The 288,358-nt window shown below is 40.2% G+C and overlaps 7 protein-coding genes across 9 annotated transcripts; 5 read left to right on the plus strand and 2 right to left on the minus strand.

The window, feature by feature from the left end:
* Positions 1–546: 546 nt before the first annotated feature.
* ntrk1 (neurotrophic tyrosine kinase, receptor, type 1) lies at positions 547–31,452 on the minus strand (the record flags this gene model as incomplete). The annotated part of the gene is made up of 17 exons (XM_080768236.1): positions 547–732; positions 3,641–3,799; positions 4,147–4,387; positions 6,749–6,921; positions 7,335–7,465; positions 8,199–8,354; positions 9,637–9,739; positions 9,855–9,913; positions 10,064–10,081; positions 10,762–11,094; positions 19,099–19,237; positions 19,919–20,061; positions 21,026–21,180; positions 23,490–23,558; positions 26,209–26,280; positions 27,457–27,531; positions 31,247–31,452. The coding sequence occupies 17 exons, from the start codon at positions 31,450–31,452 to the stop codon at positions 547–549; spliced, it is 2,418 nt and encodes an 805-aa protein (XP_080624362.1).
* A 36,561-nt stretch (positions 31,453–68,013) lies between these two features.
* Positions 68,014–74,585, plus strand: rbm8a (RNA binding motif protein 8A). The gene is given in 7 exon segments (XM_080767529.1): positions 68,014–68,180; positions 68,542–68,601; positions 69,052–69,132; positions 70,053–70,189; positions 73,631–73,748; positions 73,751–73,767; positions 74,125–74,585. Coding segments are annotated over 7 exon segments (561 nt in total). The 5' UTR covers positions 68,014–68,113; the 3' UTR covers positions 74,206–74,585.
* A 377-nt stretch (positions 74,586–74,962) lies between these two features.
* On the plus strand, positions 74,963–114,389 carry otud7b (OTU deubiquitinase 7B). The gene is made up of 12 exons (XM_080769076.1): positions 74,963–75,168; positions 94,404–94,627; positions 95,378–95,548; positions 96,512–96,742; positions 97,242–97,349; positions 98,475–98,602; positions 100,604–100,710; positions 101,332–101,459; positions 102,387–102,536; positions 103,551–103,665; positions 107,055–107,133; positions 108,514–114,389. The coding sequence occupies exons 2-12, from the start codon at positions 94,543–94,545 to the stop codon at positions 110,029–110,031; spliced, it is 2,820 nt and encodes a 939-aa protein (XP_080625202.1). The 5' UTR covers positions 74,963–75,168; positions 94,404–94,542; the 3' UTR covers positions 110,032–114,389.
* Positions 114,390–114,953: 564 nt separating this feature from the next.
* Positions 114,954–158,211, plus strand: mtmr11 (myotubularin related protein 11). Of its 2 annotated transcripts, none has more exons than XM_080769077.1 (17): positions 114,954–115,067; positions 124,019–124,088; positions 132,191–132,327; positions 132,655–132,724; positions 133,510–133,649; positions 134,643–134,727; positions 136,808–136,955; positions 138,567–138,654; positions 139,499–139,587; positions 140,725–140,852; positions 142,666–142,744; positions 143,447–143,517; positions 145,815–145,987; positions 147,783–147,953; positions 148,404–148,622; positions 149,299–149,619; positions 155,708–158,211. In XM_080769077.1, exons 1-17 carry the CDS (start codon positions 114,999–115,001, stop codon positions 156,155–156,157), a joined length of 2,508 nt encoding a protein of 835 aa, XP_080625203.1. In that variant the 5' UTR covers positions 114,954–114,998; the 3' UTR covers positions 156,158–158,211. The 2 variants fall into 2 exon arrangements, with proteins under 2 accessions (XP_080625203.1, XP_080625204.1); XM_080769078.1 differs by lacking the exon at positions 114,954–115,067 and adding an exon at positions 115,887–116,373 and having other exon boundaries at positions 155,708–158,210.
* A 140-nt stretch (positions 158,212–158,351) lies between these two features.
* On the minus strand, positions 158,352–160,991 carry LOC308319177 (uncharacterized protein). Its single transcript, XM_080769080.1, has 2 exons — positions 160,717–160,991; positions 158,352–159,765 (listed from the first exon to the last, which is right to left on the minus strand). The coding sequence occupies exons 1-2, from the start codon at positions 160,797–160,799 to the stop codon at positions 159,429–159,431; spliced, it is 420 nt and encodes a 139-aa protein (XP_080625206.1). The 5' UTR covers positions 160,800–160,991; the 3' UTR covers positions 158,352–159,428.
* Positions 160,992–163,227: 2,236 nt separating this feature from the next.
* Positions 163,228–201,648, plus strand: sv2a (synaptic vesicle glycoprotein 2A; the record flags this gene model as incomplete). Its single annotated transcript, XM_080769079.1, has 14 exons — positions 163,228–163,353; positions 167,333–167,422; positions 178,064–178,838; positions 187,393–187,573; positions 188,424–188,575; positions 188,894–189,027; positions 189,660–189,749; positions 190,298–190,405; positions 191,439–191,527; positions 195,283–195,447; positions 196,091–196,224; positions 198,358–198,564; positions 199,057–199,216; positions 201,465–201,648. The coding sequence occupies exons 3-14, from the start codon at positions 178,229–178,231 to the stop codon at positions 201,646–201,648; spliced, it is 2,214 nt and encodes a 737-aa protein (XP_080625205.1). The 5' UTR covers positions 163,228–163,353; positions 167,333–167,422; positions 178,064–178,228.
* A 4,901-nt stretch (positions 201,649–206,549) lies between these two features.
* Positions 206,550–208,094, plus strand: bola1 (bolA family member 1). Of its 2 annotated transcripts, none has more exons than XM_080767442.1 (2): positions 206,550–206,635; positions 207,347–208,094. In XM_080767442.1, the coding sequence occupies exon 2, from the start codon at positions 207,386–207,388 to the stop codon at positions 207,836–207,838; it is 453 nt and encodes a 150-aa protein (XP_080623568.1). In that variant the 5' UTR covers positions 206,550–206,635; positions 207,347–207,385; the 3' UTR covers positions 207,839–208,094. The 2 variants fall into 2 exon arrangements, with proteins under 2 accessions (XP_080623568.1, XP_080623567.1); XM_080767441.1 differs by having other exon boundaries at positions 206,578–206,635; positions 207,363–208,094.
* The last annotated feature ends 80,264 nt before the right edge of the window (positions 208,095–288,358 follow it).

Consider the following 288,358-nt stretch of genomic DNA (forward strand, 5'->3'; position numbering starts at 1 on the left):
TTGTATTAATCATTCAACACGCATCAATCCACGATGCTCTTCACTGTCAAATCCTCAGTGTTAATTTGAACATAGAAGACTGTATGAGTATAAAAATGGACCTGGGTCCATTTTGAAAAACTAAAAGCACTGAGGGTCCTATTTTGCGTGTCTTTAAGTACCAGGTCTTATATTATGAATCAACATAAAACCTGGAGGCGTGGCCAATGCTGTTTGGCCACTCAGAATAGCGGCACAGCATTGGCCATAAGTTGTGGTACTTAAGGTGCAAAATAGGGCCCTGAGTAAAAATGCACCCGGTCCATTTGGGTTAACACTGAGCATTTTACTGTGCTTTCGTTGGTCCTCTTTAACATACCAGGGAAATCCAAAGTTCCAAACTTGCATAATGAAGCTTGAGATAGAAACAAAGTAGTAAGTTTGAAATCTCATTATACCAATCGCACTCCTCCCAGCGATCAGCCATGATTCCACTGTCCCAGCTCATTCCCCTTTCCCCCCCAGCCACTGATCCCAACACCTTGGATCTCTGTCAGGCAGCCTCTCCTAACCCAGGATGTCCAGGTAGACTGGAGGGTTCTTGACTAAGGCCAGCAGACGGCTGTGGATTTCTTTGATGACCAACCTCTGTTGGGGCTCTCTCTGCCAGCAGCCCTGCATTAAGAGGTGGACGTCCTTTGGGCACGTGCGTGGTCTCTCCAGCTCTCTGCCCTGCGTGATGCACTCAATGGCCTGTCAGTGTAACATTTACAGAGCCAGAGAGAGTGTAGGGAGATGCACAAAGGAGGGGAACAGAATGAATGATAGAGAGAACAGGTGTTTGGATACATCAGCAGGGCTCAAAATTAACTTTTTTACTTGGTAGCGCTTGTGCTACCAATTTCAAAATGAAGGAGCACCAGCAAAAAATTAGGAGCACCCACCAAAATCTAAGGAGCACCAATATGTAATTGATTTTTTACATTCATAAAAACAATAATATAACGTGTGGTTTACAAATAACATAAAATGACTAGTATAAAGTATAAGTATAAAAATGCATGCCAGAATTTAAAATGTACATGTAGTGTCCAGACTTTCTGTCCCTCATCCATCCATCTCTTCAAAGAGACCGAGGCATCAAACATCTCCAGATGAGGACCCTCTAGTCTACACTGATTCCGGCCAGTCACATAATTATGTGTAGTGGCACTGGCACTGGTGCTCCCAAATATATTTTTAGGTCACAAAGATTAAAATTCAGGCGCATTTGCGACCAAAATGGTCGGTTCTAACGATCCCAAACAACATATCTAAAAAACTAAAGGCTGGATTGCCTTGGAATTGTTGTGCACCTTCATGCTCCCCAGACGATGGCCCCTACAGATTGTAGTGACTCCATTAGGCCAAAACTTCCACTCAAGATACGTTATCTCAAAATCGATTGGGCAGGTTGCCATGAAACTCTAAGCACATTTATACTTGCCGGAAGATTAATCCTAACTATAAGAAGTGAACCTATCACCTATCCTGTAGCCTAGTGCCATCCTCCTGCCGAAATGAAAACACGCACAAGATATCTCATAGTAGTATATACTCATATAGTCCAGGGTGAACCCTACTACGTTTGTGACCCTGTGGCTTTTCATCTGCCACTAATGAGCAGCAGCACAGACTTAATACTCTTAAGGTCCCAGGCACACTGAGCGTGTTTTTCTGATTTTTAGTGGCGTTTCTCCACCGTTTTCCCCGAAAAATGCGTCCAGTGTGCAACCACCTTTTACTGTACTATTTACATTATAATTTTACTAACTTGTAGCTGCACATTAACAATATTTTTAAAGATTGTATTACCGGTATATAAGATAGCCTTTATTGATAGGACATAGTGGAGATAGACAGGAAACAGGGAGAGAGAGACTCGGAATGACATGCAGCAAAGGTCGTCGGGGATCGGGACTCGAACTCGCCACCTTTTGTGGTATTTTAAAAAACACAACCTTTTTACATTTGTAATGTAAAATGTTGTGGTTTTTTTCTACTATCAAATTGTTTTTTAAATGTTTACATGGTCATGTTTCACCTTTGTTCTCTGGACTGGTTGATAGACTTCCGAGCTCTGGTAGAGCAACTACACAAGCCGTCACAAGTGGTAACTGTATTGTTCCCAGGTGTAACAACTGATTCGGACAGTCTGCTTCTCAGTAAAGGGGGCAAACCTTTGGAACTCCTTGCCTATGATACTAAAACTAGAGACGGATGGTAACGTGTTCTAAAGAGGACTATGGTTGAAATCAAATCAACTGTGCTCACATGTATATTTTCTGACTGGTTACTTGAGTGATTGTTTACTTTTGTTTTGTAGGTTAATGTAATGGGTATTTTTTTTTTACTGTATTTTTTGAAAAGTCTCCTAATAATTTGGAACCCGGTCAAGGAACCCAGAAGGTCCTAGAACCCACTTTGAGAACCACTGTCCTAGATTTGTACACTGGTATGGTATCGGATTGGTAGTCTGTATCGAACGATATGCAAGTTGTGGGTATCGGTATCGGAAGGAAAAAATGGAATCTGTACATCTCTACTGGTAACCTGGAAGAATCACTGTTAGAATGATTGATTGAGTCTACACGCCCCTCACCACTTAGTAAATAAATCACTGTCGAGGACATGTGTTTGAGAGAGAGAGGGAGAGAGAGAGAGAGAGAGAGAGAGAGAGAGAGAGAGAGAGAGAGAGAGAGAGAGGGTGGGAGAGAGAGAGAGAGAGAGAGGGGGGGGGAGAGAGAGGGGGAGAGAGAGGGAGGGTTCACTCTTTATCCTCAGCTCTCAATTTAAAGGGGTGACTCAACCTCCTCATTATTGTTAACCCTGACTAATCCAATGAAAAGTAGAGACCTGTCAGCACAGAGCCACATCGTGCCAGAGCAGTTATTCAATCAGCCTCATAGCCAAACAAAGACGAATAACAATAACAACCTCCCAAAATGGCTGCCAATCACTACATGCCAGGATGGAGAGTTTTCGGATGATTTATCCATGCCATAGCTTATTAGGCGACATGATAATTATGCCTGTTCCTTCATTGGCTGGGATGGATTATCTTAACAAGATTAAAGTTTATTGGCCCTGGGCAAAGATGAGATCCAATGAGATTAGAATTGAGTGGATGGGAAAAGCGATCTACCCTCCACTTGAAAGGAGAGAGGGTTCTACACTATAATGGCACAGTTGCGGTCATAACAGAGTCCCACTTCTAGCTTCCCAAGCTTAAAGGGTCGGACTGGACTGCCCTTAATTACTACAAACGTATTGATTGGTGTTGAAGAGAGTATAAGGCTCTTAAAGACCCACATATAGTATATACACATGTCCAAATGTCCTTCCTGACTTGGCAAGATGGCGTGCCGTGAAAGCAGACAAATGCCCATGTATTTAGCTTAGTGTACACTGTGCAATACTGTGGTATTCTAGGGATTGGAAATGTCCCCTGCTACATCTACTGTACTTGTGCTGTACTGTCATGTGGAATTGCTCTACCTGATTCCTATCATGCATACAATTCAGACGAGGGTGGTTTACGAGCATTACTAGGACAGAAAACAAAGTGAGATATTGTTTTCTTTGTTGTTGCACTTGCATGGCCATCTCCATGCCAACCTACCTCACTATTGGACAGCTGATACCAGGGCTGTTTGCCGTAGGTAAATATCTCCCACAGGACCACGCCGAAGCTCCAGATGTCACTCTCTGTGGTGAACTTCCTGTACATGATGCTTTCTGGAGGCATCCAGCGAATGGGCAGCATTGTGCGCCCACCCACCTGGAGTAGAAACATATGGCCACACATCAACAATTAGGCCTACTCAACAGTGTTTTATCGCCGATGTATCGTGAGTTAAATGTTTGGAACTTTCTCACACTGTTGTGCCCAGGTTAAATGAATCAGCCAACTAATGAATTCTGGTCTGTTCAGGCAGGTTAAATTTTCAAAATGTATTTTCATTTAGCAGCTCAACTAGTGAGAGAGTGGGCATCGCAATGTTGGTCACTTCAACCCACTTTTGTTTGTAGACTCGTGTTAATCAATTTCTTGTTTTTGACCATGGCAAGAGTAAACATTAAAATCACAGTTCTTGAGTGCATTTAGAACTTTTCTCACCACCTTACCCTGTAGTAATCTGTGCTGTAGATATCTCGGGACATGCCAAAGTCGCCAATCTTGACCACCATGCCGTCGCCCACCAGGCAGTTGCGTGTTGCAAGGTCTCGGTGGACAAAGTGTAGGGACGCCAGGTAGACCATGCCTGAGGCGATTTGGGCAGCAATTTGCAGCATCTGGGGTAAAGTGAGCTGGCCTAGCGGGGGCATTTTAACTTCCTCCAGTATGCGGGCATCGGGACCATGGGCCCTAAAGGTGTGGAGAGGGGATGAAGGCATTTGAGTTAAGAGAAGGCCGATGCACACCTCAAAGGTTGGTGACTGGTGCTTAGGTCAGCCAGGAAGGTCCAAAGGCTTCAGAAAAGCATCCATGATCTCAAATTAAAGAAAAAGGGTCCAGCACACCGTCTGAAACTTGCAGACTTTAATAAATGCATCTTTCCAGTTCCAGAGAAGATCTTTGATTTGTCATCATATATATCATTGTGGTGGAAATATGTGTAAGATTCATGAAATGAATTACTGCATCTACATGGTGAAGTTATAATTGGTTCATCAATGTGTAGTAACTATGGCAACGTTACATGACCTAATATACAATGACTTCAGCAGGCAATCTGCAGATTGCACATTTCTGAAAATATGAGATCTTAAAAGCATTACCGTCCACAGCATAATAAAGCCATTTAATGATGTTGGTTAATATGAAGCACAAGGCTTGTAACCGGCCTTGAATTGATTTGCAATAATGCAATTCGGTAATGTGCTATGGCAATTCTCCATTCCTTGAATGTTCTACAGTTGTCCTTGTACATCATAAACACCCACTCTCACTTAAAACTCAATGAACAAATGACCACTGATATATCACCATCTATTCTAATATTCCGCCTCTCACTTTGTCCCCTGCTATCCCCCCTCTTGCAAAGGAAGTTGTCCATGCAATCACTATTAGTTTAAAAGGCAGGTGGTAGGGTAGGAAAAGCAGCTGCATTGTGGAGCCATGAGACACAACACCCATGCTGTCTGCTGGAAATGCGATTTCCATCCATTGGTGAACATATATCTCAGACAGAGTGTGTGTTTATGTGCATGTGCTTTCATTTACAATCTGTCTCTTGTGGACACCTGGCAGACATGCACCATCTACTCTATGTCTGTTCTAATGGTTTCTCAGAGACATTCCCAGGTGCCAGTGAAATTCAGACTCCCTGCATTACTTGGATCCTTGTTGAAGCAGTTGGCTGAGGGCTCTCAGGGATTTATGTTGTCCATGTTTTACAATTACTGGACCAGATTGACTAATTTCTTAGGACCTATAAGGTATTTGCACATGAAGTGGAGTGCTTTTGGCTTTACATACACAGTAGGGTTGTAATGATGTAGGAACTGTATTGAAATATCGATTTTAATTAATTCACAAAATCGAAGTACAGTATATCGATACGTAAACAGCAAATATCGTATCGTTTGACTTTATCGTATATTTTGAAATGGAGATGATCGGTATCGAATCGTTTTGCAATGTAAATAATTAATTGTATCAATACTAAGTATTTGTGCATTGTATTTAGCATTTTTAAGCAGAAAAAAGAAGAAAATGCGTTTAATTACTTTTCCATTCCATATAGCTACACTTGGTCTATCGATAAATGTGTGTATTCTCTGTGTTCATGTCAAGGCGTGGGTTAGTCTATATGTTTTCGAATACAATGTCCATCTATTTGCCAGAGAATCACTATGTTTACTTACTTTACTTATAAGACTTAATGGTTAATTGTCTCTAGTCAATGTAAAATATCCACCACACATGGCAGATTACAGGTTTTAGGACTACATTTGTGACACAGGTATAGAATACCTTATCCATACTACAGACAAAAGCTGATTTACTTGTATAGTTTTCAATTTAATATTTTTAATGACAGAATGCTTTCCAAACATTTGATATTTTTCAAAAAAAATAAAAAAATAGCAGATATACAAGCTCGCGGCACAAAGCGAGCTTGTAGATCTGCTATTTTTGAATAGCCAACATATAAATGGATAAATTACCGGGACTACTTTTGCTGTGGGCCCCCTGCAATCCCCTCAAGGACCCCTGTCTGGTCGGTTTCTTTTGTTGAAACTTTTGAATACATTTTTGGATACTGGAGCATGGTCAATATAGGATAATCAATGGGATTTGTTTGAACAATCACTTGGTGATGCTGTGCTTTGTGTTTTTGGCAATAATAATGTCCCCTATAATTTGTTGTGTTATCATGCAACAGAATTAGAGCTGATTGTGCTGCCTGTACTCTCATTTTGTTGAAAAGAAACATATCTAATTCAAAGGCAAGCTGGGGCAGATTGTACACCTTGCTCAAGGCTGATTCAACAAGGACAGAAACATTGATTACCGTCCACATCACACCTGTGACCAACAGGCCTGCCTGTGCAGGATCTGTATAGCTCAATGAACAGAGCATGGTCATAACATGGTCAGAAATGTTGTTAGGCTTGATTCCTACTGGAGCTGCATGTGGAACTGATAAAATATATCCACTTTAGACTAAGAGAGTAACACATACAATTAAATAGTTTTGGTTATGTTATAAATGCCACATACCTAAGGAATCGGTTGAGGTCTCCATGTCTCATATATTCAAACACCATGGCCAGTGGCTCCCCATCTGTGCACACCCCATAGAAACGCACAATGTGCTGGTGTTGCAACACTGTGAGTAGTTCCGCCTCCCTCTGGAAATCCTGCCGTGTGGACTCGTTGGCATCCTTCAGAGTCTGTGCCACAGATATGAACAGTACATTTATATAACTTTCAAGGCACTGATATTCTGAGCTACTTAAGTGAGTGATTTTAACAATAAAACATTTTCTACATAATCAGAATGACAAGAAGCCATCTCCAATGCAAGACACAAAGCCACAGGAATGAAATGCATGCAGCGAACACAGGAGTGTCACGATTTTGTGGTTGAGGCACTAGAAATACTGGAAATAAAAACGTCTGGGTTTCCAAGGCTACTAGTAGTCAGACAGCTACAGTGCATCCCCATCATATACTTTATAGTAGAGTTTATTTGTGTTATTATCAGATAGTGTTATATAAAAGGATTGTCTTGACCTTGAAGTTCTGCAGAAAATCTCTGCAGCATACAATCCATGTGTGTTGTAAGGAAGACAACATTACTTACCTTGATGGCTACTAGCATCTTGTCACTGTCAGGACTGAGGTTGGCACACTCTGCCAGGTAGACCTTGCCAAATGCTCCTTCACCTAGCTCCCATTTCAGCACAATGTCCCTCCGTTTGATGTTCTGGACACCTATTCATGAATTAAAATTAAGAAGTATTATACTCCTTACCAATGTCGTGGTGATGACATGTGACAATGAGACAAAACAGCACAAGTGAGACTTCAAGGCAGCAACACATCACTCTTCCATGGGCTATAGACCGTAAGGCTATAGTATGAAGCAATATAGTCTAGAACTGGGCATAATGGGCAACAGATATGGGATCTCTTAAAGGCAATGGCACGTGGACCAATGATTGGTTTGATTATTGTAATGCCCAAACCACACCTATGCATAATATAACGGGTAACGGAGGTGTTTTAGGAATTTAGACGGGTAACCAAAATACCAACTGTAGTGGGGGAACACCCCTTCCCCACTGCTAAATCCCCAAACAGAGTTGAGGTGTGTGTGTGTGTGTGTGTGTGTGTGTGTGTGTGTGTGTGTGTGTGCGTGTGTGTGTGTGTGTGTGTGTGTGTGTGTGTGTGTGTGTGTGTGTGTGTGTGTGTGTGTGTGTGTGTGTGTGTGTGTGTGTGTGTGTGTGTGTGTGTGTGTGTGTGTGTGTGTGTGTGTGTGTGTGTGTGTGTGTGTGTGTGTGTGTGTGTGTGTGGGGGGGGGGGGGGTGGGGGTGGGGGTGTGTGTACGCGCGCGTGCGCCTTGATATATGTATGGATATATTATAGTGGTCATGTCTTTAAACTGATTAGGAGGTTAGCCAACCTCATTCTATGACAATGAGTTGATTACAGCAATTGCACTCACACATGTCTTTGTCCTTGATGATGCCACAGAAGTATTGCGGGTTTTCTACAAAGCTGGATAGACCAGAGTCCTCATCTGAAGAGGGAGGGCTGGCTCCGAAGTTCATGAAGCGTAGAGACACAGCCAGGTCATCCTGAGTTCCCAAAACTGATGAACCTAATGAGGCAAGGAGTGTGTCACAAAGAGCAAAATACCGGTATAGAGAGTTCATCAATTCTGTCACAGAAATGATTGTCGTTCATCAACGATATTGCTGTATATTTATTGGTCCCATGACAACAGATGATGATGAGCTCTAATAATTCCATCATCGACAATGCAGCAATCAGGCTAACATTGAACCAAAAAATGACCTAATGGCCATGAACACAGGCCAGAATGGTGGACAACTGTAGTGCGTATTAAAAGCCAAACAAGTGACCCCAAATTGGAAACCCCACTCAGCAAAGCAAACCACAGAGACCCCCAGAGTCCAACCTGCTAGAAAATGGAACAACAGAAAGCGAGCATGCAGGCGAGCAAGGTCCAGGAGGGGCTCCACTTAGACAATCAGGCCCACTTAGGCACTTTGTGAGAGGGGTTGGGTGGGAGAGATGGGGGGCGGGGTCCAAGAGAACCTATTGCTCCAAGCTGAGCCTTCATCCATCCATCTTTTTAAATGCCTCCACCAGAGCAGCAGTGGCAATGGCTTAGGGGAGATGTTTTCTGATGCTGTTCATTTTGCATGCAGTAATTAAGGCACTTTAGCCAGGCACACAGTCAGGGGCTGACTGTGTGCAAAGTTACAGCTTATTGGAAACTCTATAGTAGTTGGCGTTGGCGTCCTGTGCATTATTCTCTGAGCACCTCGGTGCTTGCAGAGGAACCATTACTCATTCAAAATAGACTGGAAAATGCAATTCCATAGACGCAAAGTAAATTTTAAATGGTCTGTGGAATTTCTTTTTTTGAAATTTCTTTTTTTTCCGGCATTGATTCCTAGAGTTCATAAATCACACCCCCTACATCTTGTGAATGATATGCACACGTCCACATACAATATTAGTACATTGTGAAATAGGATTATGCAACCTACAGTACAGTAGGTTGGTCTCAGTCAAGTTACAATGCTGTGATCATACTGTAGATCAAGCAAAAGTATAATTTTGTACATTCAAATAGACCCAAACTCAGAAGGTTGGTCTTGCCAGCTTAGGCTATACGTACAGTAGACTGGGATGTGGGACCCCATGGTTTTATAGTAATGCAACATTGGAACTTTGATTGCTGTATTTGTCCACACTATGAAAGCTATATTTCCAGTGCATTACAAGACCTACACTAAACACACACTTCATACAGTATAATTCCCCTTTATTGGACATACAGTACATAATCAGCGCGGATGGTTGCTCTAGGTTGCATGTGAACAGAAATTATGTGTCACGTGTTAACTTACGATGAATGCCAAACTTGGAGTGCTGCCCACACTTGTTAATAACCAGAACCATGAGGAGGAGGAAGGTGCAGGCAAACACAGCCAGACCCACGGCCACTGACACCTGTTCAGAGAGAATCTGTATCATAAGCATTGAAACAATGATGCTTTAGCAACTGTGTTCGTCCAAACACGATAATGCAATGAAAGCTATATTTCCAATGTGTTATGAGACCTACCCCAAACACTCGATTCTCAATGTTCTCTGTAACATCCTCATCTGATTTGCTTGTAGGAACTGTTGGAAAAGACATGGTTTGTTAAACACAAATGCCATCAGGCTTGAGAATATACATACAGTAGCTTACAGTGGAAAATGTGGTTTATATATACAGTATGAAAACAACGAGATCTCCAAGACAATTGTATTAAATCAATCAAGTCTTACTTGGGTCCACGTTAAGGACTAGCATGTGGAGAGAAGACAAAAAGAGTGACATTTATGAATAGGAATCGGATACAGTCACTACCTGACTCTAGACCCCTCTCAACTTTCAGGTCCATGTTGGCTTAAACCCTCTGTGTTGTTATTTAAAATTCTAAAATCATATTTTGGTCAAGCAGTTGCCTGATTTTAATTGGGTATTTATCCTCCTTTGAACTATGTGGCACTAGCTGGTGCCATTTCGTTCTCTATCTCTCACAATAGTATACGATGCAGCAACCGCTAGAGAAGACCAGACTCAGCAGAAACTGATTCAGATAGGTAGGATCAGAAAACAAAGCACCATTTTCCAGAATGGTACAGAAATTCGGTATTAGAGACTTCGGTATTAGAGACTTCCTATCACGTAGATTCACTGTCTGTCTGTTTCCAGTGGGTTTACTTTTCCTTGGAGGGGTCCCATGTTTACCAGGAGTGCTCAAACTGCTTTTCAGGTCTCACAGCACTTACACAGCTTTGTTTTTCAAATGCATCCTGGAGGACTATACAGCCCATGCCTTTCTGTTAACTGTAGTAAGTAATACAATTAGTAAATTAGTAAAAATACAATTAGCATGTAAGTAGGACACAGAAACATTATTGTGCCGTCAACAGCTTTCCACATATTGTAAGGGGTATAACACTGGAATAGGATTGCTCACCTGGAATTATCCCTTCAGGATCGAAGGGGTCAAAGGGGTTATCCATAAAAATCCCTGTGGCAGTGGCCTGGTCTCGTCCAAGCTTGTTTTCTGCGACTAGAGTGTAGTGGCCGTTGTTGAGGTGGGTGGGCTTGTTTAGGAACAGACAGCCATGTTTTTCAGAGCCGTCATCTGAGTCGGGGATAAACTGAGTGTAGGTGTAGCGACCCTCGGTGAGCGCCGATCCATTGTAGAGCCAACGGACTGCCGGTTCAGGATTGCCGTCCACAGCAAAGGGGAAACACCAGTGGTGCTGGGGTTCAGCGTCTCGCAGGAAGAGGATTTTGACTGGAACTGTAGGGAGATGTAAGATGGAAAGACGGTTCACCCCCAAAATCATCTATTCACTCTCATGCCATTTGAAACAAAGGTGAAGTTTCTTTGTCAACACAACACACTTCTAGGTTGACAGCAACACTTTTTGGTGTAGGTTTTGGTTGCCATGATTTAACTCTAAATATTCCAAAGATAGTCTGCTCATTGATTTGCATTGCATGGTGATATAGCACTCAACGTCACTCATACAATCAGGGCAAGTTAAACTACTCAACCCAAACTTCTACCAATGTGTCATTGTGCTTTAACGGTTAAAGTACAATTAATCGTTTAAAGTTTAACCCCCCCACCCCAAAAGAGAACATTTGTGTAAAATATTTTAAAGATTATTATACTGTGTAAGTATTTGTTAAAATTTCCTGCTTTTATCGGGGCAATGCCACCCCCATGAGATCGACTTTGACGACAAACCTTACCAGACACATTGACTCCCATTCACAAGTTACCCGAGTTAATTCATAAAGACCTCTTTCCCTCCCAAACACGAGTTACACAAGTTATGTTTTCATTGTTTAATTCGCCGTTTTTTATAACTTTTAAGACATACAAGGTTTTACTCGGAAACTCTGTGATGACATCACACGTTTGGACCACGTGACACTGGCTTCTTAGGGCTTGTGGGTAATCGAGGCGCAAGCAGTGAAACTATTTTGACGATGGTAAGCTGTTAAGCAAGACATTATCAAGGCCATTTCACAACAGACAGTTGGGTGCAGGCCTTCACTTCAGTAATCATTCTTTCGTACAGCAGTGGTATTCTTTAGCTCAATATAAAGTCTAAGAAAAAGGAGGGAAGGTCAATGGTTCTGAGCCTTTTGCTGATGTTCTGCGGTACACAATGAGGCAAGGTGTTTTACTTAAACTTGATTTCATCCACCATAAAAGTGATCTTGGGTCGACAGTAGACCTAATACTGTACTTTCTAGTAGTAGCTGTAGATATAAAAAAGTAAAAGTAGCAGATATGTACAAGCTTGCAGGGTGTCACGTGCCGCTAATGTAGAAGGCGTCACCCGGCAATTAAATACAATAAATGCTCTGCCGTTTTAGCTTCTGCTGTACTCTGTGGCTAATTCCTGTGCTGTCCTGTTCTGTCCTGCTGCAGTTTTTCATTCTCATGATGGCTCTCTACTGCTTGGTTGGATGACTCAGTCCTTCAAAATACTGTATAAAACACTGTCTGCCTAGCGATACGTCACTGCATTACACAGTACCCAATTCCTGATGGTCTCTCTCTGTCACATGCATTTCCCGTAATACGTCTTCTTACAACCCACCAAAGTGATGTCACAACATAATTTTAAACTATAAAACTGTAACTACCAAATCCACACATCCTTCACCAAATTATTTAAAAGAAAATGCGGCAATATCTCTGAATTGCACATAGCATCACAAATTGTGACATGCTTATCTGAAATAAATATCTGAAGATTCATTAGTAACGCAGTGTAGTTATTAGACAATGTTAACAGTTTTTTCATACGGAAACCATAATTGTTTTGCTGCATTAATCGTCATGTCCATGGTCCATGGACACAGTTAATAAATGAGGCTTCACGAACATGACTCATCTTCGGTTCTTATTTAGAAAGGAGATTTATGGGAAGAATAATATATATATATATATATATATATATTTTTTTTTTAATCTATTAAGGGAAAATGATAGGTCAGTTTCCGTTGTATAATTGTTAAACAGTATTGTTAAACGGGTGCTTGAACAAAAAGAACAAACTGCAAAAGAAAGTCTTACCAGAGCGGGGAAAAAACACAACGTTTTGGCCTCTGTAGCGCATAGGACAGGTAGGCTATATATAAAGGTATAAGTGGAGTTAAGTTAGTGGACGCTTTTCTAGTTCACTGGTGAATTGTACATGAACATAAATCACTTATGTCAAATTATGCTGTGATGTGCTATCTCCATAGAATTCACTAGGAGTATGGAAAATGTGTAGGAACCCTGGTCAGGCTTTAGGATAGAGGTCATGTGATTGGTTGGACAGGGAAGAGGCCATGGTTAAACCTTCCTGGACTATGGTCTCACTTCCTTCCTGGACTACAAGTCACACCTCCACGCAGCCTCCCCATTGTAGGAATCCAGTCAAACACAGACGTCATTACTTTTCTGGCCATAGGGTGCACATTTCTAATTGTGCTACTGTCATCTACTACAAATACTTTTAGCATTGAGTGACTGCAGTTTCTTCCAGCGGTGAAATGTCCCTTTAACTGCTGATATACAGTATATAAGGATTGGTTGATTGATTGATTGAAATTTTTATTTCACAGTATGTAGAATGGGTACATTTACTGTTAGTGAGATTATACATTTATTTTCTGGCTGTCTTGAGTGGAGCCATGTTGCGCTGGCTGCGGAGTAGAGCTATATTCTGCACATGATACAATGCAATGCAACCTTGAGCAGGGAAAGGTTTACAGCAGTGGTTGTGGTTAACATCTCTTTCCCAAGGCGGGTCACGATGGGAGCATAACAAAATATTTGTAATTCAGCTTCGTAATTAGTAATTACCATAGAGTAGTAAGCCATTCCCCATCCTCACCCTATGTCTATGATCCTTTTAAGCTGAATGTGCACCTGGACCATATATGGCACAAAGCTGTTGGATAGCATAGGGGCCTATAGGTTCCTTTGGAGTTTCCATGAATCAATGTTCTCCATCTGTACTGTAAACCTGTGCTGACCAGCTATGAATAATGAATCCTGGTCGTCAACGGGGCTCCTGACCACAAGAGCTACCTGGAAGCACCATTGAATGTGAAACTACAGGAAATGGCTTCCCTTTAGATCGAAGACGGTGCTGAAATGCAGAGACGTTTCACTCTCCAGCAGCCATTCCACAGCTCTTAACCCATGACCCGCCTTGGGAAAGTGCTGTGCTAAGGGGTATAGTGAGGCATCTGTCTGTTTGGACTGGATAATCTTCATTGGCAGTTTACTTAGGTCTGTTACAGGGAGTACAACTAAGTGATCACGACATATTACGCTTAACTAATGGTCTTATATTATATTATCTACTTACTGTAGTTGAAGATGTTAAAAGGAATCTTGGATTTATGCTTCACAGAAATGGAATATTGCAGAGGAATGCAGATCTTCAGACCTTCTATCTGGGACAGACATGATATGACCGACAGTCCCACACCTGCTCTTAATAATCACACTTGTGTGAAGTGAGGGGCAGGGGCTATATAATAGTGGCAGTGCAGATTTCACTACGTTACGAGACATGAATGCAGCGTGTTATTGTAGAAAGCAAAATCAGTCACAAGATGTATTTATATTGGCCACATGACGTCTCACGTCGTCAATGTTTGTTTAACTGCTGCCCTAAACAAAAAAGTCCATACTGCCATTCGATTTTTGTTTAAAGTGCTCTAAACAAACATTAAAAGTCCATAGACTTGGCTGCCATATGACGTCATTTCAAAAGCCAGACATTGAAGTATCACACTTGTGTGCCACATGACGTCACGTTATGTAGCACCCACTGTGGCACCCCTATCAACTACACCACATGACGTCACGTTATGTAGCACCCACTGTGGCACCCCTATCAACTACACTACATGACGTCACGTTATGTAGCACCCACTGTGGCACCCCTATCAACTACACTACATGACGTCACGTTATGTAGCACCCACTGTGGCACCCCTATCAACTACACTACATGACGTCACGTTATGTAGCACCCACTGTGGCACCCCTATCAACTACACTACATGACGTCTTAGCAAATGTATTTTGCTTGGCTTTCCCTAAAAGGTCCATAGACTTGGCTGCCACATGACGTCACAATAAAAGCCACGCATTGGAGTGGGTAGTGCCGCTCAAAACATTATCACCTGCATTAAACAGAAATAATTATTTGAAACCATTATGTTACCCAATATTTGCCAAGATAATGTACATCATCAGTGTCATGATGACATGAGTGGTGATGAACCTACGTATGTATGAACCTACGTATGTGGACCCTTGTGGCTGGTATAATTCCTCCTGATTGTCCAACCCCGACATTAAGTGATTGGCCAAGCTTCGTGTCACCAAATTATGTGTCACTTGGAGTGTGCATGGAAAGTTTCATGCTGATCGGGCCATATGTGTCTGAGAAACAGACACAGATCTGGACTGGGGCAAGAATATAATAATCTCCAACTCCAGGTTTATGGCTTATTGCCTTGCCAGAGATAAATAAAAAAAAATGTAACACTTTTATCTGAAATATGAGCTGTTATTACAAACATAAGTTGCTACAGCTGTGTGTAAAATGCCACAAAACAAAAGTACACATTTTATGCATTCTGATGCTGGACGAAAGCAGTTTTTTCAGGAATTAACATTTGGTGGCATCAGACCTCTTATCCAATGCTCATTTGAGAGAGTATTTTATCTGATGACACAAATCAAAGATGACAAGAAATCGAATGGGACATCCACTCTTGTCTAGCCTTATGGATTTGCGCAGTGGCCTGACCAGAAATAGCTGGATATAGTTCTCTTAACTTCTTAAACTGCCCCACAAGTTGTCCGAGAGATTTGATTAATTTGTTTTCTTAGCCAGTCAAGTTGGCTTTGTCAGTACATAGTTCTCTAATTGATGTTTGCAACTTGAAATTATATAAGGTATATAAGTGAGGGAGTTTTATACATTTGGAGGGGGTGCATACTTAGTTTAGACTAGTCATTGGTTAGACATGGGTTAAGGTTAGGTTTACAGTAGGTGTGCTGCCCCGTGGGAGGTTAGGTTTAGGGTGAGGGTTTGAGATAGGTTGTAGTTGTAGGACTAATGACTGGTCTAACCAATGACTAGTCTAAACCACTAAACCAACTAAGTACTGCACCCCATTTGGAATGTTTTGTAGCTTATTATTTAATTCCGTTCCGTTGTGTGAGAGTGTGCACGGCCCGGGTGCAAACGGTGCTCACGCTGTTTACCTTTCGCCAGAAACTTTCACATGTCAGGAGTGATGTGAGACAAAATCACAAATCACATCCGAACCTCGGATGGATCGTCAAAACCACGGACAGCGCTCGTATATAGTTTCAGAGTTATGACTAGGCATTGAAAATCCTACTTTGACTGGAGGTAAATATCGACTTAAAAGAACGATTTCGCTATACTCACCAATACAAGAAAGTGGTGAAGAAAGTCTACTTTCCCTAGTGGACGCACTCTGAGCCCCCACCACACGTATAAAGTGCACAAAAAACCCATTCACAAGATTTTGCTATGCTAAAGCTAAGTTATGAGCTTTTTATCTGTCATTTCAACTCAATGGTCTAGCCTGTGATAATACAAGCCTGTGACGCCAAAACATAGTACTGAAATGGCAATGTGATCTATTTTGGGGTCCTTTTATTTTGAAATGATGAGCAACAGTGTGACGGGCATAATTCCGAAGATTAATATTAATTAATTCACTCTTGTATTAAAGAGTGAAGCCAGAGCAGGCATGTGAATCAATGGTTCAGAAAGCCTGCAGACTCAGTGAGCCCAGTAACCACCCACTACTGTTCAGGGAGGTAATTATGGGTAATTAAAGGACTAGCGGTTAACGAGTGTCCATCTACCAGGGGGGCTGATGTTGATAGATTAACTGTGCTAACGCACTTACTGCCTGCCAATCACTGTGGATGAAGAGGCTTTTCCGGAGTAGGAGGAAAATATCCATTAGCTCAGGCTCAAATCAGATCTTTGTACAGTTATCAGCCTCTTTTTCCTGATGCTCATTATCTGTCCCTTGATGCTCATGCATTTGGGTTCTGTTGATTGGCGCCCCTATTCTTTTTTGGCTTTATTTCCCAAAGAGTGTCACTGAGTTGTTGTTATATGATACTGGCAATATTTTTCGGTAATGTATCACTAATGCACTCTGTGTTGTTTTGTGTGGGGCCAGTGGGTGCTGTCATTCCTCAGTGTTGAACTGTAAGCTTGCACTAATGGACAGATGTGTGGAAAACAACGGGGCCCCAGGGTCAAGTTGAAACTGTAATCAGAAGTACAATGTACATGAGGTGAAGGAGTTCTTCTGTGCCTGGTTGAGATAAGGATACTTTATTTTTTGCTCTCTTATATATTTTTATTATATATTATTTGTTAATTTCTCTTCTGGACCTACTTGTGGATTACACCGATGTCAGTCTACTTTATGTGGATTATGCGGTCATCACGCACTGACATTTCGTACCCAATCCCATGTACTTGCACTGACGTGTTTTGTTTTTGTTTTTGTAGCACCTTCATGAATTGCATTTTTATAGCGCTTTTCCAAGTGCTCAAAGAGCTTTACAATGTACATTGTGTCGACGCCAGCGTCCTCACTTCCCACATTCACACCCCCTCTGCCCATCTTCTTCTTCCCTTTCTTTCTTCTATGGAAAATAACAATATGATGGGAATGATGCACAAAAATGTATTTCACCCACTTCTTTAATTCTATAAATATAACTGTGACAATAAAGCTGTTTCCGATTCTTAGAAGTCATGAGTGATGTCTGAACTTTCCATTAGAAGCTTGGCGGTAGGGTACGCTTATTTTTAGATGGCCATTCAGGAGAATTCGCCACAGAGTGTTTCCTTTGCTGTGACTGTCCACCCTGCCTGCAAAAGAAAATGGACACAGTGTGCTCTCGCCTTAGCCTCCATTAAGGCTGACAGCTTTCATTTAGCCTGTGCGCTTGCTGTAGTAACAGTGCGTTGCCCCCATGCATGCTTCATGGCAGGGTATAGACCATGAATGCTGTTATTTTGGGGGGCTTCTGGTTCCATTACTCCTTCATCCATATCCAAAATGAATCTAATTTCTCGTTCCTAAGTGTCTTGTCTGTCTGTCTGTCTGTCTATTCATGCGAATGTGCAGTGCCAGTGAGTGTGTTTTCTGCGTGGTAAATTAATAGGCTAATTGATAACTGTTCGCGATATTTCCCCCATCTGTATCTGATCATAATTGAACAGTGATTTAAAATGACAGCATCGTAATGGAAACGCTAAGCTAGACAATGTTAGTGATTTCCATAATCTATCTATAAATGCACCAAGTCTCTGTGCGTAAGTGTCTACGTACGTCTGGACAGATCTCCATATATGGAGCTGGCCTGTTCTGACATCACAATGTATAGTAAAATAGTCACATTGTGTTACTATTTATCATTAGTCTGGCAAGGCGATGGAAGCAGAATTCCTTATTTAGGTGGACAATTTATTATTATTATTAATCACTCCCGGCTCTGTGTGTGTGTGTGTGTGTGTGTGTGTGTGTGTGTGTGTGTGTGTCAGTTCAGAACCAGTTTTTAGTCCATGAGCCAGACCTCCAAAGTTGGAACATTAATTATGAATTGAGTGGGCAAAACCATACCTATATTAAATTGTTTATAGGATCAATATAAGTAAATTAATATATGATAACCCTTCCACAGTATAGTAGCCTTTTCATATATGTTTAGCATATTTTCCTATATGATGCCTAATTTGCATATTACATTTTTTAAGATTTGTAATACAATAAATCATTGTCTTTGTGTAAGTAATCAACTGGGGAAGTTTCATGGTGATAACAATTTAATATAGGTATGGTTTTGCACACTCAATTCATAATTAACGTTCCAATTTTGGAGGTCTGGCTCATGGACTAAGAACCAAAAAGAACTGAACCGATTCCCAACCGGTGGAAAAGGGGCCTATGTGTGTCTGTGAACAAAATAACTTGAAAATAGATTAGATAGATAGAATTTTCATGAAACTTGGTTGGTGGAAATGGATCACTGCCCAAGGCGATAATTCACTTTTGGTTTGAAAAGGTCAAAGGTCAAGGTCTCACTCCAGGAAAAATTTCAAAACCACATATTGTTATTAGTTGTAGAAAATGAGCTGTTGGTGCGGGTTTCAACCAGTTTTTTATTGTGGTGGTTCTGTTTTTGTTTTTTGCAGGTACTTACATTCAATGTCCAACTGCACCATCTCCTCCCCAGGCCCAGCTTGGTTCTCAGCCTCACAAGTGAGGTTGTGGAGGTTGTCTTTAGAGGAGACCTCGATCAGATGGAGAACTAGCTCTAAGGTGGAGCCATAAATTCTCTCCTGGAGAAGCCCACAGAGAACACAGTAAGTACATCAGCAGCATAGTCAATAACAACAATGCATGGATCTCTGAGACATTTTCTGAACTCTCCGTGGATGTGAATCAATGTGTCAATGCATGTCAAGCATATACATGTAATTGTACAGTAGGCCTACAGTAACAATTCCTTCGTACTTTTAGAACTGTCAATGGACATTTTATGTTTCACACCTTGCATTACAATCTCCTGTTATTGTGATTATTGATATTAGAAACAGGTGAAATTAACACAAACAACTAAGAGATACTGTACGTGTACAATCTTCACTACTCAAATCATATATCCTTCGTCATATGACAATAATGAAAATAGACGATCTACAAGCTCATTAATTGTGAGCTTTTAGATCTGCTATTTATTATTTTATTTTTTAAATATTTGACACACAAATTAGGGATGCCAGGTTACAAAGGGAACTTTATACCAGATTGTTTTTTGTAGTTTGACTACTGTGAGACGTTTCCGTGGTCAAACGATAAATCACCTACACAGCAACATCATCTACCATGAATATGAAATGGAGGGACTTGATCTCCACTAATAAAAATGTTTCGCGGAAACTGATAATATCGATCCATCTGACAGTGCTGTGTTATTGACAGTGAATCATATGTTATGGATGTTGAAAATCCTCTGCTACCTGGACAAAGTAGCGGGAGTGCAGGTGTTCAGTGCACCATCTCACTATGGGTGTGGGCGTTCCTGTCACGTGGCACTCAAACGTCAAGTTGCCCCCTTCCTGGATTTTGTTGTTGGAAGGGAGAATGGTCACCTCAGGAAGACCTGCATATGAATGGACACAGGGTGATTGTGCGTTGTTAGATTGAATAAATATATGTATTGAGTATGAATATATTGTGCATCAATATGTATAAGCACATGTGGCATCAAGGCTCTGTCTCATTTCATGAATTCCCTGTAAGCCTGAAATGATTTGCCAAATAGATATTACAGGGAATGAAATAGGCCCCCATAAGGGAATCATAGAAACGGAGCACACATGTGGATGCTGGGGTGGTGATGGGAGAACAAGAAATGTAATTATTCTGGGTGCAACCATTGAGTGAACATTTCCGATCTACCAACTCAAAACGCGTTTAGCTGGCAGAGCAGCTATTTTTGCCAAAGAGATTCAGTGTAGAGCAGTGGTTCTCAACCTTTACTGAATCCCAGTAAGTAAAGAGTCCACTTCAATATCGGTGTGTTGTGTGTTCGAGTCTCGATCCCGATGACCTTTGCAGCCTATAATATAGGTACTGTATATTATACAGTATCTGACCACTTAACATAGCAGCTGAATGACTGCAATGGAAGTGGTCAGCGTTGGCGTATTTTCAGAGCATTTTTATTTTCTAATTATCAATCAATCGATTGTGTTCAGATTTTAATCAATGAAACTTAACAGTATCACAACAGGATCACCGCTTCATTGGCACCGGGTAAAAAAAATCACACACGTGTGAACTGAGTGTTGCAATTCCACCCCCCACCCCTCTCTCTCTCTCTCTCTCTCTCTCTCTCTCTCTCATATTAGAGACACAGCACTACCCCTCTCTCTGTTTCTGGCGCCCCCTACTGGTATAAATAAGTCACATACTCATGCTCATCCAGGTACACAAACAGGTACACAAACAGGTACATACACGGACATTGCTGGTTGTAGGAGTGGTTGCACCACTCAAAAAGTATATAGCGTTTAAGTGGTTAATACAGGTAGGGTAGGACAAAATATGTAAAATCCACCCACTGCAGTTATCCATCATTAAGGAGTTCAGCAACATTTCCTGGTCATTGGAGAAGCAATGCAATGGCTGATTATCCAGGTCTCCTCGTTCGTTTCGCTGCCACTGCTGGAGCCAATGGAGATCGCATGAGCAAAGGAGAGGGTTGTCCCTCAAAACTCTGAACAAGGACAGAAAGACATAATCAAGGGTGAACAAAGTACCACTGCACATCTGCCATAGAAGAACCCATCCATTTCAGGAGACATAACATTTAATTGTGAAGAGATGATAAAGCAGAGTTAAAAGCAGGAGTACAGACTTTCAGGTTACCATATTTCGCATTCATTTATCAACAAAGAAGTGACTCCCACTCTGCAGTTCCATGGACTTCTATTATGGACCCCCAGCTGCCTATAACGTGTGAGTGTGACCGTGGACCAAGCCTCTTCACAGAGCCTATCAAGAGTGTGACCGTGGACCTGGCCACTTCACAGAGCACGACCATGGACTGCTACCATATTATATTATACCACTACGCTGTATTGTATCTTAACATTTTATACCACTATATATTATCTGACATAATTGTTATACCATATTATATATTGTCTTACACTATTCAATTTATTATTATTGCTATTGATACTACTTGTATTTGCCTTTATCTCCTCTGTCTGTCCTTCCCTCTCTCTTCCTCTCCCCCGACACGGTCGAGGCAGATGGCCGCCCACCCTATTGGGTTCTGCTTGACGTTTCTTCCTCATGGGGAGGTTTTCGTTACCACTGTCGCAAAATTGCTTACTCAGGGTGGTATATCTGTCGATTCTCTGCTCTACGTGAGAATCTACAACTTGTTGTGATTTGACACTTTAATAAAATTGAATTGAAAGTTGTATTGTAGAACGTAGATGATAATTTAGTTGTAGATGTAAAATGATCAAGTTGATATTTTACAACTACTGTATCTTTAAACGGAATCGATCATTACACAGTACCCTAAAAGGTTTAGCTTACAAAATTCCGTCAGTGTGAGAGTTTTTAGTGCTGGTTCTTTATTGACTGTATTGCAAGGACTGCAATTAGAGTTTAATCTTTAGCTGCATAATTGTCGAGAGAGGGCGAGAGTAATTGTCCCTTCTGTACATTCTTTTGTTCATGCCTTGTGCGAACAGAATAAAATATCTTATTGCAATATTTAGAAAGACGAGAAAAAGAAAGTCTAGAGCCTGAGTTCAGCCAAACCATCAACCACCAAATTGTCAATTTACAGTAAAGCTACTGTACATTAGCTTCTGTATAAACAGGCACTCCAAAACCCAAGAGTCCATAATTCTTTATTGTAGAATGTAGAAACGTATTGTAGGTCTGGGTCATAATCCCTGTTGAAAGTGCAAGAGGATGCATTTAAGGCTTGGCAGAGAATCTCAAGGAAGCTATTAAAGGTTTGATTGTGATGCATCCCAAACTTGAAACGGGCTCCTACTGTATTTCCATATGGCTTTTTTGATCCAATACTAACTTACTATAGATGTTGGTTTTAATGTTTGATCATACAGCACATTCATAAGGCATCTTTCTAACTATCCTATTGACTTCGTGCAATATTTGTAAGTAGACTAATATGGGCAATATGCAGAATGTTCATGTTGTAGTATTCCAGAATAAGCGGCAATATATCTATCTATATATATCTATGGACCAATATAAACATGCACTTACCACAACTACAGTACCTCCACACAGGTTACAGAGGCTATATGTGCTGCTACTTGGAGTAGTTTTGTGTTAATTGATATTGATTGTGTACTTTGTAGCTGTAGAGTATTTATGTATAGTCAACTGTCTAAATTCAATTTAGCGCTGTCTCCATTTGATGGTATACTGTATGAGGGCTAATGTGTTTGTTTTTTGTGGAACGATTAGTACTTTCATCCTCTTGAAATCAATCAGACGACTGCAGATGTTTCAGAACGCTGCTGCTCGACTCCCTACTAATACCAAGACATTAGTGAAGCATATTACTCCAGTTCTTAAATCCTTCCACTGGCTCCCTGTGTGTCAAATAATTGATTTCAAAATACTACTGTTGGTCTACGGTTAAATGGTTTAGGGCCAAAATACATTTCTGATCTTGTATGATATCATGAAATGCTCAAGGCGCATTATATTGCCTTGTTGTTGAATTGTGCTGCCTTGCCTTGCCTCTCGCTGTCATGTAAACCGTGCTGTCAAAACAACATGATTTTCTTTCCAATAATGATATAATGTCCACCATTGGAGACAAAAGTCTTGGTGGGGGGATTATATCTTGAAAGAAATCAGAATAAATATTGATACATTTTGTATGAATTCTGTATATGTTTTTATTTTTTATACTGGATGCTCAACATGGAGACATTCACTAATGAATTTCAGGTCATTTCTTACATTTTAGAATTAACTCAACATTATCGTGTCATATACTTTGCTTGGAAAATAAATACTCACAGGTTGAGCAGAGGCAGAAAATGGAAAACCTTCCAGCTGATGTGTTCAAGAGAGTTTGATGCCAGGTTCCTGTGGGACAGATAAACGTGATATAATTGCATTATGTCGGACAGATACATTTTTTCAGGTCCTGATTATCTGATATCTCATCCATCTATTTACCATAACAATATATTATTTGAAATTATCTGAAAACAACCGGAAAACAAAGGCTAGACAAACACTGTCAAATCTAATTCTGAATGTTTTATAGTTATATTTTGTCTTTTCTACAAAAGTTGAATCCAGTATAAAACTTTTTTACATTGCAAGAATCAAGTCGGCTTCAGCGGTTGAGTCATGCTGTGATTCAATCACTCACTTCAGAACAATGTGTACCTGCCTTGAATTACGTACTCTCCAGGCGGAAAACCTTAATGCATCCAAATGGGCCCTGATCAATTACCCTGGCAAGTATTTCACATCAAGAGCTACATTCACAAACAGCACTGGCGCACCTCTCTGTGTTTGCTCACTGTTCAGTACATTAGGTGATTAGTCCAGAGTCACAAACACTTCTGGGAGGAGAGCCACTGCTAAGCTACTGGGAGCAAAAATACTCAATGCTGCCTACACTAGAGAGGTCTATTAACAGCTGCATTAGCCAAATGATTGCATTTCTTATTCTTTTGAATTAGTTTCAATATTTTGATATTTTGTTGTTCTAAAAGATTATATGACCAGAAACATAATTCATTGTAATGGCTCAAACAATGCAGCCATTTAATGTAATAATAATAAAAACAAAAGTCTCAAAAGGGAAATATAATACCAGTATCGTGGCCACTCCAGATTTATAATCAATATTCTAAAACTCTGCATTGTAAAGTCTTAAAATAATCCTTAATAATCCTACACAGCCTTTTATCATTCCTCATAAGTTGCTGAAAGAACACCACAGCCACTCTGTAATGTACCTCAGACAGCCAAGGAACCAAAGCTGTAAATAAACCTCCTCAGAAGATGACAGCGGGCCACACTGGGGAGTATGCACATGCAAGCCGATACATATTCACTCTGGCAGGGACCGACAGGGGCCAGCAAGGGTTCAATTATTTGTTTTCCTTGCTCCCAAAAGTTCATGTCAGATGGGTTGGCCATAAGGGCTTATCCATTACCAGCTCGATTTTGCCCCAGGCCCACAGGGGGAGAGCATAGCCGGGAATAGCAGCCCAGTCTTTTAGCCAATCTCAAGCACTGCTTACATCTAACGAGGGGAGGACAGAGGTCTAGTGGATGAAGCGGACAGAAGGAATAAAGCGGTTATGGTATGTCACAAAGAGCGGTTTCAGTAGCAGGGCCCCCGTGTTCACAACTTACTTTGGATGTAGCCAGAGACCCCTAATCTAAGACACATCTGTTACATTCCAAAGAAGCCCCTCAACCCACCCCTTCTCCTCGTTGGTGAGATATTGATTAAGCGATAATGGACCCTTAGTGGAGTGTATTTATTATGCATCAGTTGTCGATAATCCGCCAAAGTGAGCGAGTAAAAGGTGACTGGTGGATGTCTTCTCCAATTTCTCCAGACCCCCGCCCCCCTCTAGTGGTCCCCTCTGCTCCCCCTCCTCACAATCTGCCTGTCTGTCAGGTAAACAACATCGGACATGTAAAATGATGAGGACAAGAAGATAGCGGCGATAAGGGTTGACTACTGATGAACTGACATATTTCCATGGTTACGGGCAATGAGCATGCTATTGGTGGTTGTTTAACCTGGGCAGTATCGGAAAATCAAACGGTAGGCAATTTCATCAAAAGAAATGTTGAAAATGAAGAACAACATATATAGGCTTTGGTTTCTGGTTGTTTTGTGGAAAAAGGGTTCATAGATATAATCTTTCTAAAAACCCACAGAACCAAACTCTGTGGCATCGGATTGTAGTGTGTGCCATGCCCCACCAGAGTGAGATCTGATATCATGCAGATTGAATTGCATCATAGTAAATATCTGTCACTGTAATACAGCTCAGTGGGAGTCCACTGGTCAAAATACAGCACACTGCATTAGAAACCAACCATCGTACATTTCTCTTAACGCACTACTGAATGCATACCATAATCTACAGCTGCAACTGTCTGTACAACCACTGTCTCACCTCAGTGATAGTGGCTGAATGTTAAAAGTTGTAGTGCTATCTACTGCACTCTACTTTATGTGTTGTGATGTCCCCTTGCACTGCATGTGAGATTCTGTGGCTCCAGTACACAATGATGCACCATGCAATTTGAGTTTCAGTGCCACCAAGAGAAATTCCTATGTTTATTGTGTACATGCTGTGTAAAAGGATTCTGGTTCTTATTTTATATAAAGCAGCCTCAGCTTCAGCTTTATCAACCATTAAGTATGTGTGCAACAGTCAATCGAACAAATCGATATATATAATTATATTTTGATAATTGATAATTTGATAAAAAGAATCAGCTCATAATCTACCCCTATTTTGGGCATGTCATTATAGGCGAAATAATTAAAGGAAAGAAAACTAATTGTGAAAATAGGCAATCTACCAGCTTTAAAAATGTATTGATAGAATAATCGCTAAGAAAATAATCAATAGTTGCAGCATATTAAAGAGTTGGTTTTGCATTGATTGACAGCAACAAATAGGCTGACCCGAACACAGGTCAAGAAGACATGAAAGGGAAAGATAATCCTGTTAGCGACAAGGACACTTACACATACTGGAGCTTGACGTTGTACTGGAAGGCAGTGGCAGAAATATACCGCAGCTTGCAGGATGTCACCGTACTGGAGCGTGAGCAAGCACAACAAACAAAACACCAAGAGGAGGAAAGAGGAAAAATCACTATTTACAGTATATACTATTTATAGCACCCGGAAATAAACAAGAAACGGAAATCATGGAAAACACTTTAACTGTATTCTATGACAGCTACCTGTATAATGAATGCTGAATGTACTGTTTAGTATGTAAACTCCAAATACATGTAGAGTTAATGTAGTGCATGGAACAAATGGCTGGTTGTCACACTGGGAAACTAGAAAAAGTGCCCCTCGGGGCACAGGTCTCCACCAGGCCAGGTCAGGTTGTGGCCTCCTGGTGGCGCTATAATAGGCCAATGTCAGGCCAGGTGTGTTCTTACGCCATTAATGGCAATTGGATCATTTGAGGCATTTTGTTCCAAAAATGTGTTTTGCAAAAGTCCACCTGTTGGTGGCGCTATAACAGGCCAATGTGAAAATGGTGGGATATATTCCTCAGCCTAGTAGTAAAGTCTGTGAAAGATTTCACGTAAATTGCACGCTGCATTCATGATTTGAGGCGTTTTGTTTAAAAAGTGCCTATCCTTTGAAAGCCTGTTAGCCAATTGACATATGACATATCCGACCGATCCATCTTGAACACGGTCCATGACTATAGAGATAGTGTGTGACGATTTGCGGGATTTTTGGACAGAATCTAGAGGAGTAATATAAAAAAAAATGTGTTTTTCAAAAGTCAGCCTCCTCGTGGCGCTTTACCAGGCCATTTTGGGGCAGAGGTTCATTGTTGGCATCCAGGGATAGTGTGTGCAAAATTTGGCATCGACCGGGTAACGGGTAACGGTGCCGGAGATTAGCTGTTCACAGACGGACGGACGGACGGACTGACACACGGACGGACGGAGTGCAAAACATACTCTCTCCGTGGAGACAATAATACAGTACAGTACAACATCTGAAAAACATGCATTGTTTAATTTCTCATAAGAGAGGACAAAGGAAATTCTTCTCAAACTTATTCAGATTTGAAAATTAGCTTGTTTGACCTGAACAACGTGCAGTGGAGGGCAATGCACTGCTGAGTCACATACTGTGTACTGTTCTCTGTATCACTGACTGAAAACATGTCCACAACATTGCAGTTTGTAATGTACTTTATTATTCATTAGCATGTGTTTCAATAGGTCCATCACTACTTACAGGTTCTTCAGTTCTCTGTAGTTGACTAGATCGATTTCTGTGAGGTTCTCCAGGCCAACTTGATTCTCTATGTAACTGATTAAAAAGATAGAAAAGGAAAGGAATTTAGGCTAATCAGCAACATAACATTGTGGGCTTCGGCTTGTTGCTGTCGGTGAAAGAAAATAACACAATACACACATTAAAAAAGCTAAACAGAAAACACAAACCAGAAGTAGTTGATGAGAAACTCTTGAACAAGCCATTTTCCACATTTCCAGACATACCTCAGGATAGCAGAAGTAGGCCTACTGCAGTAGTGTGCTGTGGATCTATTCAGACTACCTAGTACAAGGTCACTATCTTTTCATGAACTTGAATAGACAGCTAAATCAGACTTCTCACGTCTTGTCTCAATAAATGTTTACCCCTCAATACAACTCTGAATTGTTCTCGGATGTTTCTCCCAACTCCTCCATACTCTTTTCATGAACTGTTCTGAGGACAAATGTATTTTTAGGCAGATTGTTTATGCACCATGATTGTTAAATGTTTGTCGCTTTCACCTTTAATTTATATTTTTTATGGAGATATAGAAAGTAGGCTGACAGGAAATGGCATGGGGAAAGAGATAGGGGGGTGACATGCAGTAAAGGCTGTCGGTATCGGGAGTTGATCCCACGGCACACTGCCAGACTGGATTACCAGGCAAGGTGCCCAGGCCCACAAAACCTTTCTGATATAAAAATCTTTCTTTTTTATGATGTTAAGGATGGGTTTAGGCATCGTATTTCTGTGGTTAATATTCAGATTAAGATTACATTTAGCCATTCATTTTTTGTAAGGTTAAGGTTAGGGTTAAGATTATGTTTTTTCGCATAGTTGCAAAAGTGCAACGAAGGACTTGCATGGATATACTAAGAGAACCATTTGTATTGATTGATTGATTACACAGATACAGTCATGAATAAATAATATTTGTGGGAGAGTATATATATATATTTAAAACTACTGTAAGGTCTGTAATGTCTTGTTTATGACACAATTTAAACATTCATTCAAGCTGGCAGTTGCATGCGTTGGCTGCACTGAACAAACAGATATGTATTCATGTGTGATTGACCCACACAGCAGTAATGTGATTACAGGGCAGGTGGGCTCGGGATCACCCATCGGCCTTGGTTATTGGATTGAGCCAAGTGGGTGATATATCATCTATTGTTCCTGGGTGAGGGCAATGGCTGGCAATTCACAAAATTGCATTTATAACTCAGCACATGATGAATTTCGGCTGCTGTTCCAGAGTTAATGGCCCCTTGTTTGTTCCATGTATCGGCTGTGTTTGCTGCCAATACTCAGAAGTGTTGTCGTTTACTGGCATGCAGAGCACCACGGTGAACGAATGCCAAGAGAGGCCCTTCTCACTTATTGATTGACTGGTTCAGAGAATGTCGAGCCTCTCCCAGAGGTCAGCCAAACACGTTTAGCCGCAGGTAACTTTTCATAGATGGCCCTTTCTTTAACAAGTGCTAATTGATCTGGAGACGAGAACAGTAAGAGAATAGAAGACACTGACATTTTGTTTCCTACATTTTAGTCGGCTAGTTGCAAGAGAGCAGAGCAGCCCTCTAAGAATGACAAGTAGCCATTTGCATTGTCTCGGAAAACGAATGGAACATTTTTGTTAAATATCAGCCATGTTCAGTACATAATGAAACTATTAGGTTGTATTTACAAAAAAAAAAGCTCTTGGAATAATGTTACTCTAGACCTTTTTTGTTCTTTAATCTTCTGGGGACTACAAAAATGTCCTAAGTGCTTAAAATGTGTATTCAAATGGTGTATTTCTCCTTTGACATTTCAAACAACGCACTTCTCTGGCAAATGGGTGAATCTCAGCATTGTTTCAAAAGATTATATTTCATTCCAACCCTATGTGAAACGTCAGATAAGTGCACAGAAAAAAGTTGAGAAAGAAAGTTTTTTGTCTGAGCCAGCTGATCACAATGAAGAAGCTGCTTTGTTTTCATAGAATGTCATCGTTTGCTGTGGGACGATATATTGGTCCACTCAAAAAGTGCTATTGGCACTGCTTTTTCTGCACATAAAATGCAATGTGTGAAGTGTGAACCATCAAATGTACATTCTACAAAAGCATATAGCTTAACTGTAGAATCAGGTCACTGTAATGGACCCAAGTCAAAAGTCTGGCTTTTCTATTTTGGTTTGATTGATTTACTGATATCTTTATTGACAGAAATGCATATGCATAAACAAACTATGTGTACATATCTCATATCTCTCTTGTCTGTCTGCATCTCATGCAATCAAATTGTCTAATCACCTGTATGCATGTGAGATTTGGGGGCGGTGACAAAACCAGTCGAAACCAGTATTTCTTAATGAGCTCATGGATTTGCTCACAGAATGACCGACCGTTATTGATGACATTTAAATGCATAGAGTACTTTTATGGGATGTTTCTAAATTATAATGTATTAAATTAATGAGCAATCAATCTCTAAAAACATGATGATAATAATGATTATTATCATGGAGGAAGTAGGCCTATGGCACTGTGACCTTAAATCACATTCCGTGTGTGTTCAGGAGCTAGGTGGGGCTTTGAAAGGTGACAAAATTATACTTCCCATGAAGTATGACCTGTATTACTAGCCTACAAGTGTGTTCTCAGGGACATCCATAGATCCACATCAAATTAAACAGAAGCAATATTAAAGCACACACCTTTATGGAGTGGTAAAGGAAGCAGTGATTATATATGCTGGACATACAGTAGGTTCACTGTTTATTTTACACCAATAGTTTCAAAGTCTTTATAATGCTTTATATTTTGAATGCGATCCAAGAATACTTTGCACATAATTGCATAATTCCACTCATTTTCTAAGAGACCACATAGCCTTACAAAATATTAAGAACAATGCAGAAATGAATGGAGTTGTTTTCTCACAGCAGTAAAGTTGGCCCTAATAACAGAATTAAGAATCTGAGTGAGAGCCTTTGTCCCAGAGGCACCCACATGGTGCATTGACTGTAAAGACATCAAATCATCAATGCTAGTCATGCTCTTCCAGTTGTCGTCAGACTCGGTATACAAATAAAAATAAATACATAAAAAATAAAACGGTTATCAAATACGTAATTTGATCACCCCTTTTTTCCAACAGAAAAATATGCCTTCACTGCATGCCAGTGAACAACTCAACACCACGCATACTTTAGAAAATACGGTAGCAGATATTATAACTGAGGATCTTTATCTATGACTATAAGAATAACTACTGCTGCACAATTTTTTACCAAAATGCAGTATTAATTGTAAAATGTGTTTGATTGTATAAAAGTTAAAACCACAACCACATCACTTGATTAAGAAAAAATAAATTAAAGTGTATCACCTCGACTGAACTTTAGCATGTCATGTGTTATGTCAAACTCAAAAAAGCTCAAAGCAACTTCGTAATGGCTCCGACTCCCTTAATAAAGGCAAAGCAATCTGAAAATGTTAGATAAGTTTCAATACATCTAACAGCATATTTATCTGTTTTCCTATTCTAAACCATACAAATTAACATAACCTACAAATTGGCCATTCAAAATGCACTCCCAGTCCAACTTGAGCCAAATTAACAAACTGATCAGCTGAACATGAGAAAGTCATGCACACATCATCACCAACACCCAAAGCATGTGAATGAATCCAATGCACTCACACACACTCACTTAGAGGCACATGCACAAGTACTGGCTCCAATCAAGCCTGCCACCCCAACCCAAGTGCACTCACATCTCTGTGACGTTTTCACTCTCTTGTGGTGCCAACGCTGGGATGCTAGTGATGCCATCAGTCTCCAAGCATTGCAGCATGGCAAAAGAGCAGCGGCACGCGGACGGGCATCCTCCCAAAGTAGGCACCGGTGCCAGGCAGAGCCAGGTGAGCGCCAGGGGTAGTGCCAGGGCTGATGCCAGGGAAGTGCCCGCTGCCACCGCCATCATAGGTTGAGTGATGAAAGGATCTCCTTATTGCCAGCAGGATGTCGTAGATGCACTTGACGACAGCAGCTGTATAGTTCACCTAATAGGGCAGAAACATTGAGAGCGAGGAAGCTTCCTCCCACCACACACAGTAGCTGTCCACTTGCTGCTGTCTGGCAGGGCTGCGATCCCAGCTGGTCAGGGTTCTGGTGCTGAACCACAGCTGCACTGAGCAGCAGGAAGGCAGGCAGGCAAGCAAGAAAGCAAGGGGCCTCTGGGGAGACTGGTGGTGGGCTGCAGCCTCACTCTCTCGCTTTCTCTCAACCTCCCTCTCTCTCCTCTCTTCTCCTCCACGTTGCAGGGAGGGGCAGGACAACAGAAGCCATTAGTTGACTCTGTGTTGGAGAGCCACAGTCACCAGACACCTCGGAAACTGAAGGGGGGAGGGAGATGGAGGGGTGTCAGGGATGATGTTAGGAGCATGGGGGAGATTTGAAGAGAAGGAAGAGATTGGGTAGGATGATGGAAACATCACCTGCCTCTGGGTGAGAAGATTGCTGTCCCAGCAGTGGCTAGAGGTGCAAGCAGAGCCATGCAGTAGGGTGGCTGGCTGCCTGTGCAGTGTGAGTTTCATGCTAGCTACGATGTTGGCTATCGGGATAGATGGGAATGAATCCTGGAATGTCCACACTTGTTGAGACTTTGGTCCTCGCTTGAGGAGGCCTTGATTGTGGACAAGTGTGTGTACAGACAACTTCACAACAAAGAGTTGTTGAGCACATAATCCAAGATCCCATAAACTGAATTTGCTGAGAATATATATCTTTATATAATCTTTTTCTGTAGCTTAACTGAAATCTGCTTAACATTTAAAAACTAGAACACAAGTCTGATTACTAGTGCCTGAGACAGTGCCTTTCTCACTGTGCTAATTATGCTATAACCACTACCATTAGCCTGCAGATGAGCCTGTGGCCCCATCCATCATATGGCATCCATATGAGTGGAGCCAATCTTTACCCAGGGGACAAATATTGTGCCCCACCCCCATCCCTTTCAAGTTTCAATCACTCCACACATGAGTAAGGTCATAGTGCACTGACCACTATTACTGGTCATAAGCTGAATAGACATTATTGCTGCTGTCGTCAGGGATATGTGGTGTCTTAATTACTCTGTCCACCATCCTTGGTCTTAGCTCAGCAGCTAGGGTGCATGGTCAAGAACAACAACTATGGTGCTAAATGGACTTCAGTGCATGTATGACATGCGTGTGCATGGAGCTGTGTGAAATAATACAAGACAATAGTGGCAAAAGTAAGTAAGTTCATCAAGAGTTAAATAATAAACGAGAAAGGGTTTTATATAAATAAACTCCATAAATGCTGCCCAATTCTGCCTTACAAGTTATACATAGAAAAATAAACAATGATTTATAAAGTACTTGAAAGCCACACTTGAGTAAAATAACGTCTTGCTTTAAATACATTTTTACTCCAGTAAAAGTAAAACTTAGCTCACATTAAATCTGGTGTTAAAATGTATCAATATATCAAGTGTTGCAGTAAGTAGATTCTAAAGTAAAAGTAAGTATCAACTATCAAGCTTTTCATAGTGCAAAGAAACAAAACTTCCTCGCTTTATAATTAAGATTTTTTACCTTTTTGAAAATGTTAAACACTTGATAATTTGTCCCAGTACCATTTTTCACAGATCTCTCATATGCCAGTGTGTCTTCTAGCTTTCATTTCCAAATAGCTTGTGGCTTGATTCAATACTTTCAGAATAGCTTTCATGTAGTTCATCTTGCTTTTTCACCATTAAGGTAGCTCGACAAAAGTTACATTACATTGCATTTTCAGTGACACACCAACATCAAAGCGCACAACATGAGAATAGTTTGTCCATCTCCATCTATATTTGTACTGTAGCTACTTATTTCAGAGTTTTGAGTGGTTTTGGTCCATCACACAAAAGAGAGAATTCTCCATCTCATCCATTAGTTTTTTCAGCCACCGAGCCAGGTACTCAAATATAAACTAAAAACATTTCATTCAAACATAGAAACACTAGAACCATGTCAACCTACCCTCACCTCTCTTCTCATGAAGGTCCTTCTGTGCCAGGGACCCGTACACGAAACACATTGTAATGCATACTTCCAAAGCCTGTGCACTTTAAAGGTCTGGCACAGAAGTTTTCCTCTCAAATGTCAAAATGTTCAAATGTAGTATGAAGCAATAATTCACCATGTCCATATGCTCCTCTGGCGCCTATAGCACGTGCATGCTTTAACAATGGACATAAGTTTGTACTATAGCACAAAACACTGGACAGCAGGCAAGGAAACCTGTTTATGTGAGCATCTTAAATTCTTAATTAAAGACAGAGTGGCTTGACGAAAGGTCTAGCATTCAATTATATTATGCAATACTCTAGAAACCTAGCTAAATGTGAATTGATGATATACATAAGTGTCCCTGTATTTGTTTATGTAGAGCTTAGCTTAGTTTACCTGGCTGGATCTTCTTCCACTCCTTCCACGCACGCACACATACTGTATATACACATATGACCAATGTAAAGCAAAAATGCATTGCATCATTAAGTTACAGAGAACTATTTTCTTGCCCCCGCTCTTGTCATTTAAGTTAACTGAGACTTTACAGACAATCAAATATTCAGTAAGTCATGTGATAATTCATTTTCAACATCTCCTCAGTTGGAAATAGGGGTCATTTGGAAGTTAATAATGAGATAATCTTTCTGTGGGCATTCTATTCTATATTAGATTACTATATTCATAAATCATGATTGATGGTCACCCAAAGGGTTAATTGTGAGTCACCCCCCTGTCATGGTCAGGGGATCATACATGGTCTCTGTGGCATATTATAGCCTTCGCCACAAAAACTTCACCTTGACTCCCAAACCATATCTTGACAGCTGTTCGTCCCTCACACTCTCAATTCTTCTCGTACATCTCTCTCACACACACGCAAGCACGCACACACACACACACACACACACACACACACACACACACACACACACACACACACACACACACACACACACACACACACACACACACACACACATACAACACACACACAGAGATACAGATACATATTACAGATACATACACAAGGAGGATACAAAATTATTTGTTCGTTTTTCTGCATAGCCCAAAGGGGTTGTATTTAGACTCTGGATTAGTCATGGTTGTTGTTTTGGCCATTACATTAATTAAACCAAAAACCATTAGGAGGTTTACTGTTGCTATTTAAATAGCAGGACTCAGTGAGTGGAAGAAGGGAAAACTATTTCACATTCTACAGGAAATAATGTGATATAATGAATGTCAGGAGATGTGAGGGAAACAAGAGCTCTCTGCTCACCAAAATATCACATGGATGGAAAGGAGGGTGAACAAAACCGCAGTGGCCATGCTGCTGCAGTCACAATCACTCCTTTCTCCTCGTGGCCAAGATACAGATTTTAACATATCAACCTAGTAATCACGTCCCCTAGGTTATTTTATTTTTTATTATTTGCATACATACTGCCCCCTGTGGCAGACACAGTGGGCAGCCCTCACTTCACTACATGATGAGGTATTTGAACATAATGTTTATCTCTTCTGGGATTTAAGTCATCCTGACCGATCGCTATTGAAACAGGGAGGTGATATTTGTAAGCATGCTGTGTGGGAATCTGTACAGTCACAGTGGTGTGACGGGGTTGCAAGGGTACGTGGTACATTATGCAGAGCAGAACAGCAAGAGAAACATAAGGCTGCACCTTCCGTTAGCCATTGAATAACTGAACTATCTGTCCGTGTCCACTTCATATGAGGCAGCTTAGAGGGAGAGGCGCACATAGGCAGAAATGCAGACAGTAAGGGGAGAGCAAAACAGAGAGAGAGAGAAAGGAGAATAAGAGCAAGTAACAAATGAGTGAGATGAGTAAAAGCTCTCTTGGATCAGGTACAAGGAAAAGCTTTTACAGTTTAAGTGGTAAAAGCACACAGTTGCCATGTGTGCATGTAGGATGTGTTGTTGTTCTCTAGCATCCCCATGCTTTACACTGGACCACTTGTGTACAATGTCTATTGTCATCATATGGATTACCTTACCTATGCTGTAGTACACCTTACCTTTTCATTATATTTTTAGCCTGGAAATGTATGAAAAATGGGTAATTTAATTGGATTTAAGCTGTTTTGCAACCCAAACATCATCCACATCCAAAAGCACTTCCTGGAGAAAGTGTGTAGGCTAGTTGAATGCAACCGTTTGTGAGAGAAGTGTTTAGTGGTAGAACTGGAATGGGGTGCTCCGTGTAGCACATTAGGGGCTCCATTTTCGTTCGATCTTTCTAAATACACTGTTTGGGGATTTAGCAGTTCCCCCACTACAGTTGGTATTTTGGTTACCTGTCTAAATCCCTAAAACACCTCCGTTACCCGTTATATTATACATAGGTGTGGTTTGGGTGTTACAATAATTGAACCAATCACCGGTCCACGTGCCATTGCCTTGAAGAGATCCCATATCCGTTGCCCATTATGCCCAGTTCTATATTGCTTCATAGCCTTATAGCCCATGGAAGAGTGATGTGTTGCTGCCTTGAAGTCTTTCGTTTGGTATATAGATCGTGCGTGTAGACGTCTCTACGGAACGGTATAAAGCGAAAAGGAAAGTTCGGTAAATCGATGGATTAAACTCCATTTGCTGCGCTGGTGATGCACTAAACGAGAAAATGGAATCACGCACGCCGCACAATGCCTGGCACAAATAACTTCTTTGACTATACAATTATATAAACACAATGGACACAAGGAAGTGGCAGGCACTCACTTCTGCTGATATAGGAACATTACAAAGCGATGCAAAAGGAGCATAAGTAGAGATGAGAAAGCGTGCCAACACGCCCATGACCACACCTCTAGGCGCAAATACCGGTGTCGGCAAAAAAGATAGCGGGTGATGCCAAAATACCATTAAAGGGGAAAGTATACTCCTATACTTCGGGCGGCGGGTGCATTGCGGGCCACGTCGCTGGAAACGGCGGCGACGAAATTGGAGCCCTATGTCCGACAGGTTGGGTGGCTTTCCCATGCAGGGCTTGTGGGTTGTAGCCATCATGACCTAAGGAAGCTGATATACGGTTAAACCTTTTGCATTTGTGTTAAAACTAAGTTTGGATTGGATGCCAACTTGCTGCATTCATTCATGATGTGTAAAATTTGTGCAAAACAGCCACCCCCACAAAGTTTGGAAGCCAATCATAGCCAATTGAAATGGAATATGAGAAATGTGTGTTTGGTGCACCTCGGTTTTGAAAGGAAAACCTCCCATATAGCGAAATATTTCGCGAACACAATTTACAAGAACCAAAGATTAACAAAAGTCTGTCTCATGGTGGCGATATAAAAGGCCCATGTGAAACATTTGAGGCAGCAGTTCTGCTCTGGCATCCAGGGAGTGTGTGTTTTAGGTATTTTTTATCCCACGATTTTGTAACCCATTTTTCACCCCTGTGTCAATCATCTAATGTGATCCTGGGCTGTACACACCCTCCACCAACCTAGTCCCCATATATGGGGGACAAGGGGAGAGCAACGGATTTGAACTCATGCTTCCTTCATGCCTGAGTGTCCAAGTTGCTCCTTTACACCTGACAGGGGGGAGTTTCCCTGGTTGGACGTAGCGTGTGGAAGGAACACGTTATTACAAAAAGTATGATTAATCATAGATCTTTGAATAGCAGCAGTATAAAGACACAAGCTGTACAAAATTGTACAAGGTGTACAAGATTTGTACTCCTATAAGTTATGAATGTGTATCTGATAGTGTCCTTGGCAGGCTGCCTCTGAACTCAAGTGTTTGTTTCTTATTAATCATCTCTGATCCGGGAAAGATAGTCAACATCTATTCAGCCGGATAGAGGAGTATATATATGAGTATAATGTGCTCATTGTTACAGTATTGTAACCTTGTAAATGTATACTTGCTTACTATACAATCGATTTGTGTGGCTCGTGCCATACATTATACATTGTATAACTGGTGTTCCAAATGGGAATTAAACCCAACTATACCCCTAGTGCTGGCCGTGTTAATACAATGCTCTAACCTGTGAGGTAAGGACCACGGGTAACTCAGAATCTCATCAGATGCCACTGAGCTCAGTGCAGCTGATGGAACAAGATACAGTACACACAATGCACTCTGTAAGTTACCACATGTTCAGTGTCTTTATCTACAGATCTGAGGGTGGAGAGAACAAAACTCTGGACATCGCACCCCTCGACCCCTCATCAGACAAAAAACCTCTCCTCCCCAATCGATACGCCACCAAGCAAAACAACGGTGTAGAGTGTAGCCATCTCAAATTCATCATCACTCCTCTCCTCGTCTTTTTTTCATCCTCCCCTTCTTATTTTCCATTGGCATCTCTGGTTGGATCATCAACACCCACCAGTAATGGCCAGAACTGTGTGTGCGTGTGCGTGTGCGTGTGCGTGTGCGTGTGCGTGTGCGTGTGCGTGTGTGTGTGTGCGTGCGCGTGTGTGTGTGTGTGTGTGTGTGTGTGTGTGTGTGTGTGTGTGTGTGTGTGTGTGTTGCGAGGGCGTGAAACTCACAGGGGTAAACCCAGGATCGATGGGTTGGAGTAGGCCAGAGTACAAGACGAGGGGAGCTTGGTGGGGTGGTATGGTTGGGGTGTAACCAGAGCCCTCATCTCAGTCTCTCATTAGTAGCTGGGCTGTGGACACCAGAGGCTCCTGCTAGAAGCTCATGCAGATGAGATGAAACTCGAGGAGCTGCAGTGTTGTGTGGGGGGGGGGGCTGGTGGAGACTGCTCAATGAACAACAAAGTCTCTGCTCTCACTGACTCTTAGCGTCTCCATTAGCCTAATTTATCTACTTTTGTCTACTTTATTTGCTTTCAGTTGAAGATCCTTTATTTATGTTGAGAAGCCGGTTGTGAATTGTTGATTTACACGCAGTGTGGTCGTATTATACTGTATATAACCCCCATTAGTTTTGTCCATAATTATTGTCTACTTTTTGTTTCCCAGCATCTTTTACTCCCTCTCTCTCTCTCTGTATCTCTTTCTGCAACTTTATGTTATAATTTCTTTCACGAGACATGTTTTTTCGGTTTTCGGTTTTCTCATGCTTTCAGTCGTTTATTGTCTAAACACTTGAGATGTTGCTGGGCACTGTACATAGGCAACGCCCTTTTCTCTTATATCCACTTCTCTCTCTCTCTCTCTCTCTCGCACGCACACACACATGCACACGCACTCACGTGCACACACACACACACACACACACACACACACACACACACACACGTAATTCAATTCAATTTTCAATATACTTTGGAATGTTACATGAATATTTCCAATATTGCCTCTTCACTGACCATTATAATCCATCATTCTCCATTCTCTCTCCAGACTCTCTCTGTCTTACATTTTTGTCTCATCTTATTCATCTGTCTTTCTTATTATCTCTAACTTTCTCTAGGGCTCTCTTTCCACACTACTTCTTCCTCTCATCTTTTGCTTTTGAGTCACTCCTCATTTCATTTCAACATAAACTTCATTAGCATGAAAGGGATTACGAGGCAGTGTTTCCCAACACTCAGTGGTGAGTGACTTCAAATAATGAAATACGGCGTCCTCCATAAAGCAGAGACTGGTGATGAAAAACAATCATACCGTGTTGGTGTCTGTAACTGTTGTTCCTTTACTTGACACCTGTATATCTCAATGATATACGCTAGCCCCTCTACAGGTTTAATGTTTGTTTTTAGTTACATTTTCGTTTTAAAAACACCATTGACAATGAAGGGAAAATGTACATATTGTCCCTCATTACGTCTCTTTATTGTTAATGGCATTTAATGTTTGTGTTGGCACCGTTTGATTTACATCACCATTACCATTGGAGCTGACCTGTTCTGACATTCCATATCTTGATCTGACCTCATCAAACCCTGTACACTCAATACATGCTCAATATATGGCCAGTACAGAATTCATTCCATATGTTGATCTTCACACTGTTTGTGAACACTGGCAGTGGGCCAAAGAAGACATCCTCCAAATGTTTTTGAAAACCACCTTGCCCCTCAAGCCGATGAGCAGGATTTACAGAATAAAAACAAAAGAAAACAATGCGAGCGTCCGCCGTTTTCAGCTGGTTTTCGATTACAGTTCATGTGGGAAACCAGTACAACGGGGAGCACCCGTTGTCCGGTGAGCGGAGACAGGGGTTTTGAGGGGCTCGGAGGCTTTGGCTATAAACAAAAGAAGAATGACGACAAACAGGAGGCCGATGGGCTAACCAGTTCCGATAATCGCCACTAACTGCCGCCACTGTCTGGAGGGCGCGTTTTACCCTGGTGACCAAAGGGTGTAACTCTAACTACTACTTGTTTTACCCTGGTGACCGGTGGGTGTAACTCTAACTACTACTTGATGCTGTTGAGCAAGGAGTTTAAGCCCAAACTGTTCCAGTAGAATTGCTACTGTATATACTGTATATGGCCAGTGATAAAAGCCTTATGGCGACAGTGGGCGTGGTCTCACGTGTGAATGCAGTATGTATAGAAGTGGGTGAATATTAAGCATGGCACTATAGTCAGCATGCTCAGCAAATTCTCCGTGATTAAATAAAGAATCTTGATTAGAATACATTACTAGAATACATTATAGGCAAATTGGACTCTCTCTCTCTCTCTCTCTCTCTCTTACCTCCCCTTGCCTCTCTCTCTCTCTCTCTCACTCATTGTCTCCCCCTCTGCCTCTTTTTCTTTCTCTGCCCCTCCCTGTATCATTCGCCTCGCCTCCCAATAGCCATATCCTTTTCTCATATACATGTGTATAAAGAGAGGGTTAAAAAAGAGCTGCTTTCCATTAGCCAAATTGAAAAATTAGAGTAAAGTAGCATTTTATGCATGACCCCTCTATTCATCTCTATGCACAGCAGTTCAGCCAAGGTGGAAAACCTAAAGCTGCACTATTTACAGTAGATACATGAATGTCATCTCCTGTGAATGAATAGTCTCCATGCATGTGAAACAGCTCTTATTTGTGATCTTTTATTCTTTAGATTTTTCATGCTTTCTTCAGACATACAGTACAGAGAGAGACAGGAAATATGGACAAAGAGCATGCAGGGAGTGACAGTGACAAATTGTATGGCTGGATGGGAATCAAACCAGGGATTTGCTGTCAGGCATTAGCCATGTAGTATGTGCACCTTAACTACTATCTCTCTCTCTACATCGTCCTTACTGTATGATGGACAGGACAGTTATATCAAAAATGATCTTACATTTTATTGCAAAAAAAATAAATAATAATATATATATATATATATATATATATATATATATATATTATTAATATAAACTTTTTTTTGCCAGCCCCCCCATTAAATCCGCCCATGCCAGAATGAGATGATGTATGATGATAAGGGGCGGCAGTGGCTCAGGGATAGAGTGGCTGGTCCCCAAGGTCCCCACTTCAATGCTGGGCTCCCCCAGAGTTAAAGTTACTGTCGAAGTGTCCTTGTGCAAAACTCTGAACGTGCAGGTTGGTGCCTTGCATGGTTTCCTCCGCCATCGGTGTGTGACTGTGTGTGAATGGGTGAATGTAATACGCTTTGGATAAAGGTGCTATATAATTGCACCATTTACCATTCATAAGAGTGCCACTCTATCCCAGTTTCGTTCAAAGCGCTGGTATTGAACTATAACCCAGTATAATATGGTGAACCAAAGAACCGCTGCAACTCCTTCACCATGGTAGGTCTCGGCCAATTCAGAACTGTAGCCATCTTTGGCTTCTCCATCTTCACCCCCTCTGGGCTGATCACGTAACCGGGTAAAAAGATGGTGGGTTGATTGCCGCCTGAGGTGGTTATCCCGCAGACGCCTGCAGAGTCTGACATGGTGGCTGAGTACAAGAAAGACGTTCTTTATTGAAAATTCTGACGTTTCGATCTATTTGATCTTCATCAGGTCATGTGAGCATACACAAAAGTTTGTACTTTTATAAAAAAAGAGGGAGTGCCCCCATTATCCAAACAAAACACCACATTTTGGTGCCCCTCCGTCACCACGTCCGCTCTAATCAACTATACTATAACAACTGGTCAAACATTATCCAAATTGTCAAATAATATAAGAAAGAGGCAGAAATTACAATATTTATCTGTGGAACCCAGTCAAACTAAATGCAACGCCTCAACTCCTACAATTCCAAGTGGTGGGGGTCCCCTGTTCATTCAGCTACATTACCAACCAGGTTCAAGCTTTTAATTTGCCATGCAGTACAGATAGCTTGATGGGCCATCTATCAAAGATGTACTCAACAAAACCAGGGAATAAGCAAGCCATAGGCATTTTAAGTGTAATACAGTATATAAATATATATAATATATATATCCTTTCGGGTAACTTATTCTCATACTCCATTGTGTATGTGCGCGTGTAGTGTGTGTGCGTGTGTCTCCACACAAAATATAACTCCTAACGTCGTTGAAGTGGAACTCATGAGTCAAAACATTTCCCTGGGACCCATCTAAAAGACCACCCTGGGTCCCGGGAACCATTACATTGAAAACGTACTTGCTTTCACTACATGCGCCATGTTTTGTCCAATGTGGTTTCACAGTAGTGATTGACAAACACTTTAGAATGACCACACTTGCCAACACTACCTGCAGCTTCCACAGATATACAAGCTCACACTATTAAATATACAGTCTTTCCAAAGTTACATCTGACTTGCCTAAACATACAGACTGAGACACCCTGTTACATAAACTACAGTACAGTACACATACTATTTACCCTGGGTGTGCGTGTGTCTACGATGTGCGGCCATTCGCTACTACATGTGAAGGGCAAGATAAAGCGTTTTAAAACAAAGCTAAAACAGGAAGTAGAGGCTGTGAAATCCAGCAATTTCCTTCTTCCCATTCGCAATGCGTGCCACTAGAAGTGAGCCCCCCCCCCCCCCCGAAGGGCGGAGAAGTTCTAGTAGATAATATAGCAAATGTTCAAATAGTACAAAATGTCACGTAGACCATACGTAAACTGAAAAAAGAAAGTATGCACAACAAAAAATAAGTAAAATTTTACCCAACCAAATTAAGTTATAAAACCACACACTAGCAGACAAGTCGGAGCACAATTAGTAGGCTTACTTCAAACTTAGACACAACCATAAAAAGGTTTCCATCCATACTGCAGTGCAAAAACACAAACATGTTGATTGGAACTTGTTGCCACCTCCATGGTGGGAGGAAAACATACCTGTTACTGCCACCTGCAGGAGTGAGTGACAATTCCAGGACCATGGACAGTTCCTCAGCGACTAACAAATTAGCCTAATGCTCAACGGAAAGACCTACGTGTGGCCTATGGCAGTGATACTCAACCTCAGGCCCGCGGGCCACATCAGGCCCGCGGGACCATTATGACTGGCCCACCAATGAAAATCTAAAAAAAAGAAGAAAAAAAAATCTGGAAAATGAAATAAAAATAAATAAATCTGAATGAAGTTATCTTTAATTACATTATTATAAGTAATACTATTAGAGTTGTACTATTACTCGAACGAAAATAAAAGCTTGGGGGGGGGGGGGAGATGCAATGCAAATGAAAGACATATACTGTGTATCCCTATTCCCTGACATAATTTTATAGCTAAACGGACAGAATTCTATTTTATTTGAATGATGAAACCCAGCTGCCATTAATAGTTGGAAATGGAAATTGCGGAAATTGCGGAAATTGCGGAAATGGAAATTGCGGAAATTGTAATTGCGGAAATTGCGGAAATGGTGGAAATGGAAATTGCGGAAATTGTGGAAATGGAAATTGCGGAAATTGCGGAAATGGAAATTGAGGAAATTGCGGAAATGGAAATTGCGGAAATTGCGGAAATGGTAATTGCGGAAATTGCTCTTCACTTATAGCTATCTATTTTCAGGTAGATTGTTTTATTTTACTCAGTCAGCCATATCACTACTCATTTTTTTTCATGAAAAAGGTCATAGCTGGGTAATCTATTTTCAGGCAAATTGTGTTTATTGTATTTTATTTTACTCAGCCATAACAATTTATTTTCTGTTAACCAACTTGCTGGCTGGCAGGCAGGCAGACAGCTACTCATAGACAGGCAGACAGACAGACAGCTACTCATGGAGAATTGGACAGGCAGGCAGTCAGACAGCTACTCATAGACAGGCAGACAGACAGCTACTCATGGAGAATTGGACAGGCAGGCAGACAGCTACTCATGGACAATTGGACAGGCAGGAAGGCAGACAGCTACTCATAGACAGACAGACAGCTACTCATGGACAATTGGACAGGCAGGAAGGCAGACAGCTACTCATAGACAGGCAGACAGACAGCTACTCATGGACAATTAGGCAGGCAGGCAGACAGCTACTCATAGACAGGCAGACAGACAGCTACTCATGGACAATTAGGCAGGCAGGCAGACAGCTACTCAGACAGGCAGACAGACAGCTACTCATGGACAATTGGACAGGCAGGCAGGCAGACAGACAGCTACTCATAGACAGGCAGGCAGACAACTACTCATAGACAGGCAGACAGTAAGACAGCTACTCATTGACAGACAGACAAATAACTACTCATGGACAGACAGACAGACAGACAGGCAGGCAGGCAGGCAAAGAGCTACTCATGTTATGTTATGTTATTATAACAGCTACTCATGTTATGTGCAATAATTTGTGCAGTTATGGAAACAGCTCTTTGTGTTTATGCAAGAAAATGTAACACATTTATTTATTTACATATTGTGTGCATGCACATTGTACTTTGATACATTTTGCGAAAATAAAGCAATTGAAAGAGAGAAGTTATCAAGTATCATTAATGTCGTAATTTTATCTACTGGCCCCTGGCCCCTTGCCATTTTTGTAATGTGGCCCACAGGTAAATCTATTTGAGTATCCCTGGCCTATGGGTTAACTTAGGGTTATGTGTATGTATAGTTTCTGTATTCATTGAACTCACCAGGGCTGGAGGTGGCAAATGTGACCTGAAGGACATTTCCTGAGAATACCGTCCTTCCATTCAATTTGGCACATTAGGCTCTCAGAAGTGAGTGTAATTGTTTGGATGGTTGTCTTGTTTGCACCATTACAGATACAGACTAATGGGAGCAGCAGTTGCTGTTTTATACAATATATTGTTTTTATTTTTGTTCTGCAACAATCCAACTATATGCAGTAGATGTGCATAACAATTCCTTTTGAATCCACCTAGAGGATTATGTAAGATCCTTATCACCCCATGCAGCAATGGACTGTTCACTCTGCTACCTTCTGGCAAACGGTACCAGAACCACAGCATTTGTGTGACATTATGAGACAGGCGTTTTCTAACACAACCATAACAATAGCTTTTTTTTAAATTAATTTGCAGTAATTAAAATGTCTCTTGCTAGTTCACCCTGGGACATTCAATTTTGTCTCAGATTGTCGATTGTCGAGAATAATTTTAAAAAGTAATTGTGCAAGTAAATGATTAATTCATATAATGTGTTGTACTGATTAGCGCAGGGTAGACAAAATAAATAAGATAATAATAATATTAATAATAATCAAAGCCCCATATGGGATTAATCTTCCAAGGTGAAATAGGCCTACAGTAGAGAGACAGCTGATGAAAATATGCACCATTAAAAACGATTGTACAATTAACAATCTTTGGGCAATATTCCCTGTCAGTCATATCCCATTGTTTGGGCAGCCTACTGAGCCTTGTACCCATCCGCTGGCCAAAGAAAGACTTCTTTTAGGAGCGTATAAAACTGCCAATTGGACAGGATGAATGGGGATGGTCCTCGGGCTGTGCAGGCCATGGTGCCCCTCTAATTACTGTGGATTGATGATGCATGGGTTCTGTCAGCTGTGACAAACATCACAGCACACATAGTAAAAGATTAGTCTGTGATCAAGCATGCACGCACGCACGCACACACACACACACACACACACACACACACACACACACACACACACACACACACACACACACACACACACACACACACACACTCAATACTACTCACTTCACTTTACTCCTATACTTTTGTATTGCCCACGAGGAGGCAGTTGCCCTACGGAGCTGGACACTTCTCAACTTCTCCCCTCTTTTCTCCCCCTATTAGTAGCGATATGAATGATGTAAAATTGAAAAATAAAAATCTATCTAAAATATATTTATTATCTATCCCAAAGCTGCACTTTCAAATTTCAAAGAGGGTGCAACAGTTGATGAACTATTAATTGATGATTATTAAAAGGAAAACCTATCTATTTGTACGGTGAAAATGAATCCAAACCTTTTCAAACATAGCAAAAGTCGCACATCTACAACACCATGCTTGCTTTCCGACTGTTTGGTTGCCATCCAGTTCTCTCGCTGGAGAGAGAAAGGTGTTCATACACTGGGGGATATTTAGGAAAGAACGACTTGAATTCCTTCCAGGATCCATGTACAGAATTTAATTTATCACATTACTTCTGTTTCTTTTTTTAAAGTTCAAATTGGATGTAAAGGCCATAGTTCCATGACAAAATGTATTGTATTATATCCGATTGGAAATTGGAATTTGTAAGGCTTAATTGTAATTATAACACTAGAGGTACAGTGACATTGGTTCCAGACACTACTGGTTCACCTCATCTCATAGCACGCATATAGACCACTTACAGCCATTCACTTCATGGATGGCTGATATTTCAGACCTGGACCCAGCTTCTGGCATCAATTTGACACCCAGAATCTTCATGAAAATTATTGCTGACCCCATTTGCTCTCTGTTGTTATTAAATCAAAGGTTGTTGGGAGGCTATGCTGTTTTACAATATGTTCTAATACTCGCCAGTAGTGGCCAGACTCCTGGAGATATGGTTGCTTCCAACCCCTCCGAGATTACAGATTACTGCTAATGCGGAGCACAGAAAATGCAGATCACGGCGCTCCTCCTGCTATCATGTTCTGTTTACTGTGTGCTTATTAACCTCTGGCTGTATCAGTCCAAACAGTGGCTGTGACCTGCGTGACCCAGCTGGCCTCTGTGGGTCAGAACAGAACCAACGAGTCCCCGGGCCCCAGACAGACAAATCAATGGCAGACCGAGGCCATCATTGATCAGGGGACAGAGATACCATCATCGTTCAGCGTAGAGAGTGGGTACAACATGTTGGCGTGTAATGGCCAGAGATACGATGACATGCGAGTACTAGGGGGACAGACCACCGCCGACAACAACATCACCCACCGCCTCTTGTCTTTCTACAAGATCAAAAGGGTGTAGTTTTCAGTGCATCTGATTTTGGACAATATCATTTGTTGCATTTTCACACAGCGTATACATGTGTCCTGTGTAATATTGACATATCTTTGCAAATTATTACAAAAGCTGTTCCGCATTGTCTGTATGCTTTTTTCGATAATGGCCATATATGGTTCACTAATAGGCTATACATGTTCTTTGTGAAGAACAGAATGTCAGAAAGATGGAAGAAAAATCCAGTAGAGAGAGAGAGAGGAATGCTTGATGGCATTATAATAAAGAACACCAGGAATAAAGAAAAGCTGCATAAGCCAACTAGATAAAGGTAGAAAATAAAGAGGTGATGGAATGTAAGGTGGCAACGTGTCAGACAGGGAAACGCAAAGGGGAAAGAGAATAGACTCCACAAGGAGGAGAAATGGCAGGGACATGGATAGAGAGAAAGGGGGAGGGGAGGCGTGGAGGAGAAAAGAGAGAGATTATGATTTGTGGCTCTCCAGTGCACTAGCGTTACAGGAATGGCCCTCTAGGGCAGCATGAAAAGCCTCTTGATTGTTAGGAGTGGTAACAGGAGCCCCCGGCTCCTTGCCCCGATAGATTTATTTACATTTCAGTGCCTGGACTCTACCCTGGAAAAAAAAGAAAAGAAAGACAAGGCAGCCAGTGCATCAATATTTTGTAGTAGTGATTATGCTTATTTTCCCAACCCCCCTCCCAGCTCTTTGTTTCACGATGATGACTTAATACTATGTTGACGCTCTTGTGTCATGCTGCATTGTGCAGCGGTTAGTCATTGGCTAATTCCTGAGGACTGGACACAATAGTGCATATCTATTGGTCGACCCATTCCTAGATTAAATATAGTACATCACTTGAGATATAAAACTGTATTGATTCAACTTTGACACACGCGTTCCACTTCCCCACAGGGAGTGCAGTGCCCGGTATCGAGTCGGTCGGACCCACGGTTGTCCAGAACCAACACAAAAGGCTCTGGTCAGGCTCTGCCAGTGGGCCTAATGAGGCCAAGTCCCCTCACCTGTGCAATTTCCAGCCTCTGCCTCAGCCAATTGATTGCCATGGCAACCCCACACCTGACAATTGATACAATACTTAACCAGTCAGCTTTTCACAGTAAGTCAGTTTGCCCTCTTCAGACACAGGCAGATACAGAGATCTCCATGTGGGACACAGACAGACTGTTAAAACAGGTGCTATGACAAGTTGACAACGGGTATTATTAGGTTCCCAAGTTGCATCGTTCTCAAGTAGGCCGGTGGCCGACAGGCACATACAGGTCTAGTTTATCCAATAATGATAGTAATTACTGTAAATTAGACGGAGACTTACTTTTGCATTTAACTTAGCCTTTTGATATAGCCTATACAGTATATATTATAGTCTATTCAATCAAATCACAGTGAGGGGCGCTGTTAACAGCTTCCAACATCGCTATATGTATATATATTTATTTTATGACGTAATTATCAGACAAAACAAACATTAAACTCTGTCCATTTCAATGGCGTTTTTAATGTTTGTTTAAGGAAAAACAAACACCCATTTTAGTTTAGTTATAAGCTATACTGTGTCTAAGACATGAGATGAAGAAAGAAAATACATTTAATACATTTAAAAATAAAGCATGCATATTTCTTTAGTGTTGAAGTGGCTTTCAAGTATGTATGTCTAATTCCAAGTATTTTGACACCACTATGTAACCTTTATTTAACCAGTAAAGAATAATAACAGACATATACTGAATATCGTAAATAAATTAAGTGAAAATACCTCATTACATTAGAATAAAAACGAATTACAGTATACTGTACATAACCAAATAAGTACAGAAACAATTCAACATATATGATACAACCCTGAAAATGCAAATAACAAAGGGTAATTATTGCAAATTGCCTTTATTACACACATCACATTTAAAGACGAAAGAGAAAAAAAGTAATCAACCTCAGTGCTTACTCCTAAAGGAGAACACTAGGAATGGAGCAGTGTGCCGCTTGGCAGCCAGCGTCTGTGCACAACCAGACAGCTCCCAGTCTTAAGTGGAAGAGCAGCAGCCTCTCTCCCATTTAGGATAGTGGGCTATTTAGCCTGACGGCCATTAAATATGAATTAAAAACCACACAGGCCTCTTTGCCTTCCAAAATGTCATTACATATCTTTATGGCAGCCGATTGTTGAATAAGCAGTTTGCAGTGCCCCCCTGGGGCTCACGCTGGGGATGGGAGCAGAGTGGATGGAGAGGGGAAGCGAGGTAGGAAGGGAGGAAGGGAGGAAGGAAAGAAGTGTGTGGGGGAGGAGGGTGGTCAGGCGAGTGCTAAAGTGGAAGCATGGAAGGACAGCGGGGAAAAAACGAGAGAGGACAGACGGAAGAATTGAGGGGGTGAAGAAGGGATGCATTGGGAGAGGGAACAATGGGACGAAAGGATATGCAGAATGCAGAAGTAACAGGAGGAAGAAAGAGGACAGAGGATAGGTGGGAAGGATGCGTGTCTGAACTCTGAATTGAGGCTGGAAAGCGGAGTGGTGCACTAGGGGAAAGTAACGAACAACATGCAGGCCCGCTATAGCAAGGCCAGGGCCCAATAGCAGCCAGAATGGAATGTACATTACAGGCCCTACTGTAACCGAGTGGAGTACTTCAGGGACTGGGGGCCTCGGGAGGGCCGAATAATAGCACCAACTTGAAGTGGGTGCTTCAGTTTCCCCACAACAGATGAAATTAGATTGAAGGGGAGTAGTTCCAGAGAGATGCTGGGTTTCTTAGTATTTTTGGGGTATGTTAGAGATGTCTCAGGAGGTCAGCATGTACTCTGGTAGCGATTTTATAATGTGCTGTTTACAACATGACAACAGCATACGTTTGCTTGGGTCTAATTGGAGGTGCAGCCATCATTCATTTAGGCTAGTCATGTCTGCCATTCCTTTTTTTCTTTGAATACACCCCTTTGTTATGTTAATACAATTCATTCCATTAAAAACATAATTTTATATATTGTTGACAATGGCTTGGACATTTGATGAAGTTATTTTCATGGTGATGCTCGGGGTTCAAAGAAAACACTTCAGATTGTTAAAAGGCCCGACAAACAAGTGGGGGAGAAATACATTGAATGTAATGTATTCCTCTTTCATGCAGCATTCTTGTTTTCTGCCAATCAAAAACCTTTCCCGCTGTCAGATATACATACTGTGCATTATAACATGCACCTGCCTGATGTGGTTATAACAAAGGAACAGTCTTGTACAGGGCGGCATTGTTATGCCCAAGTGGACCACTGCTGTTTTTAAGACCACTCTCTTATTTGTCATCATGTATGTGTGTGTGTGTGTGTGTGTGTGTGTGTGTGTGTGTGTGTGTGTGTGTGTGTGTGTGTGTGTGTGTGTGTGTGTGTGTGTGTGTGTGTGTGTGTGTGTGTGTGTGTGTGTGTGTGTGTGTGTGTGTGTGTGTGTGTGTGTGTGTGTGTGTGTGTGTGTGTGTGTGCGTTCTTCAAATCCCCCTGGTTAAAAAAAGGTACGGTTAAAAAGCAGGTCAATAAACAAACACACAAACACATGCAATCTAATTGAATTGAAGTTTTTAATTGACAAAAATACATACACTGTTACAAACATAATGCATTGCCAATAAGCAGTAACTGTCTTATGTGAAATAAAGTGATTTTGATGTTGCCCCTTTGCGCTACACCAGGGGTCTTCAAGATTTTTCAGGCCAAGGACCCCTTAGCTGAGAGGGAGATGAAGCACGGACGGATTTTTTTTTTCTATCTTTCTTTTAAAATGTTGAATTCATGTTAATGTGTATTTTCAGACATTGAACCACTTAAACTCTCAGTAAACTTGACTTTTGGCGCTGTACTGACTTTTGGCGCTCATACACCATCACATTCCGGCCAATCACATTTGGCGTCTTCACTTTTCTGTCCTCACTTTTTATCCTCAAGTCCAATCCAGCTAATCACTTTGTGGCGTCCTCAATTTTCTGTCCTCACTTTTCATCCTCAATTCCGTGCTCAGCGCCCGCTGGCCAAGTGGTCCAGGCGCATGCCACACTTTGGCCTGACGGTTCGAACCTATTCATGACAACCTTTGCTGCATGTCTCTCCCCTTCTCTCTCTCCCTCTTTCCTGTCAATCTTCAGTTGATACTATCAATAACGGCAGAAAGGCAACAAAAAAATGAATCTTATAATCCGTATCCGTGCTCAGCCAATCAAATCATCGCTATGGGGTATATACACACACACACACACACACACACACACACACACACACAAATCTGGCATTGGGGGGCTAGCCCCTCAAAACTAAAATAATAATAATTTAAAAAAAGTTCCTATCACACAAATATTTTGCCCCTGTAGTATCTCTGAGGACCTCCTAGTGGTCCTGTTGAAGACCACTGCTCTACACTGTAAAGTCTGCATTTGTACAATTTACAATTTAGGCATTTAGCAGACACTCATAATCCAGAGCGACTTACATTAAGCAAGAACAAAAAGCATGGCAATACATCATATACAAAGTGGTTATCAGCAATCATATGTAAGATAAGATAAGGACGTAACGGTGTGGAATATATATCTATAAAATGAAACTATGCATATAGTGCTATGTTTACATACAATGCTATAAGTCTACATAAACTGCCATCTATAAGTCTAAGTTACATAAGTTGAGCCTTTGCATACGCCTGTAGGAAGTTGAGGTTAGGGCAAGTACTATGGAAAGTGCTATGGTCTAAGATGGAGTCTGAAGAAGTGCGTTTTCAGACTGCGGTGGAAGACAAGAAGTGAATCTGTAGTTCTGATTGCAATGGGAAGTCATGGAGCCAGAAGGGAGAAGAGTTTGGGACGTGTGGAGTGTCGTCCCGACGTTTTTAGCGAGGGTACTTGCGAGATATGGCGGTGCCATACCTTTGGTTGCTTTGAATGACAGTATCAGAGTTTTGTACTCTGTGCGGGCAGAGTACAGCCAGTACAGAACTCAGACCGGGAGCCAATGGAGGGAGACCAAGCGAGCTGCAGCATTTTTGATAATTTGGAGAGGCTTAAGTGTGCATGCCGGTATAGGCCTGTAAGAAGGGAGTTACAATAGTCAAGTTTTGACATGATTGATGTCTTGATAAGGAGCTGGGCTGACTCCTGGGTGAGTAATGGTCTATTTCGTCGTATGAGTGTAAACCTCGAGGGACAGCTGTAGTGTGTGCTTTGAACGAGAGCTGACTGTCCAGGACAACACCAAGGTTCCTGGCTGTGGGACAGATGTTACCAAGGCGTTGTCTACGGAAATAGTTAGCTCTTGCATGGGGCTGGGAAGAAGAGAAGCTTGAGGTCTGGGTTCAGCATGAGGTGGTTGAAAGGCATCCACTGTGAGATGTCAGCCAAGCATGCAGTGATGCGCTCTTCCACCTGAGTAGCAGAGGGGGGGAAGGATAGAAACAGTTTAGTGTCATCGCATCGGCATAGCAGTGATAACATAGATTGTGAGCAGAGATGATAGTGCCAAGAGATTTAGTGTATAGGGAGAAAAGGAGGGGACCAAGTATACAGATCCCTGTGGGACCCCAGTTAGGAGAGTTGGGGGGGATGATAGCACATCTTTCCAAGAAACCTGGTATAGGTCCGGTGGTTCACTTTGTACACGCTCAGGGTTAAATTAACGATGAGGATTTTACAGTGTCATTCAGTTGTATGGATTGTCATCAAACAGTGGTGTAGCGTATAATAACCTGGCCAGTCTGATGTGAATAATTGGATATTAAAGTATAGTATTTCTAATCTCATATTTGACAGTGATACAGATGGACGGACGGACAGACGGACAGATGACTGGAATAGACCGATTGAGAGGCAGACAATCTGTCAGTCAGACAGTCATTGATTGTTTTATTGATTGAATGATTGATCAACAGACAGCTCAATTTTGAAATATTATCCACAACTATCCATAGTCTACAAACGAATACTCTATAGATTTAACTGGTGTATTGAGCTACTGTATATCCTGTATTTTGTCAATTTCTTGTATGCTGCTCAGACCACAAGCAGCTTGAAAATTGCTATTCTGCCGTGTTCCACACAGCACTGTAATATTTTGGTCATGTGTGTGCAGCATAGAGGTGCACAGCATCACTTGCTCTCACTTCTCTGCATCAGTCTATTTTTTTGTGTGCCTTGGTTGCCGTCAGTCCACTTAAGGGCCTTTGGTTTCTAAGGAGGCCATTGTATTTCCTCCGTTGCCTAGTAACCATCACCAAGGCCAGCACTCCATTGTTGTGGAGGCTGAGCACCTGAAGTGCTTGCAGCCTGTTTCTACTTTTCAAAATTGTACTATAATTTTACAAAGTGGTATTTCAGCATTACAGAGGAAAATTGGAGAAACTTCATTTGGTGATTTGTGTCTGGTGATGTATGTATTTACAAGGCCACACAATCAACAGAGACCTGGAGATAATTTTTTGTTAGTCATGACTGTGGAAGAAAAAGCTGAACAGAGATTAAAATAATACTGTAGATGGATGCCTCCAAAGGTTTGTGTATAGCATTTAATAATGTGCATCTATGTAGATCTTGTACGAGAGAGAGAGAGAGAGAGAGAGAGAGAGAGAGAGAGAGACACACACACACAGAGACAGAGAGAGAAATAGGTACAAAGCATGAGCACCATATACAGTATAGTATATAGTATAGTATGGGTATAGACTCTTATTGTGAAAGGGTTGTGGCGCTAGATTTTATTCTGTGACGTCACTTTTACACAATTTCCTTGAATAGCACCTGTGTGCATGGGGGCTGTCTGCCTGTCAGTTCTGAGTAAAAACATAACCCATTCCAGCAAAAACATATCTATCAGTGTTCTCCGCTGGCCAATGGAGACGGACTGTGTCCTTGTTCCCCTTAGAGACCAATACAGATGACCAGTATTCTTATAGTTACTGTAGGTGTTTTGGAGTCTCCCCCCCACCTCCCCCACCTCTTGCCTAAGCCCCAACAGCGTCTTAACGTTTAGCATCTTTTCAATCTTTTTTTAAGAACATTTTAAGTGGTTTTGATATTTTTTACACAGAATCTGCTTTTACTCTTTGTGCAGAGAAAATCGCTCCATTTTTGTGTACGCGCAATCAGTCTTTTTTGGATGACCTCAGGTGCCTAATTCAGATATGGTAAGTACCCAACATTCTTACCACATTGTCATTCTGGGTGGATTTTTTTGTTGTTATGATTGACATATAGCAAGAGATAGATATTTGTGTTGTCTTGTGTTATTCATTCCTGCATACTGTACTTTAACACAGATAATCTATAAGCAATTAATTGCATTATTTGTCTTCCAGTTCTCTGATCAGTTCTCTTGCAGCAATCCTGAATACAATGCCATGCAAAAGTGTGACATTCAAATGCGTCGGATTATTTAATCTCGTGTCCGCTCATTAATACTTATTATTAGGTATTAAATACACCAATGCTCTCAGACCATACCGTATGGAAACATTGTTACACACACACACACACACACACACACACACACACACACACACACACACACACACACACACACACACACACACACACACACACACCTATGTACAGTTTCAGCACCCTTACAGAAACACAGATAGTACATGCTTGGTGCATGTACTGTACTGCATGTACTGTTTGTGTTTCTGGGTGTTGAAATGCGCACATGCGCAGACACATACTGTACAAATATAAACGGCTAATAACATAGTTGTATACAGTATATGTGTTTACTGTAGAAAAATAGTAGCTATACAGCTATGCCTGATGCATGCACACAAGCAAAAACCTGCACGTACAAATATAGCTTTCATCTGGTCTGTGTGGTATACTGTACACATTGTGTTCTAAAGATGTTCTCCATTCCATATCATGTCAATTGTCGTAATCGGGCGGAGACCTGGCATCTCGAAATGTCACCTTTTCATGTTTTTTTTGTTTTTTTTTCATAAATGAAAGTGACCTCATTGTCATCATACCACGAGTATTGCACAGAATGAAAAAAAGAGAATGAAGAGTGAAAATAGAAGATTTACAAGCGATGTGACATGTTGTGAGCTTGTAGATCGGCTATAAATCTTGTAAATCTTTCTAAAATAATCATAAAGAAGGAACGGTTTTGGACCGTTTGAACCGATTTCCACTGACAGTGACAAAATGTGTTGATCCAACTCTAAGAGTGTAACGTTTTACACATAATTTACCTTTCATAGATGAATTAGCATGACATTTACAGTCAATATTTTTAAATTAGTTTAAAAAAATGCAACATATAATTGTAGCTGTTCTCGTGACATGACAAAGAACGCTATTTTTCTGTGAGAAATTGGCACGTAATTGTCTTTCTCCTGACCTCCGCTACATTGGTTATATTATAAAAATCACTTCATATATGCAGCTTCCAAATATGTTGAATAAGTGGGTACACTATGAAATTGTAACCAAATGGACTCTTACAGGTCCATTTGGTTCCAATTGGTTCCATTTGTCCACTCTTGGAGATAAAATAACACTCAAGATTTTGCTGTGTATATCGCATACAAGGCAGACCCTACTAACATACAGCATGTATGAACATGCCTAGAGTACACTCCTGCAAATAGCCTTTGCAGGCGTATGAAAACTCTGATATATGGGCTGCTGTACTGTGGTAGAACACCCAAAATGAAAGTGCTTTCCCTCATATAAATCAGGAATCAAATATGTCTGTTCCTACTTGTTCAGTGTAATATGTGTCCATCAACACATTAAAGCCAAGGCACTAACAGAATGGCAACATGCCAGCAAAAATAAATAAATAAATAAACTACTTCCAATTGAGCCTCAAAATAAAACAACTTAAAATGTTTTTAAAATACACTTGACAATATGAAAAGGTCTATCATAAATTCTTATTATTACCAGTATGTGGATTTGTTCTTTATAATGTTCATGATAAAATGCCACAATTTTTTTACTTCTACTTCATCTGTGTCTCATAGGAGGGATGTCAGAAAGCCGTCGACCAGTGACCTCATCGATGGGGAATCCAAGCTAATAGAAACTGCAGGCTTTCTATTCCTGTTAATTTGCAATGCGATAATGGAAGCCATCGTTCTCACAATAATAAAAATCTAAATATTTTTACAAAAATAATATTGTTAAAAGAAATCTGCCTAATGATGATGTCACTGGTGGACGGGTTTCTGAACTGCCCACAGCCCTCCTATGAGACACAGACTGAGTAGAAGAAAATTGTGCTATTTTATCATGAACATTAGTGAGGACCAATTATATGAAGATAAGTGGTGGATAAAAGTGGTGAAGTGTTTCTTTAACTTAAAACAATCCTTCTTTAACCTTTGTCAAAGCCTATTAATATGCTAATTTCGTAGTCTTTTTTACACTTACTGTAAATCATTTTGGCTTCCAACATGAACTGAGAAATTTGGTGTGTGGGAAACATACCACTGTGGGTAAAACACAGACCCCTGGGTAACACTTACACTGGTTGTTTACTTTGTGCAAGAGCCCATTGTCACAGTGCCAAATTTTGGAACTTACAGACAGTGTGTCCAGAAAGCCCATAACCCTGATGATGTCCTACATTTTATTTTGACAACCGCCATCTGTGGCCTTGTCCTTCCTCTGGAATCCTCAGGGTCTTAAGCCTGATTTATACTTCATTATAAGGTCACACAATACGCCACATCGTGACACGGTGTGAGGTTGTAGATCGACTATTTTCCGCATGCAACTCTTGACGCACAAGAGAGTAGATAATGTTTGCTGTATAACCAAAACTCTTTGCAAGATGTTTGTTTTGATGTTGTGTAATAAATCCCTTATAATCTTCCTAAAGATGTAGCTAGTTTGTGATAGAATACAGATAGAAGTGTGTGGGCATTTTCAACATTACATTGCTGCAGATAATTAGTTCATCACTTTCATTTTCTTGTATGATAAATAGCTGACTAGAGATAATAGCTGTAAAGAGAACAAGACAAAGAAACAAGCAATCAGAGGGACTATTTTAACACTGACTCATCTCTTTTTAAAGCGTATTTTTCAGTGTCTTGATGGGCTGCCAACCAATGCCTTTATGTTCTTAATCTACAAATACAAAGAGAAGGCCACAACATAATGAAAAAACGCTCTAGCCTTCAAACCTGAGTTTTGAGGGTTGCTTGCATCAAGAGAAGAGGAAGAGGAATTGCACATCAGCTCAAGGAGGCCACCTTCAGTATGCCTTATAGTCTAGCAACAAAGGAGACAGAAACCTGATCAGGAAGCTGATCAGGTTGAAGAGGTAATAGGCCTAAAAATATCAATAATCATAATAATAAGCATGCTGCTGTGAACAGTTTAAGATGGTTTAATGATCTTTTTTATATATGATTCAATGTTAACAATTAAAGCCATTCCATTAATAACAGTGAGCTTTTATGGTGAAGCTTGCATGTGGATTGGATGCGGAAAAGAAAAAATAACTTGGAGATGTCAAAACAATATTAAGACTATATGAGTAATAGAATTAAAATGTCAGATCCATAAAAGGCAGTTGTTTGTATGTCCATAGCAGCTTGGAAGACTAGTGATTTTGTTGTTCTATAGTTAAATTGACAACAAGTCATTGTCTTCTTCACTGCTTTGAGACTAAAGAGATGCCTCAAGACAAGAGAAAATAAATGAAACACGAGCATGGTTTTCTTGTTGCTTACTTGCTTGTTTTTTTGTTGTTTGTTGCTTTGTCATGGAATAATAAAGGATTGTAAACCTTTTTTCAATGGAACACTGTGCCTTGGACATTATTTTCCTTTAGTTCTTTATTTACCAAAGAAATGGGGCAGGCCTACTAGACTAAAAGTACATAACACCACCATTGTCCCAACCTTTTTAATTATTGCACTCTGAGAAAAATAGGACTTATATAATAGGTATTCATCAAAAAAGTACTTTTACTTTTAGTACCCAAGTATATTTTCTTCATTTGTCATTGTGGTATTTCCTCCTCCAGAATAACAGGTATATTTTCATCTTGATGTACTTTTACTCAAATACATTTTGTATACCGGACCTGTACTGTAACAGAGTATTTCTACATTGTGGTATTGGTACTTTTACTTAAAGTACTGGTAATACAGTAAATGTTATTTACTTCTTTATTATTTATTATTATTATGACCATTTTAATGTCCTTTACACTGTCTTCTCAGTTTATGACAAATGTGGAAGCTCATACATTCTGGGGTGAACATTCAGCAAAGATCGCTTACCTACAAGCTCACAACAGGCACCACAATGCAATGCAATGAATGCATGGTGAGCTTGTAGACTATTTTCGTTTAAGGGATTGAGGCAAATATACTGAAGCGTGCCTATAGTATAGAACCCTGGGGAACCCTGGATTTACATGTAAGTGGTTAAGCAGATTGTTAGCTCCAACCTGTTTTGACAGCCTACTTCAAAATATTAAAACATGAATGATGGAGACCATCAGTGACCCAAGGGTCAAACTTGATATTATTGACCCACTGTTCAATGAGCACCTCTTTGATTATGCCACACAGTTCATTTAATTTCAACCTTGTGACTTGGCCTTTGGCCTTCCATAAATCCTACCCGACGCACTGTTGCAAAACAGTGTGACAAATGTACCTGAAATCTACTCGCATAAACCAAGCATAGAACAATCACACACAAAATGGCCACCTTTCACCCTTTTTTAATGGTGAATTTCAAGCTTCACATCTCAGGTGAGGGTAATGCTTAATGCAGGGATACTCAAATAGATTTACCTGTGGGCCACATTACAAAAATGGCAAGGGGCCAGGGGCCAGTAGATAGAATTACGACATTAATGATACTTGATAACTTCTCTCTTTCAATTGCTTTATTTTCGCAAAATGTATCAAAGTACAATGTGCATGCACACAATATGTAAATAAATAAATGTGTTACATTTTCTTGCATAAACACAAAGAGCTGTTTCCATAACTGCACAAATTATTGCACATAACATGAGTAGCTGTTATAATAACATAATAACATAACATGAGTAGCTCTTTGCCTGCCTGCCTGCCTGCCTGCCTGTCTGTCTGTCTGTCCATGAGTAGTTATTTGTCTGTCTGTCAATGAGTAGCTGTCTTACTGTCTGCCTGTCTATGAGTAGCTGTCTGCCTGCCTGTCTATGAGTAGCTGTCTGTCTGCCTGCCTGCCTGTCCAATTGTCCATGAGTAGCTGTCTGTCTGCCTGTCTGAGTAGCTGTCTGCCTGCCTGCCTAATTGTCCATGAGTAGCTGTCTGTCTGCCTGTCTAGGAGTAGCTGTCTGCCTGCCTGCCTAATTGTCCATGAGTAGCTGTCTGTCTGCCTGTCTATGAGTTGCTGTCTGCCTTCCTGCCTGTCCAATTGTCCATGAGTAGCTGTCTGTCTGTCTATGAGTAGCTGTCTGCCTGCCTGCCCAATTGTCTATGAGTAGCTGTCTGCCTTCCTGCCTGTCCAATTGTCCATGAGTATAGCTGTCTGTCTGTCTATGAGTAGCTGTCTGCCTTCCTGCCTGTCCAATTGTCCATGAGTAGCTGTCTGCCTGTCCAATTCTCCATGAGTAGCTGTCTGTCTGCCTGTCTATGAGTAGCTGTCTGACTGCCTGCCTGTCCAATTCTCCATGAGTAGCTGTCTGTCTGTCTGCCTGTCTATGAGTAGCTGTCTGCCTGCCTGCCAGCCAGCAAGTTGGTTAACAGAAAATAAATTGTTATGGCTGAGTAAAATAAAATACAATAAACACAATTTGCCTGAAAATAGATTACCCAGCTATGACCTTTTTCATGAAAAAAAATGAGTAGTGATATGGCTGACTGAGTAAAATAAAACAATCTACCTGAAAATAGATAGCTATAAGTGAAGAGCAATTTCCGCAATTATCATTTCCGCAATTTCCGCAATTTCCATTTCCGCAATTTCCTCAATTTCCATTTCCACCATTTCCGCAATTTCCGCAATTTCCATTTCCGCAATTTCCGCAATTTCCATTTCCAACTATTAATGGCAGCTGGGTTTCATCATTCAAATAAAATAGAATTCTGTCCGTTTAGCTATAAAATTATGTCAGGGAATAGGGATACACAGTATATGTCTTTCATTTGCATTGCATCTCCCCCCCCCCCCCCCCCCCCCCCAAGCTTTTATTTTCGTTCGAGTAATAGTACAACTCTAATAGTATTATTATAATAATGTAATTAAAGATAACTTCATTCAGATTTTTTTATTTTTATTTCATTTTCCAGATTTTTTTTTCTTCTTTTTTTTTAGATTTTCATTGGTGGGCCAGTCATAATGGTCCCGCGGGCCTGATGTGGCGTATCACTGGCTTAATGTATACTCCTTGTGCAATAAAGTATAAATCAGTAAAACACTGGTGTAATTTTAGTTTGATTTTCTGTCAAAGATCTTTAGCAAATGTAAATCAGGAGGTGGTGGGGGATGTTCTTATCACTCTGATGGACTGATTGCTACATAGCTTTCCTGATCAGGGCAGAGAATGGACAAAGATTGGACCAACATCAGCTTGAAGATCTTCTCCACCTGGGCCTCGAAGCTGTCAGCCAACATGGGCATGTCATCCAGGAGCTTGACCTGAATATTGCACAAGTTGCACCAGAGACATGAGCTGGGCCTTGATGTTGTCGGTCAGCTGTTCCTCTGTGTTGTAAATGTAGGACTTCAGCTGGTCCTGGATCTGCAGCCTCAGCCTGGACCTTGTCAACCAGTGCCTGGACCTGGGCCTTGCCGCCCTCAATGTAAGTCCTGTGACAGGATTGATTGATTGATAGATTGATTTTTGAAGAAAAAAAAAGAAAAAGCAGAACAAAGGCACAGGAAAAGTACAGTTCAATACAAGGTCTGCTCAGAGGATCCCAACCCAAGAAAGCCTATGACTTGTTTCCATCTGGGTTCTTTATAGGAACGCAAAAGCTAAAGAGAATTACAGTATAATTGCAGGAATATAAGAATAAGTAATTATCTGCTCATGATGGTTGATATGGTTTGGACCCATGCTCACTAGATCAAAGTTGATAGGCTTAAATAAGCTTTACTCACTGAGGAGGCCGACATGTCCACAATGAACTTGGTGGTTATCTGCACTTCAGCCTCGCCGGGAACGTGTCAAAATGTATGGGTGACGTATCACGGTATCAGTGCCTGGAAAATATATTTAAATGCTTTGCTCAAAACCTAATTTAAATATATAATACAGCTTTAGGATTCAGACTTTGCTGTCATTAATCATTAAGTGCATTTTGCATTTTAAGGAAACGCAGTCTCATCTCTGCATATAAAGTGCAGCTCTGCAGAGACCGGATAAAAATAGCCAACACACACTCAAGCTCTCTCACACACACACACACACACACACACACACACACACACACACACACACACACACCAAAACACTGGAAAAACAAAATACATACGTAAAAACAATTTGAATAAACAAACAAAGTTGAAAAAGGTTGAATATACAGTATCAGGATTCTTACCATGACCGAAGGCCAGCGCACAACAAGGGCAGCAACAACGGAGAATTTCATGGCTACAGATGGGCAATATGAACCTGGAGGGTGAAATGTCAAATGAAACCCATCTCCAAAGCTGGAATGAAGAATAAGAATTCAGAAGGCTAATGCGGCGGGACACTCACCTTAACTCTGGGGGTTCTTTCTTGGACCAAATGGTGTTTTCTATGATGGGATCCCATGGGGTTTTATCTCCTGAAGAATGGTGTCTAATCATTATTTGACCAATTTTCACCGAAAGAAGTCACCTGACAAGAATAGTGATGTGTTGGCTGAACTCTAATGTCATAAGAAAAATACAAAGTGTGTGTGTGTGTGTGTGTGTGTGTGTGTGTGTGTGTGTGTGTGTGTGTGTGTGTGTGTGTGTGTGTGTGTGTGTGTGTGTGTGTGTGTGTGTGTGTGTGTGTGTGTGTGTGTGTGCGTGCGTGCGTGCGTGCGTGCGTTAGCATGCAGTTGCCTCGCATGCAAAGCCAGCAGTGTGTGAAAGACCAGCTCCTGAGTCATGATTGATTGTGGATATAACCTGAAAAAGCACTAAGACTTGTTTGCATCAGCGTCCTCCATTTTCAATTCATCAGAACATTTAAAGACGTACAAATATACAGTAAAGGAAAAAGGGGGGGACTTTAATTTTTTTACAGGGGCCAGTTTCGAATTGTCGCTGCCCGTAAGTGCTCTTTGGGAGTGGTTTTGAAGGAGGCTATGGATTCACATTTCTTAATGGCTATTGGTAGGGCGTTCCACATTTTAGTGGCATAGAAGCGAAATTGAGATTGAACGTGGTTTGTTGAACTCCCTCTGGTGTTGTGATTGTGGACTTCGTTGACATAAAGGAAGTATTTTGACAGGTACATCCAAGTGGTGTAGTGAATCTTGTAGACCAGGTACAGTACATTGCAAATTGCTGTAATGGTCAACCCTAAACCACTCCAGCCTATTAAAATGGGCAGGGGTGAGTTGGGTGCCATAAGGTGCATGCATAGTCAAAGAAACCTTGTAAGCCCAGTTTGCTTTATTTCGTTTTCTCTTTTTTGTTCTTATTCTTTTGTTTAGTGGTTGCCCAAAAGGGCAACTTTATTTACTCTCCCGTAAACCCTAAAGTTTGATGCGCTACGTGGCATACACACAAGCCATATATCAAATCGACCGGCTTTACCAGGAATCGTGCGTTTGCATTTTGCAAAGCAATATGTTATATAGTTACATTTTTGAGTGGTGCAACCACTCCAAGGAACAGCAATGTCCGTGTTCACCTATGTGTTGGTTCACCTATGTATGTGGCATTAATGAGCACCAGTATGAGGAGTAGGCTACCAGTAGGGGCGCTGTTGTGCCAGAAACAGAGAGAGAGAGACAGTGCTGCACTGTTGCCTATGAGAGAGAGAGAGAGAGGAGGGGGGGGGGGGGGGGGGGGAGAGAGAGGGGAGTTGCACCACTCAGTTTTTTGATTTTTTATTAGTAAATACGTTTTTCCCAATGTTTTCAATGGGAAAATGTGAAAACTCCCATTCAAGTATTTTTCTCACTGAAGTGTTACAGTTACCACACTTGAAGAGAGGTTCACAGTCACTGTTGCGAAACAGCGTAACAAATGTACGGTATGTACCTGAAATCAGGGGCGCAGATAGCATTTTATAACTGGGGGGGACACAATTTCACAAGGGGAGGGGATATCACCCCACTTTTTACACATAATTACGCAGATTTTCCACGTGTTTTAGCGGATTTCATGGCAAAACACTGCCAGCGCAGCAAAACACATGCAGCCACAGTACATGGCTTTTATTTTTTAGGGGATAATCCCCCCTCCTCATTAAACTGAGGGGGTCGATCGATCCCCCCCCCCCCCCCCCTATCTGCGTGCCTGCCTGAAATGTACTCATATAAACCAATCATAGATCAATCACACACAAAATGGCCAACTTCCAACCTTTTTTTTATTTCAAGCTTCACATCTCAGGTGATTTCTATGTGGGTGAGTAATGCTTAATTATTTAACTACAAATGAGTTTAAAACACATTCCAAAATATTTGGAGGAATACATTTTCCGTCAAACAGGTGGCCCAACGTCTTCTAAGTCTTCTTGAAGGTCTGCTTGAACGTCTCGAAGCTGTCAGCCAGGGGCTTGACCTGAGCATTAAAGTTGTCTGCCAGAGACATGAGCTGGGCCTGGATGTTGTCGGTCAGAGGCTTCAGATGTTCCTCGATGTTGGAAATGTAGGGCTTCAGCTGGTCCTGGAGCTTCTCAGCCTCAGCCTGGACCTTGTCAACCAGTGACTGGACCTGGGCCTTAACCTCAATGTAAGTCCTGTGACAGGAAACACAGAAGCAGAAGAGTGTCAGTAATAGTAAAATAAATATAAATGGAACAGATCTGGTACAGTAAAACACTTAGGCTAAAAGGATAACACAAAAAAGTCCAGGCTACTTTTCCATTGTGGTCTTCTTAACTAATGCTTGCCATGTAGACTCTACATGCAGTACACTCTACATTGTAGAGTGTAAATTACAATGATTAAAAAGTTCCATTTGGTTTTATTTCTACACATTGAGTTAAATTAACATCGGATTGTATTGTGTGCCAGGCAGCCAGGTATGAAATAAGATTAAGGTAGAAGAACAATTTGTTTTCTACCTATAAATGATGACTTACTGAGCCTTGTTGGTCAGCTCCAGAGCCTTCACCTTCTCAACCATCTCCTGGCCAGCAGTGGCGACGGAGGCTGACATGTCCGTAATTAAATCGGTGATTTTCTGTTCTTCAGCCTTGTGCGTCGGTGACGTATCAGTGAGTGTGACTGGAAAATATATTTAAATGCTTTGATCAAAATTCAAATCCTCATTGAAATCTATAGAATACAGCTTAACTAGGATTCAGGATTTGCTGTCATTAATCATGACAGCATGATTAAGTTCCTAATGTATAATAGTACTATTTGAAAGTTGAATAATAGTTTCAGGATTCTTACCATTACCAAAGGCCAGGACCACAACAAGGGCAGCAACAACGGAGAATTTCATGGCTACAGATGGCAATATGAATCTGGAGGGTGAAAATGTATTTTTAAAGCTGTAGGCCTATAGGCTTGTATGGCTTCCTGAAACAAGCAAAGCTGTGCCAATGAAATGTCAATTTACTTAAATACTCAAATATAAAAAGCAAATGTACATTTTCAAAGAATACAAAAAGATACAATTATTTAAAAATAGCACATCCCTGACAATAAATAAATATTTTGACCATGTAACTGTTAAATGAAGCCCATCTCCAAAGCTGAAATGAAGAAGACTAATGCAGCACCGCAGCGGGACACTCACCTTAACTCCAGGGGTTCTTGGACCAAATGGTGTTTTCTATATGATGGGATTCAATGGGGTTTTATACCTGAAGAATGGTGTCTAATCATGATTTAATCATTTTTCACAATAAGAAGTCATCTGACAAGAACAGTATTGTCCATACAAAGTGTGTGTGTGTGTGTGTGTGTGTGTGTGTGTGTGTGTGTGTGTGTGTGTGTGTGTGTGTGTGTGTGTGTGTGTGTGTGTGTGTGTGTGTGTGTGTGTGTGTGTGTGTGTGTGTGTGTGTGTGGTGTCATGAGTCATTGAACATTGGAACATAATATAAAAAAGAAAACTACGCTTGTAGTAGATCAGCTATTTCCAAAAAAAGGATTTTGAGAATGTTTGAAAATGTATGAAGAATTTTTCAACATTTCAACGGTTCTGAGATTATGCAAAACAATTATTACCTCAAATAATTATGTTCATGCAATTATGTAATAATTGTGACAAGCCTAACTGTTGTCAACGTTTTGTGTGGAAGCTCATAGGTCATAGTTGTTTCTGCTTGTTTTTCTAAAAGTGAGAAATAGCCAGCACAGTGAGCACATCACAATAAATGTCCTTTTCACAACAAAGGACACATTTTCAACCTAACCCAGCTAGTAGAATATTTAATACACTATACAATTACAATTATAATTTAAGCATTTGGCAGACGCTCCAGTGCGATTTACAGTAAAACAAGGTAATACATCAAATGCATAGAAATAGTTTTTTGATTGATTGATTGAAATCTTTATTAACAGTTTGCAGAATTACAGTACATTTCAAGCACAAACTCAATACAAAGACTGTTAACTGTGAGTGGACGACCCAATTAAGCCTTACACTTGTTTACAACAGGGTCCACATTGTTCAATTCATCAAAACATTTAGAGACAAACAAATAGACACTTCTATGTAGTTAAAGAACAGAACAGGAATTCATCATATAGGAAGCGAAAAGGGAAAAAAAAGTATATATACAGTGAGGGGAACAGGGGGATAAAAGAAAAGAAAACGAAAGACAGAGTGTAGGGCGCCTGCACACAACACCATGCGTTGATGCCATGTGTGCATATGTGCAGGCACCCAACACCACGTCCATACAAAAACATAGTACAATCCATAGTACAAAGACAGAGTGTAGGGCGCCTGCACACAACACCATGCGTTGATGCCATGTGTGCATATGTGCAGGCACCCAACACCACGTCCATACAAAAACATAGTACAATCCAGATACAAATTCAGCTTTTACAGAGGCCAGTTTCGAATTGCAGCCATCCGTAGGTGCCCTTTGAGAGCAGTTTTGAAGGAGCCAAGGGATTCACATGTCTTAATGACTGTTGGTAGGGCGTTCCACATTTTGGTCGCATAGGAGCGAAAAGAATTTAGTCCCTTGTTTGTGCCGAATCTGGGTTGTACATGGTTTGTTGCACTCCCTCTGGTGTTGTGGGTGTGGACTTCGTTTACATTAAGGAAGTATTTAGACAGGTACATGGGTATCTTGGTGGTGTATCTAATCTTGTGGACCAGACCCATTGCAAGATGCTGTACTCTGTCGTCGACCCTAAGCCATCCCAGCCTGTCAAAGTGGGCAGGGGTGAGGTGGGTTCGGGGGGTGAGGCCAAGTAGGAGCCTGACCAGTTTGTTTTGGGAGGTCTGGAGCCTTGTTTTAAGGGCCTTTGAGGTGCTGTGGTACCAGGAGGTGGATGCATAGTCAAAGAAACCTTGTACAAGGGCTCCTGTTAAGGTCTTCAAGGTGTTTTTGTCGACCAGTGAGGAGATCCTGTAGAGGAATCTTGTTCTTTGATTGACTTTTTTGATTACGTTGGTGGCCATCTTATCACCGGAAAGATCGGCCTCCAGGATGGAACCTAGGTAGGTAATTTGATCCTTCCGTGTGATAATATCATCACCAACTCTAACCAAGAAGCCATCTGCCTTTTTGAGATTACTATTTGATCCGAAGAGAATGGATTCAGTTTTTCCCAGGTGTAAGGATAGTTTGTTATCAGCGAGCCAGGTGCAGATTCTACCGAGTTCAGAGCTGAGGGTCTTTTCAACCTGCAGTTTGTTCCTGTCCGAGACCAGCAGTGCTGAGTCGTCTGCGAACAGGAACAAGTTGCAGTCACAAGCTGAAGTCATGTCGTTTACATATATTAGGAACAGTAAAGGCCCTAGTATGCTTCCTTGTGGGACGCCACAGCTCACTGGGAGGGGGGGGGACAGTGTTCCGTTCACTTCCACCATCTGTTCTCTCCCCTCCAGGTAGGATTGCATCCAGCTCACTGATGTGCTATCAAAACCAATAGCTTTAAGCTTGTTAACCAGTATGGAGTGGTTCACGGTGTCAAAAGCCTTTTGGAGGTCCAGCATGACCATGCCGCAGTATTTTCCAGCATCCACCTCGTGTTTGATGTGGTCGCTCAAATAGAGAAGGCATGTGTCAGTGGAGTGGGATGTTCTGAAACCAGATTGGAACTCGTACAACAATTTATTAGTGGCAAGATACTTTTCAACCTGTTCATAGACAATTTTTTCCATCACTTTCGAGATGGAGCTTAGAATAGAAATAGGGCGGTAGTTGCCGGGTTCTAATTTGCTCCCTTTTTTGTACAGTAGTCATCTTGGATCATACGTAAATTAAGAACATAACATCGGTCTAACAGTAGAACATCTGTACAATGAAACTATAAATATATACACTATAGAATGCTATGTCTATACCTAACATGTTATCTATCCAATACTGGCTAGTTTACTGAACACAAGGTTGCATGATGAAGAGTCACTCAATTGGACAATGACTTTGTGTCCCCGATTGCTCCATCATATCAGTCAACAGTTGCCTCACAAAGATCAGCTACTGAGTCCTGATAAGCTCATCACAAAGCTCCCTGGGGGTCTCCTGAGTCCTGGCCCCACTTATTATTATATGTTTCCCCCCCCCCCTCCCCCTATGATGATTTCCTGTTTTTGGCAATATATAAGAGTATATATGTACATCTCTAATTGTTATGATTAATTGAACATGGTGGGCCCTATTGTAAACAAGTGTAATACTTTATGGTGTCGTCCACAGTTAACAGTTTTGTATTGAGTTGGGCTTGAAATGTACTGTAATTCTCCAGTATCTGTTAATAAATTCATCAATCAATCAAGCTTATTGCCTTCCAGTCAGAAGTACATTGTGCAGCAGTACCCAAAACCAACACTGGGAGGCAGCAATACACCGCCTAAAGAGCCGTCTATTGTGCCGGAAAGCGGAAACACAACACGTCGTCACGCAGACAGAGGAAGAAGTCGATTAGAAGAACAACTTACTTCAGGTCCCTTGGTTTAGCCGTTAGCCCAGCTGTAATTTACACACTGAAATACTACACACCATGGCGGACGTATTGGACCTTCACGAAGCAGGAGGCGAGGATTTCCCTATGGATGAGGATGGTGATGGTAAAATTTATTATGCACATTTCGGTGGCTAGTTGTAGAACCAAGCATTCGCACGAACGCAGTCCGCGACTGGGAGCTATGCTCCGCAGGCCAGCTCTAGGCATGCGTGGTGGCGGGCCTTGTGTGATGCTAGCTAAGCTAACGTTGCTAATTTCCCCACGAGCTGGAAACTTTGTAAAAAATAGTTTGTGCCCATATTATTGCATACTATTACATACTATTCGGCAGTTAAAATGCGGTCGAGATGTAGCAGAATTACACTAAGATTACTAATTGACCGTATAACAAGCCACATTAAACGCGTCCAACATTCCGGCCTGGCAAAATATCATCTCAAGTAACTTGTGTTTCTATTTCACAGAGAGCATCCATAAATTGAAAGAAAAGGCGAAGAAAAGGAAAGGAAGGGGCTTTGGTTCAGGTATGTTCTTTTTTTTAGTATGACTAAAGTGCATTTCTCCTCTATAGTGCATTTCTCCTCTATAATCGTGCCAATAATATATTGCCGTGATCAGAGGCGTATCTACAATAAGGCGAGGGCAGGCGTCCGCCTGTCCAAATCCATTTATGGCCTGGCCAAAATCCATACATTGAGGGAAAAAAGAGGACAAAAACAAGACCTGAGAACTATTAAAATGGACAGCTGATTGGCCGTTGCGGTAGAGCGCGACCCTCAATCACCCACTGGAATCATATAATTGTAAATGCAATGCATGCCTTTCAGCCTTTAGTGCTACGATTGTGCGCGGGGAGACGACAATTAACATATCTTGCCTGGCCAAAACGCAATTCCTGGATACACCACTGGCCGTGATATAATTGATCTGTGTTTGAGTAACCTACCTTCCACATTCTTTTCCCGGTTTCCCAGAGGAAGGAGCCAGGTCAAGAATTAAAGAGGACGTCTATGATACAGTGGAACAGGATGGCGATGAGCCAGGTCCTCAGAGATGTGAGTGCTTTGTAAATCGTATAATCAAACATTACTGCAATAAGTCAACAAATGCAAACTACCTGTGCCCAGGCTAAAATTTGGGTTGTACCAGATCATGGTTGCTCCCATGTGGTGTTGTGGTTGGTTAACTGGTTTTTAGTCATCAGGCAGGAAACCACAAACCGGAATAAGTAGTACCCAAAATTCCCTGTGATCAAGGGCATTATAATTTTAAGACCTACCCAATAAAAGCCCTGATGTGGTGTATGAATCCGACACATTTCTGCAAGTACATCTTGGAATAGTTTGTTTGTTATATCCAGTGTTAAAATAGCCGCTATATTAAAATGGACATGTTCCAGGTGGAAAGCAGATTCATTCTGACCACTTGGTGATAATGGTATTGTGTAGTACTGTGACACAGACCAGTGATGTAAATAGGTTTTCAATGTAATTGGTCCTGGGAGTGGGACCCAGGGGTGGTCTTTTAGATGGGTCCCAGGGACATGTTATCCCGCTTCAACGATGTTAGGACTGGAGTCATATCTTGTCAACGCAGCAGCCTATTTGCAACACTGGACCAAATTTGGACAGTTAATTTAACACAGTCCAGTGCAAGTTGTCAGCGGGTTCTATGTCATTGTATTTAGTGCAGCACCCATCATTTGTGGGTGACCCCTGTCATTCACGTTGGTGTCATGGTCATGTCGGTCATGATGCAGAAATGATTTCCTTGGCCTTACACTGTTGAAAACGAAGGTACACGGAAAATAAGAAAAGTTTCACAACATTGTTTTGGGTAAACTATGTAGCACTTAAACCCTATGTACTGGTCCTCTCCTTTTTCCATCTGACAGTGGTAATGATGTTTTTGTGCCATGTTTTTAATGCATCCTGAGTCCTGACATCCTATTCCATCTGTTGCATTGGTGCTGTAGCTGTGGAGGGCTGGATCCTGTTTGTAACTGGTGTCCATGAAGAAGCCACAGAGGAAGACATCCATGACAAATTTGCAGACTTTGGAGAGATAAAGAACTTGCATCTCAACCTGGACCGGAGAACAGGTTACCTCAAGGTGAGACTTGCAAATGACACAAGGAAAGGTAAAGGCATGCATTAATTTGCTTAACCCATTAAGGTTTAAGCATGGGATAAATGGGATTACGTGTACTATTACTATACCAGAAAAGAAGCGAGCGAGGTAGCGTGCACAAATCTGCCTGGGTCACAGTAGACTGCTGGGCGAGCGCTGGTGTTTTGGCATGGGGGGGGTCAGATCAACATATGGAATGAATTCTGTACTGGCCATATATGGAGTGTATCTTGAGTGTACAGGGTTTGATGAGGTCGGATCAACATGGAATATCAGAACATGTCAGCTCCATATATGGAGATCTAAGGGTGGCAGCGGGGGAAGTGTCTTGAGTGTACAGGGTCTGTTGAGAACTCTAGTGTTCGCTGGCTGCACTAATAACTTTGAGGAAGGCCAGTCTAGAGTTTAAATGGACAAGTATCAATCAAAAGGGAAACATCGAAGAGGACATATCGACATATGGAATGTCAGAACAGGTCAGCTCCATATATGGATATCTATCTATCTATCTATCTCATAGTTAACTGCGACCTGTGGTCGCAATAACATACTACTATACTATGTCACAGATATTAATCCACTTTTCAATTGTAGTATTTAACTGAGCCACAAGGTGGCAGTGCCGTTTAAATTATGTACTTAAAATACAATTGGTCTTTTTTGTTGAAGGTGGCTTTCCTCAGAATCAGGCTAGTTAATGTACTGTTGACGGCAGGTAGTAAATACTATTGAGTTGTGGAACTTTCACAATCAAGCAGTCAGATACATATTATGAATAATAATAAGGCCATGCAAAATAATAATTTGGTCTCCAGTTGGCTATCATTTTTGGGCTGAGTCGGGAGGGAATTTATTTTATTATATATATATATATATATATATATATATATTAGATTCCATTCAAATTGCGGCGCCGATCAAATGCGACCGAGATCCGATTATTTCCGACATAAGGCCCGACCCAGCCAGGCAGACTATATAGAAATAATATAACTTATTGACCAATTACCATTTTATGATTAAAGCGTGTGAGAGAGAGAGAGCAGGCTGCGTGCTGCAGTAGAGGGTGGGAGAGGAAAAAAGGGTCTTCTCTTCTCCTCAGCGTGCGTGCATTTAAAATTAACCAAACGGATCATTTGTTTTTTACACACAACCCTCCAACTACCGGTCTTGGCTGAATGGAATATTAAGGCGCGACACTCGATGCACCTATAAACAGCTCTTACTTTTCTCTCTTCATTATCCACGTGTGAGGAATGGGATACACAGTAGAGTTGTCATGGTTGCTTTAAACCTTCTTATTAATTTGATTTGAGCTTTTTACTAGTTTGCTTTCACCTCGTTGAGGTCAACACTGTTGTCGGGATCCGTATATAAAGTATAATTGCACGCCAGTGTTTTCATTCAAATCAGCGCAAGACAAACCAGTACACAGTAACGTCAAATGAACTTACAGTCAGCAGATGGGATACACCCGTCGTGCTCTCCGGGACGGAGAAGCCGACTTTTCTCTCTCGTAGTATTGTTCTGGGCTACTTTGGCTTTGGGCAGGTGTACGTTTGGTTGGGCTGCATATATAAAGACCTTTTTGGTCTGACTCGGTCGGAGCTTTTTCTTCACCAAATGCCAATAAAATCATCTGCGTTGTGCATATTTAATAGAGGCGGTCGGCAACCGGAGACCAATGTATTATTTTGTCTAATACATACGATTTATATATATATCTCTTTACAGCTCCAAAAGAATAAAAACTTTTATTAGAAAAATAAACTAGTTAAAAAGGTTAAACTAGAAACAAAGGGAAGGTAAGCGAACAAAGTATGGGGTGGGGAATTATGAAGGGAAAGCAAGTCTGAAAAGGTGAGTTTTGAGTGTGCTTTTGAAAGTGGTGAAAATGGGGGCACCTCTGATGTGAGTTCCACAGTGAAGGGGCACCCACTGCGAAAGCCCTGTGCCTTGTCGTGCAACAGTGTCACTCACTGAAAGTAGCTGATCTATGAGCTCATAGCGTGTCACATCAATGCATTCTGAGCATGTAAATCTGATATATGGTCAGATTTATACAATATGGTCATTGTATTTAAAAAAAAAAAATAGTATAGAGCTAGCCGCAATTTGCAACTCTAGATGGTGGATTTTTATGAAACAAAAGCTTGGCAGATTGAAAAAGGATAATTCAACCTTGGCCTAGAGATTCAATGTTGGTGAGATTAACGTCATTTAATACAAGCAGATCGCAAAAGCAAATTGGATGAATGGAGGGTATTGCAACACTAGATTCATGCCATTATAAAAAAATCTAGAGTTGCAAATTGCGGCTAGTATAGAGCACACACTATATTAACAATTATGTAGTATAGAGAAAAGTTCATCAAGTATAGTTGCAGCTTTCAGAGTAGTAGTAAAGTTAGCTCTGATCCATATCCTTCTACTGCTTCTACGATTCTGCCCTGCGCAGTACAAGGCTATGGGACTTCCAATTTTAAATCGAAATCAGACCAGCCTCTCCTCTTTGGCGTAAATAAAAATAACGTTTTTGCTACTCACCAAAACAAAGGCGGGTTGTGTCAATAGAAAGACTACTTTCCTTAGTGGAAGCACTCTGAGCCCCCCACCACACGTATAAACTGTACTTTTTGGCCAAAATATCCTCTATGAGGCAGTTCTCTGGGCAATATCAGTAGAGGGCGCAGCGGAGTAACTAAAAAAGTTTTTTTCCCGGTGGAAACAAAATCCCTTTTTGGCCAAAAAGTACAGTTTATACGTGTGGTGGGGGGCTCAGAGTGCTTCCACTAAGGAAAGTAGTCTTTCTATTGACACAACCCGCCTTTGTTTTGGTGAGTAGCAAAAACGTTCTTTTTAAGAGTAGAGGCTGGTCTGCATTCATGCGAGCGGCGGAAGTTGATAGTAACATAGCTCTAATGCACGCATTAGAGCTATGGAACAGAGCTATAGTAAAGTATGACCAACATAACCAATTAATGTTACATGCTTTGCACAAAATATGTACAGTATATGTGTAAATACAGCAGAAGAATTTACAGAATGTCCTCTGTGTACAGTGCTGCTTTGTTGTTGCCAGTAAATGGTGTTCAGTGCATGGGTGAGTTTGGGATTTACGTACCTATCTTGAAGAGGCTGTTTACAGATACCATTCTATAAATGCCTCCAAGGAATCAACTGAATTATGGGGCCTCATTCACACAATGCTTTTCCAATGGGAGTCGCATGGTTTGGCTAAACATTTGTGTTTTATTGCTGATGGTGTCGTCGTCGTCCGTCCCCCCCCCCATCAAACAAATGTTGGTCAAACTAAATTAAAAAAATGACCAAACATCTGTTTGATGGTGTATGATATGTGTTAATGAGGCCTGGGGAATTCTGTTCTTAACATTACAACATTGTGTTACCTGTCCTCCTCAGGGTTACACTCTGGTAGAGTATGAGACGTACAAGGAGGCCCAGGCTGCCATGGAAGGTCTGAACGGCCAGGATCTGATGGGCCAGCCCATTAGTGTCGACTGGGGCTTTGTCAGAGGGCCGCCCAAGAACAAAAGGAGGTGAGGCTTGGCTGCAGTGCACAGTCAATCTAAGATTTGACCCAAAGAAATTGTAATAGTAATCATTCAAGGTTTTTTATGATCCTTAGGGTCACCCAAATAACAAATAATAATAAAAATCAGACCTGTCTGAAGTGAGTGGTGCGGTGCTATACTGTACTTGTGCTGTACAAGCCCTCCCGTGTGTCTGCTTTGCCTGCGAGCGACACTTGGTGGTGAAAATATGCTAGTTCCGTGCTTTGACACAGCCAGGGACACAGATAGCTGTCTATAGGAGTGGTTGCAGTGGAAGAGCTCTAGTCTGAGCTGTTATTCAGGTGATCTTTTTCATGGACTTGACAGAGTTTTTTCTCACAGGAGTGGTGGACGGAGGCGCAGCAGAAGTCCAGACAGGAGGCGGCGTTGACCCTATCATTTCTCACCTTTCATTGGCTGTAGAAGGTGTCTGTCTCTTCCACAGGCAGTTTGTAATAACTTGTCAACCACTTGAGAGGTTAATTTTAGCGCAATGACGCTATGAGTAATAACTGTATGGTGTCCAGTTGTGTGACATTTCTAAAGATGTTCTACAGAGAGGGAAAAATAATTCGGTAAATTGGCACAAATGGTCAACCTTACATTTTTGTTAAACTTCTTTTTGTTGTCCTTTTCAAGTAAAGACCAGCTGTTTTAGTAGTCGTTTTTTGACCTTTCAAGACCAGCTGTTTTAGTAGTAAATCTGTGCTTTTGAATCCCTTGGATATTTGATTTCAGGTTTGGTTATGTTTTGTGCTTTTGTTTTATATTACTTGGGAATAAAAATAAAACTTTTAAAATGGTATCTGTGCTCTGGTGTGCTTTATTTATTTATTTTTTTCATTAGCACTTCAAGTGACGTACACGTTACATCATCCTAGATGACCTCACCCCAGTGAATGGTCCCACCCAGCACATTGTCGACACGAAAGCACCTGTCACTCTGGACCCAGTACGCACCCATAGGCTACTTGAACACAACTCCAAGCCCATTATTTTTCTACGGCCAATTGGCAGACGAGTGCTTTCTACTCACTTACTCCTATTTGGCATTTACGCTGCTGGAGAACATCACTCAAAACGAGTAATGATGATCATTGGCTTGTCTGGGCGTCAATCAAGCGCTTTCTTCGCGATTATTGGTTCGTTGTTTTATGGGGCGGGTTCATGAATGCTTTGGTTGACATTGTTGTTGTTGTAAGTGGCTAAAAGAAATTACTTTCTCGTTGGTAGTACCGTTTTAGATTTCTACCTAAATTGCGACCCATGAAGAGGCTAAAAAGTTAGAAACTGTTGGTCCTGAAAACGCAGAAGCCATTCGTAAGTGATAACATAGCGGAACACTTCTATGGGACGATGAAAACCACATCTGCGAGGCCGCTCAAGGTAAGCAGACAAGGGACACTCCACTAGCTAATGTTAGCAGGTTTTAGCCAAGCTAGAAGTAGCTGCCTGTTAGCCTGGTGTCTGAGACTCAGCTATTGACTAAAAACCCAATAGTTCTCTGGAATAAACCCCCCGAACACATGATATCAACTTTGTGTAACCGTAATAATCTGGTCACTTTAGGAGTGTGGTTGTAATGATCGGACTGCGTGTAATGTCTCATATACATGCTACTACAACTGACCACCTGAATCGCGTTTATGTAAGCAGAGCATGTGTATACGGTAGTAATGTTCTGAGCAAGTTTGTTGCTGCGAATAGACATTATCCATTATAGCTGGCACAAAATCAAAGATTTAACAAGTTAGTATCGTCAGCATACTGAAACTAATAACCGCTCGCATTGTGACAACAGAGCAGGTTGACGAGAGGAGGGGGGCTGGTTCGTCTTTCTAGCTTTTGTTACAGCTTGGCTGGGACAATCTATATTGATTTATATATCTGTCAAGTTCTAGATAATTTGAATAGATGAACTCCAAAGTATGAACATTGAATTTAAGTCCATCCTTATTCAATTCATTTTAAATTTCAAGAGTGTACTTTAATGAGTAAAAGCTGAGCGGGCTGGTTTGCTAAATTGCACGGTTGTTAATAGTAGGGACCCGGCTTTGGGGCACTCTATCCCTGTTGCGTACATCGCTGCTAGTCCTACCTGCAAAAAGAATAGGCTTTTAAGATTGTCCTGTATAAGTTAGTTTATAATCAGTGAATAAAGTTAACATGAATCCCGTCGCTACATAAGCTTATAACAGAACCTGGTGCTTGGCTGCTTGCTGCCCTTTGGTTACTGTTTGTGTTCTGGCTAGAGCCGCTTGTCATTTCCAACATCACTACAATGGATGGGTTGCATTACACTTTGGCTTTAATTATTTAGGTCTAGTATTTATGGACTCTTTTGTTTGGGGGGAGCCCAGCAGTGAGCTGGGCTACTTTCATATAGCCCAGCTATATGAAAGTAGGACAGTCAGTCAGGGTGTGCAAGTTCTTGCCTTTGGCCACCAGGCTCAGGGTCTGTGTGTCATGTACTGTCCGTAGTAATCCATTCACCCAAAAGCCCATGCTTTTGAGCATGATCATCCCTTGAATTTAATTTAAAGCCTAGCCAGATCACAGACAAACACAATTCAATTTCAATTCAAGAAAACCAACCGTTCACATTGCCAAAGCAAGTGTCAATATTAATAAAAACGAGAAGCGTGTTTTAAAAAAAATATATATATATAAGGAAACGCAGTGAAACAAAAGCACACTTGTGTGAAGTGAGTGAAGCTCTTATCATCATACATCACATTATGTGCTCAGCCAATAACATTTGGTAAACCGTGGTACACAAACACAAAGCTGGGCATAGGAGGTGCTGACGCCCCTCAAAAAATAGAATTGATTATTTTTTTAATAATCAACTAAATCGATTTGTCTATGTAAACCCTCTTTTATACTTTGTCATACAATGGTGGCATGCAGGCTGCAGCAATAGTGAAAAAAGATCTACAAGCTCACAAAGTCAGCACTGTGAGCAGGCGTTATGGCGTTTCCGTCCTGCCGGTCCATGTTGCTCTGTGTGTAGACAACCCAGTGAGCTCACGGTAAGCAGGTGAAAAAAGCAGCTGGTGAAATCATGTGTATAGAAGGGGATATATGTATACTATACACCCTCCCCAGATGAACAGTAGGGGTAGCAGGAACTATTGCACACCGTGAGATTATCACAATTAATTGGGGAAGCCTCGGATGCACCATCCATCCAGGTTGGCTGGTTCGTTTCTTGCTCTTTGAGGGTGTGTGAGACAAGTTTGCACCGTCAGGCTCCATTACGCAAGCCCTCAGCACATCAAGAATGCACTGGTGCACACAGCAGCACACAACACCTGAGGCAATCTTTTTAAGGAGAGTGTAGCATGAGCATCCCTCACCAGCACCATGTAAATCGGACTCCAACATAATCTACAGCTAAGCAGCGACGAGCGTAAGCATTTAGTAACATCTTAGTTTGGATTTCTGTAATAATTTAAACTTAATTTACCACCACAACTCTTCATGAGGTGAACCCACTTGAACGTCTAGTCAAGGAGATTTGGTGTGAAAGTGAATCTTCAGATCAAAAGAAACATGTGAAATCAATCTTACTTTAGTTCCAACCTGTGCTTTTCTGATGTCAGAAGGTAATAATGACTTGACACAGCTTAGAATGAAATATAAATAGTGTGGTTTCATGCATGCACACTAGTGCAGCGCACATACAATTGTTTGTGATATATAAATATATATATATTTGCATTTTCATGTTTTGCTGACATTTGCGGTTATTCGCCTTTTTTGACCTATTCGCGGCCACCTACTAAATATCATACTGTGGTGGCCCACCCACACAATAATGCATATAGGGTAAACACTGGAATAACATCACCTTTGTCTGAAAGGATAGCATAAGGGTGTAATGACATTTGAATTACCTGTGTAATAAGAATTGTTATAGGTCTATCATTTTACAGCTGGAAGCGAGATGTGTTGGTATCCTGAATGCTGTGATACATAGTAAAGTCATCCTCACATATTGCCATATTAAACAAAACAGGCTACAGTCATTGTCTTCCACGAAGTAGAAACCTGACTCCTTGAACCTCATCAACCTCACTCCCATGAAAATATGGTATTATCAGTACAGTCTAAACATTTTGCCGTTTTTACACTCTGAGTTAAATTAACTAACTGTACTTTCAATGTTTTCCTTTTACCTAGTCTTATTATGTTAGCTGCCTGATGCCAATGTGGGCACGTTGGTGCATATTATGTTTCACTAAAGGAACCATGCTGCTTCAGCAACACAGAAGGGATGAAAATTTAAAGTCGGCTCGCTAGGGTCCCCCACACAGCTGCTGTGGGTGTGTGTGTGTGTGTGTGTGTGTGTGTGTGTGTGTGTGTGTGTGTGTGTGTGGGGGGGGGGGGGGGGGATCCTGTGTCGGTTTCAGAGACAGACCCATTTGCCATGGAGCTTTCCCCATGGGATCTCTCTACTTGGTGCTACAAACATGTACAGATTAATAAGTAAAGAGAGTGCCTCTCTAGGTTAGTGGGACAAACACATTGCTTACTGCGTCCTTCACTTCCAGGCTACACTTACAGGTTTATCTTAATTTGGGTGTAACATGAGGGCATAACTTTTAACATCTTTCAACCTGGTGTCCCTTTCTTTTGGGGCATGCAATTTCTTTTTTCAAAAATAGCAGATCTATAAGCTCACAAGTCACAACACTTCGCTGCAACACATTGTGAGCTTGTAGAGCAGTTGTTTTTGCTGTGTGACACGGTCATTGCATCTACTGTTAGACAGATGTTAGGTTCTTGGCTTGCTTATGATCCTTACTGTAAATTGCTCTGGATTAAGAGGGTTTGCTAAATGCCTTAATTGTTTATTGCCAGGCTGAATTGGCAGCAAGTTGTGAGCGTGTAGATTGTCTACTTTCGCATATGTTATATGTTAGTATTAGTAAATCAATCATTAAATGCTTAATGCCATAAGTGTCCCTTCTCAGACCTGCTACTTCGGCTCTTGGCTGTATGTCTAGCTGGAGATATTTTTTTTAAAGAGAGATCATAACGTTCACAAACCATAACCATAAAATCAATTACCCCATTTTTCTTATCTCTGAGATTGTGCTTCAAACCAGAAAAGAACACATACAATGTGAAAGAAAAAACTGCCTCCGTCCCCATACTGCCACCGTGAGATGGGGATCAATAGGTGACTTGTCTCCGAGAGGCCTGCACACCCAGACATCAACTCATAAAACCCAGTCGAGCCCCACCCACCCCGGCATAGCTGGATGCCTGCCAGCCTTGTGACACAGCAGCCAGCCAGTGCCCAGGGCTGTTTGTTTCAGGGTGGAGAGACCGAGAAATGAGCCACCATCCATCCAACCCCTGTCAACTCTACCTGTGTGCCAGACAGTAAATGCTTGACGTAAACCAATAAGTTGTGGATATTGGCCAAGCTCTCTGAATGTATGTTGTGTGCTAGGTGGCTTTGCACGGATGTTGTCATTTATCGTCACTGTTGGATTCAGTGGTTTGTCAGGGTTTGTTAGGTAAAAGAAACAAACACACTTAAAGTACTCTAACTGAAAGCATCCATAATCCCAAGTAAAGAGACCATTACAGAGAAGCAGCTATCACATGCTGAGATACCTTTTCTGCAGTGCACAGCACTGCAGAAAAGGCCAGGTGGAAATTTAGACTGTGCACCAAACAAAACATCTATGGCCTGGGCCGGCCTAGCGGTCTGCGCATCTGAAAGCGTGTCGCGGGCTTGAGTCCCGATCTAGACGACCTTTGCTGCATGTCTTCCCCCCATCTCTCTCCCCATCTGTCTATAAAGGCAAAAAGCCCCTACCCCCCAGTCTTTGTTTCCATTGGATTCTAATCCATTCATATAGAAAGAATGGAGCACCCATTCTATTCATCCAAGTGGTTCAGATTTGGATTTTGGGTGTTAAATATATTATTATTATTATTGATTAATATTGTTTACTGAGATAATTCTGGGATCATAATCCAGTTTTCTTTTTGGTTTCGAACTATCCGAAATTTATATCTGATCCACTCGGATAGGGATTAAAAGTTTTCAACTCTTGGGCCTGATTGGATTATTTAGTTAACTATCCAACTTTTTCTCTACAGTTGGAATTGACATGCAGTGTAACTACTGTTGGCTGGAGTAGAGTCTTGAGATTTACCATGTGGCCGTGCTTATATTCAAACCTCTGTTTCTTTTCTTGAGAGTGGCATCAAATTCCGACCACTTTTCCTTTTGGATCCAGGACAGAGCAACAGTAATCCTACATGCTGTGACTGCTGTCCCTGCTGCCTCTCACCCAGGATGACATCACTAAGAGATTGACATAAAGCTGCTGTGCCGTGCAGACTGCCAGGCCCACAGCACGTGGGGATTCACATGAGTATTTGTACCACTGGCAGTGGCTTTAGCCGTAGTCAGGCTTGGTTGGCTTTACACATATTATCATAATGGCTTAATGTTTGCATCTTCTGAAAGGTTATCTAGGTGTCATCACTGTCTGTTTTTTTTTTCTTCAAATTTCTACTGCGTAAAAAAAATATTTATATTTACATTCACGTTTTTAAATTAGATTTGCTGTAACAGAGCTGAAGACTCTTGTTCAAGTTTAGAAACCAAGAAATGTCTTCCATGCCTCCAGGAGTAATACATAAATTACAGTAAAAGTATCACATCTCTTCTAAAAGGGAATTATGTAATGGTAAGGAGTAAGGACATTGTACACTCAACAACAAACCAGATTGTATGGCCAAGTCCAGTGGAGCCTGCCTGGAGGTGGGGGGGGGGTCCTTGATGGTGGAGTGGCCACAAGGTGGGCGGGGTCAGGCAGTGACGTCAGGATTCACATGATGTGAGACAACTTAAAATAATGTAACCAAACAGACTCCTGTGTTTAATTAACTACAATTGAACTACAACATTGTGATTCTCATCATTTTATATTCACATTTAGATATTCTGTTCAATTGATTTTCCGGTAGGCCTACGCCTATTTGTTTTTATTGACATTTGACCAAATAAAAGCATATGCATTCTATATTTGTATGCTACATTTTGACAGATGTGACGGCAGAATTAGGCTGTCGTTGTTAGAGATAATTTTGTGGTCTGGCAGTTGACTGATAGTCATTCTTCTTTTCTGACGGCTCTACTCCGATCTCGGTAACAATTTCACGGGTCCCTCCCGGTTTGGGTCAGTCATTAAAAAGATTGGAACTAAGAAAAGGCTTTACAGCAATGTAAGAGACTGAGTTATGTTTTGCAGCCAAAGCTAACATATCTAACCTTTTAGTGTGACAGTGAGTGTCTCCAGGCTGCACCATATTGACAAAGAACTTGTGCAATGTGCAATGCATTCAGGAAAATATATGGAGGTAGAATAAATATAATAGTGATGTGTATTATTTGCAAAGTCTGAATAAAACTCTCGATTTGAATGAAGAATGCTGCATTCAGAATCAGGATTGGAATTAGATTGCAGTAAACATTGGGATTTCAATAACTTTACTATAAGTATTAAAATGCCGGGGTAGCCCTGTGCTTTCTTGTAATTTATCGATACATTTCTTCACTGTTTGATGATGAACATAAACAGAGCTTGGAGATCAGACAGAGGCTTGCATTTTCGCAAAATGGCAAATCAATAAAAATACAGCCAGGCTGGATTCACTGGCTGTGAAGGCTTCTCGCCCACAGTCTGGAGTTTAGGTTGGCAGCTTTCTGGAACACTGAAACCATGGCATATTGTTCATGAAGTGAAACTATTCTTCCAACTCATCTCACTCTCTCTGTTTCAGTGCTTCAGAGGCAAGGCAACAATATCCAACCACACTCGCTACAGTAACCAATCTCCATTTGTGATAATTTTTTATTTATTTATGACACTGCTATAAGCATAAACATTTGATACATTTGATCAGATTTAATTTAATCTCACTGTTGCAGACTGCAGAGATCAACATTTTTGTCGTCATTATATTCTTTCCTCTTAAGGCTCATACATAGTCTGGATTTTCGGTGGTTAGGTGACCACCGAACTACAACATGACGTCACGAGCCGCGGTGAAGAGCAAACCACCGCCACCGCTCCAGCCCTTCTCTCTGTTTTTACTCACCACCGCTCAATGTTATTTCACCTCCGGTGGTCAGCTCACCACCGGAGCGGTGGTCACCTCACCACCGAAAATCCAGACTATGAATAGGCCTTTAGACTTGCTACAGTGGTCACCACCTCAATACAACAGTGCACAACATAGGTTCTGCACTGCAGTTGATTTGATGTGGGGACAACATGGCATCACATAACATGGAATGGCACTGCGTGTGGAATGTTGGATTGCTGCCAAAGGCCCCCTGCAGTGGGCTACCCAGCATGACTGTTAATTAGCACTGCTCGACTGGTGATTTCTAGGCCCTACTGTAGTGACAGGGCAGAGACCTTTGAGGCCAGCCCAAATACAATGCTTGAAGTCTAATTCATACTTGTGGTATGGCTGTTTATTCCCAGCTGCAAACATGAAAACGATCTCGCCTAAAAATGCTTCCAAATGCCTGAGTTGAAAATATTAACACCGCGACTCATTGCGTTGTTGGTGTTTCCAGTACAGCGTAAATATGCGGCACTCCTGGACATCTGGCATTTTTGTAGGTATTACCTCGTAAGAAATGAACTCTGAAGCACACTTACTCAAGTGGACGATGCTGTCCTCAGGAAGAAGGAAAGCACTCTTACTGTCTTCAGGGCAGACCCAAACCCACCAGCGTAGTGGCCATAACTGAATGGGTACTGAGGCCACATTAGGAAAAAAAGGTCCATTCCTGGCCATGTGTCGAGGTGCCCCTGAGCAAAACACTTAACTCTAGTCTGAACTGAAGTGTGACCACTTGAGCAGAAATCAAATCAGCTGGGTGAAGCTGAAAACGGAATTCCTCCTGTGGGATCAAATAGGTGTTATTGACTAGCAAACATCCTTACTCTTCATGCTATGAGCTGCTGTCATGCAGTGTAGCAGCTTTATGGGATTTGCTATTATATGAAAATGAGTTTGGGCAAGTCTCTGGTGTTCTGCAATACAAGAGCTGACGCCACTGACTTCTTTCATTTGAGTTTTGTCACACATCACACCAGAGCATTTTGACTCCTATTTATATCAGCGACCTGCTGTTTTGGAACCCCCTGCACTGCAGAGTTTCTCTCTCTAGGTCATGATTATAAAGGATTATTTTTAGACTGTTAAGAACACTGTTGCTCTAATTTTAGAACCTCAGATAAGGGGGGATGTTTGTTATTGTTGCGGTTGTATCAATGCTACCAACTTTTAGGATAGATGTTAATAATCTAAGCAAATTGCAAACAAAAGGGGCATCAACAAGTTTAAGATTAGGGAGTGATCGACTGAGAAGTTAGTTTTCTGTCCGGAATGAAAGATGCTCTAGATTCAAGAACGTGAAATTAGCTTAGGCCCATGTCAAATCCAGATTCATGCGTGAATATCCTTTTTTCATCCTGTTTTGGCGTAGTGAATTTTGCATAAATTGAGCTTGTGACTCTGAGCCATGGATCAGAATGGAAGGTAGTGTGATGGGGGAAGTTAAGCTGGGCAGATTTTGGCATGATGACTGGCCAGCTTTGAACCAGGCCAACTACAGCAGCATGGCCACCAACAGGGCGTGCATGGCATGCAGTGGAATCTCTGACATCAGCTGCGTGTCTTGTTTTGCGCATTCATTCACACCAGTAGTGTTTTTTTGTCCAAAAACTATTCAATGTCACTTTTTCTTTCTTTCAATTCTTGTAGATCTGTTGTTTTTGAGGAATGCTTGAAAATATTTTAAAATGTTCTGTCTATAATGACAAAATGGTTAATATTAAGTTAACCACATAAACCCCAGCGAACCCTATTCTGGGAGAACATTCTGAGAAAATGGCAGCTCTGAGTGTTAGAAGTTGAAATGGGCACGATGGCACAGTTTGTAGTGCTGTTGCATCACAACTAGAAGGTCCTGGGTTCGATTCCCGCTGGGGACGCTGTGGGTGCTGGGGGTGTGTTCTCTCCTCCGTGTCATCAGTGCCCATACCCGAGTCGGGGTTGGCAAAAGGGCCTTTCTGTGTGGAGTTCGCATGTTCTCCCCGTGTTCCCTAGGGTAGGTAAGGTACCCTCACAAATAAACATGCAGTAATCCTGGTCTCTAAACTACCTCCCCCTGGCCAGCCGGAGCGTCTGATGGATGGGAAAGGAACTGGTTGGAATAACGTGTTCCTTCCACGCGCTACATCCGGCCGGGGAAACTCTCCCCTGTCAGGTGAAAAGAAGCAGCTTGGACTCCTCATGCATAGAAGAAAGCATGAGGTCAGATAGATAATTGACACTGGGTGAAAAAAATGGGGTACAAAATCGTGGGATGAAAAAAAGTGAATAGAGCATCAAATATTTAGTGACTTTTTACAGACATGTTTTGCAGGAGAGAGACATGTAGAGAAAAAAGGTGGGCATTTTCCATCCTTTTGTTGTAGCCATTTATGGGCTTATTCACTCTACTAACTACAAGCTTAAGTAGTCTTCATTTTACACGAAGAAGCCGTTCTTTTCGCTAATAGACTTGAAAGCAATGTGCTGGTCCCTATAATTCACTTGGAAGAAAACGCCTCTGCAAATGTTCTGCACCACTGCAGTTCAGTTGGTTTAATTGATTTCTCTCCAATGACCTGCTTACTAGTATTTCCTTCCAAGGGAAGGGGAAATGGTCAAAGGGAAATGGTCAAAATCATTATATCGTATTGATTTCTGAGATGTAATTCAGTAACAAATACATTGGTCCTCTCCACTCCACCTGCCCCAGCGGTGAAACTCAATGTGAGACACATTGATGGTACCATTAGTGACACAGCAGTTTATGATCAAAACAACTGTCTAAATGCCTCTGAAGCTGGCAGAATCTTAAATGTTGTATCTCCAGCCATGGCCTTTATCATCTGTAAATAAATCTGTGATGAGGCTGTTAGCTGTTTGTTAAAATGGCTTGATAAATATCTTGCTTGACTTTGAGAATTGACATGCTTGGCTAATGGATAACCAAACCTATTCTACAGCAGTCATCTCCAAGCCTGGGGGACCATTCCACACTACAGTGATGCTTAATGCTTATCATATGCTTGGGCATTATACAACACTACACCTTCAAAAAACATGTTGCTTTGCTCTTCGTTAAGCTGATTTTATCAGTGAGATAGGACCAAAAAAAGTTGGCATAATTGCTGTACTCTATTTAACCTTTTTTTAAGCATTTTTGAATTCATAACTATGTTTCTGTCATCAAGGAAAATGCCTTTCAGCATGCAGTGAATTCTGCTGCATTTAGCTAGGTATTTAATCAGAGTGCTCTCTGCCAAATATTTCTAGTTTTCTACCCAAACCATGAATCTTGACAAGCCCTTTCATCATTCTCTTGTCTTCAGCCTTCAGTATAAAGCTGTGTTCTGTTGTTTAGTCTCTGTTATGGTGCTCTGTTCAGCTGAATTGCAGACTTAAGAAACTAAGGGAAAACTGTGTCTCCTCTCTCCAGTCCCTTTATCAGCCAGCTCTGCCTCCTCCTCAGCCTCCTCATGCTGGCCTCTGAGTTTATGTAATGTGCCAGTGTGGGCTGGCTGGGCTCAGCCAGTAACCAGATTATGTCACTTCACAGATAGATGGCTGAATGACGGCGATCTAGCCACACCTTTGTTTTCTTCCGTCTCTGACTTCCTTCAGTAGGGAGGTGTCTGTCCATGACATGATTTCTCACCACAGTCTCAGCCCTATTTCGGGAAGATTCTGGAAAAACGCATTTGACTCACTGAGAAAGAATGGGCCCTGCCCACTCCTACAGTATGTTGATGTCTTCCATTCTAAAAACCCAAACCCATTTTAGCTGGTACTGTTAACATGTGATGTGATCGACTTCAAGTCTGCAAACTGTGCCACATCAGCCAAGTGTTGGTAAATGTTTTCTGTGGCTGTTGTTTTATATAGTCACTGAGATCACAGAAGAGGTGATTGAGCTCAAATAGAACTGACACATTTATAGGCCAAGTCATCCATCATATTCTGACCATTAAAGGGAAAAATAATAGCTCAACCGTCCTCATTTGGTAACGTCTCGCTGCAGGCGATGCAGATAACAAAAATAATTTAAAAGCTTGATTCATGCCTGAATACAGTCTGATATATTTTCAGGTAAAGCAGAACAGTGCTGCTCTTGGCCCTCAGGCCCTCCCTGCGCTCGCTCTTAACTGTAAAGTGAGGCTCATGTTTCACATGATGAATGACTAAGTGGGCCAAACATGAAATGGCGAGCTCTCTGTTGTGGAAGAATGACAGTTGATGACCCTGTGCCTTCTTTTTCTGCAGGCCCAGTTCTGCTTCATTTTGCATAGCCCTACAAAAGCTGGTACTGTTGAATTAAAAAAAACAGGGTGCATGAGTTCATAATTAGTTGATGCTCACTCAGGCTTTGAAAAGGTATGGTTAGTACACTCCTTTCTCTCCATCTTATATAGGTCTTCCTGTTCTTACAATTTAGGCCATGTCATATTGAATGACCTTGCACAAATTGAATACACAGTGATATATGACAAAGCATTTGTAGCACAACCACCACATGCACAAGCCATGCTGTCCTGCTCTTTGTCTGCTAAGCACTGAATAGCCTAGTTTTAGGTAGATTAAAGGTAGATACTAGACACTAGAGTTTATTAATTAGCCTAATGTTGTTTCTATTGCATAGCATTAAAAAGGTCCTAGAACAGAATCATTCAGACTTCTACAGTGACTACCACTGAAGCTAATGTGTCTGTGTTCTGTTGCAGTGTTGGCAGTGATGATGACCTTAATTGGCCTTGGCCAGCATCACAAAAACACATGGGGGTGAAGGGTTGAAGTTTCAACTTCTGATTTAAAACCAAATAATGAAAAGTTGTATTTGTACCTTGTGCTACCTACAAGGTACTTTAAACTGTCACCAAATTATATTTTTCATAAGAACAGCTTTCCAAATGTATGATACTAGAAGCGTCTAGCGCCACGAATCTGTGTCGCAGTCGCAGTGCGATCCGTGAGAGACACACACACCCACACACTTTATCTTGCCCACTGACCCTGTGTTTTCCGTGCTGGGCAGGTTCTGTTGTTGACGACGACAACAACAACAGAACCGGCGACATAAAAACACGGAACAACAACTTGTTGTGTTTTTAATGTCTCTGTGAATATAGTATGTCCGCTGTCCGTGTATATTCTTGGGCCATCGCATCACGGAAAGGGAAACCATGGAGCTGGTTTGGAAACGCACTGGTAAAGGTCGGTGACTTGTCGCTGCTGCATAGCGTGGGCGGCGCTCGGTCTATGACTTGCCAAACTGAACTTTGCACGAAATGTTCGCTTACAACTTGTTACCGGCTCAATTAATGTATATATGATAAGCATACATACTACACGGGACTGGTTGCACATCCCAAGCAGCTCAATGTTTTTTAAAAGGCTTTATGATTCCTCCTTTTGGAAGGAGAAAAAATGTATGTTGCCTAGTATGTATACAAGCTCACTTCAGAGTAATTGTTTAGGAAAGTTGCAGAAAAGAATGCAGAGTGCAGACCCATTCCAATTTGGCCCCCAAAAAGGAGCTGTCCAATGATATGTGATGTTCTGAACAGCAGTTTGTTAGACCCTTGTCCCTGAATATGGTTACACCTTACGAGGCAAGGTGGTAGCCGTATGAAAGAACAATGTCAATGTCAGCGAAAAATAACATGCATGTTCAGCAACCCTTTTCTTGGTAAATGTGAGAAGCAAAAAGTAGTATTGAGTCCCTGCAATGAATGACCCCCTACAGTGGCTTCAGCAGGCCGTGGCAGCCTCTCCATGTCTGCCTCAGTGATCCAGGCCACTCTCCCAGCCCTTGGCGCAACTCAGCACAGCTCAGCACCCACGTGTTGTCAGCAGCTCCTGTTATGCAACTCCCCCTTGTCAGACAAAAGCTCAGCCAGGCCCGGCACAAATCACTGACTGCTCTGTACTGGCAACGGCGTAGTTAATGTTAGCCAGTAACTCAGGCCACTGCCCAAGTCTCCTCTTATAAAACGTAAACATTGAAGTTTACTTGGCCCATGTTAGTGCAGTAGTTCTCTAAACTATTTGGTACATTTTTTTAGGACACATCTGTTATGCTTTTGTTTTCATCTCCGCCAGGCCGGAGTTCATGATTTCACCCCTATCCGTCCGTCTGTTTGTCCTTTTGTGTTTTAAATCAAAACATACTACTCCATACTACTCCTACAAATGTCATCCAAAACTCACACAAGTTAGTAGTACACACTACAAAGCTCTGGACTCATGGGCCCTGTAGCAAACTGCGTGGCAAAGAATGATCTGCGCTCCGACCTAAGGAGCATTTCAGATGGGTCACTGTCAATGTAGAGAGACTCGGCGAGCATATGGACCATAAATGTGCACTAACTGGCTGAGCCACCAGGCGCCCCCAGACCCCACATCTGGTATGTTTACATAAACAAGCTGTAGGGGGGGATCCGCCCGTTATTCCGACAGCGCATTAGTCTGACAGCGGGGCTTTGTGTGAGGTTAGGGCTAGGGACAGGGTTAGTAATGGGGCGAGTCGCGAGTGGGACGAACGCACCGTCTGAATAATGATGCTGACCCGCTTTAGGGTTAGCGATTAGCTATGCTAGCGTAAATGTAAGAATTAGTATTAGCAGCCTATGGTTTTCCCTATTCAAAACTAATGAATCGACAACATTTAGTTGTGCAGTGAAATGTTAAAATCTTAAAGTGAAATGGCAGTGTAGTGTGAGAATTAGACCGGATATGGAATTATTAGTGCTTCAGCACTGCCGCATTGTGTGTTCTGCTATATTTAATCACAAATTAAAAATGAATGGTGCTTGACTGACTCATGTACCAAAATATGTAGGCCACCTCTTACAAATGGGCCCTGTTGTGTATTTTGTTCTCCCACCAATCTCGGGAATGGGTTTATGAACAAAGCATCGGCTTTCAGGAATGGTTGATGTTAGGAGTATGGAATGTATTAAGTATTTCTTTGGTCCTTCTGGATACATTTAGTCCATACATAAAGGGATTCTGATTTACAGTATCTTATCTGTAGGCCTTTGTACCATTGGTTCATCTCTAAATGTGTTATGATGTCTACTCTACTGATTCTGTATACTGTATTGATCCTGTTACTTTTTTCTTCCTGTATAAAACTGGTGTGAAGTGATGGGCAGTTGGGCACCCACAGTGGTTGCCACATGAAGTCACGAGTGAAAGCCTGACTTATGTTTTCTGAAAAACTTAAATATTTATATAGCAGCAATGCAGCATCAATGTTTTTTAATTTTTGAATACTGTACATACTGTACAGTGTACAGCACCCCAAGAGGGGTTCCCGTCCAGAATGGTTAGAACAGTTAGCAGCTCCTCTATCTCCCTCTGGTAGAGGTTTCACACAGAACCATATGAACAGTTAGCAGCTCCTCTATCTCCCTCTGGTAGAGGTTTCACACAGAACCATATGAACAGTTAGCAGCTCCTCTATCTCCCTCTGGTAGAGGTTTCACACAGAACCATATGGCATGACAGGATTTCATTAAGCCATAACTGCACTCCCGATACCATTTTTTTCAGACAGAGTACGAGTACAAGTACTTCATTTTTAGTACTTGCCAATACCGAGTACCGGTACGAGTACTTTTTATTTTCGTTGACTAACCACTTATTTGACCCCCTTTTTCTCCAATTTAATTTCATTGTCATGCCCACACTTGTCAGTTGTCATTTTATGCTTGTAGATCGGCAGTTTTTGACGATTTGCTGCAGTGTTGGGTCAGACTTGCTCCCGTTTGCATTCGTTCAGCCTAGTGTCAATTGGATGTTTTGGTACTCGGGTCAGAGTATTGGGGACGGACGGTTCCAAGTACCGAGTACTTTAGGGTGGTATCGACTTGAGTAACTGATACATCTCTAGAAAGAACATTGGAAATGACACCTATTGCTTCCTTACCATCCAGCCTTTTATTGCCATTCAATAAAACCACATTTACTGATCTCTCTGTCTTTGAAATTTATATTATTGTAATCTATTAATATTGTGATGAAACTGAACGGGCTTCGGCACAAATTAAATAATTTCTTTGAATAGACAATTATATAAACACAATTGAATTGTGGGAGGAATTGACACTCACTTATGCTGATTATAGGAAAATTACATCCACGGCACAGAGATGTGTGGAGAATAAGGGATGTTGTGCGCTGAAGCAGCCTGACACCGGACATGCTCTATACCAAACTGATTGGGCATTACGGCTTGCAGGTGCTTTAAAACTCTGCTATGAGCTTTCCCAAATGTGTGTGGCCAAAATAAAACATTTGGGGAAAGCGAGCCAACACGGAACACGCCCACTGTTACACCTCCAGGCGCAAATAACAGTGTTGGCATAATGGATATAGCGGTGCAGTGCAAGCTGCCCTACCCATAATTTGCGGGTAAGGGTACTGACGAAAATAGAGCCCTATATGTCTATCAAAGGGCTGGGCAGCAGAAAATGGGGGATAATCTAGACAGAGACAGAGAGTGAGAGTGAGAGAAGCCAGGCAGGCAACACGAGGCCTAATTTAATGTTATAGAGTCAGACCATGCACATGAATTAGGCCTAATAGCCATATACAATATTAGGAAATTAGGTCTGATTGCTACGCAGCAGCAATAATATTAAGGACGTGTAGCATAAACTGCCAGGATTAACATAGCTTTTGGTACTATGGGAGCTGGTGTCACACTGAAGCCTGCATAGGAAGCTTTTGCAGAGCACTTAGAGAGTACTTAACTGCACAAGTACTGATGTCTGTTTCCTGTGTTTCTTTTTTTGTTCGGGTTTATGAACAGCTTCCACTCGGCTACCATACGAATGTTGAACAAGGCATGACCATGCACCGCCTGTCACCAGGCTGGTCCTGGACTTTTACTCACTTTTACTACGAGCTGACTTTCTTATACTTGTGGTTTTTACCATGTGGATTGTACCAGTGAAATCTTACTTTTGTGGACACTTAATCAAATATGCTATGTTCATGCAGCTTATGACATTATATATGTACGGTAGATACTTCATAAAAAAAATGTAAACCTGTGATGGGACAATAAAGTAACAACAGGAGAGAGAGAGAGTGTAGGGGGATAGAGATAGTCATAAGGTGAGAATGATGGAGAGGTGTAAAAAGAGTAAACTGGTGACTCATCCCATCAGAAGACAGTTCACTGAGTCAGATCTGAGGCAGGAACATTGGCAGGTGGAGGAGCCAAGGGATCGGTGGGAATACACTAGAGTAGAGGTGGTAGCAAGGAAAGGCAGGCTCACGAGTCCACAGGCATTCTGGCTCCAGCTTGTTTAGGGTAACACCAAGTGAAGCATTCTGCTTAGGTTCGTAGCTATTGGAGATATTAGCAGACACTCTGCCTATTCAAAGAGAGCCAATTTCTTTTTTTCATTTGAATCAGCATTGCTGAAGAAAAGTGCACGTGTGCTCAGCAAACCTCTGGATAAATAAATTATTTAGCTGAGTGATTTTAATAGACGGTACATTTTGTCTGGGTGTGTGTATTGATTACTCTGCATCCAATGAATCAGCAGCCAAGTCACGCTGCCTCACACATTTTGTCTTCATTGATTTTTAGAAACTGAAATGTGTGAAATTACTTTCACACATTTTTGCGTGAGTTTGCTTCTAAACCATCATAATGTACAGCTTTTAATTTAGGAAGTACCGGTAATAACAACACAGTTCTTTGCTAGTCAACGTGTCTCAGGCATTTACTGGTCATGTATTGTGTTCTGATGTAGACCTATTGGCTAAACAAACAACACTAGAAGGTCTATTGCCTATGTCAGGAGTGCCAAAAAAGTAGATTGTGATACCAATAGATCACAAAGGCTGTGCAAGTAGACCACATGACATGCACCTAAAAATATATACAAACAAATATCACAAAACTCATTTTTTTCTGGCATCTGTAACTTGAATTAAGGTGACTTGATTGATTGACATCAAGAAGGGCCTGTCAGCTGATCTCCCTTGTCCCTTCACGGCTTCTATAGGAGAGAGAGGCAAACCCACAATGCAATGCTTTGTTTTCGAGAGTGTTGCGTGCAAACGTCAGTAGCATTACAAAGTTACTGTATATAAAGCGAGGCAAAGATCCCGAAAACCTTCCACTTCCATACAGAATGGGAGGAAGACTATTATTTCCCCACTATTTATATTTTATATATATATGTACAGAATCTGTACTTAAGTACAGTACTTAATTTACTCAGTTACTGTCCACCTCTGAGTATACCAAACATTTTGAAGGCCAATACAATTTACTTTACTTGATTTGTTTATTTAGATGGAACAATGCATATTAATGGACATTACATAAATACAATGTAAATACACCGGATTTAGCAAAAATGCTAATTTTCATCCGCAGTCCCCACAGTACTTTACATTGGGAAACAGAGCATTAAAAACAAAACGTACAACACAAGGAAAGTACAAAGGTGTAAAGTGCATCTATATAATTTAGCAGTCTTGGGTTTTCTTTTATGGGCGATACGGATTTGTAACTTGTGCATGAGGTGCAGTATTGCTTTCAAATTATACAGGATTCAAGTAATACAGGATACGCTGTCAAAGTTGGTCACAGGTTTGGTTGTCGAGTAACCATTTTTAAAATTGTACTTAAAGGATGGAAATGACGGACAATCTCTTATTGCGAACGCAGTGATTGCGAACGCAGTGATTGCGAATGCAGTGAGCACTTACTATGAGACCTAGCAGATCATGTCTGTGTGTGTGTCCGTGTGTCCCCCCTTTCTGCCCATATATGGAGCTGAGTGATTTGTTTGTGATTGATGCAACACACTCCATATTTGGACGTATAGCTGCTTTGGGGACTCCTTATATGGTTATGGCTGAGTACTACACAGTTCTCACTAATTCGTAATTTATTCTAATTGTTATTGCAATTTACGATGTGCGTTCGCTTCCCACGTTTGCGCGTCTTACTCGTTGTCAGTGGTAGGTCATTCCAGATTGAACAGCCCTGAACTGAAAGGATGTTTTTAACAAAAGCGGTTTGACACTTCGCAGTCCCTTCTTGCTGTTGCCCTAGTGGCCTCTATCAGGCTTCCTTTTCATGAATTCACTTAGGGGAGGTGTCTTGTATATAAAACCTTAAAATTAGCAAAACTCAAGAAACTGTACCTCCGAAGGATATTACAGTGGTGATATATGAGTGGTTTCCTTTTTTTATTTACTTTCGCCTTTATTTTTAAATAGAGTGACAGGAAATGGGGAGAGAGATGGGGGGGGGGGGGGGGGGTGACGCGCAGTAAAGGAGTATCGGGAGTCGAACCCACGGCACACTGCCAGACTGGATTGCCAGCCAAGGTGCTACGCCAGCTGCCCGGGCCATGAGTGTGGTTTCCTATCGAACACCTTTAGCGCACTCTTATATACCGGTAGCTGTTTATACCTGTGCAAGACCCGTTTGTGAAACAGTATTCATCGTGCGATAGGATCATGCATTGGAGATAGGATTCAGTGGGTGATTGAGCAGCACTACTAACTGTCAGAAAGGGTCTAATTTGTTTAAAGTTTTGAAGGTTGAATTTGATTGTGTTGAATTATTATTATGTTTTATACATCTAAGAACTCTTTGACATCTTTTTTTTTAAATATCTGTGTACTGTATGTCAATTTTAACCCAGTACTCCAATAAAAATCACATTAATTTAAAGATGCAACCATTAACATGCCCTCTTTTTTTAAAGCTAATTTTCTGTAATATTTAACAATACAGCAAAATATTCCATCGTGATGTCAATGATACACCTTTGTTTATATACAATCATAGAGTTGAGTTGAATTCTATCTAAAACATTAGTTTTGCCTTGACGTCATCATTTAAACAAATATATACAATAAAATATTGAATGGAGAAATAAGTTCTGACAGCTTGACAGCAATTTCATGTTGGCTAATATGCTAATTTGCTACTGCCAAGAAAACGAGGTACAGTAGTAATCTGAGTGACCAACCAAACAACTTCACGGGGATCATATGCAAATTTGAGTAAACACATTCATACGTCTGTTGATAGTGGACAAAATAGCTGTTGTGACTGAGCCATGTGACTGAGGAGTCAAATGTTGCAAAGCAACATGACATTTGCACATGAAGGGGGTCGATGGGGTTATTATGTTGGTGTAGCTAGCTGTTTGTTGTCCTAGTTTAAACTCTATAAACAACTTAATTCTCTTGCTTGGCTTATAGTGCTAACATTCTAGAAACCATGTTATTCATCACCAATATGAATCATTTTGAGATCTTGGCTTTTAAGAGACTTTATGTTTCAGGGAAACCTCAGTGTTTTTGACATATTGAATGATGCACTTTGTGGATCAACAATTTTCCAAATTAGATGTAGGCCTCAAGCTTTCTCAAATGAAACTCTTTCAGCTTCACTGTTATACTGACTTTTTTCTTCTTTATTTTCATTCCAGGTGTGGTAACTTGAGGCAAAGAGCCACCCTCAACCCCTCCCCTCCCCCTTGCTGTCGGGGTCCTGTTGGGGAGGTCGGACCCCCAATACATTTTTTCTCTGTCCTGATGCCGCCCGTCACCCTTTAAATTCATGATCACATGACCGTGGATATGGACGCAGTCCTGTCCGACTTTGTCCGTTCCACTGGAGCAGAACCAGGCCTGGCCAGAGACCTGCTAGAGGGTGAGTGATGGTTGACCTGTGTCATTTGAGACATTAGGAAAATAACTCCACTCACTCTTTCAAGATCTCAAGATGCGTATAGATCTCGATATGTGACTATATAAATGACCATGTCAAGTCGGAAAACTAGCGTTATGCTGTGATTACTTTTTTCACAATGGCAGCATTATACACTAAGGTTTCAGGACATAGGGCTCATGTTTAATGGGGAATAGGTGTAATTTGACCACTGCGAATATGTATAAAAAAGAAACACAATTTTGATTTTGTGAACTACAGCTTATAGGAAGGGGACTGTAATTTGACCGCCCTATGAGTCAAAGCTGCTGGTTCATTAGCCTGTCGCACCCTGACGGAAAGGAAGGGTGCTGAATCGACTGTTGCCTAGCAGCAGCACAAGCTGCAGTTAAGAATATGGGTTAAAAATGTAACGCACCGCAGTGTACAGCTACAGCAATGAGCAGCCAAGATGTGTTCCATATTCTGATATTTATTCAAGCAACGGAATGTGCCAGTGGCCTTTACATAAGATAAGAGTGCCTGTGGTTGTGTTGACTTGTGGTAAATATTTAAACTCATTAACAAGTGTCAGGCCGGTCTGCATGACATGATAGAATCTAGGTCTGTCTATGCGGTTGGACCTGCTCGCGCAGATAGATGCAGAGCAGCGCTCATCCTCTCCCTCTCTCCGTCTCTGTCTCTCTCTGTCACTCTCTCTCTGTCTTTCTCTCTCTCTGTCTTTGTCTGCAGGTAAAAACTGGGATTTCACTGCTGCCCTCAGTGACTTCGAGCAGCTGCGACAGGTGCATGCTGGGAACCTGTCGTACTCGTTTGCTGAGGAAAAGACATACACACCTCCCGATAAGGAGATGGCCAGGGTGGGGCGGCCCCTCCTCCACCGCCAAGATGAGGTGGTGCAAGGTGAGGCCGCTGGCAAGTGATGTTTTTATTTACGTTTCTCCAGCTTCAATAATTTGGTTTGACTAGCAGGTTTGGCGAGGTACTGGGATAACACCATAGAATGGATTAAAGACTGCACAGTTGGAGCAACATTTAAATTCAAAGTGTAGCCTTTTTTTGTTAGGCAGCTAGGGCTCCATTTTCGTCACCGCTAAACCCCTTATCCCTAAACTTCTTTGCCTTTTTTTTTTTACTATTTTGAAAAACATTTTTAATAGTTAAAATGGCCAGTCTACAAGCTCACAACGTGTCAATGTAGATTGGCTAGTTGAACTACTCAAAAATGTTTTTAAAAATAGTAAAAAAAGGAAGTTTATGGATAAGGGGATTTAGCTGTGACGAAAATGGAGCCCCTAGTCTCTTGCAGAGCCATGCTGTAAAAAAAATAACATCTCATATCTTCCCGTTCCCTATGACTCTCCTCTGTCTAAAGCAGTGGTGTCCAAAAGGTAGATCACACAGGCTATAAGCAAAGCAAAGCAAAGTTCTTTGTTTACCCAGGGAAGGGACTAAGCTCGAGATGCTTGTTTACAGCCACACCCTGCAGGTAGACTACATGACATAAATAAAAAATGTAATAAATAAATAAACTACCGCCACTTGAATTAAGGTGACTTCACTTAGTTGACTGACATCAAAAAGGGTAGCTCAACCCCACAATTAAATACTTTGTTTGCAGGAGTTCGCACAAACGTCAAAGTTATACAATAAAACAAAATAAATCCATTTCCGATTCCAAGTGCATTTGACTAATATGTAACTATTTTCAGCAATGGGATAATATATATTAGGTGGTGGCTATAGATCTGGTTGAGCTGGTCATTTTGAAAGTATCTCTCAAGTCTAAAAAGTGTGGGCACCACTGGTCTAACTCTAAAGCATACAATGTTCTCTTTTCTTGTCAACTTTTGTCTCGTTGGACAGCTACAGAGAAGCGTCTGTCAAGGGGCATCTCGCACGCTAGTTCGACCATTGTGTCTCTGGCCCGGTCTCATGTCTCCAGTACGGCCAGCAGTGGCAGCAGCAGCGAGCTCCTGGACACACCACTCTGCACTTTTCAACTCCCAGATCTCACTGTGTACCGCGACGACTTCAGGGGTTTCATCGAGAGGGACCTCATCGAGCAGTCTATGATGGTGGCCTTGGAGCACGCCGGTGAGTGTTAGGTGTTACAGTGTCCCTCGCTGAGTTCCCTTTCTCTTTTCTTCATGTGTCAACAAGAGCTTATGTTGTGCCAAAGCCCTAGCCTATTAATTATATAAGAAAGACCAGACATGAAGTTTAAGCCTTGTGCAATCTTTAGCTATTGATAGTTGGGTAACTAGTAGCCTCGGAAACCCAGACGTTTTATTTCCTGGAAGAAAGGTAACTAGTAACTAGGTGTGCAGTTTGATGGAGGTCTCATCTAAGGACGACCTAGAAAGAGAGAGACATACAACTAGCCAATTCCAGTACAGTACTCTACCCTGTATAGCGGCACCAGGGCAATCCAGACACATTCAAATTACATTTGAAGAGTTTCTTCAAGATATCCTTAATTTGTGTAAAGTGACACCTACAGTTATTAAATAAAAATGTACATGCATTATTTCATGTTCCAGTTAGAGTTTCTATATTTTGAAACAGAAAGTGATATAGTTCTGTTTGATGGCAGGTCGACTGAATTGGTGGACACGGGTTGGAGTGGGACCTAACTGTCAGAGTCTATTACCATTGGCAACAAGTGGAGATGGAAATTGCCTGTTGCATGCTGCCTCGCTTGGTGAGTATCAGACACCCTTCAACAAGATCTCAGTACAGTGGAAGCTCACATGCCATTAACATTAATTTAATTATAAGCGTGTCCCTGTTAGCTTAAGTACTACCGATAATTGCAGGTCATGTTACAGCACAAATTGAATTAACCTGTGCAACCTGCTGTAGAGGGATAACCCAGACAATGACTGGAAAATATGCAGGCATTTTTCAACGTGTTCTCGCAAAGCTTCTGAATAGCAGATTTGGAATAAGTGTTTATATACGGTACCTCAAATACTCTTGACCCTATTTGGTTAAGGCCACAAACCACCACCATGCCCTAAGTATTCACACTTTGGCAATTTGTCAAGTGTCCTTTAATAAAACAATCACACCTGTGTGAAGTGAGGGTGCAGACGTTTCATTAGTCCGACAACACCATTGCTCCCGACATGCGTTGCCGGTTACAAATCACCCGTGGCTCCCGGCATGCGTTGCCGGTTACAAATCATCTGTGGCATCCGTGTGCCGTTAGGGTTAGGTTAGTGTTTGGGTCAGGTGTCAGCCTAATGACTGTCAGACTCTTGGTATGTCGGAACAAATGATGAATGGAGGGGCGCTCTTATCATCATACATCATCATACATCATCACATTCCGGAATTTCTGGCCAATCACATTGGCGTCTAAGATATATATTGGGGCCTTTTCTGCCTTTATCGGATAGTGTACAGTATGGTGACAGGAAACAGGGAGAGAGATGGGGGTGACACGCGGCACAGGTCGCCGGGATCGGGAGTTGAACCTGCGACACGCCGTCAGGCTGGCTTAGCAGCCTAGGTGCCCAGCTACACCTGCCGCCCGGGCCGCCCTCACTTTTCTGTCCTCACTTTTCATCCTCAATATGTACATTTTCTCAGCCAGTCAAATCATCGCTATAGGATGCGGCTGAGCACCCCATAGCGATGAATCAATCATCCAAAAGATGCTAAGGAAATCAAATCCCTGTATCCCACATCCAAAACCAGTGCACTAAAGCACATGCCAGCCTTGACATACCGTATTTGCAAAATGTGTTGGGAGTTAGTAAGGAATTACAGCGCTGTGACGTTGACATGATATGCTAACGGGCTGCTTTTATGACTGATGCAGGTATGTGGGGTTTTCATGACCGGGACCTCATGCTACGGAAGTCTCTGTACGCGCTGATGGATCATGGCCAGGAGAGGGAAGCATTGAAGCGCAGATGGAGATGGCAACAGACACAGCAAAACAAAGAGGTACAATGGGGTCCATTTTCTACATATTCTTTGAGACACACAGGACATACAGGAGTGGGTATTTGTGGGCATCGCCAAGCCTGGCATTGTCTTGTAGGTGCAAAGAACACAGGTCAGATCAGCATTGAGTTTGTGAGACGGATTGAATACATTTATATATATTTTTTAATGTCCTAGAGCAAAGCTATGGCCTAAGTATTGTAGTGCAGGTACCTACAACATGAAAAATTACGATGGGATGTGCAAATGTTGTTTCAAGCTCCCGAGCCACAAAAAAGGAGCGAAATCCACACAAGAAGCACCATTGTTTGTGCCTCCAACACACTCGCGTGACATTGATTATTCGCACGTCCTAGGGCATGTAGGGCGCTGTAGCTAAATAAATAATTCTTTATCACTCTAGATTGATGGCATGGAGGCAGTTGTAGCAGGCTCGTTGAGTGTGAAGTTGTCATTTTGATCGCCTGCAGCCAGCTTTGGAAACCTATTGGTGTGTGTAGTGGGAGAAAATTACTTGCAATAGAAATGCTCCACAACTGCCATTGAGGTGCATTTCACCAGAACCCACAAATGCTCCACAGGAGTTGTTCAGCTGTCAACGTTAGAAAACTGGGTTATGTCTGGCAGTTGTTGTATGAATAGGAACAAGTATGTTACAGAGAAAGAGGATACATTCACAGTAAAAAGGGGAAAAATAGGATGGAATTGTAAAGTAATAATACCGTACTGTAAATGGGATTCTCCATGCTGTTGTGTGAGTGATGCACAATTTAGAAGGCACTTCCCAGTTTTAAATTGATTTATCATATCCATGTCCATCATATCCATGCGTCTATGATGGCCATTACTCAACATCTTTTTGACCTTTATCTCCATTTGTAAATCACTAAATGCCACCAACATTGGGTGTGTTTATTGTTTGGAACCCTGTTAGCTTCCACCCATGCAATAGCTAGTCTTTCTGCGATCCATGGAAACGCATAACATGGAACAAAGACTAGATAGACAACTACAAAGAGAGAAAGAATACAAAGAATAATTCGTTATGCATACTCGTAGATGGTTAAGTGGAATAAATAATACAGTAAATCTCAGTGGCTCACAGCAAACGGACAGCTAATTACTGGTAAGTGGATCAAATAAAAGAAGCGGACAAATATACATAATGAGGAGATTTTATTATATCAGAAAGGAGGTACTATATTTGTATGGACCAAAAGTCCCCATAAGGAAAACCGGAAAAGATATTGGCCACACGTGGACATTCTTCTGGTCTCCATGAGGAAAAGTGATATTTTTATTGTTATATCCAATCCAATCCACTTTATTTATATAGCCCATTTCACAACTCAAGGTTTACAAGGTGCTGTACAGAAAGTTAAAAGCTAAATACACTATAAAGCTAAAACAAAAGACACCAACAAACCACACAGTAGAAAAGGACACATAACAACAAAGCCACAGAAAAACACAGAACTCTAAAAGCCAAGGTGTACAGGTGGGTCTTAAGGCGAGATTTAAAAGTCTCGATGGTGGGGGCCAGTTTCACATTGGAAGGGAGTTCCACAGTTTGGGGGCTATGACAGAAAAGGCTCGGTCACCTATGGTCTTTAAACGTGCCTTTTTTGTGACCTGGAGATTCAACTGGCCAGCAGAACGCAATGACCTTGAGGGAGTATAAACCCCTATAAGGTCACAGAGATACTGCGGCGCAAGACCGTTCTGTGTGTGTGTGTGTGTGTGTGTGTGTGTGTGTGTGTGTGTGTGTGTGTGTGTATTTTTTTTTATTAGATTTACAAAAGTTTCATCTTAGCCATTATAATTGGGGACGGGGTGAGAGGTTATGGTTAAGATTAAGATAGGAATTCTGGGGTTAGGATTAGATGTGCTAAAGTAGGGGTTAATTTGGGTTAGCATGCCAAGTAAAAAATAATATTTAATAAAGTGTGTGTGTGTGTGTGTGTGTGTGTGTGTGTGTCTCTTTCTCTCTCTCTCTCTCAGTCTGGCCTGCTGTACACAGAGGAGGAGTGGCAGAAGGAATGGAACGACCTGTTGAAACTGGCCTCCAGTGAGCCCAGGATACACTACAGCACCAACACCACCAATGGGTAAGGCCTGGCTCAAGACAACGCAGGGACTGTTGGTCCTGCACAGCTAGTCCCACTCATGTTTTTATTCATGAACAAACACAACGAGATAGTCATAGTAATAGGGTCTGACTGGGCGGCCCTACTTCAGTCCGTATGCCGCTTGCTGTAACAGAAAAGTGGCACTTGAGCTTTATTTTGTTGTGTGCCTAGTGTAAGGCCAACGAGAGGAATGTATTAAGAGTTTATTTTAGCGAATGTTAACCCTGTGTAACCCCAACGCTCACATTGAGGTTTGTCTAAATGTGGTTCTTTGTTTTTTAGCAGATCCTCTAAAAAATGCTGGCATCTTTCTATGCTGTTCCCTGCATGTCTGTGGGTTTTCACTTCGTGACCAGGCCACAAAGCCCCAAAAATGGCTATATAAGCGATTGTGAAAATTCATTCCTTCCATCTTCATTCAAGGTTAAGGGGTTATGCATGAGGTCTCTTCTAACATAAAAGTTGGATTTGACGCATTATAATCAACCTGCTATGTCAAAGTTTGCTCTGTTTCTTTTCTTTCTTTTTTTTATTTTAAATCTTGACAATAGTGCGACTTATGTCTATGCCTCATTATGTGTTCTGTTGTATTGTGTGCAGGGTGGAGACCTCTGAGGAGCCCGTCTACGAGAGTTTAGAGGAATTCCATGTGTTTGTACTGGCCCATGTCCTCAGGAGACCCATAGTGGTGGTGGCAGACACCATGCTCAGGGACTCTGGAGGAGAGGGTAAGTGCCACATGCCGGACCTGTGCTATAATATATTTAAAAATTAAGGGTTTCGTCCCACTAAAGTCTATATTCCATTTAGAAAAACTGCTGCCACCATAAAGTCATTACTAATACTATTATGGCACTGTTAATTTGCCTCCCATATTTTCGAGATATTCCCAGGCTTTGTTAGCCTGACACTCAGCCTGAATTTTCATTTCGTTTCACTCCATTATTCAGTCTGAAAGCCCTCCCTACTACAACCGTTTCTGGGATGGGCGTTGCCAAAGAGGCAGTATTCGGTGATTGGTTCATACCAACCAATCAGAATAGTAGGAAAGCAGATGACGTTGTTGTCAATCATGTGGCTATGGCTAACCCGTTTGCTAACCAAACAAACAAACCAACGAGCGCTACTAGCATGTAAACAAAAGCGGTAAAATATGTCGGATGATGATGTTTATAAAACCTCTCGTGTCTTCAAAGAAACTATTTATCATACGTCGATTTAATAGCCAGATTGATACGGTCGTGAGTTACCGCAGTGGGGGCATTCAGGGGCTGGAGCCAGGCTAAGGCTTTGTTTAAATTAAGAGGAAAATGTAAATGACCCTTCTACCACTTACATTTTTAAAATTTTAAACGTAACCACGTTAATGGTTATGTAATTTTATAATCCGTAGAGGCATGGGCGTAGAAAGCATTGAAAATGTGGGATGGGACAATCTCACAGGTGGTCTGGGGGTCATTACCCACAATACATTTCTCCAACAACTTGTGACGATAATAATAAGCAAGTGGAGTAATAATGAATCTTTGACATCACTACTATATCATGGTAAAGTGTTTTTTTAACTAATCATTTAAAAAAACGTTATAAAAGGTCTGTGATGCCCATGCTTTTCAGATAGTTAATGTCCTCATTACCCATCACTCTCCTCATAGCCTTTGCTCCCATCCCGTTTGGAGGCATCTACTTACCCCTGGAGGTGCCTGCTGCAAAGTGCCATCGCTCGCCTCTGGTCCTGGCATACGACCAGGCACATTTCTCTGCCCTAGTCTCCATGGAGCAGAAGGACAGCTCCAAAGAGCAAGGTAATATTATGTCATTTATCACCATAATCTGCATCTTTTAACCATCTGCAACCACAGTATTATGTGTGTACATTGTGGTTTAAAAACGAGTGCTAAGAATTTGTATATAGCCGATACATGCTTGTCCAAATGTTGCAGTGTTGCGATACATGGGGGACTGAAAGCATCCTTGGCTTTTTTAAATGATATTAAAAGTGGCACGCTGTCAATCTTTATGGACTTATAACTACCCTTTCTGACATAAAAGTAAGTACCCCTGGATAGGGTTCTTGGAGGATATTTGTTAATATAGCATAAAAATATGTTTAATCACTTTAAACCTATACATCGGCTATTTGAAAATAGATAATATACAATCGTTCCGCATTTTGAGCTTGTAGATCTGCTATTGTTTTTAATCATTAGAATATTTTGGAACACAAATATTGTAAGGAGGTACCTGACACAAAATATTTTCTGATGTAGATCCGCAGCCAAATGTAAAAGATGGATTGTATTAATTTGGCGGTCCTTGACATGAACAATTTTGAGAAACACTGCTAAACATTAATTCCAGAACCAACATGGATCATTTTTGACAAATAACTGTTTACAGATTACAGAACAGGAAATCTGTTCCCATCATTCAGAGACAGTCTCTCTGTCACTGGCCTAGATGGTTACCATTTTGAGTTTTATTTTATTTCATAGGTGAAGGTGAAAGAGATTAATCTTTCACCACAACTATCTAACTAACATTTACTTTAATTTAACAAATCAAATTTCCCTTGTGGGATAATAGAGATTTTACTTGAACAACTTATCACCTTTGTGGGAATTGACCAAGTCCATCTGGTTACTGTAGTGGTGTGACTTACTATTTCTCACTGCAATCATAAGTCGTTTGAAGTAAAAATGTCTTTCTTTTTACCACTACAAGTACATGGTTAATTGCTACCAACATTTGGCTTTGTGGGCAACTGAAAGAATGCCTACAGAGAAGATTGAGTGTGTTTGCGTTTGTGCTCTTCTCAGTGGTTATCCCTCTTACTGACTCGGAGCACAAGATGTTGCCTGTGCACTTTGCCGTGGACCCTGGGAAGGACTGGGAGTGGGGGAAGGATGACACAGACAACGTGATGCTGGCAAGGTGTGGTGATCTTTCTAAAGAATCATTCTGTGCATTTACATCCAAGAGTTTTCTTAGAAAGTTAACTTCTGAATGTGTACACAAACAGTCACTCACTCACTCACTCACACACGGCTATCCCTTAACTATTTTTCTCCCAGGTCCGTATATACTGTATACCCTAGGTCCCCGCTAGGGGACTTTATCAGCCAGGTCCGTATATATACGTACCCCAACGTATACTATGTGTATATTATGGTTGAGCCCCACAGCAGCTTTTAACATTAGTCCGGTTGCTATGGCAACGCAACACCAGCTATGGGACATCAAATCTGATCTCCGTTTAACTCGGTTACAAGCAGGATTTTCAAACCTCCATAAGTCGGAATCCAGCAGAGCTGTCCATGGTGGATCTTCCGCCATCCAAAATTCGGATGTAACTTGTGCCTTTGTACCACGTTTCTGGCGAGAGCTAAACGGTGTGTGCTTGTGCCAATGATACTACGGTGTGTGCTTGTGCCAATGATACTAAAGTGTGTGTGTGTTGAGTGTGCGGGGGGCGGTCAAACTCCTTCACTTAAAGTGAACGCGTATGGTGGCACTGGGAATTAAGGACAGAGTGTCAGTGTTTAAGGATTCACTTCTGACTCCAGATTAGTGACAATGAGATTAGTTGTACATACCTTCTATGAATGGAGCAGAGAATACCCAAAATAGCAGCTAAGTAAAAATAACTAAGTGGACTGGTTACTTCAGTTGATGACAATGTTTGTGTATTTCCATTTATAAATTGATATATTACAATTTTCTTTGCATCGACTTTAATCACTTCTTAATGAATAAAACGTCTTCTAAATGTACGTAGGTTCTGTTGATGTTAGAAACATTGTAGTCTTGTAGACAGTACATAGTACTGTAATATCAGTAAAACCTATTGTACGGGTGCCGATTTAGTGCGAGTGCCTACATTGAAACCTGGCTAAATGATCTGTATTGATTTAACACTTAACACATTTTGTACATAACACGTCCTGAAACGTCATAAGGATTGGAACCGAGAGGTGCCTTAGACGTCTGTGGACGTCCTAGCGACGTCCAAACGACGCGGGGCGAGATAATAATATTCAGAATAATTACTTCTTTTTTTTTTGGCATTTCGCTTTTCGCTTGCCGTATGCTAACGCTCTGTGAAACTATTAGCTTGTCATTGACTCCCATGTTAGCGCGGCGGAAAGAATGACTCGTATCTCCTCATCCAGGGCGCTCTCCGTGGTGATGAATGGATCGATATGCTGGCGCTGCGTTTCTGCTCCTCATCCGTCTCTCCCGCAAAATATGAACTCTTTTTGTAGCGTATATAAATATATTAAGATGATCGGAGATTGTGATGGCACTTTGTCAGTCAACTTTTTTAAGAAAGTATTTCCGGTTCATGGCTTTCAAAATGGAAGCGATCACTACTCTGGCGATTACTCCGGCGCAAGCAACGCCTTTATTTTGATGCAGTTCCGGTACTAAATGTGTTAATAAGGATTAACGGTGATATATTGAGATGAGTGCTTCACTACAGCAAAACCAATGAATGGTTCAATGCTAGCCTGTCCAAATACAAAGAGATTTAGTTCAGCAGTTTATCTCATGTAATGATCCGTTGCTATTTGGTCCAAAATCATCATTGTTAATTTATCCTTTTGTAAGTCCCAAGAGTGCACAAACTCTCTGGGTTAAATGAACACTTGTGTACACGGTCTGCAGCAGGGATTGAATTCAGGCCAGGCGCTTTGGTCCTGTGGATGCTTAGATTATTCTTGACATTAAATGTTGATACTGGCCACTTATTCCCTATAACAAAATACATACGTAAATGGATGCACCTGGAACGTATCCTCAGTGATGTATCCCAAGGTCATCAGGGTTTCGGGTCTCGCAACATCATACCCCTCACTCAGGTGACCCAGCCGGGAGTGATCAAGTCCCGACTTACGTCCCAGTAGCTACCCTCGATAAGTCCCATTAGGGAAAAACCAGGGCCACACAATCCATTCCTCCTGAACTACTCTGCCGGGACTGGGAGGTACCATTCTGGCACATGGAAGGACTAGGCTCTGTGGGTTGACACCTGTCCGGGCCCCTCCTACGTCTCACCAGATCCACTCCTGCTCTCACCAGGTCAGGCCCTGTGCGTTGCACCAGACTCCCAGCACCAGGCACTTTATTCAGGAATGGTGGATTCTCAAGCCGCAACGGTTCCGCAGGCTCCACCTTGCCCTTGGTGGTGCCGCAGGCTCCGCTTGAGGCTTGCATGGCCCTCCTAAAGGCCTCACCGTGGGTTTGTTGGGCTTCTTCCTCACGGAAGACACAGGCTGGGGCGCTAACCCATACTGCTCCCGGGTGCCGTCTAATTTCCGGCTGCCACCCGGATATAGTATTGCAGTTATTTTATGTTGCCATTTGGAGAAAGCTACTGAATTAACATTAAGCCATCGGCACAGAGGATGTGTACATGCACACAGAGAGTCATTTGGATCTCATGTATATCCTAGTCAATGTGATAAGCAGTGATAAGACAGGGCCAAGCCATAAAATGCTTGTCTTCTAATTAGTAGCGAAATACTACTTGATACTCGATACATTGATAACTACTGTACTACTACTACAGGGGGGCACGGTGGCACAGTCGTTAGTGCTGTCACCTCACAGCTAGAAGGTCCTGGGTTCGATTCCCGCTGGGTTTGCGAAAGGGCCCCTCTGTGTGGAGTTTGCATGTTCTCCCCGTGTCCCCTAGGGTAGGTACCCCCACAAAAAACATGCAGTAATCCTGGTCTCTAAACTACCTCCCCCTGGCCAACCGGGGCGCCTGATGGAGGGGAAAGGAACTGGTCGGAATAACGTGTTCCTTCCATGCTCAATCTGCTTCTCATTGGTCACGACTAAGAAAACTAACCTACTTTTTCTGCATTTCAGTGGTGAAATGGCATAGTAGTGTCTTGGCATTTCATTCATTCATGGAGAGGAGAGCTCATTTCAGTGCAGCCACCTCAACCGTTCTATTCAGGTTCTATGAAGTCCCCAGTCCCCACTTGATACAAAGCCTGAATAGAACGGTTGAGGCCTTTTATGAACTACTTATTCCATTTACATACTAGCCTACATTAACAGAATAGTATCCCAGTATTTCCAATGGAAACAAGTTTATATCAACATATCAAAATGGACGTCACAACAAAAAAACACCATTTAAGGGTGATATTTTTATTTTTATTCTATTCTATTCAAAATGTCAATAGTAGTTGAATAGCAGCATCAGAATGTACTGTATGTCTTTATGTACTGTACACATTCACTGGGGTTCAGGTAGAATAACCTTTGACATGTTTCACACCATGATTATTCCATTTCTATCTTTCCAGTGTGGCTTTGTCATTGGAGGCCAAGCTCCAGATGTTGCACAGCTACATGACAGTGACGTGGCTGCCCCTGCCTTGTGAGGTACAGGTGACATTCCACATAAAAGCCTGAGAAATCTCCTCCAGCCTGTGCCAAAACCAGATTTAAAGTCACGACACTCGCCAGTCTTTTTGAGGCAAAAAGAATATAAATATAAATTAGGCTTTAAGTGAAGCTTGCAGTGTTGCCTCATCAGAAGATGTTTATTGCATCAGTATAATCATTTCCTTTTTAAAAACATTCCCACCCTCTCCTCTCAACATGCATCTGACATCCAAGCTAAAGGAATGATACGCAAATGTGAGGGCTGTGTTTTTGTTGTATGGAACTACAGTACATGTTTTTATTGTAAGCAGGCCCTAATGTGTTTTTTATCAGGTCTGTCGTCTTCTCTCTGGTATATAAATTCTGTGTGAAAACAAACCACACTGGGCTGTTAAGGTCATAAAATGACGCCACACAGCCACTGTGTCAATGGCCCCCTTGTGTGCCACACACTGATGCCAGCTAGTTACTGTAGGAAGGATAACAAGTTCATGGCAATTTCACGGTTAGCTTGCAAGTGAGAGGTAGCCATGGAGTTTCCTGTAATATAATTGCTTCTAAGATTTAATAATGGCTCTACGATAGGAGCTGTGTCCACTTATGTTAGCCCTACGGAATGCCTTGGCAAACAGGGGGATATTTTATGACTACTCATAGTTTCTTTTGATGAGAATGATGCATTATCATCTAGGTTATACGGTTTCCCAGTATGGCATTATTCATTTTAGAGCCTCTCAAAGGAACTGGCAGGAATGAGAACAGTTCTGCTCCCAGTCATCTGATTTTCTGTTCTATTTTCTCAGTTGGCTACCCTGCAACATTTTGCCCCATTCCAGAGTTTCTCTTTATTTCTAAACTTGTGACTGCTTGTGTTTGCGATTCATAACAAGCCTGAAATTTGGACTGTAAATTATTTTCTAATACGTCTTTGTCTAGATCAAATCAGTTAATTAGTGTGTAATGCAGTTAGTGTAGCTCTTAATGTAAGCTCTCAATTGTAGGCTTTGGTTTAAAATGCTTCCATGTTGTAAATTGAGAATTAAACAATTCATGATTTGCGTATGAAAACCAAACAAACATTTGATAACATTTTTATTTACCCACAAAATACAGGCTTCAATCAGATGTGCAATTTGTTAACCCTAACCTAGAAGTTTAACGGATACCAAAACATTGTAATTATCCTTCAAATTGATTTACAATCAAATTGATTTGTTTAAGTTTTGTAAAAGTATACCCATTAATGATGGCTTGCCTTAAGATGGGCTAACTTTAGCTTGTTAATTTGTGCTAGCCAGTCCTGGGTTGGGGGGTTCATTGTCCCATATACTGTATGCATGTATCTGTCTTTATGAGAGCTCATCTGTCTCCCTCCAGCAAGCTCCTCTGGCCCAGCCTGAGTCTCCCACAGCATCTGCAGGAGAGGATGCCCGCACGCCCCCAGACTCAGGAGAGTCAGATAAAGAGTCGGTTAGCAGCAGCTCCAATGGCAATGGAGACACAACCACCACGACAACGGTAAATGGAGGCGGGACCTCGAGCAAAAACAGCTCCTCCTCCTCATCCAGCTCATCCAGCAACAGCTCTTCGGGGACAGGTACAATAGGGAAGGACAAGAGCAAGAAAGACAAAGACAAAGATAAAGATAAAGATAAAGATAAAGATAAAGACAAAGACAAAGACAAGAAGAGGGCAGACTCTGTGGCCAATAAGCTTGGCAGCTTTGGCAAGAGCCTGGGCAGCAAGTTGAAGAAGAATGTGGGTGGGCTGATGACAGGTAAAAACGCAGGAGCAGGAGGAGCCAAGCAGGAGGGTGGGGAGAAGAAGAAGGGCTCGTTGAGGGGAAGGAAAGGCAGTAAGGACAGTTCACCCTCAGCCAATGCCTCCGAAGACTCTGGGAAAGGCTCACCCTCGTCAGGCAGCGAACGGCTCAACGGGACAAGCAGTATCAGCAGCAATGGTGGGAGCAGCACCGAGCAGGATCCCTACAAATATAGTGCTGATGTCAAGGTGAGCCTGGGCATCTTGCGTGGCGCTATGCAGGGCGAGAGGAAATTCATCTTTGCTGGCCTTCTCACCACCAGTAACCGCCAGCCCTTTCAGGAAGAGATGATCCAGCGCTATCTGGCTGATGCGGAGGAACGCTTCCGAGTTGAGCAGGAACAGCAGCGCCGGGACACGGAGAGGAAAGGCGTCACCAACGGCATCCAGCCACCCAAGAAGGAGGCCCTGGGCAGCACCGACGTGGGCTATCGGCCTTATGAAGCCAAAGAGGAGCTTTCGGAGAGCTCAGCAGCCTCCTTCAACCAACTGAAGTCTTCCTCCTTCAGCCCTTCTATGTACTCTGGTGTTGTTCCTATCCCCCGCCCTTCCTTTGTAGACCAGCCTCCTGCCCCAGCACCCCTTACTCAGCACCTCCATATGCACGGCTACATGGACACACGGCGGCAGCTAGCTGGTGGCTCCCCCGCTTCCTCCTACCCAGGTCTGCCCTCTTATGCTACCCTCCCCCGCCATTGCCCCACGGCACAGGGCCCTGTCCAGCCCCACTACAACTACCCGCAAGCCCCCGCCTCCCTCAGCCCCTCCCGCCTCACTCCCTCCTACCCAACTGAACACGACACGCCGGACTACCTTGTGTCTGAGCCGGCGGGTGGAGGCTACAGCAATGGCCTCCGGGACATGCGCTCCAGCTTGGACTCTCGGAACGGGCCACCCCCGGTTAGACACTACTCACTGGGCAGTGCTGGTGGTCTGGCTGGTCTGCAGTCCACCCGCTGCAGGACACCCAGCTGCACCTACTACGGACACCCAGAGACGGGCAACTATTGCTCCTACTGCTACCGAGAAGAGCTGAAGAGGAGGGAGACAGAACCAGCTATCCATAGGTTCTGAACAGACTTTATCGGGTTTCGAGTTTTCTGTAAGAGTGGCCTTTTCAGTATAAAATAAGGCTACGTGGGTCAACCTCTGACAGGACAGGAGAGAGGCAAGACCGGCCTTTTCCCTTCTCAGCTGCGTCACTTCCTGTTGGAGAGAAAAGGCAACAGTAGTGTATTGCAAACAGGTTCGACATGACCATAGAGGTAAAGGAATGGTTGCTGACGGCCAGGGTCCCACATTAGATTATAGAACTAACTGCACTTCTGTTACATTTTGCTGTGGCTCTTATACAGGCATTGTGTGTATGTGTGTGTGTGTGTGTGTGTGTGTGTGTGTGTGTGTGTGTGTGTGTGTGTGTGTGTGTGTGTGTGTGTGTGTGTGTGTGTGTGTGTGTGTGTATGAGTGAGTGTGCGTGCATGAGCTGCAGGCTCTCCTCATTATCTTTGTTGAATGCCTTGCTACTGTCTCCTCCTGGTGGAGAGAATGTATACGGCAGGCAACCGCACCACAAATAAAATCACTAACACACACACACTCACACAGGCATACAAACACATGCACTAATACGCGAACACAGTTCAACACACACATAATACACTACAAAATAAGCACAAACTGAAAAAAGCTTGGGTACCTTCACTCCATTGGTGGTGAGAATATACGGCTTGGGAAATTGATGGGTGTTTGACCATTTGAAGACACATCCAGTTTTGGGTTATTTCAGCGTTACTGCAGATTTTACACTACTGTTACTAAGATGCTGGTGTTTCATGTTCCTCGGGAAAGAGCAGGGTTATTCCTTCTTGAGTTATTTATTGGTCATCATACACGTAATGCAAAGCCACACTATCGTGCTATGCTAATGAGTTACCGCGGGTTGCGGTGGTGCTAATGTTCCGGAATGCAACAGATAAACCACCATGCATTCAGCACATCTGCTCTACACTGTTAATGGCATCTCTCTGGCATGCTTTGTCAAAACCATTTTGTTTTTTCTTGCTGAATGAGGCCAAGATGTCAGCATTTTGAAGATTAAGAACATTGCAAATATAGAATACTGACATGGGTGTTGCAGAAACAATGCAGCAGAGAGCTAAAAATGCTGTCGACACAACTTTTTTTTTCACGGCGGATGAAATGCTATGCTTAATTTATACTCCATCGTACGACGCTGTCGCTTGCCAGAAAGGGCAGATCTAACAGCTCACAAAGCAACGCATGACAATAAAACAGCAGATCTAGAAGCTCACAACATCTATGACGAAGTATAAATCAGGCTTTACTGTCCCTCACATGGGTCTTCCTGTTTTGCTATCCACGATAGTGGATAGGTGTTTCATTTTTGTAGCCAATGTAACTATAATATTGCAATTACACGCAACCAAAGTTAATTTCATCACATATGTTGCTTCATTGGACTGTAATTTCAAAACACATGTTGGAGACACCTGTCATTACCGAAGACAGTGCTATATTCTGATATACTAAATTATTCATTTCCTTTTCTGTGAAAGATAAAAGGAATATATTTTTTTGATGTGATATTAACTTTGAGAGCAAATTAACAGAATCAACGAATAATTGTTCTGGGTTGCTAATAGAAATTTGGGGATGTCTCCAGTTATGGCAGATGTATTCCGTTGGTGTTTTTATATCCCACCGTGATATGTAAAACAGCCAATATTTGTGTATGACACAAATTTAAAAATGGCATGTACAATGCATTAACATATGTTTTATTCAGTGACTATATAGTATGCAGGTCACTGTGATGTTACTAAAGAAAACATATTTTCTCTTATGGTAAGAATGTTAAACATGTTAACATACATTCCCTTAATTGGGCCTGTTGTGATCAGAAAAACAATGTAAATGATACCTGTATGCTATCCTGACTAAAGGGACATCCTCCTAATTACATTCGTTTGGATTGGATGCTCACCCCAAATTACCAACTTTGATTTGTCAACTTCCAAGTGTTCAAGCCACCCAAAGCAGTCCTTAACCTCTTTTCTGCACAAATTCAAGCACTTTCCTGATGTCCATTAGACATGTTACTGTTTTTGAAGGGGTGTGACTGTTGTCCTTTGCTCATGTCAGAACTGCATACACTGCCACCTCCTGTGCTGGAGTGCAGGTGCATGAGTGGGAACCTTCTATAAAGAGGGGCTCTGTTGCGGCGTAGCTACATTGTAAAATTATCAGTGTTCATTTAACTCAGTCACAGTGTACAAAAGGGTAAATTTTGTACACGCTCCAAGTTACAAATGGATAGATTAACACTGATGATTTTACTGTGTACAACGTTTTTGGTGCCAGTGTCACCATCTAGCTCAGTTTCCTCGTTGCCTTTTTCAGTCTTTGTCCTTGTGGCATTATAATCTTGTCAGTATGTTATACAAGATAAGCACCAAGTATTTACACTACTAGTTTTATTTGCAGCAGATTCATTTCCGTTCCCATGTCCCCACAAAAAAAGGAAAAGAAACAAAGCAAATGGAAACATCTCCTCTTTTTTTGTTAAATGTTGAACTTATTGCTGTTGTCTCATGTTTTTGCAGTGAGGCATATCAAATTGATCTGCAGTCAGAAACCTGAAGTCTTCCTTGTTATTATTTCTAAATTCAGTCTATATGAATGGTACTCAGTGTATTTAGTAGCTGTGTTTTTTTTTTCTCCACACATTAATAATGAGCCATGTTAACTCGTAAAGAGTTTGTTTAAAGAAGCTGACAACAAAAGTAGCTGTCCTACTCTTTGACTGTATTATCTCTGACATCGGTTGATCATTCAGTCTTGAACATTTCAAAGCACAATTGAGTATGCAATTCACTGCCTTGGCCAATGGATGGCACACTTGTATTTTTATTATTCAGTGTAGGAATTTGTCATACCCTATACCAAAAATAACATGGAAAATATTGGGGGTCAATTAGTACAAATACTGTATGATCGATACCATCTACTTTTTGGCATATTTTCAAGAAATGAACTTCTGCTTTGCATTTCAGTTAATAATGTAAAATGGAAGGACCCCCCACACTCACACGGTATGATGTGTTTGTGTGTGTGTGTTGATGTGTACACTCACTAATGCTGAATAAATCTGCAATGAATTATGTCAAACAAATTAGGCAGGCACAAGCTAAATCTATTATGGGATAATGCCTGTCTTAAAGTATGTTTGTGTATGTGTTTTCACTTCCCTTCCCATAAAATCATTGGCTTATGGCCACAGCTCAATTTTTTTTTTTTTATCCATTAAGAACGTGGATGCCTCACAGAACATGTTGGAACATTGGACTTTACTGACTGCAAACACATTTTTTGTATTTAATAGAAAAAAGAAAAAAAACTATGAGAGGTTGTATAAACAAGTTTTTTGAGTTATTTTTGTAAACCCAAAGTTTTACAGTGTTTTTAAAAGATAAGAATGTATATTGTCAGACACTAAAAGAGTGGATGATTGACTTGTAAGCACCTGAATTTCAGTTGGAAAATCAGTGTTGGATCAGGAAGTGACATTTTGGCTGTTTATGGCAGTTCCCAAGTGAGCCCCTTCAAACTCAAGGCTTACTCTGTGGCAAACAAATTTCCTCTTTGCTGACCTAGCAAAATATGAAATGAGAATATATTTATAGTAAGATATTTCTTTCTCTTTTTTTCAGAGGTCTCCTTGTGGAATGTTTAGTTGAGATTACTTAGGATGTTCTTTCTTATATGGCTAAACCCTCATTTATACTTCATGGCACGATGTGTCGCATGGCAACAATAACTGATGTTGATGAGCGACACCACCATGTTAGAGTATAATTTAGGATTAACTGTTTAGCAGACTGGCTTTTGTTTTTGAGTTAATTAGATTTTTTTTACAAGTTCCTTTTTCTACAGCCACCAATCTGTGCTATGCTAAACCATAACGGTGAGTGAAAATTGGATGGGTGGTTTTTCAATTCATGCTCTTTTTGTCCCAGCCAATTTCCTCCAAATCAGAGCAGAGTGACAGAATTTGTCTTAAGCAGTTACTGACATTTTTTTTTATTATTTAATTTTGTACACTTGCTGTCATTTGTATGGGACAGGTTAGTCATCATCAGCAACATTAACATGGGATTATTTTAGCTGCATGGGACTGGAACTGTTGCATGTAAATGGCAATTCAATTAACCAAATTTGTGCATTACTTTGAGATGATTTCAGTTGTCTTGGTTTTCTGACCTGTTGTTTTAAATTGTTTTATCTATTAATGTTTTGGAAGGAGAGCCCAGGCTGTGTGAACGTGCAATCTGGATAGAAGAACATCAGATTTTATGTTAGGTTGTTATTAATTTTTTGCACCGTTTGAATAAATTCTCATGGTATTTCAAGAATCTCTCTCTCTCTCTTTTTTTTTAACTAGGCTACTTACCATCCATTTAACAATACTATGTTACTACCATGTGCCTGCTAATGATTTTGTATGAATAATAGGTACACAGAGTGCTACTCAAAAACTGGGGAATCATTTGGAAAAACGTACCCTTTTAGACCCTATAAGGTGACCAGGACAAGGTGAACATCTGCAATGAACTGGAATGGTATAAACATTCATCATAATTATTGTTGAAAGATAATTTGTTGCTTCAGCAAAGTTCTGACTGTTGGTACTAATTTGTTATTTGGTCCTTTTTGTATTTGCTTAACCTTGCTGCATTATGTATCACTGAAAAACTCCAGCTCAGATGATGCAAGGTCCTGTGTCTGGGGCTGTTTTATGTATTAGAGAAATCGGAGACCCTTATGTAATATTGAACAGTTTCGCATGTGGTAAAAAATCCAGACCTCTTTCTATTATGGTTCAGAGAGAGGGAGGGAGTCTCTCCACCTGTTCATTTAGGGAGGATACACTGTACCTCAGGAAAGTATTCAAAATTTCCATTTCTTATATTGGAAGGAATTTATGCTGAATTTGTTTCCAATATCATCTTCCAGAAAACATTATGGATCGTTTCTATGTTTGGATGGAAGACAAGAGAGGCGTCCCTCTCATACAGAAGGATCATCAGAAGGTATTTGTAAAAGAAAAAGAAAAAAAAAATTGCAGCCGTCAGGTGGCCTTTGAGAACGGTGTTGGCCTAACTTATCTTGAGAATCTGTCAAATCTGTACTAGGCCTACTAGCTCTTCAGTCAAATGCATCCAATGAATGGTTGATGATAGCTTGAAGAATGAAGATCGTCTCTATTTAATGCGTGCTACACACACTATGTTCCATGACATGAGAGTGTCGCTGCATGGCCAAAAATAACAGATCTACAACCACAACAGCACTAGTGTTGGTTGCGATGGGACGCTTTTTGGGACAACAGCAACACCTTTTAGCTTTTATATTAATTGTACTAGACCGTGTCCTGTCCATCCTAGCTGTCTCGTACACACTCTATGGCTCTGGTACCAGTGTTGTTTTCGTCGACTAAAACTAAGACGAAAAATGTTCGTCGACTACCTTTTTTCACTGACAAAAACTAAATGAAAACTAAGCTATGATGACTCAGCAAGTATAAAAACAGTCATTACGACTGTGGACGGCCTCAAGGCCCGCCAAAATACATTTTAGCTGACTAAATCATTAATCAACTGTAGATTTAGTAAACTAAACTCCTATGATATTTAGTCGACTAAAACTAGACTAACAACACTAAGACATTCCAGGTGACTAAAATAAAAAACGAAATGAAAACTATTCAAGAGACTATGACTAAAACTAAAATCAAAATTTGCTGCCAAAAACAACACTGTCTGGTACACACTATACCAGACGGTCTGCTGGCCCTTTAAGAGCTCCATTGCTCTCTCTGTTTCTTTTCATTCTCACTATGGCAAGGGATATAAACAAATGGAAAGCATTATGGTTGGCAGTTGCGGGTGAACTCATTTCTCCTACTACTAGCTGGTAACCAACTACGTAAATAGTAATAATAGCCCGACTGTTTAAAAGAAGGGTTTCGACAGGGCGTGCTCTTCTTGAGGACATGGATGCTGTCAGAGCCAATACGAATGAAAAGAGTGAAAAGAGTTTGGCTGTCCACACTGAACACCTCTGTTTTAGCAGCAGTAGATGACGGTACACGGTAGCCTGCTACCGCTCGTATAAGAACTGGACCTTATTTGACGGTTTTTCATGAGTATGATGGAAGGGTCGGGCGAAATAAACCGCATCCCCTCGTTGATAAAAGACTAGTTTACAGTTGACAGAAAAACGTAGCATTTTCCCCCCCTATTTCATTTTTGTGGACAAAACTCGTCTTCGGTCTTGAAAATGCTGACAGGATCTAAAACCACGTTCAAAGTGAGACAAATGGTTCCAGATATGAAGGTAAGTTCATTAAAACAAAATAATAATAATCTTCAAATCGATTTGGAAAAAGTATTTGGGTAAGTCTTCCATAGAACTAGAAGTTATAACATTATAGCGGAGTCCGCTACTTGTAGCCGATTCTGTAAAACCCAGAACCCACTTGTACTGTAGTGTACAGGATTGTCCATCCATTCCAAACGCGGACTAGCTCTGGTCCATAGCTAATACCTTCATTAGAGCAATGATTAATGCAACGGCAGCAAAGGGCATTGGGGGTATGGAACAGAGCTACGCGGACTCGGATCACCTATTAAGCAAGGTGTCAAAAAAATGAATACCGGTGGCATTAATTTTCCTCATCTTCCAGAGTCAGCATGGTACTGGAGGCTGGAGAGCTGTTCATTCTCTGCAGATCATTTCTGACAGATATATTGACTTCCTAATGTGAGCTATGTATTTTGGATGAAAATGGGTGTTATTTATGACATTTAAACACTATTATTTTATTTATTTATTTAAAAATAGTATAATCTTTTTGTGGTCAGGAAGCAATAATGACAGAAGAAGCAAATCATTCAGTTGTAGTCTAGAACTATAAATGTAGACATGCAGTGTTATAGGCCTACAGTGTGGATTGTGTTAGTTTTTAATGTGTCCACAGTCCATCATAGGAGATGACAGTGTTTTTTGAAAGACTGTTCCAAAACAAATGGTCAAAGGTTTAATTCCTGCATGTGTATCACATGTCCCCCAGCTGTAAACTGGGAAAACAGGGGGAAAACATGTGTAGTTTTACAAGGGATCTCTATCTTTGTGCTTGTTTATAGACAGGCAGGCTTTGGAGCACAATCTCTTCTTACATTATAGGGGGCTAACTGTTTTATTGTGAGGGGTCCTAATTATGAGGAAAATACTGAGACTTGAGCTCATCATGTCCATTTGTGCACTTACACACACTGCAATTAAATACTTTGAAATGTCTTAGACACTGTAGTTGTAGTTGGATAAATTGCTGAATTTCAAACGACCAATAATATTCTCCTAGACAGTAAAAGCACCTGGAGGGGTAGCCCCACAAGCAGAACCCAAATGTAGTAAAGTTTCTGACACTTTGATTACTTTACCCATTGGGTCCTGGTTCACGCTGGGTTTGCCATCAGTTACGCACACACAAGCACACACAAATACAATGTAAACACGTAAGGAGAAAAGATCTTGCGCGGTTTTACGCCATTTTTACGTGTGTTGGCTTACGAATGTGTGAACTATAAGTACCTTACATACCTCTTAGAAAATCTCCTGTGTCGCGGAAGCCGTTAAGTATTTTTAATCTATGTTTGATTAAAAATGTCGCTTCTTCCTACCTTGTTTATTGACACCTCATTGTACCGCCTATCTGGCTAGCTAGTGGTGCTATAGCTTTGACGTAGCCGGCACAAGCCAACGGCACATCGGGAGGCGGTACAATAAACGGTAAATAAACAAGAGGAAATCAAAGCGACATTTTTAATCAAACATGGATTAAAAATACTTCCGCGACACAGGAGATTTTATCAGAGGTATGTAAGGTACTTATAGTTCGCACATTCGTAAGCCAACACAGGGAAAAACGTGGTAATACCGCGCCGATCGGCTAAACGATGAGTTTGTTTATATCCGCGTTCCAACAATCGCATTAGAAAATCTTATCATGACCAGGAACCCTACATAAAGCGACAATCAAATTTCACAAAAGCTTTATGTAGGGTTCCGAGAGGGGCTACTGGAGGGGATACAGTGAACTTGATAGACATCACAAAGAAATGTGCAGTGCACACATGAGTTCCTTCAGAGTCCCCAATTCCTCAGGGTCAATGGCCTTGTGTTGCCTGCCCCCCCCCCCCCCCCCCCTCTCTCTCTCTCTCTTGTTATTTTCAGCAGCCACAGGGGGAAATGGTAACAGATGCCTCATAACTCCGCCTCCAGGCATGTGGAGTTGGAGTGATGTGCACAACATCTGGTTGTCGCCATGGAGACGGTGGCAGCGAGGCACAGCAGTTTTGAATTTGATTATCTCAAAATGAGATGTGCAGGCTGGGCTCAGTGTTGCCAACTCTCATGAGAGATATAAGCCAAATCTCCCCTCAAAAAAAAAAATCCAAAACAAGCCCAATATTATAGCCATATAATCCTAATAAAAAGATGTGATGCATCATAGTAACTACTATGTATGTCTATATAATGAATGTTTTAATAATTTATTATACTATTTCACACATACTTTAGCCAGGGTTTAATAAGTAGAGATACCAGACCGATTCTTTCTGTCACTCAATGTGATTCACACTCACCCAAACAAATGGGTATTTATATACATCAAAGAAATGTTGACTTGTTCCATTTTCAAAAGAGTATACAATTTTTTTTTAAAACAAGCCCAAAAAATTAACTACCCATGACTGGGGGGAAAAACCAAGACAAAGTTGCGGGAAATAAGTGGACTTGGCAACCCTGGCCAGGCTGCAGGCTTGTCTGCCTAGCGGAAATCATGAATTTGAATACCAATTGTTCAGATTAGGGCAGCGTGGCAGTGCATAGATACTGTATGGTCAGGTAAAGTCATATCTGAAACAATAAGGGCTAATATCGGTTGTCACTTCAGTAGTTATGTGTTGAGAGTGCCTTGGGAAAAGGGAATCTAGTTAATTGGGATCTCATTTCAGGAGAGAATGCATTCATCCATCCTGTTTCATTGGTAACCAGACCTAATTGTGTGGCATCAGCAGTGAATCATGAAGTGAAGAGGCAACTTAATATAATGTGTGAAATATGATATTCAGATGTGTAATTTCAGTATGACCGTGCTACATTAATCGTGTGGCTGGCTGTCCCTTCTATCTGTATATCCTGTCAGCTGGATTTGAAGCAGTCCACAAAGCTCAGCAGACTGAAAATGTCAAAGAAGGGTTCAGCTGAGCTCCTTCCAGACTAGTTTTGGAGATTTAGGCACGATAGCAGCAGGCTATAACGGCACAGACCCCCACACCCACTCCCACAGGACCCAGATGTAAGATCCAGTACCATACCAGCCTCTGGGCTACCCAAGCTCCCCATGTTGGAAGGGAGCAAAAACAATGAACTCTTCTCAGTGCTTAGAGCAGATTTATGCTCCTCTTTAGTGGGTGTATTGATCTGGCATTGGGTGATAATTAACCAGCACCAAGAGAAAGGGGTTTGGCTGTAGGGGCTAGGTTGTTTTGAGTGTATGAAATGGCTTTGTTAGTGCCCTTTTGTAGATGTGTAATTGTTGGGAATGAGTGACTAGTACTGAAACAAGAATAGAATTTCAAAAGTGAGTCAATGAATGTCCTTGGAGAGGATGTCAACATTTAGTGTTATATATAACAAATGTACATATCTGGAGCATGGATTAACCTTAGTAGTGATACAGGTAGTGCATTGCTCAGGATTACAGTGACCAAGGCAAGTCATGGAAACACATTTTGAAGAAGTGTAGAAATATGAATAGCATTCCATGTTAGGCTATGACTCTGTCTATACAGGCCACAAACAGAACTGAAGATATTGACCTACATAACGGGCTACTATTTTAAAAGAGGGAGGTCAGTGTTAAATAAAACTGTGGACTCCAGTGTTAGAAAGGCTTGTTTGAGGAAGGTTTAGCTTTAGAATGCCAGGTGTCTAGATAACTAAAAGGCACAATTCAATGCCAAGAACACTATTAATTAAAGGGAAATTTCACTTGAAAAACTTGGTCATTAAAATTATATCATCTACTCAGGCTTTTGTGAACACCCCAGACAGTGTTTAAGTTGTTCGATTCAGTATTTAGATATTTGGTAGTCATTTTATCTGCCTCGCCCCTATTTTCTTTCCTATACAAACTCCATTTTAACCATGATAAATTCATAGAAAACACCCATCCTTTTTTCTGGTGACTGATATTGTGCTTCTAATACGTGAGGGGCTGTGCTTTTTCATTTATTTTTTATAATTGTTTTGCCTCCGCTGGCTCCTCCCCATATTCTTTTCCAAAAATAATTATTAAAAATAAATGATAGTAAATGACAAAACACAGCCCCTCACGTATTGGAAGGACAATATCTGTAACCAGAAAAGATACGATAACTAAACCCAAACTAGCAATCCAGGAGTCAGGAGAACAATTCATGTGTATTTCTGAAGTCTGAATGGGGGGTTGATACGCGAAACACTTCAAAGCAATGTTTAGCAAAACTACCTCATATGAGTCATATCCTTATTTTGTTGAAGCTACCTGTTAGACTCTGCCATTCAACCTTCTCTGTGTATGTGAGGAAATGAATGAGTACTAACCCAAACAAACAGGCAATGACCTATTTCTGTACAGCAAACAGCAGCTAAAAGCCCTGTGTTTTACTGCCCCCATGGTAAGTGTAATAACTCACCAACTGGATTCCAAAATGGAACCATTCTTGTGCTCTTGCTCTCAACAACGGATGTTAAACCTCCACAACGTGTGGTTTATGTGGTACGGGTCCCCCCCCCCCCCCAATTCACCCTTGCTGTCATGAGTTTTGTCTATTTCTTGGGGAAGAAGAGGTATGTTCCCTAACTGCATGCTGACTGCAGAAGTCTGGCCGCAGTAGCGAGGGGAAGCCGTGAGCAATGGAAAACGCAATGGGCTTTGGCTGCCATCCCCAAGGAGAAGGGGAGGGAGTTGTGGAGGGCAGAAGGGAGGCACAAGGAAGAAAGAAGTAGTGAAAGTGATAGAGAGGTGCACTGCACACCAAGGCCATCCAACGAAGCAAGGCAAATAGTGAAGCCTCAGTAGACTGCCCAGCTAAGAAATGTGTTCTTTGTCCATTCTGGGAATTACGGACAGTGTTGTCATGATTTGCCTAGACATTATCTCATTCGTGATTTGCCTCTGTACCTGTTTTGTTTTTCTGTTGTGCTAATTCTAACGGTAGTGCTGTACTTTAAATCAAAACAGTGCCTTTAGCATTTTAGAAGAATACCTGTGAATTATTTTGTAACTCCTTGAGTTGAGAAATAAAGGTTTCCCTGATTTGACAGATGTTTACTCTTCAGTCCTATCCTATTGGATGTCAAGAGTTAAGTTCCCAAATTCTATTTCGGAGATCAAAAATGTCATCTTTTTTTACAACTAATTATGACTAATTAGTCATAACTCATAATACAAGTATACTGACATTGTGCTGCAACCTTTGTTAGAGCAGAGCGACTGTTGTATGTGACTTCCTATCTTGTGGTGTTATCTAGAAAAGTTCACTTACTGCAGCTTGTGAGGAACAACCCTGAGACATAAGAATACAAGAGACATAAGAATAGTTTGACTATCTTGGCAAGTCCCAGAGGGCAGATTCAAGGAACTTGACTTATCAAAGTAATAACAAAACATGTTCTGAATAGCCTCTGATGTTCTGAAAAAGGAGTGAGGAATTCAGCTGTGGGTTTTCTGTGGGTGTTGACTATGTAAGCTCAAAGGGAGGGAAAGCTTGAGACTTTTAAAGCCAGATGGAAATAAAATGAACAATGTACTAGCAAGCAGAACCTAAAGTCTTGTTAAAGTTTAGTGTCCTCCTATAAGGCAGGATTCCTTATAATTAAAAAATGCCTTGTTAGCTATTTGGGGTTTAAGCCATTTTTATTTGATTAGTAAAATCGGTGGAATCATAACCATAACCATGACCTTATCCTGAATATCTCATAAAGAATTAAGACAGTGTATTATGTTGGATATATTTTGGAGCTTTTACATCACCAGATACAAGTTGCCCACATGACTTCACTTATGCGCTGTAGTGTGTTCTACTGTATTATGCTATATACGTAGTATACGGTCCCCGACAATTTGAAAGAAATCGTATACCGTCTACTAACCATTTCATTCGGTGATTCATGTTGTGCGTGTGCAGGGAATAATTATGGTATGATGTCCTAGAAGTTAATTGTTCATACTTATTTGAACCTGCTATCACCCTTTGTTCTTATTGCTTTGTTTGTGGCCCTGGATTAGGATAGGACATGTTCTTACACTTCACCAAGCTGATTTCAGTGATTGCAGTTTGGTTAACACTAAAACTAGGCTTGATTGTGATTGATTCACTTCTCATTATTCTTCAAAAATGAAATTTAAATGCTTGAATAAACAAATCTGTCTGCAATGCTCTGCATCCTCCCCAAAGGGTTACCAGCTAATTTCAGGCTCCTTTTATGGAACAGCTAGTAAGTTTCACATGCACTGAAAACACCCAGCTATGAATGAGCATGATTTTACTACTACTTCTCAAAGAGCAAAGGTTGTCCTTGTTCATATGTCTGGTTTTAATAAGGAGGACATGTGCTGAGAGAGAGTGAGGCTCAAGTTTATATTAGCATGTTGATAACACAGACTTCATCACACTGCTAAATTGTTAGCATAACGCAGTCTACTGAGTGCAGGCCTCATTGTTTTTTGTTCACAAATCCTTGCTGACTCAGAGAAATGCAAGTATTGTACGTACGGTAAAGCCAGCGCTACAAATAGAACATAATGATGAATACAGCCTTTATGAGCCTCAAAGAATTGCTGAGGTAGCAGTCTGGGGCTTTATAATGTATAGTTTTCTTGGACTTCAACTCAAGGACATTTTCTATTTTTGTTCTGAATCTGGAGTAAGTCTTAGCTTATTTGCCACCTGTATCACCATATCCTCCATTCATGGTGTGTGGACTGGCCAGTGGCCAGCACATTGTGTGATCTCTAAAGCCTGATTTATACTTACTTGGTTGCATACTGACAATAGCCGATCTACAAGCTCACTAAGCATCGCAGAGCAGCGCGCTTTGAACTCAAAGATCTGCTACCAAAGATCTGCAACCAAGTATAAATTGAGCTTACCGTCCGATAAATGTAAATGGTGTTCACTGGGGGTGGTAGCAACTCTTAAGTAGATCCATATGTGCAAACTAGCAGTCTACTCTGATTATAGCAAGTAACCTCTGTGGTTCTGTGGGATTGCTTGCAGAACTGCTTGAAGTGCTTGAGACTTGTATGACCGTCAGAGAGAGCAGAAAGGAACTGCAAGTTGCAACATGGAAATTTAGAATCATAGAGCATTGTGTCGTCAGCTTTGTCTTTGGGAGTTGGTCATTAAGAACCAGACTTTAATGAGAGAAACAGACTGGGTCAAAGATTAATACCTAAAATTTGTTGAAATGTGAAGTGAAGATAGTTACTACATGCAATATCACGCAATAAACTGGCTTACTTAGACTTCTCATATGAACAAAATGTGTGTTGCTGCTAGTAAAATTAATATGATTATGAATTATTCAGATAGTCCATTGGGACTTGGTTTTTTTCCAAATCACTGAATGCTCCTTTAAACCTACTGTACTGTAACCTACTGTATAATTTATACAAAATCAATGTTTAGAAACGCTTAGAAATAACTGAGTTGAAAGAATGTTCAACTCTGAGAAAGCAATGATTGTACTATAAATTTAGCCTACCTCACAACAAGATACATTTCCCTGCACAGCCCATCCTCCATATTATTTCCGTCTGAGCTAAGGGGCTTGTCATGGTTTTTGACAGGGATGTCTAAAATGGGGTAGACTAAGTCAGTTTTGTCAGAATTTTGCCATGCTAACATGAAATGTTTCTCCCACATAGGAGAGGATGCTGAGTCAGAGTGGGGTAAATGCCAGGAGTCGAGATATGTTTGGACTTCGCTGTCTCCCTGGTAAGGTCACCCTGCCAATTCACTTCTTTTTTCTTTTACTTCTTAATTTGAAAACAGTGAGTTATTGACTCACTCCTAATTGGAATTGATTGAATGAGATTTAAAGTGTCCATTAACACCCCGATCGCCCAGGACGAAGTTCACCGTCCTTTCAATTAGTGACACCCAGCGCCCAGGACGAAGATTCATCATAAAGAGCGATGTGATCGGTATTGATATAAAAACCGATCACATCGCTCCACAGCCTGGGAGCGCCTGTTGCGCAACACTCGATGTTGCGCAACAGTGGGATGTCATGTTCCCCCCCTGTTTAGCCGACGAGACCAAACATCTTATAACTCTTGATCTAAATCATAACGTCTAATTCTAAGCAAAGATCATGTATTAGACGGCCCAGCGCGGTCCTGTCGCTAGTCGCGGTAGATTTAATCATACCTCCCGTTGTTGTCGATCGCCTCTAGAGTGTTTTGGCTACATCTATCTGCTACAGCCACACAGGGATAACATCCGGTCCGTCGGTAAAAGTGCTCCGTCTACTATAAATCGCCGGGCGCTATGATTTAATGGATTAAATAACCCCGGGCAATCGGGGTATTAAGACATGCAGATCCCTTTATTCCTTCAAAACCGCTCTCAAAGGGCACCTACGGACGGCTGCAATTTGAAACTGGCCACCGTAAAATCTGAATCCCACCCTCCACCCACCCCCTTTTTCCCTCTTATGATTTCATGTTTTTGGCTATATAGAAGTGTATCTTTGTATGCCTCTAAATGTTTTGATGAATTGAAAACGGTGGGCCCTATTGTAAACAACTAAACAAGTGTAATGCTTTTATGGTGTTGTCCACTCAGTTAACAGTTTTTGTATTGAGTTGAGCTTGAAATGTACTGTAATTCTGCAAACTGTTAATAAATACTTCAATCAATCAATCAACCAAACATTTTGAACTCTGTGCCGGCACACAAATGAATACTGTATTTAAACTTTAAAGTGCCTCAGCAACTGCGGACCCCTGTAATAATATTCCAACCACCTACAGTCAGCAAAACACTTCTGCAGAAACTTTACACAGGAATGTTGGCTCACCAGAGTGCCCTGACCCCTATACGAGCTTAATCTTTAACCTCTCATATCAGCACTTTTTCACAGTAGCACGACCATCAGAGAGCCGGGATCCCAGATTGCGTCTGGATTTTTAAGGATGTTTTAGGTAAGGGTGTGTATGTGGTATAGAGGGGAAATGGAAGTACAGCGAGCCACATATATTATACAGTATACTTTCAGCACACTTATACTTTGTAAGCGGGCATCCATTCCTCATGTTATTAACTTTCCCAGACAAATCCGTTTGCCTGAAATCAGTTTTGGTCAAATACTTTCCATGGTCTCTCAGGCCCACACAAGTCGCACAGTGATCTTATTCTTAGCTGTTAACATTTCACTGTGAAATGCAGACTGTCTTTACTCTCCGTTAGCCCTCTGGCTTCCTTACTACTAACGTATATTTACTACAATTGCACTTGCCAATAATTCAAGAGAGGGAGTGCTACTGTGAAATACGGACACTGGGGTTCTGAGGTTGTAGGTACAGTACGAGGCAAAAAGCAAAATAAGTGAAAGGTTTCTCCTGTAATGCAGCTAAACCAAGTGTGGAGAAAGATCTAGCTTGGAGAGGTTTCACATTACAGTACTGCACTCTCGCTCCCTCTCTAACACACGCGCACGCACACACACACACACACACACACACACACGTGGCACACACAAAGCTACAACACCAACCAAACAACTTAAGGAAAAATTTGTGTTCATTTTCAATATGACATAATCCTAATCAAACACTAATGCACCGATTTATATACGACATTTATAAATGTCGTATGACAGTGTCACGTGTTGAAAATAGCGGACCTACAAGCTTGTGGATGCGATGCGTTTTGAGCTTGTAGATCTGCAATTTCCGGCACACTACATTGCCTTACGATAATGCATTATTAGGCAAAAGATGTTCTTCGTATTCCCAATGTATGGCCGCAGCTCACTGTGCACAGTATTGTTCTCAGGTGACACCGGGACACAGGGCAGCAGAAACCGAGCTGAGCTGTGGGGGGCGAATGGATCAGGGCAGTGCAAACAGCCATAGGTAGATCATGTGCCTTTTGAATGGCACGTTGGGGGCTATATTGTCCATCCACATACAATGGCATTTGATCAAGACCCTCCTCAGAGGAACATCTCTCCATGTTCTTATGTTACCGTACTGTGCGTGGTGAACGTGGTCAGTCTCAACTGTGTCCATTGTTCATGTTCGATTTTCATTTGAAAGCAGCATTGTATTACAATTATATAGGCTCTATGCACAGCAGGCATATTGGAAAGAATTTTGATTGGACCTCTTCCTTGATCCATTCTGGTCAAGCAGAGTTAGGGTGCTGATATTGTGCATGTCGGCTCATTGGAAACACTCAAAATGCCCCCTTATATTAATGGTGTGTAACTCTGAGAGTGTACAAATGGAATAAAATTGATCCATAATTTATTTTACTATTATTTATCCATTTGTACACTCTTGAGTTATGGGGATCCTTGAAATTAAAAAGTTTGAGAACCACTGTTGGAGACTACACTAAACAGTCCTACATATAAATAAGGAAACCTCTGTCCGTCAGTCCCATGATTGTTGCACATGCTGTTCTCATCAGGTCAGTGGGTTGAGCAATTGATCTCAATTTGCACACGGGCATTGACTATTAGCAGTGGCGTCGACTGTGGGCTTGGTAGCTGAAGCATCCACACACATAATAGAACCCAATATAGCACACACTGAACTGACTGAAGCTCCCCTCCCCCTGGTCCCTCATTTCATTGAGACACTTAATTCAGCTCAGATTGACCATAAACCATTTATTGCAAAGCTATTGCATGTTAGTATGGCGGTGTGGCTCTGCTCATGTGATATCAGATGATCTGCGTACCGAGACACAGGTCTGATATCACACTGATATCAGACCTGTGTCGCAGGTGCTACAGTATGAGCACTTTGGATATCATCTCCATAGCACTAGCACACAGTCACACATTGACACGTGCGCTGTTCGAAATGCACATTGTGTTAGCTCTTGCCACTAATAGCGTTAGCGTGTAGATTGTTTTCTCGTGTGTGTGTTTTTACTGTCGGAGATACAATACATGACCATAGTGTTACTGTAGTGTAGGACGAAGAAAAGCCATACAATTTAACAACATGTAGGTTCTGTAATGCAATTCCAATGGTCTGTAGCCCTAAACGATAATGGCTGCAGCACCAGGGGGCGGTGGCCTTACTGGGCTGTGTTCACACAATCAAGACACCTTTCTTGTGTCTCTGTATAATGGCTGCTCCAATGGAAGCCCATATGGTTTGACCAAACGTTTTGTTTGATGGGGGGAGGGGGGCAGAACACATCCATCAAAGCTGTGTTCAGACACAAGTCAGGTGTCAGACACAGGGCAAGTGTCTTAACCCTCTGACTGGATAATCTTAATAACATCTTATTGTGCATTGGGCCAGATTTCGCGACTTTTTGAATGACAATAGAAATATGTGCGATATGACCACAATGTCATGAAATGTCTCATTTTCAAGCTGCATGTCTGTACTTTACAATGAAAAATAATAATTATGATTCTAGCATGTTCCATCGTTTACTTATAAGCATTTTAGTACACCTTGGTTTCAGTGAACAGTGAAACCAAGGTGTATTTTAAATGCTTAATGCCGAGAAAGGCCCTTAATGGCCACACGGGTCACACCCTGTATGTATGTCAACGAAAAACGGAAAAAGAAACCTGATCAATCCACACAATCGAAGTGATATCCTAATATATTTATACTTACTTTTTATCAATTTGACTTCTATTATCCAAATAGTTTTATGAAGGTGAACAAGAAACACAGCTTAAGATGTGAGATGTCTCAGTAAAGAGATGGATGGAAAAGGGACACTACATTTAAAATCCTGACTCATAAAGCCCCAGTGGAGGCCTACCATGCGTTTTTAAGGCTACTTTCACCCAAGTGCTCTCACATTCCCGGATATATGAACTAGTTAGTAAGTATAATTGGTAAGACCTGTGAAGGAAGTAAGGAAGGGGCCCAGTTCCTTTCCAATATGGCTGCTGTGCATAGAGCCTATATTCATAGTGTAGACATTTAGCAGATCCAGTCTGGAGCGTAAGCAGAGTAAGCAGTAAAACTAGTCGGCAAACTACAAGACAATTGTCACGTACTGTTAGTAGTGCAAATAGAAAGATATAGTGCCGCAAAGACACTAGGATGCCAGGTACTGTAAACATCAGGCCTAGCATCTCTCCACACAGAATGATATCTATAAATAACATTTGTGGTCAAAAATAAACTAATATAAAATCAATTATTGGTATGTTTTTTTTAAAAATATATATATTTTTTATCCCACGATTTTGTAACCCATTTTTCACCCCTGTGCCAATCATCTACTGTGATCCTGGGCTCTACACACCCTCCGCCAACCTGGGGAGAGCAACGGACTTAACTCATGCTCCCTTCATGCCTGAGTGTCCAAGTTGCTCCTTTACACCTGACAGGGGGGAGTTTCCCTGGTTGGACGTAGCGCGTGGAAGGAACACGTTATTCCAACCAGTTCCTTTCCCCTCCATCAGGCGCCCCGGCTGGCCAGGGGGAGGCAGTTTAGAGACCAGGATTACTGCATGTTTTTGTGAGGGTACCTACCCTAGGGGACACGGGGAGAACATGCAATTATCGGTATGTTAAAAAATTGTGAGAATGCAGATCTATAAGCTAAGCTCACAATGTGAGCTTGTAGATGGGTATAGAATCGGGCTCAAGTGGGTAAGAGCTGATTGATTTAGGTTTTGAACTTTGATATATTTTGCATATAAGCAGGGCATTTGAATGCATGATAAATAGTAATGTTATTCACTAGAGCGGTGCCCGTGGGGCCTCTACAGCGGTGCCCGTTGGGCACTGGCCTACTTGAAACGATGCGAGTTAGAAATGAATGCCCCACCCTGATGTTATGCTTTGGAGCCTCCAGACGTCAGAATGATGTCAGAACAGGCCAGCTCCATATATGGACACTGTGCAGACAGACGTGGCGCATTTATAGTAGGATGAACAGTAACACACAATGGTTTGAAATGGGCAGGTCATTAAGAAAATTTGATTTATTCTGCACATAAACTTGTTCATATCCCAGAACTATAAACCATCTCGCACTAACGTGCCTTTTATGAAAGTTTTAATTGGTCTTCTCAATGATGTCATTAAAAGGACACTTAATTATATTAAGTTAATGAAAATCAAATCACAGCATAGACTAAAACCTCACTGGGCGCTTCTGTGGTGACTGTAGTTGTGACATTTCTTTTCTTAGGCCTACTTTCTATGAATTTGAATTCAAAAGAACTCAAATAAATAAATAAATAAACAAACAATGAAATGTGTACCATAGATGTTACGGTTCTATTTGGGGGGGGGGGGGGGGGGGATCTGAAACTCTAAATTATTAAAGGTCGATATTGCTTGTGGTCTACAATTTGAAAAGTGGCCTCTTTCTTGGTTGAGGACTCGAGGAGGGCAGCAAGTAGCAACCTTCAGCTCTGCACGCATCCAAGATGAAAACGAGAAACAAATGTGAATGAAAACATGAATCCAAGATGAAAACGAGAAACAAATGTGAATGAAAACATGAGAGTACAGTATGATCAAGCATGTGGAACACATCAATCTCAGCAGCTGGTTGTCCTCTCCTCCCTTCTAGAAATCACTGACCACAAAAAACAAAAACATGATTTGAATTAAACATACATACTGGAAAGAATTCTAAAACCAGATTCACATTTCATTGTAAGGTGGTGGTATATTTTGCCGATGTACAAGCTCACAACGTGAGAGATACTGTTCTAGCATCATGTCTGGGGGTGTCCTTGTACATCAGGCTGCCTCACTGCACAGAAACAGGAGATAGACTCCTGACCTATGGGCCACATGGCTTGGGAATCATTGGTTCACAAGGCTACTTGCTTACAAGCTCACAGCACGTTGTTTTTCCAATAGGTTAAAGATGATCACAGATTTACTCTTAAACAGAAACTCACTCAATAAAATATTGAGGTGACTTACGTTTGGGCACAAGCAGGTTAACAAAGTTCAGATCCATTTATATGCTCTTGAGAGTTAAATTAACAATCAGCATTTGGCTGTATTCTAGGGCGAAGAGTGGAGATTGTGAGTGGGCGGGTCAGCGTCTCCAAGAAGAACATAAAATAGTTTTCACAATTTTAAGTAGACCCATCTTATAAACACCTCCAGTTGTCAATCACACAGGCTCTCATGCTGTGTTAACTTAAAACTACCTGCTAGCATAAACTTGCTACACAGTAAAAATCCATGGTGTTCATTTAACAAATGTAGCCACACTTGTATACAGAGTTAAATTAACACCCAGGATTTTGCAGTGTAGACATCTGCCAAAGAACACTGCATCCTCCATCTCCTTCCCTGTCCCATTCGACAAATTCAGCCCTTGACTCGGTTGCAGCAAAACTGAGGAATGTTCACGTCTCCGCTGCACCCTGGGGAGGCATAAAAACGAAACACGCAAATCCTGCTGAGGCCTATTGTCCTCGGAGGAACAAGGTGACCACAAGGGCTCTTTCTATGTATGATTATAACTAGAAGACTAAAGAAGGGTTTTCTCACTTTCTTTTAGTATTTTCATTTTTAGGTTTGCATAATCACAGTTCAGTCCTGTGGATCTTGCAAAGCAACTCCTTGAGGATTAGAATTAATCTTTTGCACTCTAATCTGTTTTAGACTTTAACTGAAAACGTTCTCACTCTCATCTTGTGCAATCGAGTGATTGCAACCATACTTCCTCTTTCTGCTCCTAGATACACAAGCATTTCATGTGTAAAACAATGGTTTTTTTTGTTGGTTCCTTTTTTGTTGGTTCCTTGAAATGTTATTTAAACTCAATGTCTGCCAAGGACTTAATTAACTTCTTTTTTATCAACTCCCACAGCGCCAACAACGCCATTAACGCCTTTTTAAAACGTGTATAACGTTGGGCAAAAAAGAAAAAAAGACTCCCTGTACTCTGTCCTAGTCACCATGGCAACTGTTCTAGCCTGGCAAATGTTTTGTAGTCCCATAGGAGGGGTGTATACGCCTGAACGGTACAAATGTGCACACAAACATCACTGATGTTTGTGTGTTTTATTGGTGCATCTTTTTCTTCACCTTTGAGAATGTTATTGCCCAATGCCCATACTTGTTTGTGTGTCACTGGGTGAATAATTTTTTTTAATTCGTTTGTTTTTGGTGCATTGTCCTGAAATTCAAGATTCTGGATTATCTTTGACAAGGAGATGATTCATGATCCTTGCACATCATTAATGATACTAATGGATAGATAGTCATACTAATATATATATATGTATATGTATGTTTTCATTTTTTTGATTCAGCTTACAAACCTGTGTAAATAAGAATTTGCAGTTGTCGATTTGGTCAATGTTGTAAGTCACCTTGTGAGTCGGGAGGCTGCCTGGGAAGATCTATTATTTATTATATTATTATTTCTCTACTATTTATTGATCTGACCAAGGCAGTGAACCCACAGATGCTCTAGTCTAGTGGAGTCCAGCTCAGTGAGTGTTTAATCTGTAGTTGTACGAACAGGCAGGTTCCAGGTGTGAATGTCTCTAGCTCCCATTGGTTAATCTAACCAGTAATATGTTGTTGTTCTACTTCTGTGGTTCTTCTTTCTCTCCCATCATAATCCATAGTAATATGTAAATCACGCATGCATCCAGATCCACTTGAGCTAATCAAGCATATTAGTCTTAATCTTCTGGGTAGATATCCATGCTAAGGCTGCTTTACATGAACTATTTCACACAGTTGAGTGGGCAACCATCTCGGATATACAGTCATGTATGTACAAATGCATTTTCCCTCTACTAATTTATCACAAACCTGCAGCATATTCCATATCCTGCAATATAGTCTCTGACCTCTGCACTGCATCTCTAATATGGCTATTTGTGTTCCTTCTAGGCGAGTGCGTACTTCAGAGAGCCGTGCTGGTGAGGAAGAAGCTAACTGCCAGGGAGGGAGGAGGGTGGCTGTCTGGCACCCTGTTCTGTACCCACTTCAGGGTGGCCTTTGTGCCTCAGGACAGTCCCAAACCTGATGTAAGCCCTTCTCAACTTGAAGTGGAATTGACATGACTTAATGGCATTTAACAATTATTTATCTTGCTTTGTTTTAAACTGAATTTGTGCCAGCTAGGATTTAAGTAGAACATTGCCATTTTGTACATTACAGCACAATTTGAAAGTAATTGTTTTTGTGTTTGACAACTTATGTGATGCAATCCAGGGTTTCTTGTTGCAGTACATTTCACTTACTGGTATTTCAAAGATTTAAAATAAAGACAAAGACTGTTTTGAAATCTACCATTTTGACCCAGTAGCACTGTTGAACTGTCATATAACAGTAGATTCTTACAAACAATGCAGGACAATGCAGACCCAGTGCTGTTAGGAGACCATGATGTTGCTTTGGCTTCCATAGAGAAGGTTGTGGCTGGTAAGTAGCAGTTCATACCCACCTTTTCACTTCTTTGTGCCCTCTATCTGCAAACCATTGATGGAGCCAATTGCAAAAATTAAATAAATTCTACCATCTATTCTACCATCTACGACAGGCATTTTTTATGTACGAGGGGACGCAAAACTAACTCAGTCATTTGGGTGACATTGGCCACCACATTCATCAATATTGATGATTTGTGTGTGTGTGTGTGTGTGTGTGTGTGTGTGTGTGTGTGTGTGTGTGTGTGTGTGTGTGTGTGTGTGTGTGTGTGTGTGTGTGTGTGTGTGTGTGTGTGTGTGTGTGTGTGGAAAAAAACTACCGTAAACAAAAAAACATTCAAAATAGACATGCAAGGTTGCTATTTTTACCATGTTTTTGTTAGATATGCTTGTGAGCAAAGAAAATCGTTTGATTTTATAATCTTGATTTGTATGCGTTAATACATTTGTTTCTAAGTGTACGGTACTACACTCTTTCTATGATTTTTATAATCTTAAAATAGTATTAGTAATGCCAGGTCTTTCCATATCAGCGAATACCTTAACAGTGGGAAGACATAATCCAGAAGTGTTGTCAATGTATGCCAGTAAATTGATCATACTGTATATACATTACTAAATGAATGGGGATCCATTAAGATGGAGAATAGGCTACCTAAGATTAAAAAATAAACAAAAAGATGAGAAAGCTTAGCTAACGAACTGTATAACTGTACCCTATAACTGTGTTCTGGTCTGTGTTCACTGGAGCCATATAACTGTGTTCTGGTCTGTGTTCAGTGGGGCCATCGCGAACCAAGTTGGTGACTCCTAACTCCTCACTGAAGTTCACCCCGGAGGAGCTGGTGCTTTATTGCAGAGACCTCCGAGTCATCTGCTTCCTCTTCGACCGCCTCACCCCCGACACACAGGCTGTGGAGGTTTGTGTGTGTGTGTGTGTGTGTGTGTTTTATCCTCAAGGTTAATTAATCCTCAAGGCTAATCACTTGTGGTGTCCTCAATTCACCCCTCACTTCACACGAACTCTTGTCATCATACATCACCATACATCACATTCCGTGCTCAGCCAATCAAATCATCATATATGTCATTCCGGCCAATCACTTTTGGCGACTTTCCACCCCTCACTCAGCCTATAGGCTCAGCCTATCAAATCATCGCTATGGGTTTGAGCCAATCATCAGCCAATGTTTGTGTTCACACACTCAAAAAATACACTTGTGTCGTGTGAAGTGAGGGGCTCTTTTTTTCATCATACACTTCCGGGACAATCACAATAGGCTCCTCACTTTTCTGTCATTCCGGCCAATCACATTGGCGTCTTCAATTTTCTGCCCTCACTTTTTATCCTTCTCAGCCAATCTAATCATCACAATGGGGTGATCACTGAGATACCACACCAATCAAATCATCGCTAAAATTCACACAAACAGACAAAGCTTGGCATAAGAGGGGCTAGCGCCCCTCAAAAACAAACATTCATCCACTAAAATGCCACAGATACTGAATAGCTTAAAGCTTCAGTAATATTTAGTTGTTGGTTTTGCTATTGTGTATTTTGTCAACCTCAACCGGTGGATATTTCCATTTGGAATGAAACTCGTAATTTGCATATATTTATGAGGACCACAATGTCTTATCCTCGGAATTGTACTAACCTGTGGTTACTGATTTACAAATCAAATACAGTATACTGTGTATCTATTTGTGTATGTACACATACAGAACAGTTCAGTTCAAGGTTTAGGTGTAGATCACATGCTCCATTTGCAATCATAGAACCATCTTGTGGCAAAAAGTCCTCCGCCTTGAAAGGCAGATCTGTGCTGTGGGTTGTTAATCTGATGCTAATGAGCCTCAGAGCTGGGCATCAGTGACATTTGTCGTATTGATTCTATGTCGTCCTACTTTAGATAACCTACACCATTGCGAAGACGTATCAGCCTCTCAAATCAGGGACTGTCCTTTCCTTCCAGAATGCTGCCCTTGGGAGTGTGGGTGAGTAGCTGAATGTATGCACCTCCCCCATATTCTCATTTATATTCACCCTTTGGTTTATAGCTAATTTATATTCATGGGCAAAATGTATTGGGTGATCATGAAGAAACCTACAATCACATCCACATAAAGCATAGCCTAATGTTAATAGTATAGTCTATTGTAACATGGTTATCACATTACTCAAATACTGTGCAAACATCTGTCAAGGTTTCTTTTATTTTTTATTTTTTGTATATTGATTTATATTGTATTTATCTGTACTGTAAAGCACAATGAATCTGTTCTTTATGAAAGGTGTCACGAAGTCAACCTTTTGTTTGTACTTTTAGTGAAAGTGCATGCTTGCTTTGTGAGATATTCATAATTTCTTCACCCTATCACTTTGTCTATTTTTGTCTGGGGTTCTCTCTCAATTCTTCTTAGTATCAGCATATTCAAAAACCTTAACCTATTTTGGGCGGGAACCTCTTTTGGTGTTTTAAACATGATGTTATAATTTAGCTATTGAAAAATAGCAGAGCTACAAGCTCACGAGTGGCGCGCTACGAGCTTGTAGGTCTGCTATTTTTTTTAAATCGTGAAAATATTTATTTCAGAAAACTGGATTTAGAAGATTTTGAGGTCAGGCCTAAATGGGTTAATGCAGATTGAGGATATTAAACTGGAAGTATTTTGGTTTGTATGGTAGACCATGATGAGATGTATAGCCCAGATCCTCTGTGGCTGACAAAATGAGAAATGTTCTGTCATGATGAAAGAACAAAGAAACCTCCCGAGGCTGAAACCACTGCCAGATGTGAGGAAGTCTATTTATTTTTGCACGGGTATAAACCCAGACTGCATTCATTTATCTTGACAACAATTGAATAAGTCGTTTATACGAGAGAAAAATAGATCTAAATTCATCGTTCAGTATGTCTCAGTATATTAACATCTCAGTTTTGTTAACATTTTGTCAACCACAGACAAGCAAAGAGTCAAATAATTAGTGTTGATTTGAAAGATTATTGTATGGGAGTAGGTGACTTGTTTAAAGAGGTCAATATCTCATTTAGCAATGAAAGCATTTACCATTAGTGTTAAATATGAGACTGGTATTGTTTTGATTGAACCGCTTATACTGCAAAATGGAATAAAACTAAGTAAACTTAGATATGAGACTTACTGGATTTTAGTATTAACCATTGTCGTTGCCACTGTGGATGCAGAGAAACATGAGCCTGGACGGATGTACAATAAATTATGCTATGTTAAGGCTGCACTAGGCTGGCCAGGTTATAGATGGCTGCTGGCTGTCAAATGAATAATGTAAAGGCCTCTCTGACATGTGTCACCAGATGACCCCCAGCTCAACTCTGCCCAAGGGTCAAGTTTGGCCCAGTGTGTGTGTGGTCAGTACAGGTTACTCGATTCAACCACCTGGGTGACCGTTTGAGTGTAACATTTTGATCTTCAACCACTTTGTCAAGATCACTCTTTAGTTTAACCCATTAAGACCCACGCTGGGCAAGACCTATGATGTAGAGTGCATTGCTTGAATTTGGCGGAAATTGCGGGATTTTGGCGCAAGTACCGCTCAAGGAAATGACGTTGACGCTTTACAAATCTGTTTACATTCTCTGAATGAAACAAGTGTTGTGATTGGTCGACAAATATCGTATCCGGGGGAAATAAATCTGACGTTCCAGACTAACACTTCCGGCTATGCAATCTCTGCCTTATATTGTGACCAGGCTTTTCTCTTCACAGATGAGTAAGGCTGGGACGGAGGCTAATTAAGACCTGAGGCTGATTCTACATACGGCTTCTAATTAAATCGGTAGTTCTCAAACTTGTTGACGTCACGTCACAAGAGGGTGCTGTAATCCCTTTGTTTTGCAGATGGGTTCCCAGATTGTGACGGAAGTAGCTACAGTATAATTCATTGTTTAGTCCCCTTACCTTCTTGTGCACTACAACATATTCACTAATCAATATAGCAATAATTTTCTCCAGCTCTTCTCTCGTATCTTAACAGAACTACTCACGTACTGTACATCTCTTCTGAATATCCATGTCCCACTCTCTCCTCCTCCAGAGATGAAGCAGTTCCTAAGCAACCGTCATCGTGACGCCCACATGAACTGGTTTGAGTCCTCCTTAGACTGGGAACAGGAGCTGGAGCGCTGCCGGGCCACTGGCTGGAGGGTCAGCTCGGTCAACGATCGCTTTGAGATGTCCACCAGGTACATTCCACAGAGTCCCCTCTGCATGTGGATGATTATACCAGTGATTCCCAACCTGTGTGCCGTGAGTGGTTTTGCAAGTGTGGCCCCGACACTAAGATTGATTATAATGTAACATTAACACATTTAGTACCGGAACTGCATCAAAATAAAGGCGCTGCTTGCGCCGGAGTAATCGCCAGAGTAGTGATCGCTTCCATTTTGAAAGCCATGAACCGGAAATACTTTCTTAAAAAAGTTGACTGACAAAGTGCCATCACAATCTCCGATCATCTTAATATATTTATATACGCTACAAAAAGAGTTCATATTTTGCGGGAGAGACGGATGAGGAGCAGAAACGCAGCGCCAGCATATCGATCCATTCATCACCACGGAGAGCGCCCTGGATGAGGAGATACGAGTCATTCTTTCCGCCGCGCTAACATGGGAGTCAATGACAAGCTAATAGTTTCACAGAGCGTTAGCATACGGCAAGCGAAAAGCGAAATGCCAAAAAAAAAAGAAGTAATTATTCTGAATATTATTATCTCGCCCCGCGTCGTTTGGACGTCGCTAGGACGTCCACAGACGTCTAAGGCAACTCTCGGTTCCAATCCTTATGACGTTTCAGGACGTATTATGTACAAAATGTGTTAATATGAAAAAGAATTAATGTAAAAAAGAATGACATGGTATTCTTTTCTTTCAAATCTAGAAAAATGTGTTTTCATAATGACCAATAAATAAGGACTTCAATCAATTGATTTATCATTTAAAATAAATATTGCATGCGCCGCATGACCCACGTGGGTGGATTGCGAATGCTTTCAACATGTTCAAGTGGGCCCTGATTCAGAAAATGTTGGGAACCACCGGATTAGACCCTTTATAGACATTAACAGTGAAACCGTAAACATGTCTTTTTGGTGAACATTTTTAGCATGTGTTGAATATACATTATCAGTTCAAAATGTTCCCAGCGACAACCCCAGCATTGGTAGTTTTAACCATAGACATATATAAAGGCTAGATGGCTCAAGGCGGAGTCTCTGACGTAGTTCACCCGGCAGCCATTACTGAGTGGCTACAGTACAGTATGTTCAAAGGCAGCTCAAACAAAAATAGTCATGACTCCCTCAAAACTTGACGGATTTACAAACAGGTTGGTTTATTACAAACGTCAACGTGGCTATGATTCAGGACGCTTATCTGCTTTTTATATGAACGTCGTATAAAAGCATATACGTATGCAGACGTCTCTGGCGTTTATAACAAACCAAACCGTTTGAAAGTCGGTTAAGAATTGAGCAAGTTATGGTTATTTAAAAGTACATGCCGCATAGACACAATGTTATGCTGCCCCTCGATAAGATGGCCGCCATTGGCCAGAGCGCAGGTGAGCCATCTAGCCTTTCTTATCTATCTATCTATGGTTTTAACCTGAATCCTAGCACTCTGTTGTGAGGAGGAAATTTGGAAATCTGACATAAAACCTCCTAATGCATCCTGAGAGAAGGCCTTTGCACATAGCTTGTTATTTTCCCCATTCATTCTGTCACACACCAATGTGCTATCTAATGAAGCAGGAATTGCTTAAACCCTGAGCATCATGTGTTTGTGTCCTGTCAGTCTTCCCAGGTTCAATGTAGTTCCACAGAAGGTTCTAGACACGGAGCTGAAGAAGACTTTTGCCCACTTCAATGAAGGACGTATCCCAGTAAGCATGACACTATGCATATAGAGAGACATTTTGAGTACACTCGATGGAAGGGCAGCACCCTCCAGTTTAAAAGTTGCAATATCATTCATATGGTCTCAACATTACAGTCATTATTGTGAACACAGATCATGTCCCATAGGCAGAAACCAGAGATCTAAGACTTGTAATGTGATCAGGTTGCATTAGGTTCAACGGAGAAAGATGGTAAAGGTAACTGTGATAGCACCCCTGGGACATTTTGGGGGTGCAGTCTGGATTAACCCAGTTTGGACTGAGGCCGATTCTATAAATGCCTTGAAAACCTGACCAGTTTTCTGAAAAACTTCAAATATTTATGTACCAGCATCAAATATCAGCATGAATACTGTACATACTGTACAGAACCCCAAGAGCGGTTCCTGTCCAGAAGGGCTATAACACCAAAAGGGGTTCCCGCCCAGAATGGGTTAAAGTACAACTGGGGACATCTTGGGACATAAGAGTAGATCTAGATTTGTGACATCACATGTTTGTGTCTTAACTCTCTGGCTTTAGAAAAGATCTGTACACGTTAAAACATAGTGATTTGGCAGCCCTAAATGATAAAGAAAAATGTGTAGGAATTCTTAAAATGAGTAGTGTTCCTCTTTCAGTATATTTACTATACACTTTGTAGCCTCTGAGCTGCCGTCATTTCAGAGAGGTTACATGCAACCTGCTCATTTTCGTTCAAATGTCATAAATAACTCACTGAACACAGTAAACTACTATTTTGTGGATTCTAAACTGTAGGATCCTGCTATTAAAAAAGGGTGCTGTTGCAATGGTGCAGGCTGAGACATGGATATTTTGTGTGTTTTAGCGCTGGTGTTGGCGCCACCCTAGGGGCAGTGATTTGCTACGAATGGCAAGCTTCCAGAACAACATTTACCATGAGAAGGATGACACCAGGTGTGTGTGTGTGTGTGTGTGTGTGTGTGTGTGTGTGTGTGTGTGTGTGTGTGTGTGTGTGTGTGTGTGTGTGTGTGTGTGTGTGTGTGTGTGTGTGTGTGTGTGTGTGTGTGTGTGTGTGTGTGTGTGTGTGTGTGTGTGTGTGTGTGTGTGTGTGTGTGTGTGTGTGTGTGTGTGAGAATACAGCATAAAATACAACTTAACCTCAGTACCACAGTCTCCTCATGTCCACATCCACCACCCACTCTGCAGTTTTAGCTGTGGGCTATAACTATCACAAGGGGACAGCCTCAGTCTCACCACCCCTCATTCCAGGGAGGTTGTGAAAATATGTGTTTGATGTTGCACTTTAATAGCAGAAAGCCTAAGGCTAAGAAGCAAGCTCTCATGCATTAATCAAATAGATGTCTACGATACAAGCAGTGTGATATCTTGTGACAGTTATTTAAAAAAAGAAAGTGATAAAGAATCTGCCCAACACCATGGAGAATGAGTTTCGATTCTTTGGTGGTGCCTTTCATTACCTTGGGCTTGGCCAGGCACTCCAACGAACACAATTGTCAAATCCTACAGGTTGGTCGGAGTACCTGTTCAGCTGGGAATGGACCTGGGAAGGAAGTGTGTTCCTCTGCACGCATTGCGTGATTATGAATCCCACGGCAGTTCTAGGAAAGCCCCGCTGTGATTGGCCAGTAGTCGCTGTGATTGACAGTTCTCGTTTTTTCAACTATGCCTAAACCTAACCTCAGTAAAACTAAACCTAACCTAACTCAGTAAAACTATGCCTGCCGGGACACAGGTAAGGCGGGTCTATCCCAGAACGTTGGTGGGATTCATAATCACGCCCCAGGGCGAACACCTCACTGTCAGGTCAAAAGCAGCGTCTGGGGACTCCATGTGTATCGGAAGAGACACGTAGTTGTCTACACGCACCCCAGACCAACAGTAGGGGTTGGACTACTGTATACAAACGTACTAAATGACTAAATTGGGGAGAAAAAGAAAGAACGACTTAACAGTTAAAACACATGGAAAAAGGGAAAAGTATGCTGGAAGGTAGACATGAAAAATATTCAATTCACACTCATGGTGCAATGTTCACCATCTTTTTCTGGTTGATGTGTACGTGTGTAATAGGAACCTTGAGTTGATCCTGTTCGGTGGCCAGTCTTCTCTTTGTGTGGTGGTTGATCTGGGAGAGGAGATGCCTTCACCCACTGACATACAGCTGGCACACAGCCGTCTGCGTGCACTTTGTCTGGGAGGTACGATAAGATTCTTATGCACACTCAAAGAGGTCACAACCCCTTTTACTTGATATGGTGTATATGGTTCACATTTCTAAAATACTTCTGTAAATAATATTGATGTAAAAAAAAATTCACCTGCCAAGAAACATTATAATAATTTACCAGACCGAGGCATAACTTAAATACCAAAGAGTATGTCCAAAGAGTTGTCTGTAGAAATAGCAGCAGTGCTTGCAGCAAATCTAGTTTAATTCATACTGTATCAGTACTCTCACTCAAACCAAACTACAGAGACACCTCCTGATTTGCATTTTTATCTTGTGTTTTTCAGGCGTCTGCCCTTTTCAGTTTTAGTACTATGTAAAGCAGGAGCATGCGCTGTAGGATAGGGCAATACATCAGAGCTGAGCATTATGTAGATTTATTTTAATCTGTAGGTGAGCAATTTTACAGCAAATTCAAGAGAGACCCAGAGTGAAATTCCACTTGAAACTTTATTCAGCCCACTGTTAACATCTATGCAGACCTTGGAAGGAACAAGCCGTTGTGCCAATGCACATACTTGATCTAATTAACACACGTCATTAATCAGTCTGCTTCAGTCATTATGATTTGTTGGCAAAACAATTTAGCCTCATCTTGCATACAACCTCTTGCCCTGAGGTTCCAGCAGGAAAGTAGGACATTATTGCTGATATAAAGTGGTGCTGATCTGTTCACATTATGATGCTACTGGGAGGAGAAATGTGCTCTTAGATCAGAACCAGATGACAGGACCTCACAACATCAAACCTCCTCAAATCACGGACCTGGATGAAAGCCAACATGATCATAAATCAATGCTTTGCTTATAATACACACTAGTGGTTGTTTTCCTTACCTTTATATTCGATTACAGGTCAATTTTGATCTCAGGAGTTTTTCTGTGTAGGCTGTGCATGCATGCAGCCTTGCCCTACTTCACATTCATAATTATATACCAAAATATATACTGTATAGTACAGTATATATTTTGGAGACTCTCCTACCATGTCCAGACAAGTCAGAAGAAGCTGTGGGAGATGGTGTTGCTGTGTGTGTTGCGTAGGCGGCGGGCGCACACAGCACATTCCACGGCTGAATAAAAACAGGGTAGACAAAGCCCATGGTCAAATAACCGACTACTGGCCCTGGAAGTGTGAGACACCCGTCACGCACTTATGCGTGTGCATTATGCATACACACAAACACAGTTGTTTCACATGGCGGGCAGAGTAATGATCAGGGTCACTAACTAACCATTATCTCTCTCACTCTCACACACACACACACACACACACACACACACACACACATGTACGCATGCACATACCACACGCACACACAGTCACACGCGCACACACATACTGGTGGGAAGAAAGTGTACGCTCAGTGTCCCATTTTCACGGCACATCAATTCTTCAGTTATTGCTCACGTTGTTTTGACTTTTGTGTCTCACTGAGTTAGCATATGAAAACACCCTTTCACATCATTGGCGAACCTTCGGGAAATAAGCTTTGAGTCATCATAACAAATGGATAGGAAATGAAAACAGATTGGAATTGTATCAGTAGCTAAGCCCCAGAGGTGGAGCTAGACTCAACACTGCCCTCCCTTCTCGTGAAATTATTTTAAAAATCACGACTGCAAAAGAGCCTTTAACCCATTCTGGGGGGAACCCCCTTTGGTGTTTATAGCATTATGTTATGCTTTAGCTATTGAAAAATAGCAGATCTGTTATGTAGCCAAATGTTCCACTGATTTGTAGTGTGGAATACAAACCTTTTGTCCTGTTGTTTTGGCTTGCAGATATCTCTTCGTCTGTGTCTGTGCCTGACGACAAATGGCTATCAACCCTGGAGAGCACCCATTGGCTAGATTACACCAGGTAACAGACCTGTTTAGACAAATCTAATCCATCATCCATAATGGATTGGATACCCATGGCTTTACATTGATCACAAAGATTTCAAATGTCTCTTTTAACCATATTTACAGATTTGACCTTTTGATTTGACCATCGTTAAAAACGTATTGTCTGGTCAGAGCTACTATCCATGATTATATTGCCTTTATTTGTACCATGGTGATATGTCACATTTTCAGTATATCAGTATGCATAATTAATACTCGTGACCCGTGCCAATAGCAGGTCTATATTGCAATGTGTTTTGAGCTTGTAGATCTGCTGTTGTGGGAGGCCATCATAATTTTATAATTATGACAAATTGTAAATCAGGCTTTAGGCTTGGATAAGTCAAACTCCTTGTATGTGAACATACTAAACTGATTCTGATGCTGTTGATTTATGCTAATCTGTGCTTTAACACATTGCTTCTAGTGTCTACCAAAAGTCAAATGCGCAGTGCAGTGTTACTTTTTGGCTATGTAGATAATATAATGGTCTTCTTTGTCTCTTTGATACATGTAGTATCTGTCATGTATGCATTCATAACGGTGAAAGTGAAATATTTTCAGTGTCATCTCAACATCCTCTTTAAACGTCTTTCCAGGTGATCTGACAAATAATACGAATTATCAATTAATTATTTTCCCTACATTTATTTACTGTCTATGTACTTGTCTCCAGGTGCTGCCTGAGGAAAGCAGCCGAGGTAGCGTGCCTGCTCCGCGGTGGTCACCTGACCACGGTGCTGCAAGGTGAGTCACGTGACCCTCCGCCACAGCTCTTGTTATTCAAGCCATTCATTATTCACAGCACCTCGCTGTCATTAAGAGCATGTTTATGCTCTCCCTGAACGAGCTGCTACTGGGGACAAGCACACTCCAATGGGCCTTACATGAAGTCACTTAATTGACCCAGAGCACAGCGTCAAGGACACTGTTACAGCTGTCTGTATTGTTGTGGTTGTCGCGTACAGACGAGCCAGCTTTAATTGTTGTGACTTGAGGCGCTTCAAGCAAAGTTCACAGTCCAAAGTGAAAGTCGCCAAATGCTGCCTAGTCTTTTTAAAGTGGTCGATGTTCAGAGGGGCCTTTGTGATTTCTCAGGCAAACAAAGAATACTGTATTGCTGTCTGCTCTGGTATTCAAGTTGCCAAGTTGGGTATTTCTAGGCCTATGCTGTACGTATAACTGGATAATTGATTAGTGTTAGTCTCAATGTTTTGCTGTTTGAGTCGCTCTTTATTAATGGTTACTTGCAGTCTTATTCTACTGTAATCTACTGTTCTCATTTTAATGTACTTTTGTACAATGTACTACTATCACTCAGTACAGAAACAGTAGGCTGTTGTTCACTAATACTCATAAACATGGAGATGAGCTTGCTGTTTTCAGCCAATGTTTACTGCTAGCTACTGGCCTTTGATTTTCTCTTCTGCAGCTGCATCTGTAGTTGGCAGGGTCTGAGAATGGCTGTTTGTCTGAGAGGCTCATATATCAGTCTCAGTCGTAAGACCCCAGTCCAAGCCGCAGAACTGCCCACCACTGGCCTGATCACTAGTAAATAAGCCACTGCCGTAATGACTCACTGGCACTTCTAGACAGGCCCCAAAACCCTTTGTCCTTCTCTCTCTCTCACTCTCACTCCCTCTTATTTTGTGGTGTATGCCTGTCTCTCTTTGTCTGTCCCTGTCATATTCCCTTCCTCTTGCTCAGGCTTGCAGTGTAGTGGCAGTCTCTCTTGTCTGTCTTTCTCACATTCTGTCTCTCCCCTCTCACTCTCTCTTGTCTGTCTTTCTCCTTCTCGCATTCTCTGTCTCTCTCTCTCTCTCTCTCTCTCTCTTTCTCTCTCTCTCTCGTCATTCTGTTGTTGAAGAAAAAGCCAGAGGTCTGCTCCCCAGATGCTTGGCTTTGAGTTGGGGGGTGGGGTATAAACTATTAGACAGAAACAACTAGAACATTCAGAACCTCATCGTTTGGTTTGAATATCCAGCACAAACTGAACGCATCACTTTGTGAAAGCTATCTAGTGATCCAGGTTAGAAGCAACCTTTAACTGTGCCTTGTACATAAAGAAAGTGCTCTGTGCCTAGCATTGCAATGTGATCATTACAGAAATAGGGCACGTACTCCTCTTGCCTCTGTGTTATGCCAATGAACAGAGAGTGCATTTTCACAGATGTGTCAGTTAGCAACACACCAGTGATTTTAATTTAGTTTTAGTCACATTTGAGTCACCTGGAACACTAAAACGTGTTAGTCTAGTTTTAGTCGACTAAATATCATAAGATTTTAGTCAACTAAAATGTATTTTGGCAGGCCTTGATGCTGTCGTAATGACTGATTTCACACTTGCTGAAAATAGCCGTCGCAACGCGTCAAGCTATTTTCAGTATGCAATCAGTTGTCCACTCCCTCCCTAACATTTTAGTCTAGTTTTTATTTGTTGACATTGTCAATATATTTATATTTAGTTTGTTATCCTAGCTCTAGTTTTCATTTAGTTTCCATTTAGTTTTCGTCAGTGAAAAACGGTAGTCGTCGAACTTTTTTTGTCATACAAAAAAAACACTACAACACACTAGTAAGTATGACCATGAAACGTATCTTTACAAAATTAAAGAAATTGAAGAATAATCTTTAACAAAGGGGCAATGAATCCAGAAATGTTTATTTGCCTTTAATGACTTAAGCAAAAATCACTAATGATTTTATTTCTCGCTGCACGATTAAACATAGTCAGTCACTCAGCGCTGAATCAATCTGGGAACCTATTGGCAAAAAACAGGAAAAACAGCGCCCTCTTTTCCAGCACTGGAATCTGTTGAAAGATTAGCACTGAATTGATGTCACAGCAAGAACAGATAAACATTGTCTATTCCGTTTTGTCTACTTACTCATGCATACATACAGTACATACATATTACACATGCATACACATACATACATTCATCATACACATGGAAAACAAAGGTTTTTATATATCATTACGAGGTAAAGAAATGGAAAAAGCACAATAAACATAAATAGTTTGTGCTCTCCTGCTGTTTCAGAATCAGAAGACCGTGATATGGGCTGTGTGGTGTCATGCCTCGTCCAGGTGATGTGTGACCCCCATAGCCGGACGCAGGTGGGCTTCCAGGGCCTGGTGCAGAAGGAGTGGGTGATGGGTGGACACCGCTTTTACAGTCGCCTCAACCACCACCGTGACAATGACAAGGAGGAGGTGTGTGTGTGCAACTGTGCATGCGTGCGTACGTACAGTACGTGTGTGCATGCGTGTGTGGAGTGGACACAGTTATTACATTGATGGATTCAATGTAAGGATGTGATTCTATTTATCCTTACTTTGCAGTGATGATTTTGTCCACTAAAACTATGACAAAAGATGTTAGTCGACTACCTTTTTTCACTGGCGAAAACAAAATAATATGATGACTAAAACTATGACTAAATATGTGGACAATTTTGTCAACAAATAAAAACTAGACCAAAATGTTATAGGGAAGGACTAGTGGTGATCTTTTATGCTTTGTTGCACTCTGTTGTTGTGCTCAACACGTTGCGAGCTTGTAGGTCGGCTATTTTCAACATGCCACCAAGTGTAAAATTATTTTGACGCCATCATGGTCTGACAAAATAAAAAGTTGACAAGTTCAACTGTGCATTTACTACATTTTACATTTCAGCATATGACCATTTTATTCAAAAGACTGACAGTGACTGTAACAGTGTTGCTGTCAAAATCACCACTGTTACTTTGTTTGCACTCGTATGTTATTGTTTGTCTACATGTGTGTCTGTTGACTCGATACAGGCATGCATTGTGTGCGTTTGCATGTGTGTGTGCGTTTGCATGCAAGTGTGTATGTGAACCTATCCACAGTTTAAGTGGCCGGTTTTGTCAGCAGTCTGCTGTAGGTTATCCGAGTAGGGATGAAGCATCAGACATGACAGAGCAGAGGTCATCAGCTTTCAGCAGGGAGGCCCCGCAGCATCAGATGAACCACTTAAACCACACATACTTCAATGACTGGAGTGCCCCAGGGCTCTGGCTACACTCCTTTTGCGCCCTCTTCACCGGACATATCTGATCTACAACCTCACAAATGCGTTGTGAAATTATAGATCTGCTATTGTCTCCAAAATTTGGTGTGGAACATTTAATGTTCAGCATAAGACATGGCTTCAATCCAGAATTGCAGCCATGATGGCTGCCTTTTGGGATAGCTTTAATCCTATGTAATAATGGCAAGCTTATTGCTGTATCCTACATTGATGCATCAGGAACGATGTAAGTCGGGAGGGGGGGGGGGGGGGGGGGGGTGAGAGGGGTAAAATACACATTTTTGTATGTTATCTTTATTTGACTCGTATGTGACTTGAAACTTTGATAAAAAAAAGAATACTCAATGTACCCGTTGTTAGAGTACCCAGTGCGGTACCCGTTACCACAGTACGTTACCACAGTACTAACAATTAATGGGTTATTTATAAACAAGCACCAGTTTACTCGAGAGTGATGACAGTTGGGAGCGATGGGGGAATGGGAAATTAATTCCACACTCATTTGCAATGCCATTGTAGTCGTTGTACCCATTGTCAGGGTGCCCAGTGTTGCAGTGGTATCCACTACCATAAAACCCATCAGGGTTTCCACTTGGCACTTTCTTGGCCGGATAAGTTGGGCTAACCTGGCTGACAAGATCCTATTTTTCTGGCCAAACGTGCTGCTTGCCAAAAATAACAGAAAGTAAGCTACTTCAATATGAAGCACTCGATAAATAAGGTTATACCACAATATGTGGTGTAACATTATTAAAGAATAAACCAAATAGCCTGGGAAATATTTTGGGCTATTTCATCTCACTAAAGGTTGAACAAGATTATGTATGAATGGTTGATGTAGGTAGGCTAGAAGCTTATACACAACTGATTTATTTTTGTTACTGTGTACTCTCTTCTCTCCTCCTCCCTCCTCTCATCTCATTTCTCCTCATTCTCATTCTCCTCTCCTCCAGGCTCCAGTGTTCCTGCTCTTCCTGGACTGTGTGTGGCAGCTGTTGGCCCAGTACCCCTCCCGCTTCCAGCTGACCGGTGACTTCCTGCTGGCTCTGCACGACAGCGTCCACCTGCCTCTCTTCAGCAGCTTCCTGGCCAACTGCCAACGCGAGAGGTGCAAACGCACGCAAGTATGAGACCACTTCATTATGTCTGACTGTGACATGCTTGTGTTTATTGGAAGGTGCAGATGCAGCAGGCGCCCTGTCCAAACTTTGGCACACACCCACCACCATCACAAATTGACATTGTTGGCCACCATGTTCATGTCTGATGTTTTTTATCTGGCTGATACATTTTCAACTCTGGGTGTTTGGATGAGTGTTTTCGAAGACTACAGTGGTAGAAATGGAACCATGAGAAATGTGTCTGACAAAGTTTCTGACTTCACTTCCACTTTTTGTGGTACAACTAAATAGGGGACAAATGGGTCTTTTGACGCATGTCTCAAATAGGACATCACACTAGAATCCTTGGATTACTTTGATAGTTTGTTAGCTGCTCTTATGCACACATCTGTCTCCATGTCAACATTGTACAATATTCTGTAATGATGTCCGACTTTGTCCCTTGTTCCACAGCACCAGTCTCAGACCTACACTCCAGTCAACGGCTGGAGGGATGTGCTGCCTCAAGGCGCATCTCCGGACCCCTCGGATGCCCCTCTGCCCTCGGTGTGGGACTGGGCCCTGCAGTACAGTAGAGAGAGACGGGCCCATTTCACCCAACCCATCGCTCCGACACCCCCACTCCAACCCCTGCTCAACGGCAACCTCAACACCAACCCAGTCACACATAGGGTAAATAATGTCATCCACTCCCTCAATCCTAGAGCCAGCCAGTTGTTGTAGTGTTACAAGAAAAGCAGAATATTCGTCGTCACTGTCGTTGAGTTAAGAAGATGTATTGTTTCAAGCAAGGGCAATAGCCCACTTATTCTCAACCTTTTTAGTTTGATATGCATGAGGCCATGGCCATTTGATACATATCTCTGGTACCCCCAATCTACACTATAAAATCTGCAGTGTTCATTTAACACTGAGTGTACAAATTGAACCAATTTGTACACTCTGAGTTGCAGTCCCGTAAGGGTTTTTTTCCCTGGCTATCAGTCATTTAGCTAGGGACCCCTGGAATCCCCTCAAACGTATACCCCAGGGGGTATAGTGCAATTTGATTTTAAATTGTCCAGCTGAAAAGCAGAAACAATGAATGAATAGGTAATATACCAATTGCTCTTAATTTCAATAGACCATTGCTCCCCCTTGTGGTCGTTATGAATTTTGCATATAGTTCACAGTGCAGCACATGATCCAGTGAATTTCAATGAATTGAATTCATTTATGAATTTCACTTTACCACTACATTTTTACACGGTTCATTTAACACAGAATTATTTTGTTGCTAGTTGTAAGTAACGCTACATTGATTCACCATTCCATTTCCTTCTCCTATTCCTCTACCTTCCTCCATCAGTTGAGTGATACTTCTCCAGGCTCGGTGTTCCTCCTCTCTCGAGGCTCCTTCTCCTGTCCTGCCAACCTGCTTCCCTGGCGCGGCGGCAGCTCTGGCGTGTACAAAAAAAGTCACCGGAGGGCCCCGTCGTCAGAGAACCTGCCTGGCCTGGAGAGGCTCCTGAAGGCCTGGGCCCTGACCGAGGGGCCCCAGGGCCTCGCCTCCTCCACCATGGGTCCCCAGGGACCCCTGGACCCCTATGAGCCTCTGTTGCCCCTCCTCCTGGGTCCCTGTGTTGGTGTATGGAAGGAGTGTTACCTCCGCGGGGCGCTCCATGCTCAGGTATGAGGCAAACGAGTGTCCTTTGGCTACATATCATGGCAATATCACATGAGTGTAGGTGATCAGCAATAATGTATGCGCCAGTGTTCATTTTTACAGCTGATTTTGATTTAGTTCAGTCAGTCTTTTGAATAAAATTCCAATTTAGTTTTAGTATATTGGCGCTTTCCATGCCCATGACGACTTTAACAACTTTTTGACATTTTCTAGCTACAGACGAACCTCGCTTCCACTAACCGTAGGCGGGTGTTGTTTCCCTAGGAGAATTAGGCGATATTTGGACCTCAATGAAAAATCTTCGATGCCCCGCAGTTAGCATATTAGTGCTTCTAACAGCACAGATGAAGCTCCAGAGTGGCTCAAAGATGGCGGATCGGGATTCTGTGCCAGTGCCTCGCGTTTCCACGTATTTCGAGTGCATATTCACATACTTTTTTCTCTGGCTTAACCTGGACCACGAACAAAAAAGCCTTTAGTTATTAAACTCTTCAACCCAACAAAAATGACAGAAATAAAGCTGCCAGTCCAATAACCCAGCATGGAATTGAATGTGTGACGTCACGTGTCCACAGTATACTATTTATATAACAGGATGTCGCCTAGAGAGAATAACAGACCTTTTGATGTGCTGATCAGTTGGAGCTGACAACTGACAACTGATTTTCATGTTTTGGAGCCTTTGTTGGGCTGTCAGGATCACCATGGTGATGTTTACAATAGACTAGTGGTAGTTTGGGTTGACATTTTCTTTCTACTTAAGTTAAAGCAGAGGGCTGCAAATTAGTACATTTTAGACAAAGAAAAACATTTCAAATGTCCGATTTATCTAGTCGAGTCAGACTCAGGATTTCAATGCGAATATTAGCAACAGAGCCATATGAATATTTTTTGAACATTTAAAAGCAACCACCATCTTGTTCTTGTGAGAACATATTCACATAATTTCATGATTCTGCCTAAAATCATATAGTCAAAAGACGGATGCCAAGTTGAAAAAGGTTTAATGATTTTCTCATGAGTAGTCATCTGCTATTTGTACCTTTTTTTTAAAGACAAAAATAAGTAAATTAAATAATGTGGGGAATACTTAATCAGTTGTTTTAGGATAATTTAGTATTTACAAGATAAATATCAAACTGCTGTTGGTAATCAATTCCAGCACATCAGCAAATTATGACATATTTCAAGATTTGAATGAATTAAGTAAATTTAAGTCCTACCCTATCAGTAAACTAAAAGGTTCTCGAACTCAACTGATGGCCAGCTAAGCTTGAGGATTAATATTCCAGAAATTGGCAACGTTTTAGTTGAATTGTAAGTGAAACAAGTACAAGTCTTAACAATTTGCAGCTATTCAACTGACGAAGAGGTTTCTTTAGAAACCAAGGTTTTGTAAGTAGAGTGAGCGAAATACTTCACTCTATGGGATGTTTCCCTTGCGGAGCAAAGGGCAGAAACTTCAGTCATGAACTCCCACAGCACATATAGCTCCTAAATATGTACTGTGGGTTTAAGAGCGATGACGTAGACGCCCTGCTTCTCGAAGCGTCTAATCTGCGTCTACGTCATGCACGCTCATTCGTACACCTTTCTTCTGCCGGGCCAAGACAGAAGGGTGTTTCGAGTGAAGTATTTCGCTCACTCTACTTACAAAACCTTGGTTTCTAAAGAAACCTCTTCGTTTTGTTAAGTATTCGTTCACGAAATACTTACCTTATATACCTTATGAACTTCCGTGTCTTGAATTTAGTCAAGTGTGTTCAGGGCTATATGGTAACCTAAAAGAGGGCTGGAGAACCTCTGGTTGATAGCCCGGTCCCGGTGGAGAATGGTAGTAGCCTCGGGCTGACCTATACATTCCCAGTGTAGATGCTTAATGTAGGCCTGGTATATCCAGGGCATCTAGACTTATGTGATTACACATGGTTTAATGGCCTAATAGGTCCATTATGGAGCGGCAGCTCCCAACACTGCGTGCGCCACAGAGGGCGCTGCCACGTCTAGGTTATAGTATGTGGCAAATGTTGAGGGAGAGGACCAGCTCGCTGCGGTACAGACCTCTTGGATTGGGACTCCCTTGCAGAGTGCCCATGATGCTGCCATGCCTCTTGTGGAGTGAGCTCTCAGCGCTTGTGGGGGCTCCACTCCCTGACTAGTATAAGCCAGGCGGATGGTTTGCACTATCCAATTGGAGATACTGACCGTTGTGACGGGCTTTCCTTTGGTCCTGGTACCCCAGGATACGCTAGAGATAGCGACTTTGGTGACAGGTTTTCCCCTGGTTCTTTCACCCCAGGATATGAACAGTTGATGACCTATCCTGTAGGGGCCTGTCCTGTCCATGTAGGCGCGGAGCGCTCTCACTGGACAAAGGCAGTTCAGCCTCCTGTCCTCTTCCGTGGCGAAGGGGGGAGGGTGGAAAAACTGTAGGTCCACCGGTACGCAGACCGAGAAAGCGTTCTTTGGTAAGAAGGCTGGGTTTGCTTTGATGGTGACCTTGGTTGACCTGTCGCCGAATCTCATGCACTCTGGAGTGGTCGAAAGTGCATGTAGATCGCTGACCCTCTTAGCGGTCGTCAGAGCGACTAGGAGGGCTGTCTTAAGAGTAAGAAACTTTAGGTCAGCCGTCTGCAGTGGCTTGAAGGGCTCATTGGTTAGAGCCCTGAGTACTATAGGGACAGATCCCAGGAGGGGACCAGGGGCCTGTTGACCCTACAGTCCCTGCGTACGCCTTTCACAAACTGTCTTACTAGCGGAGAATGACTGGTGGTGAAGTTGCATTACCTGATGAAAAGGTTACATATCATTGTGAAGTCATTGTGAAGTCAAATGCCCATATAATAATGTGGGCATTTGTCACTTTACTCTTGCAAATCGAAGAGGTTTCTATAGAAACCAAGGTTTTGTAAGTAGAGTGAGCGAAATACTTCACTCTATGATACCGTCTGGTTGTCAATGCCCACGTGGCAAGCCGAGATGGCTGACAGGTGGGTTTTCACTGAGGAGATGCCTAGACCTCTGTCCAGGAACTCCTGCAGGAATGTCAGAATGTCGACTATTGAAGCTTGGAAAGGGATAACCTGGTTAGGTCGTTCTAAGCACCACTGCTCGAACACACTCCAGGCTGTGTCGTAGTGTATCGCTGTTGACTGGGCTCTGGCCCTCTGAATTGTTGCAACAACATTCAGAGGGAGGCCGGTTTCAGTCAGCATTGCCCTCTCACGGGCCAGACCCATAGGTCTAGGTCCTTGGGGAAAGGGTGGAAGATCTCTCCTCTTGCTTGCGTGAGGGGGTCCGCTCGTAGAGGGAGCTGCCATGGTTGTCTGTAGAGGAGGGGAGCTATCTCCGACCTCCAGACGCCCCAGGCTGGTGCTACTAGGAGTAGCGTCAGACCCTGAGTACTCACTCTGTCCAGAGTGTGAAGAATGAGACTCAGTGGAGGGAAGGCGTAGAGAAGGGACCTGGGCCATTGGTGAGCTAGAGCGTCTAGTCCCAATGTTGATGGTCCTCTCATGGCGAAGAAGAGAGGACACTTCGTGTCCTGCTCTGAGGCGAACAGGTCTACCTCGGGTGCTCCGAACCTGCACCAGATCTGGTTCGCTACCTGGGGGTGTATAGTGACCAGTCTGCGTATCGGAGGTCTCCCCTGGACAGCAGGTCCGCCCCTGTGTTTAGAACACCCGGGACGTGGCACGCTGTAATGGACAAGAGACGAGTGTTGCACCACAACGTGCGTTTCTGAGCCAGTTGGTGCAAGCGGGGGAACCTGAGCCCCCCTTGCTTGTTGATGTAGCACATCGTTATCATGTTGTCTGTCCTGACCAGGACGTGACAACCTTGGACGCGCGGTTCGAAGCTCCTCAGTGCGAGGAACACCGCCATCAGCTCCAGATAATTGATGTGGCAGGACCGTAGTTGTCCTGTCCACAGCCCTCTGGCTGTAGCGCCCTCCAATGTGGCTCCCCAGCCAGACATGCTGGCGTCTGTGGTGACGACTTTCCTGGTCAGAGGTCTGCCCATAGGGACGCCCTCTGAGAGGGCTCGTCTGTCCGCCCACCATTTCAGTGCTAGCACGCATTGTGACGTCACTGTTACCCTCTAGCGGCGACGGTGCATGGGTATGCATAAAGCATTCATCCACCGTTGAAAAGGTTTCACATTTAGCCTGGCTAGGCGGACTATGTGAACCCCTGGGGCCATAAGCCCCGCCCTCCGGAGGCATGCATGAAAAGGAATCGAACGATCCCTCTTGAATGATGCCGTGGACTTGAGGTAAAAAACATAATCATGCACATTCACCATGTTTGAGGGGTTTGTACAGGGGCAGAAGTGCTTGTACATTCCCACTGAAACGTTTGGCTTGTGGTTCGAGACCACTACTCTCGGGGAGTGGGTTGACCCGTTTCTTTGTTAGCAACGTTAGCTATAAGCTAGTAGAGCCGTGGGTGTTAGGTCCGTTGACTCTACGCAGCTAAAGCTAGTTAGCTCCCCGCTAGCGCGCACGGCACAGGCCTCTCATGGTTTAGCCGAGCTAGCACGCGGCACCTTATGGGGTGGTACGTGTTAGCTACGGCCCGTGTTGTTGCCGCATCCCGCCACGGCGCACCACTTCTGAGGCTTTTCGTTCTCTTTTCTGGGGTAGAGAAGCCTTTTCGGCGGCGTCTCGCTGCTGCTGCGGTCTCCTTCCCCGGGGAATTTCCGTGGAGAAGGGGACCGCGAGTTAGCTGGCTTCGTGTGAGGGCTAATAGCCGGAACGTGAAGGAAGCTGGAATTAGCTGACTCTGTGAAAGGGCCTACTAGCCGCGAACGTAGAGAAAGCTAATTTACTAGTTGGCTTATTGGCCGCGTAGTTTTAGTTGAAGCTGAACTAGCGAAAACTGGCTTACAGGCCTAGTCAACACCAGCTAGCTAACGTGAAGGTAGACTAGCGAACAAAGGGCTGTATGGGCCTCGGTGAACACTAGCTAACTTCTGAGGCTTTTCTTTCTCCTTTTCTGGGGTAGAGAGGCCTCTTCGGCGGCGTCTCGCTGCTGCTGCGGTCTCCTTCCCCGGGGAATTTCCGTGGAGAAGGGGACTGCGAGTTAGCTGGCTTCGTGAGGGCTAATAGCCGGAACGTGAAGGAAGCTGGAATTAGCTGACTCTGTGAAAGGGCCTACTAGCCGCGAACGTAGAGAAAGCTAATTTACTAGTTGGCTTATTGGCCGCGTAGTTTTAGTTGAAGCTGAACTAGCGAAAACTGGCTTAGAGGCCTAGTCAACACCAGCTAGCTAACGTGAAGGTAGACTAGCGAACAAAGGGCTGTAAGGGCCTCGGTGAACACTAGCTAACTTGACGTGGAGTCTCTATGTGAAAACTAGGCTGGCGAATTTTAAACGGGCTTACGGGCCCCGTAAAACACCGCCTAGTTTTAACGCTTAAGGTGCTATGCTAGCGCTGGCTAGTAAACCGAGCGAGCTAGGAAAATAGCACCTTAGTGAGACTCGAGCTATGCTAACTGTAGATAGCTATCAATAGGAAGTTAGTGCCTTGCTAAGCTAATGCTAAGCGGCGCTAGCTGTAAGCTAACGCTAACGGCGCTAGCTGTAGTTGATGTTAGCTTCCTATTCTGAAAAGGGCGGTCTTTTCGAATTGTTCTATTTTAGAACTTAGGTTTTAACCGTTCTAGGAGCTTTGTTTCTGCAGAGTTTCTTTGCGAAGAATTCTGTCTGAAGAAAGTTCAAGTATCAGGGAACCTCACGGTACTCGAGTTGCACTCTTGTCCGATTTTCAAGGTATAAATTGCCCTAAACACTTGACTCTATTAACAGAAGTCTGTCCTTACAGCTCGGCAGAAGAAAGCGAATGAGCGCGCATGACGTAGACGCAGACTAGACGCTTCGAGAAGCAGGGCGTCTACGTCATCGCTCTTAAACCCACAGTACATATTTAGGAGCTATATGTGCTGTGGGAGTTCATGACTGAAGTTTCTGCCCTTTGCTCCGCAAGGGAAACATCCCATAGAGTGAAGTATTTCGTGAACGAATACTTAACAAAACCTACCATACTGATTATCTAGAGAGTGAAGGACCCGATTCTGTGTTGTTTCCAGGCATTCTCCCACCCCATCTCATCTAACCACCCCCACCCCGTGGAGCAGCTTGCCTGGGAGGTGCAGCAGCTCAAAGACAAACTAGCATCCACCGCCAGTACCGATGCAAACCCACCCAGCAAGAGAGCTGAACCCCGACGGACAGATAGCAACCTCAATCAGAACACCAACAACGGAACCTTCCTCTTCCCAGCATCAAGGTCTCAAGGCCTGGGTGTGACCAGACCAGTGGCCCCTCCTACCTCCACTAACCTCCAGACCTCTAGGGCCGTTCTACCTTCCTCTGCCCCGGTGTCGAGGCCCGGCCACAAGGACAGCAGTGGCAGCAGCAAGCACACCTTTCTCTTTGGCCATGCCTCAGTGACCGAGGCCCGCCAAGACCAGCGTTACTACCCGATGCCCAATAACGGCAAGCTGACCAAAAGTAATGGCCCTTCATTAGGTTCCTGAGACTTGACCCTCATCCATTTCTCATAGAAATGATCGATTCTAGACAATTGCCCCCCATGTTGTGGGACTGTGACAAAGTTTGACCCCCACACAATATCAAACTCACCATGTCACCTTACTGCTGGCAGATACTGAGTTTATCCAGATGTGAGTCTCCTGTCAAATCCCATTTGTCTTGTTGTGGGATGATAAAAAAAAGAAACGTGTTGAACTGCAGTAGTGATGAAATGATTTGTGCTGAAAGCAAAGTACTCTTGACTCTGCAACCTATCATCTGAACTGTAAAGTATTGAAGAGTATGATCATGATACTGTATTACATTTGTGTATTGCACAACATCCTGATATGCAGTATTCCAGTCCAAAGTTAAATCGTAAAAAATAATCTCTGTAGTCTCCCGCTCCCGACGGAGAGATGTAATTGCAAAGATGTCTGAACTACAATAAAGATGGCGGTGCATCTACAATAGTGTCCAATCCGGTGCATCGTCTTTTTCAAATAACTTAATATACATTATGAACCAGTAGGTGTCCTACCCATTACCAGGGTAAGGGTTGATGTTGATGTAGAGTGGGGAGACCAACCCCAAACACTGCAGATGAGCTAGTTATATTGTAGAGACTGGTTATAACATTGATTTACCCATTAAAATACGTCCTGGATTGTTCCTTCAATATCTAAATAAAAATGACAATGGACTGGAAATCCTCCATACTGTTGTAGGTGACACGAGGGCTTCATAAGTGTGAGCAGCTTTTCTTCAGTTTTAAGTTTGATTGTTAGCACTTAAAACTGGTGGTTGTTAATATCATGCAGTTCCATTAGCTTTACCTGACCACCATTTCAGTTCTTCCAAACTAAAAAAAGGACACATCTCAGTGAGCATGTTGTCATTTTTCAACAAAAACAAAAGCTTTTTAAATACGTAGCTTAGCTTTTAGCCTGCCTCGCTGTACCATTTTGTCCCAATGTGTAAGTGTTCAGTTGGTTGGGATGGAAAAATAGACAATATCACTAAGTGGACACTAGGGCAAAACAAAAGATAGTGTTTTTTTTTTACTTCAGGCATCATGTACAGCGATTTAATCTCGAATTTAGGGCATGTGCTATTTTGGAACCGTACTTGTATCTCCCCACTTGCATAGATGCAGGAGAGCTGTGTGAGAGGCCTACATTCAGTTTCATGTATTATATTAGGCTGTGATACTGCCTGTGAAGTATTATTTAGATATTAGAGTGCATGATTGAGACAAATATAGGTCCATTGCGGTTTATATACATTACAGAGTACACACACACTCTTGTATACTAAATTGCTGTGAATGAATGATTTCAGGTGTTTTTACCAAGTTGTTATATTGTGCATTGCTCTCCATTTTCTTATTGTGGGACTGAAACAAACCATGGTCTCCAAAGGAGGTTTTATTACCAGCTAAGGGAAAGCTGGTTTTGTCCCGTGTTTACTTTAATTGCATCTAGCTTCCTGTGTGGTGCTGGATTAGTATGCAGCTAGCATTTAGGTCAATGACTTGGATTTGGTTGACAATTTAAAATCACAGAGGGAGGTATTTGGTACTGGGCCTTAAAAGCCAAAATATTGTTTGCATGATGTGGATGTCAAGCAGATACACTGGCATCATAACCTATGAATGAATTTGCAGTATGTATTCAAACATGTATGTTATTTTAAAATTTAAATAGATCCATATTTGACAGATGTATGCCTAATGTTGACCTACTCTTTCAAAAGTACCTCACTTGATAGCACAATGAAAATTGTTGTAAATATCCTTGTTTCAGTATCAAAGCACAGTTACAATTTACGAGCTTTGTGGATGTGATGCCAATGCATTTGCTTGCCTAACATGGATAAACAAGGACACTATTTAATTGCATGGGACTATAAAGATGTGGTTCTACAATTCTAAAGAATTCTCCAGCATGTATGCCCAATCATACCTTCTAGGTGCAGTTCTGCTGTTTTTGGTACTAACTTCACTTTGCCAGATGTACATATTTTTTGTATCAGCATGTTATAACCTTGATTAAAAAAATATTTAGTTCATAATCTATTTTGAAACAAGTGTATTACTTTATCTCTGCATTCAAAGAGCTGTACACAAACTTTATTTAAACAAAATAAATAATTTACAAATATTTACATTATGATAAATTAAAAACGCAACCATTAAAACTAAGAATTAAGGTGCAGATGTCTTACTCTTTCACAGAAAACAGATTAAGTAACAAGTGACAGAAACTTGATTTACACAATATTTAATAATCACAATAATCTTTCCAGATTAAACTGTAATGTGGAACTTTGCACTTTAACTCACATCTGAGCGCAGTCTTTTGAGGTGCGTACTGCGTAGCTCTCAAGTATACTAAGTGGTAGAACAGGACACCCTCACTGTCAAAGTAAAGCAGCTTCTTGATGAAAATGTGCTGTGCAGCACTTGGAATTAAAAATTATCAATATATTTCTTAATAAACAAACGCCAACATTTACAACTTTTGGTAGTGTGTGTGTTTCCCACCACTTACTATATACACTGAGGTGATTCGTGGCATTATAAAACCAGTAGATGTTAGCATTTCCATTAGGTAACTTGCCATTGCTCTGCATGGCTTGCACATTCACTAGAAACACTCAGGTGCAGGGCAAACTGGTCAATAACAAGTGCAGGGCAAACTGGTCAAAAGAAAGTCTCTAAACATTATTTCTGACTCCATTTCTTCTGATCCACATTATAGTTATGGCAGTGGAAATGCATTAAGATCTGACAAATGTTTCCATTTACCATCAGATGATGATGCATCTCAAGATGCTTATTCTTTCAAAATAAATACAAGAAAACTGAAACAATACTGCAGCATTCACAGTTCACACTAGCGACAAAGCAACAGCAACTATAAGGTTGAGCTGGCTTCAACGTTTTTCAGCACTTCAAGGACATCAATCATGTTTTTGTTTCACCATTCTCCCTCACAATTCCTGTTCCATTCCATAAAAGGAAGAAAAACACATTCTTGCCGTGAACCATTTCCCTGTGCTATACCCTTATAGAGTGGGGTTGAGCAACGGCGACTCTGCAGCCACGTAGTTGGCCAGTGGCCACGCTTGGTTGTTTTATAGCTTTTGTCGCTACTAGTGCGACTGTGAATGCAGCATAATGTCAAATGTATACTTCACACAACTCTGTCACGAGTCATTACAAAGCATGCATTTGGTTTAACCCTGCATCCTTTCGCATATGTAAAAGAAGGTTTATCCCCACTGGCTGCCATGATCTGTGCTAATACACTGCTGTTGCAGGATGGTGTAGGGCCCATAGAAGCAGCCTGAAGAGGACAGCCCCAGACCCCCAAGCTGCTCAATGGACTTGCACACGGGGCAAGGGTAGTTGGACAGGCCTTCAATGTCTGTAAAGGCCAGGTTGACGATCTGGTCAATGCAGGGGTGGCAGTAGTGATGGCCACAGGAAAGACGTTTGAGGCGGGCCTCATAGGAGATGCAGGATTGGCAGTGGGGCAGATCAGGTCCCAGGGACAGAGATCCAGTCAAGGAGCTGCTGTCCAGACTGGAGCTCAGCTTGGTGGGAGATCTGAAGGATGGAGATCAAATAGTAATGTCTGGGGACACCGCGGGCCTAGCGGTTAAGGCACATACCACTTATAGGGCTCTATAAGTCCCTTGTGATGCGCCAAGTGGGACGTTTTTCAGAAGAAATATCAAAAATAGAACCACAAATCCCCATATAAATTTGCTGATATCAATAATATGACATACTGGCTACTGCAGTGATGCAGTCATTATGACTATGAAGAAAACATGATAACAAAACAAAAACATGAAATCATCATCAATATGCACCAATAATAGGCCTAATTAGTTACCTACCATACATACAACTATTACAAATAAAAAAATATATAGCCTACATAATCCAGTAGCAGCCAAGAAATTCATGTTGCTGACCGCTCTGTCATCTATCCCAGTTTAACAAATAATTAAATAAATCTGTGAATGGTCAAATACAATACAGTACAGTGACCAAGAAAACAGGGCATTGCACGAAGGTCTATTCACTATTTGTTCCATTAGGATTGTCTTAAATTGATTAAAAAAATCTTAATTTGAACCTATTTTCATGGCAGCCTAGATATTTTTAACCACTGTGCATCCAGTGGCTGTGATATTATACATTTTGTGATATTAAAATAAAATGTATATAGACTCGGTACCGAGTGGACTACCCTAGCTCAGAAACATGAGCGTCATGTGAACCGCGGCTACGTCAGGCTTTAGACAGCTACAGGTAGACATCTGCTGTGGAGATATTTGTTTTTTATTCTACCATTGCACATTAAACTGGACAATGCGAGAATGAGAATGAGAATGAGGTATGAGGATTGGTTTAAAGAAATAAATAACATAGGCAACCATCTATGAAAATGTGAATAATGAAATGCATTAATTGAAAATGACACCAATTCCATTCTCCAGAAGGATATGTTTGTAGGCCCTATTGGCAGATTAAAAACAGTCAATTTACCTCGAAGACGTCAAATCTTTCAAACAGTCGAAGCTAAGAGCGGTAAAGATTCTCCAGAACAGGTCCATTCCGTTGCCGATCATGGCACAGCAAATATTTCATCGACTGAATTCCGAGGAACGTTAGCCTCGCGTCGATCACACATTATTTTTTGTCTCTTTTACACGAAACCCATACCAAACCCAAGTCCTTTTAAATGTGCCAATGAAAAGTGGCGCATCAAGAAGTTATGAAAACAAAGCGATCTCGTTTCTCCGGTTTCATATGCCAGGTGTATGGGGGTAGCGGTAACGGATCATGATGAGGGTAGAAATAAACCAGGGTAAGCTCAGCTGTAAGCTCGCCAATGTGCAATTGTTTTTATGTCGCTATCTGCTCTCCACCTACATCAGAGGCAGCGAGGGCTGAATACAAAAAGTGGCTCAGCTGGGTAATTACTTTGCATCAATCAGAAGATGCGCACACGGTCCCGACTGGACTGACTGCATGCTATTGGATCGATGTAAAAGTGTAATAAAAATAGGTTTTCATTTGTAACTACATCGCCCACTGGCCATTAAGGAAATTAATATCGAATTACTGATTAGTAGCCTACTCTCGTCTATTTTGACGTCTACGAGAGTTAGTCTAAAGTGTGGATTTCCTTGAGAGGGAGAACGTGGCACCAGCTTCCCCATTAGAGCCCCAAACATGTATATGCATAATATAAGGTTCTTACCCTTATGCCCCAAATGTTACAGAGGCCTACGGAGTGTCTGTGCAATATATCAGTCGGTAGTTTTCTATAAAGAAGTGTTTTAATTCCGTTTGTGGCCGATTCTGTCGGAAGTTCGTAATGGCCATAGATGGCGGTAGTGAGGGGGCGCATCCGGTGAAAATTACGCTCAACGTAAACAGGAAGTAAACGAGGAGGAAAAAAATGGCGTTTGGCCACAAACCGCAATAAAACACTTCTTTATTGAAAACTACGGACAATACATTGCACAAGCACCCCGTAGGCATCTCTAACATTTGGAGCATCAGGGTAAGCTGTCAAGCACCGTATATTATGCATTTGTACACGGTCGGAGTTCTAATGGGGCAGCTTGTGGACTCTCGTAGATTAAAATGTCAAAATCAATAAAATACATATAGGCCTATACGAGAGTCAAAATTTTACTAATCTTAGGCTATAAATTATATAGGTGACAATAGGTCACTGTGAGGGCAAGCTTAGCTGGGGCTATATAACCCATCGCTGGAAAAAAAGGGTTTTTCTTTTTACTCAAGTCGTTTGAATTTGCTGGCTGCCACCATGTGGCGACATATACCTGTATCAAAAGCAGCAAGTGAGAATTCTGTCGAGTACCTTAAAATCTTACTTACTTACATTTTTATTTTGTCTAATCTGCATGATAGAGTATGTTAACACAATAACGTAATCTGGTAAAGTATGTTTTTAACACAATAGGCTTTATAACTTTTGTCCCTGCTCTTCTATTGAGACATTTGTAAAATGTAATGTCACAGTCTCACCTATAGACAGGATCTAATACGATTATTTTTTAACTGGTGGAGGTCAAGATTCAATTTATCCCCTGAGCAAGCAGGTCGGCTCTACCAATGGTAAATATTTCAGCAGGGTAGAAGAGGAAATGTATAGTGCTGCTTGAAAGACAACCATAATGTAAAAAATGCTTTGACATAGCTGGCTACAAGCAAGCAAGCGAGCCCATTCGTCAACTGCATTTGTTTTGTTTTAAGGATGTATAATTGGCAACTCACTCCTTTCTTTGAGTAGTTTTGGGCAAGATATCAGCATAGTTAGAATGTTAGCTGTGGCAGCTACCACAACACAACTTGTCATGATTTTTGTTGAGCAGCAAAAAAAAAGAAAAGGTTTGCCTCTTTATCTTTGTGTGGTATAACAACTTATTAGCATTACAGATAAAGAGGGCAGATGATTTGACCACCCTAACAACCTTATTGTGCCCAGGAAATTGGATCCCTTTGCAAATTAAATTATGTGTCACTGCTGCTAGTGAATTAAGCACTGTCTCGCCAAGTTACATTTGTTACAAAGGTGGAGAGGACACAGGACATCATTTCCTCCCATTAAAATCGAATTAGACCCAAATAGCTGCTTATCACAATGCGTTTGCACTCATATCCATTCTAGTCAGAGCAACTCATCTCTAAGACACATTTTAGTGCACTATCGTCCACTGTCAGATGTGGGTGTCAAACAGCAGCCCATCTGCCTGCTGGTTTAGAGGCAATCTGTGCAGCTGTGTAGGAGTGTTGATCTGCTCTGCCAGTTTTACAACAGGTTCCCCTTGAGGGCTATGCATAATATGTGTTGCTCCTCCTTCTCTGCCTCCTGTTTGCCTTCTCTGCTCTGCTGCCTTGTTATCTCTTTACTTGAGACATCTTCAGATGTCTTTTCTAATATGGCAATTGGCATGTTTCAGGATGACTCTCCTCAAGACACTATATGATTAGTTGATAATGCAGTGTCCATTTATTTGCTGTTGAGGGACTGTGAAGAGACCGTGGAACACGCAGACGAGCTGAACCAGTTTTTCTAAAGATTCGACCACCACCACTCAACCCCCTTGAGCCTTGGTCAGCAGACTCCAGCAGTGCCCCCATTCATAGGTAGGTAACCTCTCCAGCCCCATAAACAACTTGGAAGCAGCAGCTTAACCCCTCCACCCAGAACACATACCACCACCATCCAGCCACATAGATGCAGATAGATCGCAGTCTAGTAGCCCTCAGTCACGTGTGCTGGTGACCAGCACTCCCCATTGTCCCCAAGGAAGTTGAAGGAACCATGTAAACCAGGAGTGCCCACACTTTCAAAATGACCAGCTCAACAATATCTACCCATCGAAAACATTATAATACCATCGCTGAAAATGGCTTTGGAATTAGGCACTGTCATTACATTTAAGACAAAAAATAGAGGGGGAGAAATGGAATAGGTAGAGTTTTTTGTATTTAATTTGTAATTCTACGTGGGCAGCAACACTCTTGAAAACAAAATATTGCATTATGGGTTTGAGCTGACAGGCCCATTTTTATGTCAATCAATCAAGTCAATTCAAGTGGCAGATGCCAAAAATACCTGTAGTTTTTTTAATATATTAAAATTAAATATTCTTAGTTTAGACCCTCCTGTTAATCCTCAGTTTATACCTCCAATGACTGTTTAAACTCCAGTATGTAACAGAAGTCCTGAAATTATCAATGTAAATTGCATCACGGATGACAATGAGAACAACTTTATTTATGAGTATAGGTATTGGGTTAACACTCCGTCCCATCCCCTCTCTATGAGGACCTTGCAAAAATGAGCCGCACTGTTCATCCAGGATACAGTATGGATGTAATCTAGATAGGTCCAGAACAGATCCATTCCCCATTCCGATGTAGGACAGTGATATATTATTAATCCAAAAGACGAATTTTCCCTCACCAATCAATAAAGCTCTAGTTCATCGGATAGCAGCGTTCCAGTATGCCCTGGATTCCAGCATAATCTTTTTACCTTAGTAAAGGTGAGCAATGTTCAGTAGAAAAGGCATATTATTTGGTGGTGTGGTTGAACTTTGTAAACTTCTTATTCTCATTACACGTGAGAGCATTACATTCAGCTTCAACATTCATCATAACATGCACATGTGATCCGCACATTTTATGGATTTACACGAATACAAGAACGCCCACCCCAAAACATGCTCGCCCCAGGTCAAATCTGGCGATCTCGGAACGGTCACCACCAGGTATTCCTAAATGTAACCTCAGTAAACTATTCCTATGCCTAACCTTATTCCTAAACCTAACCTAGAAATTCTGCCAAAACTTTGCCGTATTCCTAAACTTAACCTCAGTAAAACTATGCCTGACCCTAATAACCTTATTGCTAACCTTATCCTCTGTAAAAAAGCATACAAGAACCGCTGGGGGCGAGTGGTCCGCGGAAATAATGGGGGGGAATTCCTGTGTGGCCTGTTATAGGCCCACGTGAAGCTAGTTTGAAACATTTGCAAAGTTATTTTACTAATACGATATAGGATATAGTATATCCTATTATAAATGCACCACGTCTCTGTGTGTATGTACGTACGTGTGTACGTATGTCTGTAATCCACATAACTGGAGAACCGTTTGCCCCACTGACTTCCAGAACCACAAAAGCCTCTGCCTGCGCTCCGGACAGGGCCCAAATCCAGGGTTTGATGAGGTCAGTGTCGTGATCTTCATATTTGAAGATCCTAAATGAGGTCAGATCTTCATACATGGAGATGGCAGTGGACCTCACCTGTAGATTCAATGACGACACATTGAGATTAGGCAACACACTTCATATTTGGGCATGCCTGACACAGAACTTCATAGGAATAAAGGGACACAGAGAGACATATACAGAAATGAAAAGTACACAGTACACACTCTTTACATGACGCTGTATGTCGCAGGGACTTACCCCAATCCAGCTCTTGATGCTGAGTGACAAGCAGGGGGGCACTGGGTCCTTTGGTATGGCCCGGCCGGGGATCCAACCCTGACCTCCCAGTCCCAGGGCGGACACTTTAACCACAAGGCCACTGAGCTGAACTGTAGCCTAAATTAATTTAACAAACTGGTGGTCTGTGACATCTTCATCACTGAAAACTGGACTCAACTATAGTTCAACTACAGTACTATAACTACAACTAGTACTATAACTAATCAACTATAGTTCACTCTCTGTCTGTCTGTCTGTCTGTCTGTCTGTCTGTCTGTCTGTCTGTCTGTCTGTCTGTCTGTCTGTCTGTCTGTCTGTCTGTCTGTCTGTCTGTCTGTCTGTCTGTCTCTCTCATTACATGTACCGTATTTATCTTATCTTATTGCTTTCAAAGTTGAAAAGAGGGACCATATCTGTTGTTAAGTGTACCAGGCTGAGTGGAGAAGATATGTCACCGTGTCCAGTAGATACAAGACAATAGGGCCAGTTTGTCAATAGATCTTTCAGTCAGACAATGGCAGCTAAAAGGCCTCAAGCTAGATTAGAATGTCATCTGCTCCTGGTAGATCAATGATGGTGAGATGGCAGCTGGTGTGGTGAGAGACATCTGACTCAAAGCCAGGTGGTTTGCTTATTATGCATAGAGTCAAGAAAACAGTCAAATGCAATGACACCAAGATATATTAAAATAATAAACACTATACAGATAAGGAAGAGAGAAACACACATCAGAGAGAGATGTTCAGGGACAAATAAGACCAAAAAAAAGTTATTTGATACATAGACTTAATAATGTCAAACACGACAGTGAATTTAAGACTGATTGATCGATTGACATTTTTATTTCACAGAAGGTATGTTAATACAAAAACTGCTATACTTTGAGGACGAAACCATGAAAAGCATACTTGTTTACGGTAGGGTCCTCCATTTTCAATTAATCAGAATAATAGGCCTACCGGTATACAACATTTAGTTTGGGGAAATCAAGAAGTTTTTCTTTGTTCTCACGGCAACATGCATAACCCATCAGATGATCAGATAACTCCAAAGAAAATTAAACAATTAGAATGGATAATATTTTTAGTCGCCCTATAGTGCACATAAGATTCATGAGCCTAATTATAAAACACAAGAATACATGAAGTGAACATAGTAGCCTATAACATACATAACATTGTATTATGGTGCTATTTCAGCCTAGGCTTATTTCATTTGAATGATCAAATTAGATTTATTAATTTGATCATTCAAATGAAATAAGCCTGCAATTAATAGGCAACGTTAGCTTCATATTATGTGTGTTTCTTTAATTTAGCCTGCATCAATCTAATATAATATTGCAAGCCTTGTCTTATTTTTAATTGAGCACAACGCTGGACGCGTGCGCATAATTATATTAAAGGCTATACTATAGGCCTACATGGTCATCATACCAAAGGCGTTTATGTACATGGCCAATTATAGGCACGAGCCCAGGCACGTGTGGTGCGTGGCACGTCGTGCACACTTGATTGCACCAGCCATTTGGTGCATATGGCGAATATGACAGTCGAATCCAGTTGACGGAGAGAGAGAGAGAGAGAGACCTGGCTCATTTGAATGAGAATTAAGTTCTGTCGACAGAACTGCGTATTGTCCACCGCGCAGTGCCGGGTATAACAATTAAACCCCCCTTCGGAACAAATCCCCCACCTAGTTGACCACCCACATCTGGAGAAAATTAACACACTTATTGTTTGTAATGTGAGGGAAAACGAGCAACCCCCTTCTCCTGAAAGGAGTGGTGTCTGCTGGAAGAGGAACGGGCGGTGAAAGTAGGAGGGGAGATGGAGATGCCTGCTTTTTCATATATACTTCGTCGTACCACCGGTGTCGCGCGGCCAAAATCGCCGATCTACAAACGAACAGCACGTTGCGTTCGTTGCGCGTTGTGAGCTTTTAGGTTGACCATTGTCGGCGCGCGACACCGCCGTGCGACGGAGTATAAATGGGGATGCTCCAAGGAGGATGCTGTGTGTAGTAAAGGGGAGTCAGTGCACTGCACAGTGCTGTGTTCTCATCATCATCCACGGACCAGTTTTGCACTAAAACCGGATTTTATTTTTATTTTTCTTGTGCCAGGTTGACTGACACCATCCCGATCCCGCACATTCGGAAGAGCTCGGGGTTTCGGTCACTTGAAAACACGACCTACGCTTTATAGACCCAAAGGTAAGCAATTTGCGAGACAGACTTGCTGGGATTAGATTAAAATTTAAAAGCATTATTTCCCTGCTGCATAGGCTGTGTCATTTATACCAGCTGTACCATTTTGTAATGTGTCCTAATAGTCTAAAATTAGCTTCTTAGGCTTAATATGTTAGCCTATGCATGCGCTGCGCAACGCAACGACCCCTAACCTCGACCCAAACCGATTTTTGGATAAATCAAACAATGAATTTAAAATTAAAGCTGAAATATGATCACATAATAATAATTATTAAGATGAATTAGCGTTCTACTTTGCTACTGGCCCCGCGGGGTCTCGTGCGTAAGAGTGATTTCTCCATCATCATCATCACCACCACTACCATCATCATCATCATCATCATCTAGAAAGAGGTTTCTCTCGGATGTGACAATATCGTCTGGAATGACTAAATTACACGAACAAACATGGACTATAGCCTACTTATCGCCTAATTTCCATCGATCTCAATTGGTCTTAATTGGTGCTTGATCGGCTATGCGTGCCGAATCCGATGCCCTTCGTAGCCTCACCTTTTCGATTTACTTGACCGTTTGAAATGTGCAGCTCACCTTGAACAGCACTGTTTACATGCACATAAAGTTATTTAGCCGATGTGCTGCTGCGTTTCGTTCCTTTAATTTAAATATAGGCTACTGGGCCCAGCCTACATTGGGAAGCTACACACATCGCCAAAATGACCTTGTATAGTCTACGGTCTACCTATAGCGAGGAGGATGTGTTGACCGACTAGGGGCTGCAGGAGGTTGAGATGTTGAGTGACTTATGCATTATTATTATTATTATTATTATTATTTTCTGTGGCTTTATGGCACAGACAGTCAATGGTGGGTTTCCACCTTTGAGGATGTTTGGAAAATAAAGTGTCCTGAATGAATTTACATGTGACTGCAGTGCAACCTATCAAATAGTGTCCCTTATCCTCTGCATGAGCTATAAGCTAAGCTTTTTTCTCCCCTAGATTTAGACTATTATTTGACACTGTCAGACTATGTATAGTATAGGGCCTATACTATACATAGTCTGACAGTGTCAAATAATAGTCTAAATACAAAATACACTATCTCAAATGTATAGCCTATACTATAGGCTATACATTTGAGATAGTGTATTTTGTATTTACTTTATTCCTATAGCTCTGGTCCATAGCTCTAATGCCTTACTTTATTCCTAGATGACTTGAGCTCTGACTGAGGCCTGTCATCAGAGTTTTCTTTATATATTTTAATAATTATTTTAAATTACTGATGGTTTCATTGTGCAGGGACAAACAATTCATTTGGCATTAGTTCAGGCTGGAAATCTTAATTTCTAAAGAAATGTTTTTTCCCCTGCTAAATCATTTCAGGCTGGGGGCTTCAAAATCTGTTTGACATACTTGATAACTTAACGGTATATTCAGTGATTTCATTTAATTCAAATATCACTTATTTTATTTTTTTTGTTTTGATAATCCTATAGAGTGTGCTGACCATATAAATAAGGAGTTCCTCCCTGTCCCCAGTTAACCCCTGGGGTCAAAAAGGTTTTGTTTTTGGCTAGGTGGCCCAGCCTTCATCCAATCAGGATAGAGAGGGGCCTTCCACCAATCATGATCGAGCGGGGGTGGGCCTTGGTGTGTGTGCTGTTGGCCTGTCGCGTGTCCCCCCACTTTAGTGCGTGCATGGGCACATCTTGTTACCGGGGCAGACCGGTAACACGATGTGCACATGTAGCGTGTGTGTGTGTGTGTTTTCTGGACTTCCGGCAACACAAAATGAATAACGGATGGATGGATAAGATGAATCACACCGACAACTGAGAACATGATATATTGTTCGGTCAAACCCCACAACTAACCCATTAGAGTCGTTTTGTCTAAAAGAAAAACATGAATCACTACTAACAAAGTATACAAAAGAAATGAGAGAGCCAAATCCCCTTTCAACAGTGTCGATCTACTGCATCTTAGGGCCTATTCATACTCCTATTTTACCGCTGTAGTGCCGAAATGATTTCGGCTAGTCATACATTTTCAGTAGCACCGAAGAGTCGACTTTAGGACGGTACCCGCCCCCCCGAACCTCAAATGACGTCACATTGTAGGCTCTACAGAGCCGAACCGACTTTAATTCTCTCTAAAATAGGAGTAGGCTATGAATCGCGCCTTAGAACAGTAGCTCTCAACATTTTCTGGACCAGGGCAGGGCTGCCTTGAAAATCTTGAAATCATTCACGACCCAGTGGGCCTTTTTAATCATCAATCAATCGATTGTGTTCCCACTTGAATCAATGAAACTTTAACACACAGTATATTTTAACCACCACAGCATCCATAGCTGGGGGGAAGCCTGTACAGAAAATAGCAGATCTACAAGCTCTCAATGCATCACAACATGACACGTTGAGAGCTTGTAGATATTTAATGTAAAGTAAGAACAGAAAATACAATATAGTATAGAGCTCTGAGGGATTCCAGTCAGCCATATGTGGTTTACGTGTTTACGTTCTTTATGGTTGGTATCCCTTTTTAATATCAATGTTGTTATCATTAAAATCTCTGATTTGCCAATAATTTGGGGGCCCACTTGCAATACCCTCACAGCCCACCAGTGGGTCCCGGCCCACAGGTTGAGAATGTGGCAGTGTCTTAGAACACTGTCTAGAACGCATGATCAGATATAAGCATTTGTTGGGAAATTGATTCGAAATTCAGAGAAAATGTATCGCCAGTAAACTGCTTCAAAAGGATTTAGTCTCAATCGCTCACACTAGGTAGTCTACTCTAAACAACTTATCCACTTGAATTAATCTAATGAAATTGGTTAAGCAGTCTCTTGAGATCAATGTATATAGGCTCTGGGTATCCCTCTGGCTCTATTTTCTCATTTTACAATAAATGGCGAGTTAGTTGCACATCAGTAGCAGTTGCTGCTTGATTAAAGGAAGTGAAGGCCACCCTGATGAAAATTGACCTGGTAAATGCTCCCATTTGAAGTTGAACACAGGCCATTATATTACAGCTTGAGGCAGGTACAGAAGTTACTGTTGAAGACAGGACAAAGGCAAGGAGCATGTTTCTTTGGTGTTCTCATTTCCTGCCTGCTCATCGCTGCCCGCAGAGATTAGCCCGTCACAAGTTACAACTTGCCTTTGCAGAATAACGGCACTTGCTGTATTAGCATAAAACATAATTCATATCAACAACATCAACTGTTGTTGTTTTTGTTGTTGTTGCTGCGTCTGTTGGTGTTGTGAAGACTGTGCCTTCACTTCCTATCTGCCCAAAGAGATATCTAACTTTAAAATCACATTGAACTGATGCAGTTATGAGTCAAGAGCTGAATGGCAAAAAACACAATAAAATACAGGGAAACACAACTAGCCTTAATGCATAGAGAGCCAACACGTGCATACCTAGCTTATAACAGTAACCATGCTAGACTAGGCTGGCCCAGCCTGTGTGGTTTCTTGTCTAGAGGGGCAGCGGGTGCCAGCGAGTACAAGGCGGGATCCTATTGGTGCCGGCGAGTACAAGGCGGGATCCTATTGGTTTTGCATGTATAGGTTGCTGCCTTCAGGAACGAGATATGGTGTTCCAGCATACAATAAGGTCAGACTGAAGATGTCTTTTGTCCATCAGTCGACTCTGAGGCTTAATCAGGATCTTGGCCAGGACTAGACTGAGCTGTGGACATTGCTCTCTGCCCTTATGTTTCTATGTATGTACTGTAACTGTATTTTCTTTTTAGTCCTGTGTTATGTCAAATGTGTGTACCGGTATATGTGTTGCATACAAGGCCGCTGGGTTGCAAAACGAATTTCAGTGCAGACTGACAATAAAGTACTATATCATATCATATCATATCAATCCCTGCAGCATATTCTTGTATTAGAAATGGGCCTTCTTATTATTTATCAACTGTCTGTACATAGCCCATTGTTGTGAAATGTCAACTCTCTCTCTGAGCACGGAATTAAGATCCTTAACACACAACACCTTCTATTGGAGGAACAGAAGACAAAGTAGAGTGGAGTTGAGCAGATTACAATTAAGATGACATTTGAAATATAGATAGCAATGGTTCCTGCTGGCTGGTGATGAACTGCATTGTGTTCAATTGTCTGTAACTCTGAGAGTGTCCTATACAAATGCAGCCAAATGGGTCTATTTGGTTACAATAGCACACTGTCAAAGTTAGCACTGAGCATTTTACCATGTAGCTTTTCGTACAGATTTCTCCTCAGTCCATTTTTAGCCTATGAATAAAAACTAAAATGGATGCAGAGAGCTGATGTCACTCTGCTTGACATGGTGTTGCTAGCCGCCTAAAGTGCCACCAGGGTGACCCCCGCACCGCACAGGGGAATAGTCATGTGACTCATGATGGGCTGCAACTCCAAGGAGAACTCCCCTATGCACAGAAGCACACTGTACTGTCTGGATGGGAGGAGTTAAGAACTAATACATCTGACAACCAATCACTGTACCCTTTTCACAATCTGGACAGCTGTTAAGACCTTTCTGGAGGCAACCTGTGCTGTGTTGAACCTGGTGGGAACACAATGCAGCCACGTTAAGACTCAGTTCCCCCGCGACCCTATGTTACGCTGTATTGACACTGCAGACCAGGCTAAATATATTGGACCAAGGCTGTATAGAGACGAATAATTTATAGATGATGAAATGTGCCAAGAGGACATTTGTGTGTGTGTGTGTGTGTGTGTGTGTGTGTGTGTGTGTTACATTTCAAGGGAGGTCTCTATCTTGAGTATCTTCCTAGTTATTATGAAGGACTAGTTGTATTTTATATTCCAACTAGTCAACATGTTCATCAATCTATCTGCATATTGCATCATATACATTTGAGACAGGCGACGAGTTCTGTCACCAGGTCGCCTGTAGACGACCCCCTCCACATAGCATCGCGCTTGCTGCTGATTCTGAAAGCCGCCATTAGTCACTCCCTCAGTCTAAAAAGTCAAGCATTCATTTGTAACCTCGACACAGCATGACATCGGAAATGATTCCAGAAGGTCTGTGTTCTGTTCAATAACCATGGATGCAAACTACATTTCGAGAAAACAGCCTTTGAAAACAGCCCAGAAACAGAAACTGTGTTTCCTTCTTCAGATTGGCTACGGCCGATCACGTGACACGTGCGTCGACACACTGCAAGGCATGTTGGGTTACAGGTGCATGATTAAAAAAAACTGAACTGCACTTTTAAAATGAATTCCTGGGTTTGCCTTCCCAATTCAAAGTTTCCAAGTCCAACATTGCAACCCACATCATCCTCAATACACAGCAGCCTTTCTTACAGCTCATCTGGGAACACCAACAGAGTTCCTGGTGATGTGATATGAATATGAATACACTCCCTAATCGAATCCGTCGCTCTTAGCTCTCTTTCTGCCTGAATTTATTATTATAGCAGCATGTTGGTGTTTGTTTACTGACTGAGTCTTGTTGGTACAGTCTGTGTGTGCCATCAGTTGGGTGGGCTGCGCTGACATGACCCAGCATGCAATGATTCTGCCACAAACATGACACCAAGGCAAGGGCAGAACAGACATTATATTCTGAAACTGTAATATGCAAAATGCAGCATAAAGCCCAAGACACCGTCTGCGAACGCCGCGCGTCAAAACAGCCGCCTCCGTTATTTTCAATGAACCTATCCCACACCGGCGGCGTCCGACGCGCACGTTCACGCCTCGCCTGACGCTCCGATACGCCACTGTTCTATTTTCCGGGCGTTGCCGCGTCGCTGCGCACCCGCTTCACAGACGGTGTGTGTTGGGCTTCAAACTATCACATTTAGGGTTTAATCACATATTAATGCTTTTTGTACAATGGATGTTATGCACATGTGGCTCAAAATTGGCTAATAGGAAATTAGGAATTCAGTGAAATGGGCAATTTAGCCAAGCAAGATGATGCTATTATTTAGATGCAAATAGCAAACAAATTGATGACCAAATTCTGTTAGCCTTGAATTGGCCAGGGAAGGAAATGCATGCCCCATCCGGTTATGTAATACCTGTTGTACCTGTTGTCTGGTACTCGTGTACCAGTCTGACATACAGTGTATACTCTTATCAATGTCAGAGAAATACATTCAACACTACATGCAACTCTCAGCTACTGTATCTGTAGTGCTGTGATTTCTCCATGCGACCTAATAATACTTCCTCGCACATAGGCAGGAGCACACATGATTGAGTCTTTACACAAACAGCGCATGCACACACCTCTCTCGCTCTCTCTTTCACACACAGATTAACACGCATGCATGCACGGCGCACACGCACACACACACACACACACACACACACACACACACACACACACACACACACACACACACACACACACACACACACGCTGCACATAGAGTTGTAATACAATCTCTGGGAATGAAACCTTTAATGTACAGATGGTCAATATGTGTGGGTGGGAACTGTAGCCTCTGTGTTGTCAAGTGACCAACAATACTACAATACAAATGTGTGTATTTTCTGTGCTGCATGTGTGCAATGTGCATGTCTAAGATATCATTTGACAGGGTTTGAGCATCATAAGCTGTGTGTTTGTAGTGTGTGTGTGTGTGTGTGTGTGTGTGTGTGTGCGTCAGGGTACGTGCGTGTACTTACGTGCGTGTGATGAATGCAGGGGTTATATTTGGAGCCAGCAGTGAGTCATCCTGGCTGACTGTTAATAAGATGCAGCGTTTAAATGAATGTGTTTAGCTTACTTTGATCTTTGTTTCTTTCTCACAGACTGTTTGGACTACATCACATCTTTCTCAACTATATTCACACCTTGCATATGATTAATAGTCATGCAATCTTTCTGTGAGAATTTCAAATGGGAGATTCATTAATTAGGGATAAGGGGTAAGGCACTGGCAAAAATATGGCCTGTAGTCTTTGATAAAAAAATGGACACAACATGCCTGATAATCAATTCAGTATCCTGATTTGTTGCAGTTTATTTTCTTTCACCACTAAACAGCATGTGGTCTCAACAGGGATTTTGTCAAAGCTGGTTTCTCCAGTGGATAAGTTCTCTGCAGTCAATGCTGGTATGGTATTGGTATTGGTATTATGTGAGGGCTAAGGAATCAGTGATGTCTTCGTGTTGAATGATCTCACCACATTACGTTTTACCCCTGTGGCTATGATATCTTTAGTGAAAAACACTTTTAAGACATTAGATAGATCATCTGTGATTCTGTGTATTAGCCACATATTGGATACAGTAGATCAGAATCAACATGCCAATGGACATTTTCATCTTCATCTACATGCTGAGTTGCTGACATGAGACAGGGTGATCAGAAGCACCAGGTTGTTGTTTTGTAATTGCATCTATAGGCTATGACAAGGCTTGCTTGATTCAACTGAAGCATACTTGTCTACGCTCAGTAGAGCTGAGAGTTCAAATCTCATTGTACATTGAGAATATTATGACATATTATGCAATCTTCCATACAGAGTTGCAGATTTGTCTGTTGTCATAGAGCCACTGGCCCAGTGATATTTCTGGTAACGTGTCATTGTTCCGACCGCTCATTCCGACCCATTACTAACGCTATCCCAAACCCTAAGCATAACCATAACCGCACGCGGAAGCCACGGGGGGTGAGTCTTAACTGGAACGAACAGCTACGAACAGCTACATTTTAAACAAGACAAAGGATTTTGAATTTTGAATAAAATCCACTTCTTGTTCAACGGGGTCAATTTTCTCAAAGAAACCATTGATAGCAATGAGTCTTTCTTGACAATTAACACCGTCGTAAATGTCTTGGATGAAAACAAACTAAATATTGTGCTTCATCCTGAATAGTGTTTATTCTTTATTCCTCAAAGAGTGATTTTACTCTCAAATGATTTTGTGATGGCATTAATCTCAACATGTGGACATCTCAATCATTAGTTTATCTGTCTCTTGCTGTTTTTAGCCAGAGCACAAGTAGGTTTAACAAGAACAAAGGCAAGGCTACATTAGTGCAATGCTAGAGTCATGTTTTCCTAGCTTCAGGGCAGGTCATTTGTCATTTTAAGTTTTCCCTGATCTCTTTTGTTAGCATGACTCTGCTAGCCCACACACAGAGAGAGAGAGAGTGAGAGAGAGAGAGAGAGTGAGAGAGAGAGAGTGAGAGAGAGAGAGAGAGAGAGAGAGAGAGAGAGAGAGAGAGTGTGTGTGTAAATGGGATTACATAATTAAGTCTTTAAGGCAGGGGGTTTGCTCTGCAACCCCCTCACTGCCCTGGCAATTCATTTATTAGCAATTTGCACTTCATTTGAGATGCCATGCCAGATTGGTTAGAAGACCAACTTCATTTAAGAAAAACATTGGCATTGTTAAATTATCAGTTATTTTGTGATATATTGTGTCTTTAGGTTTAGATTTCAGGTTAGCTGCATCCAGAAGCATACATTATTTTGTTCTTTTGTGTTCTTTTGGAGAAACTGATCAGGACACTGAAAATGCAACCTCACTGCTGCTCAAATAGTAATCCAACATATTCATACAAGAAACGTGTTTGTTATTCAGAGTCAGCCTATACCCACAGCCTCTCATCTCAGTATCTCAGGCTGTTGAAAGGGTAATCGGATGGTGATGGCTGCCTCATTGCATTTAAATGGAGCTCAGGGTGAAACTGAAGGGTGGGCGTTGCCTGGCACTGAGGTCGTGACCATGGTAACAAAGGATGACCAACCAATCAGCTGACTATTCTGAGAGGTGTAGAAAATTGATTGAGTCTACTGTGTGCAAAGCCGAAGAGAGAACTAGAGAGCATGAGCGTGAGGGCTGCCGTGAATATCTGCACCCCCCATTTCTGCATGAGTTATGATCATTAAAACAAAGTCTCTCTCCCCTAAAACAGAAGGAGACACCAGAATTATATCTTTATTGTTACGATGTCTTGCATAAATGTCAGCTAGAGGCAAACATAAGAATGCTATATTTTTATTGGTTCAAATGCTGTACAAAACCAGTATTGTGACCTTTTCTAGCTTTAATCCCTTAAGAAACAATGGCCATTCCCCCAATTTCATCTGCCATACTTGAGTTGATCTCACTCCCCGGTTACTTCAATTGAAATGTCTCACAAAACAGGATGACTCCCAACAGACTGGATGCTTATAAACTCTGGACCATTAACCACTAACGATATAGAGCCAGGAGACCTTACAGGGAAATGTACTCTTAACAGCTTAATGTTCAGAAGAATCTGTTGTATGGTGTCACTTTCCGAAAATAGTCGATCCAATGCGTGGCATCAGGCTTGTGTATGCCTGTATCTTCTGTATCCTATCACGTTATACTCTAAATGTCTAGGAATTATTGATTTGTTGCTAACTCTTCAGATGCTTGAAGTAAAACCCCAGAATGTACAGTATGTGCAGTCCACAGCCACATGTCTGTTAGGATGTGTGCGTGTGTGTGTGTGTGTGTGTGTGTGTGTGTGTGTGTGTGTGTGTGCGCGTGCGTGCGTGGGTGTTTGTGTGTGGGTGTTTGTGTGTGGGTGGGTGTGGGGGTGTGGGTGTGCTTGTGTGCGTGCAACCGTGCGTGCGTTTGTGAGTAGCTCATATAAATACAAAGTATGTGCCTTTCCCTTGTTGGTATTAATTATATGGCGTATTTGCGTATTTTACTCTGGCAGTCTGACAGAGGGGTTTCTGTGAAACACGCACATGGCTAAGATATCTCTCCTCTCTTGTTTCTCTGCCTCTACATTCCTCTCTTCCTCTTTCAACTGACATTGGACAGCAGGGTTAAGTACCACCTCACCACCACAGGGGCTATAAAGACTATACTGTAGGAAACATTCACCATGAGGATAAACTGCAGGGAAGAGGGGGAAGAGACATAAAAGGAATGAAAATATATGAGAAACAAAGTCCCATACGTAATGAAATGATACAATGGTTAAAGCTTTTCTCTCTTCTCTGCGTCAGTGCAGCAACATTGATTGAGTCACAACTTATTTCTCTACCTCATACTATTAATGCACATATCCTTCAAACAGAGTCCTTTCCTGTGCAGCTAATAATATTCCAGCAGCCAGATAAAATGGGAAATAACAATTCTTTATGAACAGATATATTCATTAGTTTGTCATATCATTTGATGCACACTTTTATCTATGCACCTTAAATTACAGTATTATGGGTCCATACTCCATACATCCATACCATGACGCAGTTTAAGTTCTTAATGGGGGATGTTGGATGACAGTGTCTCATTGGTTTGATTCATGTGGTACTACTGTAAATGTCACGCTGTGCGACGGAGAGAGCTATTCCATACACTATAAGTGCTGCACAATCGATGACGCCCACTGACCTCAAACAAGTTGCTGTGGCTGTACGAACCCTTAAAAATGTCATGTTCATTCCTCTGAGCTCATTGCATATAGAACAGATGTTTGGTCACGTGACCGTGCTGGCATATGGATGTGATATTTACTGGTGTGGCGTATCTGCCAGTGTCCCATTGTCTTGGTATATTAATTGACATTGGTATTGAAAAAATAAGTGCCTTGCAGCCTGTGTTTTTGCCTGAAATACACTGAATCATGCTGACACAATCTTTTTGTCATCTATAGGTTTCTGCACCGAAGCGCACTGGCCAAAATAGCATTGGAACAAGGGAGCTGTCCCTGGTGCTGAATTCCACAGTCAGCCGAAATCCCCATTGCACATCCATGTGCCTGGGCCACTCCTGATATCCCCAATTCAAGTAGCAACTAACCACCAATCCCTCATCCAACATGGAGGACGATGGACGCTACCGAGACAACCGCACAGACTTCATCCGCGGTGCCAAGGACATTGCCAAGGTGGCCAAGAAGCAGGTTGGCAAGAAAGTAGGCCGCACCGCGGACAAAATTGGAGATGAGTACACCAAGCGCTCCTACAAGCGCTTTGAGGAGGAAGATGATGATGATGATTATGCTGGAGCGCCCGGTAACGATGGTGGTTACCACCGCAATGACAGCCGGGCAAATGACGATGAGGGCGGCCACAGTGACTCAACTGAGGGGCACGATGAGGATGATGAGATCTATGAGGGCGAGTACCAGGGCATCCCAAGGGCTGATTCGGGCAAAGCTGGTGGTTTGGAGGGAGTCACTGCTACCGAGGCACAGTTCAGGGACCTGTCGGCTTATGAAGGCGAGAGGCGGAAGGACCAGGAAGAGCTGGCACAGCAGTATGAGACCATCCTGCAGGAGTGTGGCCACGGGAAATTTCAGTGGACATTATATTTCGTATTAGGGCTGGCGCTGATGGCGGATGGTGTGGAGATATTCGTTGTGGGTTTTGTCTTGCCCAGTGCAGAGAAGGACATGTGTTTGTCTGAACCCAACAAAGGCATGCTGGGTAAGTGGATTTCCTATTTTGTATATACTAATTTGTATGTCTTTCAACATACCATAAAGGCCCAATCTGTGACGTAAATGTAAACAAACGGGCCCCACCACCCAAAATAAGAAATAACAATAGAGACATAATTTTATCCTCTAGGTAACCTAAGTCTTTTTCCATCTACAATGACAGCGCTTCTTTAAAAAAAAGACAACTCCACTGGATCCACAATCTGTGTGCCACAGAGAGCTGCTGCTCGGAGTCGGAGCAGAAGATAACCACTTAGCAAGGCAGGGTTTCACCCGTAGTCTGTTAACTATGCAGTATACCTTAAACTTAGCAACGCCAATGTTATGAAAACAATTACATCTATTTCAAAAATCCTGTTTTCTGAGAGGAATGTGACAAAAATTAGTTCAGCCCTATTCCAGTGTGGCGTCTGTGCTTTCATTCCCACTAACAACAATGTATTCATGTCAGACATCCATGGCATTGAATAGAAATCAGTATTGTCTACCATTTTGCTATGGTAAACATGGTGTCTTTATGTGACACCATTATATTATTGTTATATCTAATCTATGTTATATCAATGTCTACCTCAGTGTGTTCCGTTTATCCACATCTATGCATCCACATGGGATTTGTGTGTACATCTGCTTGCGTATGCTAGTGCCTGGCTCAATGTTCATAGGTTACACACTGACATTCATACACAGTTTTTTTTTGTATGTATCCCTCTGCGCTCACTGGGTCTATGCCATGTTGTAGGAAGCCAGTGGGGAGACATGCGCCCCAGTCTTAGCTCTCTCCTGTTACACAACATGCCTGACTCATGCTGGAGTGCGTCTCGCACTCATCCTGCTCCATCACCCATGGGTCCTATAGTGTACACATTCTCTCTCTCCTCTTCCTCCACCTCCTCCTGATATTGGAACAGCAGTCCAAATACTGAACACCCTCTGCTGTCACATTGTCAGAGCATCTCTTTATATTGGCTCCATGGAACCAGCAAGTGTGTATTTGATAGTGTATTAAGTAATCTGTTTGTATGTGAGTGCATATGTGTATAGGCAGCTAAGATTACTGGAGACAGGCATCTGCAAGCATCTAAATTGAATCAGAAAGAGAAACGTGTCAGTGATGAAAATGTGTACAATCGAAAAGGTCAGCACTCGTGTGGTTAAGATTCTGTAATGAATCGTATAGCGTACACTCACACATAACAGAGATAAAGCAACATTGTGCATGGTGCAGTCCTTTCGTATAGGAGAATTGCTAAGACAAGACATGTGCAAGCAATACAGCAGCACTGTGTCATTGATTTGCCCTCCGGAGGTAACGGCTGCAGTGTGGTTGGTTTTTTGGAGGGACGGTGGTTGCATTAACTGCCACTCTGGAATGAGATGTCAGGAAAAGTGCTAGATGAGCACAAGTACGTTTTTCTAACTGTCAAATAGATTTCACATTGTCAAGATGGTAGCCTTCAATATGCACCACTCTGCACGTTTACATGCAGGACAGCTTCATCCATTGTGGATGAGGAATAATAAGTGGAGGATTTTGTTGTCAAAATGAGACCACCGCAATTTGGGGAGGGGGGGGGGGGGGGTGGGTGGGTGGGTGGGTGGAGTGGATACAATAGTTATTGAATAAAAGGCTTCATTTATAGTCACCTCACATGACATCTCCACGCTACACTACTCTAGAGATTTAGGAAAAGACAGGAAGAGCCTGAGGGCTTTTATCTATAGTCATACCATTTGCTACTCTGTTTTAAATCTTTGAAGATAGGTTTGCACAATCTTTTATTTTTCAATTGTTAACACAGTTAACTTAGCGTTGGTGTCGGTGAGTGTTCAAGTTGATAAGATATTTGCCTTTTTTGTTAGCGTAAGTTTGTTTAGCTTAAATACCCCATATACAGTAGGCCACAGTCACTGCATATAGCCATTTAAAATGCAATCCATTATTTCCGCCTAACAAAATGTTCTCCAATTTAGCATTTTCTTCAAAACAACGTTTTGCTAGTACTCCAGAATTTGTCAAAAATTCCCTCAAATCAGCACACAATGTCAATTAGATGTTTCAAATTTCATTTCAAAATGTGTGAAGGGCCCATTTAGCAAAACATGATACAAGTCCAATGTTGGCCTACTCCAAATTTGAATTAAACATCGAGGGACCTCTAAACAGTGTAGAGAAAAAATCTATTTCACTTACACCCATAGCTGTAGGGGGTGCAAACAAAGAATGTAACTTGCCTAAACGTTCTTCCACCAAATTAGGCACAAATGGTCTGTGGATGTGATAATGACCATCAAACAGAATATTGATACTCCCTACTGTTTTCCTGTAATTTACTTCACACATTTGTGGAGGGTGCCTATTTCTTACAAAAAATAAATATAAACATATTGAACCTAACATTCTCCATAGAGCATACCTTATTTAAAGACGATACTGTTAAGATTGCATTGCACTATCCTGATCTCTAAACTACCTCCACCTGGCCAACCGGGTGCCTGATGAAGGGGAAAGGAACTGGTTGGAATAACGTGTTCCTTCCACAAGCTACGTCCGGCCAAGGAAACTCTCCCCTGTCAGGTGAAAAGAAGCAGCTTGGACGCCTCATGCACAGAAGGGGACATGAGGCCAGTCCTCTGCCCCCACAGGTTGGCAGAGGAAGTGTAGCGCCCATGATTACATTAGATAATTGACACTGGGTGAAAAAATGGGTTGCAAAATCGTGGGATAAAAGACAAAAAAAAGAATCGTACACAGTAGCATTTACATAATTTGTCATTGCACCTTTTGGTGGAAGGTGGTTGGGACTCTTGATGGCTGACCAGCTAAATCAGTTCCATTGAATGTGCATCTGCCGTTGGCTCTTTCAAAAAGCCTTGCACACTCTCACAGAAAGTGGAGAACCGGCTATTTATAGCGGCCCCGTAGTTCTCCCCTCCCACATGCGAATAGACGACTACGCACGCACACACACGCACGCACGCACGCACGCACACACACACACACACACACACACACACACACACACACACACACACACACACACACACACACACACACACACACACACACACACACAGAAATGCATGCATGCATGCATACAGCATTACATGCAAAACCCGTTCTGTCTCTTATCTCTCTCTCTCACACACACACATGCGCGCACGCACACACATATACAGTATGTACAGATATGCAAAACCCCAATGCACGTTCTGTCTATCTCTCTCTCTCACACACACACACACACACACACACACACACACACACACACACACACACACACACACACAAATATACATGCATATATGCAGACAAATTCACATAGACACACACACACTCATAGTCCTTCTCTAGAGCCTGAAGCCGTAGAGCTGTCACAGCACTGCCTCTCTCTAGACTACAGTGGCCACCCACTCCTCCCTCCACCTCTCTCTGCCTCTCTCTCTTCACGCTTCCTCCCCTCCCCCATTTCCTCTCCAGAGTACTGTGCAGCTCTGTGTTGTCTGAAGGCTCCTCCTTCGTATCTTTACCAACCTCTTTCTGATTCTCTCCCTCGCACCCTTTCATTCCTAATTTCCTACAGTACATGTCTAAATGTCTGCTACGTTCTCCATCTCTGTCTCTCTGTGTGTGTGTGTGTGTCTCTCTCTGTGTCTCTCTCTCTCTGTGTGTCTGTCTCTCTCTGTCTGTCTGTCTCTCTCTCTCTGTGTGTCTGTCTCTCTCTGTCTGTCTCTCTCTCTCTCTCTCTCTCTCTCTCTCTCTCTCTTACTCTCACTCTCCTATAGTCTGTCCTCTCCCTACCTCTCTAGCCCCTTCGTAGACATCCAACCCTTTGCCCTGGGCGTCTTGGATATGGCACAGGGTTTGTATAGAGTCCAACTGCAGCTAACAACAGAAGGCACTGTTTGACTGCACAAATAGCAGACATGCAAGGTTCAGCACACAGACACCTTCTAAGCATGCAATTTGTGACATAATACCACCATCAATTGAAAACAAAACGGCACCAGTATTCGTGTGATATTGTGGCTCCCTTATGCCTTGTGGGTTCAGTAATTATCCACCTTCTAAATGGTCATAGATCTCCACCTATTGATACAATAGGTGGAAATCGAAATTCCGTGTATGGGCTAGAACAGCGGAGAAAGTCAGCGCTAACAACAAACCTTTGCCTACTGCTTTGGAAACCATTCCTGATAAGTTCCAGCATCAATATTCTGGGGAGTTGTGATGCATTGTGAGCTTGTATATTCGCTATTTTTGACGAAGAGATTTGGTGTAGCTGGAAAAAAGCATGTGCTGTGTTAAGAGGGGCACAGTGTGTAGATCCCTACTGATGCCACACATTAGAATGAAATCCTTCTCCAAATGATTGAGTTATATCCTCTTAAATCTTATATCTTAGGCAATCACTATGCACAGACCATTTGCTATAGGCAACTTTACCAGCCAGCAAGAATTAGTGCGGAATGGGAAATCAATAGTCAGCACCATGGACAGTTCCCTCAGCTTGTAGGCAGGAGGAAAAGGTAACTAGCTAGTAGCCAGACTATTCCACAAACTCCAAATGAATGCTGTAATTATGAATGCTGTATAGACATAATGGGGCATATTTTCCACATCTTAAGAACCAGGTGTTATGACTTAAATTAAGACATGTAGGCGTGACTGATGCGATTTGGCCACTCAAAATAGCCAAACAGCATTGGCCACGCCTCCCGGTCTTAAGTTAAGTCATAAGACCTGGTACTTAAGACACTCAAAATAGGGCCCAAAGTCTGGACCTACACCTCCCGAAAGCCAAGAAAGGAAGCTGTCAGTTAAAATATCTTAAGCAGCAAGGTATAGGTTTTAATTATTTTGATTTCAGTCAGATAACTCACGAATAGATTCAACCAATATTTATTATAGAATCAGAAGTGTGCATATAATATATTATCTTGGTGTTCGGCTCTGCTGCAATTTTCTCCCTGCTCGGCACAATTAAACACCATCATTAAACATTAAGAGCATGGAGATAGATAACAATAACAACCCCCCATGGGGAACAGAAATAACAGAGCCCACCGGTGGTGCTGGGATGGCAGTGGGAGCAAACAGTGCATAACAGCCAGGGACCATATACAGGAGGAAGGCAGAAAGAATGCATGCAGTCTAAGTGAGCTTAAATACCTCGCCCAATTGGTCAGCTATCTGCCACATCAGCGTATGACGTGTGGGTCTTGCAAACACTGTATACACCCACATAGTAATGCAGCATATTAAACCCTTGAGTACATCAATGTCCCTTGAGCATAGCATGAAGCGCTGGAGTATCTGACTGAACTAACTGCGCAAGCTACATATCATTTATATCCGGACCGATTTGCACGACTGTAAAGACGAAACGGAAGCAAGGAGTAGGCGTCACATCCGCTTCATCCAAGGATCATTTTCATCACGTCCGTGCTCCAAACTGTATGAACGGAAGCAACAGTCTGGCTTGCGAGACTACTCAGAAAGAGACAGGCATGGCTACTGTGGCTATATTCTGCTACTGCTGCATTGCGGCGATGGCTGCTGAGCTCTGTCATTATTATTACAAGGTCCATGCTGCTCCTCACGACTTCATGTCTAGTAGCACGAGCTGACAGCTGTCTGTCCTTTCTGCCATGGTGGAGATACACATGGATACTGTAGGCACGCACGCACTGTTACTGTTATGGCTTATGGGCATACACACAGAGAGAGTGGGATTGGGAGAGAGATAGAGAGCGAAAAAATCTCCTGGACTCAGCAAGGGGTACAAAGTCACCTTCATGTCTAAACACAAAGCCGCAGTGTGTTAAGAGCCTAATTTATATTTCAGCATACAATAGTGTCGCACTGAGAAGTTTGTCTTCACTTACAAATATGTTTCCAATGAGCACACACAGTTAGACAATGAAGTATTAATTAGGCTTTAGAGTTACACAGGGAATAATCAGTAAACACATACACATGTACACATGCACACCCAGTCCCACACACCCACACAGAGTTCTATTGTGCACAGTGTACCACCACTTCTATTCTTTCAATGGCACAAACGTGACCCAAAGCTCGACCAATCTGTGAAGGCGCTGGGTTGGATTGACCCAATAAGGGGTACACCCCACAACAGACCCGGAGATTCAGTGTGTCCTCCACAGACCCCAGGACAGACAGATATTCAGATTTTTCGGTTCTCGGAAACCCTTGGTCTGACCCACTCGGCACTGTACAGTACGCCCCTGGTTCATTTAATGGGACGCACGCCATATTTGAGGTGAATCAGTGCGGGCCTGGGGTTACCAGATAGACAGACAGACAGACAGACAGACAGACAACAGAGATTTTGTGACTTTATAGGCTGTATAGGCTACTCCCAGCTGTGTTTTAAATCACACTAACGCTCGATCCAATTCAGTCATCCAGCCAGTGAGCTTGTTAGAGTGCATGATAGATTGGCTTTGTTGATCCAACAGATCTCTTTAAAGCCATTGTGGGAACTAAGCCTTGCTGTTCATTTTACGCTGTGACTGAGTCCCCATGGCCTTTTCTGGCTAGACCAATATTGCACCATTTCACAATATTTAGTTATAGTCAAGGATTATGTTTTGTCATCTTCTGTATTCACAGCTCAGCTGTTCTGCTGTTGTTGTTTTAACACTACTGGTGAGTGTTGTGGCACAAAATGGCTGCTCTTCAGCTCCTTGACGTTCAGTTTGGAGAAAGATGTCCCCACACTGCAGTGAAAATAAATACTGAATACTGTATAATAATAGTATACTTGTATATCTTAACATGTAACATTCTGTGCAAACTATCACACTATGGGCTGTATTTTGCGTGTCTTAAGTACCAGGTCTTATTCCCTAACTTGAGTAAACTAAAGACCTGGAGGCGTGATCAATGCCATTTGGCTATTCTGAGTGGCCAAAGAGCATTGATCACACCTCCAGGTCTTTACTTTACTCAAGTTAGGGGATAAGACCTGGTACTTAAGACACGCAAAATACAGCCCTATGTATCTATAACAAGTCCATATTCAATCTTTCCCAAAAGGGTGCAATGGTGTTCAAACAGATGTCATGATCAAGCAGTGAGCGCTCGCCCTTTCCCCTCTATATTTATTATTCACAGTGATCTTGCACCCATAAGCTGTGTCATTACAGGAGGCTCAGTGAGAGTGAATGCTGCTGACAGAAAGTCTGTGGGATGCTGATTGGAAGAGAGCAACCTGCTGGGGGACATCCGTGTTGAGAGAGAGAGAGATAGAGAGAGGAAAAAATAGAGAGAGAGGCAGAAATAGAGGTTGGCGAGGTTCAGTGTGTTGTTGTGAGTGAGTCATATTGGCGCCTCACATCATGAGCCAGGGTTGACAGAGGTGCTGTTTGTGTCGGTTCTCTGACAATCTGTCTTTAGTGGCAATGATTTATCGATAGGAGAAGACATCGTCTGGCCATGACATCCTGTCTAGTGTGATTTCAGATGCTAACAACACATAGCAGTGAAGTTTCCGTCGCCTGGTGGTCAAATCTGGGATTGCAAGTCATTTAAAATGCTACTGCACGTGTGTCTACGGTTTGAAACCCTACTGTGCATGCTTCTATCGCCTGCTCTAAATCCAGAAAGTAGAGGTACTTCCGGGTGTTTCATGTGCTGGTGAGCTACTTTCATCCATCCGCCCTCTAGATATATTATAACTCTATGGTTACAAGGACATAAAATGATGATGTCTCTGTGATGGATGAAAATAATCAAGTCATTATATAAGGTTTGATCCAGGGGGGCAGTCAGACAGATATTTTGTGAAGCCACTAAGGAAATCGGGATTTCCTGAAAGTTCATATAATGGGCTGTTGTGGCGCTGTCATTGGGCCCAAAAAATCACATATCCCCATAGAGGTCCATGTATTTGGGCCCAACTTCACCTAGACTGTATTACCTTAATAAACATGGTCTTGAATACTTTCTGCTTCCAGTCACTAGTTTAAAATCTAATTTCTAATAATATTCTTTTTGGAAAATTATGGTCCCATTTATTTAAAAAATGACCATAAAGTTGCGTATGTTCTGAGGGGCGTGGCTACCGTTACAGTCTATGATCGGGATTCCCCACCCACTCGAGTCAAAATAAAAACCAACTAAGAAGAAGGGGGGAAGTCCCGCCTCGTTGTCTGGGCCAGCCAATGGGCCAGCTGGGCCCAAACGGATCTAGAAAGATGGCGATTTACAATTCAAGGACTGACAGGCTTCATTTTACGTTCATGTTAGACCCGGGGAGCGCTTTGTCCATATTTTTTACAGTCTATGGTTTGATCACACCACCCCATTGTTGAAATTATGAGAAACTTGATTTCTCACTCGCTCTCAATGCCTTCCTCCCTCTCTCCAGGTCCAAGGTGAAATACCTATCAATGAATTTACTGATGCTGCATAATAACCCATCATTGTTATTGTTTGGTTCTTCCTCACAATTTCCTACTATATTTCCATGCAAGAGTTACATCCTTATATTCATTTCTGCTTCCCCCAGGGCTGATTGTCTACCTTGGAATGATGGTCGGAGCCTTCGTGTGGGGCGGCCTGGCTGACCGAATTGGCCGGCGCCAGACTCTCCTCATCTCGCTCTCCATCAACGCTGTCGCTGCCTTTTTCTCCTCCTTTGTCCAGGGCTACAGTTCCTTCCTGTTCTGTCGTCTGCTCTCCGGTGTCGGGTAAGGGAAACCACACACATTGGTACATTGGAGTTTGACTTGATTGAGGGGCACGGTGGCACAGTCGCCTCACAGCTAGAAGATCCTGGGTTTGATTCCTGCTGTAGGCGCTGGGGGCGTGTTCTCTCCTCTGCGTCATCAGTGCCCATACCCGAGGCAGGGTTGGCAAAAGGGCCTTTCTGTGTGGAGTTTGCATGTTCTCCCCGTGTCCCCCAGTAGTTCTGTGTGGAGTTTGCATGTTCTCCCCGTGTCCCCCAGTAGTTCTGTGTGGAGTTTGCATGTTCTCCCCGTGTCCCCCAGTAGTTCTGTGTGGAGTTTGCATGTTCTCCCCGTGTCCCCCAGTAGTTCTGTGTGGAGTTTGCATGTTCTCCCCGTGTCCCCCAGTAGTTCTGTGTGGAGTTTGCATGTTCTCCCCGTGTCCCCCAGTAGTTCTGTGTGGAGTTTGCATGTTCTCCCCGTGTACCCCAGTAGTTCCCAAAGTGTGTTCCGCAACTCATAGCCAGAGGGTCCACGAAATAATTCAGTTTTTTTGTTTTTTTCAAAATGTTTTTTTTGGGGGTTTTTTACCAGTGAATTATGGTATGTGTGATATGTGATCTTACCATAATCACAGTAATCCTTAATCATATTCCATCATTCAATGGCCTTTGGATAGAAATTAAACAGGCTCCAGATCTCTGTGTACTGACCTGTGTATGTTCATAGTTCTGATGTTTTTACTGTATATAGAAAGTGCAAATTGTGATGCTGTCTTTCCCCCTTAATTCTGCTTGGACTGTTTAGTATACCATTTACCACATCCTCCCTCCCTCTCTTATTTGTTTGTCCACTCCCTGCTCCTTCTCTTCAGCATCGGTGGCTCCATCCCCATCGTTTTCTCCTACTACTCCGAGTTCCTGGCCCAGGAAAAACGAGGAGAGCACCTGAGTTGGCTCTGCATGTTCTGGATGATCGGTGGCATCTACGCCTCAGCCATGGCATGGGCTATTATCCCACACTACGGTGAGAAATGTTACACCATTGACCATATTCACAATTTGGCCATTTTGTTTTTCGTTCATATTCTTACTTCATACAAGATTATGAAGTAAAAGCAAAATGTCTGCCTTTGGTAATATGATCAATTGGCCAGCAACTCAAGTTTTTGTCCACCAGTTAAAAAGGCTGCCTTTGCATTCCAAAATTACCCAACCTTCCTTCATTATTCCGTCGAATACGTTTAAAAATTGTTGGTCGGCAGGCAAAACAGACCACTTGTCCAAATGCCTAAAATTAAAATGCAAGTGTTTCCGAAAATTGTCCCTCTCTCCCACTGCGCAGGGTGGAGTTTCCAGATGGGCTCAGCCTACCAGTTTCACAGCTGGCGTGTCTTTGTGTTGGTGTGTGCCTTCCCTTCTGTGGCAGCCATCTGTGCTCTCACCACCATGCCTGAGAGTCCTCGCTTCTACCTGGAGGTCAGCATGTTAACTGCCCTGATTGTTGAAAAGGCATTTACCAGTACACAGGATCAAGGTTATTATAGTTAACTGATGACCATTCATAAAGAAATATTCACAAAGAAAAATCCTGCACACTGCTCTTGCACAGCAGCATCCATTTTATTCAAGCATTAACATTTTGCGGCTGCCATATATTTATAAAGTTATTTTCTCTCTCTTTTAATTTGGCACTGAGCCTTTCCATTGGAAGTACTCTGTAGATTTCTCTATACCACTGAGTCAATGATGGAGGTTTTTCGTGAATCCAATTAAACAAAATGCATTTTCTAGCTATTTAACCATTTCTAACTAGTATTTAGAAAATGGACTGTTTTCCGAATTTAATTTATCAAATATAAAATTCTAATTCAAATGGCCGAAAAATACACAGGCCCAGGAACATAGGCTACTGGTAAATTCAGCAAAGTGTAAAGTTTAAGTAGAGAGGTGCTGAAATTGTACATGACTTTCAGAGTTGCTGTTGTGTGTCTGCATCACCCCCTACTGTGTATCCTTCACTCTCCCTGCTGAGAGGCTTATGTCTGCAACTTAATGAGTCTGACTAATATATTCATGGTGGAGCTAATAGCAATGCCTGTATTTTGTAGAACGGGAAGCACGACGAGGCATGGATGATTCTGAAGCAGGTGCATGACACCAACATGAGGGCCAAAGGCTACCCCGAGAGGGTGTTCTCTGTAAGTATAGTCACGCTGAACTATGACTTTCCGTCACACATCATCAACTTTTATGCAACTGTACGTTTGTATGTCATCAAAAGGGAATTTGTGTGTTATCGTGGGACTATGGATTGCCCATGTTGTGCAGTCTTTTATGCTGAGCATCGCTCCTTCATAAGTGAACACCATTTAGCTCAGCTGTCAAAGAAATCTGAAGGAAAAGATGTTTTAGTGCCACTATCCAGCTTGAAGCTGTTTTAACATGGAATAGAACACTACTACCGGTATGTGTTTTTGCTTTTGTTTTCCCACACTGTGTTCTGTTGTGGTTTGTGTTGTGAAGCACTTTGTAAACTTGTTTTTTATTATTATTATTATTATTATTATTATTATTATTACTATATGCACTATATGCACTCAATTATTATCTAACTTTATACCTCAGTCCATCTGGACAAAGATACAGATATCTTTTCAAATGGGCGTCCGCGGGCTGATAAGTGTCAATTTGGGGGTCCTTGACATGAAAAAGATTGTGAACCAGTGATGTGTGCTGTTATCTCCAGGTGACCACCATCAAGACAGTGAAGCCCATGGATGAGCTGGTGGACATGGGAGAAGGTACCAGCTGGCACCACAAGTGGAGGATGAAACTCAATGCTCTTTTCCATCAGGTATAGTGTATCTTGGTTCGTTGTGTTCTCTGCATTGTTATTGTTGTTGCTTTATTTACATTGGAGAGTGTAAAGCCTGATTTAGTTACGTTGTTGTGTGACACTGTTATGTGGGGAATTTATAGATTAAATAATATATAATTAAATGATGTGTAATTGTTGCCACAAGCATAAGCAGATCTGTTTTCTGATGATGCCCAAGTTTTTGTAAAAAAAATTAAAGCATTAGCCAAATACCTTTGTGAGAATTAAAGTCTGATACCAGCTTCAATGATTTTTTTAAATGGGACCCAGTGCCTCCCCGCTTGGCACTCAGCATCAAGGGTTGGATTGAGGTAAATCCTGCGACATACTAGCGACTCTATGTGTCTCAGGGCTCGGCAAGGCTTACTTATACCAGATGCAATTGTTTTCTTACAGTTTGAGCCAAATGCTGTACATAAACAGGCTATAGACCTTTCAAATCAATTCACATTAAAAATGCATTAACTCCAAAGCCCACAAAAGGTTTGGCAAATGAACTACACACATTGATATTTAATGTATTGGATTACCTGTTGATTTTCACAACATACTGAAATGTACATAATCCAATAAGTCATATACAATGGGCTCAACCACTGGTATGATCCTTGGTTTTACAGCAGGCAGAAATGGGAGGATACTATGACACCATTCCATGAATGATGAGTTAATTGAACTGAAGGAACAATGCACTCTGGAGTGTTTTAATTTGTCTGCCCATGCCCTGGGTAGATTATTCTTCAGTGTGGCATCAGTTTGTCTACACAGAGACTGTGTGATTTATGTCTCAGCTCCTAGCTGCTCCGTGTTTATCATGATAGTGTGGTGGGCTGTTGAGGACTTTTAGTTTATTTCTTGTTGTGGTTTACGGATGTTCTGACAAACTCTTTGTGTGTGTGTGTGTGTGTGTGTGTGTGTGTGTGTGTGTGTGTGTGTGTGTGTGTGTGTGTGTGTGCGTGTGTGCGTGTGCGTGTGCATGTGCGTGTGCGTGCGTGTGTGTGTGTTCCAGGTATGGAGTAACTTCCTGACTGTGTTTTCTCCTGAGTATCGTCGTACCACCTATATGTTGATGGCTGTCTGGTTCTCCATGTCTTTCAGGTAAGACAGAAAGAAGCCTTAATTCGATACACTTAAAGACCATTAGAAAATATAGTGTTTTACAATGAATCTTGCTAAAGAAAAGGAATATTATAACTAGAATGGGGTGCGATTAACATGCGATTCCAATTTGGGGTTGATTGAATGTTACTGTAAATTCATGATATCCAGTGTTTTTAGCAAGAAATAGGGTCCATTTGAAAGCCAAATTCAGGCAAACAATAATCAAGCACAAATGTTGTGTTTGATATTCAAAGATCACATGTGCCTAACATGGTGCCGGGGGTAAAATAAATCATGTTTAAACAGTGTCATTTGTAGCATTTGTGGCATAATGGTCTTAGTGAAGGAAAAAAAGTACTATACTTCATATCACATGTCTCTAGAACAAAATGCAAAATAGAGGAAAATCTAGTTAGGTGGAATATATGGGGAGTTGCATCATGATCCAAGGAATCCACGGAAAAATAAATATGATAGTACAATCTCTGAAAAAAAGTTCACAACGTGTCACATTGCGATGCTTTGTGAGCTTGTAGATCCGCTATTTTCAAACAAATAAAGTAAAAAAATGTGAGTTTGGAATCTATTTAAACCTTTTAACACCACAAATCTTGTATGAAGGTCCCTGGCACAAAATACTTTCAGATGGGGCCTGTGGCCAAATCCAGAATCATTTGAAATGAAAAAGTTTGAGAACCACATGGCATGGATAAGTATTGTCATTAACAGAGGCTCACCTCAGTTATGTTGACATTTATTTAAGATTTTTCATTGTGAATGAAATTTGCAGATGAGAACTAAATTAAATTTAATCTTAATTTAATTTAATCTAAATTAAGCTTAAAGGTAGTGTAGACAAGTTTCCAGTGTTTGTACACAGAAGTGATTGAGTGTTTCCAAACAAATTCAAAACTAGCTCCACCCACCTACCCCCGTCATTCTATTGGCTGAGCCAGGTCACTTCAGGCTATGGGGTTGTTGTTGTTGCTGGGAGGGACGCTATGGATATTGCGCTCGTATGGCTAAATATGACATTAAAAAATGATAAACAGATATCGTATTTATCCGTCCGATCAAGCTACGTTGAGATGACGTGTTATTCAGAGAAGCTGGTGTAATCACTTGTGTATCCTTTCCGCATTTTTCCCAAGCGATTCGCCTGGTGTCGCCTGGTTAGTTGGAACATCCACGCCCATTCTACACCATATAAGGCAACAGGAAATCTCGAAATACGTCATCATACACACGCGCAGAGGATTTAAATTCTATACAACAGCGCGATGAGCTTGTAGAGTAGTTAATTTTGACAGGAGGTTCTCTGCACGGACAGATATTCAAGCAAACAGCGCGAGTTATAATTATAAACGAAACTTGCCAACTTGGCACGCATTGCTTCACTCCTTGTTAAATGTCAGAACGCTAATAAGTTAACTGATGTTACAGTTACTTTCACATAATGAGAAAGAAGTTAATTTGTAGGCTACTGGTCACCACACGACCAAATGCTATATTACAACTCGGCAATGATAAGCCCTTACTGATGAATGCACTGCAGGGTTATAAAAAAAAGAAAGAACACTCGCCTGCAGAAGTAAAATAGATATCCGATTTTTTTAATCAGAGCTGCATTGATTAATGCAGGGAATAGATTAATATCATCTCACTGTCATCTGTCTGAATGCCATGTGGAGAATGGATTTGTTCTGATCATGGACACGTACACGTAGGCATAGCTATAAAAATTTCAACCATATACAGCGGGTAGCCTATATCCTCTTTGTCAGATGTAAATTCATTTCATGATGTCGTCATATTAAAATGATTCGCGGGACACGGCAAACTTGATTGATCTCATGATGAGATCAATGTAGTAGCCTACAGCCTACACAGCTACAACGTTGCCCATATTATAATTAATTAAGGTGAGCTGGCTTAAAACTGACCTAAACCAAATTGCACGCGCTGATGCCATAATGTGGATTTATAGGGCTAATTAGCCCTCGTGACTGCTGTCTGTCTGTCAGACCGGCATGTCTGTGAACCATAGAATGCCATAGACCATAGAATGCCAGTCGGGCCGGACCGTGTTCTGTCCTGGCCGGGCTCACCGCGCCGTTATATTAATTTTCCAATGTAAATTTCACCCAGATTGGACTCTGTTCAGCGGCAGCATGCTGCTGTCCGCCCCACACACACACGCACGCACACACACACACACACACACACACACACACACACACCGACAGTCAGAGAACTGACTCACTAAACAACACTAACACACACTAAACAACGTTGGATTCGTACAGTGCAGAATGCAGATAAGTGTCGGCCTATGTTCTTATTATAATTGTGAGTTTGTTTTTTAACACGATCTACAAGCTCACAACGCGTTGCATTGCGAGTAGCGTAGAGAAGGCTGTCAAGTGAGCAGCGCAATCGCGCATGCTATAGAAATATCCTAATAAATAAATAAAAAGGTGTCGGGGCTTGCAGGGGCAGTTTCTGCATGGGACTCTAGGCTAACTTGCCTCTAGAATGCATGCATAGGCATACAAGTGCACTCTGCTTTTATATATAGGCTATCATTTTTTTATGTGCTGAACAATGTTAGGGACACATGCCTACATATTGTATCTGCGATTTGGGAACTATTTATTGATTCAGCATGAAGACTAAAGCCTTCTGAACACTTGCGTAGATTCGTCCACCACCTACAGAGGTCCCGTAGGATTTGACGGAGTTTCCGACCAACCTACGTGAGCGTCAAGTTCACGGCCATTTCCATGAATTCCAAATTAATGTGGGAAATCCACGTAAATGCCGTTCCGCCCACGTCACGTAATGTTATGAGCGTAAGCGCCGTTGTGAATTTGGACCAATATCACAAGACTGACACGACAAGTCCCGCAAATGAGGAAGTAGGAAGTAGTGGAGGAGACTCACTGGCTCTCAATTCAATTATCTTTTATTTGTAATCGTGCATATAAAACATATTGCCCCTCAAATGCCCCAGCCACTACAGCATCGTTCATGTGAACTACTTTGTCCACGGTTATTCATTGCAATGAAGAAAAATCGCTATGATGATCCGCAACGGCTTGTCACCGTTGGCGAGCACGGGTTGAATGCATGCTTCAAGCCGGCCGGACCACCCAACCATGCGCTATACATAGTGATTCTCATAATTTCAATAGGCTTACATATTAAATCATAAACATACTATTTCACATGAACAATGGTGAAACTAAGATATGGGGATAATATTATACATTGCAATGATCGCATCTCGTTTTCATTATAATACTGCTGGGTTGAACACAGCCTCGCACTGCAATTGGCTAAAAGTTTAAATCCCCTCCGACGTCCCGAGTAGTAAACTGTAGTAGATATAAACAGTGCATTCAGCCACAGGGGGGCAGAGGGAGAGTGTGCTGTTGCAGGAGAACTCCTCAGCATCATAATAAAGGGAAAGATAGAGGGAAAAAAGGCCAACAAAAACATTCATATATATTTAAAAATTTGGCTGGAAACTTGTCTACACTACCTTTAAGCTTAATTTACCCCATCCCACTATTGTGTCTCTTGCAGAAAGTAACAGATTTTAGCGAGCGACACGATTATACTAAATAAAGTTTAAACTAGGGATTATTTGTATTGATACTGTTACTGTAGCAGTGTGTAGCTGGTTACTTGCACCCAGCAAATACTCAGATTTACTGTGTGAATCAATCATTTCATTTCTGTCCCCCTAGCTACTACGGCCTGACAGTGTGGTTCCCTGATATGATCAAGTACCTTCAGAAGGAAGAGTACCAGAGTCGCACCAAAGTCTTCATGAAGGAAAAAGTTGAGCATGTCACATTCAACTTCACACTGGAGAACCAGGTGCATCGCCAGGGAGAATACTTCAATGATAAGTAAGTGACTGTGTGCATGTGCGTGCGCGCGTGTGTGCTCGTGCGTGCGTGTGTCAGCCTTTATGAATCTGTATTCCTTACAAGCCTGTGTTATACAGTCATCACTTCTGTATGTGATCAATCTGAGAAGTCATTCGGGGCACCACCCCATTTTTTGTGTAGAGACAGGAACATGGTTTGGCTCCTCCCTTTTCTTAGTCCACTTCCTCCCGGGTGCTTCTAAGTTTATTCCTACTATCAACAACGCTACTTGTTTAGGGCAGTGGTGCTGACAGATTTGTATGTGAATATTATGTGATAAACTGTGTACCTGGAGTGCAAACTGACGTCTGATACCAATGTATTTTTCATTACTCAAAAACTCAAAAACCATTGCGTGTTCATGATATATTAAAAATGTATAAGACATAGTTATTAACAGACATTTAAGAAGTAATTTACAACTGAACTGCATTAACTAATGCAATGTGTTACCTCACCTGTTACATATTGTTGGGGTGTTCATAGCTTCTGCTGCTCTCTGGAAAGCTGTTCCCACTTTTCTCTGTCTCCTTGCCCACCTCTGTCCTTCACCCTCTCTCCACTTCCTCTGTCCTACATCCTTACTTATCTCCTGCTCCACCCGTCCTGTGCTCTCCCACAGGTTCATGAATCTAAAGATGAAGTCCATGGTGTTTGAGGACTCGTTGTTTGAGGAGTGCTACTTTGAGGACATCACATCCAGCAACACGTTCTTCAAGAACTGCACCTTCATTGCTACTCTCTTCTACAACACGGGTTGGTTGTGCACACACACACACGCATCCACGCACGCATCCACGCACGCGTGTACACACACACACACACACACACACACACGCACACACACACACACACACACACACACACACACACACACACACACACACACACACACTCCTCACTGTTAATTTAAATTGATTTTACTGTGCACAATCACATGAACTACAGTTGTTATCGGCTTTATCAGTTGGAAGTCACTGAAATTCAATTAGAGAAAAATACATTTGCTGTTATGTTGGGTAGACATTGTTTTGTCCAGTTGTAATGAAAAATAACTGTCAAGTGAAATCTAATTTATTTGTATAGCCTTTAATCACTGTTACAGTCTCAAAGGGCTTTACATTGCCATGTTTAACAAAGAAAACAAAATGACATCCCCTGTCTTTAGACTCACAGGACAGGAAAGGGATTTGCATTTGTTTTAAATGTATCCATTTAATCCTGTGCAATTAAATTAGTGTTTCATTGTAAACAAAATGGCTCACTAACTCTCTGTCTCCTACTCACTAGCTTATACAAAATTTGTAGCCTTGCAAATTAATGTTTCCTTGAAACCCAAGCCTAATCCTGCAGTATTGCAGCCATAAAACTGCAGTGTTCATTCACCTCAAAACATATGATTGGTGTTACTCATGCACATTGTAAAAAAGAAAATGTCGGGCTGATTTTGTTTTTCAGTTCATTTTTGTTCCAATTATCTATTATCCATGTTCAATGGTTGTAAAAATTCAGTTAAGCAACTTAACTAAAGCAACTGTGATGAGCACATACACACACACACACGCACGCATGCACGCACACACGCACACACACACACACACACACACACACACACACACACACACACACACACACACACACACACACACACACACACACACACACACAGACACACACACACACACACACACACACACACACACACACTCAATGCCAGGCAGGGGATCCTTAAATTGCTATTTGAATTAGAGTCATTCTACAGTTATGGCTAAATCCTTCTTTGGACTTCCCAGTCATAACTATGGGTGTCCCAGATAGTTGCCATGGTGTTTATTTACAGTGATGGTGGGAACTAACCACATGGGCCTGGCAAATTTAGGTTAAATGTAGTGCCAGTAAATGCTGGCCTGTATACAGTAGAAAACAAACACAGGCATTTAGTTTAGATTATTATTTGCCCCATATACGATTAGGCTTTTTATTATTAGTGTTATTATAGTTAATTAGTATTCATAGATAAATTATACTAGTCATTGTTATATTATAGATTTGTTTTAGTTTTTTTCACTACATTTTTATTGAGAAGAAAAAAGACATGCCTAGCATCCCTTTTTCTGGGGCAAAACAAAGATCTGCCCACCAAATCACTAGCACTACAAAGCACTACAACGCGATGTGAGCGAATAATATTGGAAAACCAATTATAGAGTCCAGGGCGACTAAGGTCAACGGTAAACATGTTTTTTGTTGTTTTGTAGACAATAAACTGAGAGAGTAGAGAGCGATAGTCCACCCAGTCCAGGAGTTGAACCAGGCTGGCTCGGGGACTTGCTGTGTCAGGTATTCTAGCCTGTGCCCTAACCATTCGGCCATCAGGTCAGATATGTCACTTTTTAACATGTTGGATCCGTATGACAAGTATACAAGCAGGCTCATCTTAAGGCATTTGATATCGCTATAACATTGCCTCACTGTGTTTCATTTTTGGAACCGCTCTGATTGCTATGCACGGTTGCCAGAACCCCGGATTGCATTTGTTTCTCAATAGCCGTTAGCTTCTGTTAGAGGCCGCGCCTTTGCACGCTTTTTTCTCTGAAACTAATGCGCTGTCCGTGGTGTTGAACAGATCGGCAATGTTCGGAGGTCTTTTCTGATTATCCGGTGAGCGCAATGGGAACATTAGAGTTTTCTAGACAATTCTTGACAATTCAATCTCGTAAACATAGCATAATCAACAAAAATCAATGTTGGAACAAGAGATTCCCATCATTGTCTCTCCTCCACTCACCAACTCTTTCTCTCTACCTGTCTCCCATCTCTCTCTCTCTCTCTCTCTCTCTCTCTCTCTCTCTCTCTCTCTCTCTCCCCCCTCTCTCTCTCGCACCACAGATCTGTTCAAGTACAGGCTCGTTAACAGTCGACTCATCAACAGTACGTTCTTACACAACAAGGAAGGCTGCCTTCTCACCGATGTCAGTGATGACAACAATGCCTACATGGTGTACTTCGTCAGCTTCCTGGGCACTTTGGCTGTGCTGCCGGGCAACATCGTCTCAGCACTGCTCATGGACAAGATTGGACGGCTGAGGATGCTGGGTAATAAGAGGGCTGGGTGTGGTTTATTCAGAAGTTTTTCTCAATCACTTGGATCAAACAACAAAAACAAAACAACAACAGTATAAGAGCCTAATAACAGTAAGAGTATTTCTCTAACACAGCCCGTGCAAAAGAACCTAACAACAATCAGAAATGGTCATGGTCATCACTAGTCCATCAATTGCTACAACATTGTCAACAAATGCATAGGACCTTTTGATCATTGTGTAATCCTGTAAAGTATTTGCATCAAGACTGGACTTGTGTTTAGTGATTCTATCAATGTAAATTTTAAATGTAAAAGGTATCTCCTATCTCTGCATCTATTGTATGGTTGTTTTACTTTTTCCTCCCTCTACTGCCTCACCAATCGCCGCGAGGATAAACATTTACACTTGAAATAACTACAGATATTTTAATATTTACTTCCATTCTTCCCATGGATCCGTTTGTCCAACCGTCTTTCTCTCTTGTCTCTCCTCTTCTGTCCAGCGGGCTCTAGTGTGATCTCCTGCATCAGCTGCTTCTTCCTGTCGTTCGGCAACAGCGAGTCGGCCATGATTGCCCTGCTCTGCCTGTTCGGGGGCATCAGCATCGCCTCCTGGAATGCACTGGATGTCCTGACCGTTGAGCTCTACCCCTCTGACAAGAGGTATGCATGAGGGAAGTGGTAGCCTACTGAGTCAGTGGGATACAACAGTGACCACACAGAAATGTCTGTGGGGAGGAATACAAAACCAACTAAATTGGGAAGGAAAAGGGGGTAAAAAATAATTGGCTACTCTATTTTTTAAAATTTAGGCCTGACATCGAAATAAAAAAAACGTTCTCTGAAAGAATATATACCTATTCAAAGATTTGTGCCGCATTTTTACGATTTTTCAAAAATGGCAGACCTACAAGTTCATGAGCTTGTAGATCTGCTTTTTTCCAATAGCTAAAGTATAACAGAATGCTTGAAACACCAAAAGGGGTTCCCGCCCCTTTAAATTTAAAGAGAATCCCTGCAGTAGGTATCAAAATCTCTGACATCACGGAGGAGAGGGGGACAGTGGAATTGTTGTCATGCACTGGTCATGCAAACGTGTAGAATTGGCATGTGACGTACAACGTGGTGTTTCCCCATAATGTTTGGTTGGATATGAGATGTAGAGCAAATGGTAGTGACATCACCCGAGGGCGTTAACAATCTGATGCATGGAGACTTACTGCCACTCTCTGGCTGAAACATGACATGCTTTATGTGATTTCCTTTGTTGACATTAATAAGAGGGGATGTTGTAGCCTACTTTGTTCAATGGGCTGATTGAAAATGGATCTTAAAGGTGATATAGGCAAGTTTTCAGTGTTTGTACACAGAATTGATCGAGTGTTTCCAAACAAATTAAAATCTAGCTCCACCCCCCTCCCCCCGTCATTCTATTGGCTGAGCCAGGTCACTTCAGGCTATGGGGTTGTTGTTGCTGCTGGGAGGGACGCTATGGATATTGCGCTCGTATGGCTAAATATGACATTAAAAAATTATGAATTTCTATCGATATCATAGTTACAACAATGACATTGAGTTGACATGTTTTTTTAAGGGTAACTGTAGCGTAATCACAATATCACAAGACTGACACGACGAGTCCCGCAAATGAGGAAGTAGGAAGTAGTGGAGCAGACTCACTGGCTCTCAATTCAATTATCTTTCATTTGTAATCGTGCATATAAAACATATTGCCCCTCAAATGCCCCAGCCACTACAGCATCGTTCATGTGAACTACTTTGTCCACGGTTATTCATCGCTATGATGATCAGCGACGGCTTGTCACCGTTGGCGAGCACGGGTTGAATGCAAGCTTCAAGCCGGCCGGACCACCAAACCATGCGCTATACATAGCGATTCTCATAATTTCAACAGGCTTACATATTACATCATAAACATACTATTTCACATGAACAATGGTGAAACTAAGATATGGGGATAATATTATACTTGCAAATTGCAAGTATAATATTATCCCCATATCTTAGTTTCACCAATGCGATTTCATTGCAAGTTGCAATGAAATCGCATTGCGTTTTCATTATAATACTGCTGGGTCGACACACAGTCACAGCCTCGCGCTGCAATTGGCTAAGACTCCGCGTCACCCCCCACACAGACCCTCCTCCCAACACGACGCTTCCGTCCCGCGACATAAACAACAGTGGATATAAACAGATACAAACACATAGAGGGAGACAAAGGGAGAGTGTATGTCTACAGGGCAGCAGCTCAGCATCAAAATATAGGGGAAGATAGAGGGAATAAGGCCACAAATATAGATAGATAAATATGTTGATTTTTGGCTGAAAACTTGCCTATATCACCTTTAATAATTCTAAAATGTTTATATAAAAATTTAACCAGAAATACAAACACATTCTGCATTTATCTTTAGGGAAGCTGGTGTTTGTGTTGGTATTTGATCCTTCAATATGTAGCTCCACTCAATGGACAAATAGAGGTACTGCATTGTTGTGTGCATTATGTAAAGGTGAACAAGATAAATGCCTTGATTGATTGCTTAATTTTATTTCAAATGTTTGATGTGCATTCTAAAGGGGGGAAGCAACACCTGTAGCAACTGGATTCAACAACAAAAAGATTTATTATTATTATTATTATTATTATTCTTTAGCTCTGTAGAACTAACCCGCATTTCCCTGTCTGTCTGTCTGTCTGTCTGTCTGTCTGTCTGTCTGTCTGTCTGTCTGTCTGTCTGTCTGTCTGTCTGTCTGTCTGTCTGTCTGTCTCTGTCTCTGTCTCTGTCTCTGTCTCTGTCTCTCTCTCTGTCTCTCTCTCTGTCTCTCTCTCTCTCTCTCTCTCTCTCTCTCTCTCTCTCTCTCTCTCTCTCTCTCTCTCTCTCCTCAGATGCACTGCATTTGGTTTCCTAAATGCCCTGTGTAAATTGGCGGCTGTGTTGGGGATAAGCATCTTCACATCCTTTGTGGGAATCACCAAGGCTGTGCCTATCCTTTTCGCCTCAGGAGCGCTGGCAGCGGGCAGCTTCCTGGCTCTCAAACTACCGGAGACACGGGGACAGGTGCTGCAATAGTGTGGCACCATACACTGTAAGTGGGCAGAAGAGTTACAGTAGCCACACTGTGAACAAGCAGCCTAAGAGCCCCCCAAACGCTACTCTCTAACCCCCTCCCATTGAAATGGTGTGAAATTCTTTGGCGCACAAATCCCTTAAAATGTAAATATTCTCAATTGTCTGTTGATTGGCATTATAAATTAAATACACAGTAACATCCTCAGTGTTAATTTATCCATGTGTAACTTCAAGAGTGTACAAAATATTTAGTACACTTGAGTTAAATTAAAACTGGGGTTTTTCACTGCGTACACCATGCACCGATACTTTCATGATTGGTGGAGCTGTAAAGCACATAAAATTCAGTGAAGGAAGACTCGCCAAATCAGAGGTGCTTTTTGGCACACTGCTGGTATTTTAAATACAGATATAAATTACTGTGTGTGTGTGTGTGTGTGTGTGTGTGTGTGTGTGTGTGTGTGTGTGTGTGTGTGTGTGTGTGAGAAAAGTGTATATTTCCTTTCCCTTTTACACAGAGATAAAAGGAAGGTAAATCTGGATCCAGTTTTCCCAATATGTGTGCATTTGGGGTTGGCGGTAAGGGGATGGGGACCCTTGATAATGGGCCATGCAAATAGACTCCACTAGCCCACTTTGCTTCAGAATTGCTACTGAGCAATTCAACTCACCTCTCAAGACTTCAATACATTGTAACTGTACAACCTTTCTCAAAAATGCAACATCTTATGCCTTGATTTGAAGCATTTTTGATGTTATGGGGTAAAACCAAGACATCCTCTCTTGGCTTTCTCTTCAAACCAAGACCTCTCCTCATCGTTTGTCTTTCAAGGTCTTGTGTTTATGTACAGACTTACTGCCATTTTATAGATTATAGAACATTCCGGGTTTGCTTTTATTATTGTTTGAATGTTCTATTGAACTCTTTTCCCTTTAAAACATTGTTTCCTTTCATCTTGACCAAGTCATGAGATCGTGCAAGTCAATCAATGGATTGGACTACAGGTACTCTGTTGGACAAAGGTGACATTTCTGCTGTCTATGTCTAATTTATACTTGGTGTGCATCGTGCTGACAATAGCTATCTAAAAGCTCACAACAGCATGCAACGTGCGTGTTGTGAGCTTGTAGATCTGCTCTTTCCTCAATGTTGAACTAAGAATAAATCAGGCTTTTGTTTGCCATTCTCATTTTATGATGAAACACAGTTTGTTTGCTCTAAACTTCACATTTAAAGCACAACTTGTTTGCCAGTGTGAATGTCCCCAACATCCCTGACTTGCTAAAATTCAACTCTGTTCAATCAATATTTTTGAGTCATACATCCAGTCGTAAGAAATGCCTTTACATTACGTATCCTCACAAACTTACAGTATGTTTTTCTTCTCTTAGAAATTGTGGTTTTGAGAGTGTTATGCATGTATCAAAGTATGTATGTAAATTTTGAAATTATGAGATTGAGAGTATAACATGTAAACATTTCGATGTGGTGCATTTCACTATCAATCAGCCCATTTTCAGATCCATCATATTTGTAAATTCTGACCCATAAAATACATTTTGCTGACTAATATTCTGCAAAGAAACACCATGAAGGTTAATGAACCTCATCACACTCTTAGGCTTAAGTTATACTTCCACTCACTTGACAAAAAGGATAGATACGTCAACACCTTTTTCAGTTGAAAATACATCATTTTTGTCAAGCAACACGGTATAAATTATGTTTTAAAGCACAGTTTAAATGCATTCAAATCTCAGATCTATTCTGATATTCAAGGATTACATTTTTTTATTTGATATTGTTTTAACCACAGCTCTTACTTAAGTATCATCGGCACGGCAAGTTGGTGACAACTGAAATGATGTTAAATATAATCTCTGTCAAGATGTTGTCCATGTATGTGACGGTCTCAAATGGTCTCAAAATATCAGTATATTTACATCATAGATATAGGAAAAATCTAAATAGATAAAATGTGTGAGGGTAAAAGTAACTAATCAAAATGGAACAAAAAGACACAACAGTCTAACTGGGTACATATATTTTGTATTTATTTGTTATCTCTGGTGGTTGGTCAAGGTGCAAAATGTGAATTACAGATAGACAGAAAAGAGATTACAGATAACTTTAGATGCTGACATCGCTTTGTGTTTCAAATGAATGTTTATATTGATGTGAGTGTGCTTCTTTGTTTGTGCAATATTGAAACTGTGTGCAATACAGAAGTTTTATGTTGATTTTGCCATTTTATATTAGGTACAAAGTATTTTAATTTGAGTGGAAATGTTATATGTATACATTTAAGATACATTATTGATCCAATGTTCAGGAAAGTCTTAAAGATTATAGACAAATTCCAATATGATAATGATCAAACAAAGAGCAGACAAAATTCTCCCAGAACACAATAGGAGTATAGGTGCTGTAATTACAATTCTTTACATTTTCTTTGATTATGGTGATTATTTATTGCCGTTATAACACACATTGAACAGTGATGATAAGCGCAGAGGCTAATGATACATTTCATAGTGAAGGCGATACTTTGTATAATGGGGCATATGTTTGTTTTAGATATGTACTAATGACACATGAGATCCATTGTAGAGAACACACTGCCAAGGGCTGAGAATACATGTATACAAATGTATCTACTGGTAACAGCACAGAGTGTTAGGGGAGAATATTGTCACATGCCCCTTTAATGCAGCTTATCAGCCAATAATATGTTCACAATTGCATGGTACAAAAATCAACATACAATGAAAGACAATGTTTCAGATTTAATGAATTATTTTTTGTCCAAACTGCCATTTTGTAGGATAGCAGCCATATGTAGACTCGAGACAGTTATTGAGACTAACCCACTGCACTAAATGTACATAGTTGTACATGCACAGTTATAAAATGCCTTGTATTCTTGATGACATCCAGCTTTGCTAGAGGTTTATTGAGAATCAATTTGAACATTTAGCAAGAGCACAAAGACCAAACGCTACCAAATGACCAGATCATGAATATGCATGCAGTTGTGAACATACTGTAGAGATTCTAAATTTAACATCTGAGAAGGTGACCATTATCTGAGTGTGCCATGAGTACCATCTCTCATTAATTATTGCCAAATATTTTGTATGTCTTAAGTTTACACATTACATCATCAAGTCTCTGATAAAGATATGAACATATGTAAATAAAATTAACTATTAAATAACAAATAATATATAATAATAATCTCCTTGTGCCCTTTGAGTTACTCAAAATAATGCTACAGTACAAGTCAGTTTGTCCGAATTGATTTAGGAAGCCTGTGGCCAGCAGTGAGAAAGACAGCAACTTTGTCCAGATGTCCTCTTAAAAGCACAGACATTAATAAATCAAAATCATTTGGAAAAAATGGAAACGTCCGCATCACATGTTCCTAATGTGTCACTCCATGTCCTGATTGTATGTCATCCAGTATCACCTATTCAATTCTAAACAACGATGTCAAAATATTTATTGCAAAGTTTGACATGGAATGCGGTGAACATGCTAATCTATCTATCAAATCTCAGTGAGTCGGTTTAGGCTTTGTCAAATCAAGATGGTCTATAGTAAATACGTACATATCTTAGCTTCTGTTACAGGGTTTTTTTGTATGATTATTATTAACTTACCTGTTGCCGGAGCAACAGTAAATTGTGAGTGCAAAAAGTTAACAAAGCAATAAGTCTTTGTGTATTGTCTCTTTCTCTCCCTAAAAGCTATTGGAAATCTAAGCACATTATATGCTGGCCTTGTCTGTCGAAATACTGAGTGTTGGTTTAATAAACAGGGCTGAACATGTAACATTCACATGTTCTATAAAACAACGCTAGGTCCTGAGGCTTTTGTCAATAAGATTGCATTGCTATTAACTAAATGTAACAATGAATCTATCACATTTGTCATTATACTGTGCTGTAGAGCCTGTAGTTGTTTGTATGTAAGTATAGAAACAGTTTGTGGAACCATGCATACCGTATATAAAAAGACAAAAAAGAAAGAGAGAAAAAAAAATCTGTAAAATAACAATACTGTATGTTGTCTTTGATTTTGTGTATTTTGTAAATGAGAATGGAATATAAATAAATACATCAATGTTAAATACTGGTTATGAAAAATATAGTTAGGCTAAATGTTTCAACGTCAATTCTATTTTATGGTGTGAGATTTTTTTTCTTATATTTTCTCATTGTTGATTTATTATGGAGGTTGCACTCTGTTGTGCAAATGACCTTTTAGAATTACAATGGATAACAAAGAAACATGAAGAATAAAGAATAAAAACTTAATTGTGTATTTCTGTCATTTGTACAGTTTTTTTTTTAGATCTAACAGAAACATATGCCATTAATGCAGATATAGCAAATAACTATGACTTGAAAATAGACAGTGCATGGTGGTCATGACCTAAAGGCCACAAGCCCTCAGCCTCAGGTGCTGTGATTTATCTCTACAACTCCCAGACAGTATTTTGTCACCATTACTTGGCAATAGTAAAGTTTCTCCATGGCATTTGATTATATTCTATAGGCCTATAACAGTAATAATAGTGATGATGATGATGATGATGATGATGATGATGATGTTGTATTAAATGAAATAGGCTGAGCAGAATTCCTCCTCTTTTCTATGTATATAAATGTTTATATTTAATACTGTATATGTGCATATAATTTCATCATCAAATACAGAAATAGATGAGTAAACACAGAAATAAATACGGTAGACAAATTCAATGATACATAAGACAATTAAGACCATTAAATAAACAAACAAATAATAATAAATGAATACTACAAAAAAAAAGGTCCAGAGCGGATCAAGGAGGGGCGGATACGGAAACGGTGTGTGCGGACTTTTTTCCGGTGATAATTTCTGCAGTAACATTTCATAACGTCCAACGTCCCGTCCGTGGACCGTAATCATTCAACAACCATAGTATTCAGTGAGCAGAAGGTGAGTCAGACTGTGTCTTCGCCGCTCTTCGGCATTCTAGTTTCTTCAATATACACGAGCTGCATTTTACTAACGGGATGAATGATTTGACAAGTGTATGTCAAGCTACGGCTAGCACAGCTAGCTAGTTATTGCTATGCCTAGTGTGCTTTAGTGTCAACTGTCAAACCGCAGTAGAAGGCTATGGACCAGAGCTAGGTCTGTGTCATTGTTAGCCCTACAAGCAGAACCCAATGGTACTGAAGTTTCTGACATTTTTGAGCCCGGTTCGGTTCGGATTGGGCTGACCCAGTCCCAGGGGGTTCCTGTCATTGTCAGAGCTGTCAGACGGTCAGACCCAGACTAGATGTATTTATTTCTGTATGGTGTTAGGTGTAGACGTATTAAAAGTAACATAGCACATAAAAGCACACATTGTTGTTAACAAAAATAATATAATAAACAAATAAACAAACTAGCATTTCATGTAATTTTAAATTGATAGCCAGTCAATCAATATACACATCATTGTTATTCTACATAATGATGCCGATTTGTGATATCACATAATATCATCATGCAATGACATCACTGCAATGTCATTTATCATCTATTAATAACAAATTGACCTGCCATGATGATTATTAGAGGTACAGCTGTTGAGGGAGTGTGCTGAATTGAGTTTTATGCTGTTCTGTGCCTCATTCTTTCTCTAACACAAGTGCCTTTCAGATCTGTTTACATCAAGGTCTCCTGCTGCCACAACATCTAATGCTGCCCTGCGTCCTCCGTATTGCTCGGCCTGTCTACACCTCTGTTGCCTCAACCCGGTCTTTGGCCAACTTCAGACCGCACATGGACCCAGACCCTAGTCGGCCCGTTGAGAGGGCCATCAGAACCAAGCTGACTAACATGCTTGAACCAGAGCACTTGGAGGTCCACAATGAAAGCCACATGCATTCCGTGCCTCCTGGTTCCGAGTCCCACTTCAGAGTCCTTGTGGTCAGCCCAAGGTTTGATGGTCTGTCGTTGATACAGCGCCACCGCCTGGTCCACGACACATTGAGTGAGGAGCTGAGTAGCTGTGTTCATGCACTGGCTATCCAGGCTAAGACCCCACAGCAGTGGGGGAGTAACCCTAGCCTGGCCAAGAGTCCACAATGCCTGGGAGGATCCAGGGGCGACCACACAGTGGAGGAAAAGTTGAAGGCTGGACGAGAGTGAGTCACAGGACTCCAGGCTGGACTGGACTGGATGGAATTGGTTAGAATTTACCATTATTCGTACCCCTTTTGCTTCATACTCCCTGCTCCCTGAGTAAGAGCAAACTGTCAGCTGTGTAAAATACAATCTATATTTGCTGACAATATTAGAGAAGAATAATATAGTTTTTTTAAATGACTGAACACAAATGGTCAACAGTTCTATAAACCAACATCCTTTATATTTCACATTAACCAATAAAGAAATAAAATGCTTATTTATTTTCAAAGTGAATAATGTATTTGAGTACCCTGATTTGCCTGATTTCTACCCCCTACAATTGCTGTCAACCTTTGTTTGTTTTGTAGTCAACTCCAATTTCCAACTCTCAACACAGGAAGTACAACATCAGTTTCAACATCTTGCTTCTTTGACCCAAATTGAATACATAACACCTTATACACTTATACACTAGCCCAGGCAACAAACAACAGATTTTTACTGCCACATTTACAAATGCTTCTGTATGTCAACAGATAACCTCATGTTGGTCTAAATTCTAAAACCAAATGTACAAGGCCAGGCTAGGGTTAGTGAAGTGAAGAGAAGTTCACATTGTAGACTGAAACAAATATGTCCTGTATTTTCTTCCATTGCTATTGAGAAACATCTGACTCAAGTATATGCAAATAGATCAATAATAGTATAGGCATTATAGGGGTTAAGAGACGGCTTAAAGCTAACGGCTTATCAGTAATTATCAGATTTGTCACTTGTATTATATAATATCACGGACGTATAAAGAAATCACGCGTTACACGACAACAATACCAAAAACAGCTGATCTACAAGCTCATAAGATGACCCTGTGATTATATGAACTGTTGCACTACCTACAGGTTTGGAGAGGCGTGTCATGTTAGGGGGCAGACTTCAGCTACTAATTTGGCTACAAGAATTCTGAGGGGCACCGTACAAACGGCTGACATGAAGAGGGGCCTGGCGATGGAGATGGAGGCAGCAATGGAGTATGCCAAGAGGAAGAACATCAATTATCACCCGTGTGGCCTTGTGATTCACCCTGATGCTCCCTGGCTGGCAGCCTCTCCTGATGGCAAGGTTTTCGATCCTTCTGAGTACCCACCTTTCGGTTTGGTAGAGTTCAAGTGTCCCAATTTATCTAGCTATGTAGACTGCAAGTACATGACCATGAAGAATGGCTCACCGGTCTTGAAGAAACAGCATGCCTACTACTGGCAAGTTCAAGGCCAGCTCCTAATGTCAGGCTTGCATTGGTGTGACTTTGTTGTGTGTGCGCAAGAAGACATTTCTGTAGAAAGAATCTACAGGGATCCAGAGGTGTTGTCACAAATCAGACTGAAGGGTGACTGGTTTTATTACTATTTTTATATGCAGACCTTTTTAGGAAGGGCATAGCTGATAGTTTGGTGTAGGCAGAAGAGGTGTGTTCTGTACCTATGTTGCACAGTAGCCTGGACACCATTTTCGTCTATGCAACACCCGGCATTCGAACCCCAGGTCTCCCACGTACGCTGGGAAGCATCTTATCCACTAGCCTAAAGGGTAATTTCCGCCACGGGTCTGGTGAGATATTGGGCTTTTAGTCTCTTGAGCCAATTCTGCTACGCCAATAGAGTACCGAAGTCCAGACGTCAATAAAATTGGATCATCTCAGAATCATCTCATAAGAATTGTGGTCCAAAAATAAACTGTCCTGGCGATATTGTCAGGTACGTGGCTCTGTATCGTTTACGATAGTCATTCATTTTTGATACAGTCCGTTTCTGGCGAAATGTTTACTAATTTGTCGGTGTGTAATATTAGTGTGTTAGTGTTTTTTCGCAGTCAGTTGATACTTCATATCCATATTAATCAAACCACCATGCTCTTTGGTTTAATTTGGAATACAGTTCTTATTTATTAAATTATTAAACACGTCTATGGGAATTCAGAATGGGGGAGGGGACTGACCCAGGTAGGATGCATAAATGACGTCACGACATGGCCAAAACATGGATGGCGCCGCACGTTGAAATCTGCTCTTATAGATCTGCTATTCCCTCAAAATGATGAGAAACGAGGCTAACTTTTTTTTTCAAAATTTCAAAAAACATGGGCTATAACCCATCGTTTTTGTCATTTCGTCATTTTTTTCAAATCTTCAAAAATGATGAAAAAGCTACTCATAGACAGGCAGACAGACAGACAAAAAACGATGGGTTATAGCCCATGTTTTTTTTAAATTTGAAAAACAAAGTTATCCTCGTTATATATATATGATATACCGGTATGTCGTTTTTCAGGGTCAATGTCAGATTTTGGCACGTCAAAAAAACACTTTCACCTAGAAACTCCAATCTAATTCTCATCCTCAGTTGTTTTCCTTGTTCTATAAGTGAAATGTTTCATAGTTTTAGAAATATAATGCTTTGAAATTTGAGAAATTCAGAATGGGGGTTCTATGGCAGATGTTGGCAGGTCAAAAACTCACTTTCACCTAGAAACTCCATTCACACTTTTTCATATGCAGGTTTAATATGTTTGTGTTTAGTTCAATGTTTGTTTTAAAAACGCCCATTGACGATGAAGGGAAAATGTACGTCATCTTGTCCCTAACACAAACATGAAATGCCATTAACAATAAAGAGAATTTCGCTCCTATGCCACCAAAATATGGAATGCCCTACCAACAGTCATTAAGACATGCGAATCCCGAATCCCTTGACTCCTTCAAAACTGCTCTCAAAGGGCACCTACGAACGGCTGCAATTTGAAACTGGCCCCCGTAAAATCTGAATCCCCCCCACCCATTTCCCCCCTCACTGTAGGCTATATGTTTATTTTCCCTTTTTTACCTCTATGATAATACGTTTTTGTATTGAGTTGTACTTGCAATGTATTGTATTTCTGCAAACTGTTAATACATAAATCAATTAAACAATCAATCAATGTTTGTTTTGACAGCGTTTGTTTTACATCACACCCAATCAACATGAGTTAGACTTTAATATATTAGCGCCCCTCACTTCACACAGATGTGATTTTTATAATTGAGCTTACTGTGGGCACACATGCTGGAACCTTTTACTTTAAAATGTTTATTGTTTCTGAATTATTTAACTTTAACGCCCAATGCAAAAACCTATATTTAGGTTCATCTTACGGTATGCCTGAAAAGGAATCTTTGAAATGTTTCATAGTTTTAGAAATATAGTGCTTTCAAATTTGAGAACTTTATAATCGGGCTCAATGGCAGATATTGACATTTAGGCTACTATACTTTACAACAGAGTAGGCTATATTTATATATCTCTTCTTTCAGGGTTCTTTAATCAATAAACCGTTTATAATTTATTCATGATATTAATTGAATTTAATATAAAACGTTTTTGATTGCATGCAGGCCTACTTCCACTCGCCTGTGTGTGTCTGTGTCTGTGTGTGTGTGTGTGTGTGTGTGTGTGTGTGTGTGTGTGTGTGTGTGTGTGTGTGTGTGTGTGTGTGTGTGTGTGTGTGTGTGTGTGTGTGTGTGTGTGTGTGTGTGTGTGTGTGTGTGTGTGTGTGTGTGTGTGTGTGTGTGTGTGCGTGCGTGCGGTCCACACACAGCTGCAGCCGATGAGATGATCCCTTCACTCTGACGGAACCTCAACCAACCAATGACCGACGGACTTTCCATTGACGTGGTTCAACAGACACGGATACTGTAGGGTTTAAAATGGAGACGCATGCGATGCAGTGGCAGTGTTTGGGGCGTAGCTGCTGCAAGGTAAGGTTTTTATCCACCAATAAGTCGCTATTGTTTAAACATTAGAGTTGTTAAAAGGACTGTTGGTTGTTTATTGTGACACTAAATGGACAACACTATGAGGAATTAGTTGGTCCTTTGAGAAGCAAACAAGCTCACCTAAACCGGTGGGAGTTAATCACTACATTTACTGAAGTAGGCCTACTGTGGAAAATATATTGTACTTTTATACTACACTACAATTATTTGGAAAAGTTTAATTGCTAGTTACTTTATCGATTTGGATTATAATTAAAATAAACAGCCTAGCTACATTGCAGTTATTTACCACTATTCTACAACCACATTTTGGCCATTTGAAAGTAGCTGATCTACAAGCTCACAATGCATTGCTATGCAACGCATTGTGAGCTTGTAGATCTGCTATATTCAGTTTTTTTTTTTTTTAATGGGACATTCTGCATAATGAGTACATTTGGTCATTTGAAGTATGCCAGTACCCTTTTACTCAAATGCATAGGTAATGGTAACACAAGTTGTAACTGTGGCAGTTGCATTCATAAGATTCATATAAAATAAATGTCCATCTCTGCTGGGTGGAAAACTCAAATGTACAAACATACATTTAGTAAAGTAGATCTACAAGCTCAAAATGTGTTTCTTTGTGTTTGGATTAAAGTCTGGGTGCCACACTTTAAAACTAAATTAATCCACAGCACTCTCTAGTTTGTATTGTTGAGCCATTTCTGCCATACAGAGCAACTTGATTTCAACTTTTAAAGGGCCACTTCAACCCTTTTGCAACCAGATCTTATGTTCATGATGTTTGGGAGACAAACATTTTCCTGGGGCTTTTGTGTGTTTTTTAGATATTTTATTATTTCAAAGTGTCCATCATGGGCTCCATGATGTCCATGGACACTGGGCTCACTTCCTTCCTCGACTACAATTCCCATAATGCTTTGGTGCACTGCTCCTCCTTGTGGATAGGGGGAGGGCTGTCTTACTGAGACAACATGTAGTCCAGGAAGGAAGTGAATCCAGTGTCCATGACATCATGGAGTCCATGGACACTGAAATATCTAAACACAACTTATTACCCCATTAAAAACCCCATGGGAAAGTGTTTCTTGTCTCCCAAACATCATCATTGCAAAAGGGCTGAACAAAAGGATTGTCCCATGTCACTGATAGGTTAAATGGCCTGTCAGTGACATGGGACTATTTTTTTCATTTTGTGGATTAAATGTTTTTTTTGTATCAGTTGCCCACACACACCCACACCACTACAACCAAATGACAAACTACAGCTTTAAGTTAACAAACTAAACCTGTGAGGGAAATATAATGTAGATGTTTCTACAATGTATACAATCTGGATATAGTGTAATGTTGGCGTATGTTTGTGTCTTACAGGTTGATCATATGACCTTGGTGTCATGCGATGACCTTGGATGCAGTCTTCAGGAGATGGCTGGTATTGGTAATAGAGTGTCTACTCGGCTGAGCTGAAACGTATAACGGTGTCAACGAACGCTCTTCCTGAGATTACGAGGCGAACGGTGACGATCGGGACGTATTGTGCCATACAACCTTCGCGGCTCTATTAATACCGGCTATCTTCAACCGAGCGACGGAAGCCCCACCACGGTATGTACCGGGATTGCATGTGGCTGTAGTAGAAACTAGGGCTGTGTCACATTACATGTTATGTATGACAAGGAATGGTCAACATATGATTGTGATTAACACATGAATATAAAGTTTCTTTATGGCTTTTAGGTTTCATAAAAAAAAGTTACACGAGGCAGATGTCACTAATTATATGCATTTTATTACGTTTATACTTTTCCAAAAAATACACTTCACCCCTTTTGCAACCAAATCTTATTTTAATATTTTGGGAGTGTTTTACTCATTTCTGGCTGTCTGAATAAAATAAAAATCATTATAATTTACATTATTGCTTATAGCTGCTTTAATCACACTTTTGTGACTGTTAATACAGTAAAATATTGGTGACACAGCCCTGTCGGTGACTGTTGTTAATACAGTAAAATAATGGTGACACAGCCCTGTCAGTGACTGTTATGAATTCCAAAATGTCATCCTGTAGGCCGACAACTAATGTTTCCTATTTTCCCTGTCATTTCAGAACGTGAAGCTGACAAGGCGACGTCTGTATTGAAGGTACGAACTCTATGCTGTTGCCGCTGCTGGGTGCTGTTAGCAGTGGAGGTTGGTAATGAACCTTTTGATTCCTGCTGCTTGTGTAAGTGGGCTACATGCTACCATAGGCTACCGTAGGTTGTCATTTGCACCGTGTATCGTTTCACATCATTTGTGTATAATGCCACTCTACATCACATGCCACTATGGGCTATGTGATGTTTGTGTAGGCATGTGATTTATTTATCGTTTAACATAATTTACGGGTAAAGCTTTCACGTCACATCACATATGTATGTTCTGTTCTAGTGTCTCCTTTCTCTTCTTTGCTTTTAATAAAGTTATTTATTTTGGTCGTCTCAGAAAAAAAAAACACTTTCTTTCTCCTTGCCTATCTATTGCCCTAGTTCTTCACTAGTGGACTGTGTACAAATGTGATGTGACTTATGTCCGGTATCATTATGGTAGCATGTAGCCTGCTTAACACTGTTTACAGCCTTCTATGCTGTAGATCTGTCCACACTAACAGGAAGAACATTATGGCAGATTTTCTTCCTTGGTTAGTGTGTTTTGTTTAGTGCTGATATTTAAGGTAAGTGGGCGTAGTTTATTATCTTTGGCTGTCGGGCAGAAACCTTGTATCTCCATAGTTTTGTAATTTATTTACTTGGTCATGCTACAGTGTCACACACTAAAGTAGCAAATAGCTGATCTACAAGCTCAGGATGCAAAGATCATCCATTATTGAATATAACCTATTTTTGTATGTATCGAACCATTTAAGTATAAACAAGAGCTTGTGACTAAACATTGGAACACAGATTATTATATTAATAATAAATGTAATCGTATCACAGGTTTTCTTTTTGTGTCCAGTAACTGTTTTGGACGTGCACGGTTTCTACCCCGACCTTTCATCTCCTCTCCTATTCTTTGCTTTAATAAAGTTGTTGGTTTTTCTGGTCTCAGAGTTTTTAATCGCATTTTGCTTCATATAAAGTAATTTCTTTCTTTCCTGTCGCTAGTTCTTCACTAGTGTATGTGGTGCGTGTGTCGGGTCGTGTCTCGCGTACAGTTTCTAATCATTTGATTGGAGCTGTATGTCGTTTCACGTCATTTGCGTTGAGTCATTTGCCGGTAAAGCGCCATCACGTCAGTTCACATCAGATATGAACACAGGCCACGTATGTGATGTGCATTTATGTGATTTTTCTTGTGATTCATTTTCACAGTAATTGCGGATAGCTCGTCTGTGTCGTCGCACGCCATACGAATTTTGTTCATTGCTGTTGTGTTCTAATCCGTTGTGTTCTCATGCTGTATTGCTGACATACTGGGGTCCAAAGAATGCTTCTGCCATTGCATAATTTGCACCTCGTATAATTTATGTCAATCGTCCACAAATGGCATAAATTGTAATTTTTTAAATGTGGGCAATTATTTTGAAAACACTATCAATTTTAAAATAAAAATGTAGAAAACAAGGGACAACTGGCTAAAAAAACTTGCACCACGAAAACCTAAGGCCAACTGCTTGGGCAGAGACTAAGAATCTTTTTGTTTTGTTCATGTTCATAAAGCGCTCCAAGTGCTTTAAGTGAGAAGTCCAGCAGCAAACCTCTAGGTCATAAGACTATTGTTGGTGCTATATCATCAGATCCAATTTGTGAGTAAAGCTTCATCTAAGCCCACATCACATATGAACACAGGCCCGGTATGTGATGTGTGTTTATGTCTCGTATCATTTCACATTTGTGAGTAAGGCTTCATCACGTCATCCCCACATCACATGATTAACTTAGGGTTAGGGCTAGGGTTAGGTATGTGATGTGGATTGATGTGATGTATGTCTTTTATAATGTGCGAGTGAAGCTTAATCGTGTCAGTTTACATCACATTATGTGGTGTGTATTGATGTGATTTATTTATGCTGCCATTTACAGCTAAAACTTCATTCATGCCGGTCAGTAGGCGAGGCATTGATGATGGGCCTATGACCCAAAGGTTTTATGCTGCACTTTTCACTTTGAGCACTTTGGAGCACTTTATGAGCACGGAAAAATAAAGATCTTCTTAGTTTGTCAGGAGTTTTCTTTAAGGCATTTGTGGAGTGAGTCTTCTTCTCGATTTCAATTGTATAAAAGACATAATCATGGCTATTATTTATAGTCTGTTATGAATCAAATTGTTATGAATGATTGCTTTTGGACATGTAAATTACAACAAAACCAACTAAGGCACTGGTGTCGGACTTCTGGTTTACCAGAATGGGGTTCAACTCCCTGCGGTGCCCTCAATTTGTTGTATTTACATGGTTCATTTTCTGCTCATTGTGTTTCCTTTGCATAGATGATAACCCCCAGGTTCTTTACTGTGTTTGTACTCTCTACAGTTGGGTTACAAGTCCATTTAGGGACCAAGCCCAAAGGGACTCTTGGTCCCTTATTTTTCACTTATCCTTCCACCAAAAATGCCAGTTCTGGCTGAACCGTCGTTTTCGCGAAAAAAATATGTGACCAAATTTGACCGAGACTGCCATTGGATTCTTTTTGCTTTTTCATGTCTTATGAAAGCTGTGAATCATAGCTTCAAATTGATGTATCTGTTGTTCATATGGTATTTGGGTTTAGAGTTAAAGTTAGACTAAACCAAATTATAAAAAGGAAACTATCTGACACGTTGGAAAGAAGCAACACAAAAGCAGAGTAAACTAGAATGCTATCTGGCCCTAAACAGAGAATACACAGTGGCAGAATACCTGAGCACCGTGACCGACCCAAAACAAAGAGAAATCGTAACTAGGTACAGACTCGGTGAGCACAGGTCTTGCGATGGAGAGGCTGTCATAGGCAGACCTGTATCCCGAGAACACAGACTATGCACACAAAATGAAGTGGAAACCGAGCTACACTTCCTAACCATCTGTCCATTGCACCAAGACATCAGAGACGCATACATACTTCCCACAGATTACAACCACACACAGAGATTTTGAAAACCTGACCAATGACAAAAAACTCCCATATCTGCTGGGCAAAGCACAACAATGTGCAAATTTAGCAGCAAGATTTCAGTTTGCTGTGATAGGAGAAGGATATCAAATGGAACACAACCACCATAAAGATTAATCATTGTGTATATTCCTGCACTATACCTGCACCGAGTGCTCTTGGTACATAGAAATTGATCTATTGAAGATTCTGACTTTCAAATGTACATCATTTTTGTTTTGATTGTATTGCTGTATTCTTTCTGCTTTAGCAATGTAAACGTATGTTTTCTCATGCCAATAGTGTGTGTGGTTAGTAAGCATTAAGACTGAAGAAAATCTAAGCTCTTAAACTGGTACTCCTTTGCATATAAATGAGAGATTAGGCAAAAACTTTATCTTTACTGAACTGCTCAAATACATATGCCTAATTACAATATATTCATAAAGTGAGAATGTAATTTCCACAAAGAAGATTACAAACGAGCCACAAGGTCATGAGGAGCCCTTTTCTAATCTCCGAATGCCATTATGATGTCGCTGCTGATGCTCGGCAGGAGACTGACTCATGGTCACAGGTTGTCTTTTCCAGACCAGATATCAAGCTAGAAGTGACAGGAGAAAGTGATGAGTGACTGAAACACACAGGTGGTGTGTAATGTGAAACTGAACCAAATTAACCCTACTTCCTGGGCATGTGAAAATGGCCAATTTACACACTCACATGCTATACTATGGCAAATAAAACCAAATGCACTATACTACTGTTAAAAATCACACCCGTGTGAACCGAATGGTGCAACTCTCCTCTCCCTCCCTCCTCTCACTCCCTCTCCCTCTCCCCCTCCCGTGCCCAAAGTGCCCTATGGTAGATCCGGCCAAGTGTACAGGTTGAGGACAAATCATGTTGCCGTTTGGATTGTTTCACCTTCTCAGACAAAATGTATTAACATTTGAGTACACACTCAATTATAATGATATTGAGGTATTGGGAAATTCTATTTTAAAGAAAGTAAATTTAACTTACCTCCTTATATTCCCTTTAAATTTATGTTTTTGTATAATATGGCAAAACCTTATGTTGGCTATAATCTATTTCCACATGACAATAAAATTCTGCAGTGTTAATTTAAATAAACGAACACTAAACGAGGGTTTTAATGTGTACATTCTTAGACAGCTTTCCACAATCTTGTAGAATAGATTCATCATTTTGTGAGCAAAGTCTTCATTGTTTGACAGCCATTGACAAATATCTGGCACTTGATTGACTAGTATAGTACTGACAAAATGAATCATGTATTCTTTATTTATTCATTTTAAGACAGCTGGGCTTTTGCTCATGGGTAGGGGGGGGGGGGGGGGGCTGCAATGAGTTTGAGAGTGGAGGATCTGAGTGTCCTGGTGGTATAGGGGGAGCTGTTATTAGTTCAGAAATGTAGAAAGGGGCAATGCCGTTTAGGGATTTAAATACAAAGAGTGATTTGAATTGAATGCGGAATTTAACAGGCAACCAGTGTAGTTTTTCCAATGCTGGGGTGATATTATCTCGTTTTGTCGTTCCAGTTATCAGTCTGGCAGCAGCAAATAAGACAACTTTGCAAGTTAGTGAAAGGGAGCTTAGAGCTGCTGATGTCATTAGTATTAGCTTTTACTCTACCTTTAAATGTGAGAATATTTTGGCACAAAGAGACATGTTTGCTCGCTATGGTTTTACAGTGGTTAATTATGTACTGTATACATGTATTAGCATAGCCACAATACTGTATATATGCTTACAGTGAATGAATGCAGATTTGGGTTAAAGAAGGACCGGCCCACCCTTTGGATCCAGGCGGTGGCGTAACCGTCTGGGCACCCGACTGGTAATCCAGTCACAGTGTGCCGCGGGTTCGACTCCCGAGCCCGACACGGCCTTTACTGCATGTCATCCCCCCATCTCTCTCCCGTTTCCTGTCAGCCTACTGTCTGTCCCTTCAAAAACCAATAATAGGCGTAAGCCTCAAAAAAATCTTAAAAAAAACAAAACAATCGTGATATTGATTTGAAGGCATATCGAGTCGACCAGCCCTACATGGTGTTAAGGTGTATACTAAGGACAGATTGTGTGCAGACCCTCAAATGTTCATGAAGTTAAATCAGTCTGGTATTGCAGTTTATCAGTCTTCTCAAAAGTGTCACTGAAGACACCTCCTCATTCACCTCCTCATTCAATTATTCGCACCGGAATTATGAAAGGCTCTTATTTCTGGTAATGCTTTGACTGCGGCGGTCTGGTGGTGAGGCAGATTTTAATGAGAATCTCTTATCTTAGTCTCGTCTTTCAGGTGTTCAAAAGACTTTTCTGTTAAATAATATAATCCCCAGAACCAGCACAATTACTGCTAATTCGGTCAAAAGGTGAAGGGACGGACGGGGACCATTTCAAATGTCGCTATACAGTATGTGGCTCAAAATGGAATTTTGATTTCAATTATCGTGTTGAGCCTGAAGGCGAAATCTTGATTATAGAGCCCTTTGCCTTCAGAAATTTAATATAATCTAGAATTAGGATTTGAAAAAAATGAAAAAATGAAAAAAACGATGGGTTATAGCCCATGTTTTTTGAAATTTTGAAAAAAAAGTTATCCTCGTTTCTCATCATTTTGGACCATGGGCTATAGCCTATATCGTACGGCATACTATAGCGCGCCGTTTTTCATCATTTTTGATGATTTGAAAAAAATTACGAAATGACAAAAACGATGGGTTATAGCCCATGTTTTTGAAATTTTGAAAAAAAAAGTTAGCCTCGTTTCTCATCATTTTGGACCATGGGCTATAGCCCATATCGTACGGCATACTATAGCGCGCCGTTTTTCATCATTTTTGAGGATTTGAAAAAAAATGACAAAATGACAAAAACGATGGGTTATAGCCCATGTTTTTTGAAATTTTGAATAAAAAAGTTAGCATCGTTTCTCATCATTTTGGACCATGGGCTATAGCCCATATCGTACGGCATACTATAGCGCGCCGTTTTTCATCATTTTTGAGGATTTGAAAAAAATGACGAAATGACAAAAACGATGGGTTATAGCCCATGTTTTTGAAATTTTGAAAAAAAAAGTTAGCCTCGTTTCTCATCATTTTGGACCATGGGCTATAGCCCATATCGTACGGCATACTATAGCGCGCCGTTTTTCATCATTTTTGAGGATTTGAAAAAAATGACGAAATGACAAAAACGATGGGTTATAGCCCATGTTTTTGAAATTTTGGAAAAAAAAGTTAGCCTCGTTTCTCATCATTTTGGACCATGGGCTGTAGCCCATATCGTACGGCATACTATAGCGCGCCGTTTTTCATCATTTTTGAGGATTTGAAAAAAATGACGAAATGACAAAAACGATGGGTTATAGCCCATGTTTTTTGAAATTTTGAAAAAAAAAGTTAGCCTCGTTTCTCATCATTTTGGACCATGGGCTATAGCCCATATCGTACGGCATACTATAGCGCGCCGTTTTTCATCATTTTTGAGGATTTGAAAAAAATGACGAAATGACAAACGATGGGTTATAGCCCATGTTTTTGAAATTTTGAAAAAAAAAGTTAGCCTCGTTTCTCATCATTTTGGACCATGGGCTGTAGCCCATATCGTACGGCATACTATAGCGCGCCGTTTTTCATCATTTTTGAGGATTTGAAAAAAATGACGAAATGACAAAAACGATGGGTTATAGCCCATGTTTTTGAAATTTTGAAAAAAAAAGTTATCCTCGTTTCTCATCATTTTGGACCATGGGCTATAGCCTATATCGTACGGCATACTATAGCGCGCCGTTTTTCATCATTTTTGATGATTTGAAAAAAATGACGAAATGACAAAAACGATGGGTTATAGCCCATGTTTTTGAAATTTTGAATAAAAAAGTTAGCCTCGTTTCTCATCATTTTGGACCATGGGCTATAGCCCATATCGTACGGCATACTATAGCGCGCCGTTTTTCATCATTTTTGAGGATTTGAAAAAAATGACGAAATGACAAAAACGATGGGTTAGAGCCCATGTTTTTGAAATTTTGAAAAAAAAAGTTAGCCTCGTTTCTCATCATTTTGGACCATGGGCTATAGCCCATATCGTACGGCATACTATAGCGCGCCGTTTTTCATCATTTTTGAGGATTTGAAAAAAATGACGAAATGACAAAAACGATGGGTTATAGCCCATGTTTTTGAAATTTTGAAAAAAAAAGTTAGCCTCGTTTCTCATCATTTTGGACCATGGGCTGTAGCCCATATCGTACGGCATACTATAGCGCGCCGTTTTTCATCAATTTTGAGGATTTGAAAAAAATGACGAAATGACAAAAACGATGGGTTATAGCCCATGTTTTTGAAATTTTGAAAAAAAAGGTTATCCTCGTTTCTCATCATTTTGGACCATGGGCTATAGCCTATATCGTACGGCATACTATAGCGCGCCGTTTTTCATCATTTTTGATGATTTGAAAAAAATGACGAAATGACAAAAACGATGGGTTATAGCCCATGTTTTTTAAATTTTGAAAAAAAAAGTTAGCCTCGTTTCTCATCATTTTGGACCATGGGCTATAGCCCATATCGTACGGCATACTATAGCGCGCCGTTTTTCATCATTTTTGAGGATTTGAAAAAAATGACGAAATGACAAAAACGATGGGTTATAGCCCATGTTTTTGAAATTTTGAAAAAAAAAGTTAGCCTCGTTTCTCATCATTTTGGACCATGGGCTATAGCCCATATCGTACGGCATACTATAGCGCGCCGTTTTTCATCATTTTTGAGGATTTGAAAAAAATGACAAAATGACAAAAACGATGGGTTATAGCCCATGTTTTTTGAAATTTTGAAAAAAAAAGTTAGCCTCGTTTCTCATCATTTTGGACCATGGGCTATAGCCCATATCGTACGGCATACTATAGCGCGCCGTTTTTCATCATTTTTGATGATTTGAAAAAAATGACGAAATTACAAAAACGATGGGTTATAGCCCATGTTTTTTGAAATTTTGAATAAAAAAGTTAGCCTCGTTTCTCATCATTTTGGACCATGGGCTATAGCCCATATCGTACGGCATACTATAGCGCGCCGTTTTTCATCATTTTTGAGGATTTGAAAAAAATGACGAAATGACAAAAACGATGGGTTATAGCCCATGTTTTTGAAATTTTGAAAAAAAAAGTTAGCCTCGTTTCTCATCATTTTGGACCATGGGCTATAGCCCATATCGTACGGCATACTATAGCGCGCCGTTTTTCATCATTTTTGAGGATTTGAAAAAAATGACGAAATGACAAAAACGATGGGTTATAGCCCATGTTTTTGAAATTTTGAAAAAAAAAGTTAGCCTCGTTTCTCATCATTTTGGACCATGGGCTGTAGCCCATATCGTACGGCATACTATAGCGCGCCGTTTTTCATCATTTTTGAGGATTTGAAAAAAATGACGAAAGGACAAAAACGATGGGTTATAGCCCATGTTTTTGAAATTTTGAAAAAAAAAGTTATCCTCGTTTCTCATCATTTTGGACCATGGGCTATAGCCTATATCGTACGGCATACTATAGCGCGCCGTTTTTCATCATTTTTGATGATTTGAAAAAAATGACGAAATGACAAAAACGATGGGTTATAGCCCATGTTTTTGAAATTTTGAAAAAAAAAGTTAGCCTCGTTTCTCATCATTTTGGACCATGGGCTATAGCCCATATCGTACGGCATACTATAGCGCGCCGTTTTTCATCATTTTTGAGGATTTGAAAAAAATGACGAAATGACAAAAACGATGGGTTATAGCCCTGTTTTTGAAATTTTGAAAAAAAAAGTTAGCCTCGTTTCTCATCATTTTGGACCATGGGCTATAGCCCATATCGTACGGCATACTATAGCGCGCCGTTTTTCATCATTTTTGAGGATTTGAAAAAAATTACGAAATGACAAAAACGATGGGTTATAGCACATGTTTTTGAAATTTTGGAAAAAAAAGTTAGCCTCGTTTCTCATCATTTTGGACCATGGGCTATAGCCCATATCGTACGGCATACTATAGCGCGCCGTTTTTCATCATTTTTGAGGATTTGAAAAAAATGACGAAATGACAAAAACGATGGGTTATAGCCCATGTTTTTGAAATTTTGAAAAAAAATAGTTAGCCTCGTTTCTCATCATTTTGGACCATGGGCTATAGCCCATATCGTACGGCATACTATAGCGCGCCGTTTTTCATCATTTTTGAGGATTTGAAAAAAATGACGAAATGACAAAAACGATGGGTTATAGCCCATGTTTTTGAAATTTTGAAAAAAAAAGTTAGCCTCGTTTCTCATCATTTTGGACCATGGGCTATAGCCCATATCGTACGGCATACTATAGCGCGCCGTTTTTCATCATTTTTGAGGATTTGAAAAAAATGACGAAATGACAAAAACGATGGGTTATAGCCCATGTTTTTGAAATTTTGAAAAAAAAAGTTAGCCTCGTTTCTAAACATTTTGGACCATGGGCTATAGCCCATATCGTACGGCATACTATAGCGCGCCGTTTTTCATCATTTTTGAGGATTTGAAAAAAATGACGAAATGACAAAAACGATGGGTTATAGCCCATGTTTTTGAAATTTTGAAAAAAAAAGTTAGCCTCGTTTCTCATCATTTTGGACCATGGGCTGTAGCCCATATCGTACGGCATACTATAGCGCGCCGTTTTTCATCATTTTTGAGGATTTGAAAAAAATGACGAAATGACAAAAACGATGGGTTATAGCCCATGTTTTTGAAATTTTGAAAAAAAAAGTTATCCTCGTTTCTCATCATTTTGGACCATGGGCTATAGCCTATATCGTACGGCATACTATAGCGCGCCGTTTTTCATCATTTTTGATGATTTGAAAAAAATGACGAAATGACAAAAACGATGGGTTATAGCCCATGTTTTTGAAATTTTGAAAAAAAAAGTTAGCCTCGTTTCTCATCATTTTGGACCATGGGCTATAGCCCATATCGTACGGCATACTATAGCGCGCCGTTTTTCATCATTTTTGAGGATTTGAAAAAAATGACGAAATGACAAAAACGATGGGTTATAGCCCATGTTTTTGAAATTTTGAAAAAAAAAGTTAGCCTCGTTTCTCATCATTTTGGACCATGGGCTATAGCCCATATCGTACGGCATACTATAGCGCGCCGTTTTTCATCATTTTTGAGGATTTGAAAAAATTTACGAAATGACAAAAACGATGGGTTATAGCACATGTTTTTGAAATTTTGAAAAAATAAGTTAGCCTCGTTTCTCATCATTTTGGACCATGGGCTATAGCCCATATCGTACGGCATACTATAGCGCGCCGTTTTTCATCATTTTTGAGGATTTGAAAAAAATGACAAAATGACAAAAACGATGGGTTATAGCCCATGTTTTTTGAAATTTTGGAAAAAAAAGTTAGCCTCGTTTCTCATCATTTTGGACCATGGGCTATAGCCCATATCGTACGGCATACTATAGCGCGCCGTTTTTCATCATTTTTGAGGATTTGAAAAAAATGACAAAATGACAAAAACGATGGGTTATAGCCCATGTTTTTTGAAATTTTGAAAAAAAAAGTTAGCCTCGTTTCTCATCATTTTGGACCATGGGCTATAGCCCATATCGTACGGCATACTATAGCGCGCCGTTTTTCATCATTTTTGATGATTTGAAAAAAATGACGAAATTACAAAAACGATGGGTTATAGCCCATGTTTTTTGAAATTTTGAATAAAAAAGTTAGCCTCGTTTCTCATCATTTTGGACCATGGGCTATAGCCCATATCGTACGGCATACTATAGCGCGCCGTTTTTCATCATTTTTGAGGATTTGAAAAAAATGACGAAATGACAAAAACGATGGGTTATAGCCCATGTTTTTGAAATTTTGAAAAAAAAAGTTAGCCTCGTTTCTCATCATTTTGGACCATGGGCTATAGCCCATATCGTACGGCATACTATAGCGCGCCGTTTTTCATCATTTTTGAGGATTTGAAAAAAATGACGAAATGACAAAAACGATGGGTTATAGCCCATGTTTTTGAAATTTTGAAAAAAAAAGTTAGCCTCGTTTCTCATCATTTTGGACCATGGGCTGTAGCCCATATCGTACGGCATACTATAGCGCGCCGTTTTTCATCATTTTTGAGGATTTGAAAAAAATGACGAAATGACAAAAACGATGGGTTATAGCCCATGTTTTTGAAATTTTGAAAAAAAAAGTTATCCTCGTTTCTCATCATTTTGGACCATGGGCTATAGCCTATATCGTACGGCATACTATAGCGCGCCGTTTTTCATCATTTTTGATGATTTGAAAAAAATGACGAAATGACAAAAACGATGGGTTATAGCCCATGTTTTTGAAATTTTGAAAAAAAAAGTTAGCCTCGTTTCTCATCATTTTGGACCATGGGCTATAGCCCATATCGTACGGCATACTATAGCGCGCCGTTTTTCATCATTTTTGAGGATTTGAAAAAAATGACGAAATGACAAAAACGATGGGTTATAGCCCTGTTTTTGAAATTTTGAAAAAAAAAGTTAGCCTCGTTTCTCATCATTTTGGACCATGGGCTATAGCCCATATCGTACGGCATACTATAGCGCGCCGTTTTTCATCATTTTTGAGGATTTGAAAAAAATTACGAAATGACAAAAACGATGGGTTATAGCACATGTTTTTGAAATTTTGGAAAAAAAAGTTAGCCTCGTTTCTCATCATTTTGGACCATGGGCTATAGCCCATATCGTACGGCATACTATAGCGCGCCGTTTTTCATCATTTTTGAGGATTTGAAAAAAATGACGAAATGACAAAAACGATGGGTTATAGCCCATGTTTTTGAAATTTTGAAAAAAAATAGTTAGCCTCGTTTCTCATCATTTTGGACCATGGGCTATAGCCCATATCGTACGGCATACTATAGCGCGCCGTTTTTCATCATTTTTGAGGATTTGAAAAAAATGACGAAATGACAAAAACGATGGGTTATAGCCCATGTTTTTGAAATTTTGAAAAAAAAAGTTAGCCTCGTTTCTCATCATTTTGGACCATGGGCTATAGCCCATATCGTACGGCATACTATAGCGCGCCGTTTTTCATCATTTTTGAGGATTTGAAAAAAATGACGAAATGACAAAAACGATGGGTTATAGCCCATGTTTTTGAAATTTTGAAAAAAAAAGTTAGCCTCGTTTCTAAACATTTTGGACCATGGGCTATAGCCCATATCGTACGGCATACTATAGCGCGCCGTTTTTCATCATTTTTGAGGATTTGAAAAAAATGACGAAATGACAAAAACGATGGGTTATAGCCCATGTTTTTGAAATTTTGAAAAAAAAAGTTAGCCTCGTTTCTCATCATTTTGGACCATGGGCTATAGCCCATATCGTACGGCATACTATAGCGCGCCGTTTTTCATCATTTTTGAGGATTTGAAAAAATTTACGAAATGACAAAAACGATGGGTTATAGCACATGTTTTTGAAATTTTGAAAAAATAAGTTAGCCTCGTTTCTCATCATTTTGGACCATGGGCTATAGCCCATATCGTACGGCATACTATAGCGCGCCGTTTTTCATCATTTTTGAGGATTTGAAAAAAATGACAAAATGACAAAAACGATGGGTTATAGCCCATGTTTTTTGAAATTTTGGAAAAAAAAGTTAGCCTCGTTTCTCATCATTTTGGACCATGGGCTATAGCCCATATCGTACGGCATACTATAGCGCGCCGTTTTTCATCATTTTTGAGGATTTGAAAAAAATGACAAAATGACAAAAACGATGGGTTATAGCCCATGTTTTTTGAAATTTTGAAAAAAAAAGTTAGCCTCGTTTCTCATCATTTTGGACCATGGGCTATAGCCCATATCGTACGGCATACTATAGCGCGCCGTTTTTCATCATTTTTGATGATTTGAAAAAAATGACGAAATTACAAAAACGATGGGTTATAGCCCATGTTTTTTGAAATTTTGAATAAAAAAGTTAGCCTCGTTTCTCATCATTTTGGACCATGGGCTATAGCCCATATCGTACGGCATACTATAGCGCGCCGTTTTTCATCATTTTTGAGGATTTGAAAAAAATGACGAAATGACAAAAACGATGGGTTATAGCCCATGTTTTTGAAATTTTGAAAAAAAAAGTTAGCCTCGTTTCTCATCATTTTGGACCATGGGCTATAGCCCATATCGTACGGCATACTATAGCGCGCCGTTTTTCATCATTTTTGAGGATTTGAAAAAAATGACGAAATGACAAAAACGATGGGTTATAGCCCATGTTTTTGAAATTTTGAAAAAAAAAGTTAGCCTCGTTTCTCATCATTTTGGACCATGGGCTGTAGCCCATATCGTACGGCATACTATAGCGCGCCGTTTTTCATCATTTTTGAGGATTTGAAAAAAATGACGAAATGACAAAAACGATGGGTTATAGCCCATGTTTTTGAAATTTTGAAAAAAAAAGTTATCCTCGTTTCTCATCATTTTGGACCATGGGCTATAGCCTATATCGTACGGCATACTATAGCGCGCCGTTTTTCATCATTTTTGATGATTTGAAAAAAATGACGAAATGACAAAAACGATGGGTTATAGCCCATGTTTTTGAAATTTTGAAAAAAAAAGTTAGCCTCGTTTCTCATCATTTTGGACCATGGGCTATAGCCCATATCGTACGGCATACTATAGCGCGCCGTTTTTCATCATTTTTGAGGATTTGAAAAAAATGACGAAATGACAAAAACGATGGGTTATAGCCCTGTTTTTGAAATTTTGAAAAAAAAAGTTAGCCTCGTTTCTCATCATTTTGGACCATGGGCTATAGCCCATATCGTACGGCATACTATAGCGCGCCGTTTTTCATCATTTTTGAGGATTTGAAAAAAATTACGAAATGACAAAAACGATGGGTTATAGCACATGTTTTTGAAATTTTGGAAAAAAAAGTTAGCCTCGTTTCTCATCATTTTGGACCATGGGCTATAGCCCATATCGTACGGCATACTATAGCGCGCCGTTTTTCATCATTTTTGAGGATTTGAAAAAAATGACGAAATGACAAAAACGATGGGTTATAGCCCATGTTTTTGAAATTTTGAAAAAAAATAGTTAGCCTCGTTTCTCATCATTTTGGACCATGGGCTATAGCCCATATCGTACGGCATACTATAGCGCGCCGTTTTTCATCATTTTTGAGGATTTGAAAAAAATGACGAAATGACAAAAACGATGGGTTATAGCCCATGTTTTTGAAATTTTGAAAAAAAAAGTTAGCCTCGTTTCTCATCATTTTGGACCATGGGCTATAGCCCATATCGTACGGCATACTATAGCGCGCCGTTTTTCATCATTTTTGAGGATTTGAAAAAAATGACGAAATGACAAAAACGATGGGTTATAGCCCATGTTTTTGAAATTTTGAAAAAAAAAGTTAGCCTCGTTTCTAAACATTTTGGACCATGGGCTATAGCCCATATCGTACGGCATACTATAGCGCGCCGTTTTTCATCATTTTTGAGGATTTGAAAAAAATGACGAAATGACAAAAACGATGGGTTATAGCCCATGTTTTTGAAATTTTGAAAAAAAAAGTTAGCCTCGTTTCTCATCATTTTGGACCATGGGCTGTAGCCCATATCGTACGGCATACTATAGCGCGCCGTTTTTCATCATTTTTGAGGATTTGAAAAAAATGACGAAATGACAAAAACGATGGGTTATAGCCCATGTTTTTGAAATTTTGAAAAAAAAAGTTATCCTCGTTTCTCATCATTTTGGACCATGGGCTATAGCCTATATCGTACGGCATACTATAGCGCGCCGTTTTTCATCATTTTTGATGATTTGAAAAAAATGACGAAATGACAAAAACGATGGGTTATAGCCCATGTTTTTGAAATTTTGAAAAAAAAAGTTAGCCTCGTTTCTCATCATTTTGGACCATGGGCTATAGCCCATATCGTACGGCATACTATAGCGCGCCGTTTTTCATCATTTTTGAGGATTTGAAAAAAATGACGAAATGACAAAAACGATGGGTTATAGCCCATGTTTTTGAAATTTTGAAAAAAAAAGTTAGCCTCGTTTCTCATCATTTTGGACCATGGGCTATAGCCCATATCGTACGGCATACTATAGCGCGCCGTTTTTCATCATTTTTGAGGATTTGAAAAAATTTACGAAATGACAAAAACGATGGGTTATAGCACATGTTTTTGAAATTTTGAAAAAATAAGTTAGCCTCGTTTCTCATCATTTTGGACCATGGGCTATAGCCCATATCGTACGGCATACTATAGCGCGCCGTTTTTCATCATTTTTGAGGATTTGAAAAAAATGACAAAATGACAAAAACGATGGGTTATAGCCCATGTTTTTTGAAATTTTGGAAAAAAAAGTTAGCCTCGTTTCTCATCATTTTGGACCATGGGCTATAGCCCATATCGTACGGCATACTATAGCGCGCCGTTTTTCATCATTTTTGAGGATTTGAAAAAAATGACAAAATGACAAAAACGATGGGTTATAGCCCATGTTTTTGAAATTTTGAAAAAAAAAGTTAGCCTCGTTTCTCATCATTTTGGACCATGGGCTATAGCCCATATCGTACGGCATACTATAGCGCGCTGTTTTTCATCATTTTTGAGGATTTGAAAAAAATGACGAAATGACAAAAACGATGGGTTATAGCCCATGTTTTTGAAATTTTGAAAAAAAAAGTTAGCCTCGTTTCTCATCATTTTGGACCATGGGCTATAGCCCATATCGTACGGCATACTATAGCGCGCCGTTTTTCATCATTTTTGAGGATTTGAAAAAAATGACGAAATGACAAAAACGATGGGTTATAGCCCATGTTTTTGAAATTTTGAAAAAAAAAGTTAGCCTCGTTTCTCATCATTTTGGACCATGGGCTATAGCCCATATCGTACGGCATACTATAGCGCGCCGTTTTTCATCATTTTTGAGGATTTGAAAAAAATGACGAAATGACAAAAACGATGGGTTATAGCCCATGTTTTTGAAATTTTGAAAAAAAAAGTTAGCCTCGTTTCTCATCATTTTGGACCATGGGCTGTAGCCCATATCGTACGGCATACTATAGCGCGCCGTTTTTCATCATTTTTGAGGATTTGAAAAAAATGACGAAATGACAAAAACGATGGGTTATAGCCCATGTTTTTGAAATTTTGAAAAAAAAAGTTATCCTCGTTTCTCATCATTTTGGACCATGGGCTATAGCCTATATTGTACGGCATACTATAGCGCGCCGTTTTTCATCATTTTTGATGATTTGAAAAAAATGACGAAATGACAAAAACGATGGGTTATAGCCCATGTTTTTGAAATTTTGAAAAAAAAAGTTAGCCTCGTTTCTCATAATTTTGGACCATGGGCTATAGCCCATATCGTACGGCATACTATAGCGCGCCGTTTTTCATCATTTTTGAGGATTTGAAAAAAATGACGAAATGACAAAAACGATGGGTTATAGCCCATGTTTTTGAAATTTTGAAAAAAAAGGTTAGCCTCGTTTCTCATCATTTTGGACCATGGGCTATAGCCCATATCGTACGGCATACTATAGCTATAGCGCGCCGTTTTTCATCATTTTTGAGGATTTGAAAAAATTTACGAAATGACAAAAACGATGGGTTATAGCACATGTTTTTGAAATTTTGAAAAAAAAAGTTATCCTCGTTTCTCATCATTTTGGACCATGGGTTATAGCCTATATCGTACGGCATACTATAGCGCGCCGTTTTTCATCATTTTTGATGATTTGAAAAAAATTACGAAATGACAAAAACGATGGGTTATAGCCCATGTTTTTGAAATTTTGAAAAAAAAAGTTATCCTCGTTTCTCATCATTTTGGACCATGGGCTATAGCCTATATCGTACGGCATACTATAGCGCGCCGTTTTTCATCATTTTTGAGGATTTGAAAAAAATGACGAAATGACAAAAACGATGGGTTAGAGCCCATGTTTTTGAAATTTTGAAAAAAAAAGTTAGCCTCGTTTCTCATCATTTTGGACCATGGGCTATAGCCCATATCGTACGGCATACTATAGCGCGCCGTTTTTCATCATTTTTGAGGATTTGAAAAAAATGACGAAATGACAAAAACGATGGGTTATAGCCCATGTTTTTGAAATTTTGAAAAAAAAAGTTAGCCTCGTTTCTCATCATTTTGGACCATGGGCTGTAGCCCATATCGTACGGCATACTATAGCGCGCCGTTTTTCATCAATTTTGAGGATTTGAAAAAAATGACGAAATGACAAAAACGATGGGTTATAGCCCATGTTTTTGAAATTTTGAAAAAAAAAGTTATCCTCGTTTCTCATCATTTTGGACCATGGGCTATAGCCTATATCGTACGGCATACTATAGCGCGCCGTTTTTCATCATTTTTGATGATTTGAAAAAAATGACGAAATGACAAAAACGATGGGTTATAGCCCATGTTTTTTAAATTTTGAAAAAAAAAGTTAGCCTCGTTTCTCATCATTTTGGACCATGGGCTATAGCCCATATCGTACGGCATACTATAGCGCGCCGTTTTTCATCATTTTTGAGGATTTGAAAAAAATTACGAAATGACAAAAACGATGGGTTATAGCACATGTTTTTGAAATTTTGAAAAAAAAAGTTAGCCTCGTTTCTCATCATTTTGGACCATGGGCTATAGCCCATATCGTACGGCATACTATAGCGCGCCGTTTTTCATCATTTTTGAGGATTTGAAAAAAATGACAAAATGACAAAAACGATGGGTTATAGCCCATGTTTTTTGAAATTTTGGAAAAAAAAGTTAGCCTCGTTTCTCATCATTTTGGACCATGGGCTATAGCCCATATCGTACGGCATACTATAGCGCGCCGTTTTTCATCATTTTTGAGGATTTGAAAAAAATGACGAAATGACAAAAACGATGGGTTATAGCCCATGTTTTTGAAATTTTGAAAAAAAATAGTTAGCCTCGTTTCTCATCATTTTGGACCATGGGCTATAGCCCATATCGTACGGCATACTATAGCGCGCCGTTTTTCATCATTTTTGAGGATTTGAAAAAAATGACGAAATGACAAAAACGATGGGTTATAGCCCATGTTTTTGAAATTTTGAAAAAAAAAGTTAGCCTCGTTTCTCATCATTTTGGACCATGGGCTATAGCCCATATCGTACGGCATACTATAGCGCGCCGTTTTTCATCATTTTTGAGGATTTGAAAAAAATGACGAAATGACAAAAACGATGGGTTATAGCCCATGTTTTTGAAATTTTGAAAAAAAAAGTTAGCCTCGTTTCTCATCATTTTGGACCATGGGCTATAGCCCATATCGTACGGCATACTATAGCGCGCCGTTTTTCATCATTTTTGAGGATTTGAAAAAAATGACGAAATGACAAAAACGATGGGTTATAGCCCATGTTTTTGAAATTTTGAAAAAAAAAGTTAGCCTCGTTTCTCATCATTTTGGACCATGGGCTGTAGCCCATATCGTACGGCATACTATAGCGCGCCGTTTTTCATCATTTTTGAGGATTTGAAAAAAATGACGAAATGACAAAAACGATGGGTTATAGCCCATGTTTTTGAAATTTTGAAAAAAAAAGTGATCCTCGTTTCTCATCATTTTGGACCATGGGCTATAGCCTATATCGTACGGCATACTATAGCGCGCCGTTTTTCATCATTTTTGATGATTTGAAAAAAATGACGAAATGACAAAAACGATGGGTTATAGCCCATGTTTTTGAAATTTTGAAAAAAAAAGTTAGCCTCGTTTCTCATCATTTTGGACCATGGGCTATAGCCCATATCGTACGGCATACTATAGCGCGCCGTTTTTCATCATTTTTGAGGATTTGAAAAAAATGACGAAATGACAAAAACGATGGGTTATAGCCCATGTTTTTGAAATTTTGAAAAAAAAAGTTAGCCTCGTTTCTCATCATTTTGGACCATGGGCTATAGCCCATATCGTACGGCATACTATAGCGCGCCGTTTTTCATCATTTTTGAGGATTTGAAAAAATTTACGAAATGACAAAAACGATGGGTTATAGCACATGTTTTTGAAATTTTGAAAAAAAAAGTTAGCCTCGTTTCTCATCATTTTGGACCATGGGCTATAGCCCATATCGTACGGCATACTATAGCGCGCCGTTTTTCATCATTTTTGAGGATTTGAAAAAAATGACAAAATGACAAAAACGATGGGTTATAGCCCATGTTTTTTGAAATTTTGGAAAAAAAAGTTAGCCTCGTTTCTCATCATTTTGGACCATGGGCTATAGCCCATATCGTACGGCATACTATAGCGCGCCGTTTTTCATCATTTTTGAGGATTTGAAAAAAATGACGAAATGACAAAAACGATGGGTTATAGCCCATGTTTTTGAAATTTTGAAAAAAAATAGTTAGCCTCGTTTCTCATCATTTTGGACCATGGGCTATAGCCCATATCGTACGGCATACTATAGCGCGCCGTTTTTCATCATTTTTGAGGATTTGAAAAAAATGACGAAATGACAAAAACGATGGGTTATAGCCCATGTTTTTGAAATTTTGAAAAAAAAAGTTAGCCTCGTTTCTCATCATTTTGGACCATGGGCTATAGCCCATATCGTACGGCATACTATAGCGCGCCGTTTTTCATCATTTTTGAGGATTTGAAAAAAATGACGAAATGACAAAAACGATGGGTTATAGCACATGTTTTTGAAATTTTGAAAAAATAAGTTAGCCTCGTTTCTCATCATTTTGGACCATGGGCTATAGCCCATATCGTACGGCATACTATAGCGCGCCGTTTTTCATCATTTTTGAGGATTTGAAAAAAATGACAAAATGACAAAAACGATGGGTTATAGCCCATGTTTTTTGAAATTTTGGAAAAAAAAGTTAGCCTCGTTTCTCATCATTTTGGACCATGGGCTATAGCCCATATCGTACGGCATACTATAGCGCGCCGTTTTTCATCATTTTTGAGGATTTGAAAAAAATGACAAAATGACAAAAACGATGGGTTATAGCCCATGTTTTTGAAATTTTGAAAAAAAAAGTTAGCCTCGTTTCTCATCATTTTGGACCATGGGCTATAGCCCATATCGTACGGCATACTATAGCGCGCTGTTTTTCATCATTTTTGAGGATTTGAAAAAAATGACGAAATGACAAAAACGATGGGTTATAGCCCATGTTTTTGAAATTTTGAAAAAAAAAGTTAGCCTCGTTTCTCATCATTTTGGACCATGGGCTATAGCCCATATCGTACGGCATACTATAGCGCGCCGTTTTTCATCATTTTTGAGGATTTGAAAAAAATGACGAAATGACAAAAACGATGGGTTATAGCCCATGTTTTTGAAATTTTGAAAAAAAAAGTTAGCCTCGTTTCTCATCATTTTGGACCATGGGCTATAGCCCATATCGTACGGCATACTATAGCGCGCCGTTTTTCATCATTTTTGAGGATTTGAAAAAAATGACGAAATGACAAAAACGATGGGTTATAGCCCATGTTTTTGAAATTTTGAAAAAAAAAGTTAGCCTCGTTTCTCATCATTTTGGACCATGGGCTGTAGCCCATATCGTACGGCATACTATAGCGCGCCGTTTTTCATCATTTTTGAGGATTTGAAAAAAATGACGAAATGACAAAAACGATGGGTTATAGCCCATGTTTTTGAAATTTTGAAAAAAAAAGTTATCCTCGTTTCTCATCATTTTGGACCATGGGCTATAGCCTATATTGTACGGCATACTATAGCGCGCCGTTTTTCATCATTTTTGATGATTTGAAAAAAATGACGAAATGACAAAAACGATGGGTTATAGCCCATGTTTTTGAAATTTTGAAAAAAAAAGTTAGCCTCGTTTCTCATAATTTTGGACCATGGGCTATAGCCCATATCGTACGGCATACTATAGCGCGCCGTTTTTCATCATTTTTGAGGATTTGAAAAAAATGACGAAATGACAAAAACGATGGGTTATAGCCCATGTTTTTGAAATTTTGAAAAAAAAGGTTAGCCTCGTTTCTCATCATTTTGGACCATGGGCTATAGCCCATATCGTACGGCATACTATAGCTATAGCGCGCCGTTTTTCATCATTTTTGAGGATTTGAAAAAATTTACGAAATGACAAAAACGATGGGTTATAGCACATGTTTTTGAAATTTTGAAAAAAAAAGTTATCCTCGTTTCTCATCATTTTGGACCATGGGTTATAGCCTATATCGTACGGCATACTATAGCGCGCCGTTTTTCATCATTTTTGATGATTTGAAAAAAATTACGAAATGACAAAAACGATGGGTTATAGCCCATGTTTTTGAAATTTTGAAAAAAAAAGTTATCCTCGTTTCTCATCATTTTGGACCATGGGCTATAGCCTATATCGTACGGCATACTATAGCGCGCCGTTTTTCATCATTTTTGAGGATTTGAAAAAAATGACGAAATGACAAAAACGATGGGTTAGAGCCCATGTTTTTGAAATTTTGAAAAAAAAAGTTAGCCTCGTTTCTCATCATTTTGGACCATGGGCTATAGCCCATATCGTACGGCATACTATAGCGCGCCGTTTTTCATCATTTTTGAGGATTTGAAAAAAATGACGAAATGACAAAAACGATGGGTTATAGCCCATGTTTTTGAAATTTTGAAAAAAAAAGTTAGCCTCGTTTCTCATCATTTTGGACCATGGGCTGTAGCCCATATCGTACGGCATACTATAGCGCGCCGTTTTTCATCAATTTTGAGGATTTGAAAAAAATGACGAAATGACAAAAACGATGGGTTATAGCCCATGTTTTTGAAATTTTGAAAAAAAAAGTTATCCTCGTTTCTCATCATTTTGGACCATGGGCTATAGCCTATATCGTACGGCATACTATAGCGCGCCGTTTTTCATCATTTTTGATGATTTGAAAAAAATGACGAAATGACAAAAACGATGGGTTATAGCCCATGTTTTTTAAATTTTGAAAAAAAAAGTTAGCCTCGTTTCTCATCATTTTGGACCATGGGCTATAGCCCATATCGTACGGCATACTATAGCGCGCCGTTTTTCATCATTTTTGAGGATTTGAAAAAAATTACGAAATGACAAAAACGATGGGTTATAGCACATGTTTTTGAAATTTTGAAAAAAAAAGTTAGCCTCGTTTCTCATCATTTTGGACCATGGGCTATAGCCCATATCGTACGGCATACTATAGCGCGCCGTTTTTCATCATTTTTGAGGATTTGAAAAAAATGACAAAATGACAAAAACGATGGGTTATAGCCCATGTTTTTTGAAATTTTGGAAAAAAAAGTTAGCCTCGTTTCTCATCATTTTGGACCATGGGCTATAGCCCATATCGTACGGCATACTATAGCGCGCCGTTTTTCATCATTTTTGAGGATTTGAAAAAAATGACGAAATGACAAAAACGATGGGTTATAGCCCATGTTTTTGAAATTTTGAAAAAAAATAGTTAGCCTCGTTTCTCATCATTTTGGACCATGGGCTATAGCCCATATCGTACGGCATACTATAGCGCGCCGTTTTTCATCATTTTTGAGGATTTGAAAAAAATGACGAAATGACAAAAACGATGGGTTATAGCCCATGTTTTTGAAATTTTGAAAAAAAAAGTTAGCCTCGTTTCTCATCATTTTGGACCATGGGCTATAGCCCATATCGTACGGCATACTATAGCGCGCCGTTTTTCATCATTTTTGAGGATTTGAAAAAAATGACGAAATGACAAAAACGATGGGTTATAGCCCATGTTTTTGAAATTTTGAAAAAAAAAGTTAGCCTCGTTTCTCATCATTTTGGACCATGGGCTATAGCCCATATCGTACGGCATACTATAGCGCGCCGTTTTTCATCATTTTTGAGGATTTGAAAAAAATGACGAAATGACAAAAACGATGGGTTATAGCCCATGTTTTTGAAATTTTGAAAAAAAAAGTTAGCCTCGTTTCTCATCATTTTGGACCATGGGCTGTAGCCCATATTGTACGGCATACTATAGCGCGCCGTTTTTCATCATTTTTGAGGATTTGAAAAAAATGACGAAATGACAAAAACGATGGGTTATAGCCCATGTTTTTGAAATTTTGAAAAAAAAAGTGATCCTCGTTTCTCATCATTTTGGACCATGGGCTATAGCCTATATCGTACGGCATACTATAGCGCGCCGTTTTTCATCATTTTTGATGATTTGAAAAAAATGACGAAATGACAAAAACGATGGGTTATAGCCCATGTTTTTGAAATTTTGAAAAAAAAAGTTAGCCTCGTTTCTCATCATTTTGGACCATGGGCTATAGCCCATATCGTACGGCATACTATAGCGCGCCGTTTTTCATCATTTTTGAGGATTTGAAAAAAATGACGAAATGACAAAAACGATGGGTTATAGCCCATGTTTTTGAAATTTTGAAAAAAAAAGTTAGCCTCGTTTCTCATCATTTTGGACCATGGGCTATAGCCCATATCGTACGGCATACTATAGCGCGCCGTTTTTCATCATTTTTGAGGATTTGAAAAAATTTACGAAATGACAAAAACGATGGGTTATAGCACATGTTTTTGAAATTTTGAAAAAAAAAGTTAGCCTCGTTTCTCATCATTTTGGACCATGGGCTATAGCCCATATCGTACGGCATACTATAGCGCGCCGTTTTTCATCATTTTTGAGGATTTGAAAAAAATGACAAAATGACAAAAACGATGGGTTATAGCCCATGTTTTTTGAAATTTTGGAAAAAAAAGTTAGCCTCGTTTCTCATCATTTTGGACCATGGGCTATAGCCCATATCGTACGGCATACTATAGCGCGCCGTTTTTCATCATTTTTGAGGATTTGAAAAAAATGACGAAATGACAAAAACGATGGGTTATAGCCCATGTTTTTGAAATTTTGAAAAAAAATAGTTAGCCTCGTTTCTCATCATTTTGGACCATGGGCTATAGCCCATATCGTACGGCATACTATAGCGCGCCGTTTTTCATCATTTTTGAGGATTTGAAAAAAATGACGAAATGACAAAAACGATGGGTTATAGCCCATGTTTTTGAAATTTTGAAAAAAAAAGTTAGCCTCGTTTCTCATCATTTTGGACCATGGGCTATAGCCCATATCGTACGGCATACTATAGCGCGCCGTTTTTCATCATTTTTGAGGATTTGAAAAAAATGACGAAATGACAAAAACGATGGGTTATAGCCCATGTTTTTGAAATTTTGAAAAAAAAAGTTAGCCTCGTTTCTCATCATTTTGGACCATGGGCTATAGCCCATATCGTACGGCATACTATAGCGCGCCGTTTTTCATCATTTTTGAGGATTTGAAAAAAATGACGAAATGACAAAAACGATGGGTTATAGCCCATGTTTTTGAAATTTTGAAAAAAAAAGTTAGCCTCGTTTCTCATCATTTTGGACCATGGGCTGTAGCCCATATCGTACGGCATACTATAGCGCGCCGTTTTTCATCATTTTTGAGGATTTGAAAAAAATGACGAAATGACAAAAACGATGGGTTATAGCCCATGTTTTTGAAATTTTGAAAAAAAAAGTGATCCTCGTTTCTCATCATTTTGGACCATGGGCTATAGCCTATATCGTACGGCATACTATAGCGCGCCGTTTTTCATCATTTTTGATGATTTGAAAAAAATGACGAAATGACAAAAACGATGGGTTATAGCCCATGTTTTTGAAATTTTGAAAAAAAAAGTTAGCCTCGTTTCTCATCATTTTGGACCATGGGCTATAGCCCATATCGTACGGCATACTATAGCGCGCCGTTTTTCATCATTTTTGAGGATTTGAAAAAAATGACGAAATGACAAAAACGATGGGTTATAGCCCATGTTTTTGAAATTTTGAAAAAAAAAGTTAGCCTCGTTTCTCATCATTTTGGACCATGGGCTATAGCCCATATCGTACGGCATACTATAGCGCGCCGTTTTTCATCATTTTTGAGGATTTGAAAAAATTTACGAAATGACAAAAACGATGGGTTATAGCACATGTTTTTGAAATTTTGAAAAAATAAGTTAGCCTCGTTTCTCATCATTTTGGACCATGGGCTATAGCCCATATCGTACGGCATACTATAGCGCGCCGTTTTTCATCATTTTTGAGGATTTGAAAAAAATGACAAAATGACAAAAACGATGGGTTATAGCCCATGTTTTTTGAAATTTTGGAAAAAAAAGTTAGCCTCGTTTCTCATCATTTTGGACCATGGGCTATAGCCCATATCGTACGGCATACTATAGCGCGCCGTTTTTCATCATTTTTGAGGATTTGAAAAAAATGACAAAATGACAAAAACGATGGGTTATACCCATGTTTTTGAAATTTTGAAAAAAAAAGTTAGCCTCGTTTCTCATCATTTTGGACCATGGGCTATAGCCCATATCGTACGGCATACTATAGCGCGCTGTTTTTCATCATTTTTGAGGATTTGAAAAAAATGACGAAATGACAAAAACGATGGGTTATAGCCCATGTTTTTGAAATTTTGAAAAAAAAAGTTAGCCTCGTTTCTCATCATTTTGGACCATGGGCTATAGCCCATATCGTACGGCATACTATAGCGCGCCGTTTTTCATCATTTTTGAGGATTTGAAAAAAATGACGAAATGACAAAAACGATGGGTTATAGCCCATGTTTTTGAAATTTTGAAAAAAAAAGTTAGCCTCGTTTCTCATCATTTTGGACCATGGGCTATAGCCCATATCGTACGGCATACTATAGCGCGCCGTTTTTCATCATTTTTGAGGATTTGAAAAAAATGACGAAATGACAAAAACGATGGGTTATAGCCCATGTTTTTGAAATTTTGAAAAAAAAAAGTTAGCCTCGTTTCTCATCATTTTGGACCATGGGCTGTAGCCCATATCGTACGGCATACTATAGCGCGCCGTTTTTCATCATTTTTGAGGATTTGAAAAAAATGACGAAATGACAAAAACGATGGGTTATAGCCCATGTTTTTGAAATTTTGAAAAAAAAAGTTATCCTCGTTTCTCATCATTTTGGACCATGGGCTATAGCCTATATTGTACGGCATACTATAGCGCGCCGTTTTTCATCATTTTTGATGATTTGAAAAAAATGACGAAATGACAAAAACGATGGGTTATAGCCCATGTTTTTGAAATTTTGAAAAAAAAAGTTAGCCTCGTTTCTCATAATTTTGGACCATGGGCTATAGCCCATATCGTACGGCATACTATAGCGCGCCGTTTTTCATCATTTTTGAGGATTTGAAAAAAATGACGAAATGACAAAAACGATGGGTTATAGCCCATGTTTTTGAAATTTTGAAAAAAAAGGTTAGCCTCGTTTCTCATCATTTTGGACCATGGGCTATAGCCCATATCGTACGGCATACTATAGCTATAGCGCGCCGTTTTTCATCATTTTTGAGGATTTGAAAAAATTTACGAAATGACAAAAACGATGGGTTATAGCACATGTTTTTGAAATTTTGAAAAAAAAAGTTATCCTCGTTTCTCATCATTTTGGACCATGGGTTATAGCCTATATCGTACGGCATACTATAGCGCGCCGTTTTTCATCATTTTTGATGATTTGAAAAAAATTACGAAATGACAAAAACGATGGGTTATAGCCCATGTTTTTGAAATTTTGAAAAAAAAAGTTATCCTCGTTTCTCATCATTTTGGACCATGGGCTATAGCCTATATCGTACGGCATACTATAGCGCGCCGTTTTTCATCATTTTTGAGGATTTGAAAAAAATGACGAAATGACAAAAACGATGGGTTAGAGCCCATGTTTTTGAAATTTTGAAAAAAAAAGTTAGCCTCGTTTCTCATCATTTTGGACCATGGGCTGTAGCCCATATCGTACGGCATACTATAGCGCGCCGTTTTTCATCAATTTTGAGGATTTGAAAAAAATGACGAAATGACAAAAACGATGGGTTATAGCCCATGTTTTTGAAATTTTGAAAAAAAAAGTTATCCTCGTTTCTCATCATTTTGGACCATGGGCTATAGCCTATATCGTACGGCATACTATAGCGCGCCGTTTTTCATCATTTTTGATGATTTGAAAAAAATGACGAAATGACAAAAACGATGGGTTATAGCCCATGTTTTTTAAATTTTGAAAAAAAAAGTTAGCCTCGTTTCTCATCATTTTGGACCATGGGCTATAGCCCATATCGTACGGCATACTATAGCGCGCCGTTTTTCATCATTTTTGAGGATTTGAAAAAAATGACGAAATGACAAAAACGATGGGTTATAGCCCATGTTTTTGAAATTTTGAAAAAAAAAGTTAGCCTCGTTTCTCATCATTTTGGACCATGGGCTATAGCCCATATCGTACGGCATACTATAGCGCGCCGTTTTTCATCATTTTTGAGGATTTGAAAAAAATGACAAAATGACAAAAACGATGGGTTATAGCCCATGTTTTTTGAAATTTTGAAAAAAAAAGTTAGCCTCGTTTCTCATCATTTTGGACCATGGGCTATAGCCCATATCGTACGGCATACTATAGCGCGCCGTTTTTCATCATTTTTGATGATTTGAAAAAAATGACGAAATGACAAAAACGATGGGTTATAGCCCATGTTTTTGAAATTTTGAAAAAAAAAGTTAGCCTCGTTTCTCATAATTTTGGACCATGGGCTATAGCCCATATCGTACGGCATACTATAGCGCGCCGTTTTTCATCATTTTTGAGGATTTGAAAAAAATGACGAAATGACAAAAACGATGGGTTATAGCCCATGTTTTTGAAATTTTGAAAAAAAAGGTTAGCCTCGTTTCTCATCATTTTGGACCATGGGCTATAGCCCATATCGTACGGCATACTATAGCTATAGCGCGCCGTTTTTCATCATTTTTGAGGATTTGAAAAAATTTACGAAATGACAAAAACGATGGGTTATAGCACATGTTTTTGAAATTTTGAAAAAAAAAGTTATCCTCGTTTCTCATCATTTTGGACCATGGGTTATAGCCTATATCGTACGGCATACTATAGCGCGCCGTTTTTCATCATTTTTGATGATTTGAAAAAAATTACGAAATGACAAAAACGATGGGTTATAGCCCATGTTTTTGAAATTTTGAAAAAAAAAGTTATCCTCGTTTCTCATCATTTTGGACCATGGGCTATAGCCTATATCGTACGGCATACTATAGCGCGCCGTTTTTCATCAATTTTGAGGATTTGAAAAAAATGACGAAATGACAAAAACGATGGGTTAGAGCCCATGTTTTTGAAATTTTGAAAAAAAAAGTTAGCCTCGTTTCTCATCATTTTGGACCATGGGCTGTAGCCCATATCGTACGGCATACTATAGCGCGCCGTTTTTCATCAATTTTGAGGATTTGAAAAAAATGACGAAATGACAAAAACGATGGGTTATAGCCCATGTTTTTGAAATTTTGAAAAAAAAAGTTATCCTCGTTTCTCATCATTTTGGACCATGGGCTATAGCCTATATCGTACGGCATACTATAGCGCGCCGTTTTTCATCATTTTTGATGATTTGAAAAAAATGACGAAATGACAAAAACGATGGGTTATAGCCCATGTTTTTTAAATTTTGAAAAAAAAAGTTAGCCTCGTTTCTCATCATTTTGGACCATGGGCTATAGCCCATATCGTACGGCATACTATAGCGCGCCGTTTTTCATCATTTTTGAGGATTTGAAAAAAATGACGAAATGACAAAAACGATGGGTTATAGCCCATGTTTTTGAAATTTTGAAAAAAAAAGTTAGCCTCGTTTCTCATCATTTTGGACCATGGGCTATAGCCCATATCGTACGGCATACTATAGCGCGCCGTTTTTCATCATTTTTGAGGATTTGAAAAAAATGACAAAATGACAAAAACGATGGGTTATAGCCCATGTTTTTTGAAATTTTGAAAAAAAAAGTTAGCCTCGTTTCTCATCATTTTGGACCATGGGCTATAGCCCATATCGTACGGCATACTATAGCGCGCCGTTTTTCATCATTTTTGATGATTTGAAAAAAATGACGAAATGACAAAAACGATGGGTTATAGCCCATGTTTTTGAAATTTTGAAAAAAAAAGTTAGCCTCGTTTCTCATAATTTTGGACCATGGGCTATAGCCCATATCGTACGGCATACTATAGCGCGCCGTTTTTCATCATTTTTGAGGATTTGAAAAAAATGACGAAATGACAAAAACGATGGGTTATAGCCCATGTTTTTGAAATTTTGAAAAAAAAGGTTAGCCTCGTTTCTCATCATTTTGGACCATGGGCTATAGCCCATATCGTACGGCATACTATAGCTATAGCGCGCCGTTTTTCATCATTTTTGAGGATTTGAAAAAATTTACGAAATGACAAAAACGATGGGTTATAGCACATGTTTTTGAAATTTTGAAAAAAAAAGTTATCCTCGTTTCTCATCATTTTGGACCATGGGTTATAGCCTATATCGTACGGCATACTATAGCGCGCCGTTTTTCATCATTTTTGATGATTTGAAAAAAATTACGAAATGACAAAAACGATGGGTTATAGCCCATGTTTTTGAAATTTTGAAAAAAAAAGTTATCCTCGTTTCTCATCATTTTGGACCATGGGCTATAGCCTATATCGTACGGCATACTATAGCGCGCCGTTTTTCATCATTTTTGAGGATTTGAAAAAAATGACGAAATGACAAAAACGATGGGTTAGAGCCCATGTTTTTGAAATTTTGAAAAAAAAAGTTAGCCTCGTTTCTCATCATTTTGGACCATGGGCTATAGCCCATATCGTACGGCATACTATAGCGCGCCGTTTTTCATCATTTTTGAGGATTTGAAAAAAATGACGAAATGACAAAAACGATGGGTTATAGCCCATGTTTTTGAAATTTTGAAAAAAAAAGTTAGCCTCGTTTCTCATCATTTTGGACCATGGGCTGTAGCCCATATCGTACGGCATACTATAGCGCGCCGTTTTTCATCAATTTTGAGGATTTGAAAAAAATGACGAAATGACAAAAACGATGGGTTATAGCCCATGTTTTTGAAATTTTGAAAAAAAAAGTTATCCTCGTTTCTCATCATTTTGGACCATGGGCTATAGCCTATATCGTACGGCATACTATAGCGCGCCGTTTTTCATCATTTTTGATGATTTGAAAAAAATGACGAAATGACAAAAACGATGGGTTATAGCCCATGTTTTTTAAATTTTGAAAAAAAAAGTTAGCCTCGTTTCTCATCATTTTGGACCATGGGCTATAGCCCATATCGTACGGCATACTATAGCGCGCCGTTTTTCATCATTTTTGAGGATTTGAAAAAAATGACGAAATGACAAAAACGATGGGTTATAGCCCATGTTTTTGAAATTTTGAAAAAAAAAGTTAGCCTCGTTTCTCATCATTTTGGACCATGGGCTATAGCCCATATCGTACGGCATACTATAGCGCGCCGTTTTTCATCATTTTTGAGGATTTGAAAAAAATTACAAAATGACAAAAACGATGGGTTATAGCCCATGTTTTTTGAAATTTTGAAAAAAAAAGTTATCCTCGTTTCTCATCATTTTGGACCATGGGTTATAGCCTATATCGTACGGCATACTATAGCGCGCCGTTTTTCATCATTTTTGATGATTTGAAAAAAATTACGAAATGACAAAAACGATGGGTTATAGCCCATGTTTTTGAAATTTTGAAAAAAAAAGTTATCCTCGTTTCTCATCATTTTGGACCATGGGCTATAGCCTATATCGTACGGCATACTATAGCGCGCCGTTTTTCATCATTTTTGAGGATTTGAAAAAAATGACGAAATGACAAAAACGATGGGTTAGAGCCCATGTTTTTGAAATTTTGAAAAAAAAAGTTAGCCTCGTTTCTCATCATTTTGGACCATGGGCTATAGCCCATATCGTACGGCATACTATAGCGCGCCGTTTTTCATCATTTTTGAGGATTTGAAAAAAATGACGAAATGACAAAAACGATGGGTTATAGCCCATGTTTTTGAAATTTTGAAAAAAAAAGTTAGCCTCGTTTCTCATCATTTTGGACCATGGGCTGTAGCCCATATCGTACGGCATACTATAGCGCGCCGTTTTTCATCAATTTTGAGGATTTGAAAAAAATGACGAAATGACAAAAACGATGGGTTATAGCCCATGTTTTTGAAATTTTGAAAAAAAAAGTTATCCTCGTTTCTCATCATTTTGGACCATGGGCTATAGCCTATATCGTACGGCATACTATAGCGCGCCGTTTTTCATCATTTTTGATGATTTGAAAAAAATGACGAAATGACAAAAACGATGGGTTATAGCCCATGTTTTTTAAATTTTGAAAAAAAAAGTTAGCCTCGTTTCTCATCATTTTGGACCATGGGCTATAGCCCATATCGTACGGCATACTATAGCGCGCCGTTTTTCATCATTTTTGAGGATTTGAAAAAAATGACGAAATGACAAAAACGATGGGTTATAGCCCATGTTTTTGAAATTTTGAAAAAAAAAGTTAGCCTCGTTTCTCATCATTTTGGACCATGGGCTATAGCCCATATCGTACGGCATACTATAGCGCGCCGTTTTTCATCATTTTTGAGGATTTGAAAAAAATTACAAAATGACAAAAACGATGGGTTATAGCCCATGTTTTTTGAAATTTTGAAAAAAAAAGTTAGCCTCGTTTCTCATCATTTTGGACCATGGGCTATAGCCCATATCGTACGGCATACTATAGCGCGCCGTTTTTCATCATTTTTGATGATTTGAAAAAAATGACGAAATGACAAAAACGATGGGTTATAGCCCATGTTTTTGAAATTTTGAAAAAAAAAGTTAGCCTCGTTTCTCATCATTTTGGACCATGGGCTATAGCCCATATCGTACGGCATACTATAGCGCGCCGTTTTTCATCATTTTTGAGGATTTGAAAAAAATGACGAAATGACAAAAACGATGGGTTATAGCCCATGTTTTTGAGATTTTGAAAAAAAAAGTTAGCCTCGTTTCTCATCATTTTGGACCATGGGCTGTAGCCCATATCGTACGGCATACTATAGCGCGCCGTTTTTCATCATTTTTGAGGATTTGAAAAAAATGACGAAATGACAAAAACGATGGGTTATAGCCCATGTTTTTGAAATTTTGAAAAAAAAAGTTATCCTCGTTTCTCATCATTTTGGACCATGAGCTATAGCCTATATCGTACGGCATACTATAGCGCGCCGTTTTTCATCATTTTTGATGATTTGAAAAAAATGACGAAATGACAAAAACGATGGGTTATAGCCCATGTTTTTGAAATTTTGAAAAAAAAAGTTAGCCTCGTTTCTCATCATTTTGGACCATGGGCTATAGCCCATATCGTACGGCATACTATAGCGCGCCGTTTTTCATCATTTTTGAGGATTTGAAAAAAATGACGAAATGACAAAAACGATGGGTTATAGCCCATGTTTTTGAAATTTTGAAAAAAAAAGTTAGCCTCGTTTCTCATCATTTTGGACCATGGGCTATAGCCCATATCGTACGGCATACTATAGCTATAGCGCGCCGTTTTTCATCATTTTTGAGGATTTGAAAAAATTTACGAAATGACAAAAACGATGGGTTATAGCACATGTTTTTGAAATTTTGAAAAAAAAAGTTATCCTCGTTTCTCATCATTTTGGACCATGGGTTATAGCCTATATCGTACGGCATACTATAGCGCGCCGTTTTTCATCATTTTTGATGATTTGAAAAAAATTACGAAATGACAAAAACGATGGGTTATAGCCCATGTTTTTGAAATTTTGAAAAAAAAAGTTATCCTCGTTTCTCATCATTTTGGACCATGGGCTATAGCCTATATCGTACGGCATACTATAGCGTGCCGTTTTTCATCATTTTTGAGGATTTGAAAAAAATGACGAAATGACAAAAACGATGGGTTAGAGCCCATGTTTTTGAAATTTTGAAAAAAAAAGTTAGCCTCGTTTCTCATCATTTTGGACCATGGGCTATAGCCCATATCGTACGGCATACTATAGCGCGCCGTTTTTCATCATTTTTGAGGATTTGAAAAAAATGACGAAATGACAAAAACGATGGGTTATAGCCCATGTTTTTGAAATTTTGAAAAAAAAAGTTAGCCTCGTTTCTCATCATTTTGGACCATGGGCTGTAGCCCATATCGTACGGCATACTATAGCGCGCCGTTTTTCATCAATTTTGAGGATTTGAAAAAAATGACGAAATGACAAAAACGATGGGTTATAGCCCATGTTTTTGAAATTTTGAAAAAAAAAGTTATCCTCGTTTCTCATCATTTTGGACCATGGGCTATAGCCTATATCGTACGGCATACTATAGCGCGCCGTTTTTCATCATTTTTGATGATTTGAAAAAAATGACGAAATGACAAAAACGATGGGTTATAGCCCATGTTTTTGAAATTTTGAAAAAAAAAGTTAGCCTCGTTTCTCATCATTTTGGACCATGGGCTATAGCCCATATCGTACGGCATACTATAGCGCGCCGTTTTTCATCATTTTTGAGGATTTGAAAAAAATGACGAAATGACAAAAACGATGGGTTATAGCCCATGTTTTTGAAATTTTGAAAAAAAAAGTTAGCCTCGTTTCTCATCATTTTGGACCATGGGCTATAGCCCATATCGTACGGCATACTATAGCGCGCCGTTTTTCATCATTTTTGAGGATTTGAAAAAAATGACAAAATGACAAAAACGATGGGTTATAGCCCATGTTTTTTGAAATTTTGAAAAAAAAAGTTAGCCTCGTTTCTCATCATTTTGGACCATGGGCTATAGCCCATATCGTACGGCATACTATAGCGCGCCGTTTTTCATCATTTTTGATGATTTGAAAAAAATGACGAAATTACAAAAACGATGGGTTATAGCCCATGTTTTTTGAAATTTTGAATAAAAAAGTTAGCCTCGTTTCTCATCATTTTGGACCATGGGCTATAGCCCATATCGTACGGCATACTATAGCGCGCCGTTTTTCATCATTTTTGAGGATTTGAAAAAAATGACGAAATGACAAAAACGATGGGTTATAGCCCATGTTTTTGAAATTTTGAAAAAAAAAGTTAGCCTCGTTTCTCATCATTTTGGACCATGGGCTATAGCCCATATCGTACGGCATACTATAGCGCGCCGTTTTTCATCATTTTTGAGGATTTGAAAAAAATGACGAAATGACAAAAACGATGGGTTATAGCCCATGTTTTTGAAATTTTGAAAAAAAAAGTTAGCCTCGTTTCTCATCATTTTGGACCATGGGCTGTAGCCCATATCGTACGGCATACTATAGCGCGCCGTTTTTCATCATTTTTGAGGATTTGAAAAAAATGACGAAATGACAAAAACGATGGGTTATAGCCCATGTTTTTGAAATTTTGAAAAAAAAGGTTATCCTCGTTTCTCATCATTTTGGACCATGGGCTATAGCCTATATCGTACGGCATACTATAGCGCGCCGTTTTTCATCATTTTTGATGATTTGAAAAAAATGACGAAATGACAAAAACGATGGGTTATAGCCCATGTTTTTGAAATTTTGAAAAAAAAAGTTAGCCTCGTTTCTCATCATTTTGGACCATGGGCTATAGCCCATATCGTACGGCATACTATAGCGCGCCGTTTTTCATCATTTTTGAGGATTTGAAAAAAATGACGAAATGACAAAAACGATGGGTTATAGCCCATGTTTTTGAAATTTTGAAAAAAAAAGTTAGCCTCGTTTCTCATCATTTTGGACCATGGGCTATAGCCCATATCGTACGGCATACTATAGCGCGCCGTTTTTCATCATTTTTGAGGATTTGAAAAAAATTACGAAATGACAAAAACGATGGGTTATAGCACATGTTTTTGAAATTTTGAAAAAAAAAGTTAGCCTCGTTTCTCATCATTTTGGACCATGGGCTATAGCCCATATCGTACGGCATACTATAGCGCGCCGTTTTTCATCATTTTTGAGGATTTGAAAAAAATGACAAAATGACAAAAACGATGGGTTATAGCCCATGTTTTTTGAAATTTTGGAAAAAAAAGTTAGCCTCGTTTCTCATCATTTTGGACCATGGGCTATAGCCCATATCGTACGGCATACTATAGCGCGCCGTTTTTCATCATTTTTGAGGATTTGAAAAAAATGACGAAATGACAAAAACGATGGGTTATAGCCCATGTTTTTGAAATTTTGAAAAAAAATAGTTAGCCTCGTTTCTCATCATTTTGGACCATGGGCTATAGCCCATATCGTACGGCATACTATAGCGCGCCGTTTTTCATCATTTTTGAGGATTTGAAAAAAATGACGAAATGACAAAAACGATGGGTTATAGCCCATGTTTTTGAAATTTTGAAAAAAAAAGTTAGCCTCGTTTCTCATCATTTTGGACCATGGGCTATAGCCCATATCGTACGGCATACTATAGCGCGCCGTTTTTCATCATTTTTGAGGATTTGAAAAAAATGACGAAATGACAAAAACGATGGGTTATAGCCCATGTTTTTGAAATTTTGAAAAAAAAAGTTAGCCTCGTTTCTCATCATTTTGGACCATGGGCTATAGCCCATATCGTACGGCATACTATAGCGCGCCGTTTTTCATCATTTTTGAGGATTTGAAAAAAATGACGAAATGACAAAAACGATGGGTTATAGCCCATGTTTTTGAAATTTTGAAAAAAAAAGTTAGCCTCGTTTCTCATCATTTTGGACCATGGGCTGTAGCCCATATCGTACGGCATACTATAGCGCGCCGTTTTTCATCATTTTTGAGGATTTGAAAAAAATGACGAAATGACAAAAACGATGGGTTATAGCCCATGTTTTTGAAATTTTGAAAAAAAAAGTTATCCTCGTTTCTCATCATTTTGGACCATGGGCTATAGCCTATATCGTACGGCATACTATAGCGCGCCGTTTTTCATCATTTTTGATGATTTGAAAAAAATTACGAAATGACAAAAACGATGGGTTATAGCCCATGTTTTTGAAATTTTGAAAAAAAAAGTTAGCCTCGTTTCTCATCATTTTGGACCATGGGCTATAGCCCATATCGTACGGCATACTATAGCGCGCCGTTTTTCATCATTTTTGAGGATTTGAAAAAAATGACGAAATGACAAAAACGATGGGTTATAGCCCATGTTTTTTGAAATTTTGGAAAAAAAAGTTAGCCTCGTTTCTCATCATTTTGGACCATGGGCTATAGCCCATATCGTACGGCATACTATAGCGCGCCGTTTTTCATCATTTTTGAGGATTTGAAAAAAATGACAAAATGACAAAAACGATGGGTTATAGCCCATGTTTTTGAAATTTTGAAAAAAAAAGTTAGCCTCGTTTCTCATCATTTTGGACCATGGGCTATAGCCCATATCGTACGGCATACTATAGCGCGCTGTTTTTCATCATTTTTGAGGATTTGAAAAAAATGACGAAATGACAAAAACAATGGGTTATAGCCCATGTTTTTGAAATTTTGAAAAAAAAAGTTAGCCTCGTTTCTCATCATTTTGGACCATGGGCTTTAGCCCATATCGTACGGCATACTATAGCGCGCCGTTTTTCATCATTTTTGAGGATTTGAAAAAAATGACGAAATGACAAAAACGATGGGTTATAGCCCATGTTTTTGAAATTTTGAAAAAAAAAGTTAGCCTCGTTTCTCATCATTTTGGACCATGGGCTTTAGCCCATATCGTACGGCATACTATAGCGCGCCGTTTTTCATCATTTTTGAGGATTTGAAAAAAATGACGAAATGACAAAAACGATGGGTTATAGCCCATGTTTTTGAAATTTTGAAAAAATAAGTTAGCCTCGTTTCTCATCATTTTGGACCATGGGCTATAGCCCATATCGTACGGCATACTATAGCGCGCCGTTTTTCATCATTTTTGAGGATTTGAAAAAAATGACGAAATGACCAAAACGATGGGTTATAGCCCATGTTTTTGAAATTTTGAAAAAAAAAGTTAGCCTCGTTTCTCATCATTTTGGACCATGGGCTGTAGCCCATATCGTACGGCATACTATAGCGCGCCGTTTTTCATCATTTTTGAGGATTTGAAAAAAATGACGAAATGACAAAAACGATGGGTTATAGCCCATGTTTTTGAAATTTTGAAAAAAAAAGTTATCCTCGTTTCTCATCATTTTGGACCATGGGCTATAGCCTATATCGTACGGCATACTATAGCGCGCCGTTTTTCATCATTTTTGATGATTTGAAAAAAATGACGAAATGACAAAAACGATGGGTTATAGCCCATGTTTTTGAAATTTTGAAAAAAAAAGTTAGCCTCGTTTCTCATCATTTTGGACCATGGGCTATAGCCCATATCGTACGGCATACTATAGCGCGCCGTTTTTCATCATTTTTGAGGATTTGAAAAAAATGACGAAATGACAAAAACGATGGGTTATAGCCCATGTTTTTGAAATTTTGAAAAAAAAAGTTAGCCTCGTTTCTCATCATTTTGGACCATGGGCTATAGCCCATATCGTACGGCATACTATAGCTATAGCGCGCCGTTTTTCATCATTTTTGAGGATTTGAAAAAAATTACGAAATGACAAAAACGATGGGTTATAGCACATGTTTTTGAAATTTTGAAAAAAAAAGTTATCCTCGTTTCTCATCATTTTGGACCATGGGTTATAGCCTATATCGTACGGCATACTATAGCGCGCCGTTTTTCATCATTTTTGATGATTTGAAAAAAATTACGAAATGACAAAAACGATGGGTTATAGCCCATGTTTTTGAAATTTTGAAAAAAAAAGTTATCCTCGTTTCTCATCATTTTGGACCATGGGCTATAGCCTATATCGTACGGCATACTATAGCGCGCCGTTTTTCATCATTTTTGAGGATTTGAAAAAAATGACGAAATGACAAAAACGATGGGTTAGAGCCCATGTTTTTGAAATTTTGAAAAAACAAGTTAGCCTCGTTTCTCATCATTTTGGACCATGGGCTATAGCCCATATCGTACGGCATACTATAGCGCGCCGTTTTTCATCATTTTTGAGGATTTGAAAAAAATGACGAAATGACAAAAACGATGGGTTATAGCCCATGTTTTTTAAATTTTGAAAAAAAAAGTTAGCCTCGTTTCTCATCATTTTGGACCATGGGCTGTAGCCCATATCGTACGGCATACTATAGCGCGCCGTTTTTCATCAATTTTGAGGATTTGAAAAAAATGACGAAATGACAAAAACGATGGGTTATAGCCCATGTTTTTGAAATTTTGAAAAAAAAAGTTATCCTCGTTTCTCATCATTTTGGACCATGGGCTATAGCCTATATCGTACGGCATACTATAGCGCGCCGTTTTTCATCATTTTTGATGATTTGAAAAAAATGACGAAATGACAAAAACGATGGGTTATAGCCCATGTTTTTTAAATTTTGAAAAAAAAAGTTAGCCTCGTTTCTCATCATTTTGGACCATGGGCTATAGCCCATATCGTACGGCATACTATAGCGCGCCGTTTTTCATCATTTTTGAGGATTTGAAAAAAATGACGAAATGACAAAAACGATGGGTTATAGCCCATGTTTTTGAAATTTTGAAAAAAAAAGTTAGCCTCGTTTCTCATCATTTTGGACCATGGGCTATAGCCCATATCGTACGGCATACTATAGCGCGCCGTTTTTCATCATTTTTGAGGATTTGAAAAAAATGACAAAATGACAAAAACGATGGGTTATAGCCCATGTTTTTTGAAATTTTGAAAAAAAAAGTTAGCCTCGTTTCTCATCATTTTGGACCATGGGCTATAGCCCATATCGTACGGCATACTATAGCGCGCCGTTTTTCATCATTTTTGATGATTTGAAAAAAATGACGAAATTACAAAAACGATGGGTTATAGCCCATGTTTTTTGAAATTTTGAATAAAAAAGTTAGCCTCGTTTCTCATCATTTTGGACCATGGGCTATAGCCCATATCGTACGGCATACTATAGCGCGCCGTTTTTCATCATTTTTGAGGATTTGAAAAAAATGACGAAATGACAAAAACGATGGGTTATAGCCCATGTTTTTGAAATTTTGAAAAAAAAAGTTAGCCTCGTTTCTCATCATTTTGGACCATGGGCTATAGCCCATATCGTACGGCATACTATAGCGCGCCGTTTTTCATCATTTTTGAGGATTTGAAAAAAATGACGAAATGACAAAAACGATGGGTTGTAGCCCATGTTTTTGAAATTTTGAAAAAAAAAGTTAGCCTCGTTTCTCATCATTTTGGACCATGGGCTGTAGCCCATATCGTACGGCATACTATAGCGCGCCGTTTTTCATCATTTTTGAGGATTTGAAAAAAATGACGAAATGACAAAAACGATGGGTTATAGCCCATGTTTTTGAAATTTTGAAAAAAAAAGTTAGCCTCGTTTCTCATCATTTTGGACCATGGGTTATAGCCTATATCGTACGGCATACTATAGCGCGCCGTTTTTCATCATTTTTGATGATTTGAAAAAAATGACGAAATGACAAAAACGATGGGTTATAGCCCATGTTTTTGAAATTTTGAAAAAAAAAGTTAGCCTCGTTTCTCATCATTTTGGACCATGGGCTATAGCCCATATCGTACGGCATACTATAGCGCGCCGTTTTTCATCATTTTTGAGGATTTGAAAAAAATGACGAAATGACAAAAACGATGGGTTATAGCCCATGTTTTTGAAATTTTGAAAAAAAAAGTTAGCCTCGTTTCTCATCATTTTGGACCATGGGCTATAGCCCATATCGTACGGCATACTATAGCGCGCCGTTTTTCATCATTTTTGAGGATTTGAAAAAAATTACGAAATGACAAAAACGATGGGTTATAGCACATGTTTTTGAAATTTTGGAAAAAAAAGTTAGCCTCGTTTCTCATCATTTTGGACCATGGGCTATAGCCCATATCGTACGGCATACTATAGCGCGCCGTTTTTCATCATTTTTGAGGATTTGAAAAAAATGACAAAATGACAAAAACGATGGGTTATATTATAGCCCATGTTTTTTGAAATTTTGGAAAAAAAAGTTAGCCTCGTTTCTCATCATTTTGGACCATGGGCTATAGCCCATATCGTACGGCATACTATAGCGCGCCGTTTTTCATCATTTTTGAGGATTTGAAAAAAATGACGAAATGACAAAAACGATGGGTTATAGCCCATGTTTTTGAAATTTTGAAAAAAAATAGTTAGCCTCGTTTCTCATCATTTTGGACCATGGGCTATAGCCCATATCGTACGGCATACTATAGCGCGCCGTTTTTCATCATTTTTGAGGATTTGAAAAAAATGACGAAATGACAAAAACGATGGGTTATAGCCCATGTTTTTGAAATTTTGAAAAAAAAAGTTAGCCTCGTTTCTCATCATTTTGGACCATGGGCTATAGCCCATATCGTACGGCATACTATAGCGCGCCGTTTTTCATCATTTTTGAGGATTTGAAAAAAATGACGAAATGACAAAAACGATGGGTTATAGCCCATGTTTTTGAAATTTTGAAAAAAAAAGTTAGCCTCGTTTCTCATCATTTTGGACCATGGGCTATAGCCCATATCGTACGGCATACTATAGCGCGCCGTTTTTCATCATTTTTGAGGATTTGAAAAAAATGACGAAATGACAAAAACGATGGGTTATAGCCCATGTTTTTGAAATTTTGAAAAAAAAAGTTAGCCTCGTTTCTCATCATTTTGGACCATGGGCTGTAGCCCATATCGTACGGCATACTATAGCGCGCCGTTTTTCATCATTTTTGAGGATTTGAAAAAAATGACGAAATGACAAAAACGATGGGTTATAGCCCATGTTTTTGAAATTTTGAAAAAAAAAGTTATCCTCGTTTCTCATCATTTTGGACCATGGGCTATAGCCTATATCGTACGGCATACTATAGCGCGCCGTTTTTCATCATTTTTGATGATTTGAAAAAAATGACGAAATGACAAAAACGATGGGTTATAGCCCATGTTTTTGAAATTTTGAAAAAAAAAGTTAGCCTCGTTTCTCATCATTTTGGACCATGGGCTATAGCCCATATCGTACGGCATACTATAGCGCGCCGTTTTTCATCATTTTTGAGGATTTGAAAAAAATGACGAAATGACAAAAACGATGGGTTATAGCCCATGTTTTTGAAATTTTGAAAAAAAAAGTTAGCCTCGTTTCTCATCATTTTGGACCATGGGCTATAGCCCATATCGTACGGCATACTATAGCGCGCCGTTTTTCATCATTTTTGAGGATTTGAAAAAAATTACGAAATGACAAAAACGATGGGTTATAGCACATGTTTTTGAAATTTTGAAAAAATAAGTTAGCCTCGTTTCTCATCATTTTGGACCATGGGCTATAGCCCATATCGTACGGCATACTATAGCGCGCCGTTTTTCATCATTTTTGAGGATTTGAAAAAAATGACAAAATGACAAAAACGATGGGTTATAGCCCATGTTTTTTGAAATTTTGGAAAAAAAAGTTAGCCTCGTTTCTCATCATTTTGGACCATGGGCTATAGCCCATATCGTACGGCATACTATAGCGCGCCGTTTTTCATCATTTTTGAGGATTTGAAAAAAATGACAAAATGACAAAAACGATGGGTTATAGCCCATGTTTTTGAAATTTTGAAAAAAAAAGTTAGCCTCGTTTCTCATCATTTTGGACCATGGGCTATAGCCCATATCGTACGGCATACTATAGCGCGCTGTTTTTCATCATTTTTGAGGATTTGAAAAAAATGACGAAATGACAAAAACGATGGGTTATAGCCCATGTTTTTGAAATTTTGAAAAAAAAAGTTAGCCTCGTTTCTCATCATTTTGGACCATGGGCTATAGCCCATATCGTACGGCATACTATAGCGCGCCGTTTTTCATCATTTTTGAGGATTTGAAAAAAATGACGAAATGACAAAAACGATGGGTTATAGCCCATGTTTTTGAAATTTTGAAAAAAAAAGTTAGCCTCGTTTCTCATCATTTTGGACCATGGGCTATAGCCCATATCGTACGGCATACTATAGCGCGCCGTTTTTCATCATTTTTGAGGATTTGAAAAAAATGACGAAATGACAAAAACGATGGGTTATAGCCCATGTTTTTGAAATTTTGAAAAAAAAAGTTAGCCTCGTTTCTCATCATTTTGGACCATGGGCTGTAGCCCATATCGTACGGCATACTATAGCGCGCCGTTTTTCATCATTTTTGAGGATTTGAAAAAAATGACGAAATGACAAAAACGATGGGTTATAGCCCATGTTTTTGAAATTTTGAAAAAAAAAGTTATCCTCGTTTCTCATCATTTTGGACCATGGGCTATAGCCTATATCGTACGGCATACTATAGCGCGCCGTTTTTCATCATTTTTGATGATTTGAAAAAAATGACGAAATGACAAAAACGATGGGTTATAGCCCATGTTTTTGAAATTTTGAAAAAAAAAGTTAGCCTCGTTTCTCATCATTTTGGACCATGGGCTATAGCCCATATCGTACGGCATACTATAGCGCGCCGTTTTTCATCATTTTTGAGGATTTGAAAAAAATGACGAAATGACAAAAACGATGGGTTATAGCCCATGTTTTTGAAATTTTGAAAAAAAAAGTTAGCCTCGTTTCTCATCATTTTGGACCATGGGCTATAGCCCATATCGTACGGCATACTATAGCGCGCCGTTTTTCATCATTTTTGAGGATTTGAAAAAATTTACGAAATGACAAAAACGATGGGTTATAGCACATGTTTTTGAAATTTTGAATAAATAAGTTAGCCTCGTTTCTCATCATTTTGGACCATGGGCTATAGCCCATATCGTACGGCATACTATAGCGCGCCGTTTTTCATCATTTTTGAGGATTTGAAAAAAATGACAAAATGACAAAAACGATGGGTTATAGCCCATGTTTTTTGAAATTTTGGAAAAAAAAGTTAGCCTCGTTTCTCATCATTTTGGACCATGGGCTATAGCCCATATCGTACGGCATACTATAGCGCGCCGTTTTTCATCATTTTTGAGGATTTGAAAAAAATGACAAAATGACAAAAACGATGGGTTATAGCCCATGTTTTTGAAATTTTGAAAAAAAAAGTTAGCCTCGTTTCTCATCATTTTGGACCATGGGCTATAGCCCATATCGTACGGCATACTATAGCGCGCTGTTTTTCATCATTTTTGAGGATTTGAAAAAAATGACGAAATGACAAAAACGATGGGTTATAGCCCATGTTTTTGAAATTTTGAAAAAAAAAGTTAGCCTCGTTTCTCATCATTTTGGACCATGGGCTATAGCCCATATCGTACGGCATACTATAGCGCGCCGTTTTTCATCATTTTTGAGGATTTGAAAAAAATGACGAAATGACAAAAACGATGGGTTATAGCCCATGTTTTTGAAATTTTGAAAAAAAAAGTTAGCCTCGTTTCTCATCATTTTGGACCATGGGCTATAGCCCATATCGTACGGCATACTATAGCGCGCCGTTTTTCATCATTTTTGAGGATTTGAAAAAAATGACGAAATGACAAAAACGATGGGTTATAGCCCATGTTTTTGAAATTTTGAAAAAAAAAGTTAGCCTCGTTTCTCATCATTTTGGACCATGGGCTATAGCCCATATCGTACGGCATACTATAGCGCGCCGTTTTTCATCATTTTTGAGGATTTGAAAAAAATGACGAAATGACAAAAACGATGGGTTATAGCCCATGTTTTTGAAATTTTGAAAAAAAAAGTTAGCCTCGTTTCTCATCATTTTGGACCATGGGCTATAGCCCATATCGTACGGCATACTATAGCTATAGCGCGCCGTTTTTCATCATTTTTGAGGATTTGAAAAAATTTACGAAATGACAAAAACGATGGGTTATAGCACATGTTTTTGAAATTTTGAAAAAAAAAGTTATCCTCGTTTCTCATCATTTTGGACCATGGGTTATAGCCTATATCGTACGGCATACTATAGCGCGCCGTTTTTCATCATTTTTGATGATTTGAAAAAAATTACGAAATGACAAAAACGATGGGTTATAGCCCATGTTTTTGAAATTTTGAAAAAAAAAGTTATCCTCGTTTCTCATCATTTTGGACCATGGGCTATAGCCTATATCGTACGGCATACTATAGCGCGCCGTTTTTCATCATTTTTGATGATTTGAAAAAAATGACGAAATGACAAAAACGATGGGTTATAGCCCATGTTTTTGAAATTTTGAAAAAAAAAGTTAGCCTCGTTTCTCATCATTTTGGACCATGGGCTATAGCCCATATCGTACGGCATACTATAGCGCGCCGTTTTTCATCATTTTTGAGGATTTGAAAAAAATGACGAAATGACAAAAACGATGGGTTATAGCCCATGTTTTTGAAATTTTGAAAAAAAAAGTTAGCCTCGTTTCTCATCATTTTGGACCATGGGCTATAGCCCATATCGTACGGCATACTATAGCTATAGTGCGCCGTTTTTCATCATTTTTGAGGATTTGAAAAAATTTACGAAATGACAAAAACGATGGGTTATAGCACATGTTTTTGAAATTTTGAAAAAAAAAGTTATCCTCGTTTCTCATCATTTTGGACCATGGGTTATAGCCTATATCGTACGGCATACTATAGCGCGCCGTTTTTCATCATTTTTGATGATTTGAAAAAAATTACGAAATGACAAAAACGATGGGTTATAGCCCATGTTTTTGAAATTTTGAAAAAAAAAGTTAGCCTCGTTCTCATCATTTTGGACCATGGGCTATAGCCCATATCGTACGGCATACTATAGCGCGCCGTTTTTCATCATTTTTGAGGATTTGAAAAAAATGACGAAATGACAAAAACGATGGGTTATAGCCCATGTTTTTGAAATGTTGAAAAAAAAAGTTAGCCTCGTTTCTCATCATTTTGGACCATGGGCTATAGCCCATATCGTACGGCATACTATAGCGCGCCGTTTTTCATCATTTTTGAGGATTTGAAAAAAATGACGAAATGACAAAAACGATGGGTTATAGCCCATGTTTTTGAAATTTTGAAAAAAAAAGTTAGCCTCGTTTCTCATCATTTTGGACCATGGGCTATAGCCCATATCGTACGGCATACTATAGCGCGCCGTTTTTCATCATTTTTGAGGATTTGAACAAAATGACGAAATGACAAAAACGATGGGTTATATCCCATGTTTTTTGAAATTTTGAATAAAAAAGTTAGCCTCGTTTCTCATCATTTTGGACCATGGGCTATAGCCCATATCGTACGGCATACTATAGCGCGCCGTTTTTCATCATTTTTGAGGATTTGAAAAAAATGACGAAATGACAAAAACGATGGGTTATAGCCCATGTTTTTGAAATTTTGGAAAAAAAAGTTAGCCTCGTTTCTCATCATTTTGGACCATGGGCTATAGCCCATATCGTACGGCATACTATAGCGCGCCGTTTTTCATCATTTTAGAGGATTTGAAAAAAATGACGAAATGACAAAAACGATGGGTTATAGCCCATGTTTTTGAAATTTTGAAAAAAAAAGTTAGCCTCGTTTCTCATCATTTTGGACCATGGGCTATAGCCCATATCGTACGGCATACTATAGCGCGCCGTTTTTCATCATTTTAGAGGATTTGAAAAAAATGACGAAATGACAAAAACGATGGGTTATAGCCCATGTTTTTGAAATTTTGAAAAAAAAAGTTAGCCTCGTTTCTCATCATTTTGGACCATGGGCTATAGCCCATATCGTACGGCATACTATAGCGCGCCGTTTTTCATCATTTTAGAGGATTTGAAAAAAATGACGAAATGACAAAAACGATGGGTTATAGCCCATGTTTTTGAAATTTTGAAAAAAAAAGTTAGCCTCGTTTCTCATCATTTTGGACCATGGGCTATAGCCCATATCGTACGGCATACTATAGCGCGCCGTTTTTCATCATTTTTGAGGATTTGAAAAAAATGACGAAATGACAAAAACGATGGGTTATAGCCCATGTTTTTGAAATTTTGAAAAAAAAAGTTAGCCTCGTTTCTCATCATTTTGGACCATGGGCTATAGCCCATATCGTACGGCATACTATAGCGCGCCGTTTTTCATCATTTTTGAGGATTTGAAAAAAATGAAAAAATGAAAAAAACGATGGGTTATAGCCCATGTTTTTTGAAATTTTGAAAAAAAAAGTTATCCTCGTTTCTCATCATTTTGGACCATGGGCTATAGCCTATATCGTACGGCATACTATAGCGCGCCGTTTTTCATCATTTTTGATGATTTGAAAAAAATGACGAAATGACAAAAACGATGGGTTATAGCCCATGTTTTTGAAATTTTGAAAAAAAAAGTTAGCCTCGTTTCTTATCATTTTGGACCATGGGCTATAGCCCATATCGTACGGCATACTATAGCGCGCCGTTTTTCATCATTTTTGAGGATTTGAAAAAAATGACAAAATGACAAAAACGATGGGTTATAGCCCATGTTTTTTGAAATTTTGAAAAAAAAAGTTAGCCTCGTTTCTCATCATTTTGGACCATGGGCTATAGCCCATATCGTACGGCATACTATAGCGCGCCGTTTTTCATCATTTTTGAGGATTTGAAAAAAATGACGAAATGACAAAAACGATGGGTTATAGCCCATGTTTTTTGAAATTTTGAATAAAAAAGTTAGCCTCGTTTCTCATCATTTTGGACCATGGGCTATAGCCCATATCGTACGGCATACTATAGCGCGCCGTTTTTCATCATTTTTGAGGATTTGAAAAAAATGACGAAATGACAAAAACGATGGGTTATAGCCCATGTTTTTGAAATTTTGAAAAATAAAGTTAGCCTCGTTTCTCATCATTTTGGACCATGGGCTATAGCCCATATCGTACGGCATACTATAGCGCGCCGTTTTTCATCATTTTTGAGGATTTGAAAAAAATGACGAAATGACAAAAACGATGGGTTATAGCCCATGTTTTTGAAATTTTGGAAAAAAAAGTTAGCCTCGTTTCTCATCATTTTGGACCATGGGCTGTAGCCCATATCGTACGGCATACTATAGCGCGCCGTTTTTCATCATTTTTGAGGATTTGAAAAAAATGACGAAATGACAAAAACGATGGGTTATAGCCCATGTTTTTGAAATTTTGAAAAAAAAAGTTAGCCTCGTTTCTCATCATTTTTGACCATGGGCTATAGCCCATATCGTACGGCATACTATAGCGCGCCGTTTTTCATCATTTTTGAGGATTTGAAAAAAATGACAAAATGACAAAAACGATGGGTTATAGCCCATGTTTTTTGAAATTTTGAAAAAAAAAGTTAGCCTCGTTTCTCATCATTTTGGACCATGGGCTATAGCCCATATCGTACGGCATACTATAGCGCGCCGTTTTTCATCATTTTTGAGGATTTGAAAAAAATGACGAAATGACAAAAACGATGGGTTATAGCCCATGTTTTTGAAATTTTGAAAAAAAAAGTTAGCCTCGTTTCTCATCATTTTGGACCATGGGCTATAGCCCATATCGTACGGCATACTATAGCGCGCCGTTTTTCATCATTTTTGAGGATTTGAAAAAAATGACGAAATGACAAAAACGATGGGTTATAGCCCATGTTTTTGAAATTTTGAAAAAAAAAGTTAGCCTCGTTTCTCATCATTTTGGACCATGGGCTATAGCCCATATCGTACGGCATACTATAGCGCGCCGTTTTTCATCATTTTTGAGGATTTGAAAAAAATTACGAAATGACAAAAACGATGGGTTATAGCACATGTTTTTGAAATTTTGGAAAAAAAAGTTAGCCTCGTTTCTCATCATTTTGGACCATGGGCTATAGCCCATATCGTACGGCATACTATAGCGCGCCGTTTTTCATCATTTTTGAGGATTTGAAAAAAATGACAAAATGACAAAAACGATGGGTTATAGCCCATGTTTTTTGAAATTTTGGAAAAAAAAGTTAGCCTCGTTTCTCATCATTTTGGACCATGGGCTATAGCCCATATCGTACGGCATACTATAGCGCGCCGTTTTTCATCATTTTTGAGGATTTGAAAAAAATGACGAAATGACAAAAACGATGGGTTATAGCCCATGTTTTTGAAATTTTGAAAAAAAATAGTTAGCCTCGTTTCTCATCATTTTGGACCATGGGCTATAGCCCATATCGTACGGCATACTATAGCGCGCCGTTTTTCATCATTTTTGAGGATTTGAAAAAAATGACGAAATGACAAAAACGATGGGTTATAGCCCATGTTTTTTAAATTTTGAAAAAAAAAGTTAGCCTCGTTTCTCATCATTTTGGACCATGGGCTATAGCCCATATCGTACGGCATACTATAGCGCGCCGTTTTTCATCATTTTTGAGGATTTGAAAAAAATGACGAAATGACAAAAACGATGGGTTATAGCCCATGTTTTTGAAATTTTGAAAAAAAAAGTTAGCCTCGTTTCTCATCATTTTGGACCATGGGCTATAGCCCATATCGTACGGCATACTATAGCGCGCCGTTTTTCATCATTTTTGAGGATTTGAAAAAAATGACGAAATGACAAAAACGATGGGTTATAGCCCATGTTTTTGAAATTTTGAAAAAAAAAGTTAGCCTCGTTTCTCATCATTTTGGACCATGGGCTGTAGCCCATATCGTACGGCATACTATAGCGCGCCGTTTTTCATCATTTTTGAGGATTTGAAAAAAATGACGAAATGACAAAAACGATGGGTTATAGCCCATGTTTTTGAAATTTTGAAAAAAAAAGTTATCCTCGTTTCTCATCATTTTGGACCATGGGCTATAGCCTATATCGTACGGCATACTATAGCGCGCCGTTTTTCATCATTTTTGATGATTTGAAAAAAATGACGAAATGACAAAAACGATGGGTTATAGCCCATGTTTTTGAAATTTTGAAAAAAAAAGTTAGCCTCGTTTCTCATCATTTTGGACCATGGGCTATAGCCCATATCGTACGGCATACTATAGCGCGCCGTTTTTCATCATTTTTGAGGATTTGAAAAAAATGACGAAATGACAAAAACGATGGGTTATAGCCCATGTTTTTGAAATTTTGAAAAAAAAAGTTAGCCTCGTTTCTCATCATTTTGGACCATGGGCTATAGCCCATATCGTACGGCATACTATAGCGCGCCGTTTTTCATCATTTTTGAGGATTTGAAAAAATTTACGAAATGACAAAAACGATGGGTTATAGCACATGTTTTTGAAATTTTGAAAAAAAAAGTTAGCCTCGTTTCTCATCATTTTGGACCATGGGCTATAGCCCATATCGTACGGCATACTATAGCGCGCCGTTTTTCATCATTTTTGAGGATTTGAAAAAAATGACAAAATGACAAAAACGATGGGTTATAGCCCATGTTTTTTGAAATTTTGGAAAAAAAAGTTAGCCTCGTTTCTCATCATTTTGGACCATGGGCTATAGCCCATATCGTACGGCATACTATAGCGCGCCGTTTTTCATCATTTTTGAGGATTTGAAAAAAATGACAAAATGACAAAAACGATGGGTTATAGCCCATGTTTTTGAAATTTTGAAAAAAAAAGTTAGCCTCGTTTCTCATCATTTTGGACCATGGGCTATAGCCCATATCGTACGGCATACTATAGCGCGCTGTTTTTCATCATTTTTGAGGATTTGAAAAAAATGACGAAATGACAAAAACGATGGGTTATAGCCCATGTTTTTGAAATTTTGAAAAAAAAAGTTAGCCTCGTTTCTCATCATTTTGGACCATGGGCTATAGCCCATATCGTACGGCATACTATAGCGCGCCGTTTTTCATCATTTTTGAGGATTTGAAAAAAATGACGAAATGACAAAAACGATGGGTTATAGCCCATGTTTTTGAAATTTTGAAAAAAAAAGTTAGCCTCGTTTCTCATCATTTTGGACCATGGGCTATAGCCCATATCGTACGGCATACTATAGCGCGCCGTTTTTCATCATTTTTGAGGATTTGAAAAAAATGACGAAATGACAAAAACGATGGGTTATAGCCCATGTTTTTGAAATTTTGAAAAAAAAAGTTAGCCTCGTTTCTCATCATTTTGGACCATGGGCTGTAGCCCATATCGTACGGCATACTATAGCGCGCCGTTTTTCATCATTTTTGAGGATTTGAAAAAAATGACGAAATGACAAAAACGATGGGTTATAGCCCATGTTTTTGAAATTTTGAAAAAAAAAGTTATCCTCGTTTCTCATCATTTTGGACCATGGGCTATAGCCTATATCGTACGGCATACTATAGCGCGCCGTTTTTCATCATTTTTGATGATTTGAAAAAAATGACGAAATGACAAAAACGATGGGTTATAGCCCATGTTTTTGAAATTTTGAAAAAAAAAGTTAGCCTCGTTTCTCATCATTTTGGACCATGGGCTATAGCCCATATCGTACGGCATACTATAGCGCGCCGTTTTTCATCATTTTTGAGGATTTGAAAAAAATGACGAAATGACAAAAACGATGGGTTATAGCCCATGTTTTTGAAATTTTGAAAAAAAAAGTTAGCCTCGTTTCTCATCATTTTGGACCATGGGCTATAGCCCATATCGTACGGCATACTATAGCTATAGCGCGCCGTTTTTCATCATTTTTGAGGATTTGAAAAAATTTACGAAATGACAAAAACGATGGGTTATAGCACATGTTTTTGAAATTTTGAAAAAAAAAGTTATCCTCGTTTCTCATCATTTTGGACCATGGGTTATAGCCTATATCGTACGGCATACTATAGCGCGCCGTTTTTCATCATTTTTGATGATTTGAAAAAAATTACGAAATGACAAAAACGATGGGTTATAGCCCATGTTTTTGAAATTTTGAAAAAAAAAGTTATCCTCGTTTCTCATCATTTTGGACCATGGGCTATAGCCTATATCGTACGGCATACTATAGCGCGCCGTTTTTCATCATTTTTGATGATTTGAAAAAAATGACGAAATGACAAAAACGATGGGTTATAGCCCATGTTTTTGAAATTTTGAAAAAAAAAGTTAGCCTCGTTTCTCATCATTTTGGACCATGGGCTATAGCCCATATCGTACGGCATACTATAGCGCGCCGTTTTTCATCATTTTTGAGGATTTGAAAAAAATGACGAAATGACAAAAACGATGGGTTATAGCCCATGTTTTTGAAATTTTGAAAAAAAAAGTTAGCCTCGTTTCTCATCATTTTGGACCATGGGCTATAGCCCATATCGTACGGCATACTATAGCTATAGCGCGCCGTTTTTCATCATTTTTGAGGATTTGAAAAAATTTACGAAATGACAAAAACGATGGGTTATAGCACATGTTTTTGAAATTTTGAAAAAAAAAGTTATCCTCGTTTCTCATCATTTTGGACCATGGGTTATAGCCTATATCGTACGGCATACTATAGCGCGCCGTTTTTCATCATTTTTGATGATTTGAAAAAAATTACGAAATGACAAAAACGATGGGTTATAGCCCATGTTTTTGAAATTTTGAAAAAAAAAGTTAGCCTCGTTCTCATCATTTTGGACCATGGGCTATAGCCCATATCGTACGGCATACTATAGCGCGCCGTTTTTCATCATTTTTGAGGATTTGAAAAAAATGACGAAATGACAAAAACGATGGGTTATAGCCCATGTTTTTGAAATGTTGAAAAAAAAAGTTAGCCTCGTTTCTCATCATTTTGGACCATGGGCTATAGCCCATATCGTACGGCATACTATAGCGCGCCGTTTTTCATCATTTTTGAGGATTTGAAAAAAATGACGAAATGACAAAAACGATGGGTTATAGCCCATGTTTTTGAAATTTTGAAAAAAAAAGTTAGCCTCGTTTCTCATCATTTTGGACCATGGGCTATAGCCCATATCGTACGGCATACTATAGCGCGCCGTTTTTCATCATTTTTGAGGATTTGAACAAAATGACGAAATGACAAAAACGATGGGTTATATCCCATGTTTTTTGAAATTTTGAATAAAAAAGTTAGCCTCGTTTCTCATCATTTTGGACCATGGGCTATAGCCCATATCGTACGGCATACTATAGCGCGCCGTTTTTCATCATTTTTGAGGATTTGAAAAAAATGACGAAATGACAAAAACGATGGGTTATAGCCCATGTTTTTGAAATTTTGGAAAAAAAAGTTAGCCTCGTTTCTCATCATTTTGGACCATGGGCTATAGCCCATATCGTACGGCATACTATAGCGCGCCGTTTTTCATCATTTTAGAGGATTTGAAAAAAATGACAAAATGACAAAAACGATGGGTTATAGCCCATGTTTTTGAAATTTTGAAAAAAAAAGTTAGCCTCGTTTCTCATCATTTTGGACCATGGGCTATAGCCCATATCGTACGGCATACTATAGCGCGCCGTTTTTCATCATTTTAGAGGATTTGAAAAAAATGACGAAATGACAAAAACGATGGGTTATAGCCCATGTTTTTGAAATTTTGAAAAAAAAAGTTAGCCTCGTTTCTCATCATTTTGGACCATGGGCTGTAGCCCATATCGTACGGCATACTATAGCGCGCCGTTTTTCATCATTTTTGAGGATTTGAAAAAAATGACGAAATGACAAAAACGATGGGTTATAGCCCATGTTTTTGAAATTTTGAAAAAAAAAGTTAGCCTCGTTTCTCATCATTTTGGACCATGGGCTATAGCCCATATCGTACGGCATACTATAGCGCGCCGTTTTTCATCATTTTTGAGGATTTGAAAAAAATGACGAAATGACAAAAACGATGGGTTATAGCCCATGTTTTTGAAATTTTGAAAAAAAAAGTTAGCCTCGTTTCTCATCATTTTGGACCATGGGCTATAGCCCATATCGTACGGCATACTATAGCGCGCCGTTTTTCATCATTTTAGAGGATTTGAAAAAAATGACGAAATGACAAAAACGATGGGTTATAGCCCATGTTTTTGAAATTTTGAAAAAAAAAGTTAGCCTCGTTTCTCATCATTTTGGACCATGGGCTGTAGCCCATATCGTACGGCATACTATAGCGCGCCGTTTTTCATCATTTTTGAGGATTTGAAAAAAATGACGAAATGACAAAAACGATGGGTTATAACTTATAGCCCATGTTTTTGAAATTTTGAAAAAAAAAGTTAGCCTCGTTTCTCATCATTTTGGACCATGGGCTATAGCCCATATCGTACGGCATACTATAGCGCGCCGTTTTTCATCATTTTTGAGGATTTGAAAAAAATGACGAAATGACAAAAACGATGGGTTATAGCCCATGTTTTTTGAAATTTTGAAAAAAAAAGTTAGCCTCGTTTCTCATCATTTTGGACCATGGGCTATAGCCCATATCGTACGGCATACTATAGCGCGCCGTTTTTCATCATTTTAGAGGATTTGAAAAAAATGACGAAATGACAAAAACGATGGGTTATAGCCCATGTTTTTGAAATTTTGAAAAAAAAAGTTAGCCTCGTTTCTCATCATTTTGGACCATGGGCTATAGCCCATATCGTACGGCATACTATAGCGCGCCGTTTTTCATCATTTTTGAGGATTTGAAAAAAATGAAAAAATGAAAAAAACGATGGGTTATAGCCCATGTTTTTTGAAATTTTGAAAAAAAAAGTTATCCTCGTTTCTCATCATTTTGGACCATGGGCTATAGCCTATATCGTACGGCATACTATAGCGCGCCGTTTTTCATCATTTTTGATGATTTGAAAAAAATGACGAAATGACAAAAACGATGGGTTATAGCCCATGTTTTTGAAATTTAGAAAAAAAAAGTTAGCCTCGTTTCTTATCATTTTGGACCATGGGCTATAGCCCATATCGTACGGCATACTATAGCGCGCCGTTTTTCATCATTTTTGAGGATTTGAAAAAAATTACAAAATGACAAAAACGATGGGTTATAGCCCATGTTTTTTGAAATTTTGAAAAAAAAAGTTAGCCTCGTTTCTCATCATTTTGGACCATGGGCTATAGCCCATATCGTACGGCATACTATAGCGCGCCGTTTTTCATCATTTTTGAGGATTTGAAAAAAATGACGAAATGACAAAAACGATGGGTTATAGCCCATGTTTTTTGAAATTTTGAATAAAAAAGTTAGCCTCGTTTCTCATCATTTTGGACCATGGGCTATAGCCCATATCGTACGGCATACTATAGCGCGCCGTTTTTCATCATTTTTGAGGATTTGAAAAAAATGACGAAATGACAAAAACGATGGGTTATAGCCCATGTTTTTGAAATTTTGAAAAATAAAGTTAGCCTCGTTTCTCATCATTTTGGACCATGGGCTATAGCCCATATCGTACGGCATACTATAGCGAGCCGTTTTTCATCATTTTTGAGGATTTGAAAAAAATGACGAAATGACAAAAACGATGGGTTATAGCCCATGTTTTTGAAATTTTGAAAAAAAAAGTTAGCCTCGTTTCTCATCATTTTTGACCATGGGCTATAGCCCATATCGTACGGCATACTATAGCGCGCCGTTTTTCATCATTTTTGAGGATTTGAAAAAAATGACAAAATGACAAAAACGATGGGTTATAGCCCATGTTTTTTGAAATTTTGAAAAAAAAAGTTAGCCTCGTTTCTCATCATTTTGGACCATGGGCTATAGCCCATATCGTACGGCATACTATAGCGCGCCGTTTTTCATCATTTTTGAGGATTTGAAAAAAATGACGAAATGACAAAAACGATGGGTTATAGCCCATGTTTTTGAAATTTTGAAAAAAAAAGTTAGCCTCGTTTCTCATCATTTTGGACCATGGGCTGTAGCCCATATCGTACGGCATACTATAGCGCGCCGTTTTTCATCATTTTTGAGGATTTGAAAAAAATGACGAAATTACAAAAACGATGGGTTATAGCCCATGTTTTTGAAATTTTGAAAAAAAAAGTTATCCTCGTTTCTCATCATTTTGGACCATGGGCTATAGCCTATATCGTACGGCATACTATAGCGCGCCGTTTTTCATCATTTTTGATGATTTGAAAAAAATGACGAAATGACAAAAACGATGGGTTATAGCCCATGTTTTTGAAATTTTGAAAAAAAAAGTTAGCCTCGTTTCTCATCATTTTGGACCATGGGCTATAGCCCATATCGTACGGCATACTATAGCGCGCCGTTTTTCATCATTTTTGAGGATTTGAAAAAAATGACGAAATGACAAAAACGATGGGTTATAGCCCATGTTTTTTAAATTTTGTAAAAAAAAAAGTTAGCCTCGTTTCTCATCATTTTGGACCATGGGCTGTAGCCCATATCGTACGGCATACTATAGCGCGCCGTTTTTCATCATTTTTGAGGATTTGAAAAAAATGACGAAATGACAAAAACGATGGGTTATAGCCCATGTTTTTGAAATTTTGAAAAAAAAAGTTAGCCTCGTTTCTCATCATTTTGGACCATGGGCTATAGCCCATATCGTACGGCATACTATAGCGCGCCGTTTTTCATCATTTTTGAGGATTTGAAAAAAATGACAAAATGACAAAAACGATGGGTTATAGCCCATGTTTTTTGAAATTTTGGAAAAAAAAGTTAGCCTCGTTTCTCATCATTTTGGACCATGGGCTATAGCCCATATCGTACGGCATACTATAGCGCGCCGTTTTTCATCATTTTTGAGGATTTGAAAAAAATGACGAAATGACAAAAACGATGGGTTATAGCCCATGTTTTTGAAATTTTGAAAAAAAAAGTTAGCCTCGTTTCTCATCATTTTGGACCATGGGCTATAGCCCATATCGTACGGCATACTATAGCGCGCCGTTTTTCATCATTTTTGAGGATTTGAAAAAAATGACGAAATGACAAAAACGATGGGTTATAGCCCATGTTTTTTAAATTTTGTAAAAAAAAAAAGTTAGCCTCGTTTCTCATCATTTTGGACCATGGGCTGTAGCCCATATCGTACGGCATACTATAGCGCGCCGTTTTTCATCATTTTTGAGGATTTGAAAAAAATGACGAAATGACAAAAACGATGGGTTATAGCCCATGTTTTTGAAATTTTGAAAAAAAAAGTTAGCCTCGTTTCTCATCATTTTGGACCATGGGCTATAGCCCATATCGTACGGCATACTATAGCGCGCCGTTTTTCATCATTTTTGAGGATTTGAAAAAAATGACGAAATGACAAAAACGATGGGTTATAGCCCATGTTTTTTAAATTTTGTAAAAAAAAAAAGTTAGCCTCGTTTCTCATCATTTTGGACCATGGGCTGTAGCCCATATCGTACGGCATACTATAGCGCGCCGTTTTTCATCATTTTTGAGGATTTGAAAAAAATGACGAAATGACAAAAACGATGGGTTATAGCCCATGTTTTTGAAATTTTGAAAAAAAAAGTTAGCCTCGTTTCTCATCATTTTGGACCATGGGCTATAGCCCATATCGTACGGCATACTATAGCGCGCCGTTTTTCATCATTTTTGAGGATTTGAAAAAAATGACAAAATGACAAAAACGATGGGTTATAGCCCATGTTTTTTGAAATTTTGGAAAAAAAAGTTAGCCTCGTTTCTCATCATTTTGGACCATGGGCTATAGCCCATATCGTACGGCATACTATAGCGCGCCGTTTTTCATCATTTTTGAGGATTTGAAAAAAATGACGAAATGACAAAAACGATGGGTTATAGCCCATGTTTTTTGAAATTTTGAATAAAAAAGTTAGCCTCGTTTCTCATCATTTTGGACCATGGGCTATAGCCCATATCGTACGGCATACTATAGCGCGCCGTTTTTCATCATTTTTGAGGATTTGAAAAAAATGACGAAATGACAAAAACGATGGGTTATAGCCCATGTTTTTGAAATTTTGAAAAAAAAAGTTAGCCTCGTTTCTCATCATTTTAGACCATGGGCTATAGCCCATATCGTACGGCATACTATAGCGCGCCGTTTTTCATCATTTTTGAGGATTTGAAAAAAATGACGAAATGACAAAAACGATGGGTTATAGCCCATGTTTTTGAAATTTTGAAAAAAAAAGTTAGCCTCGTTTCTCATCATTTTGGACCATGGGCTATAGCCTATATCGTACGGCATACTATAGCGCGCCGTTTTTCATCATTTTTGATGATTTGACAAAAATGAAAAAATGAAAAAAACGATGGGTTATAGCCCATGTTTTTTGAAATTTTGAAAAAAAAAGTTATCCTCGTTTCTCATCATTTTGGACCATGGGCTATAGCCTATATCGTACGGCATACTATAGCGCGCCGTTTTTCATCATTTTTGATGATTTGACAAAAATGAAAAAATGAAAAAAACGATGGGTTATAGCCCATGTTTTTTGAAATTTTGAAAAAAAAAGTTATCCTCGTTTCTCATCATTTTGGACCATGGGCTATAGCCTATATCGTACGGCATACTATAGCGCGCCGTTTTTCATCATTTTTGATGATTTGACAAAAATGAAAAAATGAAAAAAACGATGGGTTATAGCCCATGTTTTTTGAAATTTTGAAAAAAAAAGTTAGCCTCGTTTCTCATCATTTTGGACCATGGGCTATAGCCCATATCGTACGGCATACTATAGCGCGCCGTTTTTCATCATTTTTGAGGATTTGAAAAAAATGACAAAATGACAAAAACGATGGGTTATAGCCCATGTTTTTTGAAAATTTGAAAAAAAAAGTTAGCCTCGTTTCTCATCATTTTGGACCATGGGCTATAGCCCATATCGTACGGCATACTATAGCGCGCCGTTTTTCATCATTTTTGAGGATTTGAAAAAAATGACGAAATGACAAAAACGATGGGTTATAGCCCATGTTTTTTGAAATTTTGAATAAAAAAGTTAGCCTCGTTTCTCATCATTTTGGACCATGGGCTATAGCCCATATCGTACGGCATACTATAGCGCGCCGTTTTTCATCATTTTTGAGGATTTGAAAAAAATGACGAAATGACAAAAACGATGGGTTATAGCCCATGTTTTTGAAATTTTGGAAAAAAAAGTTAGCCTCGTTTCTCATCATTTTGGACCATGGGCTATAGCCCATATCGTACGGCATACTATAGCGCGCCGTTTTTCATCATTTTTGAGGATTTGAAAAAAATGACAAAATGACAAAAACGATGGGTTATAGCCCATGTTTTTTGAAATTTTGAAAAAAAAAGTTAGCCTCGTTTCTCATCATTTTGGACCATGGGCTATAGCCCATATCGTACGGCATACTATAGCGCGCCGTTTTTCATCATTTTTGAGGATTTGAAAAAAATGACAAAATGACAAAAACGATGGGTTATAGTCCATGTTTTTGAAATTTTGAAAAAAGAAGTTAGCCTCGTTTCTCATCATTTTGGACCATGGGCTGTAGCCCATATCGTACGGCATACTATAGCGCGCCGTTTTTCATCATTTTTGAGGATTTGAAAAAAATGACGAAATGACAAAAACGATGGGTTATAGCCCATGTTTTTGAAATTTTGAAAAAAAAAGTTAGCCTCGTTTCTCATCATTTTGGACCATGGGCTATAGCCTATATCGTACGGCATACTATAGCGCGCCGTTTTTCATCATTTTTGATGATTTGACAAAAATGAAAAAAATAAAAAAAACGATGGGTTATAGCCCATGTTTTTTGAATTTTTGAAAAAAAAAGTTAGCCTCGTTTCTCATCATTTTGGACCATGGGCTATAGCCCATATCGTACGGCATACTATAGCGCGCCGTTTTTCATCATTTTTGAGGATTTGAAAAAAATGACAAAATGACAAAAACGATGGGTTATAGCCCATGTTTTTTGAAAATTTGAAAAAAAAAGTTAGCCTCGTTTCTCATCATTTTGGACCATGGGCTATAGCCCATATCGTACGGCATACTATAGCGCGCCGTTTTTCATCATTTTTGAGGATTTAAAAAAAATGACGAAATGACAAAAACGATGGGTTATAGCCCATGTTTTTTGAAATTTTGAATAAAAAAGTTAGCCTCGTTTCTCATCATTTTGGACCATGGGCTATAGCCCATATCGTACGGCATACTATAGCGCGCCGTTTTTCATCATTTTTGAGGATTTGAAAAAAATGACGAAATGACAAAAAACGATGGGTTATAGCCCATGTTTTTGAAATTTTGGAAAAAAAAGTTAGCCTCGTTTCTCATCATTTTGGACCATGGGCTATAGCCCATATCGTACGGCATACTATAGCGCGCCGTTTTTCATCATTTTTGAGGATTTGAAAAAAATGACAAAATGACAAAAACGATGGGTTATAGCCCATGTTTTTTGAAATTTTGAAAAAAGAAGTTAGCCTCGTTTCTCATCATTTTGGACCATGGGCTGTAGCCCATATCGTACGGCATACTATAGCGCGCCGTTTTTCATCATTTTTGAGGATTTGAAAAAAATTACGAAATGACAAAAACGATGGGTTATAGCCCATGTTTTTGAAATTTTGAAAAAAAAAGTTAGCCTCGTTTCTCATCATTTTGGACCATGGGCTATAGCCTATATCGTACGGCATACTATAGCGCGCCGTTTTTCATCATTTTTGATGATTTGACAAAAATGAAAAAAAATAAAAAAAACGATGGGTTATAGCCCATGTTTTTTGAATTTTTGAAAAAAAAAGTTAGCCTCGTTTCTCATCATTTTGGACCATGGGCTATAGCCCATATCGTACGGCATACTATAGCGCGCCGTTTTTCATCATTTTTGAGGATTTGAAAAAAATGACAAAATGACAAAAACGATGGGTTATAGCCCATGTTTTTTGAAATTTTGAAAAAAAAAGTTAGCCTCGTTTCTCATCATTTTGGACCATGGGCTATAGCCCATATCGTACGGCATACTATAGCGCGCCGTTTTTCATCATTTTTGAGGATTTGAAAAAAATTACGAAATGACAAAAACGATGGGTTATAGCCCATGTTTTTGAAATTTTGAAAAAAGAAGTTAGCCTCGTTTCTCATCATTTTGGACCATGGGCTGTAGCCCATATCGTACGGCATACTATAGCGCGCCGTTTTTCATCATTTTTGAGGATTTGAAAAAAATGACGAAATGACAAAAACGATGGGTTATAGCCCATGTTTTTGAAATTTTGAAAAAAAAAGTTAGCCTCGTTTCTCATCATTTTGGACCATGGGCTATAGCCCATATCGTACGGCATACTATAGCGCGCCGTTTTTCATCATTTTTGAGGATTTGAAAAAAATGACAAAATGACAAAAACGATGGGTTATAGCCCATGTTTTTTGAAATTTTGAAAAAAAAAGTTAGCCTCGTTTCTCATCATTTTGGACCATGGGCTATAGCCCATATCGTACGGCATACTATAGCGCGCCGTTTTTCATCATTTTTGAGGATTTGAAAAAAATGACGAAATGACAAAAACGATGGGTTATAGCCCATGTTTTTGAAATTTTGAAAAAAAAAGTTAGCCTCGTTTCTCATCATTTTGGACCATGGGCTATAGCCCATATCGTACGGCATACTATAGCGCGCCGTTTTTCATCATTTTTGAGGATTTGAAAAAAATGACAAAATGACAAAAACGATGGGTTATAGCCCATGTTTTTTGAAATTTTGAAAAAAAAAGTTAGCCTCGTTTCTCATCATTTTGGACCATGGGCTATAGCCCATATCGTACGGCATACTATAGCGCGCCGTTTTTCATCATTTTTGAGGATTTGAAAAAAATGACGAAATGACAAAAACGATGGGTTATAGCCCATGTTTTTTGAAATTTTGAATAAAAAAGTTAGCCTCGTTTCTCATCATTTTGGACCATGGGCTATAGCCCATATCGTACGGCATACTATAGCGCGCCGTTTTTCATCATTTTTGAGGATTTGAAAAAAATGACGAAATGACAAAAACGATGGGTTATAGCCCATGTTTTTGAAATTTTGGAAAAAAAAGTTATCCTCGTTTCTCATCATTTTGGACCATGGGCTATAGCCCATATCGTACGGCATACTATAGCGCGCCGTTTTTCATCATTTTTGAGGATTTGAAAAAAATGACAAAATGACAAAAACGATGGGTTATAGCCCATGTTTTTTGAAATTTTGAAAAAAAAAGTTAGCCTCGTTTCTCATCATTTTGGACCATGGGCTATAGCCCATATCGTACGGCATACTATAGCGCGCCGTTTTTCATCATTTTTGAGGATTTGAAAAAAATGACAAAATGACAAAAACGATGGGTTATAGCCCATGTTTTTGAAATTTTGAAAAAAGAAGTTAGCCTCGTTTCTCATCATTTTGGACCATGGGCTGTAGCCCATATCGTACGGCATACTATAGCGCGCCGTTTTTCATCATTTTTGAGGATTTGAAAAAAATGACAAAATGACAAAAACGATGGGTTATAGCCCATGTTTTTTGAAATTTTGAAAAAAAAAGTTAGCCTCGTTTCTCATCATTTTGGACCATGGGCTATAGCCCATATCGTACGGCATACTATAGCGCGCCGTTTTTCATCATTTTTGAGGATTTGAAAAAAATGACAAAATGACAAAAACGATGGGTTATAGCCCATGTTTTTGAAATTTTGAAAAAAGAAGTTAGCCTCGTTTCTCATCATTTTGGACCATGGGCTGTAGCCCATATCGTACGGCATACTATAGCGCGCCGTTTTTCATCATTTTTGAGGATTTGAAAAAAATGACGAAATGACAAAAACGATGGGTTATAGCCCATGTTTTTGAAATTTTGAAAAAAAAAGTTAGCCTCGTTTCTCATCATTTTGGACCATGGGCTATAGCCCATATCGTACGGCATACTATAGCGCGCCGTTTTTCATCATTTTTGAGGATTTGAAAAAAATGACAAAATGACAAAAACGATGGGTTATAGCCCATGTTTTTTGAAATTTTGAAAAAAAAAGTTAGCCTCGTTTCTCATCATTTTGGACCATGGGCTATAGCCCATATCGTACGGCATACTATAGCGCGCCGTTTTTCATCATTTTTGAGGATTTGAAAAAAATTACGAAATGACAAAAACGATGGGTTATAGCCCATGTTTTTGAAATTTTGAAAAAAGAAGTTAGCCTCGTTTCTCATCATTTTGGACCATGGGCTGTAGCCCATATCGTACGGCATACTATAGTGCGCCGTTTTTCATCATTTTTGAGGATTTGAAAAAAATGACGAAATGACAAAAACGATGGGTTATAGCCCATGTTTTTTGAAATTTTGAATAAAAAAGTTAGCCTCGTTTCTCATCATTTTGGACCATGGGCTATAGCCCATATCGTACGGCATACTATAGCGCGCCGTTTTTCATCATTTTTGAGGATTTGAAAAAAATGACGAAATGACAAAAACGATGGGTTATAGCCCATGTTTTTGAAATTTTGAAAAAAAAAGTTAGCCTCGTTTCTCATCATTTTGGACCATGGGCTGTAGCCCATATCGTACGGCATACTATAGCGCGCCGTTTTTCATCATTTTTGAGGATTTGAAAAAAATGACGAAATTACAAAAACGATGGGTTATAGCCCATGTTTTTGAAATTTTGAAAAAAAAAGTTATCCTCGTTTCTCATCATTTTGGACCATGGGCTATAGCCTATATCGTACGGCATACTATAGCGCGCCGTTTTTCATCATTTTTGATGATTTGAAAAAAATGACGAAATGACAAAAACGATGGGTTATAGCCCATGTTTTTGAAATTTTGAAAAAAAAAGTTAGCCTCGTTTCTCATCATTTTGGACCATGGGCTATAGCCCATATCGTACGGCATACTATAGCGCGCCGTTTTTCATCATTTTTGAGGATTTGAAAAAAATGACGAAATGACAAAAACGATGGGTTATAGCCCATGTTTTTGAAATTTTGAAAAAAAAAGTTAGCCTCGTTTCTCATCATTTTGGACCATGGGCTATAGCCCATATCGTACGGCATACTATAGCGCGCCGTTTTTCATCATTTTTGAGGATTTGAAAAAAATGACGAAATGACAAAAACGATGGGTTATAGCCCATGTTTTTTGAAATTTTGAATAAAAAAGTTAGCCTCGTTTCTCATCATTTTGGACCATGGGCTATAGCCCATATCGTACGGCATACTATAGCGCGCCGTTTTTCATCATTTTTGAGGATTTGAAAAAAATGACGAAATGACAAAAACGATGGGTTATAGCCCATGTTTTTGAAATTTTGAAAAAAAAAGTTAGCCTCGTTTCTCATCATTTTGGACCATGGGCTATAGCCCATATCGTACGGCATACTATAGCGCGCCGTTTTTCATCATTTTTGAGGATTTGAAAAAAATGACGAAATGACAAAAACGATGGGTTATAGCCCATGTTTTTTGAAATTTTGAATAAAAAAGTTAGCCTCGTTTCTCATCATTTTGGACCATGGGCTATAGCCCATATCGTACGGCATACTATAGCGCGCCGTTTTTCATCATTTTTGAGGATTTGAAAAAAATGACGAAATGACAAAAACGATGGGTTATAGCCCATGTTTTTGAAATTTTGAAAAAAAAAGTTAGCCTCGTTTCTCATCATTTTGGACCATGGGCTATAGCCCATATCGTACGGCATACTATAGCGTGCCGTTTTTCATCATTTTTGAGGATTTGAAAAAAATGACGAAATGACAAAAACGATGGGTTATAGCCCATGTTTTTTAAATTTTGTAAAAAAAAAAGTTAGCCTCGTTTCTCATCATTTTGGACCATGGGCTGTAGCCCATATCGTACGGCATACTATAGCGCGCCGTTTTTCATCATTTTTGAGGATTTGAAAAAAATGACGAAATGACAAAAACGATGGGTTATAGCCCATGTTTTTGAAATTTTGAAAAAAAAAGTTAGCCTCGTTTCTCATCATTTTGGACCATGGGCTGTAGCCCATATCGTACGGCATACTATAGCGCGCCGTTTTTCATCATTTTTGAGGATTTGAAAAAAATGACGAAATTACAAAAACGATGGGTTATAGCCCATGTTTTTGAAATTTTGAAAAAAAAAGTTATCCTCGTTTCTCATCATTTTGGACCATGGGCTATAGCCTATATCGTACGGCATACTATAGCGCGCCGTTTTTCATCATTTTTGATGATTTGAAAAAAATGACGAAATGACAAAAACGATGGGTTATAGAACTTATAGCCCATGTTTTTGAAATTTTGAAAAAAAAAGTTAGCCTCGTTTCTCATCATTTTGGACCATGGGCTATAGCCCATATCGTACGGCATACTATAGCGCGCCGTTTTTCATCATTTTTGAGGATTTGAAAAAAATGACGAAATGACAAAAACGATGGGTTATAGCCCATGTTTTTGAAATTTTGAAAAAAAAAGTTAGCCTCGTTTCTCATCATTTTGGACCATGGGCTATAGCCCATATCGTACGGCATACTATAGCGCGCCGTTTTTCATCATTTTTGAGGATTTGAAAAAAATGACGAAATGACAAAAACGATGGGTTATAGCCCATGTTTTTTGAAAATTTGAATAAAAAAGTTAGCCTCGTTTCTCATCATTTTGGACCATGGGCTATAGCCCATATCGTACGGCATACTATAGCGCGCCGTTTTTCATCATTTTTGAGGATTTGAAAAAAATGACGAAATGACAAAAACGATGGGTTATAGCCCATGTTTTTGAAATTTTGAAAAAAAAAGTTAGCCTCGTTTCTCATCATTTTGGACCATGGGCTATAGCCCATATCGTACGGCATACTATAGCGCGCCGTTTTTCATCATTTTTGAGGATTTGAAAAAAATGACGAAATGACAAAAACGATGGGTTATAGCCCATGTTTTTTAAATTTTGTAAAAAAAAAAAGTTAGCCTCGTTTCTCATCATTTTGGACCATGGGCTGTAGCCCATATCGTACGGCATACTATAGCGCGCCGTTTTTCATCATTTTTGAGGATTTGAAAAAAATGACGAAATGACAAAAACGATGGGTTATAGCCCATGTTTTTGAAATTTTGAAAAAAAAAGTTAGCCTCGTTTCTCATCATTTTGGACCATGGGCTATAGCCCATATCGTACGGCATACTATAGCGCGCCGTTTTTCATCATTTTTGAGGATTTGAAAAAAATGACAAAATGACAAAAACGATGGGTTATAGCCCATGTTTTTTGAAATTTTGGAAAAAAAAGTTAGCCTCGTTTCTCATCATTTTGGACCATGGGCTATAGCCCATATCGTACGGCATACTATAGCGCGCCGTTTTTCATCATTTTTGAGGATTTGAAAAAAATGACGAAATGACAAAAACGATGGGTTATAGCCCATGTTTTTTGAAATTTTGAATAAAAAAGTTAGCCTCGTTTCTCATCATTTTGGACCATGGGCTATAGCCCATATCGTACGGCATACTATAGCGCGCCGTTTTTCATCATGTTTGAGGATTTGAAAAAAATGACGAAATGACAAAAACGATGGGTTATAGCCCATGTTTTTGAAATTTTGAAAAAAAAGTTAGCCTCGTTTCTCATCATTTTAGACCATGGGCTATAGCCCATATCGTACGGCATACTATAGCGCGCCGTTTTTCATCATTTTTGAGGATTTGAAAAAAATGACGAAATGACAAAAACGATGGGTTATAGCCCATGTTTTTGAAATTTTGAAAAAAAAAGTTAGCCTCGTTTCTCATCATTTTGGACCATGGGCTATAGCCTATATCGTACGGCATACTATAGCGCGCCGTTTTTCATCATTTTTGATGAATTGACAAAAATGAAAAAATGAAAAAAACGATGGGTTATAGCCCATGTTTTTTGAAATTTTGAAAAAAAAAGTTATCCTCGTTTCTCATCATTTTGGACCATGGGCTATAGCCTATATCGTACGGCATACTATAGCGCGCCGTTTTTCATCATTTTTGATGATTTGACAAAAATGAAAAAATGAAAAAAACGATGGGTTATAGCCCATGTTTTTTGAAATTTTGAAAAAAAAAGTTATCCTCGTTTCTCATCATTTTGGACCATGGGCTATAGCCTATATCGTACGGCATACTATAGCGCGCCGTTTTTCATCATTTTTGATGATTTGACAAAAATGAAAAAATGAAAAAAACGATGGGTTATAGCCCATGTTTTTTGAAATTTTGAAAAAAAAAGTTAGCCTCGTTTCTCATCATTTTGGACCATGGGCTATAGCCCATATCGTACGGCATACTATAGCGCGCCGTTTTTCATCATTTTTGAGGATTTGAAAAAAATGACAAAATGACAAAAACGATGGGTTATAGCCCATGTTTTTTGAAAATTTGAAAAAAAAAGTTAGCCTCGTTTCTCATCATTTTGGACCATGGGCTATAGCCCATATCGTACGGCATACTATAGCGCGCCGTTTTTCATCATTTTTGAGGATTTGAAAAAAATGACGAAATGACAAAAACGATGGTTATAGCCCATGTTTTTTGAAATTTTGAATAAAAAAGTTAGCCTCGTTTCTCATCATTTTGGACCATGGGCTATAGCCCATATCGTACGGCATACTATAGCGCGCCGTTTTTCATCATTTTTGAGGATTTGAAAAAAATGACGAAATGACAAAAACGATGGGTTATAGCCCATGTTTTTGAAATTTTGGAAAAAAAAGTTAGCCTCGTTTCTCATCATTTTGGACCATGGGCTATAGCCCATATCGTACGGCATACTATAGCGCGCCGTTTTTCATCATTTTTGAGGATTTGAAAAAAATGACAAAATGACAAAAACGATGGGTTATAGCCCATGTTTTTTGAAATTTTGGAAAAAAAAGTTAGCCTCGTTTCTCATCATTTTGGACCATGGGCTATAGCCCATATCGTACGGCATACTATAGCGCGCCGTTTTTCATCATTTTTGAGGATTTGAAAAAAATGACAAAATGACAAAAACGATGGGTTATAGCCCATGTTTTTGAAATTTTGAAAAAAGAAGTTAGCCTCGTTTCTCATCATTTTGGACCATGGGCTGTAGCCCATATCGTACGGCATACTATAGCGCGCCGTTTTTCATCATTTTTGAGGATTTGAAAAAAATGACGAAATGACAAAAACGATGGGTTATAGCCCATGTTTTTGAAATTTTGAAAAAAAAAGTTAGCCTCGTTTCTCATCATTTTGGACCATGGGCTATAGCCTATATCGTACGGCATACTATAGCGCGCCGTTTTTCATCATTTTTGATGATTTGACAAAAATGAAAAAAATAAAAAAAACGATGGGTTATAGCCCATGTTTTTTGAATTTTTGAAAAAAAAAGTTAGCCTCGTTTCTCATCATTTTGGACCATGGGCTATAGCCCATATCGTACGGCATACTATAGCGCGCCGTTTTTCATCATTTTTGAGGATTTGAAAAAAATGACAAAATGACAAAAACGATGGGTTATAGCCCATGTTTTTTGAAAATTTGAAAAAAAAAGTTAGCCTCGTTTCTCATCATTTTGGACCATGGGCTATAGCCCATATCGTACGGCATACTATAGCGCGCCGTTTTTCATCATTTTTGAGGATTTTAAAAAAATGACGAAATTACAAAAACGATGGGTTATAGCCCATGTTTTTTGAAATTTTGAATAAAAAAGTTAGCCTCGTTTCTCATCATTTTGGACCATGGGCTATAGCCCATATCGTACGGCATACTATAGCGCGCCGTTTTTCATCATTTTTGAGGATTTGAAAAAAATGACGAAATGACAAAAAACGATGGGTTATAGCCCATGTTTTTGAAATTTTGGAAAAAAAAGTTAGCCTCGTTTCTCATCATTTTGGACCATGGGCTATAGCCCATATCGTACGGCATACTATAGCGCGCCGTTTTTCATCATTTTTGAGGATTTGAAAAAAATGACAAAATGACAAAAACGATGGGTTATAGCCCATGTTTTTTGAAATTTTGAAAAAAAAAGTTAGCCTCGTTTCTCATCATTTTGGACCATGGGCTATAGCCCATATCGTACGGCATACTATAGCGCGCCGTTTTTCATCATTTTTGAGGATTTGAAAAAAATGACAAAATGACAAAAACGATGGGTTATAGCCCATGTTTTTTTAAATTTTGGAAAAAATAGTTAGCCTCGTTTCTCATCATTTTGGACCATGGGACCATGGGCTATAGCCCATATCGTACGGCATACTATAGCGCGCCGTTTTTCATCATTTTTGAGGATTTGAAAAAAATGACGAAATGACAAAAACGATGGGTTATAGCCCATGTTTTTTGAAATTTTGAATAAAAAAGTTAGCCTCGTTTCTCATCATTTTGGACCATGGGCTATAGCCCATATCGTACGGCATACTATAGCGCGCCGTTTTTCATCATTTTTGAGGATTTGAAAAAAATGACGAAATGACAAAAACGATGGTTATAGCCCATGTTTTGAAATTTTGAAAAAAAAGTTAGCCTCGTTTCTCATCATTTTAGACCATGGGCTATAGCCCATATCGTACGGCATACTATAGCGCGCCGTTTTTCATCATTTTTGAGGATTTGAAAAAAATGACGAAATGACAAAAACGATGGGTTATAGCCCATGTTTTTGAAATTTTGAAAAAAAAGTTAGCCTCGTTTCTCATCATTTTGGACCATGGGCTATAGCCTATATCGTACGGCATACTATAGCGCGCCGTTTTTCATCATTTTTGATGATTTGACAAAAATGAAAAATGAAAAAAACGATGGGTTATAGCCCATGTTTTTTGAAATTTTGAAAAAAAAAGTTATCCTCGTTTCTCATCATTTTGGACCATGGGCTATAGCCTATATCGTACGGCATACTATAGCGCGCCGTTTTTCATCATTTTGATGATTTGACAAAAATGAAAAAATGAAAAAAACGATGGGTTATAGCCCATGTTTTTTGAAATTTTGAAAAAAAAAGTTATCCTCGTTTCTCATCATTTTGGACCATGGGCTATAGCCTATATCGTACGGCATACTATAGCGCGCCGTTTTTCATCATTTTGATGATTTGACAAAAATGAAAAAATGAAAAAAACGATGGGTTATAGCCCATGTTTTTTGAAATTTGACAAAAAAAGTTATCCTCGTTTCTCATCATTTTGGACCATGGGCTATAGCCCATATCGTACGGCATACTATAGCGCGCCGTTTTTCATCATTTTTGAGGATTTGAAAAAAATGACAAAATGACAAAAACGATGGGTTATAGCCCATGTTTTTTGAAATTTGAAAAAAAAAGTTAGCCTCGTTTCTCATCATTTTGGACCATGGGCTATAGCCCATATCGTACGGCATACTATAGCGCGCCGTTTTTCATCATTTTTGAGGATTTGAAAAAAATGGCGAAATGACAAAAACGATGGGTTATAGCCCATGTTTTTTGAAATTTTGAATAAAAAAGTTAGCCTCGTTTCTCATCATTTTGGACCATGGGCTATAGCCCATATCGTACGGCATACTATAGCGCGCCGTTTTTCATCATTTTTGAGGATTTGAAAAAAATGACGAAATGACAAAAACGATGGGTTATAGCCCATGTTTTTGAAATTTTGAAAAAAAAGTTAGCCTCGTTTCTCATCATTTTGGACCATGGGCTATAGCCCATATCGTACGGCATACTATAGCGCGCCGTTTTTCATCATTTTTGAGGATTTGAAAAAAATGACAAAATGACAAAAACGATGGGTTATAGCCCATGTTTTTTGAAATTTTGAAAAAAAAAGTTAGCCTCGTTTCTCATCATTTTGGACCATGGGCTATAGCCCATATCGTACGGCATACTATAGCGCGCCGTTTTTCATCATTTTTGAGGATTTGAAAAAAATGACAAAATGACAAAAACGATGGGTTATAGCCCATGTTTTTGAAATTTTGAAAAAAGAAGTTAGCCTCGTTTCTCATCATTTTGGACCATGGGCTGTAGCCCATATCGTACGGCATACTATAGCGCGCCGTTTTTCATCATTTTTGAGGATTTGAAAAAAATGACGAAATGACAAAAACGATGGGTTATAGCCCATGTTTTTGAAATTTTGAAAAAAAAAGTTAGCCTCGTTTCTCATCATTTTGGACCATGGGCTATAGCCTATATCGTACGGCATACTATAGCGCGCCGTTTTTCATCATTTTTGATGATTTGACAAAAATGAAAAAAATAAAAAAAACGATGGGTTATAGCCCATGTTTTTTGAATTTTTGAAAAAAAAAGTTAGCCTCGTTTCTCATCATTTTGGACCATGGGCTATAGCCCATATCGTACGGCATACTATAGCGCGCCGTTTTTCATCATTTTTGAGGATTTGAAAAAAATGACAAAATGACAAAAACGATGGGTTATAGCCCATGTTTTTTGAAAATTTGAAAAAAAAAGTTAGCCTCGTTTCTCATCATTTTGGACCATGGGCTATAGCCCATATCGTACGGCATACTATAGCGCGCCGTTTTTCATCATTTTTGAGGATTTTAAAAAAATGACGAAATGACAAAAACGATGGGTTATAGCCCATGTTTTTTGAAATTTTGAATAAAAAAGTTAGCCTCGTTTCTCATCATTTTGGACCATGGGCTATAGCCCATATCGTACGGCATACTATAGCGCGCCGTTTTTCATCATTTTTGAGGATTTGAAAAAAATGACGAAATGACAAAAACGATGGGTTATAGCCCATGTTTTTGAAATTTTGGAAAAAAAAGTTAGCCTCGTTTCTCATCATTTTGGACCATGGGCTATAGCCCATATCGTACGGCATACTATAGCGCGCCGTTTTTCATCATTTTTGAGGATTTGAAAAAAATGACAAAATGACAAAAACGATGGGTTATAGCCCATGTTTTTTGAAATTTTGAAAAAAAAAGTTAGCCTCGTTTCTCATCATTTTGGACCATGGGCTATAGCCCATATCGTACGGCATACTATAGCGCGCCGTTTTTCATCATTTTTGAGGATTTGAAAAAAATGACAAAATGACAAAAACGATGGGTTATAGCCCATGTTTTTGAAATTTTGAAAAAAGAAGTTAGCCTCGTTTCTCATCATTTTGGACCATGGGCTGTAGCCCATATCGTACGGCATACTATAGCGCGCCGTTTTTCATCATTTTTGAGGATTTGAAAAAAATGACGAAATGACAAAAACGATGGGTTATAGCCCATGTTTTTGAAATTTTGAAAAAAAAAGTTAGCCTCGTTTCTCATCATTTTGGACCATGGGCTATAGCCTATATCGTACGGCATACTATAGCGCGCCGTTTTTCATCATTTTTGATGATTTGACAAAAATGAAAAAAAATTATAAAAAACGATGGGTTATAGCCCATGTTTTTTGAATTTTTGAAAAAAAAAGTTAGCCTCGTTTCTCATCATTTTGGACCATGGGCTATAGCCCATATCGTACGGCATACTATAGCGCGCCGTTTTTCATCATTTTTGAGGATTTGAAAAAAATGACAAAATGACAAAAACGATGGGTTATAGCCCATGTTTTTTGAAATTTTGAAAAAAAAGTTAGCCTCGTTTCTCATCATTTTGGACCATGGGCTATAGCCCATATCGTACGGCATACTATAGCGCGCCGTTTTTCATCATTTTTGAGGATTTGAAAAAAATTACGAAATGACAAAAACGATGGGTTATAGCCCATGTTTTTGAAATTTTGAAAAAAGAAGTTAGCCTCGTTTCTCATCATTTTGGACCATGGGCTGTAGCCCATATCGTACGGCATACTATAGCGCGCCGTTTTTCATCATTTTTGAGGATTTGAAAAAAATGACGAAATGACAAAAACGATGGGTTATAGCCCATGTTTTTGAAATTTTGAAAAAAAAAGTTAGCCTCGTTTCTCATCATTTTGGACCATGGGCTATAGCCCATATCGTACGGCATACTATAGCGCGCCGTTTTTCATCATTTTTGAGGATTTGAAAAAAATGACAAAATGACAAAAACGATGGGTTATAGGCCATGTTTTTTGAAATTTTGAAAAAAAAAGTTAGCCTCGTTTCTCATCATTTTGGACCATGGGCTATAGCCCATATCGTACGGCATACTATAGCGCGCCGTTTTTCATCATTTTTGAGGATTTGAAAAAAATGACGAAATGACAAAAACGATGGGTTATAGCCCATGTTTTTGAAATTTTGAAAAAAAAAGTTAGCCTCGTTTCTCATCATTTTGGACCATGGGCTATAGCCCATATCGTACGGCATACTATAGCGCGCCGTTTTTCATCATTTTTGAGGATTTGAAAAAAATGACAAAATGACAAAAACGATGGGTTATAGCCCATGTTTTTTGAAATTTTGAAAAAAAAAGTTAGCCTCGTTTCTCATCATTTTGGACCATGGGCTATAGCCCATATCGTACGGCATACTATAGCGCGCCGTTTTTCATCATTTTTGAGGATTTGAAAAAAATGACGAAATGACAAAAACGATGGGTTATAGCCCATGTTTTTTGAAATTTTGAATAAAAAAGTTAGCCTCGTTTCTCATCATTTTGGACCATGGGCTATAGCCCATATCGTACGGCATACTATAGCGCGCCGTTTTTCATCATTTTTGAGGATTTGAAAAAAATGACGAAATGACAAAAACGATGGGTTATAGCCCATGTTTTTGAAATTTTGGAAAAAAAAGTTATCCTCGTTTCTCATCATTTTGGACCATGGGCTATAGCCCATATCGTACGGCATACTATAGCGCGCCGTTTTTCATCATTTTTGAGGATTTGAAAAAAATGACAAAATGACAAAAACGATGGGTTATAGCCCATGTTTTTTGAAATTTTGAAAAAAAAAGTTAGCCTCGTTTCTCATCATTTTGGACCATGGGCTATAGCCCATATCGTACGGCATACTATAGCGCGCCGTTTTTCATCATTTTTGAGGATTTGAAAAAAATGACAAAATGACAAAAACGATGGGTTATAGCCCATGTTTTTGAAATTTTGAAAAAAGAAGTTAGCCTCGTTTCTCATCATTTTGGACCATGGGCTGTAGCCCATATCGTACGGCATACTATAGCGCGCCGTTTTTCATCATTTTTGAGGATTTGAAAAAAATGACGAAATGACAAAAACGATGGGTTATAGCCCATGTTTTTGAAATTTTGAAAAAAAAAGTTAGCCTCGTTTCTCATCATTTTGGACCATGGGCTATAGCCCATATCGTACGGCATACTATAGCGCGCCGTTTTTCATCATTTTTGAGGATTTGAAAAAAATGACAAAATGACAAAAACGATGGGTTATAGCCCATGTTTTTTGAAATTTTGAAAAAAAAAGTTAGCCTCGTTTCTCATCATTTTGGACCATGGGCTATAGCCCATATCGTACGGCATACTATAGCGCGCCGTTTTTCATCATTTTTGAGGATTTGAAAAAAATTACGAAATGACAAAAACGATGGGTTATAGCCCATGTTTTTGAAATTTTGAAAAAAGAAGTTAGCCTCGTTTCTCATCATTTTGGACCATGGGCTGTAGCCCATATCGTACGGCATACTATAGCGCGCCGTTTTTCATCATTTTTGAGGATTTGAAAAAAATGACGAAATGACAAAAACGATGGGTTATAGCCCATGTTTTTGAAATTTTGAAAAAAAAAGTTAGCCTCGTTTCTCATCATTTTGGACCATGGGCTATAGCCCATATCGTACGGCATACTATAGCGCGCCGTTTTTCATCATTTTTGAGGATTTGAAAAAAATGACAAAATGACAAAAACGATGGGTTATAGCCCATGTTTTTTGAAATTTTGAAAAAAAAAGTTAGCCTCGTTTCTCATCATTTTGGACCATGGGCTATAGCCCATATCGTACGGCATACTATAGCGCGCCGTTTTTCATCATTTTTGAGGATTTGAAAAAAATGACGAAATGACAAAAACGATGGGTTATAGCCCATGTTTTTGAAATTTTGAAAAAAAAAGTTAGCCTCGTTTCTCATCATTTTGGACCATGGGCTATAGCCCATATCGTACGGCATACTATAGCGCGCCGTTTTTCATCATTTTTGAGGATTTGAAAAAAATGACAAAATGACAAAAACGATGGGTTATAGCCCATGTTTTTTGAAATTTTGAAAAAAAAAGTTAGCCTCGTTTCTCATCATTTTGGACCATGGGCTATAGCCCATATCGTACGGCATACTATAGCGCGCCGTTTTTCATCATTTTTGAGGATTTGAAAAAAATGACGAAATGACAAAAACGATGGGTTATAGCCCATGTTTTTGAAATTTTGAAAAAAAAAGTTAGCCTCGTTTCTCATCATTTTGGACCATGGGCTATAGCCTATATCGTACGGCATACTATAGCGCGCCGTTTTTCATCATTTTTGATGATTTGACAAAAATGAAAAAAATAAAAAAAACGATGGGTTATAGCCCATGTTTTTTGAATTTTTGAAAAAAAAAGTTAGCCTCGTTTCTCATCATTTTGGACCATGGGCTATAGCCCATATCGTACGGCATACTATAGCGCGCCGTTTTTCATCATTTTTGAGGATTTGAAAAAAATGACGAAATGACAAAAACGATGGGTTATAGCCCATGTTTTTGAAATTTTGAAAAAAGAAGTTAGCCTCGTTTCTCATCATTTTGGACCATGGGC

The sequence above is a fragment of the Protomyctophum bolini genome (genome assembly GCF_963924005.1).
Source record: "Protomyctophum bolini genome assembly, chromosome: 7".
NCBI lineage: Eukaryota > Metazoa > Chordata > Actinopteri > Myctophiformes > Myctophidae > Protomyctophum > Protomyctophum bolini.

Excerpts from the sequence above, each read along its gene's own strand:
- otud7b (XM_080769076.1), top strand. The coding sequence starts at position 94,543 with ATGACCGTGGATATGGACGCAGTCCTGTCCGACTTTGTCCGTTCCACT. Across the intron at positions 102,537-103,550 it reads GGACAGCTCCAAAGAGCAAG|TGGTTATCCCTCTTACTGAC; the intron begins GTAATATTATGT and ends TGCTCTTCTCAG. Across the intron at positions 107,134-108,513 it reads GGCTGCCCCTGCCTTGTGAG|CAAGCTCCTCTGGCCCAGCC; the intron begins GTACAGGTGACA and ends GTCTCCCTCCAG.
- mtmr11 (XM_080769077.1), top strand. The coding sequence starts at position 114,999 with ATGGATCGTTTCTATGTTTGGATGGAAGACAAGAGAGGCGTCCCTCTC. Across the intron at positions 124,089-132,190 it reads TGGACTTCGCTGTCTCCCTG|GCGAGTGCGTACTTCAGAGA; the intron begins GTAAGGTCACCC and ends TGTTCCTTCTAG. Across the intron at positions 148,623-149,298 it reads CCAACCCAGTCACACATAGG|TTGAGTGATACTTCTCCAGG; the intron begins GTAAATAATGTC and ends TTCCTCCATCAG.
- LOC308319177 (XM_080769080.1), bottom strand. The coding sequence starts at position 160,799 with ATGATCGGCAACGGAATGGACCTGTTCTGGAGAATCTTTACCGCTCTT. Across the intron at positions 159,766-160,716 it reads AAAGATTTGACGTCTTCGAG|ATCTCCCACCAAGCTGAGCT; the intron begins GTAAATTGACTG and ends TCCATCCTTCAG.
- bola1 (XM_080767442.1), top strand. The coding sequence starts at position 207,386 with ATGCTGCCCTGCGTCCTCCGTATTGCTCGGCCTGTCTACACCTCTGTT.